At 32.4% G+C, this 288358-nt stretch overlaps 29 protein-coding genes, 4 long non-coding RNA genes, 3 other non-coding genes and 1 pseudogene across 46 annotated transcripts in view; 25 read left to right on the forward strand and 12 right to left on the reverse strand.

Annotated features, from left to right (window-relative positions):
* The first annotated feature begins 3442 nt into the window (after positions 1-3442).
* On the forward strand, positions 3443-4270 carry LOC123889756. The gene has a single exon (XM_045939242.1). It carries the CDS (start codon positions 3490-3492, stop codon positions 4051-4053), a length of 564 nt encoding a protein of 187 aa, XP_045795198.1. The 5' UTR covers positions 3443-3489; the 3' UTR covers positions 4054-4270.
* Positions 4271-15099: 10829 nt separating this feature from the next.
* On the forward strand, positions 15100-17897 carry LOC123889800 (putative pentatricopeptide repeat-containing protein At1g12700, mitochondrial). Its single transcript, XM_045939297.1, has one exon. It carries the CDS (start codon positions 15196-15198, stop codon positions 17020-17022), a length of 1827 nt encoding a protein of 608 aa, XP_045795253.1. The 5' UTR covers positions 15100-15195; the 3' UTR covers positions 17023-17897.
* Positions 17733-20450, forward strand: LOC123891838 (annotated as a pseudogene).
* An 835-nt stretch (positions 20451-21285) lies between these two features.
* LOC123889801 (acidic leucine-rich nuclear phosphoprotein 32 family member B-like) lies at positions 21286-25327 on the forward strand. The gene is made up of 2 exons (XM_045939298.1): positions 21286-21405; positions 21509-25327. Exon 2 carries the CDS (start codon positions 22848-22850, stop codon positions 23451-23453), a length of 606 nt encoding a protein of 201 aa, XP_045795254.1. The 5' UTR covers positions 21286-21405; positions 21509-22847; the 3' UTR covers positions 23454-25327.
* Positions 25328-28616: 3289 nt separating this feature from the next.
* LOC123889802 (non-structural maintenance of chromosomes element 4 homolog A-like) lies at positions 28617-32548 on the forward strand. 2 transcript variants are annotated; one of them, XM_045939299.1, is made up of 7 exons: positions 28617-28955; positions 29083-29163; positions 30323-30578; positions 30677-30764; positions 31099-31315; positions 31418-31509; positions 32102-32548. In XM_045939299.1, the coding sequence occupies exons 1-7, from the start codon at positions 28814-28816 to the stop codon at positions 32165-32167; spliced, it is 942 nt and encodes a 313-aa protein (XP_045795255.1). In that variant the 5' UTR covers positions 28617-28813; the 3' UTR covers positions 32168-32548. The 2 variants fall into 2 exon arrangements, with proteins under 2 accessions (XP_045795255.1, XP_045795256.1); XM_045939300.1 differs by having other exon boundaries at positions 28697-28952.
* Positions 32549-35035: 2487 nt separating this feature from the next.
* Positions 35036-37934, forward strand: LOC123891603 (zinc finger CCCH domain-containing protein 14-like). Its single transcript, XM_045941507.1, has 3 exons — positions 35036-35377; positions 35915-35975; positions 36928-37934. Exons 1-3 carry the CDS (start codon positions 35305-35307, stop codon positions 37691-37693), a joined length of 900 nt encoding a protein of 299 aa, XP_045797463.1. The 5' UTR covers positions 35036-35304; the 3' UTR covers positions 37694-37934.
* A 6865-nt stretch (positions 37935-44799) lies between these two features.
* On the reverse strand, positions 44800-45752 carry LOC123892419. The gene is made up of 2 exons (XR_006803188.1): positions 45548-45752; positions 44800-45101 (listed from the first exon to the last, which is right to left on the reverse strand). It is a non-coding gene; the product is annotated as an uncharacterized LOC123892419 (long non-coding RNA).
* A 1269-nt stretch (positions 45753-47021) lies between these two features.
* LOC123888110 lies at positions 47022-50075 on the reverse strand. The gene is made up of 3 exons (XM_045937075.1): positions 48454-50075; positions 47967-48363; positions 47022-47881 (listed from the first exon to the last, which is right to left on the reverse strand). Exons 1-3 carry the CDS (start codon positions 49941-49943, stop codon positions 47513-47515), a joined length of 2256 nt encoding a protein of 751 aa, XP_045793031.1. The 5' UTR covers positions 49944-50075; the 3' UTR covers positions 47022-47512.
* A 5617-nt stretch (positions 50076-55692) lies between these two features.
* Positions 55693-56959, reverse strand: LOC123890557 (18 kDa seed maturation protein-like). The gene is made up of 2 exons (XM_045940192.1): positions 56779-56959; positions 55693-56182 (listed from the first exon to the last, which is right to left on the reverse strand). Exons 1-2 carry the CDS (start codon positions 56887-56889, stop codon positions 55982-55984), a joined length of 312 nt encoding a protein of 103 aa, XP_045796148.1. The 5' UTR covers positions 56890-56959; the 3' UTR covers positions 55693-55981.
* Positions 56960-60592: 3633 nt separating this feature from the next.
* Positions 60593-61813, reverse strand: LOC123890208 (18 kDa seed maturation protein-like). Its single transcript, XM_045939774.1, has 2 exons — positions 61614-61813; positions 60593-61190 (listed from the first exon to the last, which is right to left on the reverse strand). The coding sequence occupies exons 1-2, from the start codon at positions 61719-61721 to the stop codon at positions 60792-60794; spliced, it is 507 nt and encodes a 168-aa protein (XP_045795730.1). The 5' UTR covers positions 61722-61813; the 3' UTR covers positions 60593-60791.
* Positions 61814-70658: 8845 nt separating this feature from the next.
* On the forward strand, positions 70659-76512 carry LOC123888747 (omega-6 fatty acid desaturase, endoplasmic reticulum isozyme 2). Its single transcript, XM_045937903.1, has 2 exons — positions 70659-70814; positions 74993-76512. The coding sequence occupies exon 2, from the start codon at positions 75003-75005 to the stop codon at positions 76155-76157; it is 1155 nt and encodes a 384-aa protein (XP_045793859.1). The 5' UTR covers positions 70659-70814; positions 74993-75002; the 3' UTR covers positions 76158-76512.
* Positions 76513-80239: 3727 nt separating this feature from the next.
* Positions 80240-80312, reverse strand: TRNAA-UGC. Its single transcript has one exon. It is a non-coding gene; the product is annotated as a tRNA-Ala (tRNA).
* Positions 80313-80402: 90 nt separating this feature from the next.
* Positions 80403-86032, forward strand: LOC123890809 (DNA polymerase delta small subunit). 2 transcript variants are annotated; one of them, XM_045940510.1, is made up of 15 exons: positions 80403-80492; positions 80579-80708; positions 80844-80950; positions 81143-81269; positions 81793-81900; positions 82282-82397; positions 82487-82570; positions 83349-83417; positions 83492-83563; positions 83646-83737; positions 83827-83954; positions 84150-84251; positions 84374-84441; positions 85209-85289; positions 85693-86032. In XM_045940510.1, exons 1-14 carry the CDS (start codon positions 80451-80453, stop codon positions 85266-85268), a joined length of 1305 nt encoding a protein of 434 aa, XP_045796466.1. In that variant the 5' UTR covers positions 80403-80450; the 3' UTR covers positions 85269-85289; positions 85693-86032. The 2 variants fall into 2 exon arrangements, 1 of the variants encoding a protein (XP_045796466.1); XR_006802960.1 differs by having other exon boundaries at positions 84374-85289.
* Positions 86033-92215: 6183 nt separating this feature from the next.
* Positions 92216-93316, reverse strand: LOC123891554. Its single transcript, XR_006803156.1, has 2 exons — positions 93065-93316; positions 92216-92564 (listed from the first exon to the last, which is right to left on the reverse strand). It is a non-coding gene; the product is annotated as an uncharacterized LOC123891554 (long non-coding RNA).
* Positions 93317-97102: 3786 nt separating this feature from the next.
* On the forward strand, positions 97103-97906 carry LOC123890559. Its single transcript, XM_045940195.1, has 2 exons — positions 97103-97568; positions 97669-97906. Exons 1-2 carry the CDS (start codon positions 97233-97235, stop codon positions 97756-97758), a joined length of 426 nt encoding a protein of 141 aa, XP_045796151.1. The 5' UTR covers positions 97103-97232; the 3' UTR covers positions 97759-97906.
* Positions 97907-98728: 822 nt separating this feature from the next.
* Positions 98729-101335, forward strand: LOC123892566 (ataxin-10-like). The gene is made up of 2 exons (XM_045942376.1): positions 98729-99630; positions 100398-101335. Exons 1-2 carry the CDS (start codon positions 99012-99014, stop codon positions 101264-101266), a joined length of 1488 nt encoding a protein of 495 aa, XP_045798332.1. The 5' UTR covers positions 98729-99011; the 3' UTR covers positions 101267-101335.
* A 745-nt stretch (positions 101336-102080) lies between these two features.
* LOC123891234 (probable protein phosphatase 2C 43) lies at positions 102081-104227 on the forward strand. The gene is made up of 3 exons (XM_045941080.1): positions 102081-102488; positions 102990-103535; positions 103639-104227. The coding sequence occupies exons 1-2, from the start codon at positions 102203-102205 to the stop codon at positions 103439-103441; spliced, it is 738 nt and encodes a 245-aa protein (XP_045797036.1). The 5' UTR covers positions 102081-102202; the 3' UTR covers positions 103442-103535; positions 103639-104227.
* A 1167-nt stretch (positions 104228-105394) lies between these two features.
* Positions 105395-106416, forward strand: LOC123891840 (probable protein phosphatase 2C 68). The gene is made up of 2 exons (XM_045941721.1): positions 105395-105542; positions 105827-106416. The coding sequence occupies exons 1-2, from the start codon at positions 105395-105397 to the stop codon at positions 106414-106416; spliced, it is 738 nt and encodes a 245-aa protein (XP_045797677.1).
* A 2594-nt stretch (positions 106417-109010) lies between these two features.
* LOC123891841 lies at positions 109011-110258 on the forward strand. Its single transcript, XM_045941722.1, has one exon. It carries the CDS (start codon positions 109011-109013, stop codon positions 110256-110258), a length of 1248 nt encoding a protein of 415 aa, XP_045797678.1.
* Positions 110259-113673: 3415 nt separating this feature from the next.
* LOC123892484 lies at positions 113674-114962 on the forward strand. Its single transcript, XR_006803201.1, has 2 exons — positions 113674-113874; positions 114475-114962. It is a non-coding gene; the product is annotated as an uncharacterized LOC123892484 (long non-coding RNA).
* A 2476-nt stretch (positions 114963-117438) lies between these two features.
* LOC123888831 (probable protein phosphatase 2C 43) lies at positions 117439-119479 on the forward strand. The gene is made up of 2 exons (XM_045938019.1): positions 117439-117813; positions 118277-119479. Exons 1-2 carry the CDS (start codon positions 117534-117536, stop codon positions 119296-119298), a joined length of 1302 nt encoding a protein of 433 aa, XP_045793975.1. The 5' UTR covers positions 117439-117533; the 3' UTR covers positions 119299-119479.
* A 2564-nt stretch (positions 119480-122043) lies between these two features.
* On the reverse strand, positions 122044-124752 carry LOC123888832 (actin-3). Of its 2 annotated transcripts, none has more exons than XM_045938020.1 (4): positions 124480-124752; positions 123718-124111; positions 122620-123233; positions 122044-122458 (listed from the first exon to the last, which is right to left on the reverse strand). In XM_045938020.1, exons 1-4 carry the CDS (start codon positions 124537-124539, stop codon positions 122393-122395), a joined length of 1134 nt encoding a protein of 377 aa, XP_045793976.1. In that variant the 5' UTR covers positions 124540-124752; the 3' UTR covers positions 122044-122392. The 2 variants fall into 2 exon arrangements, with proteins under 2 accessions (XP_045793976.1, XP_045793977.1); XM_045938021.1 differs by having other exon boundaries at positions 122615-123233; positions 124480-124664.
* A 16494-nt stretch (positions 124753-141246) lies between these two features.
* On the forward strand, positions 141247-145338 carry LOC123892625 (nudix hydrolase 23, chloroplastic). The gene is made up of 9 exons (XM_045942472.1): positions 141247-141508; positions 141586-141717; positions 143318-143394; positions 143570-143705; positions 143797-143937; positions 144028-144086; positions 144672-144746; positions 144966-144992; positions 145032-145338. Exons 1-7 carry the CDS (start codon positions 141293-141295, stop codon positions 144730-144732), a joined length of 822 nt encoding a protein of 273 aa, XP_045798428.1. The 5' UTR covers positions 141247-141292; the 3' UTR covers positions 144733-144746; positions 144966-144992; positions 145032-145338.
* A 638-nt stretch (positions 145339-145976) lies between these two features.
* LOC123893332 lies at positions 145977-146063 on the reverse strand. The gene has a single exon (XR_006803438.1). It is a non-coding gene; the product is annotated as a small nucleolar RNA Z161/Z228 (small nucleolar RNA).
* Positions 146064-147102: 1039 nt separating this feature from the next.
* On the forward strand, positions 147103-155628 carry LOC123890009 (metal tolerance protein C2). The gene is made up of 10 exons (XM_045939549.1): positions 147103-147667; positions 148034-148142; positions 148545-148584; positions 151185-151261; positions 152417-152505; positions 152637-152706; positions 152849-152887; positions 153042-153192; positions 153784-153873; positions 155057-155628. The coding sequence occupies exons 1-10, from the start codon at positions 147274-147276 to the stop codon at positions 155159-155161; spliced, it is 1164 nt and encodes a 387-aa protein (XP_045795505.1). The 5' UTR covers positions 147103-147273; the 3' UTR covers positions 155162-155628.
* A 960-nt stretch (positions 155629-156588) lies between these two features.
* Positions 156589-158203, forward strand: LOC123891271. Its single transcript, XM_045941109.1, has 2 exons — positions 156589-157861; positions 157982-158203. Exons 1-2 carry the CDS (start codon positions 156704-156706, stop codon positions 158030-158032), a joined length of 1209 nt encoding a protein of 402 aa, XP_045797065.1. The 5' UTR covers positions 156589-156703; the 3' UTR covers positions 158033-158203.
* Positions 158204-158587: 384 nt separating this feature from the next.
* LOC123891842 (pre-mRNA-splicing factor CWC22 homolog) lies at positions 158588-159673 on the reverse strand. Its single transcript, XM_045941724.1, has one exon. It carries the CDS (start codon positions 159671-159673, stop codon positions 158588-158590), a length of 1086 nt encoding a protein of 361 aa, XP_045797680.1.
* Positions 159674-172872: 13199 nt separating this feature from the next.
* On the reverse strand, positions 172873-175260 carry LOC123892600. Its single transcript, XM_045942417.1, has 4 exons — positions 174648-175260; positions 174335-174405; positions 173823-173884; positions 172873-173698 (listed from the first exon to the last, which is right to left on the reverse strand). Exons 1-4 carry the CDS (start codon positions 174921-174923, stop codon positions 173094-173096), a joined length of 1014 nt encoding a protein of 337 aa, XP_045798373.1. The 5' UTR covers positions 174924-175260; the 3' UTR covers positions 172873-173093.
* A 7983-nt stretch (positions 175261-183243) lies between these two features.
* LOC123889241 (peroxidase A2-like) lies at positions 183244-185085 on the forward strand. Its single transcript, XM_045938486.1, has 4 exons — positions 183244-183496; positions 183602-183796; positions 183958-184123; positions 184387-185085. The coding sequence occupies exons 1-4, from the start codon at positions 183287-183289 to the stop codon at positions 184803-184805; spliced, it is 990 nt and encodes a 329-aa protein (XP_045794442.1). The 5' UTR covers positions 183244-183286; the 3' UTR covers positions 184806-185085.
* Positions 185086-187436: 2351 nt separating this feature from the next.
* On the forward strand, positions 187437-189785 carry LOC123889240 (ORC ubiquitin ligase 1-like). Of its 2 annotated transcripts, none has more exons than XM_045938484.1 (2): positions 187437-187637; positions 188096-189785. In XM_045938484.1, the coding sequence occupies exon 2, from the start codon at positions 188137-188139 to the stop codon at positions 189502-189504; it is 1368 nt and encodes a 455-aa protein (XP_045794440.1). In that variant the 5' UTR covers positions 187437-187637; positions 188096-188136; the 3' UTR covers positions 189505-189785. The 2 variants fall into 2 exon arrangements, with proteins under 2 accessions (XP_045794440.1, XP_045794441.1); XM_045938485.1 differs by having other exon boundaries at positions 187488-187637; positions 188119-189785.
* A 10771-nt stretch (positions 189786-200556) lies between these two features.
* LOC123890165 lies at positions 200557-204141 on the forward strand. Of its 5 annotated transcripts, XR_006802737.1 has the most exons (8): positions 200557-200822; positions 200906-201093; positions 201734-202064; positions 202146-202283; positions 202787-202840; positions 203242-203321; positions 203425-203502; positions 203717-204140. It is a non-coding gene; the product is annotated as an uncharacterized LOC123890165 (long non-coding RNA). The 5 variants fall into 5 exon arrangements; XR_006802739.1 differs by having other exon boundaries at positions 200906-202064; positions 203712-204141; XR_006802735.1 differs by having other exon boundaries at positions 200906-202064; positions 203717-204141.
* Positions 204142-205118: 977 nt separating this feature from the next.
* Positions 205119-207025, forward strand: LOC123889806 (homeobox-leucine zipper protein HAT14-like). Its single transcript, XM_045939304.1, has 4 exons — positions 205119-205567; positions 205654-205943; positions 206312-206391; positions 206564-207025. Exons 1-4 carry the CDS (start codon positions 205360-205362, stop codon positions 206820-206822), a joined length of 837 nt encoding a protein of 278 aa, XP_045795260.1. The 5' UTR covers positions 205119-205359; the 3' UTR covers positions 206823-207025.
* A 1085-nt stretch (positions 207026-208110) lies between these two features.
* Positions 208111-208217, forward strand: LOC123893309. Its single transcript, XR_006803418.1, has one exon. It is a non-coding gene; the product is annotated as a U6 spliceosomal RNA (small nuclear RNA).
* Positions 208218-225856: 17639 nt separating this feature from the next.
* LOC123888838 (protein trichome birefringence-like) lies at positions 225857-229719 on the reverse strand. Of its 2 annotated transcripts, XM_045938032.1 has the most exons (6): positions 228894-229544; positions 228323-228845; positions 227739-227931; positions 227448-227641; positions 227155-227313; positions 225857-226609 (listed from the first exon to the last, which is right to left on the reverse strand). In XM_045938032.1, exons 1-6 carry the CDS (start codon positions 229366-229368, stop codon positions 226255-226257), a joined length of 1899 nt encoding a protein of 632 aa, XP_045793988.1. In that variant the 5' UTR covers positions 229369-229544; the 3' UTR covers positions 225857-226254. The 2 variants fall into 2 exon arrangements, with proteins under 2 accessions (XP_045793988.1, XP_045793987.1); XM_045938031.1 differs by having other exon boundaries at positions 228323-229719.
* A 12900-nt stretch (positions 229720-242619) lies between these two features.
* Positions 242620-247222, forward strand: LOC123889456 (exosome complex component RRP41 homolog). 2 transcript variants are annotated; one of them, XR_006802561.1, is made up of 14 exons: positions 242694-242793; positions 243405-243515; positions 243643-243689; positions 243810-243870; positions 244039-244077; positions 244187-244254; positions 245043-245121; positions 245208-245244; positions 245410-245526; positions 245665-245750; positions 246636-246725; positions 246822-246879; positions 246994-247038; positions 247093-247222. XR_006802561.1 is itself a non-coding variant. In XM_045938794.1 (13 exons), the coding sequence occupies exons 2-12, from the start codon at positions 243462-243464 to the stop codon at positions 246867-246869; spliced, it is 726 nt and encodes a 241-aa protein (XP_045794750.1). In that variant the 5' UTR covers positions 242620-242793; positions 243405-243461; the 3' UTR covers positions 246870-246879; positions 246994-247222. The 2 variants fall into 2 exon arrangements, 1 of the variants encoding a protein (XP_045794750.1); XM_045938794.1 differs by having other exon boundaries at positions 242620-242793; positions 246994-247222.
* A 17403-nt stretch (positions 247223-264625) lies between these two features.
* On the forward strand, positions 264626-268398 carry LOC123889793 (1-aminocyclopropane-1-carboxylate synthase 2-like). The gene is made up of 4 exons (XM_045939290.1): positions 264626-264988; positions 265181-265312; positions 265430-265590; positions 267134-268398. The coding sequence occupies exons 1-4, from the start codon at positions 264821-264823 to the stop codon at positions 268125-268127; spliced, it is 1455 nt and encodes a 484-aa protein (XP_045795246.1). The 5' UTR covers positions 264626-264820; the 3' UTR covers positions 268128-268398.
* An 18549-nt stretch (positions 268399-286947) lies between these two features.
* The window catches only part of LOC123892592 (heavy metal-associated isoprenylated plant protein 39-like), a 3358-nt gene continuing 1947 nt past the window's right edge, over positions 286948-288358 (reverse strand). Inside the window, exon 3 of the mRNA XM_045942413.1 lies at positions 286948-287614. Coding sequence (XP_045798369.1) covers positions 287181-287614 — 434 coding nt within the window. The 3' untranslated portion in view covers positions 286948-287180. The remainder of the gene's footprint in view (positions 287615-288358) is intronic.

The following is a 288358-nucleotide window of genomic DNA, read 5'->3' on the forward strand; positions in this document are numbered from 1 at the left end:
AACGGCATACTGTTTTAATTTTATTTTTGACAACGGCATACTATTATGATGTGATAAATTAATAATTAAATGCAGTTTTAAAATTAAATTAAATTAAATTTTATGAGTTGTGTGATATCTATCGCATGCAAATCCAAATATAATCAAACTAGTTGGTCAGCTACAATATTTACTAACGTAACGCTTACTTTTTTCTTTCAATTGAGGTTACATGTTCACACAATTTTATGTTTTTCAAGCAATAATGAAGTAGACATATAATATAATTGCTTGCTCCAGTTAAGAGACCTTGTTCAATTCATCAACACAAGCTAAATTAGTTCTTATGATATCATTCACATACATATTGCTGAAGTTGCTAAAGTGATTTTAATCATTGGTTGATTTTTTCATGCCTATGTTGGACAATAAAAACAAAAACCCAACACGTTTGATGTAATCAAATTGTGATTTCATTTTCTGTTTTCTCACATTTTGTGTAAATATATGAAAGAAGAACAAAGAGTGATTATACAATTTGCATCAGCATATAATGCATTTTGTGTGCACTTTGCTCAATGTTGAAATCTTCTTGTAACATTGATTATATTGGGAGTATAATTGTGGCGACGTCACTTGGCACGAGACTTTTTCAAATTGTAAATGCGAAATTATTATTGGGTGTCATGATCAGAGTTTGAAGTTCGTTTTCTTCATTTTATGTGTGTGAATTTTCAATAGATTTTCATTTCGTCTATTTACGAATAAAAAAAAATCAAATTATAGAAATATATTAGTGTGGATTCCAACCCATAAGAACACGGTAAGAATTGCAGGACATTTGATATGATAGAGTGTGGATTCCAACCCATAATTTTCGACTCCTTATAATCATTTTTTTTTATGTTGAAGAGCGCTAGAGCCTAGAAAAAGAAAAGTTATAAATGTCCCTAATTTGAGATAGACAACTATCATAAAAAGAATATTATATATAATCCGGTGAACATCCTACATTAGCCAATACATCCGCACATTTATTAGCTTCCCTATAAGTATGACAGATTTCAACTAGCCAATTCATCTCCAATATTTGCCAAATTTGCTACAGCAAGGAACATCCTAATGAACTCGTGGAGTTTCCTTTCTTGAGTAAACGCACCACAGCCTCAAAATCAAGGTGCAGTTCCACTTTTCTAAACCTTATCATGTGAGTATATATGTCGAAGACCTTCATTAACTCTCCATAGCTCAGCCACGAACGCACTACACAAACCCACACACTTAGCAAGACCCCCCAAGTATTCTCCTTGATTGCCCGAGATCACTCCTCCACAACCAAAACCACTAAATTCTCCTTATAAGCCCCATCGGTATTAATTAAGCTTAACAAACTTGCTTATTTTTTTAATAACTTTTTTTTTTCTTTTAAAAAAGTTACCAGATCTATAATTTAGTATGACAAAATGAGCTGAGTGTTCTGTACAACCACATTAACTAAAGAACTTGAAAATTAACCTTTTGGAGTTTGACACAATGTTTGGAGTTTGGACACATCTTTAACCTAACTTAATTCCAAGTCCACTTAACAAAGGATACACGTACATCACTCATAACCTATTCCAAATACCACATAGAGTTTTGTCAAAAGAATGACACTAGATAGAATTGATTAGTATAACAATATTAATTATATTAAGGTGTGTAGAACTTCAATTGATACCAGTATAAACTTAATTATTTTTAATCTAAAGTGATAAGTATAAAGTAATAAATTAATATAAAAATATGTATACCAGAACGTTTATTCTACAGGCCGACGTGATAGTCTCTTTCATCACCGGGATAAAAGTCTCAACTCAATCAATATCTCATTTCAAAGATAATAGTAATTTGATTTGAGTGCACGTAATAATTTGGGGTATGTCTCCTTCAAATCCAACTAACTAAAGATCATGCATATTGTTTTAGTTAGGAAAATAAGAATAAGAGAAATAGACGTTTGAAATAATCCTAATTGATTATGGTGTACTAGCATTTTGTAAGCATATAATTAGAATTATATATGGTTTTTTTTTTATAATAAACAAAAATTGAATTATAAAGAGTATAAGGTGTACTCAACCTTTACAATTCGAAAGAACAATCCTTAGATACGGTATAAACAATCTAAATGGTTATTACATCAGTCCATAAAGCTATGCGAAGAATTACAACCAACTCGACATATGAGACAAAATAAAAAACAATAGATAATTTGATCCACAAGCAAATATAAATTGGCAAGAGAGCCTCTAAACAAGATATTATTTCTCAATCTTTAAATACACTACGTGGTGGACAACCAAATTAAGTGACTAACTTTTGTTCGTTTTTTTGCCTTTCACCATTAAACCAAAAAACTTAAAGGAACTCCACCCTTCTTCAAGACGTTGAAAATCAACACCCATCCACCCACAAGTTCTTCGCCAAACTAGCAAAGAAAAATCACACTGGAAAAACATATGATTAATGTCTTCAACTTCTAAAAAGAAAAAAACACAACACATTTTTTGTGGATTATCAATTATTTGTAAACATAATTTGTACTATATTTGAGACAAGTCAAGTAATAAATATGAGTACTCTCTTCGCTATTAAATATAAAAGTTGACGTAGTTGGTTCAAGTGGTAAGGGTTTTGATCTCCTTAAACATATGGTGAGTTTGATTCATGCATATGGAGAAAATTCGGTTGAAAATTCAGTTGAGAGGAGATAAGTCACTTTGTGTGTCTCGCATGTTCCCGACGTAGATTAGTTATCGCTAACGGTGATAAAAACTTCGTACCAAAATAAAATGTATTTAGTCTAAGTTTTAAGTTTTATTTTGTTTATATTTAAGATGACAAGGGATTCAAATCATGGTCCACCACATTGTAAAATTAATCATGAGAGTCTAATCTCTTTCACTAAATATTCACTAAATAACCTAGATAAGACAATTTGTTTACTAAAATAACTACTAACTAACTCACAATATAAGAGACAAAGTATTATACAAAATTGCATTAACCATTGGGTTTGTAATTCTTGCGATTCTTAAGCCTTAATCTCCGTTCTCGAGCTGCTTAATTACTAAAAGACACAGTTTTTAGTACTAATATATATATTTTGGTATATTAGTACTAATATATACTAATGATGATGATAATTGTAGTAGTAAGTTAACTAATTAAGTGTATGGTAGTGCAACATATTTTTTGCAGAAATTTAAAACAAAAAAGCGGGGTCTTATCCCCAACATATTATCCACAAAAGAAAAAGATCATCAAACAATCACAAATCTATATATTTTGACTATTTTTAAATCAAAAAAGTGTATATGGTACTCCTTTAAATAAACCAAAAAACAAAGGGTAAATCAGTACTTCACCATAAATTATCCCCGTATATAAACTATCATGAACCACACTCACAGTTCACACATATAGATTCTATTTCTATCCACCTGCTCCTTAATTCACATAAAAAAAATGTTCACTCCATCTCTTCAAATTTTCTCACAAAAATCATCATCATCACCATCTTCAAATTTAACTTCAATGAAACTCAAAAGAATCATTCACACTCTCTTAGTTTCACACTTATGTAGAATAATTCGTGCACTATCTAAAGTCAAACATTTCATAGTTGACTTCACTACTTATTACCCTTCATCAACTCACAAAAAAAGAAACAACATTAAAAACAAGATCATTTTAGGTTCTTTTAGGCTTCATTATAATTGGTGTTCATCAAAATCTTCTCATGTTTTACCAGTTCCTGAACCTGTTTATGAAGGTTTGTTTGAGCATAATCATAATCAAAATCAAAATCCTGAGTTACATCTTGCAGGGTATTTACAGTGGCTTGAAGAGGAGAAGAAGAAAAAGAAGAAGAAGATTGAAGAAGGTGAAAAAGAGAATGAGATTGTTAATGATAATGAGAATATTGATATGTTAGCTGAAATGTTTATTGCTAATTGTCATGAGAAGTTTAAGTTGGAAAAACAAGAATCTGATAGAAGGTTTCAAGATATGCTTGCTAGAAGCATGTAAACTTATATAATTGAGTTAGCTAGCAAGTTGCATGTTTTATTTTTGTTCTGTTTTTCTTTAGCAGCTAGTAAGATACTCGTGTTTCCGCACAGGACGCGCCTTCATCCGTGTTTGATCAGTTGTAACATGTGATTTTTCCCACATTGAAATTCAGTTTGCTATAATTACTTGGGAAAAATCATGCTTAATTACTAATTAGGAGTGTAATATTATTGGACTATTGGTGGATTTGGATTTTATTTATGGTCATATATATTTGCCTTTTTCTTTATTATTCAAATTACACTTTCTAAAAATTTAAATTGGGTCTGAGAAATGTGTACTTGATGATGGTATGGGGAATTGTGCAATTCTTCATATTTGCAGTTGCAGGCTTCTTCTTTTTTTCTTATGAAAAGTATAGATCTCCCTCACTTTCGCCATTTTGATTATTCAAAATCCACATAATCATGAGTATGGTTTTAAATTGCGGACGGAATTTTAGGTACCCTCGACCATAATATCAATAGAATGGATGTATTTTTCGTGTATTTTGTTTGTAGCGTAACTCCATTTGCCTCCTCTGATCGCAGTTGTGGGGAATCGAACTGTAATCCTTCCTATCAAGTGCATCGTCAATAACTGCATCTGCAATTCAATGTCTCATATATTCAATAAATAAAAATATTTACAGTTTCTGTGAATATAACTCAGTTGATATGGATATTACATGTAATATGCAGGAGACGAAGTTCTAGCCTATATATTTACGAATAAATTGATATTCTCAAATAATTTTGTTTAATTATTATATTATGGTCAAAATTAATGAACTCTTTTGCTTGATAAACTGGTGTGTGAATGTGTTAAGGTCATGCCAAGATTTGGTGGTTTACATATCTCTAATGGTGGTTTATATATGTAATTAAGAAACTGTTCACATTGAAAGCTATACAAAATTACACGGCGCCATGTCTTACGGAGATTTAAAAATAGCCATATATTAGTGGACAGTGGACAGTAACATCTTATCCATTGTTAAACTATTTTTGGTTCTACTCTCTTGTTTCTTAGTCCATGTGTTGGTTACTGCCAAATCGAATGAAAAAGAAATATCTTGTTTCTAATTCATGTCTTAGAACTAACTCTTTTGTTTACTATATATTGTACCTATGTTAATTAGTGTCTCTGAGACATTAGTTAAGAAACTAAAAGAAGTAAGTTTTATATTAAAAATAACACATTTTATACTTTTAAGAGGTTGATTATAAAAATTTCAAGATATTTTTACTACATTTGTTTCTTTAACTAGTGTCATAGAGATACTAATTAGTATTTTTCATGTTTTTATTGTCCCATTGAGGCTCATCTGCTCATATATTTTCATTTGAGGATTCGTCCAATACTAAATGTCGATGGTGTATTTAGGAGTCAGAACTTTGGTCTAGGTGATTCATAAAATAGGTGAAGTGAAAATGTGAAATCGGTGTTAATATTTTTGAGCTAGTGGTGGAAAAAAGTTAGGTAGTTTAAAATACAAAATATATAAAAATATATGTTTACATTTTTTAAGTTTGAGGGATTAAATTGAACTCCCTCAAATACTCTAGTTCTATCGCAACTAAATACAGTATCTCTTCAATATAAATTCGAACTTTAATTCACAATGTTGTAAAGATTTATGGATTTTGAGAATCAATATTGTAACCAATCTGCTAGACCCAACAACAATTGGCCATGTCATTCTCTTTTTAAAAAATTTAAGTTAATTTTGATGTATTCTTATCTTAATCAGTTTTCTTGGGGAGTACGTATATTAAACCTTTTGAAGCTTCTAATTTCCTACCGTATCTTTTGTTGATTGCATATAATATATGATCAGTTATAAAGCACATGTCAATTGTAAAGAGCATTATTTTACATAAGTTTTAGTTCAATTTGTTAACCATTTTTGTTTCTATCTTGTAGTAAAAAGTGGACTCAGTCTATTCTCAACTCACCTGCTCCAATCCACCCCCTCTCCTTTTTATTTTTTCTCTAAGTTTATATTATGAAAATATTTGATGACATTTTAGAAACAGAAATTTGAGAAATTATTAGAAGGGTACAAAATATACTACTAGAGTAGGTAGAAGCTTAGGTAGACTAAAACTAAGAATCTCAACCTCAACTCTCAAATGTTCATTCATATAACAATGATAATATTAAACAAAAAAACAAAAATGGTCCCCATTAGGTAGGTATAGTACATGGATCAAAAGATGCACGGACTCTCACACTACAAGACACCTAGACATAGTTTTGAGGAAGGCAAAGAAAATTATATAGTGATAGATCCAACATCTAGTAATTTTTTTCAAACTCAATATTAATTTCATATATATGCAAAGATTACTTTTTGAGATTTATTGAATAAATGATGTGTCTGATTTGTTGATGTTTTGATAGTTTTCTAGAGCTGAGATTTTTTTTTTTTTTTTGAATCATTCTAGAGCAGAGATCTAGCAACATATTATAGGCACAAATTATTGGTATTGGATGCATGGTTTAGATTGTGCCGAGTCAAATCTGCTCCGTTTTTTCCCGTTGCAGAAAGGAGATCCCTTCCCCCTGCTTTCAACTCTTTTATAATATAGAAGATTCTCCAAATCTTTTCTTTTAACCATGAAGGACTAGGAGCTTCCGACTCATTAGCTCGGTTGATTGATTCGTAGACCGGATTGATCAATTGTTCAATAAATTGAAAAAAAAATTATATATAAGATTGAAAAGAATACAATTCAATAAGCTTGTCAACTACGTCTTCAATATCTATATGTACACACTCATGATTATCCTTTCCATCTTAGTGATTGTGTTCTGCCACATTTTAAGTAAAAAGAGGAAAATAAAATATGTAGAAATCATATAAAAAAGATCACATGTAAATGACATGAGCACAAGTCATTGATATCATGTGATGATGTACTTAATATAATATAGTCTTATATTACAACTCAAAGTTGTATTCTTTATACTAATTGGGATATTAATTTGTTTTGGTTATTTTCCTATGTCAAATTGGTGACATATTATTGCAATATATAGATGCTTTAATTTGTTGATACCTTGTTCATGATCATGAATCACTTTTAAGCCAGCTGCATTCCAAGTTCAATAGTATGAATATTCCAAATAATAAGATATAAAATGTTTTGCTACTAGTATAATAAAAGGTGAAATAAATTTTTTTAATTCTCAAGTGGGTTTTTAAAATCCAAAATAATAATATTAAACTTAATTCCTATATTGTAGTTAAGGGTTAATAATTGATCATAGGATAGTGGACTAGAAGTCTAGGTTGATTTTTGGTCAATAAATACAGAACTCCCTGTCTGATATATGTTGGATCTTGAAGAAGTTTCTAAGCAACTGATAATTAAACAAATGTTTAAAAAATAATTAAGAAAATTAACTAATAAGTATACAAATATTTGTCTATTCAGCCATGTTATGTTTCCACTGTTTTAGGACCATCCCAATAATGATTAATTATGAATCCAAATTGCTGTCAAGGAATCTCAACTATTTTGCAGAGGGAAAAAGTAAATAAATAGCAAGCTAGCACAAATTTCACGTCATATCAAGTCATTTTTTTTAATGTTTTGAATAGTAATAATAGATTTAATTTAAGTAACACGATTAAAAAATGTTGTATTAGTACTTAAATTGCCAATTGCCGCCGCGACACTATTTTGCTAAGCCGGCATCATCATAATTTTTAGAATGTATTGTTCCAAATGTTCACTTTTTATTTCTTGTATCGTAGTTGGAACACTGCACTTCAACTATCTTTATTTTAAATCATGTTTTATTGTTAATTAAAATGTTGACCATTGCCCTGACCGGCCCCATTGCCAAGTTCCTCACCTCGAGGCCCATCGCCTTTGATCGGAGTTTTAATCTTGGATTATTTTTGTATTAGTACATGGTTGGGTTAATTGTCACATTTTTAAGAAATTTATTAAGTAGAGGAACTAAGACTAGTCAAGAAACGTTGCACACACAGTACAAAATTCTTAGGACAGAAAAAAGAAGAACATAACTAAGGTCTAAGGGAATCAATTCTCATGTTTTCCTTTATTCCAAAACTGACCTTTAGCTACTTTATTATTATAGAGGGAAATGGAAGCTTTAATATTCCCAATTTTGGTGCCTTTGGTCTCCTTGTTACCAGATAGAAACACACTTTAATTATTAATCATAAAAGTGAAATGGATTGGGAATTTATTCCCTAGCTATAGGACTAAGATATGATAAAATTGAGTTTAGAGATGATGTGGCTGAAACTACTTCTACTTGCAATACCTTACTTCACAGGCCACTTATGGACCACTGACAAAAAAACAGCCCAATTAGTACTTTCAAGTTGGGTGGGATGCTTTTCTTTAGGCCCTCATGTTTTTTTTTCTTCCATTGAATTTTACTTTTTGCTCTTCAATAAAAATTTTAGTTTCTACGAATCGAATTTTTTTTTATTTTGAAAAAAAAATCGGTTTCTGTTAATCGAATTTTCCTGAATTTGAACTAGAAAAAACTTCGGTTTCTGCGAACCGAAGTTTTTATCAAGGGCAAAATTGGATTTTTTGGAGGTATAAAAAAAACATAGGGGGCCTAAAGAGAAGTTATCCCAAGTTTAGTCTATATTGTTGAGTTGATTTTTGTAGTCGAAAATTTCTCTTCCCGCCCACATTCTCTTGTCCCTCCGGGAATTTCATTTTTGCTAATGTAAAAAAACTTCTGAACGTGTTTTTCGAAGTTTTCTTAGTCCAAATATTATTTTTAACGGAAAAAATATTTCAGATAACGCGTTTCAAAGTTTTTTAACACGAGCAAAAATGAAATTTCCGGAGGTAAAAGAGAAACGTGGGAGAGAGGAAGAGAATTTTTCTTTGTAGTCTCTTACAAACACTTCGAATTCTAGTTCGACCCAATAATTATTTTGATCTGAATATGAACTTTTTTTTGTGAAGTATATATATATATATATATATATATATATATATATATGGGTTTTCTAACTTAGACCCTAGTTAGGTCTAAGTTAGCAAGGTGAACCTTTTCAATTGGACCAAAATACCCATTTTTTTTAATTAATTAACCAAAATACTCATTAGTAGACGCAGATCCAGTGTCGCGCGCGTACCGAAGGACCATGGTTACAGACCGTTGATTTCCATCAGACAGCCAAGATCTGATCTCATCAAGACTGTCTGATCAATCAGACAGCCCAGATCATCCTGATCCATCAGATTCCAGCGCGTGCGCCACACTGGATTACACCTTGGAGAGAGAAAAAATTGCTTTTTAAAAGTAGGACACATGTCACACAATGGTTGGCTGGGCGTGATTTTTGTTCATTTAATACTTTGAACTCAATTATTTCGTTGTAAATTAATTTTTTATTTTTTTATTTTTATACCAAAATTCATAATTTTTTTTTGTCTACAAATAGAGACTTGGTTCGTTTGATTTGGACACCGAAAAAAAAACGCAATTTTTCACTACCTTAATCTCATTTTTTGTCTACTAAATACGTTACTTGTGTGTTGTAATTTAACACGCACCACTCAACCAACTCACTGAAACCATTATACCAGGAAAATAGTAGATAATATTCTGGAACTTTTGGTATATTTTATGAAATTTTTGGAGACCTGAAACTATTTTTAGTTAATTAAATGAGATAAAACGGTAATTAAAAACTAATGTTTGCTTCTGAAACCATTTTACTGGTAGAATGGTTGCACATAGTTATATTCTGAAATCATTTTACTGGTAGAATGGTTTCACTGAGTAATTTATTAATTGTGTTTGCTTCTGAAACCATTTATCTGGTACAATGGTTTCAGAGAGTTATAATCTGAAACCATTTTGCTGGTAGAATGGTTTCAGTAAGTTGATTATTAGTTATTTGCTTCTGAAACCATTTAGCTTGTAGAATGGTTGCACATAGTTGTATTCTGAAACCATTTTACTGGTAGAATGGTTTCAGTGAGTAATTTATTAATTGTGTTTGCTTCTGAAACCATTTATCTGGTACAATGGTTTCAGAGAGTTGTAATCTGAAACCATTTTGCTGGTAGAATGGTTTCAGTGAGTTGATGTAAGGTAGTGAAAAATGAGATTAAGGTAGTGAAAAATTGGGTTTTTTTTTCAGTGTCCAAATCAAACGAACCAAGTCTCTATTTGTAGAGAAAAAAAATTATGAATTTTGGTATAAAAAAAATAAATAAAAAATAAATTTACAACGAAATAATTGAGTTCAAAATATTAAATGGAAAAAAATCACGTCCAGCCAATCAGACAGCGACACGTGTCCTGCTTTTAAAAAGTAGATTCTTCTCTCTCCAGGGTGTAATCCAGTGTGGTGCACGCGCTGGAATCTGATGGATTCGGATGATCTGGGCTGTCTGATTGATCAGACAGTCTTGATGAGATCAGATCTTGGCTGTCTGATGGAAATCAACAGCCTGTAACCATGGTACTGCGGTACGCGCGCGACACTGGATCCGCGTCCATTGATGGTAATTTGGTTAATTAATTAAAAAGAATGGGTATTTTGGTCCAACTGAAAAGGTGCACCTTGCTAACTTAGACCCAACTGGGTCTAAGTTAGCAGCCCCATATATATATATATATATATATATATATATATATATATATAATGTATCGGCTACCAAATGAGTTACTCTTATACGATCTATACTTGAACTTTGTTATGTACTTTGAGTACAACTAACTTTTTATATCATGCATGCGTAAGTTTTAATTTTTCGAAAAGGCCATAATTTATTTCCTTTGTGACATGAAAATAAATTTCTTATTCATTGTTATTTTGTTAAAGTTATTAGTTCTCTGTTATTTTAATTTGAAAAATAGTCCGACCAAGATCACAATAGTGTCCCCACAAAACATTTGCGCAGAAATGATTTCTTCAGAATTTGTGAATGTGGAGATCGTTGAAAAGAAATATGAGCTCTAAAATTTGAAGAGCATGGAACAAACAACTTTAGGCACTACTCTGCTAACTTTGTTGTATATATTTTTGGTCCTGCATTGGTGGGTCATCTTGGTCCATCATTTTTATTTTATCTAGTTATACACTATGAAAATTTAACGTTCCACACTCCATATTTCAAAATAGGAAGAGGGTAAAATTGACTTTAAAAAGAAGAGTTTGGAGGGGTTGTGAGAATGTAATATTTTTGGTAGAGATGTGGCGTTTTTCTTTTTTTATGATTTTAGAATATTTGGCTTGTTGTTTTTTCAGAACTTTCTCCGACTCTTTTGTTGGAAAGTTCGGAAACATGAGATGTTTTAAAACAATTTATTGACATGTAACTCGATATACAATATATGTTGTGGTTTAAAAAAAACAATGTATGCCATCATCTTAGCACAATTTAATTCATTTAGCAAAAAATAACTCAGCACATTTTATTGATACAATTATAAAACTCATTTTAAGTCAATTTTTTTTTCTTTTCTTTTCATATAGTACATATCATACGACATACATGCCAGATGATTAACATTATCATATCATTAGGTTGAGGGGTTTATAAACATGACTTGGTAATTGAGTTGAATGGAATAGAGAGTGGGGTGATAAGGAGGTTATGAGTTCGATTCAACCCCACAACAAAAACTAACAATACTAATTACTAACCAATAAAATTAGTTGTTTAAAAAAAATCGATAGTAGGTTGGACATATTTTTAGTCTTTGGTGTTTAAATTGACCTAATTGTCTGAAGTTAGTCTTGGTATGTGATTTGTTAGATTATCGCCCGATAGTCGATGAAGATAATTTGAGACCCAAACTGTTTAGAATATTAAAGTGTTGGTAAAATTTTTCCAAGTTATAATGTGATATAGGCATATAAGTATATAATAATGGCGTTCTTTTGCAATTTTCGAAGATCGGGGACGGGGAACAAATTTGGGAATAGGGCGGAGAGTGGGGAAGCATCCTCCACACGTTCCCTGCCCGTTGACATCCCTAATCCCCTCGTTGATTTTTTTGGCAAAAAAATGTGTATGTGACATTTTAAAAATTAAAATTTAAAAGATGTTTTAAAATTTAAAAAATATGACAAATTGTTTATTTTTACAATAAGGCTAAATTGCCCTTTTGGCCCCCCTAAATTTCAGAAACTTGCGATTTTGGCACCATAATTTTCAAAATAGCAGTTTTAACCTCCTATCTTTATATCCTTTTGCAAAAGGTCAATTTTGACCAAGTTAAAGCTGATATGGCAAGTCACTCAAGTGACTCAGCGGCCACGTCAGTTTTTTTTATTATTTAATAATTAAAATAAAATAAAATATGGAACAACATTGAAATAGAACAACAACAATTACAAATAAATCTCCCTCACCTTCACTCTTTTACTCTTAATGCAGTCCTTCCCCTGATCAACACAGTTGGACTTGGAGGCTCCTAACAATAACTAACTTAGAGGCTCTACTCTTCTATGGTCTCCTCTCCTCTATCACGCATAATACACATCTTGGTTACCAAATGAGAGAAACAACAAGAGTAGATCCTCTCATGTCCAAATTGGACATGTCCAAATTGGACTGTACGGGATGCAGTTTAATCATCCACCATCCAATTTTTTTTATTTGAATGAACATTAAGCAACAAAAAAGAAATGGAAGGCTGAAATCCAACATGAAGAAATTTGAACATGAGAGGATCTCCCCTCATCATTATCATTAGGAGTACTTAATTTCAATTGACTATATAATTTAAACACACATTACCAAACTATATGTGTAACCATTCCATTGGCTTCCATCCAATTAACAGAAAATCACAATAATTAACGTATCAATATGCAATTAGTCCAAGCAAGAGAGTTGCTACATCCACAAAGTCAATTTCCAACTCTTCAATTAATACGTTGATTCCTCAAAACTGCTATTTTGAAAATTAAGGGGTTAAAATCGCAAGTTTCTAAAATTTAGAAGGCCAAAAATACAATTTAGCCTTAAAATAACTTATGAAATATTGTTTTTTTTATATATGTAGTTTCTAAAATAATTTTATTATGAAAAATAGTTTACAAATATTTTTATGAACTGTTTTTTTAAAATTATTTTTTAACGTTTACAAACTTTTTTTAAAAAAATAATAATTATTAAACTTTTTATTAAAAAACAAATTTTACTACATTTTTTTAAAAACAAATATTTATATTTTATAAACATTTTTTAAATTTTAAAATATATTTTCAATTTTTAATTTTTTTTAAATGTCACATAAGATTTTTAAGTCAAAAAGGTCGACAGACAGACTAACAAATGCAAAAGGGTAAAACTTGAGGGGTTAACCTATTTAACCTTGGAGACCAAAATCACACAATTAGAGGGCCTGTTTGTTTTAGATTTAAAAAAATAGATTTTTTTCTTTGTATTTTTTAAAATAGATTTTTTAAAATCGTTTTACAAAATATTACAAGTTTTTATACGTTTGTTTTTTTAAAATTTAAACACTAATTTTGACATCATATAACATATACACACATTATTGAAGATCGAAACATAGTCAAAATCACAATTTTTTCAAAAAGTTGTATTTCAAAAATGATTTTTATGAAAATTTATTTGAAATAGCTTCAAAATTAAGAGATTTTTCGGAATTTTGATATTTAAAAAAAGTTTCAATAAAAGTTATCAAATACCTAAAATAACATTTTAAGAATAACTATTCAAACCAAATTTTCATTTGAAGATTTTATAAAAAAATTCTTTGTAAAAATTTTTTGCACGAAACTATTTAACACTATAAAAATCTATTTTAAAAAATCTATAACAAACAGGCTCAATATTGCATGGTGAAAACTGCTTTTATGTTTTTCTTTTTCTTGTTGGCTTGGGTCATTGGAGTATGTTCCTCTCAAGGTCTCAGGTTCGATTCTCCCTGATGCCAATTTCGGTGGGCTAAGTCCATACAGAGCAAAAAACTCTGGCTTTAAATGGGGTCCCCGCAAGTGGGCGGTGGAATTGGTCCCCATGAATTAGTCGGTCCTAGGGCTGGATGCCAAGGTTTTTTTAAAAAAATAAAAATTTCTTTTTCTTTTTTTGAAAATGTTAACGGCTACCCTCAGAGCACTCTTTAAGCATCTTAAATACTTTATTCGGTCCTTTTTATAAGAAACATTTTGCAAAAAAAATTGATTATTTTTATAAAAAATACTCTTTAAATTTATTATTTATTAAATACACAATTTCATTTGTACCCTTATTAAATAAAAGTAAATCATTCATTTCAAGGCTAGTGCATTAATTAGATCGACATATTTCCCATGTTAATCCAAGGTGAATTTTGGAAGAAAAAATAATTTAGAATCATTTGATTTGTGTGATTTTTTTCAAAGTGTTCTTATAAATTCTTTACAAAAAGTGTTTCTTATAAATTTCTTATAAAAATCACCGAAAAATATAGTAAGTTTTTGTAAAAATTTATAAAAATGTGTATAGCAAACACGTTGAAAATTGAAATGATTCAATGTTTTTAATAAAAAATTTCTTTAAATTTCAGTTTTTGTTAGCAAGACATTTTTTTAGCAGCTAAATCAAATACACCCATTTGACAAAAAAAAAAATCAAATAAACCCATTCACTTATATAAATTTTAATATGGACCACTTCATCAAGTGGTCCATGGTGGACCGGTCATGAATAACATTATTAGAAATACAAATTTTATAAAATTTACTGTTGGATTGAAAGTTTATATCATATATATAGATTATCCATAAAAAAAATTTAGAAAAATTGAAAATCATTTGAGATGTTATTGAGACACATCAAGATTAACGATTTATTAAATAACGTAAATCTTGATGTGTCTCAATAACATATCAAATTATTTTCAAAATATTTTAAAAGTCAATCCAACAATAAATTTCGTAAAATTTATATTTGATAGATCATTTGTCCACGATGAAGTACTTATGAAGGTAGTCCATCCTAGCATTATATTATATGGATTTTTTTTTTTTTTAAATTCGCTGCGGTTTCTATAGCTACTTTTATTATTCTGCCTCCGCCGTCGACCAACACCGTCCGCCGCATCACCGTCTTCGCCATGTTAGTATCACAGTTCATCTGAATGCTTCGTAGAATCTCTTCTCTCTCTCGTTTTCGTCTTCTTCACCACATAGGTACAACCACAACCTCTCCTTTCTATTTGTCTTTTCCACTTCACTCTCATTCCCATTGCACCAAATCTACAAACCTTCATTATGAAATTGACTCACATAACAACAAAACCCATTTCTTAAATTCCATGAGAAACCACTGCAAGTCAGGTAAACTCAACAACATTGATCAAGCTTTGAACTTTTTTCATATCATGGCTACAATGAACCCTTTACCTTCTGTGTTAGATTTTACTTTGTTGTTAGGGTTAATTGTGAAGATGAAACATTACACAACTGCTATATCCTTAGTTAAACAAATGCATTCTTCTTTAGGTATAAAGCCTGATACTTTTACTCTTAACATTGTTATCAATTCACTTTGTCATTTAAAGTTGGTTGCTTTAGGGTTTTCTGTATTAGGGACTATGTTTAAACTTGGTTTTGAGCCTTCTGTTGTCACTTTTACAATTCTTATTAATGGGCTTTGTGTGAAAGGCGATGTGGGTCGGGCTGTGGAGTTGGTTGATTGTATGGAAAAGATGGGGTATCGGTCCGATGTTAAGACTTATGGGGTGTTGATTAATGGTTTGTGTAAGATGGGGGAAACTTGTGAAGCTATTGGGTGGTTAAGGAAGATGGAAGAAAGAAATTGGAAACCTAATGTGGTGGTTTATAGTACAATTATGGATGGTTTGTGCAAGGATGGATTGGTATCCGAGGCGTTAGGTTTGTGTTCGGAAATGAGTAGAAAGGGTATTCGACCTAATCTTGTTACTTACACTTGCTTGATTCAAGGTCTTTGTAATTTCGGACGTTGGAAAGAGGTTGGTTCGTTGTTGGATGAGATGATGAAAACGGGAATGATGCCTGATTTGCAAACACTTAACATTTTAGTGGATGCTTTATGTAAAGAAGGTAAAATTATACAGGCGAAAAGTGTAATTGGTTTTATGATTTTGACCGGGGAAGCACCGGATGTCTTTACCTATAACTCTTTGATTGATAGATATTGTTTGCAAAATCAAATGAATGAGGCCACAAGAGTATTAGAACTAATGGTTAGTAGGGGATGTTTACCAGACATTGTAACTTATACTTCGCTCATTCATGGATGGTGTAAGATTAAGAACATTAATAAGGCTATGCAACTCTTGGATGAAATGGTTAAGGTTGGATTCACTCCTGATGTTGTCACATGGACCACTCTCATCGGTGGGTTTTGTCAAGCTGGCAAACCATTAGCTGCAAAAGAACTCTTTTTAAATATGTGCAAACACGGTCAAGTTCCCAATCTTCAAACTTGTGCCGTTATATTGGATGGACTGTGTAAAGGTCAACTTCTTTCCGAGGCATTATCATTGTTTAAGGCAATGGAGAAGAGTAATCTAAATCTTAATATTGTGATTTATAGTATTATACTGGATGGAATGTGTGGTGCCGGAAAACTGAATGATGCGTGTGAACTTTTTTCATCTTTGCCTGCTAAAGGTTTGCAAATTAATGTTTATGCATATACCATTATGATTAATGGTTTCTCTAAACAAGGACTGTTGGATAAAGCTGAAGACTTGCTAACGAATATGGAAGCGAATGGCTGCATGCCTAATAGCTGCACTTACAATGTCTTTGTCCAAGGCCTGTTAACGAAAAAAGAGACTGCAAGGTCAATAAAATACCTTACAATGATGAGAGGCAAAGGTTTTTCTGTAGATGCTACCACTACAGAAATGATTATAAACTACTTATCCACAAACGAAGGAGACAATGGATTTCGAGAATTTCTGTTTCCAAAATAACACATTTTGTCAAGAGTTTCACCCGATGTGTTATTTGAATGCAGCCTTTCAGTTCATTTATTTTCTAAAATCTGTAGCATATGATAGGACACAAAAATGAAGAAAACTGACATAGGCTTCAAAACTTACATTTAACTAAACTGACATGATAACATTTTATGAAGATAAACTGAATGTATAAAAGTTTTTGTTATTGATAAAATACCATTTATTAAATGGATTCCATGAATGTAAGAGAATTGATCTGGTTTTATGACTCTTTTTTTTTCCTACTATCATTGAAGTCGATAAATTCCAAAAACAAGTGTACAATTCAGGTTCAATGGAAAATCTTGTCAAGTTAAGACAATCTGTGTTGGTCTATGATTTTATATCTATCCCATACAAAAGGAGGAACTTTTGTGGAGCATTTGAGAATTTTCTGTGTATATTAATATATATTGTATGTTAATTAATATAAATAAATATTTGTCATATAAGTTGTAACATTCATGACCATGATCCAACCTTTGGTTTTTGTTTCAATCGAGAAATAATGTTAGTGTGACTTGTGGAGTCTTGATAAAACCAAATACGTGTGATTTTTGTTCTTCCTATTTTGTCATTGCATGTGACTTGTAACAGTTAGTGACAGACAGCTTCATTTCATTATTCTTGTATTTTTCAAAGCAAATTCTGTGAAGTGAAAATTTCAGAGAGAAAGAGAAGAGATGGCTACAGATGTGGTAGTGTTGGATCATGGTGAGATAGGAGAAAGTGTAATGAAGCAACAAAGCAAAGGGCATGATGAGTGCTGCAAAACAGGACCTGGTTATGTTACTCCACTTGATGCCATGTCTGCTCCCAAAGAGACTCTCATTTATGTCACAGCTCTCAGGTACTGAATTTTCTTATATTCAGCACAGAAATATTATATGGTGATGCATGAGCTTTACACTTTGTTACAAAGATTAATTGAGCTTTCTAACTCATGCACGATAGTTTGGTACTGCTAGACAAAACTGAATCAGTGACTAATATTAGAGACAAAAAAAATTGAGATCCTTCTCTAAACCTTTCGTTACTAAATTTACTGACAGAATTACCTAAAACCATATTTCATTCGTTTCTCTGAGTTTCCATCACTAATTCAATATTTCTGTTACTAAAGATATTCAACTTATATGAGCCCATTTGTTACCACTTTTTGTTTTATAAATGGCCACTTTTAAGAGTTTTCATCTATTTGTTAGTTGTTACAAATTTTAGAAAAATGTGAATCTCAAAATATTCTAAAAATTGTTTCAAATGAGAAGCTGTTTTGAGTTGCTTTTCTCGAAAATAATTTTAGATAGATGATTTTTTTTTAAAAAAAGTGATTTTTATTATGATAAATAAACATAAAATAGTTTGTGCTTTTTTAACGATGAATTTGGATCACCCAAACATCGAAATCAATTTTATGTGTCTCGAATCACTTTTAGCTCCCCCAACTGTGAAACTAAACACATTTAATTTGATGATTAGAAATGAAACAAACAATATAACTAAAAAAAAGTTTGTATAACATCATTCAATAATTGCGTTAAAGCATCACATTTTTTGACATATTGCTTTGCATCTTTGGCAACAGTTATATGAAACTAAATATTTAAGAAATGGTTGTTATTCAGCGGATTATTTTCTCATTTATTAGTTTGAATCATGCTTTACATTTGTTAGATGGGAGAAACCTGGACACAGTCCATTATTTGGGTATGATTTCTGGTACCAACCACAGCATAAGACTGATAAGCACATCATGGGGTGCTCCTGCTACTTTCACCAAAAGTTTTTAACTTGCAGCATGTCTCTGATGGCTTTTATGGGAGACATCTACATGTTAACATGTATACAGCTGACCTGAGGGTGAACTCAAACAAATATTAGACCTTGGAGTCAGGGCTTATATACCCTTGGAGGTAAATTGTTTAATATAAATACAAAAGTTATTTCTATCAGTTATAATTCACTTCTTTATGGTTTTTATAGTTTTTTGTATTTTGATGTCCACTAAGTTAATATTCATGTGATTTACACCTGTTTGGATAAACAAGTTATGGCATAAAAACTTGTTATATAAATGCGGCTTTGTCTAACATGAACGAGCCCTTCAAGTTGTGCATGGTGCACAAGTGGTGATTTATATTATAACGAATACAAATTTTACAAAATCCACCGTTGAATCGAAAGTTTATATCATATAGATCATCTATAAAAATTTTGAAATTTTTTGAAAATCATTTGCTATGTTATTGAGACTCATCAAAATTAACGGTTTATGGGTTTTTATTGAATACCGTTAATTTTGATGGGTCTCAATAACATATCAAATCATTTTCAAAAAAATTCAAAATTTTTATAGATGATCTATATGATATAAACTATCAATCGAACGATGGATTTTGTAAAATTCGTATTCGTTACAATATAAATCGCCACTTGTGCACCATGCACAACTTGGAAGACTTGTTTATATTAGAATTGGCCTATAAATGCTTATATAAGCTATTTCATTAACAAAAAATAAAATAAAGTCCAATTGTTTTCATAAGCTATCTCAGAGAGCTTATGGAAATAAGCTGAAAACAGCCCATGGACATGTGATAAGCTGTTTTCGTAAGCTCTCCGAAACAGTCTCACAAGTACTTATGTCAGTAGATAAGCTCAAATAAGTCAATCCAATCATACCCTTAATTATAAATATTGTTTAGAGTCCACATGGTGGATGAATATATGGCCTGAACAGTATTTGTGAAGTATTGTGTGAAAGGTGGCATAATTTATAACCAAGTATCATAATTGCAGGTAAGGTTTCTGCATGATCCTTCAAAAGATACAGGTTTTGTTGGGTGTGCATTGGCAATTAGTAACATGGTAAGATTTTTCAAGAACCAAGACGAGTCATGGAGCCATGAGGTTGAATTTGAAATATCAGTGAAACCATTGAAAGTGCAAAACTGGATTCTTCCAGAAATGCCTGGTCTTATAACTGATTTTCTGATATCTCTTCTTTTTGACCAATTTTTGTACTTTCTAAATTGGCTGCATGATGATGTAAAGACAATATAACATCGAGGACCCGAAAAATCCTGTATTAACTGGCCAAGTTTGGGTTAGGGGACAGATCCAGAAAGGAAGTTCCATAGTTGTCATTAACAGAAGATGGTAATACTTGGCCATCTGATGTTCCATACATACAGGTTAGTGCTAAGGCCAACGTAAATCTTGTATAGTGTTGATTTTAAATAGCACTTGTTTGGTTGTAATTTTTAGATAATTTAGGTCTATGGCTTGTGAATAACACAAAACTCAATACCATCCTTGAAACAAACTGATTCAATATATTATTGATGAGAAATTCTCCTATGAACGCTATGCACATGTCTGCTTGATGTATGTTTGGTTTCACAGTGAAATCAATCAAAATTGATTTGTCTAATCAAATGTGATTTTAATGAAAAAAACACACGATAGGTTTTGACGGGTAAAATTGATTTTATCTCCAAACTTTGGTTTGACTAAAAGTAAAAAATAGTAGTTTTCGCATTTGATTCAAAAATTTAGATAAACTTTTACATCAAATTTACTTGAAGGGTAAAAATATCTAAATGTTGATCACTTTATTGCAAATTCAACTTTTTACAAAATCAATGAACTTACGCATAAATTCAAATCATCATTGGGTAGACAAGTGCAACAATTTGGGGTTCTTTAAAGAACTCAAATTATGTCTTCACTTGATCAGAGTCAAATGAAAAATCTACAATACTTATCAGTTTAAAAAATAAAAAATAAATTCCCTCACAAGTGAAGATTAAAGCCAACAAACAAGAGGTTAGTAAACATTGACTCAGTTTTACATCTTTTTTTTTGCGTTCTTTTTCTTCTTGGAATTGTTTCAATTCACTAGTTAACTAATGAACTATGCTTTGAGTTTGATCAATAATTTTTGTTCATTCTATTCTCCCTTATCCATATTTGTTGATCATGTATTTTTTGTTACTGTTTTGTTGCTTCATAAATAAATAAATTATTAGGCCGTTTTAGAGGAATATGGAATCAACCACCACCTCGTCTAGAAGAGAGTGGGTGTCAAAGGCTCGTGTTTAGCAGGCTCATCCTGACTCGGAGGAGGTAGAGGAGCCGCAGGAGGAGCAAGAGGATGTTGAGATGCATGAGGCTCAGCCTAAGCCAGAGGAGGAGGAGGAGGAGGAGGAGGAGGAGGAGGAGGAGGAGGAGGAGGAGGAGGAGGAGGAGGAGGAGGCTCAGCCTAAGCCTGATGAGTTTTTAGGACTCCCCTCTCATGAGTCTGTATTGTCTTTGTACGGGAGCCATATTGCCCGACTTCTCTACAACAAACATGTAAATTACAAAAAGAAATTACAATTTAATTTTTTTTTTATTTGATTAAAAATTATTTGATTCTAATTTATTTTATTATATGTCTGTTATGTTTTTTTGCAAGATCGTCTGGTTCTTCAATGTGTCGGCAACAACAAAATGTTGAACAAGCTGGTTACTTCGTATCTTTGGTGGTTTGATGATGCCATCGAAGCCACCGGGCTGGCAGACCTTGCCAGCACCGGTTACTTATTTCTTGATTCGGCCTTGTTGTCTGCTCTTGCAGAGATGTGGCATGACGAGACCAATAGCTTTCATCTTTCTGTCGGGGATGTGTAAAAAAAAAATCTTTATGTCGAGGAGATTATAGTGACACTAAATGACGTGTTATATCTGTTGCATCTGACGTCTCCTGGACCACCCCGACATCATGACCAGATCTAAAGTCGTTGACTTGATGGTGGAGGTCATTAGAGCATCTCCCGCAAACGCTGGCCGGGAAGTTACACTTGCCAAAGAGCCTCATGCACGGTTTATATACCGGAAGCCCCTATTTTGAGGACGCGTCTCTAATGCGCGTCAAGCTGAATTGGGCGACGATGAGGTCAGCATGAATATGTACCGGAATTACGCCGTCATGGTATACCTTTTATTCTTGATTGGCACCACCATCTTCTCCAACAAGAGCAAGAGGTATGTCGATGTCACCTTTATATTATTTTTTATTTTTGAATGCCCAAGATTTCAGTGGACCTTTCCATTCACAAGTGAGGATCTGATCACACATTTCTTTCTTTTTTTTTTTTTGATAAACCCTTCAGAAAATTGCTTTTTAAGCCCCATGGATTGCTCTCAAACCCCCCTAAAATTCCAAAATACCCTCGCAATTGAAACCAGTTTCGTTTGGTAAATACAACCCGAAAGCAATTGCGTTCGGTAAATACGTGACGAACACGCTTGGGTTCGGTAATTACGTGACGAATACGCTGTGGTTCGGTAAATACGTGCCGAAAGGACGTGAGATACAGTTTTAAACACAAAACATCTCATTAGTTACGATAATCACAAGTGTTGAAGGTGGAAGGGCGATTCTCTAGGGTTTAGGGTCGCAAATTCGAAGGCAAGAAAGAAGAACAAGGTGAAATTCGTTGACAACAAATCATTCATCACCAACAAGTAAGTTTTCAAACTAATCTCTCTTGTATTGTTGGTTTTCTTAGGTTTCCACGAATTGCTTTTGTTTTGGATTATATTTAGATTGTATTCTTGATTGTGTTGTTGATTCCACGATTTGGGATGTTAATTTAATTTATGGCATAAAATTTTGATTCATAGTTTGGATTATGTCCACCAAGTGTTTGATAAAATGCTTGAATGAGATTGATTGTGTAGATTTGTTGATATGAGTAACTGTGAATTGGTTGTTTGATATATGTGCACCAAGTGTTTGATAAAATGCCTGAATGAGTAAGTGTGCAATTGAATTTAGTAACTGTTATAGGAATGGTTGTATTTTTAAATTGTTTACTGTTATAGGAATGTTCTTGATTATTGTTGTGTATTTTGTTATAGGAATGACAGATGATGTTGGGCGAACAAGAGGTGGAAGGGAAAGTAGATCACATGGCTCTGCACGAAGAGAGGCTGCGAAGGTACATAGAAACACAAGACAAACTAAGGGGAAAAGTGTTATTGTAGAGCCTGAATCTGAAGATGATAATGTGGAGGAACAACAGTTTGAGGATGAGCATGAAGTGGACATAGGGCAACAGGCGTCTGAACACGAAGATGAGCAGGAAGTCGAAGATGAGATGGAAGTTGCTGATGATGTGGAAGATGAGATGGAAGTTGCTGATGATGTGGAAGATGAGATGGAAGTTGCTGAAGAACAAACACCACCACCACCAGAAAAAAAATCACGTAAAAAGAATCCGAGAACAACACAGGGAAGAAACCCACCACCTGTATCAGAACCACCAGTTACATCTTATGATGGTGGTCCAAAGGAGTTGTCGTTGTTGCCCGGATTTGGGAAACATGTTGCTGTCGCGATTTGCGACACCATTTGATCAACTCATCTCGCTCATTGCAATACGGTGCTTCATAAAAATATTTTCCCGTGTCAACTTTATGCTCATTATCACTGGGTTCCACAACATTAACGGCCGGTTCCACAACATTAGGTTGAGCAATGACAAGTTCCACAACATTAGGTTGAACAATGACATGTTCGACAACATTAACAGAGTCGGGTTCATCAATGTTTGTTTTCAATTCATCCAGAGGTTCCCCCATCCCAACACCTATGCATATTAACCAATATAATCAGACCCAATCAGCATACATGTTTTATTCAATGTGTATCTATCAAACCCAATTCATTAAGTAACATACTTTCAACATATTTCATAGAAACACCATTAAAATTGAAAAAAAAAACCGATTAAAGCAAAGATTACCTTTTGTATGACTCCAAATGAGATTAGGATCCCTCTATGAGTGAAGAAACGTTGATTTGATGCCTTCCAAAGCTCCCAAAATCGCCTTAGGGCGCAACAATCCGGATTGAGTGTAGAAGAGGCTATGACATGACAGGTTCTGTCATCTGCTCTATATAGGGCAACTTCGGTAGATACGAACCGAAACTTGACGTTTTCGGTAGATACGGACCGAAGTTTAGCGTTTTCGCTTCGTATTTACCGAACTTAAAATTTTTTAAGGGCAAACGCTCACTTCGGTAGATAAGTACCGAAATCATGTCATACTGTGATGAATCTGCTTATAATGCTGGCCTTAGCTTAATGTCACATACCTTCGGTACACAATTACCGAAGTTATGTTGTTTTGGTTTGTACCTACCGAAATATTTCAAGGGTAAACCGGTCAATTTGGGGGGCCTGGGAGGAATATGGCAGGGCTTAAAAAGCAATTTTCAACCCTTCACACATTTCTTTCTGCACTTGATTTGATTAATGATGGGCCAGGCCAACCTCATTTTCTACGTATCCAAGTAATGTTTCACATCACCTCCAAGAATTTCTAATCCTTCTAGCTGTAAAGGCAACTTTATACCTAAAAGTTATACGTGGTGTGGGGGTATAGGCTAGATGTTCCAAGTTCAAACAACTCAGAACTCACTATCCAACAACCAAACGTGCACTACTTACTTTTCCATGTGTTCTTATGACTCATTTTTGACCATAGCATCATTGAATGCCATGCATCTTTACTAGCCAAGGCCAACCATGTAAGCCAAAAATTGCAATAATTTATGTTCTCAAATAGTAGAAATTAGTTCATGTGAGTGCTAGCTGCACGAGTGAAGATAGTGAAGGCCCATAACTATGTTTCAAGCTACTATAGAGGAAATACAAACAAGAGTTATTATTAAAGTAAATCCTCATTTTGATTCCTAAATATGTGAGGCAACATCACTATATATAGTCTTAAGTCTTAACTTAAATGTATTGAAATTATATAAGCATGTTTGTATTGAAATTATATAAGCATATTTGAGTATGGCATTTGTTAATGATTTCGTGGATTGAATTGACTCACATAAGAGAAATCTGATGATCAAATTAACTAATGAATAACACATTTGAGGATCAAAATCGCTAACGACAGACATATTCAATGATTATAGTGAGTGTATAGCGAGTGTTTGATGTATTGAAAGAAAAAAATGATTGTTTAGTTCTTATTTTCATTTTCTTTTGAGTAAAAATATACTATAATCCAACTGATTTCATTTTTGGAATGGAATGAAGAGAGACTGGATTGTCTCCTGTGAATGCCTCTCAAGTATCCCTCCTGTGTAATCTCAATCACACTGGAGAGAATGCTTTCTCGAATGAAGAAGCAACAATCAATCATCAAAATTGACATCAATTGAAGCCTGTTATTTTATTACACTATTTTTGCAAAGCAAAATATTTGAATACACTATTTTTATTGTGAATTCTAGTCCTTATGTACATTTCTTCCATCCAAGGCTCTCTAAACGCTTCAACATTACAAATATAATGGTTTTAAATTGCGGTCCCCAATTTCAAATGCGGCCACAACTCGAAGAACTCTGGAGCCTCCATAATCAAGTCGAGGCCACAATTGCAAGAATTGTACCATAATTACAATTTAAAACCATGAACCATACAAGAGGTAATAATAACCATGAAAATGTGAGAATCTAGATAGTATACTATACTATATATTATATAAGCAAAAAGATAAGAAAACAGACAAGAAGAGCAAAACACAGAGATTTGGAATTCTTCCTTGCTGAGATCTCTACAAGTACTTCAGTCTCACTTGTTTTGAGTAGGATTTGGAATGCTTGGTGGTGCTATCCTCAAACTTTGTTCCACAACTTTCCTATTCTGATTCTTGTTTCCGCTTATTTTACCAATACTTGTTGCAAAAGATGAAGATAGAAGCTCCCTTGATACTTGCAAATTTATCTTTCTAGAAAACTTTTGTTCATGGTGGATACAGCAATAAGAGAAGAGAAGAAAGTGAATCAGAACCAAAGTCAATACAACAGCAAAAACTCTGCAGCTAGTGATCTTCATTATAAATTGAGAAAGTTTTTTTAAGGTTAAGCAGAAAACATGCTAAGATGTAAAATGGATACTTATGATTTTGAAGAGTTTTGAATACTTGGATGAGATTTATATGAAAAATGATGGAGCATGCTTTCTGCACGTGGTTAACCATATAACTTGTATTGGTATTAAATATCATATATTCTAAAAGGAGAAAAAGGGTAGCTGCTTAATTAATTATAATGTTAGTTTTCGGTTAACTATAAGACTAATGTTTTTTCAGCATTAACAAGAATGCAAAGGAAAGACCAACTTAATTGGTTTTGTGGTAATTGGTGTTGGACTTGGTAAGGAGATCACAGTTTGATACATTGCAACTGTGATTGGAAGGGAGTTGAAATCATTTGATGCTACTAGAACTGACTCCAAACCAGATTAAGCGGTCTAGTGGACCAGATACTAGTGGTGGGAAAAAAGAAAGTGAAGGAAAGAAAAATGCATAGTACTTTTTCACATTGTAGTAATTTACTAGGTTGAAACATGGAAGGTGCTGATCATGTGCCGCATAATCAAACTAATTTTGTAGAGATTCATGTGATTGGACACGTGAATCTGACTAACAAACTTGTGAATTCATGCTCATAGAGTACATGGATTCAAATTCACAGGGTCTCTTCCAGTTTAATCAAGGGTCGTGAGTTCGAAATCAATCTTAAAAATGTCACGGTGTTAAATATTGAGGGAGAGTTTTGCTACTTATTGTGGTCCTATCCGACTTAAGAGATTAGTCTATTCAGTTGCGCAGATATCAACTCACGCAACACCAAATAAACTTTGTAAACTCATGTTCATATAGCATCAGTCAATCAAAATAATGGTTAGTATCATTTATTAGATTCTTTTTTACAAGATCTTTTATTAAATTAATTACAATTTAAATGTTCATCCAAGATCAGTTTTGTTTAGCTTGATGAAATTCCTGAGTGGAGAGACCTTATTAATATTTAACATGACTAATCATTTAAACTTTGTCACCATCTTTCACAATTATTAAAATTTTGGCTTTCCACCTTCGGATTCGCCTAATGCTTCCATGGTTTTTCAGATAACATGTGAAAACTTTGTACTAGAGTTAATTAGATTAAAAATGTACTAGTAGAAAATTCAAACTATCTTAGCTGGATTGTCAGAGCAATATAGTTTTGAATTTATACTTGATCCTGAAGATTTACACTCAGACATGTTTTGTTTTTTTGTGTTTCTTTTTGTGCCCAAGATTCTTCTTGTTTTCCCAAGATTAATTAGAAAAGATAGGGATGAGTGTAAACTACGAAAATAAGCACATTTGGAGTTTGGAATATTGTTACATGAAGATGACTAAGTTCCACTTGTTAGCCATATTGGGATCAGTAAGGAAATTTGACTTCTTACTAGATGAGCTAGCATAATTTCTGTATATGTAAATATATGCATGGACTCTAACTTGCTTACTAAGAAAGTTGTTCATTAGTTTTAAACTATCTAGTACTGACACTTCTGACCGAAGACGTTTTTCAGTTTTCGATATGTGTTAGTTTCTGATACCCACATATTGATTATATTGAATTATGTTATCTTTTAAAAAATTTATCAATGCTGACATATCTGTTTTACGGTGTCTGTATATGTGTTTCATAGATTTTATGTATCGACAATTACATCCTAAAATATTAGTGGTAGATACTAATTTTATTACTAGGAGATTCTCTTGTATTTGGACTTAAAAGTCCGTAAGAAGAAGAGTTCGGCTAAAAGGTGAGAGAGTCTTGTGGCTTAAAAATCTATTAAAATGGGGCTCTTGACATTGTCACGTTTAAAGAGTCGATGTTTACAATGATTTTCACATTAATTTGATGGAAGTCCTTTCAGCTTTTGTTGTTTCATTCACAGGATTCGGTGGAGCACCTAAACTCAATTTATAGGTAGCCATTTTCACAGTCAACTTCGAAATCGCAATAAAATCAAGGATTAAAAATATTTTTAGTCCCTACATATTAATGGACTTTCAAAAATAGTCCTTATATTTTTTTATTATATTTTTAGTCCCTTTAATTTTCTCCGTTTCCAATTTTAATCTCTACTATTAACTTTGAGTTATTAGGCAAACGACAAATGCCATGTAGGACGCCATATAGCTTCACTTAAATGATGTGGCTTTTATTATGTTTTTTTATAAAAAAAAAAAATGTTCATCCATCAATAACACAGCAAAATCACACCCGTTGTCCTCCATTCCAATCCACCCTACTCTTTCCTCGCCATCAACAACCTCACTTTCTCAATCCTCTCCTTCAAACACAACACTTAAGTCCATGAAGAAAGTTCACTAAAAAGCCTCACAGCTTAAGGATCACATATTTAAATATTGGACTTCTAAGGAACAGGATTTCCTGCAATAATTTTTTCACGCAGTTTCACGCTGTGTTAAATCAGGACCGTCCGATCTAATCTGAATGGTTCAGATTGATTTGGACTGATTTTGTATAGATGCAATATGAACCGACCGATCTGAAATGAACGGATAAGATCTAAAACAACATGTAACTTTGTGATTTTCAACTGCAGGGCATCTTGATCCGACTTCTAACCAAGCACCTATTTCTGTAAGAGCAAAATTGGAATATTGAGGGTATAAAAGATTCACGACAGGTGGGAAGAGAAAACATCCGGTATATATATATATATATATGGAGCATTTGAAAACTTGCAACGTACTCCTCGAAACGCAACCTTCCTTTGTAAGACTCTTGCCGCTTTTTTCATCACTTCCCTTTTCACGCATAAATCTATTTAACAATCGCTAACTAACTAACTTCATCTCTAAATCACACATTGATCACATCATTATGGTGAAACGCGAATTGAATATTCCTATTCACAATGACGCTTTTGATGATAACTCCGACGACGACGTTGATTATGAATCTGTTCACGGCCGACGAAATCTCCGTTCTCGCTACCTCGCCGTCAAGAACTTGATTAACGGTGGTAATTCAATTTTACTTAACGCTGATTCAGTTTTATATGCGTATTAGTTTTCTGATTCGGCAATAGTGTTTACTGCGTTCTACTAGTTTGATATTTGGCCGATTGATTATTGTTATGCTTATTGCAGATGAAAGGGAGAATATTGCAAAAACTGACTCTGAAGTATTCGGTTCGATCATCGGTGAAATTGAGAACTTACACCAGTCAGGTATCTAATTTCTGTCATCTTAATTACTCACATTATGGTTTAATTTCTCGGATTTCAGTGAAATTGTGAACTTCATCATACAATCTTAGCCGTTTAAAAGAGGTTAAAGTGAAAAAGTGTACATTATAACTAACTCATGCAACTTGTTACTTTGGAGGGTAGAGAATCAAGTTGTGAGAGTAAAATTGCTTAAATAAGGAAAAAGAAACGTTGAAAAATAATAAATGCATATGTTTTGATGGTTAAATGAAATAGTTTCATATGGAATAAATTTTAAATGCAAAGTATGTTTTGTTTTAATAAAATGCCATATATATATAAACTAAGAGCCTGTTTGGATTGGCTTATCTACTGACATAAATTTTGTGACAATGTTTGGGAGAACTAATGAAAACAGCTTATGACAAATTTCATAATTTTTTTCAGTTTATTTTCATCAGCTCTCCGATATAGCTTACGAAAATAGCTCGTAGCATATATATAAACAATTTATCTTTATTTTTTCTTTTTCTATAAAAATAGCTTATGCAAGTTTATATATAAGCACTTATTGTGTTAAAGGTTTATGCTATAAGCTGCAAAATAAGTTGTTTATCCAAACAGGCCCTAAATGAAAGCTCAAAGACTCAAATTTGATAAGTCAACTCATTGCATTACAAATATTTTTTAATTGTTGAACTAATTGCCATTAGAACCGAAATATATTGAGGGAGATGATTCATATATAGGCAAAGAGTGTTATGTGATCTCCTCATCAATGAAATGAATTTCATTATCAAAATTTTGTGAGTATTCTGAAATGTGAGATCTATAGATATGATAAGAGACCATATTGAGAGAGAAAATTATGATGGTAGGTTCCATGGCAAAGCCAAAATAACCATTTGTGCTTCTCAGCTCTTTTATTAGTGGCACTGCCGCGTGCTCGCAGGTATAGACTTGGTTAAATAGCTTACCAAAACACTCTTAAAATGTATAAGTTGTAATAGTATCATTCAAATTGTGTGTAATGTGTAGTTATATTCAGCAATATACACCCATTGGATTCGAATCCGACATTATTTCTTGCATGAATATACTACATTTTCTAATGGACGAATTAAGGATATATACATAGGCATACATACATATATTGGTTTACTGTTCTGTCTATTTTCAGTCACAACAACGAGAGAACAAGTAGCTGATGCACAGGCTCTTCTGGACATAACCAAATCCTTGGGTGTGTCTGTGAAAGCTCATTCTAGTGGTGGACTCACTCCTTCAGCCTTTGTCACTCACATTCTTGAAAAATTCGGACAACGAGGTGGAAAACGTACTAGCAGAGAAGATTGCAGCAGAAACTCAATAGCTTGGAATGACATTGGAGTTGCAGTTTCAAGTGTTTTTGGAAGGGGATATGGCTGTTCTACAGTGTAATGTCCATGCAACAAGAATCTTTGTCTTGCAATTTGTTTATCCTAATATAATTATCTCTTTGAATATTATTTTTCCCCCAATTTTGCTTCTTCAGGATTGGCCCAATGGATGCTAAATTAAAGCAGAGGAGGGTTTACCGAAAAAGGAGTCTGAAGCCCACTGAATTGGCACGGCCAGAACAGGTAAAACTTCTTCTTTGAATATGCAGTGGTTGCTATGAAACAAATGTAAGACAAAATATAAAAGGTATTCAAAGGATGTTTTGAGTTATAGAGATTAATGATTAATGATTCATCCATCCACCATTGTTTTCAATTTTCAACTAATCTCGAGCAGTAAGTTTATCACCCATTTATTTGTTGTAATATAGTCAAAGATTTGGACCTAAGTCAAGAATGGAATCAGTACAGCTTAGAATTTGCTCTATGCTATTGTTCAGAATGTGTAATACAGTATCTGTTATAATCATGATAACTAATCTTGTTTTTTTGTTTTTTGCATTAAATCCTTTTGCAGCTTGTTGAAGGTTCAAAGAATGAGAGAAATGATACTGATAAAAATATGTTAACTATGTTTAACATCTTAAGGAAGAATAGGCTTGTCAAGCTTGAAAATTTGGTTTTGAATAGGAACTCTTTTGCACAAACGGTGGAGAACTTATTTACTTTATCTTTTTTAGTCAAAGATGGGCGAGCTGAAATAAAAGTGGACAAGGCTGGATGTCACCTAGTTTGTAAGCCACTTTGAAAATGCTTATTCTAACCCTCTAAATTTTATTATACTTCTGTTCTTGATTTTAACTAGATATTTCCTTTGTGTACTGGTACTTTGGCAGCGCCTAGGAATGCTCCTGCTGCAAAATCAGTTACTTCTAAGGATGTTGCTTTGAGCCACTTTGTATTCCGACTTGACTATAATGATTGGAAGGTATGTGTAAAGAATCTGACTTAAATTAGCTTTTAACTTTCTGGGAGAATCTGTGAATGTTTGTTTGTCCATTACAAGTTATAACTTCATTACTTTATTGCTCTTCTATATGAATCTTTTTTTTTTTGACAAATGCTCTTCTATTTGAATTTTATAAGTGGAGTTGTTATACCTTTTCAATCAAGTGACTTTTTGTGACAGTTAATGTTTTTGAGAGATGCAGAATAACCATATCTTTAATTGTTCATAACAATCTATTTGAAGTTGTTTATGCTTTATACTATCTCTTAGACCTTCGCATTTTCATTTTGATGGTTTTATTCAGTGTTATGAATCTTATGATTGTTATGGAGTGAGATTTAAAAATAGCTGGTATGTTAAAATTCTATTGGTCTTAAGTATACATTTGTCTTCTTTTAATTTTCTGTTAACATGATTTTCAACTAGATGCAAACAGAAAGGGGGATTCTTTGTCAACTAATATATGTTATGTGTTGGTTCTGTACTCTATAAGCTTTGGCTGAATGAAATTGTGAAACTTCAAGCTAATTTTTTTGTCATTTATTCTTCTACTATTTTACATAATTCTCAGATTATGGTTCGCTCTGTTGTTGGGGAGGAATTGATGCCAAATAGGAATAGTCAATCACAGATTTAGAGTACCTGCAGAAACTGATGGAATAGTTGAAGACTGAAACTTATGGAGTTATTATAATGTACAAATTTATCATGTACAGAGTACAGACATTCTGCATGAGTTTATGGCTTACAAATTTTGTTTAGCCCGTCTAGGATACAAAACTCATTTCAAGATTTAGTAGTTTATGTGCATACATATGCTTGTTAATGCTGTCAAAGAACAGATAATGGCACTAGTTAGTTACTGCTAATTTTTATCGGCTTCTCAAAAGTGATGATGTTGCGTTCATTATGATATTTTTGTGCCTTGGGCATACTTCAATTGGACTCAACTGATGAGTTGATCCCATTGAACTTATGTATTGTTAAGGAATTAGCAATAATATCTCACTTGATTGAATTGATTGGTTGTGAGTGTGTGGCTTACTAGATTATTATGAAAGTTAGGAATGATCATATTGATAGTTTGACAGTAATATGTGTTGAACATTTATCAATGAGAGTTATATAACCCCTAACAAAAATAAAACTGTCTTGCATATGATCTTCACAAATGATCATGATCTACGTTATAATGTTTGTCTCTTGTATTTCGTAGTATTAGTAGTAGTGCAACCTCCACTCAAGCCATACCAGCATTGAAATTGACTACCAATACAAGCTAAAGTGCAGATTTAGATCGTCTGCGGCCACTGAATGGTATTGTACGATCTTGGCTATTGATTTCCATCGAATGTTAGCAGTCAACACATAGTATAATTGATTGACCGTTCTGATTGGTGCATGACACAAAATTGGAGAAGAATAATAGAGGATTATGATCCCTAACGTGCTGCTATGCAACTCGAAACTAAAAAAGTAAATCAAATTTAAAGTGTAAAAAACAATAAAAAAAAAAAAAATCAATTAGAAAGTATATAATTTCAAAGATTACATACATATATTTTTTTAAATAATTATTAAACATAATTTTCTATACTACTATAAAAAAGAAACATTAGCAATGATCATAGAGATGACTGAATTCCAATTAGGCTTGACATTATTGAACCTCAAATTATTCCTGCTAAACCAAATTAAGTTGACAGTGTTGAGAATCACAGCTATCATGACCAATCTACGCTGAGGGCTCCAACTTTTGTTACACACATCTAAGACACCAAAATCTGAGTTCAAGTTGATAGGCATCATTCAATGATAGCAGGCCAGAAGTATTGTGCTTTCAAGCTAACTGGTCTTCTTTATCAAAAGGAATGCCCACATTTTGAAGATAAAGGCAATATTGCAGGGAAAGGTGAGTTGAATATTCTCAGGAATGAGCCAATTATTATCAACAATGAAATTTTGCACAGTGAAATAATGTGACTGAAGCAAGTTAGGATTTGCAGGATTAAATGTTCAAATTTTGCACCAGTGTGCCACTGCCACCACTCTAATCATGAGTCCAAAAGTTGATCTTGTTAGTTGTTACCTTTAGCTAAAATCCAACGTGTATTATCCATAATGGTTTCATATATATAATAAATATTTTTGGATCATAAAAATATTAGAAAAGCATAAAATATTAGAATCATAAAATTTTAATATATATCTAATAAATAAATCACATACCTTACTTATTAAATATTCTATATATTTTGATTTTCTAGAATAGAAATGAGTTTTTTTTTTACTAAAGAATAAAAATGAGTTAAATGACAAAAATGTTAACATTTTTTTTAGTTACCATGATATTGGTACGAAGTTTCCACCGTTATTAGCGATGATTAATCTCTGTCGGGAAACGTGTAGGACACACAACGTGAATTTTTCCGAATTTTCTTTATAAGCATGAGTCAGGAATGAAACCACTGATCACATGCTGAAGGGGACCAAAAATTTTACCACTTGAACCAATTCATTGTTGTTGTTAATAAAATATTTTAAAGGGTAAAATTAGAATAAAAAACTCCCACACCAAAACTTGGAAAAGCATATGTAATAAACATATATGCATATTAGCATAATAACATATTAGCATAATATATATCTAATATATAAATTATATACCATACAAATTAAATAACCTTTATTAATACATATCTAGAAATACCGTAAAAAAATATATATATCTAGAAATATAAGTTGTATCCTTCTCATATGTACTAGTAGTAATTTTATCTTCAACAATTGACATTATTAATTTCACCTTAATAATTTTTTCTTAATGAGATGATAGTCGACTATTACCATGATAAAAATTATGCATAAAATTGTATATGCAATTTTATCATGTAATATTTTAATTTTCAATTCAGTCACTATATTTTTAATTTTTTTTGTCAAGTAGCCTAACGGCGAACATTTAAATGTAGAGAAAATGTGGAATTCGGGTTCGAATCTGGCCACTCCAATAATATCTCTTTTTTTTTTACAATGAGTTGGAATCGAACCCATAACCTATAACATACTATCCAAATCTCTCACCGCTAGACCAAACCTAATGATTTACTCCAATAATATCTTTAGTTGCTACAATTTGAGCTATACTTATGAGACCACTATATTTTTAATTTAAATATGAATGAAAGTTACCGTATATTTACTTTTTTTTTTTTACAAGTATATCTGATTTGTTAGGATTGATTTAAGATTGTGTCAAAAAGGATTGATGTAAGATTAAAAAATATTTCTTGACCAAAAAAAATATTTACTCAAAAATATAACTAATGATAAAATTATTTACCCAAAAATATAACTAATGATTAGATAAGAATTTATTTAAAGATTTGATCAAATATTTCAAAAAAAAAAAAATATAAAGTCATGTGAGAGAGAGTGAGTGAGGCGGTGAATCACGTGAGCGCAAATTCAAAACCCTAATTTTAAAAATCCTCACCTTTAAATACACACCTAGTTACGACAATAGCGCTGTAACATTACAAATTAAATTACTCCCAGTTTTTAATTCTTTTTTCTCTCTATTTTTTCGCTCTCTTTATCATACCCACCGCCTTCATCCTTATTCTCTCTTTCAAAACCCCTCTTTTCTATCTGCTAGGGTTAGGGTTAGGGTTTTACTCTCTTCCTTCTTCACCGAATCTTCATTATCGATCTCTCCCTTGTTGCCGGAATCTTCTTCTCGTTCTTCCCATTCTTCGTCCCGGATCTCGATCTATGGATATTCGCAAAAGAGGAAGACCCGAACATGGATTCAACACCAATGGTGGATTCAAGAAATCAAGACAAGGTTTGTTTTTTTTTCTTACTTGCTCGCTTTAATTTGTTTTTTATGTTGTTTTATACTCTTAATTTGTATGATTTTTAGGGTTCAAGTAAATTAGGATTTTTTTTTTTGCTTGTTTGAATTTGCGTGTTTATCTGTGTAATTAGATAATTAGAAGTTGTTCTTAGTTCTTCCGATTTTATTCGTTAATTATTCACTAAAAAAGTTTTAAATTGATACCCTTTAATGGATGGTATGATGCTGATTGAGGATTCAATTGTGTCGTTGAATTGTTTCAGTAGTTGGGGATGGATAATGGAAACCCTAATATAATATGAATAATTAAATTAATAGTTATTGCCTCAATTTTTAAAAAAATTTGTTATCTTTGATAATGAAATCTGAAAACAAAAATCTAAAAGTTATGTTTTTTCAAAAAAAAATCTAAAAGTTATGTAAGTATATATATGTTAAAAATTGTTAATAGCTTTTGAGTATAGTGTAAGAGATTAATAAACGAGAGAATGTTAACTGAGAATAAGTAATAATGTTTTGCAACAGAAATGCAGTCCTTATCAACTGGTGTAGGAAGCAAATCGAAGCCATGTACCAAGTTTTTCAGGTTATAATCTATTCCTGTCTAAATAAATATACTTTGAAATATGTCATATTTTCTACTTTTAATAGCATCATAATTTTTATAATAATTAATTGTTGAATTGCTTAAAACTAAATTGTGCAATTCTGCTAATTAATTGGGTATATGAAGCTCTTATACAGGTACACACTGTTATTTGGTCTAAACAAGTAATAAACAGTTAGTGGTATATTAACAGAATACTACTTAAAAGACATCACTTTGCAGGGCAATAGTTGGGACAGAGACCACTATCATGTTTACCTTTCAGCCTAACTAATTACTTACCACTTTAATCGTTTTAACATCAAAGCTTTCAGCTCATAGTAGATTTTCACATCATAGTATTTTTGTTGAAGAAAAGAGAGAATTTTTTTTGGTCATCCATAAACTTGAACTGGAAACAATTCTGTTCTATCCCAGATTCTACTTTTATTGAACTTCGATTATGAAACAAATGACCAAACAAATGACCGAAGTCCACACTCTTATTGTTTCTCTAATGGTTTGCAATATTTTGCTGAAATGGTGTCCTGTGTGATCCTTCAGAGTTGGCCTGCTTGACCTGTCCCATATTACCCATGTCTCTTTATACTGTTTCGCCTAGTGTTCTTGCTGTATGTTTTCCTTTCAGGAGCTTACTGTTTGAATTAAGCCTTTTCATGTATTTAGATCTGGATTGACTATTCTGGAACTGTGAGCTTAGCAGTTCAGAGTTTATGACCGGATAAAACACAGTATATCTGTGAATGGTTGTTTATCCTAATTAACATTCCCTTGTTCCCTTTCTCTCTTCATGTATGTTTATCTTATCAAATTATCCATGGATACTAGTTCAATGTGCACCTTAGGTATAGGGGATAAGGGTGGACATAACATTTGTGTGTACTTAGTAATGATTCAATATAATCTAATCGAACCATATTTTGTTTTGCAGCACTTCTGGCTGCCCCTTTGGTGAGAGCTGCCACTTCTTGCACCATGTTCCTGGTGGTTATAATGCTGCTGCCCAGATGATGAATCTAACACCTGCAGCAGCACCTGCACCCAGAAATGTTGCACCCCCACCACATGTACCCAATGGGTCCGCACCATCTGCTGTTAAAAGCCGCATATGTAACAAGTTTAATACTGCTGAAGGCTGCAAATTTGGTGACAAATGCCATTTCGCCCACGGTGAATGGGAACTTGGGAAGCCTGTTGCTCTGTCATTTGATGATCACCGTGGCATGGGACCACCCAACGTAGGTCGTTTTGGTGGCCATCGGATGGAGCCCCCTCCTGGTCCAACTACCAGCTTCGGGGCCAATGCCACTGCCAAGATCAGTGTAGAAGCTTCTCTGGCTGGAGCAATCATTGGTAAGGGTGGTGTGAACTCAAAACAGATCTGTCGCCAAACTGGAGCCAAACTTGCAATTCGAGAGCATGAAGCTGATCCAAATCTTAGGAACATTGAACTTGAGGGAACTTTTGAACAAATTAAGGATGCAAGTAACATGGTGAAGGATTTACTTTTGACCCTGCAAATGTCTGCACCACCTAAAACATCCCAAGGAGGAGAACGAGGAGGAGGCCCTGGTGGCGCCCCTGGTCATCATGGAAGCAATTTTAAAACAAAACTGTGTGAGAATTTTACAAAGGGATCTTGCACTTTTGGAGAAAGATGTCATTTTGCACATGGAGCTGCTGATTTACGTAAATGAAAACTTTACCTTAGTGAGGTGGCGCATTATCTTATCAGTCAGGACTATTTTTATTATTATTGCTGTGCAATGCTACTTAGGGCACTGACAGGACATCTGATGTTAAGAGTTTTGTTGTTTTTGTTTCCTTTAAAATAGCAACATTAGATTTCCAATTTAAATTTTTCCCTTCATTTATGTAATTGTAGTTGTGTTTTGTTTTCTCATGCCTTACAGTGATCTTAGTCACTGTCTTTTTAAATGGCATTGCGGATTTTATTTTAGTTTTCCTTCTGTCTTCATTTTATCAGTTGAATCTAGTGAAAAGGGCTTATAGTGTGGCTTGTAACCAGACGTAGCTTCACTTGAAAAACATTTCTAAACATATGCTTAAACTAAGAAATTTAACTTTTTACCTGCCTATTGAGGGAACTTGGTAAACTAAGAAAAATAAATTAGTGGATGTAAAATTTGCTTAAACAAATTTGCTTAAACAAATAAGTGAAAAAGATAGGGCATCTCCAACTTAAAATCGCGTCAAGTTTACTGGTCAATAATACTCCACATTTTTTACTTTTATGCGTTTAATATTTTAAACTTTTATTGTTGTCAACAATTTTTTTAAACTTTACATGTCTACAAATGCACCATCTTAGTATATTATATGCCGCTGCTGGTAAAGTACATCTATGTTACTATATAACAAAGGGAGAGCAGGGTGTCATGATGTTATCATTGGGAGTGATGGTGAATGGTAGTTGGCTTTGCTAAAGTGTTGGGATGTGTACTGTGTATATGGCGGAGTAATCTGGACTGTATGAAGGGTTGCGGTAAGTGAGAAGGTTGGAATTTCGAGTAGTAGTGGCCGTCTCATTGGTAGGTATTTAGTCGTGAAGACTTGTAGTACTGGTATGCATGAGCTATAGTTGGAGGGCGTGGTGTATCACTTTTATTCTGAAGGTAATTGGTATGTTGATCTGTTCATCAATTTTGAGTGTTGTTGAATGCTAATATTTTTTACTATGAGTATTTGTCCGATTTAGTTTAATTTCGGTGTAGTTTCTTTATTCTTTCTTTTCTTGGAATTTGACATTGTTTGCATTCTCACTCACAATTTTATATTTTTCATTCAATGTTGGTGCAAAACAAGTACTGTTGGCATCTCTGCAATTACCAACCTTGCAATTTGTTTCTGAGTGGAATACGATAATATGATATTGGCGAAAAGGAAAATGTTGGCCAAAAAAATAAAAGGAATGAAACCAAAAAGAAAATGTTGGCAAAAAAGAGAAAATATGATGTTTCTCTATTGAAGGAATAATTCAAGTTTAGAAGTTAGTTACAATTTAGTTAGTTTGTTATTTGTGTTGTAAGCAATGTTGTCAGAACCGGACCGGTCATCGAACCGGCGAATTCATCGGTTCAAGGTTCAATTGGTCGGACCGGGGTTCAAACGGGTCGGACCGTTTTTAATTAAATAAGTATATTTAAATATTTTTAATAATATATAAAATAATATTAAAGCAAACATTACACTATATTCAAATGTGAAAGGAGTTAACTAGTAATTAAATATTATTTTTAATTATTATATTATAAGAGGTTTAATTCACTCATGTATATATAATATATATAAATTGTTTATTATATTATATCGGGTCGGACCATTTTTAATTAAATATATATTTTTAAATAATATATAAATTTTAAAATAATTCACTCATGCGTCAAAATAATATATAAATTTTTGTGACTAAAAATTAGACAATATAAATCTATAATAGTAATTTTTTATTTTTTTACTACAATATTTCAATTAAAAAGATACATATATTATAATATAATAAGTAATTAAGAAAAAGTTAAAAATAAAATGTTACTCCATTATCCATAAAAAAAGTAGTGATTAAAATTAAAAATAAATAACAAAAAAAACATCATGGGCTTCTTATTAAGCCCAATCCATTATCTATAATCAAACCCTAAAAGTCTACTATATAACATACTAATCTTTTCATCTCCCAAATTGATACAAGCAGCAGCGGCTCAGCAGCTTCCTATTGTAACTCTTTTCATTTCATGGCTTCATCTATCACTCATTCACTTTTATGTGTTTCATGACTTTATTCTTTTTCTTCTTCTCCATCTGATTTCTTTTGCCCTTTCTTCTCTTACATCTATGAAAACAAACTAAATAAATTGCCCTCTGTTATTTATTTCAAGAATGAACAACCACACAACAATCTAATCTACTGTTTTTTTTTTCTTACTCCTAATCTAATTTCAGAAAACCTTTACAAGTTTCAGTATTTTTTTCTTTTCCAAACAAACCAAACACGTTTGGTGTTTTCAGATTTTAAAAAAATAAATTAATACGATGTTGTTTTGTCCTGATTTATAAAAAAAAAAAAAAAATCCAGAACCGCTAAACCGTCCCGGCCGGTTCACCGGTTCGGCCCGGTTCCAAGTCGGTTCAAACGTTTTTTTACCGGTTCGTTTACTGTCCGTTTTTTAGACTTAACCGGACCGCTTCATCATCCGGTTCACGGTCCGACCGGTCCGACCGGCCGGTCCGGTCCGGTTCTGACAACCTTGGTTGTAAGTAACTACCTATTGAGTTAGTTAGAGTAACCATAGTTAGTTAGATTGAATGTGTATACAAGCACATTAGTCATTGTAATTTCAACACAACCTCACAACCTTGATCAATAATAATTTTTCCTTTACTCTCTCAATTTCTCTCATTCTCTTATTCAAGTTCTAACAACTAGTATCTAGAGCCTCAAGGTTCTTGGCATTAAAGATTCAAGAAGATCACTGTGTAGCAGAGGCTTGAAGATGACAAGCCAATTGGAAACTTTGAGCAACAGTTTTGGATGAAAACTTCCAATTCTTGATGGTTCCAACTGCCTACTTCAACAAGATCACCAATCACTGCCTACTTCAACATGATCACCAATATTTCAAATCAGATAAGAAGTTGTGGAGAAACATTGGCTGATGCAGCTATTGTTGAAAAGGTAATACGAACCCTAGCTCCAAAGTTTGATTATATTACTGTTGCAATCATGGAATCCAAAGATATAAGTACCATGACATTGGATGAACTGCAATGTTATTTGGAATCACATGATCAAAGACTCAGTGAAAGACAGAAAGATAGGGCTGCAGATCAGGCACTGCAAGCTCATGCAATTAAGAAAGGCAATGGTAAATGGAAAGGGAAAGATAAGGTTCATAAAGAAAGCAATCATCAAGATACTTCAAAGAAGAATAGTGATCAAGGAGAATCATCAAATCAGAATAATGGTTCAAATCAAGAAAAGAAAGGAAAAGTGAATTTGAAAAAGATTCAATGCTACAATTGTCAGAGATATGGTCACTTTGCAAAAGATTGCAGAGGCAAGAAGGTTCCAAGGTATGGAGGATAGAATAAAGCTGAAGCACATATCGCTCAGGAAGATACTGACTCAGAGGTTGATCCAACGTTGCTCATGGAAACCACTACAGATGATGAAAATCACCTAGAACATTGGTATCTTGACACGGGTTGCAGCAATCACATGACAAGCCATAGAGATTGGCTCATCAACTTCAACAGTTCATCAAAAACTAAGATAAGGTTTACAGACAATAGAACAATTCCAGCTGAAGGAGTAGGTGATGTGTTGATCAAAGGCAAGAAAGGAAATCAAGCAATCATCACTGGTGTTCTATATTTACCAGACATGAAAACAAATTTACTAAGTATAGTGCAACTACTAGAGAAGGGATGCATTATGCATATGGAGAATAACATCATGGAAGTATATGATTCTCAGAACAACACTATTCTGAGAGCTCCTCTCTCTCAAAATAGAACATTTCAAGTTAGCATCACTGCAAATCAATCCCAATGTATGGCTACAATAAAGATCAATGACCAAGCATGGTTATGGCATTTGAGGTATGGTCATCTCAACTTTAAAAGTTTGAGTTATCTGCAAAACAATGAACTGGTTAATGGATTACCTATAATTAAGATCCCTAGAGATATATGTCAACATTGCTTGTTAGGCAAGCAGGCCAGAAAGTCTTTTGTCAAGGATATTGCAATGAGAGCTAAGCAGTTACTTGATGTAGTATATACAGATGTATGTGGTCCATTTGACACACTATCTTTATGAGGAAAAAGTACTTTGTATCATTCATTGATGAATTCGGTAGAATGATGTGGATTCAGTTAATGAAGAGCAAAGATGAAGTGTTTCAGAAATTTAAGTCATTCAAACTGTTAGTCGAAAAGCAATCAGAAAAGAGGATTAAGATTCTAAGAAGTGATGGTGGTGGTGAATACACCTCACATGAATTCAAAGCATTTTGCTTAGAAAATGGAATTCAACATGAAATAATAGCTCCATACACTCCTCAACACAATGGAATGACTGAAAGGAGGAATAAAACTATCATGAACATGACCAGATGTATGTTAAAAGAGAAGAATCTGCCTCACAACTTTTGGGGTGAAGTTGTATCAACTGCATGCTATGTTTTGAATAGAAGCCCAACCAAGAAGTTGCAGAAAGTACCAGAAGCAATTTGGTCATGGCACACACCCTTAGTGAAGCACTTAAGGGTATTTGGTTGCTTATGCTACAAACACATACCAGATCAAAGGAGGAAGAAGCTTGATGACAAGAGTGAAGCAATGATACTAGTAGTGTATCACACTGCAGGTGCTTACAAATTGTACAATCCCATTACAAAAAAGATCACTGCTGGCAGGGATGTAACATTTGATGAAGATAAATGTTGGGATTGGAACAATACTACATAAGATAATGGAAACTATGTACCATTTGAGTTGCTTAATGAGCAAGCAGCAGAAGAAGCAATTGTGCCAACACCTACAGCTACAAACAATGAACCAGTGGTACTAACGAGGTCAGAAAGACCAATTGTTCCAAATAGAACTTTACAAGGTTATGAAAGGGTCGGTGATGATATGGTCACACCAGATGGTGACATAGTACATCTGGCACTATTTGTTGATACTGAACCCTTGACATATTCTGAAGCTTCAAAACATGAAGAATGAAGACAAGCAATGATAGAAGAAATTGCTTCAATTGAGAAGAATGATACATGGAGTGTAACTCAATTTCCTACTAGTAAGAAACCAATTGCAGTCAAATGGATTTACAAGCTCAAACATTTGCCTGATGGAACTATAGCAAAGTATAAAGCACGATTGGTAGCAAAACAGAAATTTTTGCACCAGTAGCAAGAATTGAAACTGTAAGATTGGTGGTAGCAATAGCTAATCACTTCAGATGGGAGTTTGTTCAACTTGATGTCAAGTCTACATTTCTCAATGGCAAACTTGAGGAGGAAGTATATGTTGAACAACCTCAAGGCTTCACAACTAAGGGAAAGGAGGATCGTGTATTGAAGCTGAATAAAGCACTATATGGCCTGAGACAGGCACCTAGAGCTTGGAATATGAGGATAGATGAATTTCTCAACAAAATTGGATATTCAAAGTGCACAGTTGAACATGGAATATATATATATGAAAGGCTCAACTCAGAGTAAACTCTGCATAGTGTGCTTATATGTGGATGATTTACTGATAACTGGCAGTGACAAAAGAGAAATTGAAAGGTTGACAAGTCAGTTGAGCTCAGAGTTTGAAATGACTAATATGGGAGGCCCAAAATACTTCCTTGGATTGGAATTCACTAAAACTAAAGAGAGAATGTTGATTCACTAGAGAAAATATGTCTCAGACATATTGAAAAGATTCAACATGATGAATTGCAACCCAGCCAACACACTAATGGAAACTGCTTCAAGCTTAAGTAATGATGATGAAGGCAGCAATGTCAACAGCACATTGTATAAGCAGATGGTTGGAAGCTTGAGATATGCCTGCAATTCAAGGCCTGATATTTGTCACAGTGTAGGGATAGTCAGTAGGTTCATGCAAACACCTAAACTATCTCATATGCAAGTAGTGAAGAGAATACTGAGGTACTTGCAGGGCACAATGGAGTATGGCATACTATATCCAAATTCAGATGGAAAGAAAGGCAAGCTAATTGGATATAGTGACTCTGATTGGTCAGGTGATAAACTAGAAAGGAAAAGTACTATGTGATATGTATTCACACTATTTGATTGCCCTATTTCATGGAGCTCTAGCTAAAAAGCAAAATGTAGTAGCACTGTCAACTTGTGAAGCTGAGTACATATCTGCCTGCAATGCAGCCTGTCAAGGCATATGGTTGCAATCTCTGCTGCAAGAAATGAAAATAGATGTTGAAGATGGAGTAGAGCTTATGGTTGACAACAAATCATCCATAAACCTGGCTAAGAATCCCATAGCTCATGGGAGAAGCAAGCATATTGAAACTAAGTTTCATTTTTTGAGAGACCAAGTCACTAAAGGGAGGATCAAGCTTAGCTACTGCAATACAGAGAATCAGAGAGCTGATGTGCTTACCAAGCCATTGAAGATTGACAAGTTCAAAGACATGAGGAAAATGCTTAATGTGTTTAGCATGGAGAACTTGAATTAAGGGGGAGTATTGAAGGAATAATTCAAGTTTAGAAGATAGTTTGTTACTTGTGTTGTAAGTAACTACCTATTGAGTTAGTTAGAGTAACCATAGTTAGATTGAATGTGTATATAAGCACATTAGTCATTGTAATTTCAACACAACCTCACAACCTTGATCAATAATAATTCTCCCTTTACTCTCTCACACTAGTAGAAAAAAGCTATTTTACATCTGGCGAAAACCACTTTTTACATCTGAACAATTTCAGATGTAGGCGCACGAGACTTAGTAAGTATACACGTTTTACATCTGGCGTAGTCAGATGTAAAAAAACACTTTTTACCTCTGACCAAGGCGAAATTCAAATATTATTTTGTAAAATTAAATTGGACTTTTTACATCTGACCAAGTCTACCTGATGTGAAATCTTAACTTTATTTATTTTTATTTTTTTTTTGAAAAACCTGCGTTTTTTAGTTTATATATATTTTAAATCTTTTTTTTTTTATTAAAAAAATCTAACCCACAATGCCAACAATATAACATAACTTGCATCAAGAACATAATACTAAAATTCAACATCCATAGCCAAATTCAAATTCAACATTCAACATATATATAGTAATAATGTCATTAAAGTACAACCACATTGTAATCCAAAATACAAAACATCATAATAATTAATACTAATCCATCCAAAATACAAATTAAAACATCATCATAACTAGTCCATTGTAACTTCACACAAACCTAGCTAGCTCCTAATCTTTCTCGTCGGCATCATCATAATCTACCTCGGGATTATATAGTTGAAGAAAACAAGTTGCCCAGCGGTCTCGCAAATCATACAACTCCTCCTCTGTTAATGTCGTGGGATCATTGAACACCTACAATATGTAAATAACATAATTCATATGTAAACTACAACATGTTAATTAATGTATGGTAAATGAATCAGCATAGCCATTTTTAGTGAACCAGCATATAGCACAAAAATTGTGAACCAGCATAGCACAAAAATTGTGAACCAGCTGCTGGAGCCAAAAATTACAAAAAGGTGGGCCCAATCGTAGTTGAATCCGGTTTAATCTGATTAAACCAGTCTGTAGTCTAACTAGGATCAAACCAACCAGTGAATTAGCCGGTTTCTGGTGGTTCAACTTGAACCGACCAATTTGGTCCTGTTTTAAAACATGGCAACTGTTTCAGCCATATTTGATTGTGATTTTTCACAATATTGCGACACATCCATGGTTTAAAACCTTGTAGATAAATGCAACAATGATTGTTGAGAAATAAAGAAAGAAAAGAATGTGTTTGAATGATTGCTTACCAGGTGCAATGTAGCCGTAAGAACCAACAACTGCAGACATTGATTTAGACTTTGAGATATCAATTAGCTTGGCCAAACCGAAATCACCAACATGAGCTTCAAATTCATGATCAATAAGTATGTTATTGGACTTGATGTCGCGGCGAATAATCCTAGGCTTGCAATCATGGTGCAAATAAGAGAGTCCTTGTGCAGTTCCTAGAGCAATCTGAAACCTGGAATACCAATCAAGACTAGAGGAAGATTCGCCCAGCGGGATTATATAGTTGAAGAAAACAAGTTGCCCAGCGGTCTCGCAAATCATACAACTCCTCCTCTGTTAATGTCGTGGGATCATTGAACACCTGCAATATGTAAATAACATAATTCATATGTAAACTACAACATGTTAATTAATGTATGGTAAATGAATCAGCATAGCCATTTTTAGTGAACCAGCATATAGCACAAAAATTGTGAACCAGCATAGCACAAAAATTGTGAACCAGCTGCTGGAGCCAAAAATTACAAAAAGGTGGGCCCAATCGTAGTTGAATCCGGTTTAATCTGATTAAACCAGTCTGTAGTCTAACTAGGATCAAACCAACCAGTGAATTAGCCGGTTTCTGGTGGTTCAACTTGAACCGACCAATTTGGTCCTGTTTTAAAACATGGCAACTGTTTCAGCCATATTTGATTGTGATTTTTCACAATATTGCGACACATCCATGGTTTAAAACCTTGTAGATAAATGCAACAATGATTGTTGAGAAATAAAGAAAGAAAAGAATGTGTTTGAATGATTGCTTACCAGGTGCAATGTAGCCGTAAGAACCAACAACTGCAGACATTGATTTAGACTTTGAGATATCAATTAGCTTGTCCAAACCGAAATCACCAACATGAGCTTCAAATTCATGATCAATAAGTATGTTATTGGACTTGATGTCGCGGTGAATAATCCTAGGCTTGCAATCATGGTGCAAATAAGAGAGTCCTTGTGCAGTTCCTAGAGCAATCTGAAACCTGGAATACCAATCAAGACTAGAGGAAGATTCGCCATGAAGTAACTCTCCCAAACTACCCTTTTCCATGTACTCATAAAGTAGCATATTTGAGTCACTGTAGTTGCAGAAACCATATAATTTCACAATATTTCTATGCCTTATTTTTCAACAGTTTCCAATTTATATTGAGACCAAGAACCTGCAAACTTGAACAGTTTCCAATTTCCTTTGGTATAAAACCAGAGAAAGTGTTTTGAGACAGGTTAAGGTGAAGCAAGTGAACCAAACCACCAATGCTGGAAGACAAAGAGCCAGAGAGATTCATTGCATGCAAGTCAAGAGATTCAACTACTGGATCGATGTCATTGTTGCAGATGACACCTTTCCAACCGCAAGGTGTTGAATCACTTGAATTCCAATTCTGAAGATGATTGTATTTGTCAAACAATCTCACTTTTATGTCCATAAGATATTTTCCATCTGCATTAAGCTCTTCAGATCAATGTAGTCAGGTTCGGGATCCTACGTAGGATCGGGAGGCTGGTGGAGGGTCGTAAGGTCGGGATCGTAGCTCGATTCGTAAGAACCTACTTAAGGGTAAAATGGTAACTTCACATATATACATATACACAGAACCACAAAATAATAATAATAATAATACATGAACACAATAAACTTAATTAATATTTCATATATATATCATTCCAATTGTTCATAACTTCATAACCAACCAAGTACTAAGTTAATAAAATAAGTAACCAACGGCCTATGCATCATTCACAATTAAAGGCCTATGCATCATTCACAAAAGGAAGACCTATCATTCACAACTAAAGGCCTATGCATCATTCACAAAAAAAGACCTATCATTCACAACCATAACTAAAGGCCTATGCATCATTCAAAAAATCACAACTTAAGGCCTATGCATAATTCAAAAAAAAGGACCTATTATAGTATCATTCACAAAAGACATAATCTAGACATTCAAAATATCTTCCAATCCAACATCTTGATAGTCATCAAGATCACCATCTTCATCCTCATTCTCTTCAACGACATCATCATCATCTTCTTCATCAATGGGAGGAAGTTCCAAATCATCACCAAGAACATCACCGATACTAGCATCTTGTCCAACATCAAGTGAAGTGTCATCTCCTTCATCTTCCTCATCCTCCACATTCTCAATCCATTCTTCCCCTTCATCTTCGGAATTAATTTCTTCAATCTCATAGTTAGCACTTTTTCTCTTAATCTTAGTCTTTCCCAATTTTGAGTTAACCATCACAAAAACTACCTTATTCATTGTGATTTGCTTCAAGCGATTCCTCTTCTTAGTGTGAACCTAAATGATTATAAGTTATAAATAAATTAAAAAATAATAGATACTTGTTTGTAATACAATTTGTTCAAAAAGTTTGAAAACGTACCCTTTCAAAAGCACTCCAATTCCGTTCACACCCCGATGAGCTACATGTCAAACTAAGTACTCGCAAAGCGAACCATTGCAATTCTTTATGTTTATTTCCATAAGATTCCCACCATTGTGTTAGTGTTTTATTTCCAAGTGCAAATGTAGCAAATTCATTACCAAAGTTTGATTTCCTCGCTTTGAAATCCTCAAGTTGGTAATCAACTTTGGCTCTTTTTTCCGGATCATCCACCAATCTAAGCAAACAATCATACATGCCATCCGTAACTTCATCATCATCAACGAATCCCGGAGCATAACGTATCTTGGGGTTCAAATAAAGGCCTGCAGCATGTAGTGGCCTATGAAGTTGCTTATCCCACCTTTGATCAATTATATTCCAAAGGGGAGTGTAGCTAACAAAGACAAAAAAAAAATTGAATTGGTTTTCATACAAGGTAAATCTAATTATTATAATACAAAGTGAAAAGAATTGAATTAGTTACCTCCTAGCAACTCCATTAAAGCTTGATTTGATATTCTCTTTTGCAAGATCCATTTCTTCATAAAGATACCCCATGGCTGCCTTCTCTTCGGAGTCCACCATGCGCAACACTTTAATAAGTGGAAAAGCACCTCTTAGACAAGTCAAAACATTCTTCCAAAACATTTTGTTCAAAACAATCTTTTGCACAACAATCCCATCTTTACTCTTAGCAAGTTTGCTAGTCTTCCACTCATTTGATTTGAACATAGATATCAACTCATCTCGGTGATCATTCAAACAACCCAATGTCAAGTAAGATGTCGCAAAACGGGTCAATGAAGGTCGAATCAAATCAACATTCTTAGTGAACCTATGCAACATACAAATAAGACTTGTTCTACCATAAATGTAGGTGGTGATCTTCTTTCCCTTAGGAATTGTTTCTTTGTGGAGAGGGATCTTCTTCTCAAAATCTTCTAACATCAAATCGATGCAATGTGCGGCACATGGTGTCCAATACAAGTTACTTCTTTTTTGCATTAACAATTCTCCGGCTGCTTTGTAATTCGCCGCATTGTCCGTAACAACTTGGACAACATTTTCCTCTCCAACCTCTTCAACAACATCATCAATCATCTTGAAAACTTTGTCTGCAGTCTTGGTTATATCGGATGCATCAATGGACTTTAGAAATACAGTTCCCTTTGGACTATGTACCAAGAAATTCAATATAGTTCTTCTCTTCCTATCTGTCCAACCATCCGTCATTATTGTGCAACCATATTTCTCCCAATCTGCCCTATATCCAGCAACTACCTTACTAATCTCTCCATAATAATGGTCCAAATATTTAACTCGAATTTCATGATAAGAAGGTGGTTTAAACCCTATACCATGTTTTGTAACATTGTCAAACATCTTAAGGTACTCATCAGACCTAGCAACATTAAAAGGAATAGCATTATTGTAAAAGAAAAGAGCAATATCCTTACAAGCATCTTCTCTGGTTTCTTTCTTATAGGCACCATTGATTGTGCTTTGTTTAGCTTGTGTCAGCCCTCTTTTGTACATATCCTTTCTTGCTAGCTCTCCTTGACTCTTTCTTTTTCCCTTTGCACCAGCACCATCACCAACCTCATCATCAGCATCGCCTTCAATGTTAATGTCAACATGTATCTTTTTTAGCAACTTCTCTTGTAAGCCATCAGTAATAACCAAAAACTTTTTCCTGACTTCCGGAGGACAGTTTGGACAAGGCCTAACATTACTATTAGTGCCAGCCAAATGATGCTTAATTCTGAAAGCATTTCCTGTGAATTCCCAGTCACAAAGTTTACACTTCACCTTTCTTGTTTTTATATCAATCGATGTAGCATATTCCCATGCTGGATCAGTCTTGTTTCCAGATGCATTTTTAGGAGGAACCCTAACACGAGCAGCAGAAGCAGAAGGTGGAGCTTCATTAACAGTGGCAGCAGAAGAAGCTCCAACATTTGAGGTTGAAGCCATTAAGGAGAGATGAAGGACAAATTAACACAGATGAATACAGAGAGATAGATGAAAACAGAGAGATGGATGAGATGAAAACAGCAGATGAAGGAAAAATTAACACAGACAGGATAAAGGAAAAAATGAGATAGATGAAAACATAGAGATGGATGAGATGAAAACAGAGAGATGGTTTGAAACAGAGAGATGAGATAGATGAAACAGAGAGATTGATGAGATGAAAACAGAGAGATGGTTTGAAACAGAGAGATGAGATGAAACGAAAGTGAAGGAAAGGAACGAGATGTTAGGTTTGAAACAGAGGAAACAAAAGGAAACAAAAGGAAAGGAACGAGATGTTATGAAGGAAGCAAGGCTGAATCGCGATTGAAGAATTGAGAAGACACATGACGGCGTTTCTTTCTTCAGAGAAGAAACGCGTATTTTTCTTAGGGTTTCTGAGAAAAAAGAAGCGTGTTTTGTAATCTGTGTCTTGACCCGACCCGGTTTGACTGCAAGGCCCAACCAATTTTAAACCCAAATCGTTTTTTTTTTTACGAACCTGCTGTTGCTTTACGCACCACCACAAAAAAGCGCGAACCTGACTTCAAAAAGCCCCAAAAACGAACCTCCATGGGTTCTTAGCTCGTTTAGCCTTCATGAGCACGTAGGATCGTACGATCCTACGACCCGGTGCGCGAACCTGACTACATTGCTTCAGATAGAGAAAAAACAAGAGTAAATATCAACAACATCACAAACAATGCATATACATTCCTCTCCATAGTTGCACATGCAAATTATGCACAAGGTTCTATTAGAGGTGAAGTGCTTACTATTTTTATTTTTTCTCTTGGAAGAAAAAAGAACTGAAGAAGCACTAGAAGATTCATTAAAACAGACAAATTTTTAAGGAATATTGAGAAGAGGAATGACACTTGCCATAATATTGGGAAGGTACATAGAGTGTTGTGGAATCAATTGGCAACATGCTAAAATAATATTGATTAATGGTAAAAATGGATTAGATAGCATATAAGCATATTGATGATTGGTGGACAAATGAAGGCATTCAAAGAACCCACTTTCTAAGCATTCAAAGATCCCAGCACAGCAGCCTATATATCATCACCGAAAAAAAAAATTGGAAGTCTAATCCTATTGTAATTTTTGATGTATTCCAGTACCAATATGTATATTCTATATCGTATTCTAGATATTCGACATGGGATGTTATACATTGGTTGTTTTTCATTCTATTATGATCTTTTCCATTATCACATATAACCTTTCCTGCATAAGTATAATTAATAATATTTTACTTTATAAATCCATTATGTATTAAGTTGATCCATTAAATCAAACAAAGAAGTTAAGAGTCTTACATTCAGCAATAATGCAGTGTCCAGGGCATAAGCATCCTTAAAAGTCACATATGCAATAGACTCATAATCACTGGATCTGCATCATTATTAAAAAAAGTCATTTTTTCAGTTAGTTCCAAGAATCTACGACGATACTATAAAGTAAATTAATTTTTCTACCATCTAGGCCTTCCAACTTACCACAAGCAATCCTTTTATTCAATAGCAATATGAAATAAAGTCAACTCAAGACTAAATCAGGAACAAATGCAAAAGAATTTTCAATTTTGAACATTAAGCAGTACCATGCACATTAAACTCAAAAGGTTTCATTTTGACTTGCAGAAAATTTATCAATCAGTAATTAAGGTCAAGTAACATTACCTTATTACGTCGACACGCTCAATTACACCACAGTATCCAAAAAAATTGTGTACATCAGATTCTGTAGCTCTTGGAGATAAGTTTGTAATTGCAGCAGTATAACCACCAGGATACATAATTGTCAAGTGATCGAAGATTCTCAAAATGGAAAAACGGAACCAGATTCCACAAACCTGCAGAAAGCAAATCAACTCGAGTCAAAACTTTGATACCTGATATGAACAACAAAAGAGAGTGATTCTGCAAGAAACATTTATGTCAATTAAGAAACTGATAATAAAAAGGAACATGTCTTTTCCTTTGATTGCTTCAATTGTGAGACAATGCATTGTTAGAACACACAATGAAGATATGCAACAGACCAGCTTTGCCGTGAAGGATATGAAACCTTTTAAATATCATTTAGGAGCAATCACTTAAATGAATCACTTAAACTTTTAAATACCTTTTAAATACCTTTTAAGATATGCAACAGACCTTTTAAAGTATTGGTTTCATACCCGATGGGAAACCAATCACTTAAATGAATCACTTAAACTTTACCACTAAACTTTAAATGAAATAAATCACTATATACCAACATTATGAATTCACTGAAACTTTAAATGAATCATATTTCAAATTAATCACTTAAACTTTACCACTATATACCAGACAATCAGATAAATCACTGAAACTTATTTCAAATGAAATCATATTTCAAATGAATCATATTTCAAATTAAAATCACTGAAACTTCAAATGAAATAAACATTATACCAGATAAATTATAAACAACAACAGGTTTCCACCATATATACCAGACAAAAAATCATTGAAACTTTAAATGAAATTTAAAAAATGTGAAAATAACAGTAACAAAAAATAATACAAGCAGAAAAGGAAATCACGAAACACAAAGAGCTAAAACCAAGTAGAACACAAAGAAATCAGGGAAAGGAATCACGAAAAGGAAAAAATTTAAAAACGATTAAAAAAGAAAGAAGAGTACCTGAATCAATGTGAGAGGGAAAGACAAGGTTCCGTTCGTGAGAGTAGAGGCCGGAGAAAGCTTCGATTTGGAGTTCGATTTGGGGTTCGATTTGGAGAAAGCTTCGATTTGGAGTTCGATTTGACGAGTGAGAGAGAGGACGACGGCGCTTAGGACGACTGCGAGCGAGTGAGAGAGAGAAGACGAATGAGATAAAGGTCGACGGCGCCGGTAGAGGTAGAGGTCGACGGCGCTAGGGTTGCATCGCGAGAGAGATGGGTCGTTCTTAGCGTTTTGGTTCTTTTGGTAGTCTTAGCGTTTAGGGATATCTGATTGTGTTTTTTTACACTTAGGGTCTGTTTGGTTCGGGGGTTTTGGAGGGGAGGGGAGGGGAGGTGAGGGGATATTTTAAATTAATTGTGTTTGGTTCAATTTTTAGGAGGGAAGGGGAGGTGAGAGGAGGTGAGCAAAATACCTCCAAATCTCAATTTTTGCTTCCCCCCAAATTGGGGGGATTTGGAGGGGAGGGGAGGGAAGTAGAAAGATATCATTACCATTTTAATTATTTTGACATAATTGTCCTCATAATTATTTTAAAATGCCAAAATTATCCATTTTTTAGTTCTAATATTTTTTTTTTCAAACTTTTTTTGATTGTTAGGCATGTCTTTTTATATTCATAAACTGTTGTGCTAATTTTTTTTATATTACATTGTTATCTTGTAAAGTTCATATAATTTTTTGAATCAACGTTGTTATTTTTTTTTTATAGAAAATCAACGTTGTTACTTACTTTGTACCCGCATCATATTAGTATTTATATGCACTATTATATTTTTTAAAATATCATTAAGTTTGTTATGTTATAATTTATAATACAAGAGTTTTTTTTTTTTTTTTTACAATATTAGTATTAGTACAAGATCTTTATACTTATAAATAAATATTACTTTTCTTGTACAATATTAGTATCAGTACAAAGTTTTTTTGTTAATAATTATCAAAAAATTCTTTTAAATATATTTATAGGTAATTTAAACTTATAAATATTATTTTTGGGTTAGATCAATCATAAAAATTGAGAAAATATTGTGGATATATAAGTTAATTCGCACCAAGTAGCTATAAAATTGTCGGACTACATGAAAATTATAAGGATAAAAAAGTAAATTAGTTTTAAAATCTCCCTCCTCCCCCTCTTGAACCAAACATATATCTAATTAAAATCCCTCACCTCCCCTCCCCTTCCTTCTTTTGAACCAAACATATGTGTAAGTACAAATTTCACCTCCCCTCCCCTCACCTCCCTTCCCCTTCATTAAAATACCTCCCCTCCCCTCCCCTTATGTTGAACCAAACAGACCCTTAGCGTTTTTTTGTTTTTTTTTAGTCTTGTGAGAGAGATACTCCATCAGCTGATTGGTTCCAAAAAATATTATTATTTTTTTTTTATTCAACTTGACTTGTTACATCTGAGGCTAAATATGGCCAGATATATATATATTTTAGATAATTGTCGCCATAATTACAAGATTGCCACCGCGTTTAGTTATGCTTCTGGTATATTGAAGTCAGATGTAAAAAGTCTTGTCTATATATTTTTTACATCTGTGGATATTGAGATCAGATGAAAAGACTACTCCATATAGCGTTTTACATCTGACATATGTTCGTCAGATGTAAAAAGCTTAAGTAATATGTCATATTTGTACTAGTGTCAATTTCCCTCATTCTCTTATTCAAGTTCTAACATTCTCCATTAGAATTTTCTCCTCCTCCTCCCCCCTATCTTTCTCTTATCTCCCCCAAAATTTTGTTTTTGTCCCTAACTATAAAGTTTAGAATCTACGTTGCAAACTAAAAAAGTATGGAATTTTTTGAATGTGGATTCCCGAACTTGAAATTTTTTGAATTTTTTTAAGTTCGGAATGTGAATTTCAAACTTTATTTCTAGGGAAAAAAATGAATTTTGGAGGATAAAAAAAAATAGGAAGAGGAACAAAAAAATCCTTACACGTCACACACAAGTCATGGGCTTTTGAATTTGAAGGGCCGTGACACAAGTGATTACAAAAAAACTTCAAAAATTACTCTTTCGGCCCCCTATGTTGCTCTAAAGCTCCCGTTCTGACCAAATTACCTAGACCTAGTTAACTTTGGAACTTACGTTCCAAATTTTTTATTTTTTTTTAAATTGATATTTCAGAAGTTACAATTCGAAACTAACTAAACCAAAATTAACTTCGAAATGGTCTTTTTATTTTTTATTTTTTTTATATTTTGAAAGTTACAATTTGAAATTAACTAATTTTGGAAAGTACAATTAACTAATTTTAAATTAGATATTTTCGGATTGTGTCTTCCGATCCATCATGTATCACAAATCATACATGTAGAGATAAAATAGTTACATTCATTTTAAAATAACTATAACATATTTTTCTTTTCCCATGTCCTACTACTTTTGGAAGAGTGGAAAACCGCTGGTACTTGGAAGTTGCTACTTGCTAGTGATGGAATCATTGGAATGAAGCCAAAGTTGAGAAAATTGTTCCCCACAAATAGAATTTTCCTTTTTGTAAAAAATCGAATTTTATGAAATAAAAAAGATCCAACTTTCTTCAGTTTGTGGTTGTGAACTTTGTGACGAGTACAAATTTAAGGAAAACACAAGATAAATAAAATTAATTTAATATTGATCACCTTTAAAGTCTATAATTAGAGTGAATTAATGTCTAAAAAATATTTAAATTTCAACGAAGACATGCGTGTTTGAAAAGATAAATTATTGTCATATTCATTTTTACAGTTAAGATAATGAATCATTGATAATGATTTGATTAAAATCACAAAAAATTAAAATATATATATTATTCTATCAATAAATAAGAGAAGGTGTAATTTTTATTTTTATAAAATATTATAAAAGTCGTCAAAAATACGTCAAAAATTTTAATAACTTCAAACACTTTTTTTTTTTGAACCAATAACTTCAAACACTTATTTATATTAAATTAAATCACTTTATTATTTACGTCTCATACCTTTTTTGGTAAGAATCTCTCACCCTCTTACTCAAGAGGATACATATATTTTATTTTATTTTTTTTGGTGACAGAAGATACATATATTTTGAAATAGAAACAAAGTGAAATTACAACTTGCATGATGCATAACGTTACACGTACAAGTAGAAACTTCCACAATCTAATTGTGAAAATGAAAAAGACAGGAAACAAACAAAACAATGACCCAACAAGAAAACAAAAAATACAACCTAACATCATAACTAAACCTTATTTAGTAGTACAACTTTGATGATGATACATAGTTATACGTACTTAACGGTAAGTACCGTAACCGGTGGCATTTGGATTAGTACCAGCGGTGTGGTGTCCACCCTGCCCCAAGTGTCCGGCAGTTGCCGCAGCGTTGTGTTCACGCGCCGCCTCCTTATCCAGCTCAGCCTGATTAACCTTTGCGTCTTTCTTTTGGGTTGCCATCTCCTTTTGCAATGGGTCATGTGCCGTCATCTTCTCTGTCTGTTAATTTACAGCACCACTAATTAGATAATCATGTCCTTCATTAGTTCAACATATTATTATAATTGAATACTAGTAAAATTTTATCGATAATACTAATTAGTGCCCAGCACCTTAGTTAAGAAAATTAAAAAAAAAAAAAAAAAGTAAATTTTATATTGATATAAAATTTTCTTTTATATTTTAAAAAGATTAAAATCATTTTATTATATTAGACTCCTTAAAATGACTCCTTAATAATGTAATGCAAAGATTAAAATGACATAGTGATTGAGTTGTTTTTTGTTGTCAAGTGGCTAAAAATTTGAACCAAAAAAATTGCACCCAAAAAACCATAGTCTACCATTAATTTTTTTTTTTTATAGATATAAATATTTATGAACATTGAAAATATACAATTGTTCTCTATATTAATCTAAATAGATTAATTTTTTAATAAATCTAAAAAGTAATTTTTTTTATGAAGTATTATTGAGTCTCAAAATTTGGAAGTACTCAAAATTTTAAGGTTCGATATCGTTGCACATCGAACGCATCTGTGTGGACCTTACTCCATACGCAATTGACATTAAATAGTTTTAGGAATAGTGTATGACCTTCTCTTGGACGTTGGCTTTGGTCTTCTCCATACCAGATTTTGCGGAAGCACCAATGTTGGCAGCTGTTTCCTTAATGCTCTCTCCCGTTTTCTTTGCTCCTCCTTGCATTTCTTAGTTGCCTTCTTCAATTCAACTAGTATCAATTTTCTTTTTTCTTTCTTTCTTTTTCTTTGATCTTGAAGTGCATCATTGATTCTCCATTAATTAAATAGTTTTAGGTACAACTTTATTTTCTCTACACGTGTTAAAATATATTGCACGTGTCGAGTTCTTGAGATTATTTTACACGTGTTTGCAAGGTGTCTTGTTAGGTAGTAGTAACCTCACACGTGCGAATCAACGACTCGAGAGGAAAATTTGTGCCGGTGGTCATCATCATATCGTCGTTAACGAGTACTGTAGCAGTAGTACTATTTATGTCGATCTTTCTTCCTCCTAGATGGATAATAAAAAAAAAATAGATAAATAAAACAATGAAAATGTTAAATAGTGTCCCGAGTGCACTGGTTAAGAATACAAATATGAAAAAAATTCTCGTAAATTGTGCATTTAATATTTTAATGATATAAAAAGTTATTTTTTTTCATCATTAACTTTTTCATTTGTTTTTTTTAGTATGTTTAACTAGTGTCCCGGAGCACTGTTTAGCATGACCCATAAACAAACCTAAACTTTCAAAATTAATTAATCATTAATCGGTCTAGTGGTGAATAACGTTGAATTTAGTGGAGATGACCACAGTTCGATCTTCCGCAACTGTGATTGGAAGGAGCTGAAAGTACTTGATGTTAGAACTGACCCTCAAACCAGATTAAACAATTCAGTAAGTCAGATACTGATAGTAAATACGAATAAAAATCAAAATCAATAAAAAAAAAAGAAAATAGTAAATGGTATATCAGGTATAATGATCATGAACATAAGAATGGTAATATAATTTTTGTAAAAAATGGGAAATAGTAAACCGTGCATCTGGTATAACAATAAAGAAAATAAGAATGATAATATAATTTTAAAAGTAGTGCATTCAATAATTGAAATTAACAACATAGAAATATATTTTATTTAAATTTTTATTTTTATTTCTTTAATCATTGTTTCGTAACCCTGTTTACCATGCCTAAAAGAAATATTGTAAACCTAATGATAATAATTGTCTGAATCACCTGTCATATTAGAAAACAAGAATCCGGATCTTCTGTAACACATCCTCTCATGTTCCTCATGTTGTCATAATCTTGTTCATATTTCTTCTTTTATTCTTTATAGTTCAATTAATCATTGGATTCGAAAAAGAAAAAAGGGCGGCACCTAAAAAGCTGGAGAGGATCCAAATCCTAAAAAAATAAAAACTACACCTTACATTTTAAAATAGATGATATAGCTTGACAATGTGCATTATTCATATAATCTATTTTGACCGTATTTTTCTACTAATATATAAATGCAAATATTAAGATATAAAATATTTGATTTATCTCGATGATTATTTTTAAAATATACAATTTTTATAATTTTAGTAATAACTAAGAATATTAATGATAAAATATATCGCCAATACTCAGTGGCGGAGCCAGGAATAAGAACTCGGGTGGGCCACTAAAATAAACTACAATATATTTATATATTAATTATGAAACTTATAGTGCATACAAAAAGTTGATCATATGTAAATTTAACTACATACCTTAAAATAATAATCTACGCGTACCAAGTGCCTTGAAATCATCAATTATAAGATCTGAACTAATACTTGCACCGATTTCCCTTTCAATGTAAACAGTCATGCTATCGGCTAGAAACCGACCCTCCATCTTGTTTCGCAACCTAGTCTTAATAACTTTCATTGCTGAAAAACATCTCTCGGTTGTAGCCGTAGAAACTGGAAGAGTCATGATAAGACGGAGTAATCTATCAATCAAGTAGTAGATTGTCGCCCTATCAGTTGCAACCAAACATGAACAAATCAGTAATCAAACAAATCACTTTTGTTTTAGTAAAAAAAAAAAATCACTATTTATTATATAAATACCATCTTGTTTTTCATTAAAAAAAAAAACATTCAAAAACAGCAACAAACAAATCAGTAATCAAACAAGCTCTATCCTAAATCCTAATTCCTAATGCAAGGCAAGTTATAACCAAGAACCACAACACAAACACACAGTAGCGGAGGAAATTGCAATTTGCAAACACAACACTCTCAACAGTCAACACACAACAAAATCATTCATTCAAAATCAACAAAATCATTCATTCAAGTCAAAATCATTCATTCAAAATCAACAAAATCATTCATTCAAGTCAAAATCACTCATTCAAAATCAACAAAGTAACAATACCTTTAAGAAAAACAGAGTAACGTTGTCGTTCGCGGAGGTAACGAAGAACTGATGAGTCGCCGTTGCCGCCGGTGACCGTCTCCGTCTTAGATCCTAGAGGGAAAGGAGTTTATCGCGTTTCGGAGGGGAAAGCACGAAGCGAGACGATTGAGACTTGAGTTGAGAGCGATGGTGATTCGATGAAGTCTTAGAGGAAAAGGGTTTTTGTGTTGTTCGTACGCAACACAACACCAACACGCAACAACATAGTGACAGAGGGAAGGTAGAATTTTCAATCATAGGGGTATAATAGTAAATTCCTCTATATAAATTTTTTTTTTCTTGGGGTGGGCCGCGGCCCAGCCGGGCCACCCCTGTCTCCGCTACTGCCAATACTAATATTGACAGTTAAAAAAATACTTATTGATTGATGATTTTATGTAATAGGCACGAGATCCTAAATTCGATCATCTCTCATATTGTTAAAAAAAATATTGCCATGGATTTTGTTTTATTTTTTTATTACAAAGAATATTGAAGTCCTAAAGGAAAAAAACTACAAAAATACATTTCTAAGGATGACAATCCCTTTCTCATCGGCAACCAAAAGGTGCTTAAAATGATCCGGACAATCTCAAAATAATAGCAAGCATCACTTAAAGAATAACTATGTCTAGCTAATGCATCCGCCAATTGATTATTAGCTTCCCGATAAATGTGTTTGACAATCACTTCCCAATCAACTTCAAGTTTTATCAACAAAAACCTTCCCACATAATATATGTTATTCTTTTCGTGGGTAAATATTGTTAACAACTCCGATAGAATCCACTTGCGCCTCAAGTTTCTTAAAATTCATCCGTTTAGCCATGGATTTTATTTAGCTCTAGTAGGCAATGGACTCGATATCAGGTCATCAATCAATGAAGGACCATATGTCACATTAATAAAATGGATTATGTTATAACTTGTCTATAAATTTAATAAAATAATAATCAAATATAAAAATTTCACAATAGAATAATTTTTTGTCGAACTTTATTTATGAAGTTTATTTATGAAAGCACACTTTCCTTGAGAATTAAAGTGTTGATACCAATTTTTTCCTAAATCGATATCCCCAAATAAATCTTCCATTTTTTTAATTAGTAACTATAGAAATATTATTTATGAAGTTTATTTATGAAAGCACACTTTCCTTGAGAATTAAAGTGTTGATACCAATTTTTTCCTAAATCGATATCCCCAAATAAATCTTCCATTTTTTTAATTAGTAAAAATAGAAATATTCATAGAATAAATTTTAAATTTATAGAGGTTTTAAATAAAAGTAAATTTGTTCATTTATTATAAGAGATAAAATAAAATTATGAGTAATTAACATAAAGCATACACATAAAATAAATTTAACTTTTTGGAGGGTTTGTTTCTGAATTTGTTTCAGAAAGAAAAGAATCAGAAGGAGAGTATTTATAATTCTTAAAGAAAATAAATTACAAAACATTTTTATTGAAACAAAGTAAAATTACAACTCCAAAGCACATAATGTTCCACACACTAATAATAGGAACATCCACAAGCTCATACCAAAAAAAGAAAAGAAATGAGAAACAAACAAGTTACAAGACAATGACTGGAGTGGAAAACAATTCACTCCTTAACCTTATTTTGTGTGTAATGATTTAGTTATTACTTATAAGTACCACCGGTGGAATATCCACCAACACGGGTATTATGGGCAGTAGCGGTCCCATCTGTGCCTCTATTAGTCCCAATTGGGTGTGAACCCACCACTCCTTCAGTGACATGGCCCATGGGCTGTCCGGTTCCATGACCGGGCAGTGCTGACATCTGATGGCCCCCAGTGGGCTGTCCGTAATTTCCAGTGGTAGAGTATGTGGCAGTTTCAGTCTCAGTGGTATGGTGGGGCTGACCCATTTGCCCCACCGTTGCCGTGGTAGACTGTTTAACTGCCGCGTTGTGTTCACGCGCGGACAGCTTATCTAACTCTGCCTGATTCATCTTAGCATCTTTCTTGTGGGTTGCCATCTCTTTTTGAACTGGATCACGTGCTGTCATCTTCTCGGTCTGTTGTTATAAACACAATCAGTTCAACACATGTTAGTGACCCATAACTAGTACTTTGAAAATGAAAGTTTCCAAAAAGTAAACTACTTGTAATTGTACAGAACCATTAAAAATAAAACTACTTGTGAACTCTTTAAATCACTTTCTAACATCCACTTTATGTGGAATGTATATTTTCCAATTGATGGACTAATGGAATTGGATTTTCTGTTTGTAATTGCGTGAACTCCGGGGCGTCTAATTTAAATCGACGGCTGAAATTATTTTAATTATTTTAATTGACCTTTTACTTATTACTAGATTAATAATAAGGCATATATTTGTACCCAAAATAAAGCATACAATGATTAATAATTATGTCTGGTAACTAAATCCTTTTAACAATATCTAAGGAAATATTTTCATTTCAAACAAAATGAATACCTTCTCTTGAACAGCTGCCTTAGTCTTCTCCATACCAGATTTGGCAGAAGCACCAACGTTGGCAGCTGTTTCCTTAATTGTCTCTCCTGCTTTCTTAGCTCCCTGCATTTTCAACTTCTTCAAAGATTAATAAATTCCTTTTTTTTTTCTTTGTTCTTCTAACTTGGTTTTGTTTTACTTTGCTCGATGTCTAAGAGCACACTGCACTCTTATCCATTATATAGATTTAGGTGCAAAGCTACTTCATGAACACGTGTCAAATGCAAGACACGTGGCAAGATTCTAACGGCAATAGAGTTATGCATCTTACACGTGTTTGCCATGTGTTTGCCATCCACAACAACACAATCATGGACGATTCTTTAGGGGCACGTTGCTCATAACCACTCGGGGAGTCGACCACAATTTTATTTTAGGCTCGATACAGATGTTTTGGGGTTTATTGCTATTGATCAATTATTGTTTGATACTTAATTAAATATGAAAAATGGTTATTACTTTTTAAACAAAAGGAAAATTGCAAAAGAAGCAAGCCCTTAAAGATAGAGAGGGAATAGACCCAACCTCAAGATACAAACTTAACAAAATTTAAAATATATGGTAATTCAAGCCTATTCCTAAAGGGTATATCCTTATGATGGGATGAGGTGAGACCACAAAGTGTATGAAGGAAAATCTAAATTAATATTAGCAAGTTTATTCGCAATGATTTCCTTCATAAAAGATGTGAGAAATAAAGAAGAATAATGGAGACAATATGTAAATAATTATCCCATCTATTCCTAAGAGACCAAAAAACCATTACTTTTGCATATTTAAAAGTTAGAACCACCAACATAAAATCGGTTTCTAACCTATAAACTTGTACAACTCTTCTGTTGTGCAATCTAAACAGTCGTCATAGTTTTGATAAGTTCAACTTTCAAAGAAGAAGCTATGCCTAAATTGAAAGAGTAAGCACCCAAAAACTTTGCATGAGACTAAATATCCCTCCAACAAAATAAAATTTGGTAAATTTTTTAATTAATCTTCATTTAATGTTATTATTTTTAAAATACTGATCAATGAGATAAAAAAATACTAACTAATATCACCGGGACACTAGTTAAGAAAATTCAATTAATATATAACAAACTTACGTTTTGTAAAAGAAAAAAAAAATCGATATAAAATTTACCTTTTTTTATATCATTAATTAACGAGGGAACTATTTTGTTGATGGAAAATAGAAGAGGCAACTGTGAAAACCACTATTGTGTGCATCTTTCATTTTTTTATTTTGCTTCTTGAATAACCTAGGTAGCTTCAACGCTAACTATTCTTTTCAACAAAAAAAGCTAGATATTATGTTAATTTTTTTTTTTATGTTTAAGTATTTAGTTAGGTTATTTTGTAATTGTCAGAAAAGGTATGTAGTTAGTGGTTGATTAAAAAAAAGTATGTGGTTAATGGTCTATTTTTCTATTAATGGTCAATAAATATATGGTCTAAATCAATACTGATAAGTCATTTAGAATTGATATGAAATGATAGAATGTCACCCTCCGTAAACATATTTCAATTTGTAGGATGTTGTAATACATAAGAGTTGAAGTATAAATTTAGAATTTTCTACTTATTTATTTTAAAGGATGAAATTATAACCATTAAACTATTTGACAAAAAAAATAATATGATGTTTTATTTATAAATGAACATTGCTATATACAGTGAAGAATCACTTTCGCAAATTTCATGAAAAAACTTGACCATATAATTTTTCTTTTTTTTAGAACGTGGACCAGGACGTACTTTTCATTTAACATCCTATACAATAATTTTAGCTTATAAATTCATTTGAGTATCGAACTGATTTGGATGAGTTTTGTTTTTTACAATTATTTGGATGAGTTATAATCAACTTAACTGTGTCTTAAATTTTGATCTCATAATTTTGATGTTTTACTCTCAATTATTATTGAAACTTCTCCTTGGGCTTTTGCCCTCTTCATCATAAAAAAAAAAAAAAACTTCTCCTACATGTATTAATTAATTTATTCATTAATACTTTGTGGTTTGTTGCTCAATTAGGTATAAAAACGGTTATATTTTATTAAAAAATGAGGTAAAAGTTGAAAACTATTTTGTTTCAACAACATGATTTTTTTAAACAAAGAATATAAATAGAGAAAACAACTTTGTTTAATACTCAACTTTAAAATAAAAACAAACATATGAATATAATTTAAGACTTTTTTTTATGGGTTTATAATTTAAGAGAGGTAAAATGTAATTAGATATATGTGGAACGGGTTCGGGTGGGATCAATGTCTCCACTACCCACCCCACCCTAGTCTTTTAAATTCTGGGAAAACTCAAACCCGAACCTAGTCAAATAGGTTTTTGCCCGTCAAAATCGGAGCGGACGAATACCCGCAGGTATGGATTATATATAATGTCATGCCTACATAAACCCTCTTGTATACTCCTTTTGTTTCATATATAAGCATAAAAAAATTATACTAATTAAAAAATATATATAATATAATAAACGGTGTCCCGGGGCACTAGAGCATACTAAAAAATGGAACAAATGACAAAATTAAATTTCATGAGAATAAGTTAGTTGTTGTTGCTTATAATTTATGACAAGAAAAAATGATTTTTTTTCTTATAATAAGGGATGGAGGCTGAAGTATGTAATTTTGTATAATAACATGTGAACTTTTAAAAGTAAGTAAATGGAGGCTTTTTCTAAGGTCAATTCTAAAATTATTATAATTAGTACGAATTTTATAAAATATATAGTTGGATTGAAAGTTTATTTATATCATATAGATCATCCCTAATTTTTTTAAATAAATTGAAAATTATTTGATATGTTATTGAGACTCATCAAAATTAACGGTTTATGAGTTTTAATTTAATACCGTTAATTTTGTAAAATTTATATCATATAGTTTATCTATACAAATTTTTAAAACAATTAAAAAACATTTGATGTGTTATTGAGATTCACTAAAATTAACAGTTTATAATTTTTTATTGAATATCATATTATTGATCTAATAATAAAAATAAGATAAGACATGCAAAAAGTCTATATCGGTATTGATAAGCTGTTTTACTCAATCATATTCGCAATACCTCCTACCTATATTACTGTATTAAAAAGTTTATGGAATAATATTCAACAGTACATTTATCGCCATGGATCAATTACTCACCATGAATAATATGACAAAATTGTATTATTCAAGCCACTAGGTTTAGTCTAGTGGTGAAGGGTTTGTGTAGTATGTTATAGGTTATGAGTTCGATTCTCACTAATTGTGAATAAAAAAAAAACCATGAATAATATGAGAAAGTTTTAACTAATTTCACCCTATTCAGTGTTAACCATACGTATGTTTATTGATCTTTTATGCTTCTTTAACATTTGTGCTTAGAAAGGAATTTGTTCAGTTCTGGTATCAAGTGGTTCCAGCCCCTCCCGATCATAGTTGTTGGGGATCGAATCGTGGTCATCCATACCAAGTTCAGCGTCAATCATCATTGAACCAACTAATGATTGATTGATGTTGGCTACCAATTCTAAAAACAAAACTTTCTAGATATAAGCAATCTTCTTTCTTCTTAGCCTTTCCACCCCACTATTATTTAAATTTTCTTCTTCTTCTTCCTTAACTCGTGAGTAGATGGTTTTAGGTCATTCTTGACACAAAATCATTCATCTACATCTTTTTAATATAAATAAGTGATTTTTACATAGATTGAGTTTTTTAGTAGCTTTCTTTTGTTGTAATTTTGTCATCTGACTGTGGCGTTGTATTGTTCGTCGTCTTGATATGGCGTTGTTTGATTAACTCGTAAGTTGTGGTCATCGGTCTATTAACATAATGGTTTATATGTTTTTACTCATCTCACTTCATAGTAAAGTTTTACTACATATACTTTAAAAATAGTGTTTTATATTTAATAAGATCTCACGATTAAGTCACATTTAATGTTCCGTTAAATGTACTAACTACTCTAGGGATTTTTTTAAGGTTCAAAAGAGGGCCAAAGCCCCACCAGGGACTTTATTATTTTGGAAAATAAACGTAATAAAGAACAACTTTTATTTTAAGTTCATTAGTATGTGTTCTAAGGACACATGTTAACAAGACCTAAATATATAAATAAATTCTATTAAAATAGATTGATTTTAAAGCTTACTTTCCAACACTTTAACCCACAAGCTAGCTATCCTTTTCGATAAGCATTCTCCATTGATTTTTTCTCTTTAGCCCTCATGGTTCTTTCCCCAGATTTTACTTTTTTGCCCTTCAATAAAAATTTCGGTTGCTACGAACCGAAAATTTTTGCCTTGAACAAAAATTTGATTTCTGTTAACCGAATTTTCCCTGAAGATACATGACAAACATAGAGAGAAAACATCTTCTCCATTCTTACTTACCCAGCAAGGCCAAATTAAACCTTTAAATTTTTTAGACTCAAACCACCATTTTCCTTATCTCTATAAACCTTTTTCCCAATGAACCCAATTTACTTTCCTTTTTTTAGAACAACACAAGTTTACTTTACATATAGAACTATTATTCGTTAGATTTTATTTATTTCACAACAAAATTTCAATTTGTGAAAACTCTTTCTTCTAAGCACAGGAGGGATACCAAAAATAAATTATGTTTCGTTGCTCACATGAGCTTCTCACAGAGAGTTGTTGTTTTTTTTTTTATTATTATTTATATTAGAATTGAGAATCAAACTTTCTACCAAAAAAAAGAATTGAGAATCAAACTCATGACCTTTAATATACTATCTAAATCATTCATGAAACACACACTTAGAATGAGTTGCTTTTTGAAATGATAGCATGCAGCAATATGTGTAGTAACAGTGGATTTAGTGTATGTGGCATATTTGTGAAGCAACAACTAGATTGAGCGTTGGAGTTGTTTTTTGTTTTTTGATGAATTGGACGGTGGGATTATATATAAGTGGAGGAGAATTTTATATTTTTCCAATATAAATTGAAAGTTAGTGTCTGTTAAGATGGAAGTCTTTTAAACTTCAATCCTTATTTTTTATATATAATATTTCAATCAACTAAATTATGCTCTGAGACTATTAAATACCATAAATAAGCAATAATATTTTTTTAAGCAATAATATTAGAAACCATTCAACACCTCATTTTTAAAACATGTATGTATGTACATAATGTACTGTATCTTCCGAGGTAACTTTTTTTTTGAAGAAGTCTTCCGATGTACCTTTAGTTACTCTATTTTTATTTACACCCTCTAATTAATACAATTTACTTCACTTTTAAATTTTCAATTTTAAAATTGTATTTATTAATAAAAATCACACCAATGATTAATAAAGATAAATTAGTAAAATCATACATTTGTTTCTTTTATGGTTTAAATATGTCATTAGTCCATGTACTTGTATCATATTTTGGTATTGGTCCCTGCACTTTTTTTTGTTTGGTTTTGGTCCTTGCACTTTAAAAAAGATTTGCTTTAGGTCCCTGACGTTAGTCAACTATTAAAAAAAATGTGAACAGTAAGTTAGTGTCAGGTGGCCCAATCATTTCATGCCATGTGGCACTGTAAAATGATTATTTTTATATTCAATTAAATAAAATAATTAAATTGATTTATGATTCATTTTTTATTATTATAATTATTTTGTTAATACTTAATAATAATAACAACTTATAAAAAAATAATAATAATAATAACAAGCAACAGGAAGATTAAAAAAGAAAGGAAAAAAATTCTGCTGGGTTATGTCTTCACTCTTCACCGTCGCTCCTTCATTACCACCTCCCTGGTAATTTGTCAATGAGATTAGCCTTCAATTGGAATCCCTCACATGTGGTAGAAGAGACAAAAATTCAACCATAATTTCTAACCGAAACACAGATTGAACAACAACACTGTCTCCGGCTCACCGTCACTGCCGTCTATTATTCAAAACACCCAGTTTGTGGTTGAGGCCGAAGACACCGCAAGTAAAATTGAGAATTAAACCTAAATAGTTCAAATTTTCCAGCATACTTCCTCTCTCCTTGGCAACCTCTGTGACGATCCACCTTTAGTCATGATTTTGGCGAAGTCCTTCTGTGTGTGCGGAGATATAGAAGATGAAATTAATAATAATAAAATAAATAATAAATCAATTTAATTATTTTATTTATTTGCATTTAAAAAATAACTCTTTTACTGTGCCACGTGGCATTAAATGATTTGGCCACATGACACTCTATTACTTTTCACATTTTTTTAACGGTTGATAAACATCAGGGACCTAAATCAAATATTTTTTAAAGTGCGAGGACCAAAACCAAACAAAAAAAAGTGCATGGACAAATACCAAAATATGATATAAGTGCAAGGACTAATGACATATTTAAGCCTTTTTTTATTTATCATTTTTATGAGTTTGTAGACAAATTAACAAATATTACTAAAATTCATACATACAATGGCAACATCTCGAATTGATACTCATGGTGATTGTTAATTTGTTTATTTACTCTAGTGGTATTGTTATACTTGAACTAAACTTTTTAAACCATTTATAATTTTTTTTTGTTTTCACCACATTATCTAACTTACTGTACCACCTAATATGTTATTGGGATCAGTTTTGTCATCAAGTGGTTTCAACCCCTTTTAATTGTAATTGCAAGAGATCAAATCATAATCATCTCTACTAAATATAGCGTTAATCACCACTAAATCAACTAATGATTAATTATTTATCTCTTCAAATCCACAGATTCATGATGACCTCCGGCTCTTTGAGCAAGTCCTTATTTTAGTCAGTGTAAAATTATTAAATGTAATAAATATTGTGGGACAAATGAAGTACTCCTACACTATTATTATAATTAAATGTAATAAACATTTTGGCAGAAATGAAGTACTCGTATATATAATAATAATATTATTATTATATTACTTTATGCTCAAAAAACATCAACCTTAAATATTTATGAGAAAATAATACCTCCACAATAAATTTCTTATAATATCCGTACAAATTAGGCATGTCCATTCATAAGCCGATGTCTGCTGGGCATGAGACAAAATTGAGATAAAAGAGAGATAAAAGAATCATTTTAGGTGAAAACCAGTATACAGTATGTATTTGTGGACAATGGTGCTTAAGTGATAATACAGAGAGATAAAAGAATCATTTTAGTCCACCAAATGTATGTAGTACTAAACTACTAATAGGATAGGAGATTGGGAGTGTTTGCAAGTCGAGTTGAGCTTATTTTAGACAAATTTGTTACTTAATTTAATAAAGTTAATTGAATTGAGAGTAACATTTATAGTTTTTGGGCCCATAAAAATCTTTAAAATTATATTATATAAAACAAAAATCCAACAACTTTTTTAAACGGGTTGAGAATGATAAACTCGTTATTCATACTAAATTACTTTCGAATTTGAACATATCAAACGATTTTAGATTTTTGTAAAATTTAACATGGATATTCGATACGATATAAGCTTTCAATCCAACGGTGAATTTTGTAAAATTTGTATTCGTTAAAGCGTTATTAGCGGTGTAACATTACTCAAATATTACACCGATGTAATTTGATCCCTCTCATATATATATATATATATATATATATATATATATATATATATATATATATATATATATATATATATATATATATATATATATCAGTTTTTTAATGTCTTGAATTTTTTTAAATATTGAAAGCGGTGTATTTAATGTCTTGATTTTTTATTTTTTATTTTTAAAAATCTACTTGAAAACTTTTATTTATGTTTTTATTTTTATTTCTCTAATCATTTCTCCAAAACATTGTTTAGCATAACATAAAAATTATTTAATTTGAAGTTGGCGAGTATCCTTTTTGATAAAATTGTTCATGACATGAAAGTTGATTTTGACATGACCACTAGGCAAAAAGCCGTTTTTGGGTGTTTGAAAGAAGCACATGCTCAAGATTTCTCATAGTTATCTGCTCTGGACTGAGCTTATGAGCCCGGACATCCAAACATCACGAGCAAACAGAACCGAACAGACTTTAATACGATGACACATGACAATTGCTCGACATTCCAACGGTCACATCCCTTCGCTTCCTGTAACGCTCATTTCATTGGAATGATGAACATTAACTGCTCATTAAGGCTTTCCAACCATTTTTCGGCAGCCATTTGATGACCATTAATGTCATCAAGGGCCTTGGCCCAGCGCTAGGGGCTATATATACAAGACTCCTTGCCATTCTCAAGGTACGTACTATCTAGCACAGAAAACCTCTGCTTCACACTCTCACTGACTTGAGCATCGGAGCACCTGCAGTTACACAACCCCCCTCCGCTTCAACAGGGGCCATCAAGAGCTTAGCGCCGGCACAGTCACACATTCTGATCAGGTACAATCACTATCCCATCGACTGGTTAGACAAACATATCTTTCCATTAGAGTTTTGTACTATCCTTAGGTACCGCCTCATGATTATGTTACTTCATAAGAATGAGGTTTGTCCTGTTTATCGTAAAAAGTGCCTTAATACTTTTGGGGAACATGCATCTCATTGTAGGAAACTTTTAGGTTTCAAATATAGGCATGATCCGGTCAAAGATGTATTTTATTTTTATATTTTTAGGCGTGCAAGAATTTTTGTGAAGAAAGAAGTACCGGTAAACTTCTTGGTTGACCCACAAGAAGGGATATCATAACTTCGTTCTACAGATGTTCTGGCATATGAATGAGTAGACAAAAAATATATTTGTGTAAATTTAACTGAAGTTTCTTCGCCTAAAAACCGAATGTTAGAGATTTTAGTGTGGGACGAACAACTCAAAACAGTTTAATTTCCATTATTTAAAAAAAAAATTAATCTCTTGCGTAAAAAAAAAAAAAATTAATCTCAACTCCTAAAGTTTGTCCACCGAAGATATTTTGACTAAAAAAAAAGAAGTGAATGTGAGTGAGAGTCTCTGAAATAGCGAACGAAGAACACGTTAAAATGAGCAAGTGGGTCCCACTACCCAGGAGAGGGAAGGTGCAGTGTTAAGTCAGTTCCTCAATAAATATCGATTATTTCCCACACACAATCCTTGCCTCCTCCCTTTACTCCCTCTTCTCCACACCATTTCTGCGGCGCTCAACAACCAAATCTCTTTTCTCTTTGCACGTTCACTTCAGGTATTTTTTTCCTCTCATTTTTTCATCTTCAATCTCTTCATTTCCATTAATCGTTATTAGATCTAACACATTCTCGCTCTTTCCTTTCGATTCCGTTCATTTTCTTAGATCTCTGCGTTTCAATTACATATGCATCGATAGTTATTCATTCATTGTTAATTATTCATAAATTATTCTTGTGATTTTGATAATCTTCGATCAATATTGCACGATCCTTATTTGATTAATTAAAACATATTATTATACTTTTTTTCCTGCGTGTATTTGCATTAATTTTGTGTTCAGCTTTCAACATTCATCGATTCTCTGTCAGATCTAAACAGAAATATCATTTTCCCGTATTATTTACTGTAATTTTAGGGATTTTTGCCCAATCTCCCTACAATTTTTGGTTTTCCTTAATATATTTTTTTGGTACATTTATTTTTCCTTAATTTATTTATCAGAGTTTAATAGACATGCTACGTAGTGTAAAATATTTTTACACGAACCTCCGATACAATTAAAGTGAAGTGTAGTGGTCTGGTTAGACGGAATACATGGTTGATATCTAATTAATTCATATTTTGCCAATGTATTTTTTTTTTCTTCTGCGGATCTTATTTGTTGAGAACGAGTCTTTTTTTTATTCAAAGCATATAAAGCATGTGTGGTGATGAGAATGAATAATTGTTTTTGTTTTAAATATTATTGTGTCAGCTTCAATATGAGTCAAAAAAAAAAAAAGCTTCAGCTTCAATAGTGTGATATAATGAATTTTTTATAAGTAGATTTTGACAACTTGGTTAGATAGTGGTATGTATATTTGGATTCTCTAATATACAAGTTGAGTGCAAAACATGAAATAATCCTTGCAAGACGGCAATTTTTAACGTTGTTTAAGAAAGTTAAACAATTTGCATAGTTGAGTATTCGGTGTAAACTAGTTTTATTTTATACAATTCAATAATTTGCATTTATTTATTCTTAAAAGTTTAATTACAACGTGGAATTACTTTTTTACTTTGTTTTGATAATATATAAATAATAAAGTTGAATTACTTTATAATATTCATTGAACTTTATATTTATATGAATGATTTTTCTATAAATTTTTTGACTGGATGAATTTATAATAATTGGATGAATGACTTTTTTGGTTATAATAATTGGATGAATAACTTTTGTATTAGGTACTTTATAAAAAAAAAGAAAGAACAAAATATCTAGGCCTTTCCATTTAAGCTCATGGACGGTATATTTATCTTTCTTTGGACGGTTTTATCAATATTATTATTATTTTTTGTTTATTGAAAAATATGATTAAATTTTTCATAAGAATATGTTTATAATAGTGAAAGTAAATATCACGTGAAAGATCTGGGCCATGTCATGTGAAGAATATACTATTGTACGAAGGAAACACGTGTAAAGTTTGTTTAGATGTTACATGAAGGACCATTGATTATTATTTTTAGGGTGTGCCAACTAGTGCATTAAAACTAAAAAAGGTATTTATTGAAAAAAATTTAAAATTTAAACTTTTAAGGTGTCTAATTATACAATTTTTTATTTTTTATTTAAAATTTATGCTCTTACATTATTTTTATGGTTACTTTTGGTCCCTAAGGGACCATTGCATTTATTTTGGTAATTTTTAATATGTATATTTTTTTTTGTTAATTGGACCACTGATTATTGTTCTAGGAAGCACCGACACTCCTCAGATTAGGCGTGTCCGTGTCGGACACGTTTCGGTGTCTGTGTCCGACATCGACACTTATGATTGCGCTAAATTATGTCATTTTTCCAAATTTTTATTGATGTCGACGTGTCAGTGTCCGGTGTCTGTGTCCGTGCTTCGTAGATTGTCACACAACAACAGCAATTAAACTTGACATTGTCATATACCAAAAAAAAAACTTGACATTGTCATAAAAGCAATTAGATTTGACACTCTGTCAATTTGCTTGTCAATAAAATATTAAATTTGACGCTCTGCCTACCAGATTATTTTCTGGTTAAAATAGAAGGTTTTTTTTTTTTTTGGTTACAAGAAGGCCTTTTTTTCTTATTAAGAAATTAAACATGATAATTTTTATGAAAATGAACAATTATGTTATCAGTAATGATTTTTAATTTTTTATTACAAAAATTAGTTTTTTAATTTAAACTCAAAATTCCCACCTTTTCACCTTAAAGAGTGAATTTCTAACCATTAAATTTTTTAATAAAAAAATAAAATAAAAATTGATTGGTATCTTCAACAGTACCCTTATTTTGCTGACTTGCTTATGTTATGTGGATCACATGGTAATTGGCATACGGAGTCCGATGTTGTGAATACAGAAAATCTCCACGACAATGTTTTTGTTGTTTTGTTTGTTATTTCTGATTTTGTTAGCTGTATTTGTTTGTTTTTGAAACAATAAATTATTCCTGCGAGTTTGTCCATTATTATGGACCCTAGCGTGGTTGATGATGTGTGTGTTCATTCATTCTAAAATAAAATAATAAAGTGCCAAACCGTAGTTTGGTCCACCACTAGGCAAATCAAATTCATATATGCCACAGGCAAATAAAAGGTCACTATTAAGTTGTTGGTAGCTTTGTGCTTTTATTGGCACTTGTACATGCACACCCTACTTGCGGTGGAGTTTGGATGTTAATATTTTCTTTTGATGTTACTATTCTTAACACCATTGGTTTCTAACAATCGGATTTCTGAAGATAATGTAATATAAATTAAAATTAATAATTGTTAAATAAAAACTATAGTAAGAAATTATAATTATTATAAATTATCTGAACATATATACATACACAAACACTAAGTAATGCATAATTAAATCTACTTTTGTAAATAAAGGATAGGAATTTAGTAGAAAAACTTGTTTTTCATTTATAGAAAATAGTGTAAAAATGGGATTAGAAAAGTAGTATATAAACATAAATATTGTTGAGAAACTAAAAAATGTAGAATTGTAATTTTTTGATTAATCATTGAGCCAAAGTAGCTCTAAATAGATACAACATACAAGGTATAAACTAACTCCTAAGATTAAGGAGCTTTGGATTGTTTTAAACTTCTTATTAGGAATGGTTATGGGTTATGTTAGTTATGTTGTTTATTTTTAGGAATAAATAAATAGAGAAAGGGATAGGAGAAAATGGTTATGGGAAATTTTTTGAGTGGTTTTGAGAGGGAGAGACCTAGACTCTTGAATTTCTTGGTTAGGAATTGTCTTGTAATAATATACTGCTTGTTTCCTTAGTTTATGTGAAAATTATGCATTGTCTAATGTTTGTAATTATGTGTCTGTTGTAAACATATTTTGCCATAAATAAGAGAAAGTAATGTTTGTTAAAACTCATCCATCTTTGCTAATAATAACTAGTTAACAACTAGCTAACAACATATCATTCTTATCTTGATGATATTCTAAAAGAAGAACTTGTGATTATATATTAAATTCAAGCCCGTACGCAACATCTATCTAAGAGAAAGTAAAATTTCTTATGACACATCAATCTTAGCCAACAACTTTATACAACATATCATTCATATCTTGATGATATTCTAAAAGAAGAGCTTGTAATTATCTATTAGTGTAGGCCATAGGAATTAATTGTGAGTAAGATGTGATTTCTTATAGATTAGCTGATATTAATGTAAGTGTTAAGGACAATGTTAACATACATGAATTTGGAAGGCTGGGAGTGATAACTTATGGAGAAATTGTCATTTTTTTATTAGATTGAAGGATCCAAAATGATAGAATATAAGATAGGATTCTATTAGAAACAAAGTGACACTTTGTATCATACAGGGTCTCCCTGGATTGATCATAGAATTTTGTAGTTATTATATTGTTAAAACAGTCGTCTTAATAACATGACATACGGGGAAAATTATGTTAAATTTTGCTATCACTAGCAAATTCCGTATATTGTTTTGTCTCAGATAGTATTGCACTTGAGAACCACACCTTTTTAATTAATGAAATTTTTCTATGAAGGACACACATTGTTCATTCTATTTCTGTATGTGTTTTGAGACCATTATGGTATATTGCTGATAATCCTAGATTGAAGATTTTAGTCTTGTTACCATGAATTGTACTATAAATTGCATATGTTGACCTTTATTCTATGCTTGGAGAAGTGTTGTAACAGAATACATTTTTATATCATAACAGGTTGCTGAAGATGGGAGCTGGTGGCCGTACCTCTGTTCCTCCTTCGGCCAGGAAGTCAGAGAATGACATTGTGAAGCGGGTGCCATTTGAAAAACCTCCATTTAGTCTCAGCCAGATCAAGAAGGCCATTCCACCTCACTGTTTTAAGCGCTCTGTGATCCATTCATTCTCCTATGTCGTGTATGACCTCACCATAGCCTTCTTACTCTATTACGTTGCCACCCATTACTTCCAGCATCTTCCGAGCCCTTTCTCTTTCTTGGCCTGGCCTGCCTATTGGGCTATTCAAGGTTGCATCCTTACCGGTGTTTGGGTTATTGCACATGAATGTGGCCACCATGCATTCAGTGACTATCAGTGGCTTGATGATACAGTTGGCCTTATCCTCCACTCTGCTCTTCTAGTCCCTTACTTTTCGTGGAAATACAGCCATCGCCGTCACCATTCCAACACTGGTTCTCTTGACCGGGATGAAGTTTTTGTGCCCAAGCAGAAATCCAGCATCTACTGGTACTCCAAATACCTTAGCAACAACCCACTAGGCAGAGTCCTCACAATTACTATCACCCTCACTCTTGGCTGGCCCCTTTACTTGGCTCTCAATGTTTCTGGCAGGCCATATGATAGGTTTGCCTGTCATTTTGACCCATATGGTCCCATTTACTCAGATCGTGAACGGCTTCAAATATATGTATCAGATGCAGGAATACTTGCAGTATGCTATGGACTTTACCTTCTTGCCATGACCAAAGGGCTTGCCTGGGTTGTGTGTGTTTATGGAGTTCCATTGCTCATAGTCAATGGGTTCTTGGTGTTGATTACATTTTTGCAGCATACTCATCCTGCATTGCCACATTACGACTCCTCTGAGTGGGACTGGTTGAGAGGAGCTTTAGCAACTGTGGACAGGGATTATGGAATCCTGAACAAGGTCTTCCATAATATTACAGACACTCATGTGGCACATCACTTATTCTCCACAATGCCACATTATCATGCAATGGAGGCTACCAAGGCAATCAAACCAATTTTGGGAGACTACTATCGGTTGGATGAAACACCATTTTACAAGGCATTATGGAGAGAAGCAAGAGAGTGTGTCTATGTTGAGCCGGATCAAGGTACCGAGAAAAAAGGTGTATTCTGGTACAACAATAAGTGGTGATTATTAGAGCTGCTGAAGCATGTTGTCTATCAGGTGGGAATGTTTGAACTTCTCTTAGAATGTTTGCTCTGGAGAATAGTTTTGTTGAATCCTGATATATGTTGTAGTAAACAGTACTAGAATAGTTTGCTTGATTGCAGAATAAGGTATAGCATTTCTGAATAGTAGTACTAGTGTATTTATTGCACCATGATTTGAAATCAGTGCATGTGGATCTAGTTTCTCAAGGTAGTACAATTCTGTCTATCTGTTGAGAAGCTTATTGTTACTCTTGTTCTTGGTTCCAAGAATTATGAATTTGTCTGTAACTTTCTGTGGTCAAGTCTAATGTTTGATATGAAAATAAGATTCGTAACTCCTGAATGATTCATTCCAAATTTGCATGGAGGAGGGGTCAGATGATTAGGACTATTAGTGTTATAACAAATCTGCTTTCCAAATGATAAGGGGCATCTAAAAGAATGAGTCACATGATTTTTCTCCTTTAACCGGTTGGTTTTAATTTTTTCGTATGTGTTTCTATTGATTTTGCCTAATCACATTTTGTCCTACTGTGGTGAATATGATCCTTCATTCTCAGCGTATTATTGCACCAAGATTGTGCTTTTTAGCACAGTCGTTTTGAACCATGGCGACCTAGAACTGGCGTATGGCCGGTATCAATCACAGAATGAAACACAGGCTAGGAAGTGAAGTTATTTTCTATTCAACAATTAGAACTAAACTCATCTAAATAGTAAGTTATCCCTCTAAAAATGCAATACAGGTGTTTGTGGTTTAGATTAAAATCAACAGCAACTGAAAAAACACCAAATTCAGCCATTGTATTTATTTCAAGGTTTGTATGTAGGATTGAGAATGCAGCCTTTTCATATTAGTTTTAAGGCTTAAATGCAGTTTTGCCCCCCCTGTTTTGATTAAATCGGAATTTTACCCCTCCTGTTTTAAAACGCGGACTTTTACCCCCCTGTTTTATAATTTGTTGGATTTTGCCCCCCCTAAAATTCTGCTTTCGAGTCACAACTTTAAAGCTTCGCACACAACTCAATTTTGATCAATAATTTACCAAAAGGATACCGAAATGACCGTAATCGAGTTATCTTTCCACATAATCAAACCCCACTGAATTTGGAGTTACAAAGAGAGATTAATTACCGTTTTAGTGAAGGTATGTCCCCCAAAATTCTGCAAAAAATCTGCTTTCGAGTCACAACTTTAAAGCTTCACACACAACTCAATTTTGATCAATAATTTACCAAAAGGATACCGAAATGACCGTAATCGAGTTATCTTTCCACATAATCAAACCCCACTGAATTTGGAGTTACAAAGAGAGATTAATTACCGTTTTAGTGAAGGTATGTCCCCAAAATTCTGCAAAAAATCTGCTTTCGAGTCACAACTTCAAAGCTTCGCATACAACTCAATTTGGATCCATAATTCACCAAATGGCTACCGAAATGACCGCAATCGAGTTAGCTTTCCACAGAATCAAACCCCACTGAATTTGGAGTTACAAAGAGAGATTAATTACCGTTTTAGTGAAGGTATGTCCCCAAAATTCTGCAAAAAATCTGCTTTCGAGTCACAACTTCAAAGCTTCGCATACAACTCAATTTGGATCCATAATTCACCAAATGGCTACCGAAATGACCGTAATCGAGTTAGCTTTCCACATAATCAAACCCCACTAAATTTGGAGTTACAGAGAGAGATTATTTACCGTTTTAGTGAAGGTCTGTCCAATTACTAATTCTGCAGAAATCTACTTGTGATCTTCAAATTCAACATCGTCTACCGAACACATCGTAACTCCAAATTCGACGAAATTGAAATGCCAACAAGGTTAATTTCGTTAGATTTCCATACATGTAAATAGTATTAAAAAATGAGCTACAGGGTGAGAGGAATGACGAGAATACCAGTAGTAGTTTCATACGATAATTAATTTGAACAGACCTTCACTAAAACAGTAATTAATCTCTCTCTGTAACTCCAAATTTAGTGGAGTTTGATTCTGTGGAAATCTAACTCGATTGCGGTCGTTTTGGTACCAGTTTGGTGAATTATTGATCCAAATTGAGTTCTGTGCGTAGCTTTGAACTTGAGGCTCAGAAGCAGATTTTGTGCAAAATTTTGGTGGGAGGGCAAAATCCAACAAATTATAAAATAGGGGGGGTAAAATTCCGCATTTTAAAATAGGGGGGGTAAAATTCCGCATTTTTCAAAATAGGGGGGGTAAAACTGCATTTAAGCCTAGTTTTAAAAAACTATCCGCAAACAATTTTTTATTCTTAAGAATGCTGCTAACACATAATTTCTTCAATTGTTATTCTCAAGTTTAAGTGGTGAGAACTATAATTACTCATTGTCACTCATATATTTGTATTTTTAGAAAACACCTTGAGTAAAGATGTTTATTGGTTTTTTGCAAAATTATATATTTAGTCTTTTAACTTATTTTCAGGTAATGATTTAGTTCTTTATCTCTTTTTTGCCATTTTTGTCCTTTTTATCCTTAATTCATGTCTGATTGTCTGCATATGATTTTTCGAGCTTTAAATCTATGATTTTTTAGGGCATAAAATATAATTATGACTGAGTGAACAAAACAAAAACTATAAATTTGAAGCTTAAAATTCATATTCAAACATGAAAAATGACTAAAATGTTAACTGAAATTATGTTAAAGTACTAAAGATGTAATTTTGCATTAATTTTTCTTAGTAACACTCTAAATTGACCAAACTATATTTTGTGAAATTACATTTTCAAAACCACAAAGGTGTGCTTGGAGCAGCATATAATGCAAAGGTGTGCTTCTAGTTTTTCTTTTTTATTTTGGTGTGTGGGAACTAAAAAGGAGGTTATCACCCCCTTCTTAGTTCACACGATAACTTCATAGAAAGTTACGTATGTTAATTTAATTTACATGTGTATATATATGATCTTAGTTCGTGTAAGGTTCGTAAATTCTGGATTTTTTTTATCACATGAACTAAAATTGTGTAAGGTTGTGTGAATTTAATTGACGTAAATTTAAACATTCGTGTACGATTTAGAAGCATAATTTTTTTTGAGTTTTGTTGTGACATTTGCCAACTACGATTGTGCAAGCTTAGGTAGATTCCACTGACATAAATTTAAGCTCAAAATAGTAATGAACAAATTCACATAAGATTCACATGTGCAAAAATAAATTAGAAAACACATCAAAGTCCTTACCTATGCAAATGCAATAATGCAATGCAGTTTTGAGAATTTCTCTTCCCTCCACCACTCTTTTTGCCCTTGCGAATAAAATTTAGAATGTATTTTTCGAACCTTTTCTAGTTTAAATATTATTTTTAACGGTAAGAAACTTCGGAATTGTACTTCAATCTTAAACCTTATATCAAACGTGGTCACATATCGCAATCAAAACGTGATCACATATCGCAATCAAAACGTGATCACATATCATAGACGTGTTGTGAGTGAGAAAGGTGGAAATTTAGAGTGACAGACGAAAAAAGATTTTGAAAAAAATTATATAAACAAGAGAAATTTTGAAATTATGATTAAAAATATTCCATTTTCTTTCTTTAAATTCTTCCTTAAATCTTCCAACAATCAAGATGCATGCTTCTAAAGTTGGTTTTAGTCTTGCCGGTAGCAATCGCAAGCGTGATACATGTTTTTCCAGCTATATGAAGTTTGTGAAGAGTGATCAGTAGTAGTAAAATGATCGACTTGTAACTTTTATAGAAAAGATATGTTCTTTGAACAATTAATGTTGATGTTATTTTAACTCATTTTCAAGAAATGGATAGTAGACTATTTTTATTGTAAATATATCGCATTAAACAATATTTTTTTTTGTCTTAGATGAAGTGATAAATTCACTTAACCGCATTAAATAATATTATTTATTTTTTTTGGAAATTGGTCAATTAAGATGACCATATTAAAAGTCAGTAGTACAATATGAAAATGTTACACCAATAAAGAAGAAAAAAAAAAAAACTATAGAAAGATCTTGCGATGGGAAAGAAATCAACACACAATCTCATAAGAAAATACAAAACAATAGTTGAAAAAAATGGAGATGCGGGGTATCGAACCCCGTACCTCTCGCATGCAAAGCGAGCGCTCTACCATGTGAGCTACATCCCCATGTTGTTTATTTTTCTTTCTATTTATATATGACTAGTAACGCATACGAATGTCTATATCTACTACTACCTATGCATCATCATCATCATCACTGTCAACAAAACAGAGCGAGTTTCGAACTCTTCCCGCCAAGCAGCCATGGGAAGAATCGAGAGACTTCAATCTTCCTACCAATCCCTGGTTCAATGCTTTCACACTCTCTCATTGTGTTCGTTTTGTTAAAGCTTCGAAACTAACTCTCTCTAACACGAATTTGTTTGTTGCAGGATGAATCGTTCGAAATTGGGAAAGAGATGTATCGTGGACAACAATACAGTCAAATTTACTTCGCTCGTCTTCATTTGATGCGTACTCTTTTGTATTCTCTTGTTCCTCTTTGGAAACCTAATTCTCCTGGTTCGTTTTTTACTTTTTTTTTTCTTCATCAATTTAGGGTTTTTCTTTAAATATCATATTTTTTCTGTATTTATGGTGTTTGATTACTTGAAATTTTATTAATTGCTTGAATTTGTGCTTATTTGATTTGGACAGTTTGCACGGTGTTGGGATTGGAAGAGGGAAAAGAGTGTGTCATTGTTGGAACATTGTTTAAACACATGAAATTGAAACCTTGCATACTTGATGAGTATTCTAAAGAGGTACTAGTATTTTGGGTTTTATTTTTTGTGTGTAAATTTTATGTTTTTATGTGAATTTGAACAAATTGTTATATAGTGGCACTACTGTAGCATTGTTGCCTAGCTGAATTTGAACAAACAATGTGTTTTGTTAGTATGAGTTTGACAATGATATGGTGCAATGCTGAGTTTTGTTTTGACAATGATGTGTAGAGATCGGTGGTTCCACTTGTCAAGCCGCATAACTTTGTGAACCAAGATGATTATCTCGATTTGGAAGATGAAAGTGGAAGAGTTAAGCTTGGTGGGAATATTATTGTACCATCTGTTTATGTAACAGGTTTGTATAATTAACTACTTAATTTAACAAATAGGTTTTGGGCCCGTTTGGATTTGGCTTATTTTTGAGCTTATGAAAATAGCTTATGGAAATAAATAAACTTTTATGTTAATTCATAAGTTTTCACTAACAAAAATTGTATCGTTATAAGTTGTTTTCTCATAAACTACCTTAAAAAACTTACAATAATACATAAAAGCTTATTTATTTGTACAAGTTGTTTCGCATAAGCTCAAACAAAAATAAGCCAATCCAAACGGGTTTGTGGTAGTAGGATGACAATTTTTGAAACATGGTCACAACTGCACATTTTTTGTTCACGAGGCATTGCTGTGGTACAGACAATATTGGATTGCTAATTTGCTATGCTTTCTGTTTTGTTTTATATTTTTGTAAGCAATGTTGAAATCAAACACGCGGCTTCGTTATGATACTTGTTCTTTTAGAGATGCAACTTTTCTTGCCAAACAAATAATATTATGTCTTGCACATGATGATTTTGTGCTAACTTCATTTGTGACAGGAATTGTGGTTGCTATATATGGTAAGGAAACGGGAGCAGGTGATTTTTTGGTTCATGAAGTTCTAGAAGCTGGCTTACCACCGCAGATAGAATTCCCTATTAAATCAAGTATCTCTTCTCAATCTTTTACTTATACAATGCTTCTAACCTAGTGGTATACATGCATAGCATATTATGGAATGTTTCTTTTTACAAATCGTAGACACTTTTGGTGTAACTGGTAGGCTGAGATTTTCCATTGAAGGATGTTTGGATCAAATAATTGTGATTAGCATCCCACTATCCTGTGCAAAGTGTGGTTTATTGAATTAGTATTTCCTCAGTAAGAGTTGTGCAGTTTGAAAAATTTATGATTCATAGTCAGAAAGCATACATTCTTTCATGCTTTTAACAGTGCATTTTTATACTCCATTCTCAACCTTTGTTATTAAACTTTTTATTTTTATTGAAGTTGCCACTTAAAATTTCCTTTTTATTTGGATTCAACAGGGGAAGACAGATATGTTGTTCTTGTGTCAGGAATAAGTGTTGGGAGCAGCAGGTCTAACCCTCTGCAGTTTCAGCTTCTCGTTGATCATATTACTGGTCATTTAGGAGATGAGAAGGTTTGTCCTGTTTTTCTCCCAAAGCTCCTGGGCTGATGATTATGCAACATTTACAGGTTTTAACTTGTCAATACTGGCAAAATAAACAGGAGCAAAGTATTGCATCACAAATTGTTCGTGTAGTCATTGCTGGAAATTCTGTTGAGATGCCTCGTGGACTTCTTAATGGACAGGTATTCTTGTTATTGCTGAAGTATTGTGTTGTTGTTAGTTACTACTTACTAGCTGTGTACAGAAAGGTTTTATTTATAATAGGATGAAGAATAGTAAAAATATGTGCAGTAGAACATTTAATAACTATATACAAAAAAAAATATGATGAAAGACTAATAACTACTAAAATAGTTACACTGTCTTGAGTTTTCTAATGATAAAAAAAATTGTTTTCGACTTTGTGGTTTATGTTTTGATTTATTTTTCCTTGACAAGTTCAAACAATTTTGGCGATCTAAGTCTATTCATATGATGGTTTATATTTCTATTTCTATTCCCATTTACCTTTTTATTTTTAATTTTCTTTTTTCGATAAAGTACCAATGTTTCAAGTATTCAAAAATTGATCACATACTCCTGTGATATTGTAACGTCACTAATTAACTTATTCTAGTAGATGGGTTACTTGATTTCAGTCACTTTCTCTTATGTGACTAATTGCCTTCTTAAGGAACATTTATAAAGGAATATAACATAACCATCTTATACAAATAGTTAAATGAGAAGATTGAGTTGTGCGACTCTTTAGCTTACTAGAGTTGCATTTTAGACACATTTGTTGATTGTCTTCTCTTGATATCCGGATGCTCACAGCACCCATTCCATTAATGCCTTTCAAAGTTTCAATTTATAATGTAGTGTAATGACAGTTCCTACAAAAACATTTTTTTTTACAATTCAGTTTTTTATATACATTTTTAAGAGTGGATATCTGAACTTTTTCATCAATATTTTCAGAATTTGGCTTCAAAAGATCTCTCGAGGATGGCAGAACCAGTAAAGGAGCTAGATATTCTGTTGAATCAGGTTCATTTCATTTGTCTGATTCCTCTACTGTAGCCGCTTTCTAAATAACAGAACTAACTTATACTTATACTCAGATTGCTGCTGCTTTGCCATTGGATATCATGCCAGGACCCTGTGACCCTGCTAATTTTGCATTACCACAGCAGGTTCTTATGTTTGTCCTTGAAGAGTATTAATGTCATATATTATGTGTTTTTTGAAGTTTATTACCAAGACATGTACTTTCAGGCGTTGCATAGATGCCTTTTCCCTGGGTCATCAGTGTACAACACTTTTAGATCTTGTACAAATCCTCATTGTTTTGAGCTTGATGGTATCAGGTAAATAGGCAGTTTATAATATTACTGTCATTGTTCTGAATGTACCGTGCTATTGTAAATTAAACACAATCCATACTGTCTACTTCCAGGTTTCTTGGGACATCTGGTCAGAATGTAGATGATCTTGACAAATATTCAGAGGCAAAAGATAAGCTTGACTTCATGGAAAGGACATTACGATGGAGGCATTTGGCACCAACTGCACCTAATACCCTTGGTATAACATTATATTTGCTTAACTTATATTTGCTTGGTATCCATAATTTGTGTCATTTTCCACTCAGCTCAGAAAATCATGGCATGGTTTAACAATTGTCAATATCCATTGTATATTACCTGCTGCTTCTAAAGAAATCTAACCTAAAGAGTTGAAATTCAAACCGATTTGTTCTGATATTATTGTTGTCTTCAGGGTGCTATCCTTACACTGATAGGGATCCTTTCTTCATTGAGAGTTGTCCCCATGTGTACTTTGTTGGCAATCAGGATAAATATGATACTCGTGTGATAAAGGGTATTTTTATTCTTAAATCTACATTGCAGAAAAACATACTTTTTTTTGTTTTGTTTTGTTTTGCATTTTATGTAACTTCCCCTCCTCCAAACACTTCAATTCATTTTACAATTTGATCGCAGGATCAGAAGGGCAATCGGTGAGACTTGTATGTGTTCCTAAATTCAGCGAAACTGGAGTTGCAGTTATGGTGAGCTCTAACAATTTTAACTTTTTTTTCTTCTTAAACACGGTCTTTTATACTTGTATAATTATATTACCCCGTAAGCACATCAACATTATCTCATTCGTGCTTTTTCACCTTTGACATTTCCTTCTAGTCAATTCAGAACTATGTAGCCTGCTGAAAGTAATCAATTTTGCTGCTTTTCTCCATTCTCGTATCTAACGAAGTCATTTTAAAGTTCAATTAAAAATGCATGTCTAATAAGTTATGTATTCTTTTTGTGTTTTAGACTTACTTAAAAGGGTTTCTCTCTGGAGAATCATGAAAAAAAATTCAAAAACTAAATATCATCTCAAAACTTATGCCGGTAGAGTTAAGATCGGTGAACTGGGCATTGTCAATTATTTATATGGTTTTTAGACCGTCCTTTCTTTCAATATATAACTGGAAGGGGAGATATTTTGATGAGATTCCCCCAGCTATAATGACCAATATGGTTTCCACTTTCCAGTTGGATTGAAGTTCTTTATTACACTTATTAATGAATAAAAAATTAAGACTCTGGTGTAACATTTTGAACTTGTCAATAGTATGCAATGAGATAATTCTGGGATCATCCCCTTGTTTGATGAAAATGTAGAAAAGAACAATATTAGTGCAGGATCACAATTCACAACGGAGGAAGGGTTGTTTTCTTTGCTTAATGGTTGGCTGTGACATAGTAGGTGGTTTCATCTGATGTGATTCTTGTTGCAAATTTAAATATACATTGAATATTTCTCTTTTTGCAGTTGAATCTGAGGGATCTCGAATGCCATGCTCTCAGTTTTGGAACTCAGTTCAGCCCATAACAATTAGAATGAAGTTTTGTGGTAAATCTCTGCGACCTTATACATTTACTAGTTGTTAGAAATACTGTGGCTTCTTCTCTATAATAATAGTTACAGATGCCACTAATCGGTTCATCTGGTTCCTTAGGTTAGTGTCATTGAGGTTTTTCTTACATTGTTTTGACATGTTATTGGCTTCAATATGTAATAGGTTTCATCAACATATTTGAGCAGTGTAGGATGATGTTATTGTAGTAAATGCATAAAGCCGTGGCATAATGTTTATAATTTTATTGAAATAGTGCTAGTAGCTTAAAATTTATCTAAAATCATGAGATTCTGAATGCTAGTGTCATATGGATTATGTTTCTTGACAAACTGGCTTGCATTTACATCCAGCTACAGCAAATAATGTGATTTTCTTATCTTGTACTATAAAATACAGGTTACAGGAAGTTTGTTTATTGGGCTGCCATCCATGTTTCTTTGGAGTTAAAGCGAAGAACTGGAAATTGGATCTTGAAGTTGACAAGGGCTGTCATGTTTCTTTACTGTAATTTATTTTTGTATTAACCCTATATTCCGACCTTCATAGAAAAAGACCTATTATTTTGACTTGATTTGTATTTTGAGTTGCATTTGTATTTTTCTATTTAGTTTTCTTTGTATGATTGTTGTAACTTGTAACATAGTATTTAAACATGTGCATTAGTACGTTTTACCTTGGATAGTGGGAACATTTCAATTTAATTTAAGATTATTTGTTATTTAATTTTTACATTATATAACAACTGTTATTAGGCTCTGATTAAGACCGTGTTTGAGATATTTTTAATGAAGTTATTGTGTGAAAAATAAATTTGAATAATTCTCGGGATACTTAGGTAATTTTTTGAAATTAAATTCTCAGTATAATTAATTTTCGATTATTTAAAAAAAATGTTACAAATAATTTAGCAATTTTCAAAAAACAAATTTAATGTTATGAACTATTGCTAGAGAATAACAAGAATAGAGAAGAAGAGATGAAGGAGAGAAAGAGAAGAGAGAATAGACTATTGTATTGTTCTATTCAAGGTGTGTATTACATTGTAACAAAGGGGTTCTATTTATAGGACACAATTAGGGGACAAGAAAACCTACACAATAATGGACATTCATTACATATTATTCATAACATTCCCCCTTGAATGTCCATGAAGGATATTCTTTCTCTAAAAAAAACTCTAGTGAAGGAAAAATAGTACATCATCATTTGTGTGTGAACTGCCTCATTAAAAACCTTACCAGGAAAACCCAGTGGGACAAAACCACGGTGAAGGGAAAAAGAGTGCAGAACATATTTATATCTCCCCCTCATAAAGACAATTATTATACATGAGATGAAAAATCAAATAATCTTCTGTACTAGCTGCTCCAAAGTTTTACTAAAAGTTGACTCTGTAGAAAATTCTGTCATATCTTCTTTATTATACTCTTCTCTAAATTAGCACTGCGTCTGATATTATCTTCATGTTGAGTTGTTGCAGGAACCATCATTTTGTAATAAAACAACGAATTTCTTGTATGTGTTGAATTACAATCCTCAACAAAAACATCTTCTCAGCTTGCTTGATGTAGTGCTAAAATCTTCACATGATTGGATGATATTGTTGTTTCTTTAAAGTATAAATAATTCTATGTTTTGCTTTACTTCAATATTTGGGTTGGATGAATAGGCAAAAATAAAATACTACGAAATTATAGCAAATATATTAGTGAGCTTAATTGAATTAAGATATGGTACTTCAGGACCAATTCAAATTGTTCATCATTTTCTTGAGGCATGACACATCAAATGACATTGCAACCATTTTTAGTATACAACAAATTAGATTTGTCAATGTCAAACTGTTTTAATACTTTTGCTATATAATCTTATTTAAATTATAAATTTAAATGAGAATATCTCATAAGCTCTTCGGGAGTCTAGATGATATTTTATCATTAATATAAGCCTCGAATATAAATAATTTATTGTCAAATATAACTAAATCATTCAGGGATCATCATTATCAAGTGAGCCAGTAAAATACGTTAAAACACATATTTCACATGAATTGAGTATTTCAGATGCTACTCAACTTAATTAATTTTTTGAATTCACTTCAGGTGAATATGCTTCTTGAAAATCAATGATTGACATTTATCAATATACTTGATAAACAATTCAAACTCTAAACATTTTGTTTTTATTATTTTTCTCTTGAAAACTTATTCATATCGATTTATCTCCATCTGCAGATGAAATGGACTACTGGTCCAAAAACATTTCGCTTTGCAAAGCTAGTTTAATTTTGTATCAATTGCGTCTATCTTATTTAGTCAATCATTTCATTGTCTATAATCCTTAATAGACTTTGATTTATGATCCTCATTGTCATTTATCACATATATAGCGCTTTATTATGTGCAAAAATATTGTCAACGTTGACTTCATCTCGGTTCCATCGTATTCCATTCATGACATAGTTTGTCGAGATCTCTATATTTTCGTAAATTACAGGTACCTGATAAGTTCTTCTGGAACTGGAAAATTAATTATGTCAAATACTATTTTCATATACTCACTCGGGTCATCTTTGTTTTTAGCTCCTTTTCTTATTTGAGGATTTTTATCTTTGGAACCGATTTGCTTACCATGCTTCACGCGTGGTTAGGAATCATTTGCAATATTAGATTGTCCAACAGGGACATTCATTTTTATTGGAGCATTAGCAGCTGTTGATTGATTTCATAAACTTTGCAAATGAGTTATCTTTTGAACTTCTGGTTCATATTGATTTCTAAGAGGATCAAAATAACAATTATTAATTTATTTCAAAACATTTCAATTGAACTTCTAGTTCATATTTTTAGCTGCTTATTATCTCCCCCTAATATTGGGAAAACTAATTCACCAATTGATAATCAGCCCATAAAGCTGTAAAAAAAAAACTCCAATTATTGGCTCACTTTGGAGATTCATATAAAAATTATTTTCCCAATATTCTTTTACTACCCATTTAAATGCATTATATTGGAGCAATTGAAAAGTACCCAACACATCCAAAAATGTTTATATGGGAAAATATGTTTATAAACTAAAATTCAAATAAATTAGGGGAGAGCTTATGTATATAATAATTTGTTGGCATGATGCTATTCAATATCTCAACATACATGTTTGAATGTTCCAAACTATAACTTAGAATGGATCTTCAGGTCCATTATTATTTTTTTTTTGTATGAACATATTTCATAAGATGTTTGGTATAAATTTCAATTAACATATGATATTTATCAAATACTTTCTAGAATAATATATATAAAATGATCTCTTAAAAATAATCTCACAAACTTTTGGTTGTGAGTTTATAACAAACATACATGTGACCATTTGGTTGATGCATCAATTCAAATTTTAGAAATCTAATCGGTCCACATGATCGGTGTATTGATTTACAAATATCACCTTATATATATTCTAAAAAATAAGAGACGCTCGTTTTCTTAATTTATCAATTTTCTTTGCGAGCTAGTAATACACAAAAAAATATTAGATTGAATGAACTTCTGGCCATTCAATACATATCCATAGAAACTTTTCGCATCATAATAGATCAGAGATGACCCAACTGATCTTGCCAATTACAAACTTATTATGATTTGTAAACTTCTGGTTTACAAGAACATGTGCTTCAATTGCACAAATATATATAAATATACCCCAAACTAGAGACAAATGTTGATAATATGTCTCGTAATGTATAGAGATACAAGATCTCATCCATTTCTTGTTTCAATAGGATATTTATTTATGCGAATATCCTTCAAACATAAAAAAAATCTTTAAGACTTAAAAATATACAATATATTGGCAAAGCGTAACTTTATTTCTCGATATAACAATGCATTGGCTCTTCTGGAACCTTCAATAATTTTTGTACTACTAAATATAAAAGTTAATTCCTTCCAAAAAAAATATATAAAATTTAATTTTTCATAAATAGTAATATCAATGAATATTTTCATGCTAACAATTATGTTTATGTGGATTTCAGCAGAATTATAAAACAGTAACAGTTAATTTTTTTTTATCTAATAATTTAAAATCAATAAATTGATTTAAATAAGTAACAGAATAATTAAAAACCAGTTTATATTTACAAACTGTAACCGAATTATAATTATAAGTAACTAGTGGCCAAACGGGCACGTTCCGTGCCCGTTTGTGTGATCCGTATTTTTTATTCTGCTAACGTGTATATATTTGACTATTATGTGTGAAAAAAAATCATTTGAAAAATACACACATTGTAGTAGAAATAAGACAAAAAAATTCAACACCATAAGTAAAACAAAAAACATAAAAAACAAACATGTTAGCAATAGAAATCAAAGAAGAAGCTATTAAACCACTTGAAAAATACAAACATTGTAGCATAAATTGAAAGAGAAAAGAAAACAAAAATTTTATTCTTTTTCCCAAATACTCCAATAGAAAGCACTTGCTCCACGTATATGTTTGTTGATCCCATGATCATGCATTAATTTGTGAAAACAAACATTCACATTATCCATACTTGAATGAAACTTTAGATAGAAAATTGTATCCTACAAAAATAAACGTTCACATTTACTCCTTTTTTTTTCATTGACAATGCTGCTTAACATGAAGGTTGAACATGAATTCAATCAAGAGTTAAAAAAATATCACTAAAATGTAAGGACTTGATATTGTTATATACAACGTGCCCGTTTGTGTGATCCGTATTTTTTATTCTGCTAACGTGTATATATTTGACTATTATGTGTGAAAAAAAATCATTTGAAAAATACACACATTGTAGTAGAAATAAGACAAAAAAATTCAACACCATAAGTAATACAAAAAACATAAAAAACAAACATGTTAGCAATAGAAATCAAAGAAGAAGCTATTAAACCACTTGAAAAATACAAACATTGTAGCATAAATTGAAAGAGAAAAGAAAACAAAAATTTTATTCTTTTTCCCAAATACTCCAATAGAAAGCACTTGCTCCACGTATATGTTTGTTGATCCCATGATCATGCATTAATTTGTGAAAACAAACATTCACATTATCCATACTTGAATGAAACTTTAGATAGAAAATTGTATCCTACAAAAATAAACGTTCACATTTACTCCTTTTTTTTTTCATTGACAATGTTGCTTAACATGAAGGTTGAACATGAATTCAATCAAGAGTTAAAAAAATATCACTAAAATGTAAGGACTTGATATTGTTATATACAACTTTAATCATGAGGTAATTCAAGAGATGAATAATCTTATATTTTTCATCCAACCATGACATAAAGGAATGATTTAACACGCCATAAAGGCAAAAAATTACAAATAATATACTACTAAGAAAATGCACTTGTTTGACCCTATAAAAAAAATGCACATGTTAATTTAAAATATGATCACAGCTACTCATAACAGTTGTTTGTTCACGCCATTATTTTCTTTACCATCTTCATTGTGAGTGATTTGAGAGTGCAATTTTCTATTGAACTTATATTTAAAGAAAACAACAACCTATAGTATTGGTTTGATAAATTATTCCAAAGTGGATTGTTAAAATATTTAAAAGGAAAAGGGCTAACATTTTATCAAGTAATCAACTTTCACGTACACAACCTAAAAAAATTCCTCCTATGCATGATAAACTTTATGAAATCAAGAAATATTATACTTTTTGAATATTAGATTTACTCAACAAAAAAAAATGAAAAAGAAATTTATTGAATAGGAAAAGTAACTAAAAATTGAGTAGTACTAAAAGAAAGACAACATAAGAAATTCTTTAAACCAATCGAAAGATACAAACAAAAACATTATGGAGAAACAAAAGATAGAAGAAGACACGGAGATAAGGAATGAGAGAGTGGGGAAAAAAAAATAGTAAAGTCCTTGCAATGAGTCATGATGAGAGATGAAAGTCATACCTTTCTTTCTTCTATCATTGTGAGATTTCTCTCATAGATATGACAACATTACAAAATAACCAATTCATCTTCCCCTTTATCTTTTTGAATAACCGAATGTGGGTGTGATGGTTATACTTCATTTCATTTTTTTTAATAATCAAGTTTACACAATTTACAATAGTCGTTGTCATACATATGATAAACATTTCACAATTCTTTGCATTAACTTTCATGTGCAAAGAACACAAATAAAATGAAATGAAATATCTGAAAAAGATATAATAAGTCATTTATGTACTTTTAATCCACACCTATTCCATCCTCTATTTCTCTTTTGGATAAAATATATAACATTGTAGAATCTTTTAAAAAAAACTATCATACTTCTTAAGTGGCAAATATGAAAAATGGACACAATCCAATAAAGACTTTTTTGTGAGGAGTTTTTTAGATTTGGAAAGTTTTTTTTTTCCCCTTTTCATAGTTCTCACTGTGTGGTTATGGTATTTTCTAATGTCTATATCAACGATCATTGTCGTGCCCTACCATGACCAAAAAGACACAATCCCATGAAGAAATAAAATTTATTAACACATGAATTCATAGATGGATGTGATTAACCTTTAAAGGTATTATATAAAATTTCATTTAACATAAATAAAGGAAGTTAATTAAATTGGTGTCAATACATAAATTAACTTTGGTGCAAATCAAAATTCGATCAAATTGATCGAGAATCTTATCATCTAATAAGAATTATTTGTAAAAAAAATCGTCGATTTCTAATTTTTTTTAGAAAATCCAAGTTTGAAAATATAGAAGAAAAATGGAGACAACAAACTTATTAGTCACATGTTCAGTTTAATTTCAATTAAAAAAGCACTGCAATTTGCAATATTTCCTATGATATTTTTTAGATATTAAGTTGTTTGTTTGTTTGCATCCAAAGTGTTTCATTACCTATCGTACTAACTACTAAGCCAAAGTAGAAAAAAATCCACTATCCCTAAACAAATTTATGCGAAGAATAGATACACTTTGAGTACTTGCAATCGGCATAAGTCACAAACTTTAATTTGAAACCAACTCATAGAACCTGTAAAACCTAAAGAAAACAACCACACAAAATAATCAGAAACAAAAAGAGAGTGAAAGAGAAGTAGTTTTCTTCTCAATAAACAAAAATGATGAAAATACGGTGCGGGCAAGTCCTTTCCCATCTTGTATTCTTTATTCCGGTCGTCTTAAATTCTCAAGGGCCAGCGTAGTGAGACATTGTTTGCCGCATTGATGCTGGCAACTGCACCGCGTTTCAATTTCAATATGAATCGCCTCCTACAATTGAATGTTAACAAATTTCAGTGAAAAAAGAGACAATTGAAACAATATAAAACACCTCTTTCAAATGTTTTCCATTCTCGCTAAATCAAGTTTTCATTGTTGCCTTGCCGATTGTTTTGGTCCTATTCCTCATATTTCTCTTTTATTATATATTTTTTTATTTGCTATTTCAATGTACCACAAACTGAAAAAATTAAGTAATGCGAAGAAAAAAAGTAAATAAAAAGAGCATCCTTTCGGCGACTGATTTAATTTACTGGAACAGATGCAACATTAAGACCTCATTTCATAATATAACATAGAAAAGTTAACACATACAATTTTCATAAATGAATTATCTTCATGGAATTTGAACAAAATTTGCAAAGAAATTAAAAATGTAAAAACAATTAAATTTTAGATATAATGGGATAAAGAAATAGAAAAAGTAATATAACAGAATAATGAACGATGTAGAAATCGAGTGAATATGCATTATGGCAAAATGGACAAACCATGTTTCTTCTGATTGTGCCTTTGATTTACTTCCTTCTAGAGTAATTATAGAAACAAAAAGAAAAATTATCAGAAAGAGAGAAAATTCACTCCTTTTCAAATTTAAACCATGTGTGTGTCTATCAATAGAAACAAAAATTCAAGAACGGGAGAAATGGATATTTCATCCTTTTCCCGAATTTGAAGAAGAAGAAAATTAGAAATAGTGATACGTACAAAGAGGGCAGAGAAAATAGAGAGAAGAGAAGATAAAAAATGTTATTTGTTGATTATGGAAGTTAAAGAAAAGTATGGTTTTGGAAAGTATTAAAGAAGAGTCTGAAGGGTATTTTGGGATTTTCAAAAAAAGGCTACACCAAAAGAGATGTTTTCCCTTTATTAATGTTATAGATTAAGAAAATAACTGTATTCAAAGCTTAAGAAAACATAATCACCATAAAATAAATTCAAAGTTTAATGTATAAAAAGCTAAATGTAACTTTTTTCTTAGGCATATATTTCATAGGGAATAATAATCGTCTACCTCATAGTAAAATATAAAATAGATAGATAGAGATCTTACTAAGTTGTGCATCGAGAAATAAAGTCGAATTATCATGTAAAAACTTTCACATTTCAATTGATAATTATTGAAATTGTACCAATCTAAAATATGATTAACCAAATATTTTTGAAATTATTTTCATAAGTTTGCTACTTCAGGAGCATATTCAAGAGACATACATAATCGTTCTTTTAATTTTGGTCCAGTTTATACTAAGATCAAATAGATCATGTGGACTTTAATCATGTTGTAAAAAAAAAATTAGTTCTTCAGGAACTCAACAACAAATCTCTATTCATAATGGCTAGAGAAATTCACAATTTTACAATCTTTCATGAATGGTTAAATTATTTGTTCTTCAAAAATTATACCAATAATATTCATAATATTGGTTAAGAAAATGCACATTCTTTGAGCAATCCATCAAAGATGCGCTAATATTAAAGCTTTAGCTTTTCAAGAACTATATCACAAGTGATCTTCATATAATGATCACAATAATCTTCATAATTTCTTCAAGAAAATTTTATTCTTTGAGCAATCATTCAAAGATGCTTCAATATTAAGGTTTTCCCTTTTTCTTTTCTTGTTCTTCGGGAACTAGCTAATGTCACATATATTTTCAATAGTTTTGCTAATTTTCCCACTTTTTTCCGGGGCCATGACTATTACCACGACCATAACCACAATTTTGTCCATGATAATCGTGTGTTGCTACATTCACTTATGTGAATGGAATAACATCAGTGGGTCGGACTTCATTCACTTCTGGGAATGATTTTTCATTCATTTCTCATTGATACTATCATCAAATAAAATTAAGCAAATAATTAGATAAACATAATAAACACAGTCAAATAAAAAATTCCAATTATCTTTATTAATATTAATATAATGTAACATAAAATTTTATAATGCAAATTAAATAGTAACATAATGAAATTAATAATAATTATAATGTAACCTATAATAATAATTATAATGTAACGTATATTAATTAGTAAGTTATTGAAAAAAAAAATGGCATATGCATAGAATAGGTAAAGTATGAAAAATAATTTGTTTATACTTTTCAATATGATACATGCAAAATTTGCGTATGATATGCATTTTTTTTTTATTTAATTTTTTTATGTTTTGTACAATATAACAATAAATAAATAAATCCAATGAAATTTGTAGATTGCAAAATTTTTATAAAAATCGATAAAGCTATCCCATGGATATGTATATTGAATTCTTCTCGAATTCTTAGGAAATAATTTGATTTTTCTTTTAAGTTCTTCAGGAACTATATAATATTGTTATAATGTAAGAATAATCCTTTATGCAATCCTCATAAGAATAATCCATATTCTTCGTTATATTATAATATATCTAATTGTACAATCCTTCAAAGATGTATCCGTAATGAATTCTTCAGGAATTCGTGGATAATACAAATTGATTTTAAAATTGTTTAAGAACTGTATAACGGATCAAATATATATTAAATCAGTTATTTGTCCAATCCTTCAGGGATTGATGTTCATTTTACTTATATCTATGAATCTTCAGGATTCATATTTTAAAATTTCATCATACTATGAATCTTCAGGATTCATATTTTAAAATTTATCACACCATGAATCTTCAGGATTCATATTTTAAAATTTCATCATAATATGAATCTTCAGGATTCATATTTTAAAATTTTATCACACTATGAATCTTCAGGATTCATATTTCAAAAATTTCACCACGATACTTCTGGATCGAAGGTTTGTGAATCAATATAAAAAAAAAAAAAAGACAAAAAATTATCTGAAAGAATAGAATAAAAAAAAATCATACATAAAATAAAATTGTCACTTCCCTTTGTTGCTATACCTTTCTTGAAAGGGGAGAGACTATCGTGCTGATAACGTGTTATGAACTATTGCTAGAGAATAACAAGAATAGAGAAGAAGAGATGAAGGAGAGAAAGAGAAGAGAGAATAGACTATTGTATTGTTCTATTCAAGGTGTGTATTACATTGTAACAAAGGGGTCCTATTTATAGGACACAATTAGGGGACAAGAAAACCTACACAATAATGGACATTCATTACATATTATTCATAACATTTAATAACTTTTTGCCTAATTTTTAAGACTAGTTACAATGGTGTTGAATCCATTGTGTTGAATCTGCAATTTCATGTTGAAACCATTGCAAGGCTATGTTGAATGTGAACTGGCGGAGAGAGATAATGAAATAATTAAACACAGTTGAAATCTGCTTGGAACGCCACTTGGCGCGTTTTAATTTGCTTTGCCTGGCGCGTGCGCAACACGCGCGGACATAGCGCGTGTGGGAACTGGTGACGCGGAGAGAGAAGGTGCTTTGAATAAAAGGCAGCCACGTGGCTGCTGCTGATTGGTCCGGTGGATTTTTATGATTTTTATCCTTTGAACTCAATTATCTCATTGCAATATAATTTTTTATTTTTTTATTTTTTTACCAAAATTCGTGATTTTTTTTTCTCTACAAATAGAGACTTGGTTCATTTCATTTGGACACAGAAAAAAAAACCAAAATTTTCACTATCTTAATCTATTATTATCTTTCTAATTAGTCTTTCTTTTGAAGTTTTAATCTTTTTTTAGTGAAATGGATCCCAACAATTCTTCTAATTATCCCAACAATTCTCAAAATCCCAACAATTATCAAAACTCCAACAATTATCAAAACCCCAACAATTATCAAAATCCCAACAATTATCAAAATTCAAATCAATTTTTCAACCAACATCCTCAAAATATGGACAAAATTTGGAATGTTTCAGGATTAAAGATGATTTGTTTCGTATTTGTGTGTTGTTTCGTATTTTAAGTTAGTTTGCATCGTATTAATTACGTAACTTGTGTGTTGTATTGCATTTTAAGTTAATTTGTATCGTACTAATTACGTTATTTGTGTGATGTATTGCATTTTAAATTAAGAAAATAAAAAAATATTTAAATAAATTTTGTTAAGTGTATTATTTTAATTTAATTTTAATCGATAATTATAATATTATTTAATCATAAAAACAAAAATTAAAATTTAAATAAGAATATGAAATAGAAAGTGGTGGGGTAGAGAAAATGGAGAGGGTAAAAGTTAAATGTGTGTTGAATGATTAGGTGGAAGAAAGAGAAAATGATGTGGAGTGAAAAAGTGGGTGTTGAATGTGTTTTGGTGTTGAAACCATTGTAACCAGTCTAAAGCCCCCTTCCTTTGTTTGGCTAACACAGAAAAAGTGTCAGAAAGAAACACTGAAACTGAAGGAGAGCGTTATTGCAGGTCTTGTCCATTTGTTGTTATTGTATTGTCCTTGTCATAAAATTCACATGCCATGCTATAAAGAATAATAATACAGCCAAAACAAGTACACAAAAATAAATAAATTAATCTTCTAAAAATTAAGCACTTTACTATTCAACAAGATCCCAGTCCAACGGCTATATTTCCTTCCTTTTCATCCACTATTTTCAATTCCAATAATAACAATAATCATTTCACACTGAATTCCCACAACGGTTCCATCTATCTATCTTCATAAAACCATCAAATCAAATCATCATATTCACATTTTCCTTACCTTACTCTGTCTGCAATAATGGAAACTACTGTTACATTTACAACTACTTCTGCTTCTGCTGCTACTATCACTGATGCTGCTAAGGTTCAAAGAGTTACCAAGAAATCTTCTGATGAGTTACTTAGGAAGTTTGCTGAAGTTGGTACCGACGACAAGAAAGAGTTACGTCTTATCAAACGCCGTAAGAAGAAGATTAAGGAAAATCAATCCGAGAGCATTTCAAATGGCGCCACCGCCGTGGTGGAAAGGAGGTCGCTTTTGCCGGCTACTGTCAGCCGGAAGTCTGCTTTGCTTAGGCAGCTCAGAGTTAGAGATAACAGAAACAAGTCATCACTCTTTGGAACAATTCACAAGGTTAGTTAGTTAGACTTAGACACTAATTAATAAACACATTTTTCATGTTTTTTGGTTTGTCTCAAACATTCTCAATTTGTTATTGTTTTGTTTGTTGCAGACATGGCGTAGAACTGTAGAAGGTGCTTCTAGAGTTTTCATGGAAAAGCATTATCATAGTCATAAGCGTTTGATTAATGATATTGTTTAGGTTCTTCTGATATGATATCAGTGCTTGAATAATTTACAAGTTATGTTATGCAAATTCATCATTAGATGAAAGAAAGGCTCACTCACATTATGTATATTGCAGTACTATTAGTTTAATTCAATTATTATCATTATGTTCCCTTTTTTCACTTATTCATTGTATTCTTTTTTACTTCAAGTATTAATTAATAATTATCATGTATTCTTTTTTACTTTGTTTGCTTACAAATTTAGTACAAACCAGAAATATGAAAAATGTATGTTAAAAATGGTTTTGTGAAATTGGAAAACAAGTTCTTAGATCTTCATTTCACTCACGGTCAGAGTTTTGAATTTTTTTCTCGCACATTGTTTATTTTCTGATCATAATTTCAAGGCAATTACAACAGCGGTGGCAATTCCGGCTTGAGAGGAGTAGTTATGAACCCCGTAGACCAGCCATATGGGGTGGAGAAGGGAGGGCCCAATTGGTAGAAAAAACCCTAACTCCTTGAGGTTATCGCGCCCTTGGTATCATTTGATTTTATTAAATTTGGAGATGGTTAAAATGAGTTTCGAAGAGATCAAAACACTTAATTTTGCTAAATCCACTACAAAATTCTCTTCACAATCTAAAAGGAAGTGATAAAAAATACAAATTGTCAAAAAAAAAGAAGAGAGTAGACAATACAATTTAGGTGAGTTAACTAATTTGAGCTAATAATTAAAGACCGGGAGGTTCAGCGATGCAATCCTAACCAAGGAGAAAAAATATTAGTAGGGAGGATCATAGTTTGATCCCCTACGATCGGGGTTGAAACTACTTGATGTCAGAATTGGCCCGAACTATATTAGACACAGTTCAATGAGCCGGATACTAATAGTGAAAAAAAAAACCTTTCTCCGATTTTATATATAAAAAAAAATTTACTTTTTAAATTTATTGTATAATTGACGTGTCTGTCTAAATAATATTATAGCACTAGAAGGAGTAAAAAAATAAAAAAAAAAAAAAAATCCGCCTCATAACACTTTTTTTCTTCATCAGAGCAACATCTCCGACCACCACCGCCCCGGAGCTTGTAACAACAACAACTTTACCCCTTTCTCTTCCTCTTGGTGAGCTTTCTTCATCTACTTCTCCTCTAAATTCACGATTTTCTCAATTTAGCTTTAAACCCTAAATCAAGTTTAATATTGTAGTATCTGGGTTGTTTCTCTTTTCCATCAAAACCCTATTTTTCATTTAAAAATTGAATCTTTTAAACATTACCAATGGGTGGTAGTGGTAGTGATGATAATGCACCATTTTTGAAGAAGCCCATATCAGAAGAAACCCTCAAATTACTCTTTGATGTTTCCAACTCCAATAACTTAGAAAACTCCTTAGAGATTCTCATTCAAACTTCCAAATCCAGTTCTGGTCGTTCCAACCTTGCTTCCAAAACAATTCTCCCTTCAATTCTCAATATACTTCAATCACAAACCTCTCTTTTAGATCATCATATTCTATCTCTATGTTTCAAGCTACTCAGAAACTTGTGTGCTGGAGAAATTCTAAACCAGAATTTGTTTCTTCAGTTTCATGGAGTTGTTACTGTTGTTTCCACTATTTTGAGGTCAGAGGTTGTTTCTGATCTCATGTTAGTTCGTTGGGGTCTGCAGGTTTTGGCAAATGTTTCTTTGGCTGGGAAACAGCATCAGAAGGCTATTTGGGAAGAGTTGTTTCCACTTGGTTTTTTGTCTCTTGCAAGACTTGGAACAAAAGAGGTTTCTGATCCATTGTGTATGGTGATTTATGTATGCTGTGATGGAAATCCTCAATGGTTTAGAGAGCTTTATAGTCACAATGGTTTGCCTGTAGTGGTAGAAATAGTGACAACTGCTTCTTCGGGTTAGTTTGTAGTTTATGTTTTTTCTTGTAGACTTTTCTATGTTTCATCTATGTTACGATTCTATTTATTTGTATTTGCAGAGGCTGAATTCTAACTAAATCCTTGATTGTAGAATCCAATACATGTGTTCTAGGCTCCATTCCATGCCTAAATGGAAATCTCTTTAGGTGTAACTTTGCTCCATATTGTTCCTTAATTAAACCAGTTTTGATCGTTTGTGCTAAAGTTCCTTTGACGATAAGGATTTAGGAGAATTTTCTAAAGTTTATAACCTAATAATGAAAAGCAAGATTGAGGTATAAGTTACTTAGGCTTTTTTTAAAATGAGGATAGACAAAGTATTTTCATACAAGAAACAAAATATAGAAAAGAACAATATGCTTCGGGTTTGTTTGTAGTTTATTATACCCGAGTTTGAACCTTGATTGGAGCAATCCTTGGCCAGATTCATTTTACCTATCTCTTGGCCAAAATGTAGATTTTAGTGCACCCTTTCCCCTGAGAACTAGTTGGTTAAGTAAAAAAAGTGTCCTATTTGAAAATTTACATTTTGCAAAACACAATGGTGTTATGTGATTCTTGTAGTAGACACATTGCGTGGGACAATTCTTGTTGTTGCTGCTGCTTCTATATTTTGCTATGCTGTCACGAATTATTAGTTCTTTTGTGTAATTTGCTATGCTGCCATGTTTCATGACATGAGTGTCATATTGGTTTCTTATGTTTTTTAAGTTGTGACACTGACTTCTTCTTCAACTGAAACCAGCTAGTTTTGGCGAGGATTGGATAAAGTTGCTTCTTTCAAGAATTTGCCTTGAAGAGTCTCAATTGCCTGTATTGTTTTCTAAGTTACAGTTTAAGGATATTCTTGACTGTGAAGATACCAAGTCTAGAGATGACCAGTTTTCATCTGAACAAGTGTTTCTTCTGCAAATACTATCGGAAATTTTGAATGAGCGAATCGGAGATGTTACTATTTCAAAGGATGTTGCATTGTTTGTTTATGGAATATTCAAGAAATCTATCGGGGTTCTTGAGCAAGCAGTTAGAGGCAAGTCTGGTCTTCCCAGTGGCATTACTGCAGTCGATGTTCTTGGCTACTCTCTTACTATGTTGAGGGACATCTGTGCTCATGACAGTATCCGAGGTGACGAAGAGGATGCAAACAATGTTGTTGATGTGTTATTGTCATATAGCCTTGTTGAGTTGCTTTTGATTCTGCTTGGGGACCTTGAACCTCCGGCAATCATCAGGAAAGGAATCAAACAATCTGATAATCAAGATGGTGCTAATTGTTCCTCAAAACCATGCCCTTACAAGGGCTTTAGGAGAGACATAGTTGCACTTATTGGCAACTGTGTGCATAGAAGAAAGCATGTACAAGATGAAATCAGGAGTAGGAATGGAATTCTACTGCTATTGCAGCAGTGTGTTACCGATGAAGACAATCCTTACCTGAGAGAATGGGGCTTATGGTGTGTTAGGAATATATTGGAGGGCAATGAGGAAAATCAAAAGGTAGTTTCTGAGTTGCAGCTGCAGGGATCTGCTGATGTGCCTGAAATTTCTGCACTTGGTCTTCGAGTCGACATTGACCCAAAAACTAGGCGTGCAAAGCTTGTAAATGTCCCATGAAATAATAGCATAACATGGTTGTATAAGTATGTTATTGTTACATTTTTACCTGGTCTTTATTTACTCGTACAATGTCAACTGCTGTTTCTTTTGTCAATGAAAACTTCAGTTAGAATAGAAAATTTTAGATTTGATAATAGTAGCTTGTGTTCGTGACAATTCTTGCAACAATTTATCTGAAAGAGGAGGAAGAATAGTTAAAATGAGAGACAACCTCCGAAATCATGTAACAGAATATAACCTTACCAAGTTGGCATGGCAGCTATGCTGAAGCTTGAATCCATCAACATGTATCATAACCTGACAGAAATCTGTATGATCCATGGATGACTGCTTTGGGCAGAAGATACTGGAACAATTAATGACTGCTTCTTGCAACCTGGTCTCAATTTTAATAAATCCCGTTAAAAAAAAAAGAAAAAAATTATTTCGAAAGGATAAATATCGACTCAAGTGGTTTTATACATTATGGAGAGAGTAGCTCCAAAGTTTTAATTATTAAAAAAAAACTTTAATGTCAACAAATGTTTAGTTTACTTTTTATCGTCAAAAAGTAATATTATTAATTTTTTGACAGAAAAAGTAATATTTAGTTTATTTTTGACAAAATCCTACATTACATTGTGTGCAGAAACTATTTTACAATTCTTCCTTTCACAATGAAGTTAGTTTAGTTAGTTATATATTTGTTACTGTTGTTAGTTAAATTCAGTTATATAGCTGTTAGTTTAGTTTGTTAAATTCTTGTTATTTTTCTGTTTTCAGTTAGTTTTATATACCAGTTGATTAATTCTCATTCCAATCCATTCATTCATTCATTCATCATTCTTCCACATTCATATTTTGATCTCCACAAACTTCCTTTTCTCTAATCACATTTTCTTCTCCTAGTTTGAGTCACTTCTACAACCCAAGAAGTGAAACCACAATATCATCATGTTTCAGTGGCTTACAAATTTACTATGTGCTTGCACAACCAACACAAGCAAAAACACCGTCGACATTAATGAATTTGATGAAGATCCTTTAGGGTGGTCGCGGGACCTGCTAGAACATCGATTGGGCGAATTCTCCATGGCTGCGGTTAAGGCAAATGATGTTATGGAGGACCACAGCCAGTTTGATGTTGGCAAGAAAGCACTCTTTGTTGGAATTTATGATGGCCAAAATGGTGCTGAGGCTTCCAACTTCTTGATTACTAATCTCTTTGAGAATCTAATGAGTGAGTCTGCAATATTCTTTCTTTCTTTCTTGTTTCCATGCTAGTGTGTGTTATTTTCTTATCATCATTCTATAGGCTCCCAACTTCTTGTTTTCTGGATGTTCCTTCTATCATTACTGCATTTTATTGCAGTTTTGGAAGCAAAAACACTTTAAATTAGTTCAAACCTAACTTTGATTAATTCTTTGAATGAGTGTGGATGGAATTGAAACAAGAACCAAAATTTAAATGAATTGTTATGTATTGATTGATTGTATAGTTGTATATCATAGAATTTACTAGATGGCTTAATTAAAATCGATATGGAAATCAAGAAATTATGCTTAACAAAAGAGGATGGGTTTACTAGCTAATTCTACATTGTTATGGTTACATGGTTGATGTAATTCTAATGCTACATCATAAATATCAGACCTGCAATATCTGTTTTTTTAGCTTATCTAATGCTACATCGTCATGTGTATCATGGGTTTAAAAAATAATGGAAGTTTATGGTTACAGGGATTATTCAGGAGAATATTCTGAGGCAAGTTGTTGATGAAATGGAGGAATTGTTTATGACTGATGTTGAAGAGGGTAATCAACAGCAGCCAGAGCTAGCTCTAGTAGGTTCAAGTTGTCTGTTTTGTATCGTATGGAGAGGGAGGCTATATATCGCTAACGTTGGAGACTCTCGTGCTGTAATTGGTTCTTTGGATCCATTTGATAGACTCAATGTTCGGCAGTTGGTCGAAGATCACAATGCTCGTAACAGGCATATTAAAAAAGAACTCAAGAAGTTGCATCCAAAAGATCCGACTATTGTGACGTATAATTTTGACGCATGGCGTGTTGGAGGCATAAGTGAAGTAAGCAGATGTATAGGAAATGCATATTTGAAGCGGGCACTGTTCACTTTAACCTCATCCTTTGCTATCAGCAGAACCTGCAATATCTTCAAGAGTCTTAAATGACGTTGATAAATTCATTATATTTGGATCTGGTGGACTTTGGAAATTGTTGTCAAATTGGCAAGCAGCTGAAATTGTTCACACCAATCCACGAGATGTATGCATGGCTTGTTCTTTCTAGCTACTTGTTTTTCCTATTATTATTTACTACTATTATGGTTTGTTTGTTTATGGTATGGTATGTTGGCCTTTTGTTGCAGGGAATCACGAACAGGATTTTGATGACTGCTATACAGATTGCAGCTAGAAGAAATAATATGAGCTATAGTGAGCTTTCGAAGATTCCTACGGGACACGGTGTTATTAGGGGTCCTAGTGTTTCTGTTGAAGGGACTAGGCGGGCTTATCATGATGATATCTCTGTGATTGTTGTATTCTTCGACAAAAAACTGGAACTGAATCCGACTTTGATGCCAGTGGTGACCTCGGTGCCAGGAATCAATATGTTCAGAGGCTTCGATGACACGATTCATCCATCACCTTTTAGATATCTTGATGATGTCTCTGAAGCACATCAATACCTTGAGACGATTGTCTGACACGATTCATCCATCACCTTTTAGATATCTGAATGTTGTCTTTGAAGTACATAAATAGAGTTGGTTCATTCACTCAGTTTTAAGACAAGGAATATTATGTCTAGAACTGTATATAGGAGATAAACTTGGGTGACTCTGCCTAGTTTTAAAAAAAACTAGTTCAAATTGTAACATTGCACATCGTTTAACATCACTCAATTGTCTTTCATAATTACATACATTCTACATAAACAGATTTTATATTTTTACATATTCGTTCACTCTTTCATATTCAGAGTTTTATCCAATCAACACTCACTCACTCACATTCTTCTTTGCTCTCCAATCACATTTTATTCTTGCGGCACAGTGAAAATAGTTTCTTTCAAAACAATATCATCTTGTCGTGGCTTGAAAAATCATGTTATGGCAGAACAGATAATAGAAAAACAATTTCCATGTCTTAGCATCAGAACCAGATGGCAAAGCTTTGGTTAATGTTTCTGTCAAAACTAAGCCTTATAATGTGGGATGATAAAAGTTTTGCCAGATGACAGTTTTGATGTCATTTAGCATCAGAAAATATTTGATATGTTCCGGATGCAACTCAAATACTAATACGGTATTCTTTTATCTATTGCATATGATACAGTTAGAGGCTAACAAAATTAAGAACAAACGGCATTCCATGCTGTTAGAAAACTTACAGTACAGTATACAATTTTTTGGTTAAAAAAAGGACTTGAGTTTTTCTCATTACAAAAACAAAGGTGGGCATGGGTAGGGTTACTCCTATGTTTAAGGAGAAAATGGAAATTTTAAGTAAGATTTAACTTTGGTGTAGTGGCAAAGTTTTGTTAGAAATATGGTCGAATCAGGCCCAACTCATGCCTGCTTGCAACAGCTGTGCGATTTTTTTTTTTTTTACTTCCCAGTTTCTCCTCCTAAACTGCCTGTGCATTTGGACAGCAAAAATGAAAGTGAAAATCATCTTTCATCAGTATCTCACATTGAGGACAAGTCGCCAGACAGTTCACCCCTTGTTGCACTAATTTCTCGCGTGTTGGTATATATCCTCTCACCGGTCTCCACACGAAAACCTTAATCTTATGAGGCGCTTTCCACCACCACAGATTAATCCGGTTCCCTTGCACTCTCACTAACCTGACTCTGAGGTCTGATACCATATTACATTCTTCTATCCTTTACCGACTTTTTTATTTGTCAGAGCCATAGTTTTAATTCTCTAACCTATGAACCATAATGTGAATGTTGTGTGCATAAAAACTGGAACGCAAATAAATTGAGTTCAAACGCAGATTATATAAAACGGTTATGGATGGTATATGAGATTATTTTGAAAGAATAGTTGTTTTTATTTGTTCAAACGCAGATTATATAAAACGGTTATGGACGGTATTACTCTGGCGAATTCTCCATGGCTGCGGTTCAGGCGAATAGGGATATGGAAGATAAGTGCCAAGTTGAAGTTGGCATTGACGCACTCTTTGTTGGAATTTATGATGGCCATAAAGGCGACGCCACTGCCATCTATCTTAAAGATGATATCTTCAGGGAACTAATCAGTGACTCTTCATTTCATTTTTAATCTTTGTTTCTTTCTCCTTTGCATTTTTAATTAAGTGATTCTATATCCAAGAATTGAGGATATGAAATTTAATTCTTGTGCTTGTGATGCTAATCATGTTTACACTATCATATTGTTGTACTTAACTTTTGGTCTAAATCAATGTGTATAGCTATATTTTTGAATGAGTTAACATATAGTATATTATAAAACATGTAATATATATTGTCATGTGTAGTGTAGCACTGTTTTAACATGGAAAATATCTGGTTATAAATTCAGGGCTTATTAAGGAGAATAATAACAATATGAATGAGAACATCATGACGCAAGTTGTTGACCAAATGGAGAAAGGTTTTTTGGAGTCTGCTGGAAGAAATGTTTTTGTTAGTTCAGGTTGTTTGATTACCGCCAATGTTGGAGACTCGCGCGCTGTACTGGGTTCTATGAAGGGCGTTGGTAAACTTAAAAGATTGGCTGTTAAACAGATTGTTAAAGATCACAATATTGATCATCGAGAAGTTCAATCAGCAATCAGGGACTTGCAGCCAGATTTTCGTGATATAGATTACAATATTAATTATCGTACCTTTATAGGACTTGCCAATAAAGGTGTATTCGAGACAACTAGATGTATAGGATATGCATATTTGAAGGAGGAGATCAATGAAAGTGAATCATTTGAAATCCCGAGTTGGGAAAGAGTGCCTGGAAATTTTACGAGACCTTTGCTAACATCACAACCACATGTTTATTCAAGAATCTTAAGCGACTCTGATAAATTCATTATATTTGGATCTAGTGGATTTTACCACAAGAGGGAATCGCAGAAAGACTTGTCACAATTGTTTTACAGAAAGGGGCTAATATGAGGGGGAAAACATATAGTCAAAATTGTAGGGATGCCTAAGAGTACTCAAATTTATTCTCCTTCAACCACTTTTCTTATCACTTCTCAACACATCCTTTTGCATAAATTTTTAAGTTCATTGACATGAGTTTAAGTTTCTTCATCTATCTATCTACCTTCATTGTCCATTATAAGTGGAAGATTAATAAAACTATTTTTTTTTTAGAATATTAAAAGCCATTTTAATAAGTGATTGAATGTAAATCAGTTGCAAGATGACTTGAATGTGTATTTATAAGTGGAAAAAAATTCTCACTTTACAAGCCGATTTTGTAGGGTTGAGTTAGGTCAAACTTTCAATTCTAAGATGGTATCAGAGCCCTATTCAAGATCCGTTGGACCACCTATTATCATGTTTCCGCTATCGGGTCACCCTACGTTTATATCGACGAACCAAGCCCAATAGTGTTAGGCATGAGGGTGTGTGTTAAGAATTCTCACATCGCGGTTGCGAGATGGCCTAAATGTGTGTTTATAAGTGAGGCGATCCTCATCTTACAAGCCGATTTTGCATGAGTTATGCTCAACTTTCAATTATAAATTTTGAGTTATCACTTCATTTTGTGTCCCAATACACTTCGATGTTTTGAGTTACAAAATTTAGACAATTTAATCATCATATTATAGACTAAAGTATCTTATTATTTATAATTTATAAATGAGTACAAAAGTGATTCTTATCAATTCATGTTGTTTGAATATTTGAAATTAAAATTGATTTTGAATGTATACTTATCAAAATGAAATTATTTTTTTGTTACATGAGAGAAAAAAGAAAGAAACAAAAACATAAGATAAAGGGATTACTCCCTAACAAAAGCTACACCCGTCGCATCCGCATCTATAGCATTGGAGGAGGGGGCTCTTCTAATATCACCATGGCGAGCTTGCGGATGCTCCCATCTTGGCCAAAATATCGACACACGCATTTTTCTCCCGAAGGGTGTTGTTAATAACAACGCTCCAATCTCTTCTCAAGAGTTGTCGAATTCTTTGAATCTCATTCTCATAATGATGATATGGTGAGACACCATCTTTAATCAAGGAAACCGCTTGCAAGGAGTAAAAAAAGCAAGTTATGTGCCTGAACCCATTAATCCAACATCTCTAGGCCATAGAGAACCGCCATGATCTCGGCATCGAGAACACTTGGCTATGATACAACATCATAAAAACCTTTCAAAAAAGTTCTGAAGTGATTCAGTAAGATACCCCAAAATGGGTATTAGTATGTGTGTGTCTATATATTTTCTGACCAAGTTAGTATCTGTATATTTAAAACTGAATATCATTTATTATTTTTTTTGGTAGAGAATATCATTTATTATTTCTATATATATGAATTTTATTTCAAAATAATTGTGAATACATCTACTACATTCGTTCTTAATTATAAGAAACTGTTTGACAAAAATGTATTATTCATTTACTTTGTTTTGACCGTATTTTTTTAATAATATATAAATGTAAACATTAACATATAAGATTTTGTTCCTAGGGGAAAATTACCCTAGTAGTCCAGAGTTCGGCCGCGAGGTAAGTAAAGTCTGGTCAAGAAATTGTTCCGCCCAGGGCCTCTTTCCCCTAAGAACTAGAGGGTTATAAACCAAAAATATATAAGATCTTGTTCAATTTGTTTTGATGAGTATTTTCAAAATATTAAATTTTTATAATTTTTACACAATTAAAAATATTAGTGATCAAAATTATGCATCAACGTACCTGCGGTGGTCAAATATAATTTTATAATTAGAGACTGAGTATTTCCTCCTATCTTAACCGACCTGAATTTATCTCATTAATTAATTAAACTAATTTTCAAAAACAAAAATGTTCCTCCTATTTTAACCGACCTGAATTTATCTCATTAATTAATTAAACTAATTTTCAAAAACAAAAATGAATTATCTAGTTAATTAAAGTACTAGTTTTCAGTGGTGATTGACGTTCTACTTGGTAGAGAGAATTACGGTTCGATTTCCGCAACTACATTTGGGAGATGACTGAAATCACTTCATATCAAAACTCGCTTGAACTCTGGACTACTAGAACCCTCTTTATCTAGGAACCAGATGGTGAAAAAAATAATAATACTACTAGTTTTCAAAAAAAAAAAAAAATCTAGAACCTGAATTTTGATAATAAAAAATAATAATAAAAAAAAAGTTTCCAATGAAAAGATGAACTTGGAAATTCCATCTCTATCTCTCTCATTTCTCAACATGTGTATTTCTTCTGGAACTTCCTTTTGGCTACAACACAACAACATTAGACACACCAAAATCCTTTCTTTCTGTTTTTAGTTTGTCAAAATCCCTTGTTTTTCCTCACTCTTTCTCTTCATCTTCATCTTCCACTTTCATTTTAATTTTCCACCTAATTGAACAAGTATACACGTGACCCAAAATTAATAGCTTATTTGATTCTGCTTCCAACTTAAATCTGCGTTTTAGGGTATCGCTTTTGCAGCTACCCAAACATCAATCAAGGACTTGCGTTTGAGACTTTCACTGTCTGTCACTATTATCAAGTAAGTAACTTTTCATTCAACACAACATGGGTAATGCTCTTTCCTGCTTTGAATCAACTTCTATGGTTTTGGATCCTGTCAATACAAATGCCCCCAATTTTCAGTGCCATGAAGCAGTAGATTGGGGAAACTTAGAAGCACTTCCTCTAAGTTTGATTTTTGATAAATTGGTAGAGCGCATTGATCACATTTATTTCAGCTTGGTATGCAAAAATTGGTATTCAATTGCAAAGTTTAATTATCAGAATCGTCAAGTAAAAAACAATGTATTGCCCATGCTCATGATTCCCAAAAGAAAGTGTAGAACAATGAGATGTTTATATGGGATTTCAACCAACACAACTTACCACTTTCAACTACCAGTACATCATAACAAGAGGTTGTGTGGTTCGACTCATGGTTGGGTTGTAAAGATTAATGAAACTATTAAAGGTACATGTATAACCCTAATAAATCCCTTCAAAAATCAAGTTTCCATCCCTCTACCACCCCTCTTCATGCCGGGTGTATATAAACATGCTAGATGTTATGAATGTAATGTTCATAAGGTTTTTTTATCATCTAATCCCACAACTAGTCCACATGATTATGTTGTTGTAGCAATTTATGGTTTGCAAAAATGTCTTGTTTTCATAAAAGCAGGTCAATTTTTTTGGACTTACGTTAATGTTGATTATCGTGGCTTCACCGATATTGCATTTTATAAAGGCCTAGTCTATGCAGTGGGACGAACGAAAAACATTGTCTCTTTCGATTTTAGTAACTCGAAAGATTCTTTTGATCGTAAGAATATCATGCCTAATGTTCTTTCATCCGGGGACGCTGTTTATTATACTGATAGAGCATATCTTGTAGAGTCATTGGAGGGAGACTTGTTTCTTGTAGGAAGACGCTTAGGTTTTCCCGATGATGACAACCTACCTAGTAGTGGCACTGAAGAATTTGAAGTGTATAAGTTGGAATTGGATCTTCAAAGTGGTAAGCTTGTACAAATGATAAAACTTGATAGTTTGGGAGACAATGTTTTATTTGTCGGTGATAGTGATTCCGTCTCTATGTCGGCTTCGTATTTTGCCAATTGTCTACAAAAGGATTCAATTTATTACACTGATGATTTTTACGAACAAGTTCCACATCCATATCCTAAAGGACCATTTGATATGAAAATCTTTAACGTAAAAGATGGAAGTTTTAGTCAACATTGCCCTTTCCGATCTTGGTTCAAACGAATGCCACCTTCACTATGGATTATTCCACCATTTCAATGGGATTGATAGCATCAACTTGAAGTATGTTACTTCATTTTATTTTAGTCAATTTTTATGTTTTCATGTTTGGTTACTTAAGTTGTATTGAGAACTTGTGCAACACACGTGAGTGAAAACGTTGAACTAATTATTGTTAATTACAGTGTACAATTTATTGTGTTCAATGAATGTCTATTGTGTGATTGATCTTACCAGAGTTAATATTAGTGCAATATCAGCTTGTCTTTCTCTTGATAATAGGTAACAAATATTGTTACACAATTTTATGGTGCAAGTTCGGTGCATGAATTTAATATAGGAGTTTTCTTTTGCCAATACAAATATATACCCAAATGAATTGCAATTTGTGAAATAGATTTCTATTTACGACTAAGTGGGCTGTGATTACAATTAACATTTCATTATTTAGCTTGCTTATTTTTCTTGAGGGAAGTGTTTCTTGGGATTTTGGGGTGCTTTGCTGGTATCTCATCATCCTTGTCCATTCTACGTCGGATTCAGGCTGAAGCTGACAAGCATTTCGCCTTGGTGTCCAGCAATCATTAGTGGGAAGGAGCGAGATCCCAAAGCTCCCTAATATCTCATTTTCCCTTCTGTTTTGTGTAATGATTGATTGATAGTTTGATATTTATTACTGCGTCGCGTCAATTTTGGGTTGTCCACGTCGCGTCAATTTTCCGCTTTGACAACATAGGGCAATTATTTCTCTCAGACATTAGTGATTATGGAGTTTGCTTGTGCTTATATGGAATAGAGCAATCTCTCCATCTAAATCCCTTTTAGTATGGAGATTGATACATAACAAAGTTCCAACTTATTGGTAATGATTCTGCTCTTAATGGTGAGTTGGTGGGTGCAATGAAGGCAATAGAGGTAGCCTACACTAGAGGTTGGCATCACCTTTGGTTAGAACTTAGAATGTGATTCTAAGCTAGTCACTTCAGCTTTTAAGTCACAAGATATGGTTACGTTTGACCCGACTTTTTTATGGGTTTAAAGCTCCTTTATAATTAAGTTAATATATAAGGCCTTTAAAAATAAAGTTAAAGTTGTTTGGTAATATTTAACTAGTTTTTGACTTAAAAAGCAATCTTTAAGCTAATAATTTTTTGCTGATTTTTTTAAAATATTTTTTATTGAAAATCTCGTTCATAATTTCTTTCTAATAAATGAATAAATATTTTAAAATTAGAATTAAAATGATTTAAAACTATCTAAAAAGTGAATAATTTTTTTAATGATAAGTTTGTTTAGAAATAATATATTTTTTTTAATATCAAGACATAACGAAATCATGCTTTTTTCAAAACAAAATGAGGTAAAGATTATGAAGTGAGGAATTGAGATAAGAACTCCGACCTCTCTAATAATATCATTAATAATTACCAACAAAATTATCCTTATGAGACTATTATTAAATAATAATTTTGTAATTAATTGTTAGTTGGTTCAGTGGTGATTAACGCTGAACTTGGTAGGGAGGATCGCGGTTCGATCCTCAACAACTGTGATCGGGAGGGGGCTGGAACCACTTGATACCAGAACTGACCCTCGAACCAGATTAAACTGGTGGTGAAAGCAAAAAAAAAAATTGTAATATTTAACTATTTTTTTGTGTGTTATATTTAACCATTACTATAACATTAGAATAGAACAATATCAATTAAAAAAATAAAGTTGTATTTGATATGAAAAAGTAACATGTCATTGGCTTTGTTTCTATTATAAAAAAATGGCTTTGTTTATATGCGTTTCCAACATACAAAATATTTTAAAAAAATTGAATTGAAAATGCTTCAGTTGGGTTTCGAAGGGGAAACCAATAATAAGGAGGCGCAAGTTAAATTAAGTTGATATTTATAACTTATTTTATAGGCTCCTTAACTTTGTTTTTCTTTGTTAAAAAAAAGTCCTTATTTTTAGAAGTAATTCTTTTAATTTGTGTTTGGCCAGACTTCTCCTTAAAATTACAAAAAAGTCATAAAAAAGTTAGGCCAAACGGTGCCGTGGAAGTTCAAAAAGTGGGCATGGGTAGGGTTACTCCAATGTCTAAGGCGAAAATGGAAATTTTAAGTAAGATTTAACTTCGGCGCAGTGGCAAATTTTATGTTAGAAATATGGTCGAATCAGACCCAACTCATGCCTGCTTGCAACAGCTGTGCGATTTTTTTGACTTCTCAGTTGAGCATGCTCCTAAACTGCCTGCGCATTTGGACAGCAAAAAAAAAGGTGAAAATCATCTTTCATCAGTATCTCACATCGAGGACAAGTCGCTAGACAGTTCAGAGGAGGCTCACATGCATGTGCGAGGTGTGCGACGGCATAGGGCCTCAAAATTTTGAGGGCCTCAACTCAAAATTTTGAGATCCTATAATATTACTTATATATTATTTATACCTATAAAATATCAGATGTATATTAATAGATTAATTTTTAGGCCCTAAAATAATAGTTATATATTGTTAATGTTCATAAATATCATGAGTATCAATATATTAGTTATCTATACTCGTAAATATAGTTCTAGTCCATTTTAATCTTTGCATAAAATTTAATCTTAGATTATGATGTTCCTTTTTGACGTTATATTCAAAGATAATTATTTTGTATTTCTTGTTCCATTTAATTTAATGTAAGATTTAATATTGATAATTTATATGTTTACAAGAATGTTTTTTTTATATTATATGCAATTTAAATCGATAATTTTTTTAATTTTTTTTATTAAGGGGCCACTTTTATATTTTGCACAGAGCCTCCTAAAACTCGGAGACGCCCCTGCAGTTCACCCCTTGCTGCACTAATTTCTCGCGTGTTGGTATATATCCTCTCACCAGTCTCCACACGAAAACTTTAATCTTATGAGGCACTTTCCGCCACCACAGATTAATCCGGTTCCCTTGCACTCTCACTAACCTGACTCTGAAGTCTGCTACCATATTTGTCAGAGCCATAGTTTTAATTCTCTAACTTATGAACCATAATGTGAATGTTGTGTGCATAAAAAGTGGAACGCAAATAAATAGAGTTCAAAAGCAGATTATATAGAACGGTTATGGATGGTATATGAGATTTTTGTAAGAGTAGTTGATTTTCTGTTACAAGTTAGTTGGCTTTCAGTTACATTATAAAGTGGAGAAGTTAATATATGTGTTTCTGTCGAGGCTTTTTATTTTCTGTTACAAGTTGGTTGATTTTCAGTTACATTATAAAGTGGAGAAATTAGTTTATATGTATTTTTGTTGAGGCTTTTCATTTTCTGTTATAAGTTAGTTGATTTTCAGTTACATTATAAATACATCCATACATACTAGTATTGAATATTCATTCATTCAACTACATTCAGATTTTTATTTCCACACTCTCAGCACTCATTCATCCTTTTCCTTTCTCATTCAATATTTTCTTCAAGAAGTCAAAACCCTTATCAAGATCATGCTTCCATTTGTAAAACATGTTCTTTTTGGGACCCCTTATCAACAGTATCGTTAAATTGAAGACCCTCAGACATTTGCTAATGACCCTCTGGCATGGTCGAGGCCACTGGTTAGGTATTACTCTGGCGAATTCTCCATGGCTGCGGTTCAGGCAAATAGAGATCAAATGTTCAATCAAATTATTGGTGAGTCTTCATTTCACTCATTTCTTGTGATTCTTCTTTCATTTTTAATCTTTGTTTCTTTCACCTTTGCATTTTCATTCATTCTTGTGTGTGTGTTATTATCATTACACTGTGTATACATAAATTGTGCCGTGACTTGTTATTTGGATACACTTTTGTGTTTAATTCTTTGAATGGTGTTCTTTGTGTGTGTATCTGGAATTGAAGCATGAACTGAAACTTAAAGGAATGAAGTGATTCTATATCCAAGAATTGAGGAGATGGAAAATGTTTTCTTAATTATAAACACTACAGAAAACAAGAAAATTAATCTTTCTTGTGATGCTAATAATTTTTACACTACCATATTGACATGTATAGATATATTTTTGAATTAGTTAACATATAGTATATATAAAATATGTAATATATATTTGCATAAAGTTAGTGTTATATTGCCAAGTGTAGTAGTGTAGCAGTAGCACTGTTTTAACATGGAAGTTTGATGAAGAAATAATCTAGTTATAAATTGCACGGATTCAGCAGAATAATCACAATATGAATATGAATTTATTCAAGAATCTTAAGCAACTCTGATAAATTCATTATATTTGGATCTAGTGGATTTTGGAAAGGGATATCAAATAAGGATGCTGCTAAAGTTGTTAACACCAGTACACGAGATGGAATCGCAGAAAGACTTGCCACACTTGCTTTACAGAATGGGGCTAAAAGAAGGGGCAGAACATATAGTCAACTTATAGGGTTGCCTCAGAGTAATCAAATTAGTGGGTCGGACATACGCCTTCACAATTATGTTAAATTTAGATCGGCTTATCATGATGATATAACTGTAGTTGTATATTTGGACAACAACATGTCAAATAGGGCGGGTGTGATGCTAGAGATGAACTCCTATAGTGGCTGCGATGACGGATTTCAACAATCAGAGTTTACAAATTTCTATAATAATGCTAATGCGTGACACATGTATACCTAGGAAATAAGATGCCATAGTTTTTTTCATTTTCTCAGTTTGGTTGTAAGTGTAACAATGATTACGCCTCTGCCTTAATTTTCTATATAGAAGTTTGAAAACATTTCTGTTACACTGCATACGTACAGTACAGTTTTACAGTACTCAGTTGTTTATTATCTGATCTAGAGCATGGCGTAAGTAATTGTGAAAGCGTATACGGTATTCTTTCCTCTATTACATATGATACAGTATGCGAACAAAATTTAGCGACAAAAAAAGGCATTCCATGCAGCTAGAAAATTTACAGTACTTTTTTTAAGGCCAAATAGGGTAGGAAATGATAAAATTCCTGACATACAATCAAGAGTTTACTTTCCGGTGATAACTGACTCTTGACAGATTGTATAAAATCAGGATTTGGCCTAGTGAATGACATCCCAAAGAACAGACCAGAAAAATTATTGTGGACTGTCCTTAATAATATTGTACCTAAAATAACATAAATGCGACGAAATATTAAAAAAACAACTGAATCAATATTTTAGTCCTTGAAATTGTAGGAGTCGGACAATTTTGTATCTAAAATTAACAAAATTCCAAATGTCCACTGAGATAGAAATAGTTCCTCCCATTTGCAATGGTCATTGAAATAGTTCCTCCCATTGTTAGAAAGTGTGTGTCTGTCATTAATAATTTTGTATCTAAAATTATTTAGTAATGCTTCATCATTAATAACAATTGAATCCAAAAGAGCCTACAATGCAATGAAGGATTTTGGTGGCAGACAAAGGTTCATCATTAATCATATGGATTCTTAAGTCACAGTTCCCATTTCTCAAGAATTGGCTTCTACACTTAATCTTGCAGCCACTGTTTGCTTCTTATTGTCCACAATATCATATTTTCCCATTTCAGTAACAATATCATATCTTGCAACCAGTTGAAGTACATATGTTATGCATGCTTCATTTTGGAAAAATTATTTGCTGCTGCAACAGACCTTCACAAAAAAGGAATAATTATATCTTCGACTCTTAAATTAAAGTGATCCAAATTTATAGGAATTTTATGCTTCTTGTGCAAATTCAACTTATTTGCTAATTGAACTGTTACAAATAATATAAAACCATTTATATGTCTCTATCCTAACAGCTTAAGCTTTTGGTATCAGAGCCTCTATGACTAAGTGGTCTAGAGTCTGATCCCCGCTGCCCTCACTTTCTAATTAAAAAGTGGAATTTAAGCATATGGTAGGTGGGCCTATGCATTATCCATGCTTCAAGTCCAAGTGGGCTCTTGCGTGAGGGGACGTGTTAGAAATAATATAAAACCATTGATATGTCTCTATCCTAACAATTTAAGCTTTTGGGATAATCGGTTATTTGACATGAACTCTAATATTGCTTATTACAGATTTATAAACCGCCATAAACACCAGGGTGCCGCCATCCTTCACAAATTGGCCATGGCGGTTGTCGAAAAATCTGCCACAGCAATCCGCACCATGGCCAATATTTGACAAGACTAGTTTGGACTTGGGGCAATTTGTACCTTATATATACCATTTTTTTGTTAAAAAAAGGACAAGGGATGCTCCAATGTATTATAAGGTGAAAATGGAAATTTTAAGTAACATTTAACTTTAGCGCAGTGGCAACTTTTTTGTTGGAAATATGGTCAAATCAGGCCCAACTCATGCGTGCTTGCAGCAGCTGTGCGATTTTTATTTTTTATTTCTCGGTTGAGCATGCTCCCAGTTTCGCCTCCTAAACTGCCTGGACATTTGGACAGCAAAAAACAAAAGTAAAAATCATTTTTCATCAGCATCTCACATTGAGGACAAGTCGCCGTACAGATCACCCCTTGCTGCACTAATTTCTCGTGGGTTGGTATGTATCCTCTCACCAGTCTTACACACGAAAACTTTAATCTTATGAGGCACTTTCCGCCGCCACAGAACAATCCAGTTCCCTTGCACTCTCATATGAGTTGAGTCTATAACATCAGATTCCATTATGTACGAAGGAATTAGACAAGTTTAATAGTTCACTAAACTATGCACGAATTCAAAGAAAGGCTGCACTTGTAATGCCTTTCCTTTTTCATTCAGAGGACAAGCGGTATCGGCCAATCCTTTTTCATTCAGAGGGCCAAGAAGATACTAGTGATCAGCAACATGAATATATGCATTCGTCAACCAGATATATTTTTTTTTGAAGTAATTCGTCAAACGGATATGAACCTGACTCTGAAGTCTGATACCATATTACCTTTTCCTAGCCTCATTGGCATTTTAGCTTTTACCGACCTTTTTATTTGTCAGAGCCATAGATTTAATTCTCTAACCTATGAACCATTATGTGAATGTTGTGTGCATAAAAAGTGGAACGTGAATAAATAGAGTTCAAACGCAGATCATATAAAAGTAGTTGATTTTCTGTTACAAGTTAGTTGATTTTCAGTTACATTATAAAGTGGAGAAGTTAATATATGTGTATTTCTGTTGAGGCTTTTCATTTTCTGTTACAAGTTAGTTGATTTTCAGTTACATTATAAATACATACATACTAGTATTCAATATTCATTCATTCAACCACATTCAGATTTTTATTTCCTCACACTCAACACTCAATCATCCTCTTCCTTTCTCCTTCAATCTTTTCTTTTCTTTTCTTGTCTTCAAGAAGAGAAGCATAAGATCATGGCTTCGTTTCTAAATAATATTTTCGGGTCCCCTGACAAAAAGTATAACATCAAATTAGATAAAACGTTTAATAAGGACCCTCTGGCATGGTCGAGGGCACTGGTTAGGCATCACTGTGGCAAATTCTCCATAGCTGCGGTTCAGGCGAATATGGATATGGAAGATCAGAGCCTTGTTGAAGTTGGCACTAATGCACTCTTTGTTGGAGTTTATGACGGACATAAAGGCAAAGCCACTGCGATCTATATTAGAGAACATATCTTAGGGGAAATATTGAGTGAGTCTTCTTTTCATTAATTTATTGATTCTTCTTTCATTTTCATTCTGTGTTTCTTTCTCATTTGCATTTTCATTCATGTGTGTGTTATTATCATTACACTGTGATATTTGAATGCCCTTTTGCCAATTTCGTTTCTTACCTTTAATTCTTTGAATGGTGTTCTTTGAGTGTGGATTTGGAATTGAAACATGAACTGAAATTTAAAGGAATTAAGTGATTCTATATCCAAGAATTGAGGAGATGGAAAATGTTTTCTTATATACAAACAATGAAGAAATCAAGAAAATTAATCTTTCTTGTGCTTGTGATGCTAATCATGTTTACACTATCATATTGCTCTATTTTTGGTCTAAATCAATGTGTGTAGATATATTTTTGAATGAGTTAACATATAGTTTATATATTTGCACTGTTTTAACATGGAAGTTTGATGAAGAAATAATCTGGTTATAAATTGCAGGGTGTATTCAGCAGAATATTAACTCTATGAATAAATACTTCTTTAAGTTAGCGATGGAGACTATTCTGAGGCAAGGTGTTGCCGAAATGGAAAGAGGGTTTATTGGGTTTGCTAGAAATAGTTTAGAGCAACAGAATCAGCTACAGAATAGTTTTCAGCAACAGCATGAGATACAGCATGAGATACAAAATAATTTTGAGCAACAGCATGAGATACAAAATAGTTTTGTTAGTTCAGGTTGTTTGATTTGTATCATATGGAGAGGGACGTTATTTGTCGCCAACGTTGGAGACTCGCGCGCTATACTCGGTTCTCATAAGGGCATTGGTCCATTGAAAAGATTGGTTGTTAAACAGATGGTTAGAGATCACAATTTTCTAAATTCATCTATTCAGCAAGAACTCGCTGAGTTGCATACAGATCATTATAATCGTAGTCTCTACGAAAGTATTGAAGATAAAGGCTTAATCGAGACAAGTAGATGTATAGGAAATGCATATATGAAAACTGAAAAGTTCACCCAAAGGAGACCATCCGCAATCCCAATGTCGGAAGCAGTGACTCCAACTTATTATACATTTCCTTTGATATCATCACAGCCAGAAGTTTGTTCAAGAGTCTTAAAAAACACTGATAGATTCATTATATTTGGATCTGGTGGATTTTGGAAATTGATTTCAAATGAGGATGCTGCTAAAGTTGTTAACACCAGTCCACGGGATAGAATCGCTGAAAGACTTGTCACGCTTGCTCTAGAGAAGGGGGCTGCTAAAGGGGGGAAAACATATCGTGATCTTATAAAGATTCCTAAGAGTAATTGTGTTAGTGGGAACAATGGCAATCAAAATAATGGATTTAGATCGGCTTATCATGATGATATAACTGTGATTGTTGTATATTTGGACAAAAGGCCAAATAGGGAGGGTGTGAGGCCAGGGTTTTCAAATTTCTATAATCAGAGTTCGACAATCAGAGCTCGACAATCAGAGTTTACAAATTTCTATAATAATGCTAATGCGTGACACGTGTATAGCTAGGAAATAAGATGCCATAGTTTTTATCATTTTCTCAGTTCAGGTGTAAGTGGTCACAATGATTACGCCTCTGCCTTAATTTTCCAAATGGAAGTTTGAAAACATTTCTGTTACACTGCATACATACAGTTTTCTGTTAATTTGATGTGGATATTGAAGTCTGTCTATTCTATTTATATTATAAGTATAGCAACATTTACAGCAAAGTGAAGGTTCAAAGACAGTAGCAACAACCTAGCCGTATACCGCAAGATGGGGTTGGCGAATGAATCAAACGACGTCTTAATATTTTAAGCCTTTATTTGTTAGCTTTGTTGCAAAACTATATATAACCGTTCCCAAACTTGGATAAAATGAGAGGATTGTGTTAGGCGGTCAACATCCAACGTAAAACAAATTTTTATGACATCGATCAAAGACTAGGCCTCAACTGTTAGGGAGAAACCACAAATCAAGCATCATACAGACAAGAAAAAGTCTTAAAGCCCAGCGCACTAAGATAGAAATTGTAGCTACCTTTCAAGAGTTCTTCCGGAGTGCAGATGTCCCTCTCTGGACAATGATCGACTGCATTGTTGAACTAAACATGCGCTGCATTCTACACACAAACATATATACAGAAAATCAAGGGATGCCAAACCCAAAACTAAAACAAATGTGGTATTTTATGCCTAAATGTTTTCCTCAAGCATCAACTAAGACTGCCATGTCCTAATAAAGTAAATAAATCTGAGATATAGTTATTATTGTCAACTAAATAAATAATGCCGTCAAAAAAAAAAAACTAAATAAATAATGAACATGAAGATCGTCTTGCAAGTAAACCTGATATAAATCAAAGCATCCTGTCTCTTTTACATGAAGACAATTTTGATTTTCCACACAAGCAAATCACAAATCATGGCTGCATTTGTAATTTCAGATGTGAACCATAAACAAAGAAGCAGCATCAGCACTTCTATTGTGGAGGGTGAGTTTTTGAGGTAATTTGAAAGATAAGAGCAACATCATTTGGAGGCAATTTGATTACCCTAAGCTCAGCCTGAGAATTATTGGTATAGGGTTTGTAAAGGTTAGGCTGCTAAGTATCTTAAAAGGCTTTGGAATGCCTTGTGGAAATCTAAGAGATAGGTGAACATTGTTACTGAGATTTAGATGCATTTCAATTTTTATGACATCGATCAAAGACTAGGCCTCAACTGTTAGGGAGAAACCACAAATCAAGCATCATACAGACAAGAAAAAGTCTTAAAGCCCAGCGCACTAAGATAGAAATTGTAGCTACCTTTCAAGAGTTCTTCCGGAGTGCAGATGTCCCTCTCTGGACAATGATCGACTGCATTGTTGAACTAAACATGCGCTGCATTCTACACACAAACATATATACAGAAAATCAAGGGATGCCAAACCCAAAACTAAAACAAATGTGGTATTTTATGCCTAAATGTTTTCCTCAAGCATCAACTAAGACTGCCATGTCCTAATAAAGTAAATAAATCTGAGATATAGTTATTATTGTCAACTAAATAAATAATGCCGTCAAAAAAAAAAAACTAAATAAATAATGAACATGAAGATCGTCTTGCAAGTAAACCTGATATAAATCAAAGCATCCTGTCTCTTTTACATGAAGACAATTTTGATTTTCCACACAAGCAAATCACAAATCATGGCTGCATTTGTAATTTCAGATGTGAACCATAAACAAAGAAGCAGCATCAGCACTTCTATTGTGGAGGGTGAGTTTTTGAGGTAATTTGAAAGATAAGAGCAACATCATTTGGAGGCAATTTGATTACCCTAAGCTCAGCCTGAGAATTATTGGTATAGGGTTTGTAAAGGTTAGGCTGCTAAGTATCTTAAAAGGCTTTGGAATGCCTTGTGGAAATCTAAGAGATAGGTGAACATTGTTACTGAGATTTAGATGCATTTCATGTGGTTCCCTTCCCTTTTAACAATATTTAATTCACGAGCCTTATTGTTTAAATGCCACATCTTTTAAATAATGACAACTAAGTAATTACTTTTTCATATCAGAATGATACATCATCATTTTAGGAGTTATTTGAATTACTTGTTACTTTGTAGTTCTTGAATTCAATTAGGTGTTGTTTTCAATTTCTTCTTTAACTAGACATTTTTCATAGTTTTGTTTTGGTCATTGCTTCAGCTATAAGTAATCTCACCAGGTGGCAGAACTGGGCTCGTCAGGTGACGATGTTTGATTTCAATGATTCACTTCTAAGCTACACCATTACTTGTTTGACTTGACAGACAAGCAAATGTATAGGATATGCAAACATGAAGAGGGCACTGTTCACTACAAGAAACTCATTCAAAATCTAACCATGGGAACGCATGACTTCAACTTTTACCGGACCTTACTGTTAGCAGAACCAGACATTTACTCGAGTCTTAAAACTATACTTGGAGGCCTCTTTCTTAATTTGAAAGTTCATGGTACTTTTTTTCCTATACACGTATCACTGCATTCGAACATTTATGATTTCTAAGGAGAATAATTGTTTTTTAAAAAATAAATATGCTCATTATATCACATGAATCATGAGATGTCTTGTAAATATGGATCTCTTGAGTATATTTGCAAACATATCAATAAATTAGGAAATGTAAATAAATGAGTTTTTTAAGAGATATTTAATCTCTCTTGTTTACTAAGTTAGCTTATGAACTGTAGGGCTTCATAAATTACCAAGATAGAAGAATGGAATGTGATTAGCAATGACTTTTTTGTATCATATAATTATTATAAATCAAACACATATCACTATGTCAATCAGAACACTTAAATGAAAAGATTTGTTGATTCAAACAAACCAAATCAGTACCAATACACATCTCTACAAGACTACAACAAAATGAGGGGAAAATTGAATCTCACATATCTTGCTAGCCTTAATGCTCTTATATCCCAACATACCAAGAAACGAAAACACAAAGAAACGTGATAAAAGATAAAAGAATAGGAAATGGAAGTTTCCTCAACCAACTAGACGGTATTTCTGTAGTACAAAGTATATGTAATTTCCTTGATCCAGCTCTTCTGCTCCATGATTTGAACTTAGAAGCATTTCCTGTGTACAATTGATGGCCCGGATTCATCATATTCTGCCTTTGAAATCCACATCTGAACAAGGAAAATTAAAAATATCAGTATATAGAAACACATTAAAATGACTCAACTAAGCCTCTCAATAAAACACATTTGTTGTACTTATTATTAGGAATTAGAAATGAAGTCTCATGATTAATTTGCTGAATTAACATTTCAAAATCCATCAACTTTACCTGTTGGAAAGTGCTGAGGGATGCCAAAATGGAACCTCCAATCCAGACACTGTACTTCCTCTCTGGTGGTGCTACAACCTTGATTTTCATGCTACTAGGTGCCAATGCTGTAATCTCCTTACTCATTCTATCAGCAATACCAGGGAACATTGTCGAACCACCACTCAAAACAATGTTACCATAGAGATCCTTCCTAATGTCGACGTCACACTTCATGATCGAGTTAAATGTTGTCTCATGGATACCAGGAGATTCCATCCCTATCATGGATGGCTGGAACAAAACTTCAGGGCATCGGAACCTTTCAGCACCGATCGTGATCACCTGCCCATCAGGTAACTCGTAGGTCTTCTCCACAGCTGAGCTAGTCTTAGCAGTTTCCAACTCCTGCTCATAATCAATAGCAATATAAGCCAATTTCTCCTTCACATCCCTCACAATTTCACGCTCTGCCGAAGTAGTGAAAGTGTAACCACGCTCGGTTAAAATCTTCATCAACGCATCGGTTAGATCGCGGCCTGCAAGATCCAAACGAAGGATTGCGTGTGGAAGTGCATAACCCTCATAGATGGGAACCGTGTGACTAACACCATCCCCAGAATCGAGAACAATACCTACAAAACACATAGAAAACCACATCAATTCATTTCAATCCCAAGGCATGTGTATTTACCATTGACACAACAACTCCTTCAAATCATATCCATCATTCATTACACAAAAGTACCCAACATTGACACCTAAGATTGAAGACATATTATGTCGGATACGTGTTTGTGACTGCCACCAACAGGACACTGACTCACCCATGTGGTTACGTTCAATCCCTTCTATTTTTAAAAATTATTACCCATGTTTATCCGTCAATCTCAGTGTTGTGTCTGAAATGTGTCTGTGTCGGACACCAACATGACACTGACTGACGCATGTGGTTACATTCAATCACTTCCATTTTTTAAAATTATTAGCAATGGTTATCCGTCAATCTTAGTGTCGTGTTTGGTGCCTGTGTCGGTAATTCATACAAAATTCCTAACGAAATGAACATTACAAGGAGTAGAATAGAACAACATTATACATGAAAGATGAATAATTTACCAGTTGTACGGCCACTAGCATAAAGAGAAAGCACAGCTTGAATAGCAACATACATAGCAGGAGTATTGAATGTCTCAAACATGATCTGGGTCATTTTCTCACGATTAGCCTTAGGATTAAGAGGTGCTTCAGTAAGAAGAACAGGATGTTCTTCGGGAGCAACACGAAGTTCATTGTAGAAAGTATGATGCCAGATCTTCTCCATATCATCCCAATTACTAACAATTCCATGCTCAATTGGATATTTCAATGTCAATATACCTCTCTTCGATTGTGCTTCATCACCTACATATGCATCTTTTTGTCCCATTCCAACCATTACCCCTGTATGTCGTGGACGCCCTACTATGCTAGGAAACACTGCCCTTGGTGCATCATCTCCTGCAAAACCAGCCTATAACAAACAAACAAACAAATTCAATCTATTGAAATTAACAAGAAGACTCGTATGTTTGATATGCCAGAATCATGGTGATCCACCATGATTTTGCATAAATTACACTAGTGCATGTTTGGTATCACGGTGGTATGCTAGAATCACGGTGATCCATCATGATTTTGCAGAAGCTACACCGATGTATGTTTGATATCACAGTGACTATGCCAAAATCACGGTGATCCATCCGGATACTGTGATTCTGATTTATCCATCGTGATATCAAGCATAGACATATGTAACTTCTGCAAAATCACTGTGGATCACCATAATTCTGGCATACCCATACCAAATATAAGCTAAATTGAATGAGTTGATTGATATACCTTGACCATGCCGGTTCCGTTATCGCAAACCAAAGGTTGAATATCTTCAGATTCTGCCATTGTTGATGATTTGGTGAAGATAGATGGAAAATGAAATTGAATTGAGGAATGTGAATGTTTGAAGTGAGGGTTAAGCTATTGCTACTAGTAGTACCCGTTATGTTGTTTTAAAAAGGGAAGGTTCGGAAATGTAAATTCGTATCAAATGAAACGTAAATTGCGTATCTTTGGATCGTGGCCGTTTGTTTGGAATGTGTAATCTACGGGCCATGTTTCTTGTTGGAAATAGCTGGCAATGATGATCTTTAACTTGCTTTCCAGTTCCGCACCTTCTTTCTCTCTGGCATCTCCTAATTTACCATCTCATCAAATTCATTCATTGTTTCATTCATTAATTAACTTCAAACAATTAGTAAAAAAAAATAAAAAAAAACATTTTTATTATTGAGTTTGACACATTTTTTGGTTACCATGATATTGGTACGAAGTTTCCACTGTCATTAGCCGAATTCTTTCCATACGCATGAGTCAGGAATCGAACCCCTAATCACATGCTTAAAGAGATCAAGACTTTTACCACTTGAACCAATTCATTATTGGTTGAGTTTGACACATCTTTACTAAATATAATAATACCTCCTTAGTAAAAAAAAAAGTATATACTACCTCCCTCCGATCACTATTATAAGTAAAAAAAATATTTTTTAGCTTCATTGATAAACTGATGGCCAGAGAATCAGAGGGTTATAAACCAAAAAAACTGATGGCCAAATACATCTGATTTTTTTTTTTTTCCTTATGATAGTGACCGGAGGGAGTACTTTTGTTACCTACTAATTGTGAGTTTCTACAGTTATTTAGCGGTGGTTAAATTTTACCGGAAATTTGCATGACATATAAGGTAAGGTTTTTTTTTTGTGTCAATTGAATTTTTTAATACACAAGTGTCAATGATCGAACACATAATTATTTACTTGAAATGTTTAAATATATTGCAAACATTCTAACTCTTATATTAATTTGAATCTCACCACTTTTAGTCTTATTGTTCGGCATCAAATATTTTAGTCTATAAAATCGAGTTGATACTACGTGAACATAGTTCGATGTGTATAAATAGATCGATGGGTCAACTATATTTAGGATGTTGGATAGATCGAATGAATTTGTAACCCTTTTGCTTTAAGACTCAAAGCGACACAATCCTTCATATTTAAGATGTTGGACAGATCATCCATTGGGTTGGTCTAATGATATTGACTTGGGACCTGTGAGTATGATCTTCCTTAAGATCTCAAATTCAATTTTCTCTGGTGTCAATTTGAATGAGTTACTGTAAGTTAACTTCTTAAAAAAAATGTTGGACAGATCGAATGAATATGTAACATAGAATCGAATGAATATGTAACTCTTTTGTTTTAAGCCTCAAAAGTGCAATGGAACTTATCACACTTCCTATACAAAGAGCATAGTTTACCCTAATCAGATATATCTCTCATCTTCTTAAACTTTTATTATATGTCAAACTAAAATTGACTATGACATCAAAATATCTTGTGTAAGCTTCCACTCGACTAATTATCACTGCAGATGACATCTACCGCCATCATAGAACATCCTTCACCAATCACCATCAACTTTCTTAAGGTTGATTTATGTTTTCAGACGTGAACAATGTTAGTATTACTAACTAGCACACTACTCATCATTGTTATTATTAGAAATTACAAACAAACAAAAAAATCAATAGAAATTACATTATATGTTTTTTAACACAGAAATTACAATATTTATTAAAGTACCAAAAATTTCAAAAAGTTACACTTTTATAATAAACAACCTTTTCCTTCTTTATTTCCTGATTGGTACTCTTAATAATTCATATGTAGCCCCTTTTTATAAGGCGGATTCTAGCGTGAGGGAGTCATCCATATCTCTCACCTATGAGAGACTGAAATTCAACCACTAGATGCATTAAATGGCTGTGATACTCTATCTGGAGAGAGAAAAATTCCTGCAGCTATAGCAGGTGAATATGGCTCACACTACATCCAATTACAATCATTATTCAATCTTGCATCTTTACTATCATTGTTTTTTCTTTCGTTCTTATCTACCATCATTATTTCCATCATCATTTTATTTTTTATACATTCAGCATTTTTTACAAAATATGTTCATTCATGTTAATTAATATACTAAAATAATATTTACCATTTGACCAAAAAAAAATTACTATTATTTAAAATTACAAATGAAACCATCAATTGTATTATTAGTTTTCAGTTTTAAGGCAAAAATATACCAGAGGTCCTTTATTTTATTTAAAGTTAAATATATTTTTAATCCCTACATTTTACGCTATAGTCAAGAATAGTCATACATTTTTTAATGGTGAAAAAAATCCTACAATTTTTTTCGTTACTAATTTTAGTCATCACTGTTAAAATTTTAATAGAATGCTGACTTGACACCTATTTTTATTAAAAAAAAATAAAGGGATAAATACATTTTTATTTCCTACATTTAACTCTATATTCAAGAATATTCCTACATTTTTAATAAAAATAGATGTCAAGTCAGCATTCAGTTAAAATTTTAACAACGGGAACTATAGTGACTATTTTCACCATAAAAAAAATGTATTGACTATTTTTGACTATAGTGAAAAATGTAGGGATTGAAAACGTATTTAACCCTTTTATTTATTTGTAACATTTTGATCTTTTATTTATAATATATAGGTCATTTATCATATTTATATGTAATACTTTAGTCATTTATCTTAATTTTTTTTATATAGGTCTTTTATCTTTTATAACTCGCTCAATATAAACCATTATCTCATTTTTTTTAATTAAGAAAAAGCTAATATTTATTTTTTAAATTCTTTTTTAATAAACCTAAAAAACTCATAATCCTAACAAACTCATACCCATGACCCTAAAATCTCAAAAATCAAACCATAAACCACGTAGATAAATCAAGCAAGACCCAAAAATATCAAACTCAATATTTCTCCAAACATTCTTCTCACTCTAAACAACATCAAAAGATCAATAATAAATCCGAATCTACGAAGAAAAGTATCAGATTTGAGAAGAAAAGTATCCGATGATCAATTTTTTTCCTCGTTCGTTTGTCAGTCTAATTATGTGATATTGAAAGGTCGGATTGATTAAATTCAAAATCTCTAGTTAAAATCGGTAGTTTTAGGTAAACTTCAAGACTCTTTCATCAAAACTAGGTTTCTGGTGAGTCTTTTATTACAATTTGTCAATCCATTTGAAGTAAGATCATCAAAATTCTTTTTCTCATTCATTTGTCATTTCAATTGAATGATATTCATCGGTCGGATTGATTAAATTCAAAAATTTTAGTCAAAATCGATAATTTCATTCAAACTTCATGACACTTTCATCAAAGCTAGTTTCCTGATGAGTCTGTTATTACAATATGTCTATCCATTTTGAATACGATCATCAATTTTTTTTTCCTCATTTTTTGTCAGTCAAATTGGGTGATATTCAACGGTTGAATTGATTGAATTCAAAATTTCCAATCAAAATCGATAGTTTTATTCAACCTTCATGACACTTTCAACAAAACTAGGTTTTTGACGAGTCTGTTATTACAATCTGTCTATCCATTCGGAGTCTGATCATCAAAATTATTTTTCTCATTTGTTTGTCAGTCTAATTAGGTCATATTGAACGGTCAGATTTATTAAATTTAAAATCTCCAATCAAAATTGGTAGATTCAGTCAAAGTTAATGACCTTTTTATTAAAACTAGATTTCGGTTTTAATTGTTATTAAGATAAATCATTTTTATCCATCGTAAAGTAGACCAGTTTTGTTTTATCCACGGTAAATAAAAATTTGTGATCTTTGTTTTTCCTCTTTTGTTGGACAACTTGGACATCTTTAATGACATGGCAAACATACATAACTTTTCTTTCATTTTTTCGTTATTTATTTAGTGCCATATAGATTATTTAATTGAAAATAACACTTTTTCGATTTTTGAAAAATTAACTGCACAAATTTCAATCTCATATTATTATATTTGTTTTTTTAACCAGTCGAAATACCGTTTAACATTTTTCTTATTTAATTATATATTCATTTTCTAAAAGAAAAAAAAAATTAAAAACAGAAATTTTAAACAATTTATTCATCATCTTCATGACTACCACCAATAACTTCATCAACTTCCATCACTCTCTACATGGAAAATATGTCTTCTTCTACCTTCTACCTTAAAACTTAAACTTAGAAGAAGGATAACAACAAATACAGCTACTGCTTCAGATCCATTTCGTTGCTTATATGAATGATTGTTCTTGGGGGTTATTGTTATTGTTGTTGATTTAGATTTTTCTTTTCAGATCTGGGTTTTACATGTTGATTGAATACACTTCTCTCTCACGCTTTTACCTAATGCGATATTAAGTGAAGTCATATTCTATATATACTCCAAAGCTTTTTAATTAGTAATGAAATGAAGAAATGGAAGGAATCTATTTCCATAGGGGATCCGGAAAATTATTGAATAGAAATGGAAGGAATCTATATACTCCAACTTTTAGATGTTGATTGAATACCCTCTCTTTCTCTCTCACGCTTTGATGATGATTTTTCTGGAAAATGATTTTGATACCCTTTTAGATTTGATAATAATTTGGAAGATGATTTTGTTAACTTTTTCAATTGAGTCAAAATACAAAAAAATGGGTATTCAATTTTAGTAAAAATAAAGATGGTTTCATTTGTAATTTTAAATAAGAGTTTAATTGTTGTACATTTTCGGTGTAAAGATTTTTTACACATACATCCAATGATGTGTTGTCACATCATTTAATGAATGTGACACATCATGTGTTTTTAATTATCATACGTGATGTGTCGGTATATTATTGAACGCATATGTAAAATAACTTTAGACTGACAGTACATATAAATTAAATTCTTTAAATAATGATAAATATAATTTTAGTATATTAATTAGCATGAATGAACATATTTTGTAAAAAATGCTGAATGTATAAAAATTAAAATGATAATAGTTGGATAAGAAGGAAGAAAAGAAAGAAATGTTAAAATGTAACACAAAATGCAGTGTGAGCCATATTCACCTGCTATAGCTGCAGGAATTTTTCTCTCTCCAGATAGAGCATCACAGCCATTTAATGCATCTAGTGGTTGAATTTCAGTCTCTCATGGGTGAGAGATATGGATGACTCCCTCACGCTAGAATCCGCCTTTTTATAATAGGTAGTTACCCTTTTTATGTGAATTATTGAATGCCAATCTTTTTTCTTTTTATTTAAAATCAATATGTATTTTTTTTTTTTTTTGACTCAAAAGCAACAATATTCATTCATTCAAAATCGAAATCAATGTGTATTTTAATCTTTCAAAAACATAACTAGTATATCTCAAATTTTTTATTAATGATGTTAAAATTAAGACATGCCCTTGATAAGTTTATTTGTCCTTCTACTTCAAAGTTTTCTTACTTCAATGTCACATAACATACGTACAACAACTTGTATGTTAGTTTTTTTTCTTTTAACTCTTTGATTATTAGATGTTTTAGTGTTAGTTTTTTTTTACCTCACAAGAATTTGAACCCTTAACCTTAAGTTTATTTACGTTTGGCTCAAATCAGTTGAATTATTCACTATATTTTTTATAGTGAAACTTATTAATCACTTAAGTTCAATATATTGATCGTTTGCTAACTATTTTGTGCAAGGACAATATCAACATCAACATAATATTGTGTTGTAATTGAACTAGATCTACTGAAAAGTGATGGACAACTTAGGAAAAAGGAAAAAGACCCCACCAAAAAAGTTACGAGGCTAGTTATTTGAGAGAAGCAGCAACTTTTCTTAATTTTGAGGTGTGTAATTTTCACTCAAACTTTTTGTTGGCAAATGGGGTATGAGTGGAAGTAATCATACATGGGACGGTGCACAAAGTGATAGTGCGTGCCATTAACCAACTCAGCATTCAGTTTCCAACTGTCGAAAGAAACATGTTGGGGTGTTTTGTTTGCTGTGGTAGAAATAGAATACTTATTCTTCTCCACATTCCTTGTTGTCCCTACGATTGGATTCTTTTGTTGACTCTTCAGATTTTCTATCAGATCCAACGGTTGATGAGCGTTTTCATTGCCATGTCTTAAAGACGTGCAACGGGTAACTGCCAACCTAGCATACAACATGGTGTCACATTTGGGACATAATCTTTGTCCCCTGTTGACCACCCTCCATTTGTTTTAAACATGTACTAACATGGTAATAAAATATCTTATGATTCTTTCTATTTTTTTTAAAAATATTGATAGTTTCAATTTTAAGGGAAAAAAAATTTAAGAGAAAAAAAATATACAAAGAGTCTCGTAAGTTTAGCTCTGTTGTCAGGAACATCGCAATATATGTATACGAGCCGGATTTGAACCCTTAACACTCTACTTATTTACATTTAAGCTAAATTTTCTAGCCACTAGACTACTTAAAAAAAAAATACAAAGAGATTTTTTTTTTGACAATAACAAAATGATATTCATTCATTCAAATTGATAGATTACATCAAATACAACCACGAAATCAACATCGCTAAAAACATAAAGGATGAATCTGCGAGACTGCGAACAAAACTCACAGCATCCGAGTTAATAGCATATAACGGCAAAATGCCTACAACAAATAATATGATAAAGTTAAAGTCACCGAAGTATCCATGTCTCCGGATCTGCAGCGTTGAAGCCCAAATCATTGGTTGAATCTGTAATTGACTGAAGCCGATCTTTTCAATAGAAATCAAATGAACACCGCAACAATACGGGACAACAAAAACGTCGCACAAGACGACGAACAACACAACGCCGCACTCAGACGGTGAAATCACAAAAAAGAAAACACAAAAGAAAAACTTGATCAATGTGAAGATCACTTATTTAAATAAAAAGAAAAGGAAAAACAATTATGAGAGGTGATTTTGGGTCAAAAATTGACCCTAAAACCACTCCTCCTTGGTAGATCAAGAAAAAAAAAACTAGGTTAAGGTGGAGGTGGCGGCTATGAAGAAAAGGAGAAGAAAGGTGAGTGCATAGGAATAATACAAAGAGATTTTAAATACTATATTTGTGTCTTTCTTTTTTCTAATTAAATAAAACTATTATTTTTAAGAAATTGAGAAAATCGTACTCCTGATGTAATAATCTTCTCAACTTGGATAGTTATGCACATTTCATTATAAGTTTGCACGTACATATAATCATCTTGAATTCTCTTTTGATTCGCAAGAGAGAGATGTGAGAAAGAATAAGTTAAAGATCTGTCCAAAAAAAAAAGTTAAGGAAAAGAAATAATAAATAATATAGATCAAAAGTGGAATAATTTTTGTTGTTGGGTAGGATTGAAAATGGTTAAATATAATATTTTCTATTTATGTAAAATGAGTTAAGAAGTAAAAGTTCAAAGTTCAAGTTTAGGAGATTTTGAATAATACTAACACTAACAATTAGTAATAATTATTAATTTTGGCCATTTAAAAAAAAAATTCTATGTTTGTTTTGTTTGATTTTAAATGCAAGAGTAATCTCAATGGCAACAATATGTTCATAGAAGTTTTAATTGATGAAGAAAACACGATCACATGCTATGGTTTAAACTTAAAGTGATGAATACAACTTTTAGTAGAAACTTTGAAGTTGAGAAGCATCTTATCTAAAGAGAGCCTAAAAGATGAAGTACGGTCCTATAGATTTAGAAGTTTTAGATTTCTTTGTATAAATAGAGTTATTCATGGTTTAATTGTGCATATTAGCCAAAACACATCAAGAACACGATATTTAAGGAACCATATATTAAAAAAAAAAAACTATAGAAGATAATAAATTTCAGGCAAAATTACACTATAGGTCATTTATCTTTTTTTTTTTGTAACATTTTGGTCATTTATTTTTTTTTATAACACTTTAGTCCTTTATTTTTTTTATTTGTAACACTTTAGTTCTTTTTTTTGTAACAGTTTGATCCTTTATCTTTTTTTATTTGTAACACTTTGGTCCTTTATTTTTTATAAATAAATAAGATAAGGACCAAAGTGTTACAAAAAAAGAAGATAAAAGACCAAATTGTTACAAAAAAATATAACGACCAAAGTGTTAAAAAAAAATAAGATAAAAGATATGTAGTGTAATTTTGCCTAAATTTAAGTAGTAGGAGTATTTGACAATTTTTGTGTGTCATTTATTGTATATACACAATACTCCAAGTAGAGTTAGTTTAAAGATAAACATTGACACTCAAAATTTTATTACTGCTTGACATGTATAATAATCATAAACTAAATAGTTGTTTCAGACCTTGTTGTAGACATATTTTTTAAGAGGGTTTATCTCCCAAAAGTTTTCACCATTCCACTCATACTTGAGGAATTATATGGCTGGATGTTTGAGGCTTGTAGAGAAGCATAGACTTGTAGGACTGACATAAAAGTATGTCCAGAGAAGTGGGTTTTTCCCAAACACAAATGGGATTGTCGTATCCTGCTAAACTTTTTGGATCAAACCAGCTAAGTGGTTGCCTGGAGGAGCAGGATGCTGAACAGGAGGTGGAGGAGGTTGAGGAGTAGGTGGAGGATGCTGCCTCATCTTTTTTGGGCCGGTCCTTTTTATTTAATTTTGATATAATTTTTGTGTCTGTTGAGAATTATTTTGCTGTAATTTTTTGTCTAATGTTTACATTGTAATCATCACTTTTTTATGTAATAAAATTGTTTATTGTAAAATTTTCTACAATTTTCCTCTGCCATTCGCAAAAAAAGAAAAAAAAAACCTTTCAAAAACACGAATCAAACGATGTTCGCTATATATATATATATATATATATATATGAGGTGCGTTCGCATTCCACATAGCGAACGAATAAAAGTTGTTCGCTTCCTAGGATGCGAACATTTTTTTTTTTTGAAAAGAAAAATTTATGTGGGAGGTGACTGCATTTTTAGGGTGCCTCATTAATGGTCACATCTTTGCCACACTCTCTTTGTAGTCTTTTTTTTTTTGTTACAAGAGAGAAAGAAAACAAAACAAAAAGAGGGACTGGCCCCTAACAAATATTATGCCCCCAGCATCAGCAATGAGTAATCTAGACATGTCAGAAGGTGGAGCTTCTAATATCACAAGAGAAGACTTCGACGAAACTCCTAACTTGGCCAAGAAATCAGCACATTCCAATCCCTACCTATGAGTTGCCGAATTTTGTGAATCTCATTTGCATAAGTATGATAGGCGAAACACCATTCTTGATCAAACTAACAGCTTGCAAGGAGTCAGAGAAACAAACTAAATTTGTGTAACCATTACGGCGAAACACTCTCTTTGTAGTCTGAGAACAGTGTTCACACTCTAATTGACGAGGGGAATATTTAAAGAGTAGATTTTATTCTTCGTTAGAGTGTGCACTCTAATTAGTGGTGGTCTACTTTGATTAGTCCCATGTCCGATAAATTTTGATTATGTTTTAAATTTAAATAGTATATTAATACCATGAATTAAAATAAATTTTGTGTGTATATGTGCAAGAATTAAATCACTTAAATAGGATGTGATCACTTCGGTAGAATCCTTCGAGAACAACTTAATTCTCATGTTAAACCATCCGAACTTATAATTTTGCAGAAATTTAAAATCAGAACCTAAAATAAAAATAATATTTTGTTAAATAATCTTATTGCCTTAAAATGTTACTTAAAATTGTCATATTAATGAAAATAAAAGGTATTGGAATTAAAGATTTTATTATTCAAAGTAGCAATGATTGTTGAAATGCTACTGTACGTGTTCTATATTGTACTTCACTTGTGTACATATTACATATGAAAATATATAGGCCTATGGAGCCTAACCTGCAAGGCTGCAACGGTAACAATAATATATACATGGAAATACCATTAAGTAGTTTTATGGCTATTATCTTTGTCCAACGGTAATGATGATATTAGGAAATATCATTAAGTGATTTTATGAGTATTATTTGGTTTAACTCCATGTATTAAAGCAATGCATTCACACAAATTGATTTCCAATGGTTTGTTTGATTGGTCTTTATTTGAGCCATTAACTATGGAATCTTCATGATTCTTTACATCCCCCTTCAAGGTTGGCAGAGAGTGTAGATGAACGCCAAGCTTGTATCGGAAAGTGGCAAAAGGAGCTTTACCCAATGCTTTGGTGAAAACATCTGCAATTTGTTGAGTTGTAGGCAAGTATTGAAGTTGAAGATGACCATTGGTAACTTTTTCTCGGATAAAATGATAGTCAATCTCAATATGTTTGGTTCGAGCATGAAATACTGGATTATGAGCCAAGTGAATTGCACTTTTGTTATCACAAAGGAGGAGTGGACGTCGCTCAAGTTTGATCCCGAGGTCATGGAGGAGATGTTGGAGCCATGTTAGTTCAGCAGCTGTGGTTGCCAACGACCTATATTCAGCTTCGGTGCTCGAACGAGAGACAGTGGGTTGCTTCTTGGAAGCCCATGATATGCAGTTCGATCCTAGAAAGATGCAATAACCAGTTGTGCTTCTTCTAGTAGTCGGACATCCTGCCCAATCTGCATCACAAAAGGCATTAAGAGTTAGAGAACTTTGAGATAAATATCGAAGGCCATGTGTCAATGTTCCTTTGATATATCGCAGAATACGTTTGACTGCACGCATGTCCTTTTTTGTTGGATTTTGAAAATGTTGGCACACAACATTTACAGCATGTGTAATGTCTGGTCTTGTGAAGGTAAGATACTGGAGGGATCCACATAAACGACGATATTCAGTAGAATCCACAGACTCGTGATCATCAGATAGTTCAATTGCTTTGTGAGCAATAGGAGTGCTAATTTTTGAAGCTTCGAGCATTTTTGCTTTTGCTAGAAGGTCTCGTGCATATTTTGTTTGGGAGATTGTGATACCACCAGAAAAATATCTAATTTCAAGACCTAAGAAATAATGTAGTTGTCCCAAGTCTTTGAGAGCGAAGTCCTTGTTGAGACGTTGGGTAAGACTAGATATGAAGTTTGAATTATTTCCTGTAATGATAACATCATCTACATAGACAAGCAAAATAATAAAGTTAGTGTTATGACGATAAATGAAGAGTGATGAATCAGCTTTACTACATGTAAATCCAATAGAAACAAGACAAGTATATAATTTTTCAAACCAAGCACGGGGTGCTTGTTTGAGACCATAAAGGGATTTATGAAGAAGGCAAACATGATTAGGATATTGCGAATGTTCAAAGCCTGGAGGTTGTTCCATGTAGACACGTTCGTTGAGAGTTCCATTTAAAAAAGCATTCTTCACATCTAATTGTTTGAGAGACCATTTGAAACGTAAAGCTAAAGAGAGAACAACCCGTATTGTTGGAGCTTTGACAACTGGGCTGAAAGTTTCCCCAAAATCAAGGCCAGGAATTTGTGTATATCCTTTGGCTACGAGTCGAGCTTTAAACCTGTCTATAGTGCCGTCTTCTTTCATTTTTGTACGAAAGATCCATTTCGAACCCACAACATTGGCGCTAGGTGGGCGAGGAACAAGAGACCAAGTATGGTTGTGATGAAGGGCATCAATTTCATCATGCATAGCACTTCTCCAATTTGTGTATTTAAGTGCAGTTTTAAAATTCTTAGGCTCTTCGGTTGAGATGATCAAGGCATCATGAGAGTGGGGAGGTTTTTTGATGGTTGGGCAATGAAAGTCTTTTAGGTAAGATGGAGGATGTTTGTCTCGTGTTGATCGACTAGTAGTAGGTATAGGATGAACATGGTTATTGGATATGTGAGGTTCAATATCAACTGATGGTTGGTTAACCGTTGTGGAAGGAGGTGGTGGAGAATATGTGTTTGCCTCAATATTAGAGGTAATAGGGTCTATGTTATTGACAATTAAGGGTGGTTGAGTTGAATTAGGTGAAGAGGGGTCAGTTAGATCCAAGACCATCTCTTTTTCCTGAAAACCATTCATCAGAGTTAGGAAATGTAGTAATGGATGAATCATAAGATTGTGAGTGTGTGGAATTTGTATGATGTAAATAAGGAAAATAATTTTCATTAAAAACTACATGGCGTGAAATGTAAACACGGTGAGTTTGTGAATCAAGACAGCGATATCCTTTATGAAGTGGGCTATATCCTAAAAAGACACAAGAAACAGTTTTTCTAGAAAACTTGTGCAATCCAGGTGTCTTTAAGTATGGAAAACATTGACAACCAAAAATTCTAAGCCCAGAATAATCGGGATGTTTGCCAAAAAGTTTAAAGTATGGAGTGTCCTTACCAATAGATGATAGAGGTAGTCGATTAATACGATAAACAGAAGTCAAGAAAGCATCAACCCAAAATTTTAAGGGAATATTTGCATGAAAAAGTAAAGTTAACCCCGTTTCAACAATGTGTCGATGTTTTCGTTCAGCAAGACCATTTTGTTTTGGTGTGTAAGGACACGACAGCTGTTGAGCAATACCACTATAAGCCAAATGATTCATAAACTCATTTGAGGTGAATTCACCACCACCATCACTTTGAAATATTTTGATCTTCCTGTCAAAATGTTTCTCAACAAAAGCTTGAAATTTAAGAAAGCATGCATAAAAATCAGATTTATTTCTTAAAGGATATAACCATGTGTATCGAGTAAAATCATCAACAAAAATTACATAATATTGAAACTTTTGAGAGGAAATAGTGGGAGCCGGTCCCCATAAGTCACTGTGAATTTTTTCTAAAGGAAAATGTGAAGTTGAATTAGATTTATTGAACGAAAGTTTACAACGTTTTCCAAATTGACAACTAGAACATAAAGTATTTTTTGTTAACCAATTTGAAACATTGATGACTTGCTTATTTTCTAAAGTTTGCAAGAATTTAAAATTTGGATGTCCTAAACGTGCGTGCCAAATCTCAGGAGATGCTTCCTTAATAGTGGAAAGAGCTTCAAAAGTTTCCCCCTTTAGTGCATAAAGGTTGCCTTGTTTATGTCCTTCGGCTATGATATTTTGTTTCTGATCCTTAATGACAAAACCATTAGAGTTAAATTCAAAAATACAATCATTATCATTAGTAAGTTGACTCACTGATAATAGGTTCTTTTTGAGGTTGGGCACTACCAAAGTATTGTTTAGACGAAGCTTACCTTGTATGGTTTTAAGAAAAATTTTACCTTTATGGGTGATAGGTAAAGCTTGCCCATTTCCGACAAAAACTTTGTCAGTGCCAAAATAAGGTTTAAGATTTTGTAAGTTACCTCCTGTGTTTGTCATATGGGTGGTTGCTCCCGAGTCAACATAGAAATCTTGATCATTATCATCATTCAAGTACAATGATGCTAATGCTTCTTGGGCCTTTTCTTCTACATTGCTGTAGTCATACCTATAAAAGCACTTAGTGGCAATGTGATTTGTTCTACCACAAATTTGGCAAGCTTCCTTGTTTTCTTCCTTTGGCGGTCCTTTCAAATTGGTACTTGAACTCGGAGCAAACCTAGAGTTAGAGGCTTGAAAGTTGTGACTTTTATTAGGACGATTTTGAGTAAAATTGTGTGAGCCACGTCCTCTATGATTGCCTCTACCTCCACGCATGTTACTTCCTTTTCCTCTATGGGTAAAGAAAGCTTGATTATGATCAATGGAGGACTTTTCTTCAGCAAGATAAACCTGTTCAAAATTTTGCAAAGACATAATAAATTGATGAAATGAAGGACATGGAGGTTTTGATAGAACTGCAATTTTGAACTCTTTATATTTGATTCCAAGTCCCTTTGAGATTTGGAATACTTTGTCCACATCTGAGAGTGGCTTTCCAATGGCTGCAAGTTTGTCACAAATATCTTTGAATTTTCTTATGTACTCATCTAGGGTCAAGTTCCCTTTTGATAAGCCATACAAATTATTTTTGAGTTGAGCCTCACTATCTTCACTATTTGGCAGCAGTTGATCGTTGATTGTACTCCAAATTGAATAAGCTGTATCTCCACCATAAATCAAACTAAGAGTTTCTTCCTTCATATTACTAAGGAGCCATGATGTGAGTAATCCATCATTGAACACCCATTGCTCTTTGTCAGGGTTGTTTGATTTCTTTCCGGATGAATCAGTGATTTCATCAACCGGTTTTTCAGAGCTTGTGATGTGATGCTCAAGGTGAAGGCCTCGAATCAATGGTAGGATTTGCGATTTCCATAGCAAGAAATTTGTGGTGGATAGTTTGATTGAGACTAAGTTGGAGCATTGGTGAAATGATAAAATGGTGAGTTTAGGTTCTTCTGATACCATAATGAAAATAAAAGGTATTGGAATTAAAGATTTTATTATTCGAAGTAGCAATGATTGTTGAAATGCTACTGTACGTGTTCTATATTGTACTTCACTTGTGTACATATTACATATGAAAATATATAGGCCTATGGAGCCTAACCTGCAAGGCTGCAACGGTAACAATAATATATACATGGAAATACCATTAAGTAGTTTTATGGCTATTATCTTTGTCCAACGGTAATGATGATATTAGGAAATATCATTAAGTGATTTTATGAGTATTATTTGGTTTAACTCCATGTATTAAAGCAATGCATTCACACAAATTGATTTCCAATGGTTTGTTTGATTGGTCTTTATTTGAGCCATTAACTATGGAATCTTCATGATTCTTTACAGTCCATTATCAAACGTGATTGTGTATATACTTCATGCCACTAGAAAAAGTTAAAATAACAGCATAAATTAGAGACAGTAAACTTGGTGAAGAAATTTACATTTTTCTTAGAGTTTTGTTGCTATTTTAACATTTTATTAATAGGTATAATTTGTGTATTTACTAGTGATCTATGTCGTATCTCACTGTTGATCCAACACGAGTTGAAATTCCTGGCTTTGATGAGAATATGTATATTTTCTCATCCCTATATAGGAACATAGCTTTTTTTTTTTTAGTTTATATTGAAGTAAATGAACAACTAACTAAAACCTTTTGTATGGTATCAAAATTTCTCACCACTAAATTAAATTTAGTAGCTTAAGAAACATAATTTTGCTTAGGAACATAGTTTTTTTAGTTTATAATGAAGTAAATGAAGAATGACCTAAAACCTTTTGTATAGTATCAAAATTTCTCACCACTAAATTAAATTCACTAGCTTAAGAAATATTCCCCCAGGTCCTTTTTATAAGGAACACTTTGAAAAAATCACACAGACCAATGAAGCACATTTAACATTGTTATTTTCATTTAATACTCTTATAAATTTAAATTTATTCCATGTATATATATACCCTTATTTAAATTCTCTATCATAATAAATAAGGGCATAAGTGAAATTGAACATTTAAAACATTTGAAAATTGGTCAAAGTTTCGACCAATTTTTTTTCTCCAAAATGTTCCTTATAAAAAGGACTGGAGGGAATATAATTTTGCTTGAAAGAAACATTGTCTCAGTTAGCATCATTGACCTGTAATGAGGCAAGAAAATGACTGCGTTCGGTAACTAATTACCAATTAGCTACAAACGCAGTCGTTAGGGACGAAAATCAACAAGATTTACACATTTATTGATGTTTTAAAATAAAAAACAATACATGGACTAAAATCAAAAAACACCTACAATACAAGAACGAATGTGATACTTAAACTATTTATTATGCAAGAGTTTCATGGCCCGTTTGGTGCACAAGATAAGAGACAGGATAGGATAACTATATCATATCCTGTCTCAATCTAGTATTTGGTGACACAACAGGATATGATAAGTTAATCATGAAGTTTATCCTATCCTGTTTCTCTAGTTAAAATCCTTATCCTGAATTTGAGCTGGGTTACCAGCAGGATATGATAAGAAAAAAAAATCGTTGATTTATTCTATAAAATATAGTTTAAAATAAAAAATTGAAAATTAATAAAATAATTTGATAGTAAATTAATAATAAAATAATTAATTTTTAAATATATATGTGATTTTCTCACAAGGGTAATTTTGTAATTTATATAATCTAAAAAATCAAAATTCTCCTAAAATTACAATATTTTAAATTAAAATAATTATTAAAAAATTACAAAATAAGAATATTAATTTAAATTTAATAACAACTTAAATATAATTCTTTTGCAATGGTAGTTTTATTATTTACATATATCATATATTTATTTAGCTTATCTAACATGTATAATTGAGTTATTTATTTGATCATGATTCATATAAAAAACTTAATTTGTTTATTTTCTCATGATTTGTATTTAAAATTTAAAGTTATTTGATTACTTTTTCTTTTTGTACAATTACTTATTTATATTTTTATTTATAAAATTCAAAGTATTACAATATAATTTTTAACAAATAACAATTGTTTTACGAGGGTAATTTTGTCATTTAAATATGTTATGTATTTTATCATATTGGTATGAACAAATATGTATTAAAAATATGATATAATAGTTATCATGTTTGTTATTCTGTGTGCACCAAACACATGATAGGATAACTGGGGATAACTGTTATCCTGCTGATATGCTATCCTATCACTATCCTGTTGTATATCCTATCCTGTCACTATCCTATCCTGTGCACTAAACGGGCCTTCACATTTTATATGTAGAGACCGAAGTTTAAATTTGCCATAAGTGAATTATTCCAAAGTAAAAAGTTAAATTAGAATAAAATAAGTGGATTTATTTGGTACTACTAGAACATTTCCCACTTATTAGAAAAGGAATTCCAATCAGAGAGCAGCAAAGAAGAAGAAGAATGATGGTCAAAGGTATCCAACTTCAGCTATGCGGATTTGTTAGCAGCCAACGTTGGAATCTAAAACCAATAGCAACTTCTCTTTCATTCTCATCACTTTCCCCAATCTCATACCCTAACCCTAACCCTAATCCTAACCCTTCTCTCAAACTCCTTCCCACTCTTCGCACCACTCGATTCGCACCGTTTCGTGCTTCCTCATCGCTTCAATCTTCTGTAAGTTCTCAATTACTGTAATCTTGTGTTTTATACAGTTAATAATTGATTGATGATATTGATAATTGGTAATGTAGGGGAATGTTCGAAGTATCAAATTCTGTCAATGGTGTGGTGGTTCGACTAAACATGATATACCTGATGGAGAAGAAAAGTTGAGAGCTATATGTACACTTTGTGGGAGAATTGCTTATCAGAATCCCAAAATGGTAACTTCCTAAAAATTGTTTTTTTTGTAGGTTCTTGTTGATTCAATTTAGTGTTTGTGTCAATTTAGTTGATGTTTTTTTTTTGTATTCTTCAATAGTACTAGTAATTTGCTTGAATGAATGTGCCCGAATTGGTTTAGGAAACTGTATTGCTGTTTAAACTTCTGGAGTTTTAGATATGTGTGTTTTGTGCTTTTAGAGTAGAAATAAGCATAGGTTGAATCAAACAATCTATGACCTGAGTCGGTCTGTTTCCAAACTTAAGGGTATGTTTGGATTGGTGGTATAGGGTAGAATCAAGTGAAATGGAATAGACTAGTTAGATTTTGAAAAGTGGATGTTATTCAATTCTATTTCAACCCAATTTCACCTTATGCCGCCACCAATGCAAAGATAAATATGAGTCTCGCCAGTTTGCTTCATGTGAGCCTTTCTTAAGACATACTAATCTGACCTTTTTGAAATAGCTTATAGGTGCAACACTAAATGTAGGCTAATATGCGTAAATCTTTAAATAGGTAAAAAAAAGAAAAGATTTTAGCACAATTTTATTAGGCTCAAAATACTTTTTATTTATATGACCTAAAATTATGGCTATTTTAGCTAAACGGGCTTTTAAATAAGCAAGTCTAAACCTAGCTTATGTAGTGTAAATAAGTATGATCTAGATGATGTCGGATAGACTGATATAGATTAGACCATAGGCACTTGGTGTTGGTGGGCTGTCCAGCCTATTTTATTCCATACTTGCAAGATCATCGGTTGCCATGCCAAAATCTTATTACACATTGCTGCAACATGAAATTGATTTTGGTTATTCTCAATGTTTTTTTCCCTTATACAAGTAATATTTTTTCTTTTATGAAAAAAAAGAAATTATTTGCAATTAAAATTTTCTCAAGGAGTTTGCGGCTCCTGCTTGAAGTAGCTAAATAGTTGAAGAGCCATGTGGATAACCTAAATTTCAACCCAAGATCTAAATGTTTTTCGTTGCATTGTGGTATACTACAATAAAACATATAGAAAATTATTTTAGACACAAGTGTTGCTTGTTATATTAAATTTTATTCCATTTGTTGGAGTTTAAAAATGTATTGGAAGTCGATATTGAGAAAAGGAAGTAGCAACCTGACCTGTATTGCAAAGTTGCCATCATGTCAAAGGTTCAGGGAAGGGTTGGACCCTTTGAGAAAAGGAAGCGTGATCTTTGATTTCTTTTCTTCTCAGTGTTCATTGCTTCACCTTTAGGATTTTTTTAATAAAAAACAAAATTAGAGCGTGAGCATGAATTTGATAGTTGATACTGAAATGGATGTTGGGGGTTAGGTATCTGCATATAACATGCTTTAACTTGGTCTGCCGATCACTCTTGTTCTCTGAAGTAATCCTTTTCATAAACACTTACTGATAATGCAAAACAAATAAGGATCTAGAGGAGTATCATATGTTTTGGGATGTATTCTCTGACTTGTTAGGAAAATAACTGTGGTAGTTGTATACTGTTTGTCACAACACTTATTTATTTTTCATTCATTTTGTACTAGACTATATGACTAACTTCTTTGTTCTGAACATGGCATGATTTTGGCTGGCAAAGTAGGTAGTTGGTTGCCTCATTGAACATGATAATAAGGTCCTCCTTTGCAAGAGGAATATTCAACCATCTCATGGTCTTTGGTATGAATCAATATTTTATTAAACTGCTTATTCTCATTGTATCTGGTTATGTACAGATTAAGTTCCTTTCCTGGAACTATTATAATCTAAATGCTAATAAATTTATCATAATGATGAATATTGCATCTCTTTTCATCAGTGAGCTATGTTAATTTCATATTTTGGTATCAACAAGGACGCTTCCCGCTGGTTATTTGGAAATTGGAGAGTCAGCTCTGGAAGGTGCCGTAAGGGAAACAAGGGAGGAAGCAAATGCAGATGTAGAAGTAATTTCTCCCTTTGCTCAATTGGACATTCCTTTAATTGGACAAGTGAGGACTGGGGAAGAAACTTTGATTTATTTTCTTTTTGTTGATTCTCTTGACTAGATTTTTTACCTTGATTGTTACATGTTTGTGGCAGACTTACATGATATTCTTAGCAAAGCTGAAGAAGCCCCATTTTTCACCCGGTCCAGAATCATCAGAATGCCAACTTTTTTCACTTGATGATATACCTTTTAATTCTCTATCCTTTTCATCAATGGTGGTTACCTTGAGTTTGGTAAGTTTCAGATATATGAACTTTGTTTTTAATTTTATTTTTCATGTTTCCTACTCATATTGTGTTTCATATTGTTTCTCATGGCCACAGTATGTTGAGGATATCAAGGCCGGCAAGCCCAAATTTCATTATGGAACCATTAAGAAAAGGTTTTTTTCTTCCTAAATACATGATATTTTCCCTTGATTTTATATATGGTTCGGTTTGAGAGAAGAAACTATGCCCTCTGGTCCTTGTTTATAAGAGGCAATTAGAAATGTTTTAGGTCATAATATAAGAAACATTGCACACCTTTGAAGTGTATTAATTAAAAGGGTTGAAGAGAAGGAGTATTTATGTTTTGGAAACAAAAAAATCAATATACATTCATTTAGGACTTAAATCTATTAGCCTGGTTAATGAGATATTGTACATCTCAACTAGTTTGATTTGGTTGGCTACTTGGCTTATTGTACATCTCAACTAGTTTGATTTGGTTGGCTACTTGGCTTATGGTTGGTTAATGTTAGCAAAATGCATACTATATAAATTAAGACAAAAATAGATTATATTTAGATATGTTTCGGCTATCAGCTTTCACATTTTTTCGCAAATGCAAACTGATGAAATCAATGTGTTTTCTTGTGAACAAAATCCTGTATGTTAGTAGTTTCATTGAATATTTCTGATACTTTGCTACCTAGACTTTTATTCCTGCTCATGTTATTTGGTTTTGTCTTGATATTTGTTGTTAGGCCTGGTACAAGTCCTTCTGATATTCGTGCTTACACACTAGATCATCACATGCACACATGAGCCATGATAAACAGGTTAGTTCCCCATGTTATATTGCAATATTAATAATGATGATAAATGAGCTAAATATAATCCTAATATCCTATACTTATTTGTGCATTGCAATGAGTGTAAAGTTAGCATTCATCGTTACCCCTAATTCCTAAAGACCAGACAGAATTCCTCAAGCATGTTGCTTATGGATTGGCCAATAATATGCCTATTATCACGATCTTTCAAAACATTTTTTGCAGGTTGCAGTAAAGTCTGGATATTTGAAGATTGTTATTAGAAGAAATTTAAATTCTGCTAGCCTGAAGATTGTTATTAGAAGAAATTTAAATTCTGCTAGCCTGAAGATTGCTGTATCTTCTGCAAAGACCTGAGCATTCCTGGCTTGAATTTATCATTGTCAAAAGATAGACAATGTTTCGGTTCAAGAAACAACCAGAACACAGTAGGTCACTTGTACTTGATGCAATTCATGATGGCCAGCAAATTCCTCAAGGGTTCTTATTTTGATCGGCTGTTGTAGAAAACTGAGATTTATTTGTGGCCTAATGGCATTGCCAAAATTGTAAAAACATGAACATTCATCAAGATAATGAAATTCATTTTTTTTCTTCCCTTCTTGATATTGTTTCCTATTTACCAACACTAGTTCATGATAATTTCAAGATAAACAAGTGACGAGTGCATGTGCCAGATGCAGATGAAGTTGCATTTTATTTATAGAGCAAACTCGATTGTGTGCCCACAAAAACAGTAATGGATATTTCGTATTTCTAACACTATTATAAAAAATTGAAGGCAAGCTTGAAAGCTGTTTAGTGCAGTGACAATAATGTGATTGCCACACTCTCAAACAAGTTCATTAAAGTGATCTTTACTCTATCACCCGGGTTCGATGAATAATTATTGCCAAAATTTTATTTATCTTGCGGCCGAAAGGTGGAATTTTATAACTTCACCCATTGACATGTATTTGGTTTTTGAAAATTACTGTTTCCTTTTTTTTTTGTTAGTAAACTCAAAGACTTTGCATCCATAACTTTGTGCATAGTGCATCCATGTCATCGTTTTATTCAGACAAAACCATGTTCATAAATAGCAAGTTCTATAGAAACCTTTCTCGTATCAATTCTGAAGTTTTTAGGATTACACGTAAAAAAACAAATGATTATTGTTCAGTTTTAGCATAGATTTCCCTAATGACAGAAAATAAGTTTTGCGACACAACACCAATGAATTGATGGGTGTTAACTAACCATCAGAAATATAGGATCATTACATCATAGTGAACTCAGACGACCGTCGTGAGAAAATGTAAATCCATATTCATCATATGGTTTCAAATACTACAATAAAACAAAATGTTAAAAAAAAAAAAAAATTGTGAAAAATATAACTACTGAATGCAAACCAATAGGACTGCAACTCATTTATGCGCCCAATTGTATGCTGTGTTACATTGTCGATCTCATCACTGTTATTATACTAGGTGGAGACCAAAGTCCTTTCCAATATAACCGATGTGGGACTTGTGCAAATTATATAATCAACTTTTCAATTATTCTTTTAAGAGCATTGCAATTTGTTAGGAAAGATTTCTATACCAATGAGTGATTATCATTTTTAAAGTGTTACTTCCATCCACCTATTATTGTTAGGAAGTTTTCCAACCTATTATGAAAATTAGGGTTCCAATATTGTGAAGAGAAAGAAAAATGAGCTGGCTACAAAATATTCTTTCTTTGTTCATTGATTTTAGCTATCGATTTGTCATGATCTTGGAGAAACTACAGTACTCCCTTTGTTCACTTTTTTACAATTAAGTTTATAAGTTTCTAAGTTCTAACTCAAATTTTTATGTACTTTTATTATTTTCTGCACAACAATCAATCTATGCTCAAAAGATTAGAAGTTGTGGCACCATTCATGCATTGGCATGAATTTGGCTTGAAAATAAAGGATTATTCACTTGATAGTTGAGAGTGATTCTAAGGTGCTAATGGACATGATAACATGAAGCTGCAACATAAATAAACATAACTACTCCTGTTTTTGATTAAGTGTATTCATGATTTCATGAACTTGAATTGACAGGTTCAAGTAAAACACTCATATCGATTGGTTGGCTAATTTTAGTCTTACCATTAATTCTTTTGATACTCATGTTATGGAAACTGCTCATTCAGAACTTCAAAGTCTTCTCTTTAATAACAAAACATGTATGGGTAAAAATGTTCGTTTTAGTGTTGTAACTTGGACCCTCTTTATGTATAAAAAATAATAATAACAGTCGAAATCTTCTTTAAATATTTTAATTTTAAATAATATATATTTATAAAAATGTACATGAAATATTTAACTTTCCTCTAATAGTAGGAGTTTACTTTTGACTTGTGCTGCAGTTTTCATTTTCAATATACACCCCCATTCAATCACGGCACCTCCTTTGACAGTGAATGTTTCAGTTTCAGTGTCGTCAACAACACCATCATCATCAAATCTTCACTTCATTCTCCAACAATCATATCACAAAATTCTCAATCCAATCCAATGACGATGGAACCCATACAAACTCTCAACGGCGATTTCGGCTTCACCGGAAACGATCGAAGATTCGCTTTTTCACGTCAAGCTTCATTCCAACAACCCCGCACACCAATTTCCACTGATTCAACCGATTTAGGTCTCAGAAAACCCTTTCTTTCACGAACCGATTCAAGCATAGATATCCCTCCTCCTGGACCCCATCACCATTACTGGTCTGGTCATGATGATAAACCTTCTGGGTCACTGGAAAGATCCAATTTTTCGTCTTTTGTTTTGTCTGTTTTTCGAAATATTAGGTCTGGTCATAGATATATGAAGAGATTGTTTTTTATGATCTCTCTTAATGTTGCTTATTCTACTGTTGAATTGCTCATTGGTCTCTTCACTGGTCGTGTTGGTAAGATTACACGTTCAACTTAATTTTAATTTTCAATTTTAGTTTTTATTGTTTTCAGCTTATTTTCATATTCTATTTTTTATTATAGAAATAGCTTATATATGTGCACTTATATGATACACATTTATGTTGTAAGCGTTTAATTAAGTTGTTTATCTAAATAGGGTAATATGATTCATTGTTAAAAAAAGGATGCTTTAGTAAAAAATGTTCTATCCAATAAGAGCTTATCTCGCATAAGCTGTTTTCTACCATGAAGAAAAACGAGCAAATTGCATATAACTCTGAATAAGCTGGATTTGAGCTCTACAAGTTAATCAAAATAATCTCTTGCTGACTTTTCAATTTATAATTATGCCTTTTCAGGTTTGGTGTCTGATGCAGTTCACTTGACATTTGGATGCGGCCTTCTCACATTTTCGTTGTTTGTTATGGGTGCGTCTAGGAAAAAACCTGATGGAGATTATACTTATGGGTGAGATTTTTGTTTCATGTACTGTCTTGCACAATGCAGGACCATTTGTAGGTACAATTACATGAATATATTTACTTTGCAACTGAATTTTGATTGAAAGTATTAGGCAGTTTGGTAGAGGGGATATACTTGATTGGATACTTCTTCTGGAAATAACCCATTAATTATACACTTATTATGGAATAGTGCAATTACTTTTTTGCAAACTTACTTATGTGTGTCTGCTGGCTTGCATGCCATGCACTATAAGATTTTTTTTCTTCCCGATTGTCTGTATGTCAATACTTATGTTATGTATGTGTATTGTTGCATGTTTGTTACGTTAATACTGAAACTGTTATTTACTGTTTGATTAATCATTTCAATCCTGTTAATGGTTTTATTGATGTACTTCAATTTCAGGTATAAAAGATTAGAAGTCTTATCTGCATTTACAAATGCTGTAAGTATTCCCCATTTCATTTTCTGCTGCAGTTGTTACCTTGTATTATTGTGAATTGGTTGCCTGATGCCGTTTGTCGTCAATTTACATTTTGATGCTCGGATGGTAAAAATGTAAAATTAATAACCATTTAAACAATATCCATATCCTTTTACCTCCTAGTCCTATGATGCATGTGTATTTCAAGCTGAAGAGTGATGATTGGTTTTGGTCTCAGGTCAGGTCTTTTGAATCTTTCATGAGGTTTAGGGGGCGTTTGAAAGAGATTATTTGAACTTATTTTATGACATACGAATTAAACATAATCCCTTGACAGTTATCTCATATCATTGTTTGTTGTTTAATATAATTGATTGTATTACATTATCATATGAGAATGTACACATATATACAATGATAGCTTGGTCATCACGATCCAAGTATCATGCTAATAATTATGGCTATATCCTTACATAGAAACTAGTAATGCTGGACTAATAAAGACTTGCTAATTACAATCAAATACAATCAATTATATTAAACAACAATGATATGAGATAATTGTCAAGGGATTATGTTTAATTCCCCCCTTCAAACTGGTGGTGAGGGAATCACCCCAAGTTTGTCTTTAAGTTGATTGAATCGTGTATGGCTCAATGGTTTGGTGAGACAGTCCGCGGTTTGATCTGTTGTGGGAACATATGCTACAACAATTTTATTTTGTAACACTTGGTCTCTAATGTAATGAACATCAATTTCAATGTGCTTTGAACGTGCATGCATGACTGGATTAGAGGCTAATGACTTGGCACTTAAGTTATCACACCATAGGATAGGTTTTCTTGGTAATGGAAAACTGAGCTCAGCAAGAAAGTGATCGAGTCCATGCTATTTCAGCAGCTAAATCAGCCAAGGCCCTGTATTCTGATTCTGTACTTGATCTTGAGACCACTTTTTGTTTTCTTGAAGACCAAGAGACTAGTGTTTCACCAAGAAAGAAACATTGACCAGCCATAGATTTTCTGTCATCAACACTAGTTGCCCAATCTGCGTCTGAGAAACCTGCTATATCCAAGTCAGTGGAAGGCTTAATGTGCAGGCAATGATTGATAGTGCCTTGGAGGTACCTTAGGATCCTTTTTATCCCTTGCCAGTGGTCAACTGTAGGTGAACTCATGTACTGACTGAGTTTGTTTATTGAAAAAGCTATGTCAGGCCTTGTGTGTGTCAAATATTGTAATCCTCCTATAGCCTGCCTGAACACAGTTGGATCTTTCATTTTCTCTCCCTCAACTGTGAACTGCTTCCCTGTGACCATAGGTGTTGGACAAGATGAGGCTTTCTCCATGTGAAATTTCTTCAGTAAGTCACTTATATACTTGGATTGCTTGAGATACATACCACTTGTATCTCTGTGAACCTCTATTCCCAGGAAATAGTGCAACTTACGTAAATCTTTTAAGGAAAAGACAGCATTGAGTTGTTTGATAAAGGCCTCAAGAAATTTGGTGTTGCTTCCTGTGACTAAGATGTCATCAACATGTATGAGAAGGAAAGTTATATGATCTTTTTCTTTGAGGATGAACAGTGATGAATCACTTTTAGTGTTCTGAAATCCCCAGCTAAGTAATGCATTTTTGAGACTATCAAACCATGCCCGTGGTGCCTGCTTCAGTCCATATATTGCTTTACACAATTTGCATATGTGATTTGGCTTGGTTGAGTCTACAAAACCCTCTGGTTGATGCATGAATATTGTTTCTATGTAAGGATATAGCCATAATTATTAGCATGATACTTGGATCGTGATGACCAAGCTATCATTGCATATATGTGTACATTCTCATATGATAATGTAATACAATCAGTTATACAATTATACAGTTTCTATCTATAAGGCTTGTGTGAGTATTTGGAAGAACTTATAAGGCTTATGGTGTCGTTTGATCCATGTAGCCAACCCCACATAGTGGGATAAGCCAATAAGGCTTGGTTGTTGTTGTAGCTTATGTTCATAAACTCTCCAACATAGTTTATAAAAGTAGCTTATGCCAAACTTATGTGGAGTTTACCCTCATTCCCATTTTGATTATGGAGAGAACTTATACACAAGCTCTCATACAATAACTGTTTAATTAAACTATTTATCGATTTGCCCCCTTAATGTTGTTGACGTGTTCCCGTGTAATTTTTATCCCTCACTAAAATATCTATAAAACAATTTTTTTTTTTTTATAATAATTTAGAGATTGGTATTTGCTTAAAATCTCAGGTACTGTTGTTACAGGATTTATATACTCAAATCTTATTGGTACCACTTGATAAATGGAAAACAAAATAAATAATGATACGTAACCCTGAATTGAGTTGCTGAAAGGAACAGATAACAAATGCCATTGGTTTGGATATTACAATGTTTATTTATTGTGTCCTGAAGGGATCACTTGCATGGGATTTAAAGAATTTTGGTGTGATTTTGATTTAAGTAAAGTGCGGCGAACTTGATCCATTTTTATCTATCCTGTTTGGTGCATTCCATAATTTTTATCTTTCTTGTTTGGTGCATTACATTATACGCACTAACATATTGAATTTCCTTGTTCGGTTCCATGTGTAGACAGCTGTTTCTTTTGTTTATGTCATTCTCCCTAGCAGTTGAAGCACTTCATGCATTTATACAAGATGAATCAGAACACAAGTAAGTTTGTACTTACAATGATTGTTTGTGTTATATTACTTTTATGAAGTATTTGTACATATCCGGCAACAAAGGATTTGACCTAGTGTTTTAGATATTAAGAATTGTGTTAGGGAACTTGATAGCTGAAACAAAGCAAAGAGATAATTCTTAGAGAATAGACCCAATAGACACAGAAATTGTATTAAGCAGCAACACAAATTTAACTACAATGATTCCCAGAACTTAGAGCTCCACCCCTCTGCCCGAATCAAACTGCCGCTTCCAATGTTCTGCAGCTTAACATGCTCATCGTTACCTCCTACTAACTTGCTAACACTCTTCTCTCCTCGAACCAACTTCTCACCACCTCACATGCACCAACCATCTCTCACCTTGCTGCTACTTGACACTTGTCCTTTATTTATTTTTTTAGTTAGTATAAACTTTTACTATCCTAGGCCATGTAGGTTGTTACCCCTTGGTCCAAACTACATGATCTTATTGATGAATGAAGGACATAATTTCCATCTATTTTAGACCAGTTATATAATTTTTTAATTTTTGTCCTTTAGTAGTCTATTTATGCACCTGTGTTTCAGTAAAGGCATAGGGCTTAACATATCAAAATTAGGGGTTTCTCAAGAGAAGCGAGATTATGATTTAGGGGAATTTATAACACATGGGATATGTGTGGACTTGACTGGTTTACATGCATTATGATGAGGGTTAGGATTTATGATTTGACGGATTTAGAGCAAATTTAAGCAATAGATTGGAGATTTGACGAGCAAAGATTTAATGCTTTCTGCCGAAGGGGTCATCTTTGTTGGTGAAAATATAAGAAAACAATAGAAGATGAAAAGTAAGTAGCAAAGCATATGAACCTAGACACCTAATATTCCTAGCCTAGGCATCACCCCCAAAAGAAGGAGACCACACCAAATAGACAAAGAAAATATTAAATAACAAAATTAACTTCTGGATAAAGCCACAAAAACTACAACCCCAAAAGAAAGGAAATGGATTTAAGGTGCCTGTTATATATTGCTAAGATTTTCAACGAGTGGTTTCTAGATCTATGGTTCTTTGAAATTATTATTCTAGATTATGCTCAGTCTTCATCACATATATGTAAATTTTGTTTGGTTTCTGACGACTGTGTTCTGTGTGCAGGCATTACTTGAATGTTTCTGCAGTGACCAATTTATTTGTGAATCTCATTGGTGTGTGGTTCTTCAGGAACTATGCTCGGATAAATCTTGGTCAGTAGCTGTTGAATGTTTAAGATTCACTTGATTTAACCTTTTCCTTGTTTCAAATGGGATGCTAGTGTTTTGATACTTAGTTTTGAGCCTTGACCTTTTATCTGTCTCATCTGGAATTTATCTTGCAGCTTACCGAAATGCAGAAGATATGAATTGCCATTCTGTTTTCCTGCATGTTCTTACAGATTCCATTCGCAGGTAGATGTGCTGGAATTTACCTATTATTGTCGATATGCATGACAATAACATACTAACACACCTTTGATTAATCAATGTTGATGCATTTCTTTTATCTCTATACAAATTCATATCAAGCTTATATACTTAAATGGTTTCTCAGTGCAGGTTTGATATTGGCATCCTGGTTATTGTCCATCGGGTAAATCCCTTTTCATTTTATATCCATTTGGTCTTCAGAAAGATGAAAATTAAAAAAGCATTCGAGGAAAAATGAATATGTATGTCTCAGTGTCTCCTAACCCGATTTCTTTAGTTATTGTAATTTGACTTGTTTCTATTTCCTTTTTTTATAGGGTTGAGAACGCAGAAGTATTGTGTCTGGGACTTGTTTCTGTTGCAGTTTTTACTCTAGTTTTGCCTCTCTTTAGGGCAACTGGTGGTATCTTGCTCCAAATGGCACCTCCCAGCATCCCAACAACTGCTTTTAGCAAATGCTTGAGACAGGTTATTACTTTTTTCTTGGGAAAAATATGCCTTTACCCCTATGTGGCTCGGGGATTTCGGTCCCTACTCTGCAATTTGTTTGGGACTGCCTTATTTTGTAGAAAGCCTAACATATAATGTACACTTGGCTGTTAATGAAGTAGTCGCTATTTTTCCTTAGAATTTCTGTTTCTTTCTCAAATTGGTTAAAAATACATTTTTTCAAGTTTGTGTATAATGCAAATGTTAGGCAAATACACAATGTCTTGTTATATAATCAAATACACAAAGTTTACATGTTTGTTGACAGAGCTACGTAATCACTTCCGCATCAACTTTATTTTGAAATTCCTGATATATATATATATGAGGAGTGTGTTTATTAAAGAGTGTGTTGCTGCTAGCATTATTCTAATCAACTACACAATGTTTTAAGTTTCACAATTTTATTGGCAACTTGTGTTTTTATCACTAATCCAATCTCGGGGATGGGAGCGAGGTGCATTTTGTTTGATTTTAGTGTATATTATTTAAATTCAACATTTCTAATTTGATACCTGCTAACGCATTGATGCTTAATATTTAAAGTATAGTTTATTTTATTTTGTTCAGATATCTGCTCGCGAAGATATACTGGAAGTCTCCCAGGCTCGCTTTTGGGAATTAGTGCCTGGTCACGTTGTTGGGTCACTGTCAATACAGGTAATTTATTATTTGTTGTCCTTCACTTCGCCGCTACAATACAACTGGTCAGAGCAAAATCTCAAACTTGACTAATTATTAGGATACAATATATGTATGTAGACAAATATAAAAATATGGCTTTGTTTATGGTGAATGTAGTAGGTGACGCACAATACGGGTTTTGCTAAAATTTGAAACTTGGTCACTTTCCTAGCACCTCCATTACCAGCCCTTACTCCACCACGATCATGGTCCTCGAATGTACTTCATGAACTCACTGAGCTATATATAATCTTGTGTATATTATGAGCTATAATCTTGAAAACAATATATAGAAGAGAGGACAAAATGACATGACCGAGAAAGCCTTGCAAATTGCTGACTGTTTGAAGACTGTGTGCCAATGGCCATCGAAAACAGTGCAAAGGAGGCCTTCATTGTGGAAAGTCAACATTCCCCTGCTGGTTGGTTTCCTTGACCATGTTGTCAGGAGCTTGAATTTCCTGAACAAGTTATTACGGGGAAGGATTTGGTTCTAGATAAAATCAAAGATTGCTAGGGGTTGAAAAACCACATGTTCAAGGATAAAAAGCAATGATGCTTAGATACCCTGCTTCTTGTACTGCAAAGCGGAAGGTTCGGTTCAAAAGGATCGCCTCATTTAGGGTTCTGATATTCATTATGTGGACACTAAGTCACAGCTTCTCATCACCCAGAATTAATCCCTATTAACCGAATTGCTGAGTTTAGTAATTCCAAAGAAAGATCCATTGCTGATTGAAAACAGCCTAGTGTGCTTGGTTGCGTTCCTATCTCCAACTCGAAACAAGTTGAAACTGATGAATTTGGCAGTGATGAAGATGCAAAAATACATGAGAGAAAAACTTTTTTGTAATTCTAGAAATATGAAAGTACTTTTAAAATTACAGAATTAATCTTATGCACAGCATACCACCTATAAATACTGTAGAAGCCGCATAAATAAATACGTTGGATACGCCTCTCTCTTCAGTAAAGAACGTACGGATACACCCCTCTCACATTGTACTGGTGCGCACAAAAGTAAATTGTCAATCTCATTTAAAGACCTGAATATGATTTTCAATTTTTTGTATTTATTTTTAGTTCAGCATGTTTCCTTTTCTTTTGTATTGAGTAGGCTGTACTGTAAATGCTGACTCGTAGTGCATCATGCTGGCAGGTAAAGAAAGGGGTGGACGATCGGCCAATACTAGAATTTGTGCATCGTCTATACCATGATTTTGGTGTGCAAGACCTCACGGTGCAGATTGATCATGCTTCATGATGAGGTTTACTCAACACAGTTTCATCCTAGTGATTATTTCCAAGGGTTGTATACACATTAATGTCATTGTTTGGTACTGCTCAAAGGATAGTAGCACAACTTATTTAAGAAATGGTTGCATACAACATAGTGTAAGTTTTTTTAAAAGGGATAAATATACAATTTTGAATAATATTTCAATCAATTTTAGTAATTATGTGTATAATCAAAGTTAGATAGTTTCTCTTCCATGAGTTTGGTTTATGCTCCCACATGGATTCTTTGTGCACGTGCTGTCATGAACAAGACTCTTCTCATAGTTGAATGTAGTTTGAAGTTTTCTTCAGAAAATAGTGTCCGGTCAGAAAATAGTGTCGCCGTATATGGACCGTCCGATCAAGATCAGACGGTCCAGATTTACTGACTACATGCAGCATAATCCAAATCCATCTATATTATTTGCTGTGTTTTACTCTTTTGCTAGTTGACTTACGTTTGGTGACTCTGAACAAACAAAGACTAACATGAGTATCTTTTATCAAGTCTCAACTATTACAGCACAGCAATGAAAAGTAAAAAAAACTATAGCAGTACTAAATGAATTAATGAAAGGTAAGAAACGATGATGAAAGTTATGTTAAACTTATTTTAATAGTATATGTTGTTTTGGTAAACAATTAACAGTACTAAATGAAATTTAGTATACATTAAAGGTTATCATTAGTCAATTAAAAATATAGAGACCAATGAGAGTGTTCATATTTCAAACCTTATGAAGAGACAAGAGACCTAACCAACCAAGTTATTGAATTTATTCAGCTAAATTTAAATTTTCAAGCAGTTCAGTGTATCTGTTTGTCACAATTTTTTCTTCTTGGTGTAATAGAAAAATGAAAAAGGAAAAAGTACAATAATAAATGTTATTGAAGTCGGTCAAATTTTAAATTATCCGAGCCAATTTTCTTTGACAAGTTAAAGATAAAAAGGTTATAATATAAAAATATGGCTGTAACAACTATCAACAGCGGTCTAATGAAATTGACCTACATCTCATAACGTAACAAACCAATGTTCAAATTTCAGCTAAAAAGTGTCTACATTTAATTCCGGATAGAATTTCTAATATGAGAACGGTAATTACTTTGGTGAAGTAATAAGCCTATATAACACAGAACAACATCTACATCCACCGGCTAAAAAATGAGGAATATTATTAGCTCTTTAACCTCAATTTGACAAATGACAAATTTAACATCATATTCCGGACTTCCCAAGAATCAGCCATATGTCCCCATTCCCCAACATACATTATAGTTTTAGGTAGCTCCGAAAAGCATCAATCACAAGAGACAAATAATAATAATAATAATCTGATAAATAATAGTATAAAACAAGACAAAGTGAAAATAACAAGTTGGACTGTAAAAAACTTAGGAATGTTCAATTATCATCATGATCCCACACATAAAAGTAAAGAAGAAAAAAACAGTAGAAAAGGAGAACTAATTCTCTTCTTTGCAGCACTTTTTACTCAATTGTTCAAGCACTTTCTCAAAAAGAGAAATGGAATCTGCACAAAAAGACTCACTAGTTTCTCACTTTAGCCATCCACATCTTTTGGAACACACTAACAGTAACACACCCTCCAAAACAAACATAAAGTGCTTTGCATGCAACCTAAGAATCACACATGAAGAAGATTACTACATGTGTAAAACTTGTCCTTTTTTTCTTCACAATGTTTGTTACAAGACACCTTTAATAACAAACCACCCTTCACATCCAAAACATGATCTATTCCTCTTTGTTATACCTTCATCACCTGTTACAAAAACCACCTTCAATTGCTTGGCTTGTAAGCAACATGTCATTGGTTTTTGTTATCATTGTTCTGAATGTAACATCTTCTTTCATTCTCTATGTATCACACTTCCTCTCTCACTTTCAATCACACAACATCCGCATAAAATAAAGCTCGAATTTTCGCCACCCTATGATTTCTTTTGTGACTTGTGTAACAATAATAAACCTAGTTATAAAGGGTGGCTCTATAGGTGTAGTATGTGTGAATTTGATATACATATAGCTTGTGCAGTTAAGAACATTGAACCTCATTTGTTAAGGCAAAAAGGGAGTGATTATAACTATAAGATCATGAATTTGGTGTCACAAGGAATTAGAAATGAGAGTGCAGTTTCTGGATGGAATAAGAAATTGTTTAGTCCATTGAAAAAACATAGCACAAGCAATGGAAAAAGCATTGAATTGCAAGAAACAGAAAAAATCACAAGTACTAATTCTGTTTCTTTAGAAATTTTGGAAGATATTACTCCGCTTCGCGATAAAATGACTCCTCTTTCTGATGATAGAAGTCCACTATCATCAAGTCAACAATTTAGTGACTCATATTTTTCAATAGATTTGAACAAGTCTTATTCAACAAATCATCATGATCATAGAAGTCAGGTACGAAAAGAAGTTAATAGCGATTATATTAGCCGAAATGTTGTGTCAAGTAATTCAAGGCAAGGTGAAGAAGAATCAATTGGTGTAGTTGATTATTGGCTAAAAAATCATTCACACAAGGATAAGATGAATGCAGCATTTTCCAAAGGAGGTAGTGATTTTGAAGAATCAAGTCAGAAAGTTGTAGTGAAAAATCCTAAAGAAAGATTGGCCAAGTGGCCTGTTAAAGATCAAACAGCCATAAGAGTAGAATCAGTAAGTTCAACTACACTACTAGTGCTTTGTAATTAGGACTTTTTACTCCTTAATTTCATGAGACTGGATGATTTTGGTAGACACAAAAATATATTTATGTCATATTGTTAATGCTTGCAGGAAAGAAGCAACCATTCAGGTTGGAGGAAGTTGCTAAATTGTTGCCTTTAGCAAGTGCCACAAGTCTCAGAAGTACTTCACACAAGTTTTTTCTACAAAGTACTACTTGATAAATTTAGTCTTATATTGCAACAATTAAAAAAAAAGTGAGACCCTCCTTAATTTGTATTGATTATTTTTGAAACAATTAAGTTATAATTTTTGAATGCATTTACAGAACATATACTGCTATAGTGCTATCTGTTTTAGGTTTAATGAAGTAATCGACGACTGTGTTGATTTTATATTATGAACATATTATAACATCGATTATGAACATATTGTAACATCGATTACTAAGCTTAGTAGTTGTAAATCTAATTTTTGAAAAATTTGCACTTCTTTACAAAAATTCAAAACGAAAATTCAAAGGCAGAACTATTTAAATGAAAATATGATCTCAATAACGAAATTAAACAAAACCAGATAGATATGTCAATCCGAATGTAAAAACTATATTCAAAACTACATAAGCAGATTGAAAGACTTGTCTAACTCGTGACTTGACCCTTATATACATACTGTGAAACCATGGATTCTGTGCAAGGGCCTTATCATACAATAGCTTTAATTTCTTTTACGTTTTCCACCATTTTCATCAGAATTAGCTGAACCTGGTGAATCTGATGAATGAGAGCTCCTAGCATCAGAATTTGAAACTTTTCCTGATGTTGCTTGATCTCCCTCACTTTCTTCATTTGATTCAACGTCCGAGCCACTTTCTTGATCTCCATCGCTTTCTTCATCGTCACCTAGTAGGTCTTTCTTCATCCCCTCATAAAACTTTTCATTCATTGCAAAATACGGATCAAGATTAAATACATCAAGCGAAAACTCTGGATCAATGTCCTCGTCCAACGAGACTTCATGAGTTAACTTATCTTCCTCTTCCACAAGGTCTAATTCAGGCCGAACAGCAGGATAACCTTGAAAATCATCTTTTCTTATAGCCAATAACTTTTTAATCATGAATTCAACGCGTTTACCGAATCTACCTTCATAAAGAATTCCGCAGAAAAGATCAAATACACCATAAAGCTTATTAGGTAAAACATCCTGCAACATTGAACCACATTCTACAAGAAAACGAACGGCGGTTGTAACACTATATTCACTAGGCTTTTCAAGCAAAACAGTGAGTATCTCTATAGCAATAGTCGCATGAGCAACTTTTTGATTCACCAAGTGTGCTATAAATTTAACAGTATTAAGCAATTGAGGCTTATCATTCCTCTTATAAGCACTTTTGAATTGCCAAACAATTCTTCTGATAAAAAGTTGACCAACTTCAAAAAACATAGAATTTACCACCGCAACGAGTGCAGAGAACACATCACTAAACTCCGGATGAGACATCTGCGATGTCAAAACTGATCTGCAAAAGATTCCTCTTCCGCGGATCAAGTTTAATTCCAACAAATCGCGAATTATATCCTTGAGATTTGTAGTGGTGTTGACATTGTTGATGATTCTTGTAATGTTGTTTCTCAAAGAGTCCCAAGTTAATATCTGATACAATGGTGAAGTCTTGTCATGAACATTTTTGATCGGTTTATCCGATTTAAAAGGTGGGATGTAAACGTTGTGATTGTGGATTGCTTTAGAAGGTGAAACCGAACGGAAATCGAAAACATGCGAAATTGTGATCGTCATGGCAGGGATGATGGAAGAAGAAAACAGAAACAAGTTGCGAAAGTGAATTGGGTATTAGGGTTTTCTTTGGTTCTTAAATAGTGTGTTGAATGGATAACTTTTCAAAGTAGCTTGCTCCGTAAGTTACGGTTAAATCTTTATAAATTATACTATCAAATCTTTTTCATATCTATCTTTTTTTTTTTTTTTTCTTTTTTAGCAAGTAACAATAAATGCCACTTCAAACTTATCATTAAGTTCTAGGGTCCAATCCAACTGAACTCTTGTTTCAAAATATAATAATTTTTTTTTTCATTATTCAAAATATAAAAAAAAAATCTATTTGATAATACTTTTTTGAGTTTATAACTTAATTAATTTTACTAGTTTATAATTTATTTTGATAAGATAATTTAATTAGTATATAATTTATGATTTTTTTTTTAATTTTACTCCTATAATTTTACTTAAAAAAATTAAATATCAATTAAACATTTTTTATATCATTTCATATTTGTAAGATAATTTAACCGTTAATTTTACTAAATACCACAAATTCAATTAGATAGTTAGTTTACCGGTTGTATTTAAACTAGCTTATGGGCTATAAGTCCATCTATTATAAGTCAGCTTATCAACTATTTCTTAACAATATCATTATTTGTCATTTTAGTTATGTTTTATCAGCTATTCGCTTTTTAATGTTTTGTTTTTATTTTCACAAAATATAGATTGTCTATTAATTTGATTTTCGATTTCAAATTTTATTTATCCAAGAACGCTTAGATGAGATGACACGGATCTCTTCTAACTTAACCAACGCCTTAGATTCAATCTTTGGCTTGGACATGCAGACTCTTAGGGAGAGTTTGCTGCCCATTTGAATCCTACAAGACTATAGAGATTAATCTTTGCAGTTATACACGGAGGATATAATGAGTTTACTCACACAAAAAAATTTATTTTGTTATTTGTAACGAGAAATGTAACTTTTCCCCTTAAAAAAATACACCCGTACATTTTGTTATTTCTTATTAGCTATCCGCTTTTCATTACATTTTTATCTTCACGAAATATAGATTAACCTATTAATTTGATATTCGATATCAAATTTTATTTATCCAAAAACATTTAGATGAGATGACGCGAGTCTTTTTCTCACTTAACTAAAGTTTTAGATTTGATCATTGACTTGAACATGCAGACTCTTATGGGGAGTTTGCCGTCCATTTGAGTCCCGCAAAATTATATTAGTCTCTATAATTGCACACGGATGATATAATGAATTTACCAAGGTTGTCAGAACCGGACCGGACCGGCTGGTCGGACCGGTCGGACCGTGAACCGGCCATGAAACCGGCTCGGTTATGATCGAAAACCGGACAGGAAACCAACCGGGAAAAAACCGTGGCGAACCGGCCGACCGGTCCAAACGGTTTTGCAAATTTTTTTTTTTTTAAAAAAAAACAAGGCAAAATCTTTTTTTTTTTTAAAAAAAAAAAAAAACTGAAACAACGTAGGAATAGGAAAAGTTGTTTTTCATCTTTTTTCTCTTCTCTCATTAGTCATCACGTAAAAACGCTTAATTTTTTTTCTCTTCTCTCCTCCACCCTCTTCAACCTTGCCACAAACCCTTCCCCTTCCTCCTCTTGCTCCGGCGCCGGCGGTACTACTACTACCTTGAAGACTATAATGATTATTAGTTTTTAACTTTTTATGTCTAGATGAACATTATAATGATTATTACGTTGCATTTAGCTATGCATTTGGACACTAGTCTTTACGAACTTGATGAACATTTAGTTTTTGCTTTTTCACTTGGCACTTGGTTTTGGTAGTATGTTGTCAATTGATTTTTTTTGAAAGCAGTATGTTGTCAATTGATGTTATGGTGCTATTTTGTGTTATTGAACTTAGTTTATTATATAATTTCTAATTTGGTTTGAATTATAAATTTTATTTTATTTTGACATTTGATATTTTATCTTTTTAATGTGTGAAATTATGAAATATTGAACAATTATTCATATTTTTTATTTATATATTAATTAAAATATATATTTAATTAAAAACGGTTCGATCCCGGTTGAACTCGGTCCGACCAATTGAACCTTGAACCGGTGAGCTTGCCGGTTCGATGACCGGTCCGGTTCTGACAACCTTGGAATTTACGCACACAAAGAAATTCAAATTTTATTTGGTTATTTGTATTAAGAAATGTAACTTTTCCCCTTAAAAGTCTTTCCGGAGATGAATTCATACTTGTTGGCACTTAAGAAACCTCACCTCTTTTGTCAAAATCACTACTTCCTCTTTCCATCAGTTTTGTTTGTTGTTGTAATTATAGAAAGATGAAGTGAATGCAATTGTCTTACAAACTGAAAATGCCATTATGCAACCGAACAAGAAGTTTAACTGTTTAAGTACTGAATCTGAAAGTTTGTTGAGGGGTTTTGCAGAGGGGAGGAAGTACCGAATCCGACTTCCTTCCATTCCTGTTTTTTTAATAATTAATTTAGGTGCCAAAAGAAGTTAACGTGGCAGCTGAGTCATTTAAGAGACTTGTTATATCAGCATTGACTTGGTCAAAATTGACCTTTTGCAAAAATAGGTAAAGATAAGAGGCCATAATTGTTATTTTGAAAATTAGGGGGCCAAAATTGCTGAAACAAACACAAGTAAAATAATAAAAAAAAAAAAGTGTTTTTTTTCGAAAAAAAATCTGAAACAAACAGGGCCTTAAGGAACCTTCAAATAGAGAGGCAAGGATCAACCACCAAAGGGGTAGTGATTTTAAAGAATCAAGTCAGAAAGTTGTAGTGAGAAATCCTAAAGAAAGATTGGTTAAATGGCCTGTTAAAGATCAAACAGCCAGAAGAGTAGAGTCAGTAAGTTCAACTACACTAGTGCTTTGTATTTAGGACTTTTTACTTCTTAATTTCATGAGACTGCATGGTTTTTGGTACACACAAAAATATATTTATGCCACATTCTTAATGTTTGCAGGTAAGAAGTAACCGTTCAGGTTGGAGGAAGTTGCTAAATTGTTGCATTTAGCAATAGCACATATACGAGAGTTGTGAAGAAATTGGTTTGTAAGTTTCATCAGAATTGAAAGATACTTAGATACATGTTGATTAAATGCACAAGTCTCAGAAGTACTTCTTCACACACAAGTTTGTTTCTACAAAGCTGTTTTAGATTTATTGAAGTAATCGACAACTGTGTTGATTTTATATTATGAACATATTGTAACATCGATTATGAACATATTGTGACATGGATTCCTCAGCTTAGCAGTTGTAAATCTAATTTTCAAAAAATTTGCAGTCTTTACGCTGGAGTTGTTAGAAACAGAAATTCAAGGGCAGACAGAACTAGTTAAATGAAAATATGATCTCAAGAATGAAATTAAACAAAAACAGATAGATATGTTAATCCCAGGTAAAAACTATATTCAAAACAAACTCAACGTCCCTTTACATTTTTTTCTTTCACGAAATATAGATTAATCTATTAATTTGATCTTCGAATTTAAATTTTGCTTATCCAAAAACACTTAAATGAGATGACGCGAATCTTTCTAACTTAACTAAGGTCTTGGATTCGATACTTGGTTTGGACATACAAACTCTTAGGAGAAATTTGTCGTTCATTTGAGTCCACACAAAATGTGTCAATTAATTTGATCTATTTCGGAGGGAATAACCCACATTTTGTACCTTGAGTTTTAGCTTAGATGAGATTACTACCTACTAAGTTTGATTAATTTGCACTTAGCATATGGTATTTAAAAGTGAAACGTGTCATTTTTGGTGTCTCTATGGTGGGCCGTCCAGCCACATGCTATTTGAATACATACATACCTCACTTGGCCCCTCTTTTCATCACACATAAAGCTTAAGTACATTTTGCCCTTTCTTTATTTATATCTTTATATCTTTACAAGTGGAAGTGGCCTTAATTTCCTTTGTATACAAAAGAAAAGCTACTTTCAAGTTTCAACCATTACGTACGACCAATAACAAACATTTTGTTGCATGTGAATTGCAATTATTCATCAATGCCATGATTTATTTACGACAACGCAATATACATGATCTAAAAAAGTTGTTTTTAACGAATTCAAAGTCTACAAATTTTTATAGTACGTGCCAACCTTATGTTTTTCTTTCTTTCTATCCTTCTTAACAATTGCATACACTATACAACTACAACTATTTTCCATTTCCAAAATTTTCTTTTATATAGGCGTTTGGCCCAGCTTTTTTTAAGCTTATGCAAACAGCTTATGCAATATAAATTAAGTTTTATGGTATTTTATAAGTTCACGCCGGTAAAAATTGTAATTTTATAAGCTATTTTATCATAAAGTACCTTGACAAACTTATAATAATATATAAAAATTGCATAAGTTGTTTGCATAAGCTCTAAATAAGAGAGAAAAAAAAGTCAGGCCAAACGATAATTGAAACTTTTTTGTGTTATTTTAAGTATGTTACTTATATATTTGGGGAAGAAAAAAAAAACTTATATATACTACTACATAATTGACTTTTCTTTCTACTTGACTGGATTACATTAGCGCATAGTATGTATTGATGAGAACTTCAGGAACTTTAATTTAAGTGAGGTTCAATATGACTTGGTTGACTTGTACTTCTTCCTAAACATGTGTTTGTAATATTTATCTTCATTTTTCAACTACTCTAATTAATTTTAAATATATATTTTAGCCATGACTTACATAATGATATCAAAAGGATGAGGAATTATTTGATAGGCACAATCACAAATAATACTATTTAGGCACACACACATCAAAGAATTTTTTTTTAAATATAAATGATTTAGTCACATCAACTATTATTAATCAATTTATTTATATTTAACTTTTTCAAAAATATGTATTGTTGAATATGTAGTTTGTGTTGTTGGAATTTGTTTGAAGTCCCACATTGCTTAGTAGGGGTGTGCAAAATATCCGGTCATATGGATATGACTATATCCAAATCCAAAACCAACTCCAAATAACCAGTTATTTGGAAACAAATATTAACCAGACCATTCTAAAAATGGTTGGGTATCCATTATGTAAATCCGGTTTTTTAATTAAATGTCCATATTCATGTCCAAATCCATTGGATTAGACTTTTTGCGCATTTCTTCATTTTTTGATATGAAACTTTTGACTATTTTTTTACGCTAATTATCCTATAAAAACCTAAAATCGGCCGGCAACCCGAAAAATCGGCAGAAAAAACCTAAAATTGGCCAAAAGCCCAAAAATCGACTATAAACCCTAAAATCGGCCAAAAATCTAAAAAATTTGCCGAAAAACTTAAAATCGGCCAAAATTCCAAAAATTGACTATAATCCCTAAAATCGGATGAAAACCCAAAAAATCGGCCAAAAAACCAAAATTCGACCGAAAAACCCAAAAAATCGGCCAAAATTCCAAAAATTGACTATAATCCCTAAAATCGGATGAAAACCCAAAAAATCGGCCGAAAAACCAAAATTCGACCGAAAAACCCAAAAAATCGGCCGAAAACCAAAAATCGGCCAAAATCCAAAAAATTGACTATAAACCCTAAAATCGGACGGCAACCCGAAAAATCGGCAGAAAAACCTAAAATCGGCCAAAATTCCAAAAATCGACTATAAACCCTAAAATCGGCCGAAAAACAAAAAATCGACCGAAAACCCAAAATCGGCCAACATCCAAAAAATCGGCCGAAGAATCTAAAATCGTCCCTAAACCCAAAAAACTCGGCCGAAAACCTAAAATCGACCCAAAATCCTGAAATTGGCTATAAACCTCAAAATCGGCCGAAAAACCTAAAATCGACTATAAACCCATTTTTCGGCCGATATTAGGGTTTATAGTCGATTTTTTCGTTTTTCGGTCGATTTTTGGGTTTATAGTCGATTTTTGGGTTTTTTGCCGATTTTAGGTTTTTCGGCCAATTTTTTGGGTTTAGGGTCGATTTTTGGGTTTTCGATTAATTTTTTGGGTTTTCAGCCGATTTTAGAGTTTATAGTCAATTTTAGGGCTTTTGGTCGATTTTAGGTTTTTCAGCCGATTTTAGGTTTTTCCGCCGATATTTTCGATTTTTCGGTCAATTTTTGGGTTTATGGCCGATTTTATTAAAATAAATAAAATTAAATGAAGGAAATTCAATTACATTATCCAAATAAAATATAGGAATTTATTCTATGTATAAAATTCTGATTTCTTTACTATTTTTTTTACGCAAGTTTTACTAAATTTGGATTTTTTTCAAAAAAAAAAAGATTTTTTTAAATTGTCTTAAAACCAGTTTTTAAAATGAAATAACTGATTTTTTTATCAGATTTAAAAATAACCGGTTAAAAATTGGATTTAAAAAATGACCACTTTTAAATTTGGTTTGGTTAAAATAACTGGTTATATATCCATAACCAAATTTATAACCAGTTTTATAACCGGTTTATAATAAAATATGGTTACGGTTATGAATCCAAATCCAATTAAATGGTTTCGGTTTGGATATGGTTTGGTTTGTCAAATTATCCGACCATGCACACCCCTATTGCTTAGGTTCTCGGGATGTGAAGTGTATAAATATATGAGGGCAACCTCACCCTTTGAGCTAACTTTTGGGGTTGAGATCCAAACATATTTAACATGTATATGTGCCTAAGGATATTTGGTTTAGGCTTGTGCCTATGTAAGTGTTGCGGATTAGAAGAGATTCCAACTATGTTAGTTGGCATCCCTTGTAATCGTTGATCCTCTTCCATGTGCTCGTATATATATATATATATATATATATATATATATATATATATATATATATATATATATATATATATATATATATATATATATATATATATATATATATTATTACAAATATAGAGACCAAACCGTACCCAAAAAAATGAAAGAAAGACAAAATTCGAAGTAAAAAAAAAAAGTAACATATCAAATCTAAGAGCATGCCAGGTGACCGTTATTAATTATATTAGACATGCTAGTATTAAGCTTGAAATCTAGCAAGATTTGTACGTCTGAGTTACCATGCCAAAATGTTGTTTTCGATGTTGTTGCGCTAAGAGAAATGGCCGTGCGTGGCCACCTTAATTAAAGTCGGGTACAAAGAAATATTTGAATTATAAAAACAAATACCATTACAGCCATCCAAATGGTATGTAACGTATGCATAACTGCGGCCAAAGTAAAATGTGAGCGTAGTGACTGAATGCTCTCTTTATGAAGTTCAAACAACCTCCATTCATGTTCATTTCCCAAGTGCAATCATAGCAATCGTCTTCAGTTTGATCGTAAATGTCAAGATAATGACAATGAAGGTTTCTAGGCCATGTAAAGCTGTAGATGAATAATGTAATACCAAAAGCAAATCTCGGATAGAATGAAAATATGTACGATCTCCAATTTGAAGTGTGTGAAATCCAATATCGTCATATTTGGAAGAATGTATAATTTGAAAGAATGTAAGCGTCCAAGAGGTGTCAGCTCAATTGTAAGAGAATTTATAAATTCAAGGTATGGATAATTATAAATAGGGTAGTTGTGTCTTGGTTATTGATATCAATTCCCCCTTCAATTCCCAATTTGAAAAAAAAAATATAATAAGAAAAAGAATACTATTAAAAATATTTGATAAATTTGTTATGGTACAATAATAATATATAATATAAGATTCTAATTAATATATCTTGGATCTCTCCCCACTATCTCATTTATGTATGAGTTTCGATGATTTTACCATTTCATCTATGTAATAAAAAAAATCCAGGCATCTTGAGGTTGGTTGCCTTGAGTAGTATATGGCTGATGATTTATCACTAATAATGTGTTAAGATAATTAATATATTTATTTATCCTAGCAATACACTCATCATGTTCTCATTGAGACAATTGGGTAGAGAGCATGGCTATTTGTGTGGAAAATTGTTGGTATAGGGTCTCCATCCAAAACAATCTCTATCATATTTAATGGGTAAAATCACAGAAACCATACCATATAACGACGGTACATTTTTATCACAAAAAAACAAATGATTTCTATTTTAATTTTTAATTTTGTAAAATAAATGATTTCTAGTTTACATACTAATGATTTTTTAGGTAAAGAACACATTCTGGCTGGTCTTTCTAATTATAAAACAATGTAATTTTATACAAATTAAAAGGCACAATAATTTTAGTCTATAGTACTTTGTGCAAAATATTTGTTCCTTTTGTAAGTGACAAAGGTCAATGAATTAATTATTAATTCTGTTCACAAAAAATATACTATTCCTTTCGTATCAAATTATATGTCATCTTAAAAAAAAAAACTATCAAATTATAAGTTGTTTTATATTATCAAATTACACACATTATTAAGTGAAGTGGAAGCAATCGAAAAATAATTCCCAAACCAAAGGTATATGTAAAGAATAGTAGCTCAATTATAATTAATTTATTAGCATTTTGAATATAAATGAGGAGCAATCTGAATTAAGTGAGTGCAAGAGATTTGGGTTCAGTGCAGTCAGAAATTTAGTGACTGCAGTGCAGTCGGTCACGTCCAGTCCCTCTGACAAGATCAGACAGTCCAAAGTTTAAGATCAAATTTTATAATTAAAATCTGATCTTAAAATCTGAGCCGTTTGATCTTGATCGGACGGTTCAGATTTACTGACTGCCTGCAGTCAACTGCACATAATCCAAATCCGAGTACAAGCAGCAGTTACAAGTAGGACTTGTATTAACAAAAAAAAAAAAAAAAAAGAATAGTCCATACTGAAAACAAAACCTACTTCTCCCATCAAGTAATTATAGCTATACTACCAATAACCTGGTAGAGTATAACTATAAGGTTCTTTTCAGTACAACTACTTGAAAGAGATATATATACTGTACAAGTATAGAACTACCTAAGATTTTAAATAGAAAGCAGACTCTACCATAGTATGTAAGCATTATTTATGGAATTGTGGAGAAGCATGAAAATGAAAAAATCATTTGAAAGTTATTATTTTTCAATCTACTCTAAGTTATTATTTTTTTATAAAAAAAATCATTTTAATTGGTTTTTGATGAAAATGAAAAAACGGGACTGTTCTATATTCTATATTAAAGAAAAATTAGGAGGACCTTAATTAGAAAAGAAATGCAATTTTAACAAGCTCTTTGTGTTGAGGCATTTTTCATGCCCCACCCCAGCCAGGCATATATATATATATATATATATATATATATATATATATATATATATATATATATATATATATATATATATATATATATATATATATATCAAGAGATCACTTCTCTATTTAACCTTATTAGCTTTTTCAAGCATTATATATACTAGCGGGTCAGGCAAGCGCGTTTCACGCCTGCCTATGTCTAACTTATGTAAAAAAAAATGTCTTATTTTATTGTGAGTTTGTTAATAAAAAAATTTTGTTGCTACTAAAAAATCAAGGGTATTGTTGGTATTATTGTTAACTGTTACGTATTTCAAATTATAGTGAAGGGCAAAATGGACCCAAAAAAAAGTCAGCTCAAACTTGTCTATCCCTTTTATATATTGTTATAGATGACCTTTGTTTAAACCTTTCCATAATTAAACCATTTTAAAATACCAATATGGCCTACCAATATTGCTGCACCACAAACACACAGCTGGCTCCAATTCTCTAAATAGCCTCACTCACCCTCTTAACCTCACTTCAAAATTGTCCCTACGTACACCTTCCACACAAACCATATCAAATTGTAAACTTGCAATGCAACATTGTTTCAAATCTTTTCCACTTTTTTCTCCGGTTATTGAATTTGATCTAATTGTTGACTGATAAAAAATAGTTTAGCGTAATTCACAAGATTAATTGAAAAGTTAAGATTGCACATAATAGAAAACATGAGACTGCAAACTGGAGATGATCCAGATCTGTAAATCAAATAATCTTATTAAAAAAAGTATATGTAAATCAAATAGTAATAAAAAGTCAAATGTATTGCAGTACTCTCGCCATTCCAAGTTGTAAGTAAAAATTGATCAACAAAAATTAATATATTTAGTTTAAAATTTGAATCAAATATATCAACTTTTATCGACTATTTTTTACTAATAATTTGAGACCGAAGAAGTATTGAAACGTAGATCATTACATAAAGCTTTTTTTTATAAGAAAAATTTATGGTGAGGGGGATGGTGCCCTAGCCCAAGGCAGCAAAGATCTTAGGGCTCAAAGAACACTTACAAAGGTAATTATATTTACCTCCCTCCAAAGACACTAGCGGGACTCGAATTCAAAATCTCTCGAACTCAAGACATGTCTTTATACCACTACACCGAACCTTTAGAGTTTTATATAAAGCTTTTTGAATAGCCAATATGATTGGTATAAAATAGAGACACTCAAAGAATCAATGTTGGATAGATTCTTCTCCACAAAATGTGTAAAGAGTCTCAAGTTGAGAAATTATACTTCAAGGGACCGTAATTAATCAATCACAAGATTCCAAGTGCTTTTCTTTCAAGGATTTGTACCGATTGGAACTCAAGAATTTCAATTGGATAGGACACCAATCTTATAATTAAAAACCAAAGTCTTTTTAGAGAGTAAAAAATGGGATACATTCAACTGATCACTCCTAGTATATTAGAAATCAAGTGTGTGTTTATAAAATATTTAGTTGTATATATGTTACCAACACATGTATGACATAATATTAATAGATATTTGGTCTTTTAACTATATTTGGTTTACTGCTTCAAAAAAAATAAACTATATTTGGTTTAGAGTCTGATCTCTTAACAGATGTGTATGAAAAATATGTATTGAAAAATGTCAACTTCTTACATTAGATCCGAGTTATTCAAAATAAAAAAATACAATTGCATGTAGAAGATATACCATAATTACCACACACAAAATTTATTTATAAGTATATAGTAATATTAATTAGAGACACTTGATTTTCCACCATTTTGATTCTGCCCGATATATCATATATGAATGAATTTATCTCCCTTTGACAAAAATACACTAACATTATCAATCGTTAGTTGGTTTAGTGGTGATTGGTGCTGAACTTGGTAGGGAGGACCGCGGTTCGATCCCCCACAACTGCGATCGGGAGGGGGCTGGAACCACTTGATGCCAGAACTGACCCCCGAACCAGATTCAACTGGTGGTGAAAAGCCGAAAAAAAAAAAAAAATACACTAACATTTTTTAAATTATAAAGCTTTTTAATATCCATCCAGTCTAAAGATGGACACTTAATAATTGTAAAAAATTTGTAAGAGTACATGTAATAATACTCCTCCATTTTCGTATAAGTGTCCATTAAGAAAGTGGATTTTTGTACCTCATCTTCTTATTATACCCTTATCTAAATTCACCAATAAATTCCTATTTTTTTGCACCTAGTACTCATCATATTTAAATCTTCTATGAACTATTATTATAGGTAACAAACTCTGTTTAAATCTGAATAAAACAAGGAAGCAACAAACTTTCTTATCGTAAAAAAAAAACTTTTTTTTAAAAAAAAACGTTAATTGACAAAGGGTATAATTGACAAATCGTATCCTTAAAACACAAACTGGACAGTTTATTAAAAACGTTGAATATGATAAAGAGAAGTGTTATACAAACACAATAAATTGACAAATATACAACACATGTGAAAATGTGTGTTTTGTTATGTGTGGTCCCATGAATTTTCTTTAGAAAAAGTGAATATGTGTTGTATATTTGTCAAATTATTGTGTTTGTATAACATTTCTGTATGATAAAATTGGACACTTATACGAAAACGGATGGAGTAAAATATTTTATATGATTAAGATAAATATGGATTGAATTTGTGTGTAATAAGAAGGCAGAAGGTTGTGACTGCACTGCAATCAACTATATTTGAAATGTTTGATTTTAATCGGATAGTCAAGATTTTGAACTCAAGTTTCAGATATAAAAATTAGATTCAACGGTCCATATATATATGGATTGCAGTCAAACTACATTTAATCCAATTTCTAAAAAATAGTTTATATAAATGATTAACTAGCCAGGTAGGTTTATTACATACCAAAATCATGTAAACATCTTGCATATTAAGGTAGTAGTTGGGAGTTCTATTTCTGTTTTTTTGCATATAGAGAAAACTTTGGTTTGTAAGGAGTATTTACTTTCTATCCAACAAATTTTTCAATAGAGATTATTTCATGCTGCGATGGAAATTTCGTACCTATAACCTCATTTTAATGGTGGAGATTAAAAATAAACAAATATTGAAAGAATTTTACAATGGAGTGAATCCAAATTAATTCTGTATAGAAAATTCATACTTTTTATTTTACTAACAATATGCTTTATATACACCCAATATATGTTTTAACAAGTGAATCGTGGATAACAAACTAAACTAATTGATTAACATACTTTTTATATACAATTAATTGATTGAAATCATCTAATTTGATCTATAACAAACTAAACTCTTTAGTCCCTTTATTTAACTCATAACTGAACTCCATTGAACAGTAAGTAGATAAATTCTACACCAAATAAAGATTATATGTTTAAAAAACTCGATAATTTCTACACCTATGCATGTAGAAATCTATCCATAAAATAACCTTTCAAAAAGAAAAATCTATCCATAAAATAAAACAGCAAGAGAAATACAATGCGCATGTCGAAAACTATAAGTACAACTATGTAACTAACAAATTTTCAATCCCAACTGCAACATCATCAAATCACGTGTGCAACTTTTCAACAAATTTCGTGAACTAGATTGTTGAAAGTTGAAACCTTACATTATGCATGGGGTGTGACTTGACCACAGTCCACAACAAACGGTTAATCATTCATATTTCATACATGTAAAATTATTGTCCGGTTTCTTGTCCTCTCTGACAATTATCTTCAAATGAAATTTATCATGATAAAGTTATGGTAAAAAAAAAGGACAAATATAACATTCGTGATCTTGAGATCGATCGTAAACTAAAATATCCGTTGGAAAATGTAACAAAAACTTATGCACATAAGAAAACACTATAAACTAATAATAATCATATTTTATGTCACATCACCCCACTTTTTTTTTATATGATGCGACAAATTGATAGTTTTTTATAAAATTATTTAAAATCCGCAGTGCATTTTCATTAAACTCTTAAATAAAATCATTCACATTTATTTTGCCAAAATAGCATAATAATTCATATTAAGAAAATCATAATTTATATATTACATCACATAACAACGTACCAAAATAAAACACAAGCTTATAGTTGAATGCATAGGACATAATATATAGTACTAGCACCAAAATAATACAAATTATAGCACTAAAATATCTTTAAATTAACATCAAATACAAGTAATAATAATAATAATAATCTTGTAATTTTTCAGTCTTACTTGTTATTCTCATCAACTAAAGCAACCTTGTTGTCTGTCTGTCCCAATAAGCTGCTCATGGATCGAGCTTTAACCATTCCAAGCTTCATTCTCTTCTTTGCAATCATCACAACCGGTTTCTTCTCCTCATCATTGTCCAACTCATCAACATCAATGATTTTCTTTTCAAGATTTGAATTAGAAGCACTATGATCAAGAACATTATTTGGTGCAACATTAGTAGAAAATCCAAGATTAGATCTACTTCTAACACTAGTCATACTTCTCAACCTTCCTTTCCCTAAATGATGCTCACAAAGTGAATAACCAACTAGTGTTTGTTGACAACACCGCCATCCTCTTCCGTTAACACGACTGCACCTCGAACCTTCCATCAATGCACTTCCCCTTTTCGTCGCCCTCTTCTTAATATTATTCACTTTCGTTTCGCTTTCTTCATCTTCATCATCTTTACCAACAGAACAATTCTTATTCATCTTCGTCTTCATCTTCGTCTTCATCTTCTTACCGGTATCATCATTACTCTCCATCCCAACATTCTCTAACCCTCCTTTCCTTTTCTTTAAAGGAATAGCTTTCTCTCCCTCACACCATCTCCCATCTACATATTATAAACAAACTCTAATTCTAATCAAAAAAATCATTCTCATTCTCACAAACAATGTAAATATATACATACAAATATACAATATCAAAGTATAGTATTAGCTAGTAATCTTTGTTACCTTGAACAAAAGTACTTGATGATGATGGTAAGACTTGAGAAACAACCAAGATATCTCCTTTGCTAAGACCAAAAATCACACATAGATAATGAAATTTACAACACATATAAAGGAATATTATTAATAATAAGTGACATGAAGAAGATAATAAATAGGAGTGCAATATTATTGTTGAGGAACAAAGTGCAATATATAGATGGGGACCAGTTATAGCTAGTAGTGCACCTCAAGTGCAAAATGGTAGCTACCCAATTTAGAGAAAAGAAAGGATGGGCTTAATTTGGTTATATATATTAAATATAAAATAATATATTAATATACAAAATCACTTAATTAATTAAAACACCTTCAACAATATTAATATTTTCCAATGCTAATGTTAAATAAATAAAAAATAATCCAAATTTCTTTTTGGAAGCTGGTTAAAAAAAACTTGAACTTTTTACTATTTCATGAAAGAATAAGATAGAAAGGAAAAAAAAAAAAAGGTTTGAGCTTCATTCTATTCTCACCTGATATGATTACTTTTGTTATCTCCAAAGTTTCCACTCTCTTTGCCTTGCTCTCTAACTTTATCATCATCCTACAAAATCAAATCAACCATATAAAAAATACATAGATGTAAGAGTAAGAACAACCCTTTTCTGGGTGTAAAATTATTTTATTTTATTTTTTGAGAAAAAAATATAAAAAAATAAATTTGACACTAAGGGACAACCACTTGCAAGAGATTGGATAAAAATGCAATTGTAAAATCCCAAATCATGAAATTTTAAGTAAAAACAAAAAAACAAAAACATAAATAAAAAATCTTTTTTGACTTACCAAAGGATCTTGTTCTTGCTTGTTGTTGGGTTTGTGTACCTCAGTTTCTTCGATGCCGGAGAGATAATCATGGCCGTTGTTTAGTTTCCCAATCAGTGGGAGTGTTTGATCAGACGGCTGAAAACGATCCAAGGTAGAAGCAGGTGAAACAACATGAGTAGCTTCACCGAGTTGCACCATGACCGGTGACCGGTTAAACTGGTGGGGATCTGAGAGATGCAAAGATGAAATTGACTCAGAAGAAGAGAAAATAGCCTGTCTTTTACGGATCCTCATCGGTGCAAGATTGAAAGAAGAAAAAAAAAACACTTTTTTTTTTACACCCAAAACTCACGAGATTCACTCTGAAAAAATAAATATAAAGAAACGATCTTTATGATTATGAAGTTTTATAAAGATGGAAGAAAAAGCCAAAGATTGAAAATTTTAGTAAACCCATTTGGTCTTACTATATGGGCAAGACTAAGAAAGAAAAAAAATTGATGCTTTTAAGTTTTATCTTTCATTTTTTGGGACTATATATTGATTCCACACACACACAAACATATGATGAGTTAGGAGAGTTTTTCTCTCTCTAACTTTTTATTTGTTGCACCACAGAAAGGAAGGGAGTTGTATGGGTGAAAAATGGCACGTGTGAGAGAGTTTTTGGGAGGGGGGAGCACGTGTAAGGGTGGGGACTTGGAGAGACGGTAACCGGTGGAAGAGAGAGAGAGAGAGTGAAACAGAAAGTGACAGAGTACGACGAAGATGGGAGGGTGTGGTGGAAGAAAGCGTTACAATACAAAATTACACTTAGGACATCCGCAATATAGAAATCTAATTTTGACTGTTTATAATTTTTTTAATAGTAGTATTTAACAAACACTTAATCTCTCCGCATATAACTCTATATCTCATTAATAACTCTATATTTTTATAAATGAGTCCCACAATTTTATTAGGTACTATGAGAGAGTGTTTATTTGAGAAGTGGTACATATTTAGTACTAAAATATGTTATGCTCCAATGATAATACTTAATAAGCATCATGAGTATCTAATAAGTACTACACCATTAAAGATCATCTTAATAATGTTAATTTAATTTTGGCAACATGAAACTTGTATTTAAGATAAGGTGAAGCTGTATAATTCAAGTAGTTTGAGTCAATGGTTAAATGAATTAAGGTTTATTAAAAGAGAAAAAACAAACAACTATTAATAACATATTACTCATATTCTGAAATGAATGACATGTTTGATTATATTTACGTTGTTGATGTAAACTTTGATTATTAATATTCTTAGTTAGTTATTTTCTTTATTTTTGACATAATTTTTAGTTAGTTATTATTAAAAATTCTAAAAATTGTATATTTTAAAAATATTTACCGAAATAAATCAAACAACATCTTATATTATAATATTTACATGCATATATTAATAAAAGAATATGATTAAAATATATCATATCAATATATAGTATATTAAGTTAAAATTAAGTCATTTATTTTGGATCATGTGTATATGAATAGTATTAACTTTGACCATTTAAAAAAATTAACTTAAGGAATATTTTAAAGAAGTAAATGTAGAATTTTTTCTGAAAATTATGCATTATTTTTTACATGATTAAATGTAAAATTTATATATTTAGCTACTTAATATATACCCGGATTGCATGCAATTATGCAGTTAGGACATATCTAATTGTTCGATCATGATCAGATGTTTCAGATTGAAGAATATTTGATTATATTGTATGACAACTTTAAATTTGGAGTGTCAGATCTTAATTGATCGGCTAAATTTGTTCCGACTTTATGACTACATGCAATCCAAATTTGGCATGACCCTTAACTTAATTTCAGATAAAATTTTGGTCATTTAATATGGTTATTTCATTTTTGCCTATTTACATATGAATTTTCAAGCTTTAATTGTAACACTCATATAATAATAATAGATTTTTTTTAAGGAATGTAATTATAATAGATGAAACACCATAAATTTGAAGACTTAACGTTTGTTTGGTAAGATAACAAAACTGGTTTATAATTTTTGTCTTATAATTTATAAGTTAAAAATCTTGTTCAGTAACAATCTTTTAATTAATTATGAGTTTATAATTTATTTTACTGACTTGCAATTTATTTTTCAGACGCGATTCTAAGTAGCTTATAAATTTATATATAGCTTATTTTTTTCATACACTTTTATCCCTATTATTTTAACTTTTTTTGAATAAATTCTTATTGTTTTAAAATCTAATTTTACTCTTTATAACTTATTTTAATTAAGAAAATAATGTTTTAGAATACCAAACATCACATGTGTCAAATATTTATAGTACAAGGAGACAATATTTTACTTTTCTAGTGTTCCATATACAAATAGACTAAAAAAGTTAATAAAAAAATAATAATAAATTAAATCGTTACTTAAAATTAAATTTTAATTTTTTAAGATAAAAAACAAGAAAAAGAAAAATGTAAGTGAATGGAGAGGGTGATGTTATCGTTTATTTATACTTTATATTAAACTTTTAAGAAGATGGGGATTGTGGGTCCCTGGACTCTCCTTAATGCCAACATTAAGGATAGGGGTTCAGTGAAGTCAGGATTTGACTGACTGCAGTGCAGTCGGTCACATCTAGACCGTCTGATCAAGATCAGACGGTCCAGATTTTAAGATCAGATTTTATAATTAAAATCTGATCTTAAAGTACGAACCGTCTGATCAAGATCAGACAGTCCAGATTTACTGACTGCATGCAGTCGACTTCACTGAATTCAAATCCCAACATTAACCTTAATTCAAGTTGCCCTCACACGATGATGACTTTTCCAACTTGTAGAATTCTATCCTACCGTTTTTCTTATAGAAAAACCCTATTAATTATTAAAGTATGTATCAACGATGAATTTGCTGATTTGTTAACAAAAAAAACTTGAATTTGTTTATTCGATAAGAATTTTGGCTCTGGTTGAAGTTCGATTTTTAACCTATGCATATAAAAAAATTCAGTTTACAAGAATTTATTTGATTGAGATTAGTATCGCTAACGGTGATAAAACTTTTGTACATATATATCAGGTAATCTCTAGACAAAGTATATATACTAACTTGCTCAAAATTTCTTGTCTATAGAAGTGGATTACATGTTGTTAGGGGTGTGTATGGTTTGGAAACCACACCACACCTAATTGATGGTTTTGGTTTTAAACCAAAATCATTTCAATGACAAACCGGTTATTTTTTAAGGGTCTTGCTAACGAGTGCCCCCGGGGCACTCTTTAAGCATTCCATTTAAAGAAACTTTTTATTTAAAAAGTTAAACACTACAATTTCCAATGCATTGACTTTACGCATTTCGATAAAAATTCTATAAAAAGCTTACTATTTAAGGGCTTAAAGAGTGTCACGAGGGCACTATTTAGCATTTGCCATTTTTTAAAACTAATTTGGATTTGATTATTAACCGAATCAAAACCAATTTATAACCGGTTTGTAATAAAATTTAGGTTATTCACTTGATCCAATTTTAAATAGGTTTTTTACTTAAACTAATTTTTTTATTAGTTGATTAAAAAAAAATAGATTTATTAATTATTTTAAAAACATAATTTTTCATTAATTTTATGATTGAATTGGTTTATAATCAACCCACAAAGTTTTTTTTCTAAACCCTCCTTAATTATAATCACTATTCAAAGAAAAATTATGTAGTAAGAAAATATTATATATTTTAAGAAAAAAATATCCACATTTTATCGAAAAATTAAATTAAATGTTACTTCTTTTAAATTGTTAGATGCATTTATTATTATGTTTTAAACACAATTCTAATCAATACTACTAATTAAATTAACTTAAAATACAAAAAATTCAATATTACCTATCCTTTTTTTTTTTCTAAATATGGGACTCATTTGAGAAAATTTCAACAAAAATATATACACAATATTATGTCTCTAATGCAAGTAATTGGTGTGTAATATGCGTTAGTGTTGCAAACTCTAATGTATTGAACAATAATTCCCAATAATAATAAAAATGCATGAGAACGTCTATCCGCTTTTAAGAGTAGTACATTATAATTATAACACACTAATTACTATATATGCTTTGACAAACATATGATGTGATGTAAAATTGTATAAATTTAAATATTTTAATGACTATAAATTTATCTTTAAAATGAATAAGTGAATAATCTTAAGTTCGAATCTCGACTTCAGCTTATATAATTTGATATTCTATCAATTGAATTATGCTTAAAAGACAATTATTAATATGATTGTATAGGGAGAGAATAAAGGGGAACAAAACAATCCCAGTATATAGCATTTTTTCTAGGTAACTAAAAGGCACATTGACTCGAAGAAGACCACATGATAGAGTATTATGTGTGTTGTATCACCATTCACCTCCCTTGGGGTATCTCAAGGAAATAGAAGATTCTTTATGCCACTGAAAATTTGGATCCTATGTTCCTTTAGTAGTAAAACTCAAAGCATATTCCATCACGGCTCAAAACTTAGTAACTTTTATTATGTGTTAATTTTTTTTATTTTATATATATATATATATATATATATATAATATATATATTTGTCTACACCTAAAATGAATATAAAATTTTGGCCAAAAATGACAAGCAACCAAGTTACATTTAGTCGATGTTTAGGTAGCCGAATGATGGCTACCAAACTAATGACAATTAAATGTGAGTTAGTCGAATCTTTCTCAAGTTCAAACAGTCCAATGAAAATATTAAAAATGTCACAATCAATCAAATGCACATTAAACTCAACAATTTAGCTACATAAGACTTTTTTTTTTTTAACACATTTTAATTATAAGACTTGTGTTCCATGTTTATAGTTTCCATAAACTAAAAACATGACGCACAACTCTTATTATAGCTTTAAACTGGAACATGGAACTATTTTTCTATGACATGATGAAAAGTGATGGTGCACATGTGGATAACATTCTTTGAAGGAGATATGATATGAAAACCACAACCGAGAGACTTTTTTTTTGTTGACATAATTGCTTGAAGCAAAATGGGAACATGAGTTAAAAGCTATTAACTGAATCTTTGACAAAAAATTTATGTTATTTTTTCTCATCACATATTTATGTTAATTTATTTTATTTATTTATTTTGTTTTCTCCTGTACGTATTGTTGAGGGGTGAGAAGCAATGGTTAATATTCATACAAGAAACTTGGCCCAAATAAACATTTGGCCCGTTAACAATTTTACGTACCACATGAAACTGGGCCCGTTGTAAACGTCTTTAATTTTTATTTTAGAGCATCATCTTCAAAATGACTTGCTTTATGAATCTTAAGCTTATAAATTGAATATCCTCCGCGTACAACTAATTTGCAGAGATTATAATCAATTAAATTTTTTCGAAAATTTAATTGGACGGTAAATTTTCCGTTAAAGGTTTGATGCTATTGTATATTTGCATGCCCAAAAGTTTGGGATTTAACCGAGACCTTAAGCTATAATAAGAAATTTGGGTAATCTTATCAAAACACTCTCTTTCTTAGCTAAACTTAGAGTCTATTTGATATGCAAAATATAAGTACTGAACAGAACAATACATGACAGTACACGACAAAAAAGTACATGACAAACATTTAAAGTATTGGACAAAAGGTTACTTTGGCATTTTATACAACTTGTGCAGATGACAAAAAGTTATCTCGTGGTTCAGTGGAGGACAATAATTTTGGTTTTGTCCCGTCCCTTGGCCCACAGTTAGTCAGTACCAGGAGGAATAGTTTCAAAATCAAACACAATACAACTAAAGTTGTCCTATCAAATCTCTTATTTTTTAACGGATCAAACACACCTTTATCATCGACTAGTTTAACATAATCATGTGAATAGCGTAGGCATTGCACATGTGCAAGGTGCCCAATTGTGGCGAACCTCCATTTTTTCGCCTAAAACGATAGTAAATCTCTAAAAACAATTGAAAACACTGATTTAAAAAATTAATATAAAAAGTAGTATTACCGTTTTATTAAAAAAAACACTTTAAAAGATCCAAAGTGAACAAAAAAGATAAAGTGAACAAAAACAATTATGAGGATTATTCTTTTTAAATTATTTGTAAATTTTTCTTAAGCGGTCTATTTTTAATATTTAAGTTCAGACATCTAAATAGTCGGAACCGATCCCTGCATGTAAAAAGGAAAATTAAAACTAGAATAGACCATAAACGTAAGAAACATGCATGACGGCTAGCAATCATTGCCTTGGTAATGTTTATTCTCCAACTTATAATTACTTTATTTAAATGTCACCTCCCTCATTTTCTGAAAACTAATTTGCAACTTACTTCATTACATCACTCTGCTTTGCATGTTAGTAACGTGATATAAATTTACATTGCTTGAAGCAGGGATTACAACCAAATATAGAAATTTTGGTTTTCTTAATGGAGAATCACAGTTAATTTCAGATACAATATTATTTAATTAATGATTAGTGTCATTGGTCAATCTTTTTATGCTTTTACTCTATGTTTTGTGCTGAAACGTTGCTTTATAAGTAGGATCATAGTTATTGTCATGTTAATTTATTCCATATCTCTGATCACAGATGGACAAATTAAGTCTTACGGAATGATTACAGTCATATATGTGAATTTTTTTATGCTTTACTCTTTGTTATTTGGTAAGAAAAAAGAAATTTTCGTTGATGTAAAATTGAATATTTTTTTATATAAAGGCTATAGTGCAGTGCAAAGACATCGGTCATAGAAACTTGCCATCCCAATTCCCAATTATATTGACACCTCAAGCACCACTAATCATTTGCAGCACCACACACAAAAATTTATTGAAATGAAAGCAACCGAACATTGGGGGACTAGGCCAAAACCCAAGAAAACAATCAACTGTAAGACAACAAAGCCGTCCTATTACGAAAAAAATCCCCAGCAATGAAACTAGGAACATTCTCCCACCAATGATCTTCCTGAGAATTTAAAATAAAAAATGTGAGTTTATCAGCACAACAATTTCCTTCCATAAAAATATGAGAAATTTTAAAGTGATCTAAGATTTTTGAATATCATTTTAGTGAAAAAAATATTATATAATTCAATGAGTATCCTAGAATTTACTTTTTTTGCATAAATGGTATCCTAGAATTTTGTTGAACTGATATTCTAAAGTATCCTAGGCTAAAATGTCAAACATACAATCATTTAAATGTATGTTATTTTTTTATATATTTAATTATTTTGAAGTAAATTTTTATTTTAAATTAATTAATGGTCTCTCTCAAATTAAATTTTTATTTTAAATTAATGGATCAACAAATGAATAGTCTCCTATGAAGATTTAGATTTGCAATATCATGACAGATTAAAACTAATTTAGTCTTGAAGACAAGAAAAATGTTTCATAATCGAAGGTGAAGCTATTGCATTGTTAGAAGCTATGAAAGAAATGGAACAAAGAGGACTCATCCATGTCATGTTAGAACCTGACTCGAAATTTGGGTAGGTGCAATGCTTATATAGGGGAATTTTAGAAAAATTTTAGATGGGTTGCGAATTGCTTGTGCTCAAGATTATATGAAGGTAGATAGCTTCACATGGACTCTAAAGTAATTGATCATACTTTGAGGAGTGTCAATCTTCGTAGCATTGCTAATTGGAGGTCAAGTTGATTTGGAGAATTAGGCGGTTCATTGACATAGATTATCATCTGAATCGTGAATTCAATTCGTGTGTTGGCACTCTTGCAAACATGGATCGTGAGACATGGTTCTTTTTTAATGATTTATGAACAATGCCTTTGTCTTAGTCATGTGTTTTTAGCTCATTTGTTGGGGATTGTCATCCTAGAATGATTGTTGTTTAATTAACTCTTTTTTTGTCTTAGGCCTCTTTGATTCTCTAAAAAAATGGTTGTATATATGAACTAACGGCGTAAAACTTCTTTACATATATGCATCCAATCAAATCACTTTACATAGATATTTGTATAAAAAGAATTTATCCGACCAAAATTTGTTCTTATTAGAAAATCGAACTTGGATTCACCCGAACAATTGGTCCTAGAAAACTCGTTAACTATTTAAGTCCAATGGTTTAATTTGTAGAGATATTTTAGAACAAACTTAAAGGTGTGATATTTTAGAACAAACTTAATTGAATGAATGCGTAAAAAATTAAATTGAAATTGTTGCAACACCTTGTGTATAATTAGACCTTTATACACTCAAAACATTAGAACTGAAATTAAAATTATCCACTTTTTTTTTATATAAAAATATGGAGAGGATCTTTATATACGTTCCCAATTATTTTATGATGATATGAACTATAATTGTAGCACGAGAATGTTACTACTAGTATGTAACAATCATTATGGTTTGGATTTTCCTTTCCACGTCCCCTATGCACCTAATGATGAGTATCAAAATCTTATCTTATATTTTTTTACTATATAGTTTGCTTAAAGTTCTAAGTAATAACCCAATGAAAACTTTATCTTGAAGCAAATTAATTAGTCTAAGGTAATTAAAGAGACACATTCTTCACTATATATATGTTAACCAGTATCATCAAAATATCAAAATCTAAAACCAAAATTAGTAATTAGTAAAGAAAAATCATGTTTTGTTCTACTCTTTATTCCATTTTCATAGTGATAATACTAATCCTTCTTAATCCATCAAATGCTCAATTAAATTCAACCTTCTACTCCAATACATGCCCCAATGTTTCTTCCATAGTGAGAAATGTTATTCAGCAAGCTCTTCAAAATGATTCTCGTATTGCCGCGAGCCTAATCCGTCTTCATTTTCATGATTGTTTTGTTAATGTAATTCCAAATACATTTTGATCAATCAAACTGATATTTAATTATGAGCTAGAGTTTAATTAGGTGGTTAGTTGATAATTAATCTTCTTAGTTTGTTTGTTTCAGGGATGTGATGCATCTATTTTATTAGATCAAGCTGGAAACATAACACTAAGCGAGAAAAATGCTGTTCCGAACAATAATTCAGCTCGTGGATTTAACGTGGTTGACAACATCAAAACATCTATTGAAAATTCATGTCCTGCTACCGTGTCTTGTGCTGATATTCTTGCTCTTGCTTCCGAAGCTTCTGTGTCTTTGGTAAGTGCGACATCAAGGTTTTTATGTCTCTGCAACCACCACGATACACTACAATATCAATTAAGGATTGTGACACCATTGCTTATGGAATTTAATCAAAACCATTGTTTGATACACATAAAAAGATGCATATAGTCATGATGAAATTAATATATTTACAGTCAGGTGGTCCTTCATGGAGTGTTCTACTTGGCAGAAGGGATGGTCTGATTGCAAACCAATCTGGCGCCAACACCTCCATTCCCGCTCCAACCGAAAGCCTTGGCAATATCACTGCCAAATTCGCGGCTGTTGGCTTAAACACAAGTGATCTAGTTGCATTATCCGGTAATCACATTTACTTCTCTTTAGCGTCTAGGGTGACCCTTAGACCAAGTCTGAATAGTAATTTTCACGACTTAATCGTCAAGATAATGTAGTTAAATTTCCACAATTGTTTTTAATTGTTGAAATTTAACTGCATGACAAGATGATTAAAGAGATTCACGATAAATAAGTTTTACAAAAAGTTATTGATTTGATTATGTACATGATGATTATAAGCATCTTATTTAACTATTCACCGACTCAAATGGATCAACTTGATTTAGGTGCACATACTTTTGGCCGTGCCCAATGTAGATTTTTCAACCAAAGACTATTCAACTTCAGTAACACTGGCAACCCCGATCCAACACTGAATTCACAATATCTATCAACTCTACAACAAAATTGTCCACAAAATGGAAGTGGAAACACAATAAACAATCTCGACCCTTCATCGCCAAATAATTTTGACAACAACTACTTCAAAAATCTTCTCAACAACCAAGGCCTTCTTCAGACTGATCAAGAATTGTTTTCCACTAATGGTGCTGCCACAATCTCTATTGTGAACATATTTGCCAACAATCAAACAGCTTTTTTTGAAGCCTTTGTTCAATCCATGATTAATATGGGAAATATTAATCCATTAACAGGAAATCAAGGAGAAATTAGATCTGATTGTAAGAAAGTTAATGGAAGTTGAAAAAGGGAGGATCACCATGCATATATGCACAAGATGATCTTAGTTCTTAATACATAGAAATTGTACTCAATTACCATCAACGAGTACTCAAACTATAAGAGCTTGTTTGTGTGTTCCTGGTTTAATAATATAAGACAAAATTGTTAATATGTCTCTTGTAAGTTGTATCATTGATTTTTGGCTTGCATGCACTTTATAATAATATTGTAAGATTAATTTGGTTTTAAAATCCCTTCTCTACCCTTATGAATTAAACATTATGCAATGACAAATTCAGAAATTTTCTTTGGTGTGGACCAGAAAATATTACCGTCAAATTAAAATATGTTTTTAGAATTGAGTTTTCTTTATACTGTGTTATAGATATGAAATCTGTACACCCGTTTAACAATGGTATTTAATCTTTGTTAGGGAAATTGTGTGATATACGTAAGGTGATTTCTTTTCTTCTATCCAAATGTTTTCCATACACACGAGTCGAAAGTTAAATCTCGGACAACTTGCTTAAAGAGTCAAAATCTCTTTTCACCTGTACCCAAAAAAAACAGCGAATATTCAATTTATTGCTTAGAATTTTCTTGCTACTTATTTTTTTTTGTAAGTCTTGCTACTTGATTTAATCTTTAACAAAAATAATATTCAAAAAGTTTCTAATATTTTTATTTAAGCTCAATTCAATCTCACATTGTCATTATATCAAAGAAATTAATTTATAGTTTTTTTTTTAAAATCTCCACGCGCAACTGCAGAAATTAATCTTTTCGAGGTAACTGACATTCATTTAAGGGGTTGACATATCTCAACAAATGTTTCTCGATACATACTGATCGGGGATTGAACTCAGGACCCAAATATCTAACACTTGTGTCACACTATATTGGTATTTATAGTTTTAATGTACATAACTTAGTTGTTAAAGTCATTACAATATATAGGAATAGGAGTTTAAACTCAAAATATTTTATAAAATTTTAACAACTAACCTATTTGATACAAAAAAGAAAGGACTAATTTGCATCCTCTATGATGATGTCAAGTTAAAATTCTCTCCATTTCACTTCTCCATTTTTCCTCTCTATTATTATAGTTTTCAAGAATTTTAAAATGAATATTAAATATTTTGACGACTAAGACTCTGTTTGGCAAAAATAGTCGTTGGCTGATAAGCTAGCTTATAGCTTATAGCTGATGGCTGATAGCTTATAGCTGATGGCTGATGACTTATGACTGATAGGCTAATTGAAGTGTTTGGTAAAATTAGCGGTTCAACTGACTGATAAACGTAAAATGACATAAAAGGTTATTCTTAATATATAATAAAACCTCTTGTAATTTTTTTTTATAAAATCTATATCTAATTAATATTTAAGATACTTCAAATTTAGTTATTTAAATTTATTAATTTAATATATCTTTTATATATTATTAAATTAAATTTTATTCTTTGAAATTTTGTTTTAAATTTATTTTCATTTCAATGATTATACTTTATAAAAAAGATTAAACATAACATTTTTTAGGTTTTTATAACAAATATAGGTACGTACATATAATACAAGCAATTTCCTTATACAGACTAACACACACACACACACACATATATATATATATATATATATATATATATATATATATATATATATATATATATATATATATATATATATATATATATATATAAGGATAAATCAAAAGTAATGATACAGTAATACTAGTATAAAAAAAGACGGTGATAATATAGGGGTACTTACAACAACGTTTCAGGAATAAAAATAGGGACAAGCGAAAAAAAATAATACGGTACATAACTACTTATTTTGTTTTCAATTGTAATAAATTTTAAAGGATAAACATGTATTTAAGATAAAATTATATGGGTAAAATTGGAAGAAAAAATGATAACCTAGAAGCTATAAGCTCAGAAGCTACTTGAAATAGATTCTGGAAAATAAGCTATAAGTCAGTAAAATAAGCTATAAGTTCTTTCTGAAAAGACTGTTACCAAACATGTCTTTTAGCTTATAAGCCATAAGACATAAACTATAAGCTAGCTTTTTTGGCTACCCCAACAGACCGTAAATATCACATTATTGTATGTATATTCTCAAAACTTTAGTAATTAGAGAGGGTAAAAAATGGAGAAATCCTTACTCGATAATGTCATTGCGAAATTATTTTTTAGTTAGGATCCTCTTCATTTCCTATTATTTCTATTTTCTCCATTATTATATGGTTTTGAAAATATAAATGCATAAGTGACATTAACCAAACCCAAATACTTTCTCTGTCCCAAAATAAATGACTTGTTTGACCACCATTATGTTTGTTGATGTATAACTTTGATCGTTAATATCTTTAATTATTTATTTTTAAAAATTATAAAAATTGTATATTCTGAAAATACCCATCGAAACAAATCAAACAACATCTCATGTGTTAATATTTGCAAGTAGTATATATATTAGCAGAAAAATAAGGTCAAATTAGGCGATATGAATAATACAATAAATCAAAAATAAGTCATTTATTTTGAAAAGTAGAGAATACGTTTTATACCCAAAATATTAAAAAATTAATAACGAAAGAAATGAAAATTATAAAAAATAGACAGCATCATTTTCTCAGAAAATTGCAAAGAATTAATTATGAGTAATAATAAATCCAAAATGAATCGATGGTGGATGATAGTATTGTACTGTTGATCCTTCCTTGTTTGTCATCTCCCATGAACGGCACTGATAACGCAAACTCTGTTTAGACAAAATCCCAACACCCTCATCCCAGCCGTCCATCTCACACACACCACCGAACCAACACGCATAGTACACCCAGGTGCTTTCTCAATCCTTCTTGTACCTCTTCTTCTTCTTCTTCTTCTTCTTCTTTTCTCTCTAAACCCTTTTCTCTTTCCCTTTTCATCAGATCGAACCTCCCCAACGATAATGGTACCTAAACCCTTTTCCTCTTTTCAATTTTCTTTAATTTCTTCATAAACTCAATTACGAAACCCTAATCTGTCACAATTAACCTAAGTCCTCTTTAATTTTACTTCAATTCTAGTAATTTATCGCTGATTATATATGGTCAACCTTATTCACTGGATCTGGGTTTGTTCATTTTTGCTTTTAAATTAGGGTTTTTATTTTCCCCAATTTTCTTTTCTGATTGTTTAATTCTCTCAACAAACATGCTTTTGTTCGATAAATATCCCATTTCCAACTTGGGTTTCTTCGATTTGTATTAACGTTTTTATTTTTACATTTGATTTTTGTTTTTCTGTGTAATTTTAGTTCTTTGAAATTTGTAATAAAAGGAAGCTTCGAGTTCTGTGATGGGGGAAGAAAATTCTGATGCAATGAACCTTGATTTGAATCTGGGTCCTGACCCGGAACCACAAACTGGGTCAATAGCAGCTAATGAAGCTTTGAATTTGGATGATTGGATTGACGAGCCTCTTCAGCGAATTAGCCAAGCTGCTGCTAGGCTTAGGGGGAGACAGAGGTGGAGATGGAGGCAGCTTCCCACGTATCCTCAAACAGTTCATCGCATTTTACCTCAATCCTCTTATGCTCAAGTTCATCAAATTTTACCTGAACCTGCACGTCATATTTATATCCCACCCGAAGCTCGCAATATCTCTATCGAATTGAACAATTTTTTGGTCAATTCGGGGAATGGAACTGGATTACAGGCTGGGGAAGGAAGTGTGGCTGCTGTGGAGAGAATGGTGGAGGAAGAGGAGGTGCCTGCACCGAAAGCGTGTGAGAACAATAATGGTGTTACGGTCGATGAGACTTCGCAGAAGAAGGATGATGTTGAAAAGGCTGGTGGCGGTGATGGGGATTTTTTCGATTGTAATATCTGTTTGGACTTGGCCAAGGAACCTGTTTTGACTTGCTGTGGTCATTTGTTTTGTTGGCAATGCTTATATCGATGGTTGCATCTGCATTCAGATGCTAAGGAGTGTCCAGTTTGCAAGGGAGAGGTGACAATTAAGAGTGTTACACCTATATATGGCCGTGGGAATAATGCTCGTGTTCTTGAGGAGGATTCTGCTCTTAAAATCCCTCCTAGGCCACAAGCTAAGCGTGTTGAGAGTTTGAGACAAACCATTCAGAGAAATGCATTTGCTGCACTCCCTGTGGAAGAGATGATTCGACGTCTTGGAAGCAGAATTGATCTCACTAGGGATTTATTTCAGCCAAATGAACCAGAAAATGCTCGTGGATCAGCAGAGAGAACTACTTCTTTGCTAAGTAGGTTTTTGACATCTCGAGGCATGCGTAGAGAGCAGAATCCTGTGCCACCCTCAGATGATGTTACTGACTTGAATCAGAACAATGTTAATAATGGTGCTGAGTTGGGAGGCAGGGTGCAATCCCTTTTGCTTAGAAGGTCACAATCACATAGAGCAACACTTTCTACTCTTTCATCAGCACTTACTTCTGCTGAAAGGTTGGTTGAAGCATATTTCCGTAGCAATCCATTAGGCAGAAACCAAGAACAACCACCTTCTTCAGTCGATGACAGAGATTCCTTTTCAAGCATTGCTGCTGTAATAAATTCAGAGAGTCAAGTCGACACTGCTGTAGAAATTGATTCCATGGTAACCTCTTCTAGGAGAAGAACTGACGCTTCAAGATTGTCTGATGTGGACAGTGGAGATTCTCGTGCTCCAAGGCGCAGGCGTCTGAATTGATAAAAGTATTCTAGATCAAGTTATTACTATTCTATCATATCATGTAACACATCATAATAATTTTCCAACATCTATGTAAGTTCTCCTTGCTTTGTTATGGCCTTGTAATTTGAAGCATTCACCTTTTACAAGTTTTGATAGATTTAAGATGATTTCAGAGTATGTTCACTTAAAGTATAAGAATGTCCTTAAAGGGTTCAGCTATTTAGAATCTAATTATCCAAAAACTAAATTTTACTGTAGAATTTCAGCGATTTAAAGATGTTTATTATCTGTTTATACTCCTGATGGTCATGCCTTTTAGTCAAACAACCAATTATCTGCTGCTGCATGCAAGTTTACAAATCATGAACTCATCACACCCCCACAATGGTGGGAACTTCTATCGTGCATGAGCGCATACTAATATTTTTTTTTTATTTGTATCACTATATAATCATTCTAGCAAGTTTATAGCACGAAAGCATTATAACATCTTCTTTGTTGATACTGTTTTAATAAGATTGGTACACTAATTTGAGTTGACATAGTCTAGTTGTTACCATGTTACATGTCGTGGTATCCCATCTTTTATGATGATTGGTGTTAGGAATTTCCCAGGTATCCAATTCTCGTCCCTATACAATATATTAAGAGGATTTAATATAGGGAAAAAAAACTTTAGGGGGATTTATAAGGGATCTCCATTGTTCATACCTAAAAATCCTAGAGATGTGCACTTGTCATTAGCAGAATCCATAATGAAAATAGAATCTATTTATATTGAATCAATTCTTCTAAGAATGCTTATCTTCTTTGTAGCACCATTTTTGGATGCTTTGATTTGGCTTTGATTTTTTCAATTCACTTAACTTTTTAAGATACCTTTATTGGTGGTTGGTTTATATCTAAATCCGAGTTAGTAATGCGTCTCTCCCTTTATTGGTGGTTGGTTTATCAAGTTGTTTTATTACTTATTATTATTATTCACTTGTGGATTATCTTATACAAACATATTTCATGATAGGTCAATGGCAATTCAAGCTCCTTATTTTCATTGTCAACATGCATTGCAAGTTGTGCTTTCGGCGAAGTAGTTGTAGACAGTTATTTATAATAGATAGCAGTGAACAATTATTGATATAGTAAGCCTAGTAGTTACTCTTTTGTTTTGCAGTCTAAGAATAGTTATGTGAATGTTCAATGATCCAACATCTGCTAATATTGCATTTAATAGTTCTGTTCTTTGCCGTGCCTCCTAGGACATATATACCCTCTTGTGGTAAAGTGTTTGGTTTCATCTTAGCACTTGTTAGTTAAGGTGTTCTTGGTAACTTTTGAGTTGGATACTTGGTTGCATGTGTGTTAACTTCTTCTGATGTCTGGATCTTTAATTTATTAATGATAGATTGAAAAGTCATTTTAAATAGAAAAAAGGGAAGAAAAAGAGAGGAATCAAATAAAGACACCAAGAAAAATATTCCCCTTCCAACTAAAAACAAATTTTCAAGTATATTCAATAACATGTCTGCATAAGATTCATACCCTTCCTCTATATACTTACTACGTAAGGTAGTATATAGTTAGTTACAACAGTATATCCCTAATAACCCCTTTCTCAATAAGCTTCAACTAACAATTCTCTAACTAACTTCCTTCCAGTCTACACTTTAACTTTTGGTACTTCTGTTTCCTTACAACAACTTCCTCTGTCATAGGAACTTTCTCGTCAAGGTTGAAATAAGGGAATTGGTTGGGTATTATCTGAACATCTTACCATGTTGTTTCATCATTGGCTCTATTCTGTCATCTAATCAAAATTTGACTCACTAGGTCACTATCCTCTGAATATGCCTCTTGCTCATAAGATTCTTTGGTATCACAGTCTGCAGTTTTGGTGGTAATGTTTGTCGCGTTCTTACTGCCTTTTTCAATTGCGACAATGAAATTGGGTGAACAAGAGCTTGGTCATAACTGGAATGCCACAATCCCAACTGACTTGAGTACCTCAAAATGAGTGTAGTATTATGTTGTCAAACTATCCTGAACCTGCACCTTAGAAAGCCTCGTTTGTTTGTCGGTAAATAAATATCTTCATGTGATTGTGCACCCTTGATAGATGATGCTTAAGCTGTTTCAAAGCCTCATCTCTGTCCCATTCTTTCAACTATCACCTCACCCATAATGAATCATGCCAGGGAAAGGAGCTCGCCCATAAACCACTTCAAAATGAGTAGTACAATTCATTGAGGCTTGGAAATTAGTGTTAGGCCAAAGTTTTGCCTACTGAGTAAGTAAAGTCGGCTTATTGTTTTGGTTGCTTAGCTAAGAAACATCTTCGATATGCTTCTCAGCGCTCAGTTAACGACTTCAATATGACCATCAAACACTTTGGATGATAAGCAGAGCTCATATTCAGTTTAGTGGTGCGAAAAAGGGTGTGTTTGGTAACACAAATAAGCTAGCTTATAGCTTATTATATGAGCTTATAAGTTTGTTTCAAAAAATTAGAGGTGTTTGGTAACAAGCTTTTTGTACTAGCTTATAGCTTTTTTTCAGATGTTATTTCAAGTAGCATTTGAGCTTATAGCTTATAGCTTTTTACACTTTATTCCATTTTTACCCTTTAATTTAATAACTACCCACTCTAAAAAATAAACTACCCACTATCAATTATGTAATTTTATATTTAATAATCACTTTAAAAGCTAATTTTACCAAACATTTTAATTTCAATAAGCTAGCTTTTCAGCTATCAGCTATAAGCTAGCTTTTCAGCTATCAGCTAGCTTATAGCTTATTTTTACCAAACAGACCCAAAGAGGGGATGATTTAACACCGGAAATTACTTATGAACACATAATTGCAATCAGTCGCAATACATGTTGGTATCCCATGCAGCCTTATAATTTCCTTGACAGAAAGTGCAGCAATTGAGCGTGCTGCATAGAGATAACCTATCCAAAATTACCTATAGTATCATATCTCTTGGATTTATAAGATAGCAAGATAATGAAGTCCATGTTGATGTTTTCCATTCCACACAACATTTGGTATCGATATAGGTTATAACAAACACTTTAATGATAAAATGAAACTCCTGCAAAAGTTTTGGAATTTGAGATTAAGAGGAGGGTGTGCTCCGATGATTTTTGGATAATATAATGATTTAGACAATTGCTCTTCTTCCTTCGGTGTTGCTCTGAATTCCTCCAATTCTACTAAAAGATATCTTTTGATCCAATAAAAAAGAGTTCATAAGTGAAGGAAGAGGCTGGAAACTAGGCATGGCAACAGAATCCGTACCCGCGGGTACCCGCCCGAACCCACCCCGAGTTTGACGGGGAAAAACCGATTTGACTGGGTTTGGGTTCGGGTTTGGGTTTTCCCCGATTTCAAAACATGGGGATGGGGCGGGTAACGGAGATATTGGTACCCACCCCGAACCCATCCCCGAACCCGCCCGTTTATTTAAAATTACTATATTTTGGAATATTGGTTTGTACCGGTACTATTTTATGGTTTTGATAATTTTGGTTTGATATTTTGGAATATCATTTCATTTGTATGTTTAATGCATCGAAATTTTGGTTTGTACTTTATTATTTGAAATTTTTTGTATTGTATGTATGTCAGCGTTTAGGAAAATTTTGGGTTCGGGTAAGGTTCAGCAGGGCAGGGCAAGGTTCGGGGATACCCGAACCCATTTGGGTATACCCGAACCCATTTGGGACGGGGATTGGGTTCAATTTTTCATCCCCGTCGGGTAATGGGCGGGGAACGGGTATTTATCAATGATTCGGGTATGGGGAACGGGGAAGGTAAAAACCGTACCCGCGGGTACCCATTGTCATGCCTACTGGAAACTATGTCTATTAACTCTATTTAATAGTCTAAATATAATGAGGCTCTTCACCTTACCGCTCACTACCTATCTTGTGACATGTTTTCTCTTTAGGCCTCCCTTGGTTATTTTTCCCTAGATTTTACCTTTTTGTTCTTCAATAAGAACTTCGGTTGCTACGAACCGAATTTTTTTTGCCTTGAAAAAAAAAATTCGGTTTCTGTTAACCGAATTTTCCCTGAATTTGAACTAGAAAAAACTTCGGTTCCTGCAAACCGAAGTTTTTAGCAAGGGCAAAGTTAGAATATTTGAGGTATAAAAGATACATGGGAGGCCTAGAGAGAAAACATCATCTTGTAAAATCAGCCGATCAAAAGTTTTTTCTATCAACAAGCCCAGCCCGTGCAAAAAAATTCTCTTCTGCAAGTAAATCTTGACTCCTCGGTCGTCACTTTCTTCCTCAACTTTGTATTAGGCTTGGTATACCTCTTTTGAATTTCAAAAACAAATAACAATATCTAATCTATGCAACATCTCCTTCTCCCTCGGTCTTCACAGGTTGAATTTTAACCCTTAACCCTTCCATCTATTCAAACCCTTTCTCTAATTTATGCTCAAAATTTGTTGTCTTTACATGAACATTTCTCAAATGTTGAAAATTGTCATTTCATAGTGATTCCTTAATCCAAGTTATTTCAAATTTGACATAGATTTCTGATGAATCAAGCAATCCCTACAAAGGCTTCAGAGTTCAACACAAAACACTTAGGTAAACTCGAAATTTTGATTACTTTTATTCATTCATTTTTATTTTTTTTTCACTCCCAGTTTAATCTGGTTCGGGGGTCAGTTATGGCATCAAGTGGTTGCAGCTCCCTCCCGATCGCAGTTGCGGGGAACGAACCGCGGTCCTCCCTACCAAGTTCAGCGTCAATCACCACTGAACCAACTGAAGATTGGTAGTTTTATTCATTCTTTTATTCAATCTAGGGTTAGCTATTTTTACTATTTAAAAGAATGTTTGATGACTGAAAAAAAAATCGCACCGCAGCAAACTATATTTTAGAGCTCCAATTACGGACTAAAAATAAAGTTTATATTAATATTATCTATTCAATAACCAAATTTAGATGTTGATAATGTCTGCCAAAACCAAATTTTATATAGGCTAAATTGATTGGAGACAAAAAAGTTCAATTATTTTGCACTTACTTTTTGATAGCTCTAAATAGACCCGTCCCAATCCGCACTAAACTCTACCATGGGAAGGTTCTGCCTCTAGAAAAAGGAAAGAACGAGTCCCTAAAAATATATATACAAGAATCGAAATTCAAATTAGAATTTGCTTAAAAAAATAAATTGCTAATCATCAACCTACTTTAAAAAAACAAAAACAAAATGATGGATGCAATGAGAGGGCATGATTGGAAGCAAGGGTGAGTGAGGGTGTTTATGAAGGCATCTCATTTGGTTTTTAATCATTGTATGTTTGTCTTTGGTCAACAACTCTTGTCATAATTACCAAACATCATCCTTGTTTCTATGCCCCAATGCTTCTAATAATCTATGATGAGAGTCAACATATTCCCCCTTCATCCATGCCACAATTTTTCTATCAATTTGATTGATAAAATTATCTTTTTAATCACGACTTTTTTTTTCTTAATCACGACTTGTTACTTCAAAATCACAATGATAACCTCCCAAGTTCCTTATATATCACCATTGTCAAAAAAAAGAAAAAAGTTCCTTATAATCTGTCTTCGATTGAACAAGTAATTATTTTGTTGTTTTCATCCTAAACTAAGAATAAAGATTTCAAAAAGGTAAAATCCTTTGGAATGGAAAAATATTCCGCTTTATTATCATTATAATAATCATCAAATTAATAGTCACTCAGATGCAAATATTTTAGGGTAACTTGTCCCTTACTTTGCCAGAATAGCACAGCATCTCAGGCTTAAGAAGATGAAGATTATAATGATGGTGATGGATTTTATTTTGACGAGAATATTGATGGTGATGGTTATAATTATCATTTCGATATAATTAATACTAGTAGTACTATATTACTACTAAAAAACATGATAATATTCCTAATGATGTTTAAGAGCAAAGATCATTATTTCTGCAATATTGCATGCCTATCTTGTCTCTTAATTAAATTGCTTTGCTCACTCACATCTTAGCAATCATGCGTGGTAGAACCATGCCATTATCATTGCTTGTAGATCATCACCTTTTTTCTTTTCTTAATATTGAATTGAAAGTCTCCATCCACTTTCAAATTATCATTTTCGGATATTCGAATATATATAAGGTTTGTTTGATCCGCAAAATATAAGTAAGTACTTGACAAAAACATTATAGAACAACATAAGACAAATATTTAAATATTGAACAAATTTTGTGTCTTTTGCACGATATTTGTTGAAAAAACTATATTATTTTATACAACTTGTGCAGAGAACAAAAAATTGTCCTGTAGTTCTATGAACACATTAATTGCAGATTTTGTCCAATCTCTTGACCCTTAGTTTGTTCAGTCTCAAAAATAATTTTAAAATCAAACACAATACAGAAAAAGTTATTCTATCAAATTTCTTATTTTTTTAGCGGATCAAACTTTTATTTTCTTTCCAATCTAAGTATAGATAATAAGCTCTTCTAAGATTGGGTTTAAGTAAATAACAACAAAGTGATTGGGTTTAAGTACGTAGATAATATTAATAAGCTCTTCTAAGAACAAATCCATAAAAAAAACTTAAATTTAATTTCTAAAATAAATAATTATTAATCAAACTTTATTTACATTCTAATTGAACTCCTCATTCGTTAAAAACCTAAAAATTAACACACAAACAATATAAACTACCTATGTTGGATAGAATAATTGCTAATAACCTGAATGCATGCGGAAACCTTGTCCATTATCAGGGTCGGTCCTGAGTATTTGGAGGTCCTGTTTGAAAATTATAAATAGATCTTTAATAAAAAAAATTATTTTTAAAAGTGATTCTCTATTTGAATCGTAAATAACATAAAAAATAGTCATCATAGTAAATAACATCTAAAAGCGACATATTTTAATCAATACATTAAAATACATCTTCAATCTAATATCATTATCAACTTACAGTTCCTTCAGAAAAAAAAACTTTCTTGAAATGTTAGTTTCTTTTTTTACGATCAACTGCAAGTTACTTATAAAATTAATAGTGTGTCTGTTAATTTTTTTTTAGTACTAAAATATTTTTAGTAGTAACAAAGTCATTATTATTTTTTTACATATATAAATTTTTTAATAGACCGATATAAACAATTTGAGGCCCCTAAATATTTGAGGCCTTGTGCGGTGGCTCACCTTGCACACCCACCTGGCCGGCCCTGTCCATTATGTTAAACATGTTTGGATCTCAACCCCAAAAATTAGCTTATAAGGTGAAGTTTTCCTCACATATTTATACATTCAACAGTTCGAAAATTTAAGTAATATGAAACTTCAAACAAACTCTGACAACACAAACTACATACTTATAGTTATATGAGACCGGTATATATTTTCTTTATTTATTTATTCATTTATTTATTTTATGTAGAACATTTTAATTTAAATTTCTTAAAATGGGAGTTGAACATTTTAATAAGTAACCGGTACAATTTGTGTTAAATTGTTTTAATTAGAAAAAATAGTAAAATACATTTGATAACAATAAGATAAAAATGATTGGAGCTTGGTGATCACGTGCAGAGAAACATACCCTGTAAATTTAGTACTAGTACAAAGAAGATCCAAACATAAAATACGATGAAATGTAGTAAAATGATTACATGTTCCGTATATTGTCTCCTTGAGACGCTGCACCAACGTCCCTGTCACTGACCTCAGGCCTCTTCCTGCACCAAGGTTTTAAATTTTAGATAGGAAAAAAAATACTAATTGTATAGTCATTAAAAATTCATAAAGGTTTAGATTCCAATCACAGTGTTTATCTACGACATTTAGTAAAACTTATAACTAAAGATTGATTTTTCACATTCATTAATTTGTTGTCATAATTAATTTTATTTATGCAACGATAGTGTATTAATTAAAGTTGCACGATTTGTCAATCGTCAGTTGGTTTAGTGGTGATTGGTGCTGAACTTAATAGGGAGGATCGCGGTTCGATCCCCCGCAACAGTGATCGGGAGGGGGCTGAAATCACTTGATGTCAAAACTGATCCCCGAACCAGATTCAATGGTGGTGAAAGCAAAAAAAAAAAGTTGCACAATCTAACCAATCGTTAGTTGGTTAAGTGGTGATTGACGCTGAATTTATTATGGAGGACCATGGTTCGATACTCCACAACTACAATCGGGAGGAAGTTTGAATCACTTGATACCAGAAGTGACATTCGAACCATCCACCTACCCCATTGATGATGAACAATGTAGTAATGATGGTAGTAAATGGGTTAGTGCAGTTTGTGTAGTGTTTGTTTGTTTGTTTACCATAATTAGCACAACCACACAGCAGAAGCTAGCAGTAGTAGTAGCTGCCTTAAAACCAAAACTTTCTCCCTATAACATTTTACTGCTCCAATAGTAAATTCCATTTACCAGTACTCTGTACTCAGTACTCACTCTGTTATTTATTCCTCTCACAATTCTGACCAAAACCTCATCATTACATGCTCACGTGACTTTCTTATCCCTGTCTGTCCTATCTACTATTGTCATATTCTACTTTTTTCTTCTTCAATTTTTTTTTTGACACAATTCTTCTTCAAAAATTAACAAACAAAAATAAATTACTCGGTTTATTTTATAGGAGTACAGTATATTTTATTTTTGGTGCAATTACTCGGTTAACTTTTGTTGTCTGATGTTATATATTAGCGTTATATTATATGTAAAGTAGAATGAAGAGAACGACCGTTTTAGACTCATTAAGGCACTGTTTGGTAAACTTGAGGGCCAAAATTGAGCAATTGAAACTTGAAATGCCAAAATCGAGTAATAGTAAAACTTTGATTGTTAAAGTCAAGCAATTAAAACTTAGGAGGTCATAATCAAGCAATTGTTAAACTTAGAAAATCAAAACTACATTTAAGTCTTTATTATAAGATAGGTAGAAAGATAATTAACATCATCTATATTATCAATAAAGAATTGGTCCAAGTGATTAGAATCTTGGTTGCTTAAACAATTAAACTATAAGAGTATATAAATGTAACAAATCGTGACTCCTTATTTTATTTTATGGCTTCATGGACTATAACATCTCCTACATTCCATCAACAGTTATTACATGATGGCCACAATTATTTTATAGCATTGTAATTGTAAGTTTTCCTTAAAGATGGTCCTACCCAATAATTCACGCATCCTCTCTTCTCTCTACAGCTTATCATTAAGGCCTGCATGACTTCAATTATTGCAATGATCCCAAAAGCGTGACATATCTCACCTCTTTATTTCTATGGATATTTCTATGGAGTTCACAAGGTCAATTATAAATTAAAAAAATTATTTTAGTTTAATTGAAACTAGTAGTTGAAATATTTGGTCCAAATTATTGAAAGAACGTACATGATCAAATATACAGTCTCTAAAATTTTTTGTTGAGGAAATTAGAGTCTAATTAATTAAAAAACGTTTAGAGTAGTTGATACTATTGTCATTCATCATGCATGACGATAATAATCATGGGAATGATGATGATGACTATGATGGGGATGATAGGAGCAAGAACAAGACATAAAATCGTTAGTCATGATCAATAGTAGTACTCCATAAGACAACAAGAGGAGCGCCTTATATTCTCATTCTCAATATATATGCCTTCTAGTACTCTTTTCTCATCATCACACTCTTTGGACTCTGTTTGGTAGGAACCTCGTAAATAAATTGGTGTCAATCAATAAAATAAAATAAAATAAAAGTTAATGTTGTTAAGATGTCTCACTTTGCGAGATGACTTAAAGATATGTTTATAAAATAGACAATTTTCGTCTTATAAGTCGGGTTTGTAGATATAGTGAGTTTGCTTTTGTGGATGATCCGTAGTGACATGAATTAATAATTTTTGAAGAAAAAATGGGAATGGCATGAAACGGTTTGCATATTTTAAATAAATTCACGTGTGTTTATCAAGCTGAATTTGTTGGTCAATCCACGCAATAGCTATTCAGAAGGAAAAAAAGAGCTTAGTATAGGGTGGACTAGGGTTTTTTTTAGCTCTGCGTCAAATGTGCACACTGGTCTATACCTTTAAGGCTTTAACAATTTGTGAGTGTTACTTTAAATAAAAAAAAATGTTAAAAAAATGTTATTTCTAGTTTCCATTACAATACTAATTACGGTAATTCTTTTTTAACCGTATCTTTTAACTAATATTGATACTATTTAGGTGAGCTAATTTAGCTTATTCAAAAAAAAACTAAATTGATACTTTCATATCTAAGATCTTTGGCCTAAATTAACCTCAAATTTTGTTAAAGATGGACGTTTGAACGAAAACTCTGAATGGTGGGAAGTTTACTCGGATGATCAAGTAAGAAAGTGTTGTGAATATGATATTTCAAGGTTAGGATAGTGAATACATATGTCTAGACCATAAGTTAGGCTTGGGAGAACTAGCTAGTGTTTCTAAACCCTAGTATAATAATTTTTTTTCCTTAAAATATATTATATTTCTTAATATATATATATATATATATATATATATATATATATATATATATATATATAAACACTAGTGGAAAAAACACTTTATAGAAAACTTCTTAGGTCGGTTAGTGTTGCCACCTGACTTAAGAACATGCGCGGTGGCAATTCTGTAAATAAGTTAAACTTTGTTAGGTCCGTTCAGTTTTTAACTGATGTAATAGAGATTAAATAAATAATATTAAATTCAAATAAAATTTGTTAATTTGCAAAACTTTCTTGTTAAGTCAGGCGTCTCTCAACCGACTTAAGAAACCCCTTTTGTTAAGTCTGATGTGCCTCAACAGACTTAAGAAAACTTTATGTTAAGTCAAACTTCAACCACCAAACCTATGAAGTGTCATTTATTTATAACAAATTAAATTATATTATGTTGCGTACTGAAATCGAACCCGGTCCTTAGTATAATTTTTTTTTTTTTTGACTTGAAAAATCCTAATCCTAATCTTTAAAAAAAAAATTATTATTTATTAACAAATTAACAAATACGTAAAACATTCTTCCTCTTCTTCTTCTTCGAACCCAGTAAACCCTTCCTTAGAACCATTATTCTTCTTCATCGCAACAATCTTCTTCTTCTTCTTCTTCTTCAATGCAAACAATCTTCTTTTTTTCACTGCAATCAATCGAATTCTTTATTGCACCTTCATCACCTTCGAACCATTCATAAAGTGAAACCCTAACTTTCATAGAAATTGAACTGCTTTACTCAAACTTGAAAATTCGAACCGTTCCTTCGCTGAAAACTTGGAAATTCGAACCGTTCCCTTCACCCATTGATATGTATTGAAACTTGAAACCCTAACTTTTTATTTTTATTTATCGTGAGTTTTCAATTTCATTTTTTGGAGCATATGATTTTTAAGGGAACTGATCGACGTACCGCGAGAGATCTGGAAGAGGAGATTGAGAATATGGGTGGACATCTTAATGCTTATACTTCGAGGGAGCAGACTACTTATTATGCTAAAGTTTCGCAGAATGATGTACCTAATGCACTTGATATTCTGGCTGATATTCTGTGTTTATTGCAGTTATTTTCAATCTCTTAATCGTGAGTTTTTTATCATGATTTTTGATTTTGCAGTTAAAACTCATGATTTATTGCAGTTATTTTCAATTTCTTTCTGTGTTTTTTATCATGATTTTTGATTTTTTTTATTTGAAACGGCTTTTATGTTATTATTATATTATTAGACCTTGGATTCTAGATTGCTCTTGTGGTAAGTTGCTTAGTGTAATTGATTCACAATCTCTGTTAGTTGGTTAAAGAGTAAATTATAGTATCACAAGAGGTTAAGCATTTACTAGTTTTTTGTACCAAGCTTGATTGTGAGTTTGTTTATAAATTGAAGTTTGCGACCCTTTCTACTTTGTAACTGTTATGGAATCCATCTTGCTTGTTCGTAGAATTTAGATACCGATAATATGATGAACAGTCTGGAATACAATGCCAATCCAAACATAAATGTGTTACACCTAGTCCACTTGGGAAAAAGGATCATAATACAACATATATGCATTGGAATGAACTGATCACATGGTTCTGTTTTGGTGAAAGAAATTAGAATGTACTATAACTTATGTTTTGTTTGTTTTCAAGATGTAGTTTGGTTTTTATTTTTTAATTTTCAATAAAAAATACATATAACAATTGACACAAGTTCAACTTATGATATGCATATGCTTTATAGTCTCGGATGTTTGAGCTAATTGTGGACTAATCGTCTCGGAGGTTTGAGCTAGAATCATTAGTGTCTGGGCTGTGCAGAATTTTCTGTCTCTCGCAGTCTCGCTTCAATTTCTCTCTTGATCATTATGGCATCGTGGGGTAATAGAAAGCAATATGAGGCTCAAATACTTACGAAGGAAAATTATGTTTCACTACAATAGTTTTGATCTATGGCAGCACCGCTTTTCTTCCGTTTATGTTATTGAGGTTTCCTAATCTATAAAAACATTAGTACATGTTCAGCTTCATCAAAGGGAGTTCTATTTTCACCCTTATTGTCTTGATATGTATTGGTTGGTACTTGTACTTTCCTCAGTCAAAATTTTTCATTTGGATATTTTAGTGTATATTTATTACTTGTGTTTCTTATGCAGTACTTTATAAGATGGAGGAGGAATGTGAAATGTATAGAGGGGAGGCTCACAAGGCACCCATCCTAGCAGCTATAAAATTGGGAATGTGGTCCTTCTGTTCTATTTTGCAAAAATGTGAGATTTCCATTGAGCAAAAGTGTAAGTGGTTCTTAATTATGCTTATTCATTGGTGTTGGTGTGAGTTTTATGCTTCTGTTTAGCTTCTAGGTCTATTTGTATATCTTGCTTTAATTTGTTCTATCTGTATGCTTGAAACCTTAATCATATGTTGATTTCATGGAAATGCATTAACTTCTACCTATAATTTCTTTGATCCCTTTGATGGTTATGATTTGAAAGGGTTTTATCTTCTTATGTCGGAACTGTGTTAGGTGGAAAAAATTTGAACAAAAACAGAACTAGCATGTTTTGGCTTGTAATATGATGACTATACTTGTTTTAGACATCCAAGGTTAATATAGTGTTTGATCTAGTATTATAGTGTTGGGAAGTTCCTCAAGGAGAAAAACTCATATATCAAGGTTGATTTGCTTACCATGCATACTTTTTGTGTTGAGATTGAATATGTGAACAAGTTTTTGTGTTGATTTATTTATGCTTATTATGCTAACTTTATGATTTATGTTGCTTTTCCCCTCTAGGTGTATGGTGTAGAACCATCTGAAAGTGCAGTACTGAGAATAGAGGAAAATCAGGTGATTTTACAACTCTGAATATTTTTTTACTGGTCTTCATTCTTTATGAGAATGTTATTGTATTCATGGAAGATTAGAAGTCAAGAAAAACATCCAAGACTCATTTTTCATATTGTTTTAATCAATGTATCACATTCACAATATATAGGCGTAAATTTATTGTATGTGACCAATCCTGTTAGAATGTTGACTAAATTGTTTTTTGGAAGTTCAAAGCTGCACTTAGTCCCTTTGTTGATTATTGGTTTTTCTTGTATCTAGCTACTAAATATTCTTGTTATTCATTTGAATTGTTATATTTTAAATGTGAGAATTTTATTCCTTTAATATCTAAGCAAGTTCTTAGACAACCACTTAAGTCACTTTACTGATTACTTTTTCCATTTGCATACATTTCAAAGGCAAACATCAAATCCAAGGGATTGGTGTTGGCATCGTTCCGCCTGTCTTGGAAGTTGGTCTCCTAGAAGAAGTTATTCAGGTAGCTTGCAACACTAATACATTGGTATTCAATTATCAATTATGATCCAGAAATGTTTTCAATACTAGATGCTAATACAAGTGATTATGTTTTGACCAATAAGGTTTTATGAACGATACATGTTTCAAGTGAAGAAGCTATAGAAACTACTAAGTTGCTTGCCTTGAAAGAAGGTTTACTGGTATGTCATGATTGATAACTTATGATTCTTATTATTGGCTTTGTAGTATTTTGCTTTTGGTTATTTGTGTTATATAAAAACTCTTCAAACATATTGTGAGTATGCATATTTTGATGTTATTTTAACTTAATGATATTTTATGCCTCAAACTAAATTGAACTTTATTAATATTTTAGTTAGGGATTTTTAATGTTCTTTCAATTTTTAAGTTCAGGACATTTTCTCATGAAGGAGAAAACTTCTCATTCTCAAGCATGGTTTATCTATTCATGGGTTCCAAATGTCATTGTTGCTAAGAAGTAAGAAAACAGAAAATCCACCTCAAGCATTAGCGAAAGAAGCAATTGTTGATGAGAGATATGAGTTATCTCTTTTTTTAATCATCTTATTTTAATTATCATTTGATTGTGATATTATATTTCTATTGCAAGTTTTTATTTTGATAATGATTAAAAGTTTCGTAACATTGTTGATAGTGACATGTGTTAAGAGACAAGGCTTGGTGATATTTCTTATCTCTTTCACCTTGTCTTAGTGTTGTTTATTACTTGTGAATGTTATATTTTACTTTTGTTTCTGAGTATATATATGTACTATGTAGTGTAATTTGTATTGAGAGTTTTGATTTGTTCTAGTGATGCATATATATATATATATATATATATATATATATATATATATATATATATATATATATAGTCAATAAGTTAATGTCTTTAACTAATGTCCTTGATTGTTTTACATTCTATTCGTCGCTAAGCACTTCATTCGGTTGTTATAATTATAAAATAAAGCTTGATTTTATTTTATTTTTTATGATCTTCATCTTAATTAGCATTTATTGAATTGAATAATGCTGGGAAAGGTTCTTTAGAACAGTATTTAATTTAATAAATTTAGAGCGTAATTTTTTTTTTAAAATTTTCTATACTTTTTAAGTCGGGTGAATGATAACCGATCTAATAAGTTATTTCTTAGGTCGGTTCAAAATCCGTGTTAACAACTCAATACTTCTTATGTCGGCTTTTCTTAAGTTGGACGCGGGACCGACTTAAAATGTCATTTTAAACCGACCTAAAAAGTGCTTTCTTAAGTCGGGTTAAAACCGACTTAACAAATCAAAACTTCTTATGTCTTTAACTGTTAAGACGGGTACGGAACCGACTTAAAAAGTCATTTTTAACTGACTTAAAAAGCGTTTTTTGTACTAGTGAAAATCCATAAACAATATTCATTTTTAAACGGAGAGAATACATAATCAATTTGTAACTAACGCGATTATACTAATCTTTAAAATAATTCAAAATAGCATAGTAGTCCCTTATTCACCGATATTTAAGAATAATTAAAAAAAAAATCTTGTTAAAAAGTGTTCCTAGGACACTATTTAAGTACTCCGTATTTCATTTAAAGAAACTATATTTATTCATGGTGAAATATTTTAATTTTCAATGTGTTGACTTTATATATTTTTATAAAAATTTCACAAAAACTTACTACTATTTAATATGCTTAAAGAGTGCCCTGAGACACTTGTTAGAAATTTTCCTTAAAAAAAAAAAAGAAAGAATGTTGGCAGCAATACTCAATATTTAAGGATGCTTCTATCTTACCTTAGCGTATGTCTCCCTTTACCTATTTATTTTTTCCTTGGGCAAAATAAATAAATATTTGTGACTTTCCTTTGTTTTGAAACACAAAATCACATATTTATAACCTTTGCTTGTGCTTCCTAACTCTACAATCTAGAACACTACACCTTTTGCTTTGTCAAAAACCTTGTCTTCACTTTGGAATATCACTTTCCAATTTTTGAACCCCATAGCATATAGCAAAGCATCTTAATTAAGTTCAAAGATGGAGCTAGCTTTGAGCTTAGGAGACACACCAAAACCATTTTCTTTGTTTGAAAATCCCAACAAAGGTTTCTCCACAGTACTTGAACAAGCTCAAAAATCCTTAGATGAAAAAAGAGGTTCATCAGATCCACCAATTCAGCTCAACCTTCTTCCTTCAACACCGGTTCATCCTTCTCCTCATCAAATTCCTTGGCTCAACCATGCACGTAAACACCTCTCTTTTCTCTTGTATTACTTTTTTTTTTATAGACAAATGTTAGTAATTAAGTTTTTTTTTTTTTTTTTACGGCAGTGGGTGTGGAAACTGCGAGCGTGACAAATGCTAACCGATTCCGGTTGGCGTCCGTGGAAGATACTACGGACGAGGGAGCTGCAGTTTCATCCCCAAATAGCGCAGCGTCATCTTTTCGAATGGATTTCTCTATCATGAATGGTAATTGTGATGCTAGAAACAATAGCCATGAGGGGGGTGTCGATAGCGATGATGATGAAAATGGATCCACTAGGAAGAAACTCAGATTATCTAAAGAGCAATCGGCTTTTCTTGAAGAAACTTTCAAAGAACACACCACTCTCAATCCTGTAAGAACAACATTTCATGTTATCTCTTTTATTTTTGTGATATATATTTGAATAGATTGTTCAAAAAAATAAAATTTGAATAGAATTAAACTTATCATTTTATTGATTAAATATTTCTATATTGTGCAACAAATGAAAAAAAAAAAATTCAATTCCATCCCATCCCATTTACTCAAAATTGAGGGAGTAACACATCTTCCATTAATTTATTCAACATTCCTAAGATAAACACACCAAATATTAGAATTAATAATATTTTTATTTAATTATTCTTTAATCAATCTAAGCATATATTGTTACTTCTTAATTGTTATTTTTTAATATCTCATTAATCTTAATATATTTTATTTTTAATTCAAAATATGCAGAAACAAAAACTTGCTCTTGCAAAACAATTAAATCTTCGTCCACGTCAAGTAGAAGTTTGGTTTCAGAATAGAAGAGCAAGGTAAGATACTACTAACATTTAAGAATTAGTAATAGAAAGTACCCTTCACATTATCTTTTGTTTATATTTTTATTTAAATTTTATTATAAAAAAAATTATATTTATTTTTTCATATTAAAAAACTATATTTATTTGTTTTTTTCCTAATATAAAATTATAAATAACTATACAGGACAAAATTAAAGCAAACAGAGGTGGATTGTGAGTACTTAAAAAAATGTTGTGAAACTCTAACAGAAGAAAATAGAAGGTTACAAAAGGAGCTTCAAGAATTAAGAGCTTTGAAAACTTCTCAACCATTTTACATGCAACTTCCAGCTACTACACTCACTATGTGTCCCTCTTGTGAGAGGGTTGCCACCAACACCACCGGAGCAGCCGCCACCAAAAATACCGCCTCGATCATCGCCGACGGGCGCCACCAAAATTAATAATGATGGCTCTCTAAAGTCTCTCCCATGCGTCTCTTGGGAAGCCCAAAATATTGTCTTTACTAATGGACAGGCCCAGTGTAGCAGGCCCAGTAGGCCCATCTGATTGTTTTATGATATGATTGGCCAAATTTTCGTATTTTAGGTATAATTAATTAATGAGAGTTATTATATGAAAGAGGACAAAGACCTTTATTTTTTAACCTTTCTGTACATTTATTTTTCTAGTTTTTTATTTGTTTTTTTTTATTCGTTTGTTTTGTTCGTTAGTAGCTACAGTGCAATTCATGGAAAGAATGACCTTTTTGTTTGTCAAGTACTACAATGATTTTGTCGATGAAAACGTGAAATGAAACCCATGTTTTATTTCTTAACATGTCGGGTTGCGGATAAATTAATGTTACTTGTTTTATGCTTTCATGATTTACATGTTAGGAATTAGGATACTTTCATTTCATAGTTTATAAGTAACTTACAAGTCGAACTAAACTGTTTTTTAAGGTAAGCCGAACTGTTACACCTACTTTCTTGGACTTAAAAATACATGTTACATGTTACAAGTTTCTTCGAGGGCATCCCATAAAATTAAAAGGCTTAAATGCAGTTTTGGTCCCTCAAGTTTCACAATTGCTTGATTTTGGTCCCTCACATTTCAATTGCTTGATTTTAACCCCCTACGTTTCGCAATTGCTTGATTTTAGCCCTCCAGGTTTCAATTGCTCGATTTTGGCCCTCCAAGTTTACCCCCTTTTGCATTTGCTAGCCCCCCGTTGATTTTTTTGACTAAAAATTGTTTATGTGACATTTTAAAAAAAAAATTAAAATATGTTTTTTAATTAAAAAAATTAAAAAATAATGATATTTGCTTTTATAAAAATGTATTAAAAATTGTTTTTTTTAATAAAAGGTTTAATATTTCTTTTTTATTTAAAAAAAATTTTACAAAGTTTTTTAAAAAATAGTTCATAATTTTTTTTTACTTTTTTATATAACAAAATTATTTTATAAACTACATATAATAAAAAAATATTTTATAATTTAGTTTTTAAAAAACAATTTGTAATTTATTTATATATTTTTAAATACTTATTTAATTTAAAAATGCCACATAACCAATTTTTAATCAAAAAGTTCAACAGGGGCTAGCAAATGCAAAAGGGGGTAAACTTGGAGGACCAAAATCGAGCAATTGAAACTTGGAGGGCTAAAATCGAGCAATTGTGAAACTTAGGGGATTAAAATCAAGCAATTGAAACGTGGGGGGCCAAAATCAAGCAATTGTGAAACTTGGGGGACCAAAACTGCATTTAAGCCTAATTAAAACGATACAGAGAAGTTTCGCATGACTCCTGCGCAAGGATGACGCGCACAAAAAAATACATGTTACAAGTGTGTAATTAATTTAATTTGATTTTTTCATAAATTATAATAATGCATGTGAATAGTGATTTAAATTACATGAATTATAATAATGCAACTCAATCTGTCCTACTGAAAAGGAAAAAAAATGATTAATTTGCACCTCTTAAAATACCAGTACATGTGCATTTGAATAACCTTAAACACCTTAAAACTATTACAAACCAACAGAAAACCAACAAAGTATTTTATTATTGTAACACACAATCAATATTTGTTTTGTTGATTTGGTTATTCTTCAAATTCTGAAACTAATCATATCTTCAATCTTATTCGCCGTTATTTCTATCAATAATTTATTAACCAATGAATAAAGTGTCAAATAACCGATTATCCCAAAAGCTTCAGCTGTTAAGATGAAGCTATATCAATGGTTTTATATTATTTCTAACACGCTCCCTCACGCAAGAGCCCATTTGGGCTTGAAGCGTGGATAATGCATAGGTCCACCTACCATATGCTTAAATTCCACTTTTTAATTAGAAAGTGAGGGGAGCGGGGATCGAACTCAAGACCTCTTAGTCACAGAGGCTCTGATACCATGTCAAATAACTGATTATCCCAAAAACTTAAGCTGTTAGGATGAAGCTATATCAATAGTTTTATATTATTTCTAACATAAAGGTATCCTGCTAATGGTAAAATGATAAAGGTATCTGATATAGGCCTTCATGACCAATGAATTCCTAAATGTGAACTAATTAACCATATAAATCAAATTATTTAAAGATGATACGAAGTTAATTAATCACCAAACAATAATGAATTTGCTTAGATGGAATGACTAAACATGGAATCAATTCATCTGATTGTACAAGTCTCATCTTGCTAATATATAATCAATTTTTTGTTAAAACTTGCATATTATCATGCTATACTGGGTGCTTTAAGAAAGTTCAAAATAGAAAGAAGCTATTTCAACTGTTAGTAGTATGTTAGTAGCTGTTTTAGTATATGGGCTTAGTCTAGTAGCTTTGGGCCTTGCATTTGTATCAAGCCCATTGCCTTATGTTGTAATGCCTATATAAAGGTGTGTATTGAGCAATTTATCAATTAATGAGAAAGCCTTTACAACATGTGGTATCAGAGCCTAAAGACCAGGCCTAGCTCCAAGAAAACTGCAGTTTCATCTTGGTTAGTTGTAACCGTTTTTTCACTTTTCCGGCGACCGTTATAACCACTCATTCTTTCTTCTCCGGCGAGCTACTCTTCCTTCTTGCATTCTCAACGATCCTTGTTCATTCTTTTCACTCCATTCATGGCAGAAAACTCCACTTTTCTTCCAACCTCTGTACCTAAGTTTGATGGCTACTATGAGCATTGGTCAATGCTTATGGAAAATCTAATCCGGTCGAAAGAACTTTGGTCTTTGATAGAAACTGGTATCACGGTGGCTCCTCCCAATGCCACAGCTGAGCAGCTCAAAGTTGCCAATGAAAGCAAGCTTCAAGATTTGAAAGTCAAGAACTATCTTTTTCAGTCTATCGATCGCACGATTTTGGAAACGATGTTGGTTCGTGATACAGCTAAGAATATCTGGGATGCAATGAAACTTAGGTATCAAGGCTCAACCAAAGTGAAACGTGCTCAGTTACAGGCCTTGCGAAGAGAGTTTGAGCTTCTTGAGATGAAAGAAGGTGAGTCAGTGAATGATTTCTTCTCAAGAACACTTACTATAGCTAATCGGATGACAGCACAGGGAGAAAGAATGGAGCAACACACTATAGTGGAGAAGATTCTTAGATCTATGGCACCTAAATTCAACTATGTAGTTTGCTCGATTGAGCAATCAAATGATGTGACTAGTCTTTCCATTGAAGAATTGCAGAGTAATCTTTTGGTTCATGAGCAACGCATGCGTGGCCAACAAGTTAATCTTGAAGAACAAGCTCTTAAGATCTCAAATGGTGGTAGAGGATCTGGTAATGGAAGGGGTCGAGGTAGAAATTCCAGCAGAGGTAGGGGGAGAGGAAGGCAGAATCTTGAAGCAATTGAATGCTACAAGTGCCACAAACTTGGACACTATCAAAGTGCTTGCCCAGATTGGGGTGATAGTGTCAACTATACTGAATTTGATCAGGAAGAGGAATTTCTTCTAATGGCTACAACTGAACAAAATCAAGAAATCAGAGAAGAAACTTGGTATTTGGACTCAGGATGCAGCAATCACATGATAGGGAATAAAGATTGGCTATTTGATTTTGATGCTTCATTCAAAGATTCCGTGAAATTAGGTAATGATGCAAAGATGGCTGTTATGGGAAAAGGGAATGTCAAATTGCTTATCAATGGAAAGGTGCATGTAATTACCAATGTGTATTATCTCCCTGGTTTAAGCACAAATCTGCTGAGTGTAGGCCAATTACAAGAAAGAAATGTGACAATTGTTTTCAAAAACAATACTTGCAAAGGATATGTTGATGAAAGAGGACTGATTTTCTCAACTACAATGACTGCAAACAGGATGTTCTTGCTCACTGCACCTGTCATTATTCCAATGTGCCTGCAGGCTTCAAAACAAGAGAGAACTCAACTTTGGCACCATAGATATGGACATTTGAGTATCAACGGCCTGAAACTTCTAACCAAATTGAAGATGGTTAATGGACTGCCTGAATTGGGAGATATGGAAGAAAAATGTTCAGATTGCTTGTCAGGCAAGCAACAAAGAGCAGCCATGCCAAAACAAGCCAAATGGAGAGCAACAGAAAAACTCCAACTTGTCCATTCAGACATTTGTGGACCAATAAATCCAAGTTCAAATGGTGGTAAAAGGTATTTCATAACCTTTACTGATGATTTTTCTAGGAAAACTTGGGTTTATCTGTTAAAAGAAAAGTCAGAAGCTTTTGATATGTTCAAAAACTTCAAGGCATTGGTTGAAAATGAGTCTAGCAGTAAGATACAGTGTTTAAGAACAGATAGGGGAGGGGAGTATACATCAAATGATTTCAATGAATTTTGCATATCACATGGTATTAAGAGACAATTAACTGCTGCATATACTCCACAACAAAATGGAGTCTCTGAAAGAAAAAATAGAACCCTCTTGAACATTGTTAGAAGCATGTTGGCCAGTAGAAGTGTTCCTAAGAGATTTTGGCCAGAAGCACTAAAATGGAGTACTCACATTATGAATAGAAGTCCTACTGTATCTGTCAAAAATAAGACCCCTGAAGAATGTTGGAGTGGTATTAAACCTTCTGTGAATCATTTCAGGATATTTGGATGCATTGCATATGCACATGTGCCAGATAATCATAGAAGAAAGCTGGACAATAAAAGCATCAAATGTGTTCACTTAGGCTTAAGTGAAGAATCAAAGGCCTATAAGTTGTATGATCCAAGTAACAACAAGATTGTGATAAGCAGGGATGTTGTCTTTGATGAGGCAAAATCATGGAATTGGGATAAGAAGCAACAAAAGGTTAGCATTGAAGGTATAATACCAGTTAATGATGAAGAAGTTGCTGCAGTAGACAATAATGAAGCTCATGATAACAATAATACTCCAATACAAGATATAGATATGGATATTGGTTATGACAGCACAGATGCTGAAGATGAACCAACAGAAGGAACAAGCAACAATAGTGAAGATGAAAATGTGCAATTGGGAAAGAGAATAAGAAAACCACCTAGTCATTTTGAAGATTTTGTAATGGGTCCAGAAGCTGAAGAGGAGCAAGAATTGCAAAATCTTGCTGTCTACAGTAGTCTTGAGGATCCATACACTTATGATGAGGCCAGTCAAAAGCAAGTGTGGAGAGATGCTATGGATGCTGAAATTCAAGCTATAGAGGACAACAACACTTGGGAACTAACAAATCTGCCTGAAGGTTCAAAAGCTATTGGAGTCAAATGGGTCTTTAAGACTAAATACAATGAAACTGGAAAGATTGACAAATACAAGGCCAGATTAGTTGCTAAAGGATACACACAAAAGTATGGAATTGATTATAATGAAGTTTTTGCACCAGTTGCAAGGTGGGAAACTATCAGAACTGTGTTAGCTTTAGCTGCAAGTAAAGGGTGGTGTGTGTATCAGCTGGATGTCAAAAGTGCATTTCTACATGGAGATTTATCTGAGGATATCTATGTGGAACAACCATTAGGATACCAGGATGGTGATCAAAGGAAGGTGTATAAATTGAAAAAAGCATTGTATGGGTTGAAACAAGCTCTCAGGGCTTGGTATAGCAAGATTGAAGCTCATTTCATAGTTGAAGGATTTGAAAAGTGCCCTTCTGAACATACACTATTTGTCAAACACAGTGACAATGGTGACAGTCTTATAGTCAGTGTGTATGTAGATGACTTAATAGTCACTGGAAGTAATCAAAGCCTTATTGATTCTTTCAAGCAGTCAATGACAAGGAAATTTGCTATGTCAGATTTGGGTAAAATGAAATTCTTTCTTGGATTTGAAGTATGCCAAACTGATGAAGGAATCTTCATTCACCAGAAGAAGTATGCCTCAGAAATATTAGCAAAATTTGGAATGGAAGATTGCAATGCAGTCAGCAGTCCCATTGTAACTGGTTGTAAGCTAGTGAAAAATGAGGCAGGTAAAGCTAGTGATGAAACTCAGTACAAGCAAATGGTTGGAAGTTTGATGTATTTGCTTGCTACTAGGCCTGACCTAGCTTACTCAGTGTGTCTTGTAGCTAGATTCATGGAAAGGCCAACTGAAATGCACATAGCAGCAGTCAAAAGGATTATGAGGTATGTTAAAGGCACAGTGGGTTATGGCTTGCTATACAAGAAAACTGGTATGGAATTGCAACTCAATGGATGGACAGATTCTGATTATGCAGGGGATCTTGATGACAGAAAAAGTACATCAGGATATGTTTTTATGTTAGGAAATGGTGCTATTTCATGGTCTTCCAAAAAGCAGCCCATTGTGACTCTTTCAACAACAGAGGCTGAATTTATTGCTGCAGCCTCATGCTCTTGTCAATGTATCTGGATCAACAATGTGCTGAAGCATCTGAAGGTTAAGCAAAACAAGTCTACTATGATTCACTGTGATAATAGCTCCTCCATCAAGTTGTCAAAAAATCCCATTTTACATGGAAGATGTAAACATATAGATGTTAGATTCCACTTTCTTAGAGACCTTGTTAAAGATGGAGTCATTGAATTGGTGCATTGCAAGTCTCAAGATCAGTTGGCAGATGTTATGACTAAGCCATTGAAGCTGGATACCTTCTGCAAACTTAGAAGTAGCTTGGGAATGATTGATTTGGTTTGTTTAAACTGAATTTGTGCATGATATGCTTGACTGTCAAATGAGTATTCAGTTTAAGGGAGGGTGTTAGTAGTATGTTAGTATCTGTTTTAGTATATGGGCTTAGTCTAGTAGCTTTGGGCCTTGCATTTGTATCAAGCCCATTGCCTTATGTTGTAATGCCTATATAAAGGTGTGTATTGAGCAATTTATCAATTAATGAGAAAGCCTTTACAACATCAACACCAATTCTGATCATTCATATGCTTTTATTTTTCAGTTTACACTATGAACTGATAACGGTTCGGCTCGATTATTTGCAGTTCGGTTCGATACGGTTTGGCGATTCAATGTGATCAGTCCTACATGGGTGTGTGAAAAGAATGAACCAATAAAGAAATTATTTTGCATCATCTTTCAAGTTTCGACCTTCAAATGAGGAAAAAAATACTACCTTTTAAATTTTCAATCATCAATGACTAATATGAGTACCGATGAGACACTATAAATGTTTTCTTCAAAATTTAGTAATATAGCATTTTAATATTGTTAGTTTTTTTAAAAAAAAAAATGTTTTCTTTCATTCTTTTGGTGCATGTAAATTTTCATGGTACCAAATTATTATTGTACTCTTTACTTTGAGTTGTTTACTATACAATTCAATCTATCATTTACTTTTAAGCACTACTGTTCATAGAATTTTAATATCAATAGCATTTAACTCAAATTTTAATATCAGTAGCAAGCTCATTTTGAAGAAACAATATACTTTCAAGAAACAATATATACTTTGAAGATGCAGCGGTCATTCTGTTCTTCAATATATAATTTGATTTAAAATGTTTGTAACCCTAACAGTATCTGGATGAGTTGAAGGCAAAATGTCAAAATTTTGTTTATTTTCTTCAAACATTATCTCACCAACCAAACCCGGCCTAGAAGCACAGGCAACAAGCCCTGTGGCAGCGAGCCTCTTAAATTTGAAGGCCTCGAAAAAAAATTATAGGGTAGTAGTATTAGTAAAATTAAGGGTGTAAAAATTAATTATTCCTACAAAATATAAAGCCCACTTTGTCGGGCCCAATCTGTCAACAAAAAACAAAGCAAACAAACACATTAGACTTGATTGATGAATTTGCTTCAAAAAATGTCATAAAAATGACTCGTCTAAAGTAACTACAATGTATTTTATTGTTATTGATTGAATATGGATCTTTTTTATGCTAATTATAAAGATAATTATTTTCTATGTTATTTGCAATTTAAAATTGTAGTGTTTAACTTTTTGAATAAAAAGTTTCTTTAAATGGAATGTTTAAAGAGTGCCCCGGGGCACTCGTTAGCAAGACCCAAATCTTTATCAATGAAATGAATCTACTAAAATTAAAGAACACGAGAAATCAATGGATCACAAAAGATATGTAACATATCTGATCTTCTGACAAAGTTGATTTATGCCGAAGCTACTTAGAACATCCACAATGGAGTTCCCCAAATTTGAGTATTTAACTGGATCTCACATGTACACATCACTTATTTATTATTTTTTAATAATAGTACCTAATAAGTACTCAATCCCTCAAATCCAACACCTCTTAAAAAGTTCTAAATCGGTCTCACTAATAACTTTATATCTCATCTATAATACTACATATTTATAAGTAGGTCCCACAAAAATATATTATAACGAGGAGAGAGAGAGTACTTATTTGATGAGCAGTACCTATTAGACCATCTCTAATGGTGTAGTACCGCTATTAGGTACTCATGGTACTTATTAGGTACTATCATTGGAGCACAACACATTTTAGTACTTAATAGGTATCAATTCTAATATAAGAACTCTCTCTCTCTCTTCTTTTTATGGGACCCACTTTATTTAATATTGGCTTAAATGCAGTTTTGCCCTCTGTTTTGCTTAACGCGGAATTTTACCCCCCCTGTTTTAAAATGCGGACTTTTACCCCCCCCCCCCTATTTTAATTTTTGTTGGATTTTGCCCCCCCTTATCATATTAGCTTATGTGGCAGCGCTTATGTGTAATATTTTTTTCCACATCATTAATAAAAAAAAATACATATGTTTCAAAAAAAAAAAATACATATATTCTTTTGCAATTTTTTTTACGGTGCATCCTTTATTTTATTTTTTTTTGTTACAAATGGTGCATCTTTTAAGGCTACAAAATAGAATGAAAATCACAAATCCTAAAAGTAGAAAACCCTAAACGTAGAAACACAAACGTAGAAAAGGCAACAACTGTTCATCTTCTCATCTCTGCAACCACTGTCCTTCTCTTCTCACCTTCTCAAACACAACACCTTATCACCGTGTCGTCCTCACCATTCGCCGATTCTCCTCACATCTTCGGTGAAAATACAATACGAAAATGGAGAATAACAAAGCCCTCATTCAAGGTTCAAGTTCAATGAGGTATTTTTTTCTCTCCAATTTGTGGGATTACTTTTGATTTTGAAAGTTATTTTTCGTAGAGTTCTGAATATTTAAAGGAAAAGTGGTTCTTCAATGTTTTTTTTCCATTGCCCTCCCCTCTAAACTCTCAATCAAACTGTTAGGAAGCAACTTTTTCACCATGAATGTGAGTGAGATAACTGTCAAATATAAATAAAATATGTAAACTTTTTTTAATTTTTTCAAATGATATATGGTTGGAAGACAATGGTATTTTGACTCTAGATATGAATTTCACTGTCGAAAGAATATGTTAACAGATGAAGATTATAACATCAAGCGCCTGTTACTTTGCTCCCTGCCTATTGTTTTGTTCTACTATTGTTAACATTGTTCCCTGCCCAAGGTTTTAAATTGCGGTCGTGGATGCGGTTGCAGGTGTTGCGATTTCGACTAATGCGGACACTGCGATGCAATTGCGGCCGTTGCGGCGTGAAATAATTTTTCACCCGCACAAACACAATTTCATCACCCAATTCTTTTATTAAAAGTAAAATATATTCTCAGACCCATAATTTTCATCTTCACATAGCCAAACACAATATGAGTGAAGGGAAGGGAAGAGTTACATAATAGATACATTGGCATAGAGCAGCAGAGAGCACAGTGATGCAAAGAGGAAAGGAAAGGAAGCTGAAATTGATGAATATTGATATTCAGTGAAACAACTAATTGAACTCACACAACTCATCTAGTCATCTCCTCGACAACTCATTGAGACATAAGAAGATAGAAACTCTAAAATGAAAGGACATAAAGGAAAAAATAAAGGTGAGATTCTCTGAATTTTTACGAAAAGAAATATTGGATAGAACCGTTGCGGTCGTTGCGGTCAAAACTCTGTTGTGTTGCGGTGAAATGCTGTTGCTTTGCGGTTGCGTTGCGGCATCACGTGTGATTTGAGTTCACACCGCAATTGCGGTCCGATGCGATTGCAGTGCCTACCGCATCCGCAATATTGCGGCCGCATCAGGTGATGCGATCCGCAATTTAAAACCTTGTCCCTGCCTATGTGTGTGGGTGGTTGAGTTTTTAGGGGGATTTGGTTGTTGTCTTGTGTACTTATCTCTATATTTGGTTGTTGAATGCTTGTGAATGTAGGCAGAATGATGATGAGTTGGAGAATGAAGATAGTTATTATATTTCAAGTGACGAGGAAGACGATGACGATGATGATTGTTACATTGATGACAGTGAACAGGATGAATGTGTGGATTTGAGTGTTGTTTTTCCACCTGAAACATCTTGCTTGGTTGATACTAATGTAGATGCTATGACAACAAATACTCCCACAAATGCAGCTGATTTTCGATATGAATTTCATGAAGATTCTGATGTTTCAGCTTATGATTTTCGATATGTTTCAGCTTATCTATTAATTTTGCTGTTTGTCGATCATATAATGGAGGATTTAGCTATTAGCAGGTTTTGGTATTTTTTGTTGTTGATGAACTAGGTTTTGGTATTTACTGTAATATTGCAGAGTACTTCTAGATGTGATTCTCACTAAAATAATCTGCATTTCTTGCATTTAAAATAAGATAGGTTTTTTGAGATGTAACTATGTTAATGGTTATCCAAGATTTTACTGGTTTAATTTAAATGCAGTTTTTTGGTTTTTTTTACTCTATTTTTTTTTTATTTTTTTTTTGTGATTTTTACTATTTTTTACTTATTGGAGATTTACTGAATTTTTCTCTTTTTTGTTTATGCTATTTAAAGTGATTTTATTTATTTTTACTTTTTTCCATATTCGTTTTGATATTTTTTGTCATTTTTAGAATTTTTTTAGTAATTTTTTCATTCAAAAGAAATAATAAGATGATATTTAATAATAAATAATTAATGATGTGGAAAAAAATATTACACATAAGCGCTGCCACATAAGCTAATATGACAAGGGGGGCAAAATCCAACAAAAATTAAAATAGGGGGGGTAAAAGTCCGCATTTTAAAATAGGGGGGGTAAAATTCCGCGTTAAGCAAAACAGGGGGGGCAAAACTGCATTTAAGCCTTTAATATATTCAAAAAATAAAAAAATCACAACTTTTAAATTGGCATAAAAATTTAATGTCAACCATATATAGACGTTGGTAGTCATTGTTTGTTCTTTTTACCATTGGAAAATAAATAAATACTCCTATCATATAAATCAAAACCAAATTGAAGGATTCTACTCCTCTCAAAATTACCATTTTATTAATTATTTTAAATTATTTTTTAATTATGTAATTCTTAAAATTTGGCAATATTATTTTAAATTAAATTTCAAATTTTAATTATTTTTTCGAATTATAAAAAAATAGACCATACTAATTTTGTAATTTTATCATTAATTCAATCAATTTATATTATAAAATAGATAATTAAATATATTGTAATGATGTGAAGTTATTGATGGGACCCATTTTAGAACTTTTTAAGAAATGCTCCATTGGAGGGGTTGAGTACCTATTAGGTACTATTATTAAAAAAATAATAAATTGATGATGTGTCCATGTGGGACCATTTAAGTACTAAAAAATGTAGTGCTCCATTGTGAATGCTCTTAGGTACTCAACGAGCCTTGTTCCAATGGTAGTAATAAATATCTATATAAGTACTTAATAATTTTTGCAGGAGAAACAAAGTTGATATAGTAGCGTTACAAGAAACACGGTGCAGTGGTAATATTGCCAAAAAAACAATCAAGAAGCTGGGTTTCAAGAATTATGTTTTGACCGAAGCTAGGGGTTTTTCTGGCGGTATCTGGTTGTTGTGGAACAGGTCAGATATTCAAATTCAATTAATTCAAAATAACTTTCATTTCCTTCATGTGCAGGTTAAAGAGAAAGATGTTGAGCCTTGGCTCCTAACTGTGGTTTATGCTAGCCCACGAGAAAATGAGAGACAAGATACTTGGAATCTTTTGAGAGACATTGCAACTACTGTCACTGGACCGTGGCTTATGATGGGAGATTTTAACGAAATTGCTCATCCTGAGGAGAAAAAAGGAGGGGCTCCGACTGATGCTAGAAAATGCCATATTTTTAACAATTGGATCAATGATTGTAACTTGTTGGAAGTCACCACGTCGGGGACACGATTTACTTGGCGAGGTCCAAAGTGGAATGGGAGGGATAGAGTTTTCAAAAAATTGGATCGTATCCTCTGTAATGTTGATTGGCGCCTTAAGTATCCGGAAGGGTTTGCGAAGGTTCTCCCGAGAATTCAATCCGATCATCACCCTATTATTGTGTTACTACAAGGAGAAAACAATACCAATAAAAACCGTCCTTTTCGCTTCGAGGCAGCTTGGACTTCGCATGCTGATTTTAATAACTTTCTGCATTCGAAATGGGAAAAAGATAAAGATATAGTTCAAAGTCTTCATGAGCTTATGACACATCTAAAAAAGTGGAATAAAGAGACATTTGGAAATATTTTTAAAAGAAAGGGGGAATTGTTGAGCAGACTAAATGGGATTCAGAAAAGCTCCAACTACGGGTATAGCATCTTTCTTGAGAATTTGGAAAAAGAGTTACAAGACCAACTTGCCGTCACCCTTTATCAAGAAGAGTATCTTTGGTTTCAAAAATCTCGAAGCATATGGGTTTCTGATGGTGATCGCAATACCAAGTACTATCATTCAAAAACCATTGTTAGAAGGAGACGCAACAAGATCATTTCTCTTCGTAGTGATGACAGATCATGGGTTGATGATCCAGAAATTCTAAGTGACATGGTGCGGAATTTTTATATTAACTTATTTAAAGAGGAAGAAGATGTTCGTGATCCGATTGTCTCTTGGACGACTTACCCAACGAACATGGAAGCTCATCATAATGCTCTAAGTGGTCAGATACATTTTGATGAATGTAAAAAAGCCCTTTTTGAGATGGGGCCTCATAAAGCTCCAGGAGAGGATGGCTACCCTGCACTCTTTTTTCAACAATGTTGGGACACCGTGGCAGACTCTCTTTTTCGGTATGTTAACCAGGTTTGGATTAACCCTTCTCTTATCTCTTCGATAAATAATACTCTGCTTGTGTTAATCCCTAAAGTTGACAAGCCTGAATTTGTTTCTCAATTTCGTCCTATTGCATTATGTAATGTGGTCTATAAAATTATCACTAAAGTTATTGTTAATAGAATTAAGCCAAAGTTGGATGAAATTATTTCACCGTATCAATCCAGCTTCATTCCCAGGCGCACCATTCACCATAATATTATTGTGGCTCAAGAAATGGTGCACTCAATGGCTAGAATGAAAGGTAATAAGATGTTTATGTCCATTAAAATTGATCTTGAAAAGGCATATGATCGCCTTAATTGGAATTTTGTTAAAAATTGCTTGGAAGAGTGTAAGTTCCCTCCTAGTCTTGTTAACATTATACAACATTGTATTTCTTCTCCGTCATTTAAAATTTTATGGAATGGTGATAAGACAAATACTTTCACGCCTACAAGAGGCATTCGACAAGGTGACCCTTTGTCTCCCTACCTTTTTGTCATTTGTATGGATCGACTGTCTCACATGATTGCCGATCAGGTGGAGGCTCAGTATTGGAAACCAATGCGCGCAGGTAGGTATGGTCCTCAAATATCTCATCTTCTTTTTGCTGATGACCTTCTCTTGTTTGCAGAGGCCTCTATTGAGCAAGCTCATTGTATCATGAATTGTCTTGATATCTTTTGTAAAGCTTCGGGGCAAAAGATTAATAGTCAAAAGACTGAGATCTACTTCTCAAAGAACGTTGATCAACACCTCAGGGAGGAAATTTTAAATCACACAGGTTATACTCGGGTCAATAATATAGGCAGGTATCTGGGGGCAAATATTTCCTCAGGAAGAACTACTAGGGGAAAGTTTAACAACATCATTGACAAAATTCGAAACAGATTGAGTGGTTGGAAGCAACAATGTCTGAGCTTTGCTGGTAGGCTTACTCTTTCTAAATCAGTTTTGAGCTCCATTCCTTACTATCATATGCAATATGCCAAGCTCCCTAAGACTCTTTGTGACGAGATGGAAAAAATTCAAAGGAACTTTTTATGGGGAGAGACAAGTCAATCTCGCAAACCTCATTTGGTGGGATGGGATGTTTGTTGTCTTCCTAAGAATGAAGGTGGGTTAGGCATTAAGAGACCTCATTATATGAATAATGCATTCCTCATGAAGATGCTTTGGAACCTTATCAACAATCCAGATGACCTTTGGTGTAAGGTTCTCTACGGTAAGTATGGAAGAAATGATGATCTTAGAGTGATCATACATTCTCAACCTTACGATTCTCCTTTATGGAGAGCTTTAACAGGTATTTGGGATCAATTTCAACAGAATATTGTTTGGCAGTTAGGAGATGGTAATAATATCAATTTCTGGTTGGACAAGTGGATGCCGGGTGGAAATTCTCTTTTTTCCACAACTAATCAATCTTTTATTGACACAACACTCTCAGTGAGGGAAGTGGTAACCCCCTCAGGAGATTGGGATTATGATTTCCTTATTTCTAACTTGCCTTCTAACTTTGTTTTTCAGGTCCTTGCCCTCCCTGCGCCTACTGACACAGACGGCCGAGATAGTATTGGGTGGGGAGGAACTACCACTAGGGATTTTACGGTTCAGAGTGCCTATGTTTCTCAGAGTGCTAGGGGTCAAACCATTGAGGGAGACTGGAAGGCCTTGTGGGGCTGGAAAGGACCTTATAGAATTCAAACTTTCATGTGGATAGCTGCTCATGAGCGTCTGCTCACTAATTATCGTAGGAGCAAATGGGGTGTTGGCATTTCCCCCACGTGCTCCGAGTGCAATAGAGACAATGAAACCACTCTTCATGTCTTACGTGACTGCCCCAAAGCAATCCAAATTTGGATTAGGTTGGTCCCTTCCAATCAAATTACTAATTTCTTCTCCTTTAATTGCAGGGATTGGATCTTCAAGAATATCAACAACCAGCGAAAAGGAATTCAAAAGAGGAAATGGACAACTACCTTTTTAGTGGCTTGTTGGCACATATGGACATGGAGGAACAAATCCATTTTTGAGGATGATTTTCAGCGTCCATCCAATCCAACCTACACTATCCTTAAAATGGTTGATGACATAGACAATTGTAACCACCATTCTATGAATATTAGCCATGGAAACACCGTTTTCATAGGCTGGAAAAAACCTCAAGAAGGGTGGGTTAAACTTAATTGTGACGGAGCATATAAGGATACTCTAGAGTTAGCTGGGTGCGGTGGTCTCTTGCGTGACTCTAATGGAAGATGGCTAACAGGGTACTCTCGCAAAATTGGAACTTGTGATGCTCTTAGTGCTGAGATGTGGGGGATGTACTTGGGTATGCAGCTCGCATGGAGAAATGGTTTTCACCACCTTCAGGTGGAAAGTGACTCAAAAATCTTGGTAGACATGATAATGGGGAACGTGAAAATCAATGGTAAACCGCCTATTTTGGTGTGTCGCATTCAAGAGCTTTTGAAGTTGAATTGGCAAGTGCAGTTCAAACATACATGGCGGGAGGGAAATAGAAGTGCTGATTGGCTGGCTAATTTTAGCTTTTCTATAAATTCTTTCCAAATTCATGTAATGGAGACTCCTCCTAGTGGGATCTCAAATCTCCTTTTTGATGACATTTCTGAGGCTTGCATGCCTAGGAACATTCGTGTAACCATATAGTTTTCTTTTTCTTTTTGGGCTTCGGCCCTCTTTCTCTACCAAAAAAAAAAAAAAAAAATATTATTATCTATATTATTAGTACAATAGGTGTTTTATTATTATTAGTTAGTTAATTTGAGCTTCCTCTTCCTCTATACCCAATTCACTTTCACAGCTTATTGTTTCTGTTTTCTTCTTTCATTTCATAATCATCACTGCCATCATGTCTCCGATGATCACAAGTTCATATTTTTCTGATTTGATGTCTCCGGTTTCACCTTCTAATCACAACGTTCATGACAAGACTTCACCATTGTATCAGATATTAACTTGGGACTCTTTGACAAACAACATTACAACAATCATCAACAAGGTTAACAGTAACACCCCTAATAAGCTTTATGGTGTATTTGATCTTTTCTGCGGAATTCTTTATGAAGGTAGATTCGGTAAAAACGTTGAATTCATGATTAAAAAGTTATTGGCTATAAGAAAACGTGATTTTCAAGTTTATCCTGCCAATCGGCAGCCTGAATTAGACTTTGTGGAAGAGGAAGATAAGTTAACTCATCAAGTCTCGTTGGACGAGGACATTGATCCAGAGTTTTCACTTGATGTATTTAAACTTGATCCGTATTTTGCGATGAACGAAAAGTTTTATGAGGGGATGAAGAAAGACCTACTATGTGACGATGAAGAAAGCGATGAAGATCAAGAAAGTGGCTCAGACATTGAATCAGATGAAGAAAGCGAGGGTGATCAAGCAACATTAGGAAAAGTTTCAAATTCTGACACTAGGAGCTCTCATTCATCAGATTCAGCTAATTCTGATGAAAATGGTAGAAAACGTAAAAGAAATTAAAGCTATTGTATGATAAGTGTTGGGTTTCAATGGTAAGTGTTTAAGTCCCACATCGACTATGTGTGGGAAGAATGATGGATTTATAAGAGAGGTGACCCATTAACTTAACACCTTAAGGTTTTGGGTTGGGATGTGGCGTCTCCCTCTCTTGTGTGATTCTGGAGCATTGTCTCATTGTTTCTCCGGAGCTCCCCCGGACTCCGGCCCTTTTACAGACAAACCTTTTGATTCAAAATCTATGGTTTAACAATATGTATATAAGGGTCAAGTCTATGATGCACGAGTTAGACAAATCTTTCTGTCTGCTCGGATGTTGAGTGTGTTTTGAATATAGATGTTATGCTCGGATTGACATATCTATCTGATTTTGTTTAATTTCGTTATTGAGATCATATTTTCATTTAACTAATTCTGCCTTTGAATTTCCAGTGTAAAGAAGTGCAATTTTTTTGAAAATTAGATTTGCAACTAGTAAACTTAGTAGTCGGTCGATGTTAAAATATGTTCATAATATAAAATCAACACAGTCATCGATTACTTCAATAAATCTAAAGCAGCTAGCTAGTATATGTTCTGTAAATGCATTAAAAAATTATAACTAATTTGTTTCTAAAATAATCTTTACAAATTAAGTAGTACTTTGTAGAAACAAACTTGTGTGTAAATAAGTATCTTTCAATTCTGATGAAATTTGCAAACCAATTTGTTCAAACTTCTCGTGTACCTTCCAAATATATGTCATATTTCTAAAGGCAACAATTTAGCAACTTCCTCCAACCTGAATGGCTCTTTCTTTCCTGCAAGCATTAAGAATGTGGCATAAATACAAAGCAGTCTCATGAAATTAAGCAGTAAAAAGTCCTAAATACAAAGTTTTTAGCTTATGAAAAATAGCTTATGAAAATAAACAAGTTTTTATGCTAGTTCTACATAAGTTCTCAGTAACGAAAATTGTATCTTCATAGGTTGTTTTTTCATAAACTACCTTGACAAACTTATGAATAATACATAGAAGTTTATTTATTTGCATAAGTTATTTTGCATAAGTTTAAAAATAAATCAATACGGACCCCTAGTGTAGTTGAACTTACTGATTCTACTCTTCTGCGATGTTGAGTTTGTTTTGAATATAGTTTTTACCTCGAATTGACATATCTATCTGTTTTTATTTAATTTCATTCTTGAGATCATATTTCATTTAACTAGTTCTGTCTGCCCTTGAATTTTTGTTTCTAACAACTCCAGCGTAAAGGTGTGCAATTTTTTTGAAATTAGTTTTACAACTACTAAGCTTAGGAATCGATGTCACAATATGTTCATGATCGATGTTACAATATGTTCATAATATAAAATCAACACAGTCGTCGATTACTTCAATAAAATACTACTTAACTCAATAGGTCATTGTCAAAAACCTACCTCAATGTGTCAAGTTCCTTTAAAAGAAACCTAACTCAATAGTCATTGTCAAAAACTTAATTTAATTGGTCAACTTCATTAGAAAAAACAAACATTGCATTGTTCCGCACTTTTTTTTTTTTTTGACTAATTCCGCAATTATATTAGTGGGTTAAAATTAGGTGTAATCCAATAGTGAATTACATATAGTTTGCTAATTCTAACCATAGCCTAACGTAGCATTGTTCACATGTCATATTGAGGCACCTATCATTGTGGGAGCTGATTATTATTTTTATAGACAAACAAATACTGTATTAGTGATTAATTTATTAAGAAGGCAAAACATTGCACTCAGAAAAGAAAGAAAAAAAAACATTAGTGGCAAAAATCACTTTATGTACGTAACTACATAGAATTCCTTTAATTTCCATTTTTTTTGTTTTCTGTCCAGTTTTCCCCATATAATTTTGGCTATTCAATTATACCAATGCTTACATACATTCCTCCTATCAAAAGTTAGACCAAAAAATTAAAATGACTATAATTAACCATGCCACCATCAAATCCCAGGTTTAGATGTAATTATTGATATTATGGATAAAATGCAGACAATTATGGCCATCAGCTGCAATTAGCTATGATCACCGAAATCAACATGGTCGGTAGATCTAATGGATGGTGGATAGGCATTGGTGCCAATGCCTCACAGCACACGCCATGTATGTTATGAACGTGCTATGTTCAAAACACAATTGTGATGCGATTGGAAATAGAATAAGGGATCAAAATGACTGAAAACATTTACATTGATACCGCATTAGTGAAAATTGAAATTGCTAATGTGACTCTGATTGTAATTTAAAACTATAATAATCAGATAATCGTATGGTTTCTAGCTTCAAAAACAAGCAAAACTGACTAATCACTGGTTCAGTGTAGCATATGAATCCCATATAGTATAGCATACATTGCAATGCACTTATCAGGTGAATCCTATGCTGGATTTGAAGTCAACAGATAGTCACATAAATTAACTTGAGAAGGATAATCCTGGAACAGTTCATCTTAATAATTTGATTACATTAAACAAAAATCCAGGTGATTAGGGATTTACAATAGCAATCAGCCTTTCAGGCTAGAACTAGAACGAAAATGAAGATACAAAGTATGATTTACACTGAAAAAACTAAACCACCATATAGTATTCTCTCCTCTCCTCCCCAACTTGTGATAACCACATCTCTTAATTATATATAATTTTTCACTTAAATTTTTAAACCTTTTTAAGAAAAATAGGAAAAAGGCATTTTCTGTACCGTATATTGCATCTGTATCTATTTCATATTTTTAATACATTGGATATAATGTATACACGTGGTAGAAGTTTTTGGTAGTCATTACCTATGTTCTCTTCTGCTGCTGCTTATTTCGGTACTCTCTCATTAGAATTTCAGCATAGAGAATCTCATTCCACGCATCAGGAACACCCGGAAGGCACCAATGACTGCAGTCTTGGTATCTCAATGGCGATTTTCTTTCTTCAGGTGACAGATTCTGCTTCCTGTATACTGAAGGATGACCGTCCTTTCGAAAATCTGTCATCCTAGTGATATTTAGGTACGATACAGGTGTTTTCATATACTTAAGCACCTTCTCCAACACCCTCATCTTAGGCGGGTACTCTGTTAGGTACTTCTCGTTGTCAATGGGAGCAGTTTCATGGTCACATGCTCCACCCGAATTCCATTGCCCACCACTGCATGAAAATACAATCATGGTTATCAGTATCTTGATACATTCAAGTCTATCTTGATTCGAAACAAAACTAAACCCAATCAATAGAAATTGTCGTGCATAAATTTTTTGGACATGAATTGCATCATAAATCTCAATTCATTGTGAAGAACACAAATCACAGCTTTCCCCTAAACTTGTAGCCAACCACTTTTTTTTCATCATTTGATTTATGACTTGAATCTTCAATAGTTTTGAAGTTTGTACATGACATAGTAGTATCATATCAGCTTATTGTTTTAGTTTAGAAATACCATATTTTTGAAATTCACAAGACTTTGTTTACAATTCAGAAAATAGGTCTTCCAGTTTATGATTTGAATCTCGATTAAATAACCACGAAAGAAACAAATAAGTTTATATGATCAATCAGTCTTTCTAGTTCCATGGTCTAATAATGAGCAACGAACAAATGCATTCTCAACTTAAGAGTAATGAAAACAAAACCAATAGTATTGAATGCGAGATCAAAAGAAGTATAAAATCACTAATTCATTTGCAAATTACCTGAAATGGGAAGCCGAATAGCCTCTAAACAATACTAAGGACTTGGATGGATTTACTTTGGCATCAACCCACTTGCCCCAAGTTGTTATAGCTCTTCGGAACGCCTCAAGAACATTCAATTCATCATAGACATGGCTACCTTCTTGGTAATAGCCCTTCCTGAAATATTCATACCCAGCTTAATCAAAATTCATAACAAGGTTTCTTCTATCTTGGAACTTAGAAAAAACAATTTTGACCACAAAGACAAGTTGCAATCACTTCAAAAAGGGGAGTTATAACAATGCATTTACCCTTTAGAAGTTTTATCATGAGTCCACCAGTGACCAGTATTAAAGACAATGATATCTGCATCTTTATACTGATCTGAAGATTGACCAACTAAATCAAGACGAAGCGTTTCCTTCTTTGTTCCATTTTTATCAGGCATTTCCCACTCTTGAACTAAGAATGGTGACACAAAAAGCTCCACAGAGAAGTTATAATCCTACAAAAAAACCATTGATACCAAACCAATATCATTAAGAGAAGACTAATAACAAAACAAGACAAAAATAACCCACAAGAAATCAATAGTTAATTACCTTGAATATAAATGAATAAGAAGCTTCTCCTCTAAAATGGACTCTTCCATTTGCTTCATAAACTTTCTTTTTATTTTTCACAGAATTTCTTAGTACACAAATAAGTGATTCCCACATATTCCTATTCAGAGAATCACCAACAAAAACCAGTCTCTTGCCTCTCAACAAATCAAGCAATTTATGTCCATCCAACCTATTAGTAACACAACAAATTTAGTTACACACATATATAACAATTCAACCTAATTAATACCCCAAAAAAATTGGAAGATACATTAATTATAATAAACTACAAAATTAATTAAGTAAACTCCAAAATCAACCAATGAAAATTAAATAAACCAACACAAATAAGACAAATCATTGAATTTTTAAACCAAACAAAAACATTAATCACATTGAAATCAACCAAAACATTGAGCTCAAGTGATTAATGAGCTTCATTAAAAGACAGATTGTTCGAGAGAACCCGAGTTCCATCCAGGGCTTGTGACCGAACTCTGAATTACCAGGCCCTTCGCCTCGGAACCGGACGGTTAATACATACCAATAAAACAAAATTAAAATAAAATAGAATTGAATACCTTGGGAGGGTGCAACCCTTAGGTTTCCATTTATATTTCTGATAATCTTTATCAGGTCTTCCATTTCGAATACAATTGAATTGTTCATCAATTATTGATGAACAAGAACCTGGTTTATAAAGAGGATAAGAATCATCTTTAACCCATTCACCATCAAAAAAATCACAATTCATCAAAGATTCCATCAACTCAGCATATTTGTTGTTCCCGTTGTTCTTTTTCTTAGCAAGTGATTGAGTGTAATTGTTCAAATCAACACCTTTCAATGAAGAATTAGAACTCAAATTCTTGTTAGGAAGAATTGAAACTCCTTCAACAACAGTAGTAGCATTCATAGCTTTGGTTTTTGCTTCACCAGTAGAGGATGAATCCTCCTTTTTCACAATTTGTGAAGTAGCATTTGTTGTATGATTTGAATTCACGGCTTTTGTGGTTTCATCAAAATTGGAGGAAGTGTGATTTTTCACAATTTGTGAAGTAGAATTGTTGATTATTGTGTTGTTTGTGATTGGAACTGAAACTGCATCATCTTGTGAAGTGGAATTAGTGATTATGGTGTTGTTTGTGACTGAAACTGAAACTGCATCATCTTGTGAAGTGGAATTAGTGATTATGGTGTTGTTTGTGGTTGGAACTGAAACTGAAACTGAAACTGCATCATCTTGATTTGAAGGTTGAGAAAAAGTAGTTACATTGGTAGATCTAGAAATAGAAGTTTTATTTTGAAATGGATCAAAAGGATATTGAAGATTGGTAGTGGTGTTGTGTGGTTGTGATTGTGATAGTGTAGTGGTGTTGTTTGGGAAAAAGTATTCAAAAATTGAAGAAAATTGAGAAGTGGAAGAAGGTGTAGTAGTGGAAATTGCTGGAGAAGATGAAAAAGCTAAGAAAATAGTGAAAGCAATGAAAACAAGCATAAAAGCATAAGCAAAAGCAATTGTGGTTTTAGTTTTGAGAATGGTGAAGAGATTTTTCAAGTCTAATTTGTGTAAGTTATTATTTCCAGTGGTAGTAGCTATGGGAACATATTTGGTGGTATCAGCCATGGAAATGGAAGTGGTAGTTCAAGTTTGTGTGAAGATGATAGATCTAATTTAGAGACATAGAAAATGAAGGGGTTGTGATGTTTGTACTTGTAGGGTAGGGTAATGCAGTTATTTTGGCACATGAGATTGAGATGATGAATGAGTGTGAAAGTGAAAAATAGAAGAGAAGAGAACAAAAGTGTGTGGGGTGGGTATGTATGTTATTGTTATGTTTGGCTTAGTTACACTAACTTAACTAAATCTGAAGTGTGATTTACAACAACACTAACTATTAGACTTTGAGTCAAAACTGTGGAAACACAAAAGAATAAATAAATAATGGAAGAAATAAGAAGGAAAGAGCATTTGTTTGCGGTGCCGACGTTTTTAGATTTCTTATGCTTTGGGCACCGTGTGTGGATGTGTTACACAATATTTTATTTTATTTTTATGGTATTCATTCATTCAAATTCAAATCGATAGATTTTATCAAATACAATCACATAATTAACATCGTTAAAAACATAAAGTATGAATCTACGAACAAAACTCACGGTATCTAAGTTAATAGCATACAACGGCAAAATGTCTGCAACGAATAATATGATAAAGTTAAAGTTACCAAAGTATCCATGCCTCCGGATCTGCAGTGTTGATGTCCAAATTATTGGTTGAAGCTGTAATTAACTGAAGCCGATCTTTCAATAGAAATCAAATAAACACCGCAACAATACGGGATAACAAAAGTGTCGCACAAAACGACCAATAACACAATGTCGCACTCAGACGGCGAAATAAAAAAACACAAAAAAAAAAACTTGATCAAGGTAAAGATCGCTTATTTAAATTAAAATAAGAAAAGAACGGATATAAATGGGTGATTCTAGATCAAAAATGACCTAAAACCACCTCTCTCCGATGAACAAAGGAGAAGAGTGTATTTCTCAATGATATTTTTCTCAATTTTTTATTTATTAATTATTAGTCATTCGGTAATTGATTAAGATTTGATGGTCTAAAAATAGAATATTTCAATTTTATTTAATAATTTAAACATACTGCCTTTAAATTAGGACTATCTGATCTTACACAGATAGTTATTAATGTATGACTGCACACACAATCGTTAAGATTTTTGATAATTTTCAAAGACATAATTTAAATTTTAATAAATATATACATATACGGTATATGATAAAGGGTTGTCTTTCTAAGACCAAAAAAAAAGGGGTTGTCTTTCTTTAAAAGAAGTGGGAGTTTCTTTCTTTCGAAACAACTCAAATAGATGTCAACCAAATTACTTGTAATCCATGACTAAGCCTTTTACCAAACAAAAAAGAGGCTCAAAATTGAATAGCATTCGATCAAACATCAAATGGCAGAATGTTAGAAATAATATAAAATCATTGATGTGTCATATCCTAACAGCTTAAGCTTTTGGGATAAATCGGTTATTTGACATGGTATTAGAGCCTCTATGATTAAGTGGTCTAGGGTTCGATCCCCGCTCCTCTCACTTTCTAATTAAAAAGTGGAATTTAAGCATATGGTAGGTGAGCCTATGTATTATCCACGCTTCAAGTCCAAGTGAGCTCTTGCGTGAGCAGTGACGGATCCAGGAATCTATAAAACGGGGGGCCGGAATAACTAAATAATAAATATTAAATAAATAATAATTATAATAGTATTTAAATATACTAGGGATGGCAATGAGTATGGTATGGGTAGGGTACTATAGTACCCATCCCCATACCCGCAGATTGAAAAAATACTCGTACCCATTCCCATACCCGCGTGGGTAACAACTTTTGCCCCCGTCCCCATACCCTATGGGTACCTAGGTACCCATACCCGTACCCGTTACCCGCATTTTTACTAAAAATAAATTAATCAATTATAAAATATCATATAATTTTAATAGAATTAAAAAAATTTCAAAGATTTTAATATTGACTAATGAAAATTATAAACAAAATTATTACTAACTTTATGTTAAAGTTCATATTTATGTTAAATATTCACATTATTTTTATATTATGTTATAAATAAATATTTTTATTAAAAATATGTAATAGTTTAGTAGAGTTGTATTGTTTTAAATTGATTTACATATATTATAATATAATAATATAAATAAAATAAATAAATATATATTATGCGGGTATGAGGCGGGGTGGGTACTAAGGTACCCGTACCCGCACCCATACCCGTTCATTTTTGCGGGTAATTACCCATACCCGTGCCCGTACCCAAAATGCGGGTTTTTACCCTACCCGTTGTGGGTAATTTTTGCGGGTACCCTCTGGGTATGGGTCAAATTGTCATCCCTAAAATATACTCAATAGAAAATAAAAAATACATCACATTGTTTATCTAAATTGTACACGACATTTCTTTATATCATAAAATTCATCAACAACTGAATTTGTATTAATTTTTTTAGCAATTCTTCTCTCGGTGTAAGTAATCACATAATTAGTTTGAAATTCATTTTCTATCTTGTTTCTCAACCTATTTTTCACAATCTTACACTTGTAGCAAACAATCAGAACTAACTTAATTGAATTTTGACTTTAGTATCAAAATATTTTAAAGTAAATTGTTACAATTACTATGTTGTGCGTACATGTTTTGCACCAAACGGTAGTTACTAATCTTTAAATACATCTCTCAAATATCAATTTATGTGTACATATGTATCAAGAACAAGTATATGAAAAAAAATATGACAAGAGGGGGGGCATCAGCCCCTACTTGCCCCCCTTATGTTTGTCCCTGTGCGTGAGGGAGCGTGTTGGAAATAATATAAAACCATTGATGTGTCATATCCTAACAGCTTAAACTTTTGGGATAATCGGTTATTTGACACAAAACACAAGAAATCTCCAACCATGAGACGACGGATTCTCAAATAATCCCAAAGAAATCACATTTGAAATAAAAAAAAAAAATATGAGTAAATTTTTCTTCTTTTCCACAGCTAACCAAGTATAACGAGTCAAAAAAAGTAATACTCCTCCAGACCAACTTAAATGCATATCAAACCACTAAAGACACTTGACATGATCCTTCTGAACGAAGAGACGATAAATGTCTTTAACAAAATAAATGTCTTCCGAATCAAGTATCCACCGATCACTTCCATTTGTCTTTAAAAGTTAACTCGTAAAATAAAATCATAACCCACTACACTCGACAACGAGCTCTTCCTCCGCCAAATTCAGCCATATCCATCCCTCCTCCTCCAACCTAACTTACACATCTCAGCTCCCGACTTTTAAAGATTTTTAAATAATTAAGATTTTCCCAAATTTAAAATGGATTAAAACTTGTTGATTGATTGAATCGATTGAATAGTCCATTAATTTGTTTACTAGTGTTTGATATGTAGTACACATTTTAGTTGGTTGAATTGAACATAAGTTAAATTGGCTTGAATTGAACTGCAGTTGAATCACTATTATTTCTATTTCTACTATAGTACTGTTGTATGAATATGGACGTATCACATACATCTGTGCTTTTGTGTGAGTAGTTAACAGCGCGAAATTGCACCAATCGTCGTGTGTCGGTGAAGCCGCGTTTCCAATTATAAATTAATATTGGATTTTCAAGGCACAATTTAATCCATTTTAAAAAATCTAGTCGATATTATTTAATATGTTTCAATCTTAATAAAAGATACCATCATTAAATAAGAAATTTTTTTTTTTTTTTGCTATCAAAACAACAAAAGACAAAAGAGAGAAAAGACGGAAATTATTTTCTAAAGAAAGTTTCAGTCATGTCGCTCTAGAGAATATCAAAGAGATATTCTGGATGAGATGTATGAATCCTGAGATCGAAATTTGAAGAGACTTCAAGCTTGACTAAGAAATCTGCACAATTGTTTACCTCTCTGAGAGTGTGGTAAAGAGTAGTGTTGCTTTAAGAAACCAGCTCTTAGATGTCTTGAATCAACACGACATAAATATGATAATTTATATTGGAACATTTTATGAGGTTAATGCACTGAATAGAATCGGAGTAGTAGACCATGTCATTAATAGTCATATTTTTTGTCAAAGTGAGACCTTAGTAGATGGCAAGTGACTCTGCTGTCGAGGATCCCTAAATGAAACCTGAGAAACCTGACAAATAGTAGTCTGAATCATTTCTGATAGCTCCTCCAAAGTCAACTTTAACAGGTGATCCGAGGCAACTTTTGTCAACATTGAGAGAGTATAAAAAATAACTTTTTAGTTTTATTGAAAAAATTAATGTATCTAACTTTTATAAACCAAATATATCAGTTTTTTAATGAACTCAAAAAGTAATTTTTTGTTTATAATATTAAAAAGAGAGGGTATTCGTTTATATTTCACTCAAAGATAATTTTTACTCAGATTTCTTTTTTGAAAAAAACTTTTAGTTACATTTTACTCTCAAAATAATTTTATTTCGTAGTCGAATTTTGAATTATAAAGCCTCGCTTTTTAGGAACCAAAAGGTTAACATCCAAAATAAATGAGTTATTTTTACTTATACTACTTTATTTTGTATTAAATAATAAATACCACTGAGCTTTATAGAAAAAGTATTGCTAACTAGTATTCCTTGAATGGGAATACATTTTAAAGATTTTATTTGAAAAAATTCTTTTACGTATTTTTATAAAATTTAGACTTAAAATTTCGAACTTTGAAATCAAACTTTTGACTGTGTCAAAAAAGAAAATCAAATTTTGGACATCTTTAAATGTTGGCGATTATAATTGCTTTTATTTTTAAAATTGATTGTTTTAACTTTTTTTACGCAATTTTAACTTAAATTTAATTTAGTCGATAAAAATATTGTGTTATATATTAAGTTTGAGATTTCATTCTCAAATACTCTGATTATTCACATTGAGATTAAAGTTTTATTGTTATGTGCTAAACTATTTGAAAAGAACTAATCATTAGTTGGTTTAGTGATGATTGAAGTTAAACTTGTTAGGGAGAATCATGGTTCGATCTTTTGTAACTACAATTGAAAGGTGACTGAAACCACACTTGATGTCAGAATAGAACAGAACTGACCTCAGAATGTAACCGTGAAAGAAAAAAAAAGACCATCAGCCCAAATGCGGCGTACCGCCAAGACCTCGTACGTGTGATTGCGTGCAGAATGCAATGTGGTGGTTTTCATCCAAATTACAGCGCTCAACGGCTTCGATTCTACCCATGTTTTGGACCTATGCCTGCTTTCACATTCACACTCATTGTCGGTTCTTAGTATATATATTTTGTATTTTTCTCTATTTATTTAAGTATGTTGTATTTTTCTCTATTTATTAGTATTTTTTTATCTCTATTTCAAGGAGTACTACTACAGTACAGTACTGTGTGATGTTAGTAGACATGTCCGTGTCCATTGAAATACGTGGTCTATTAATTTCTGTTAATTTAAATGTGGTGCATTTGAACTACACTTTTTTTTTTTTTGTGAACTACACTTGGTTGGATGACCAAACAAGTCATTGTCATTATTTTCTCACAAACTAGTAGCAATATTCATGTATTATTATGATGACTAGTAGTATTCCATTTATTTCTGTCAAAAAACAAAAAAAGTAGTATTACATTTATTTATTTAATTCTAGTTTTGGTACACTAGCATGGTGCTGCATTGAATATGCGTCATATTCTTTAACCAAACACTCCCCACATCATCGATTGAACATCTTAACCACTAATCTATGTCTCAATTTTGTATCATATGCGTGCTAAATCAAATGACTATTTATTACTATGATATTCCAATTTCAACACCTTGTCATCACTCTTGGTAATAATTTGCATAAAACCACAAATGATTTTAGGGATCATTTCGTATTTGTAACAGTTAAATCATTTAAGTTTTTCAGCATACAAATAGATTATTTAAGTTTTTCGATTATTCTATATTTACAAAAACACTGATGTATGATTGTTAATTGTGATGTTAATTAACCATGATGAATTTGAGGCTCAATATGATATGAACTATATGAAACCTAGACAATTGTGACCTAACTAAAAGACGGGTAACAGTACAACAAATTAAAAACTTAAATGATCGATTTATTAGTTAAAAAATCTATTTATTATTTAATTTTTGAAATTTAATGTATTTTGCTGCATAAAATTGTACTAATATTTTGACCTTTTGTACTTTTTTTCCTTTACAATTTTTAATTTGTCAAACTTGCATGTCACGCTCTTTCCTTGTCAATTTAACTATCCTTATTTTCCACCTTTTCAGCCATCAACACATGGTGGTACAAAGTCCATTTCTTTGTCCTAGATTCGAACTCTCTCTAGATTGAGGATGTATATACTCCATTCGTCCCAAAATATAAGTAAAATTTGGTCAACAAAAATAAATGAATTTGGACTAAATTTTGAATCAAATACATTAAGTTTCTTTAACTCATTTTTTCTTATATTTTGGAACGGAGGAAGTATTTAATACGCGTCCCTTATATAAAAAAAACTCAAGCTTTATTTTCTAAGAAGTCAATGAAATATTATGCTATGCATTTAAAATTTTAATTACTCCTAAATAAACAAATTAATCAGAGATGGATTCACTTAATTAATGAAGTCTCTCAGCAAGTCAAAAAAAAAAACCTTAATGAAGTATCTGGCCTAGTTGGCATAACAATTAACAAGTACTCCTTCCCGTTTAAAATAAGTAACATCATTTGGTCATTAAACAAAGTATATATTAATACCAATTATTAGTTGGTTTAGTGATGATTGACGTTGAACTTGGTAGGGAGAACCATGATTTGATCCCCGTAACTGCGATCTAGAGAGGTTGGAATCACTTGATGTCGGAACTGATCGCCGAACTAGATTAAACTGGTGATGAAAGCCAAGAAAAAAAAAGTATATAAATAAGAGATTTAGGGTAGGTAAATTTTGCTTTAAATAAACATTTGTAATAACCAATCGTCAGTTGGTTCAGTGGTGATTGACGCTGAACTTAGTAGGGAGGACCACGGTTCAATCCCTCGCAACTGCGATCTGGAGGGGGCTGAAACCACTTTTGATGCCAGAACTAACCCCGAACCAGATTAAACTGGTGGTGAAAGCAAAAAAAAAAACATTTGTAATATCGTTTGAAGACAACTTTAAAATGAAATAGAAATATCTGAGTGAGTGTGACTCCTCTTTAGTTCTTAGACTAAAATCCTATTTGAATCTCATTAATGAATTCCATTCAATTTTGACGATTCTTCTTGACTTATCAATCTTTATGATTGTGGAGCCTTCTTCTACCATCTTCTTCCCCCAAATTCATGTTCGTTTGTTTCTTTTTCCCATTTCATTTGTCATTTTCATTCAATAATCACTTCTTTTTTTTAAGAAGCTAAATTAGTCCACCCAAATTAGCATCAGAAAGAATCAAACCTGAGACCTTAAGGAGAAGCACACTCCCAAGTCCCAAGCCAGTACCACCAGACCAACCCAAGTGTACCACCAAACCAACTCAAGTGGGTTCATTCAATAATCACTTGGTAAGATCCTTCGTTATATAATGAAGCAACTCCGTCCACATCACATACGTACTCTTGGTGCAAAATATGCATGTTTTGCATTGAAATTTAATGAGATATCATAATATTTTCATCTCACGTTACAAATTTTTATTTAGCCTTACAAAAATTGGGTGTTGTGTGATTTTTTATTTCATATTTGTGTAAAATTGTTTATCAAATTATGCTAACAAGTGTTTTAAACAAACTTATTAAAAAAAAATAAAAAAAATAATAATAAATAAACATTATTCATTTCGATCTCATATATAAATAAAAGATTATTTTTTAAATTTACCGAATAATTGATATATCTAATTCTAGACCAATACAACAATTAATTAATAAATATTTAAAAATAAATTGTTAATTATATGTGAGACCATAAAAAATAATGTTATATAAAAAGTAAAGAGATTTGTTAGCTTTTCCTACACAACAATATTCATTTTATAGACATCAACTAGGCAAGAAATATTGATTTTTTTTAATGTTTATTTTTTTGAACAAAAGATGGAATCTTTGATGAGTTGGATCAAGAGCATATCCAGAACATGAATCGAATACCTCCATAGTTAATATATATCCACTATACGTACTACTTGGCTCTCGTGACAAAACAGTCATAATAATCTTCTTGTTGATCAAGAGAGTACTATGCTTGTGTTTCTTTAGGTAATATATATAATGAGTCCTCAAGTGAAGGATTGAGAATGAGAGTGTGGCAAATAAGTATAAGAGTGAACCATATATGAAGATTATGAGCCAAATATGGCTCAATTACCAAGAGTGCGAGTCATATATAAGTAGATTTTTATGATAGTTTTCGTCTTCGAGGTTCGATTAAAATAATAAGTTCAGATAAATAAGAAATCTAATTTTTGTCAAAACTTATTTGGATATGGATTTTTAAAGCTCCAAAATTTCAAAGTAGTTGGTAACACCAAACATTAATTTAGCGCCAGCCACAATTATAGAACTACCTGAATTTATGTAAAGACTTGACCAATACGGCAATAGAATGTGGTACATGTATAGTAGATGATTGATGGAATTTAACATTAGTTCATGGACGCGTGGCCATACCACTTAAATCCCTATTGATAAAAAAAATACTCCTTTGATCCTTAATATATGAGAAAGATTAATTTTTAAATACATTGAAAATCTAATGTATCTAGTCTATATTATAGGTTAAATACATTAGATTTTCAATAAATCTAAAAAATAAACTTCCTCCAATATTAAGGACCGGAGGGAGTAGTACTTCTTCCGGTCCTAATTATAAGAAAAGATTTACATTTTAGATGCATTCAAAGTTTTATGTATCTAAACAATAATATAGACCAAATACATCAATTTTTCAATGTATCTAAAAAGTGAATCTTTTCTTATAATTAGGATTAGAGGGAGTACCATTTATGCTTTGAACGGTACATTCATTTCATCCATCACAAGAGTTAGGAATCGAATAATAAAGATATTGAATTCAAGTGTTAATGAATTTTCTCTAAAATAAATTGTTTGAAAGAAATTGAGTTTGATTTTTAATGAGAATAATTTTTTTTATCAAATTTTATTTACCTCACGGTTGAATTCTGAATTATCAGATTTTTTTTTTAAACTAGAGAGTTATAAAAAAAAATTCTAGCTCAACTGATAAAAACTAACTATAAATTATTGTGATAGACTTTCTCACCTAATAAATAAGTGTGTTAATTGTTCATAAATTCTAGCTCAACTGATAAAAAATTGTCCAAATTGTTAGGGTAAATCTTGCGATCAGGGTTTGAACCTCAACTTCCTCATTTATATATGTAAGTTTATAATAGGTTTCTCATTTCACATATTTGTAAAAAAATGCGATAATTTAGAGAAAATAAAAAACAAAAATACTAGTACAAAAGAACTCCACCCAAGGGCCAAGACAAAAGTGATCACTGATCCAAGACGGGGCTGGTCACAATTCACATGATGTTTTCCTGTAAAAATGTGCAGAAAAAATTTGTACCAATAAAAAGAAAAAAAGGGGGTGGAATCCAATGATCCACCGACCACATTATATGTGAGATGGAGATGAAGAGAGTAGGGCATGCATGCTTTGCTGTCACTCTTCCTTTTTCATTTTCACATAAGCTTCTAAATTAAGCATATGCACCCGTAGCCTCTGCAAATATGCATGCTACTTCTGTCTAAGTGTTTATGAAGCTAAAAACCCATCAAGATATTTTAGGGCCATCACCAATTGTTGCACAAACAATTTACACTAGATGTTTTCTCTAGACCCCGTGTTTCTTTTATATTCCATGAATTTCCAATTTTATCATTGAAAAAACATCGGTTTGTAGAAATCGAATTTTTTTTTTGCCTTGAAAACAAATTTCGGTTTCTAAAAACCGAAATTTACTATGAATTTGCACTAAAAATGAACCGAATTTTTCTACAAAGGGCAAAATAAAAATATTGAGGGTATAAAAGAATCACGGGTCGCGAGAGAAAACATCTTTACACAAACACAATGATGTGTACTTCTTTTTGACAAATGATGATGCACCTCCTAATTAATTAAGTTGCATAAGGATATTTAGTTTATGCTTATGTCGATGTAAGTGTTGCTCGTGGTTTATATAGTAGATGGTCAATACTATATATGTATGAAATAATAAATTAAATAATCTAATATTTCATTTTTTTTAATAAAAAAAAAATAAAAGGAAAAACATTGTAGTATGAGTGAGTGAATGATTGAAATAATCTAAATCTTTTTTTTTTTCATTTTTCAATCATTTCCTCACTCATAAGATATTTCATTCAAAACATCTTTATGGCGGTGAATGAAGGATGTACGCCTTAATTTCCGAACGGCGTTTCATTTAAAATATTTCCATGGAGAGTGAGGGTACAAAAAAAAAATTGATTTTTATAAGGTTTGCTACTTTAAAGTGCGAATTGTGTTTTTCCATAATATTTTCATGGCGGAGTGAGGGATGTAAACACGGAGTTGGGATAAAAAAATTATCATTCTTTACTTAAGTAACGTGAGGGATATTTTGATAAATAAAAAAGCGCACAAGTATTTTTGGGCGTGAAAAGAAATTTCTCTTAACTCTTAAGCCCGAGATTGTGAATCCCATAAAAGGGCCATTTATTATATTGGACGGTGGGCTGAATTAGTTGGGTCTGTGTTGATTGGTTACTCTGGGAAATGCTATTAGCACCATCGTTTTCCTATTACACTCCACAAGTTAATTATTATTATCACCCTCATTTTGGTAAGTACACATGCCTAGAAACTTTTCTAAAAGTCACTTAGTTTATAAATTAAGATTTTTTTAAAAAAATAATAGAATAAAATGAAAGTCACGTAGTTATATTATATTTTACTTATATGCATGCAAATAAATAAAAAATACCCACCCTTATGGATATGTAAGATGGAGAAACATGAATAAAATTAACTCTCAATTTAAAAATATTTCACTTTGCATTATGGTGAAGGTAAAATATACCAACATATACATGATAACATTATTGTAGACTAAACTCTTATACCAACCTACAAAATTCTTTATGTATGGTTATTAGATTATTTCAATCGTGACATTGTCAATATGAAGATGATGAACAATACACATAACATGAACTAAACTCGACATCCCACCTTGAAAATAGATGCTGCCCATTTTGCAATAAAATTTTTGTAGAAGACTACCATTAGAGTTTCTAAGCAAACAGCCACAAATTGAGAAACAATTTATTTTACTATCAGCTTCATCTACATTAAACTTAAAAACACTTGTAGGAGGGGGCTTCCATTTCTAAGGGAATAGTTTTTTTGTTTTTTTTTTAAATCAGCAAAATTTATTAGTATGTGACAATCTAAGGGAATAGTTTATCCAGATCTCTCCATATAAGACATTGGTTTTGCAATACCATTAACTACCATTTGCACTTCACTAGCTATATGAACGAACAAATTAGTTATCAGTTAGATTACTGATTTCATCATGATACTTGCATAAAACATTAACAAAAACATCAAACAAGATCACTCAACTTTATAGCGTATTTTCAATATCTTCATTTTCAAGATTCAATTCTAGCCGAAGCCTGGACTAAAGAATTTAATCCAATAATCTGGTCTCATGATAGAGGATCAAAACTTCATTGCTTATACCTTGTTGGGCATAAGGGGAAGTCTCACTCAATTGAATCAACACGTGAAACTAAGAACAACCAAACAAACAACTTTAACTCAACATACCACATTTTTATCCAAAATCTTAATATATTGAATTTATAGGTCATCTTACTTCTTGAGACATACAAAATGACTTTAGATATTGTTGCTTGCGTAATGTTGTTGGCTTATTTGGTGCCCTTAGTTCTGCTCTTGGTAAAGTGAAAAGAGATAATAACTTAATATTTGACGTGATAAAGATAAACTTGTAAACTACAAAAGTAAAAAAAAAAAAAAAAACCTTTTCAGGATTAGCCATGGTAGATATAATTTCAAAAATAGTAACCATTTATCGAACTGACAACTATTATTAAATTACAAGGTATAGCAAACACAGTAAAAGGATGAGATTTCAAGTAAGGTAATTGCATTTGTAACAAAGTAGAGATGCTTGTTTTATTGTCAATGTATGGGTTTGAGACACATTAAAATTATTTTTTATAACACATATATAACTGGAATGGTTAGTTGCAGTCTCGATGAAACTAAGTGTGTGGTTTGAGGCTTTGAGCCATTGATAACCCTCGACCTTCACAGTGACTTTGGATCATATTTGCCAAAATAAAAATAAGTTTGTTTTCCGGGGATATTCAGTATTGATCAATGGTTCTACGTCCAGTATCAATTAGGTTAGAAGCTGTCTGATAGTCTTGCGAAGCGTGGAGGCATGGTAATGAGTCGGGGCGGGGACAGATATTGTCCTCCCCAAACTCAAACCCATAAAAGTTCGGATTTCCCCAAACCCATCAGTGGGGATAAAATGTATAACCCCATACCCAACGGGGATAGGGTATCCCCATCGGGGTTCGGGTATCCCCGTATTTTGTTTCAACAATAGTGCACCAAGGGCACATATTAAGGAAACAAAAATAGAAAGTATTAAATGTTGAAACATTAAATTTTAACTTTTTAAGCATTAAATTTTTGTATCATTAAATATTAAATTTCTATATTAAGATACCTTAACATGTGCCTTATATGCACATGTTAACAACACCCTTTTTTTAAATAAAGAAAAAATAGAGAAAATAGTTTGTTTAATACTCAAATTAAAAATAAATATAAATATAAACATATGAATGTAATTTAAGAGATTGTTGAAGAGTTTCTAATGTAAAATAGGTAAAATCTAATTTTAGTATAAGCGGGGCGGATTCGGGTTGGGTATCAATGTGCTCATTACCCGCCCCAAACACATATTTTGAAATCAGGGAAAACCCAAACCCGAACTCAAACCCAATAAACTCGGGTTTTTTCCGTCAAAACGGGTAGGGTTTGGGCGGATACCCACGGGTATGAGTTTTATTGCCATGCCTAGGTATAAAAATACATGGTTAGTGGGTAGTTTTTTTTTTTTGTAAGTGTTAGTGGGTAGTTATTATAATTTTTAAAAAATAAATAAATAAAATAAATGATGATAAATATGGAATAAAATGAAAAAGCTATATCAAAAAACGCTATAAGTAATTAGAGAAGTTCGTTACCAAACACTTCACATTTTTTTCAAACAAGCTTATAAGCTAGTTCAATAAGCTATAAGCTAGCTTATTGGACTTACCAAACATTCTTATAGACTTGGACAGCCTTGCTCAGCATTAACTGCTCTGCTCTCCGGCAACGGTCGTTTTGCTCGCTGCTAACCTCTCGTCGCCGCTAAAACCAGGTTTGTTTCGAATTTCTTGTTACACGAATCCCTCATATGTTTCATGTTTAGGGTTTCAGATTTTTCATCGTTCAGTTACTTTGGGTTTGTGTTTTTGCTTACACGAATCCTTATTTTGATTTACTCTAATTTCTTGTTGATTTACACGAATCCCTCTATTTTTCTCACTGTTATAAATTTGTAAGGGTTTGAGCAATTCCATAGTTGAAATCATTGACTATAACATAATGAACACAGTGACTGAACAAAATTAATGAAAATCTTAAGCTTTAACAAGAAGAATTTAAATGTCCTGTTACAATCACTTGCAAGAAAACAGAAACCTCTGTAAATAAAGTTTGTTCTTTTTATTGTTTTACAGTATCAATGTAGTATATCTTATATCTTTGCAATCATTTTTCTTTTGATGGATTATGGTTTAATTTAAATGCTTGGGAAAGCTTATGGAAACATCTTATTTCCACAAGCTATACAGGAGGATAGCTTATGGAAACAACTTATAGCCTATATGAAAATTGATTTGGTCTAGATTAAGCAAAGTCTCACTGACTGTTGTGAATTGATAATTGGGATTTTGGAAGATTTTAATAATGTTCCTTTTTTTTTTAAAGCACGGAACACAGAGTGGCGGAAAACGTTTCCTGTGCAAAATAATTTCTACACCATAGATGGAGTACGTTAGCCCAGAAGGACTTCGCTTGGATGGTCGCCGACCCATGGAAGTACGGCTGTCTTCCCCCTCTTTTCTCTCCAATTAATTTTCTTTTTGAATTTTGCATGTGATTTTTTTTTTTTTTTTTCTCTTCTGAACTTTACCTTACCATGTTCTCTCTTTTTATGCAATCCTAGATGCGACAAATTCGAGCAGAGATTGGTTCTGTATCCAAAGCTGATGGGTAGATATTTTTTATCCTTTGCCACTCACTTTCTAATTTTCAATTTTTTATTTATTTATATTGAGTAGTAAATTTATTCAAAGCATTTCACCATATAGTTATCTTTCATTGTGAAACCAGCTCTGCCATTTTCGAGATGGGTAATACCAAAGTGATTGCTGCTGTTTATGGCCCTAGAGAGGTACTATATAATCCTTGAACTTGCTTATACATTGTTACTCATGCAATTTGAAGATGGATAATTATCTTTCTATGGGATTAATGAGCTTTGATAATTAGATGTGTTTTGAATTTGCATTTGAGCTTTAGTTGATGTTGCCGTTTTTTTAGTAACTTCTATATATTTCAGGTTCAAAATAGGAGCCAGCAAATGAGTGACCAGGCTCTGGTATATTTCTTCTATTAAGTTATAATACAATACATTAGATTTACTTTTAGTTTATTTATAAGCATTGTACTCAACATTTAATCATTTTTCATCTGCATTTAATGTCTAGGTTCGATGTGAATACAGCATGGCTAATTTTAGCACTGGTGATCGCATCAGGAAACCAAAGGGAGACAGGTTATTTCTTGTACTTGATACTTAATTGATATAGTATTGATGAACTAATAGAACGAGAGTGAGTGTAGCAATAACGGAATCACTCTTGAGAGTAAATTGCAACATTTCTATCTTTTTGCATAAGTAGGAATTAAACTATGAAAGAGGTGTCTGAAATAGGTGTGGAACTCAGGAATTGTACCATGTTTCATTTTATGAATGGATTTTTGGTAATGCTTGGTTGTTGTTAATTGTTATAGAGAAATTTAGATGCTGGTTTGATTGAGAGGCTAAGTGAATAGGACAGCACATTAAAGGATGAAATGGTTGCAGCTTGCTGATTATCAAGGTAGAGACGTAATGCATAATAGTTAGAAGGGATATAGATTAGTTAAATAATTAGTTTGTAAGAGAAGTTAAGTAGTTTAAAGGGATAGTGTGTATACATAGGAGAAGTAAGGATGGGAGAGGGAAGGATCCAGTTCATTGTTTGTTGTATTGTGAAAGGACAAAGGAATTTTGTGATAGGGGGAAACCATTGGAGGAGAGTCTTATCTCTCATTCTTATCCTTTAATTAAAACGTGTTCATTTTTTTTTCATTTCTTCTATCAATTTTCTATTTCTTTCCCTTTGTTCCTAATAGACTCGGTGCTCAATGTTTTAAACATATATTCACTCATTTTGTTTGTCTTTAAGAGTTTGTTATATTGGTTCTTCTTGCTTGATTCCCTAACCCTTGGATGATGGGACAACTCACAACCTCATGTTTTTTACTTCTATATTTGATTGAAGTTTTCTCATGCTACAGGAGATCAACTGAAATTTCTTTGGTTATTCGACAAACCATGGAAGCATGCATATTGACGCATTTAATGCCCCGTTCCCAGGTTCGATTACAGTCTTTGGACTTCTTATTTTAATCAGTTTAAATTGTGTATTTTGTTTTGCAATGATTTGATTGTTTAATTTGCAGATAGATATTTATGTCCAAGTTCTCCAAGCAGATGGAGGTAATTCATGCCTGATAATGGGATGTTGTGATCATTTTCTCCTCTTGTAGTCATTTTTTTGTTCATGTGCTCATTTATAAAACCTTTCTCCTGTTAATTGTTGGCAATACTTAAAATTGGTCTCTGTATTTCATATAACTTTTGTTCGTAACATTCCTTTCGTAGGAACTAGATCTGCTTGTATAAATGCTGCAACTTTGGCCTTAGCTGATGCTGGGATCCCTATGCGTGATCTTGTAACTTCCTGTAGTGCTGGATACCTCAATAGCACCCCTCTGCTTGGTATATATCTGTTTTACTTAAAATTTTAACTGGGTATTAAACAACGGTGGTTTATATTTTTTTGTAACAGTGAACTTCTGATATAGCACTGTATGGTTTTGTCATAATTATTGAAAGTTGCTGAATGAATATGGACAGATTTGAACTACGTAGAAGACAGTGCTGGGGGTCCTGATGTAACTGTAGGAATTCTACCAAAGTTAGATAAAGTGACACTTCTTCAAGTAAATTTTCGTTTCTTATTATCTTCTCCATATTTCTTTTGTAGTCAGCGAAGTAAACTAATTTAAAATGAGCTTATGGACTGCGTAGAAAATTTGAAAGTTTGTAATGTCCATAGTCCATACTACATGTATTTTGCCTTTTTTATAGAGGCCTCGGGATTCTCGAGACCCATTTCTCTTTCAATTCTTACTCTTGCTCTATCTATTGGTAATTAACACAATCACATAAGATTGTTGCTTTTGAAGCTATATTTCCTATCCCTCCTTCCAAAATTGTTCTCATCATTAGACCTAGATTATGGATGAGAAATGCACTTTAGATGAACAGTTAGGAATTATAGTCTTGTTGGAAAATCAAAGATTCTGCACCTTTTGGTTACTTTTTTTTTTTTTACTTCCTAGACTTTCATTTTGGTTTTGATGAAAATTATTTATATTTACTTGAATCTTTACTCTCTGGTCAGTGTTTTACGCAATTCTTGTGTTTAGTATCAGGTGATTCTGGATCAAGTACAGCTTCATTTTCCCGCATGAAAACATTCTTAATATACTTATTAACACTTGATTTAGGGATGCCAGTAACATAGTGGCCACTATTGACTTAAGAATTTGCACTTGTTATCATAAAGGCTGATTGAGATTGAGAACTTGATCATTATAACAGAAATAGATCACTCCAACATTTGTTTGTAGAAGGCAATGCATTTATTTTCTTCACCAGTTTCTTTCATTGGAATTTTCTCTTGCATTTGGACCAGTTGCCGTGTTATATAATTTAGAACGGAAAGCTTATAGTTTATTTGGACGGCGTTGGGTTAAGTGTGATTTTTGGACTACGAGATTTCAAATTTTGTTTGAACTAATTTCTTGTCATTCTTACTGTAGATGGATTCTAAACTACCAATTGACATTTTGGAAAATGTCATGCAACTGGCTACGGAAGGCTGCAAAGCAATTGCAAACTACATACGAGAAGTAAGAACCTGCCTCATTTACGTGATTGATATAGGAGTAATAACAGGTTCACATTCATTTCATCGATTAATTCCCAATTTCTTTATTGGTTGACAGATTTTGCTAGAGAACACAAAGCAACTTGAGTATCGACGGGGTTCATAGTTTTATACAAGTAATGTTTCCTTTTTGCTTGCATTTTATGTTGGTTTATTTCATGTTATACATGAGTGTATGACCTGATGCTGTGGTGGTTGTTGCTGATGATTGTCTTTTTCCTGAATTGCAGGTTCATCTGTTCATCAGTCATGCATTTTTTTAAATTAGAATTCTATAGTATTCATCTAAAAATGTTGTTTGCATACGATACTGACTCAAGCGGGAAAAGTAGAGGTGAATGTGCTTAAATGTTGGTGTCACCTAGTGTTTTTATTTTTTTGGCAGTGTCACATAGTGTTTTACCATTGAACCCTTAACCGAGTTTGAATTATAGAAATTTGCCCAATTTTTTTCTTTGATTTCTCGGGTTGTAAATCTTTGGAGTTCAAATTGTTATTAAATCATCAAATTTCGGATTTGAATTCTCTCCATTAAATTTTTTTCTCAATTTTTCTCTATTTTAAATCTTCACCACTAAACTACACTACCCACATTTCTTTATAATTTAACTCTTATTTCCTCTCCCATGTTGGATGGTTGAGAATACACAAAAAAGAAATTGAGAAAAATTCCAACGGAGAGATCCAAATCCTAAAAATTTCATCAAGTCTTTCATTTCTCTGACTTAACATGGTGCATAAGAAAGAACTCAATAAATTTCGAGGGAAGCGTTACCAACCCAATATTCTTAACAAATTCTTTTAAATTTAAGGATGGTAAAATGGATCAATTTGCCTTGTCACCAACCCGTCGAAAACGGTGCAGGGAGGGGATGGGAGGGGAGTGCCAACTAAAGGTAGTGGGTTGAAAATTTTACTCCCGTCTAGTTTTATGGCGGACTGGTGAGCCAATGGGCTACCCTGTCAATTTTTAAATAAAAATTTATTAATTAAAAAATTCACAAAGATAATGTAAACATAATTAAATTAAAGAACATTTTATATAAAATCTACCGAGTCTATAAAAATTATCATTTGAAAGTTTATAAGACGTCATAAAATATCTAGAATAAGCCAACAAGACAACAAAAATAAAATGTTAAATATCATTTTCTCTTCCTCGGAGCAATCAGTTGATTCAAGGCTTCCTTCAACCCGAAACAACCACTCCCGAGCTGGGACATAGTTCCCTTCAAAGAGTGGTGGACTCATTCTACAGAACTCCCTGAAGGCAGGATCTGACCCTGCAACATAAGTTTTTTCAGCATGAAACTGAACTTGTGGTTTGTTCTAAAACAAATTATAATACCGAGAAAAAACAATAGCTCAAATTGAAGTGCCAAAATGTAAGGTTAATGAGATGATCAAAGTTTGTTTGATAAGAAACGGAAAAGTAAATGTAAGAAATAGCAAAGTGATAAAATTAGACATGCCTGTTTTTCTTCTCTTACAACTGTCAGCATTATTATCTGAGCATTTGCCGGCCTCTTTTGACGCAGTGTATGTCAAACGAATGCGTAAAGAACCCACACTTGATTTACATTCCTGAAAAGAATCCTACATTTCTAATTGATGTTTGTGTATAAAACTTCAGAGTCCTGGTGGTGCTATTGCTCTAATTGAAAGGGGTTTTGTTTTTCTTAATTCTCCTGCCATTGTTTGTTTTGCCACGGTTAAGCCGTGGCTAATAAATAAAAGAACGTGGTTAAGAAATTGTTACCACACTTTATATAACCATGGCAAAAATCAAATTTATCCGTGGCTAAATTTTGTGACGCCAGTATAAGTCACTCTTAAAATTGCCGTGGTAAACTCTATTAGCCACAGTCTATGACACTTTTAGCTACGGTTTGACCGTGGCTAAAAGCGCTTTTTTTTTTGTACTTATGTCCGATCATGTGTACAACGCCATTCTTTCCATTCCGCAATAGAAATGTCATTCTTCCAACCACTGTTTTGCTTTCTTTTATACATACATCAAAAATCAAATCTTTCATGTATTGAATAATTGCAATCTATGTTTCTTTCATGTTATTGAATAACATGGTCAAGGCCCATTATACTCCATGTTTCTTTGCCACCTTCACATTAAAAAATAAGTGCCATTCTAACTCCTCTTCTTGCAAGCACAGTGGACACTCCAAAGGACAGTAGCAGATACCAACTTTGTAACCGCATCCGTGTTGGTAAGCAATCCTTACAAATTCGTCATTGGAGAAGCTTGAATCTTCCATCCCCACTTAAATTCCTAAATTATTTATTTAATACTCCATCCGGTCTTATATATAAAAATCATTTCATTTTTTAGATTCATTGTAGAATATATGTATTTAGACTATATTATTGTCTTGATACATGAATTCTACAATGAATTTAAAAAGTCAACTTTTTCTTATATATAAAATCGGAGGGAGTATGATATAATTTCAATTCTATCAATCACCGCAAGATGAATCCTTATAAAAAAACTATTAGACAAGTCGTGACTGCACGTTCTTTTGATATAATCTTCCATAGCAAGTCATGACTGCATCTTATTTATTTAAGTGGGGACTGCATCTTAATTATTTACATAACTTATTCTATAAATTACCGCAAGATGAATCCTTCTTGACTCATGCCTCTCATCCAGAAGGTGTTCATAACCTTCTTAGAAATTACACTATGGGAATCTTCTATCTTCGTGAATAATTTTTATTTTTTTTAGTTTAGTTTTCTTTTTTTTTCTTTCTTGTTTAGCTTCATGCATACGAAAAAAATATTATAAAAAAGTAATACTACTATAGTAACAATAAAAACTCCTTAGATAATCCTATATAAGGTGGTGGACCATATGGTAGTTACAACCTTCACCATATCATTAAGCCATCGATAACTTTATTTTACAAGTCAAATGCTTTTTATCTATAGGTCAAAGATTTTTTTTTCAAATAATTTAATAAATATTTAGAAATCTTTTCTAAATATTTTAATTTTTGTTTCTTTAACTATTACGTTGGAGACATTGTTTAGCATAATGTATAAGTTAATTATCAGTTAATGTTATTATACTAATTGTTGATTTATTAGTTTTTATTGAAAGTGTGAATCGAATTTGAGATTAATCTTATCACTCAACCACTAAACTGAATTTTAATGATATTTTTTTGTTATAAAAAAATGATATGTTTTTTAAAAATGAGGTGTTAATTCAAGAAGAGGCTAATGATTAAAAAGAAACAGAGAGAGATAATGACCACTATCGTGTATATACTCTCCTACATGCATGCATTCTTTCTAGTTACTACTTCATCATTGGAGTATTATATTTCTAGAACAATACTATTACAAGCACAAACCACAAAATATATGTTTGATTTCATCACTCACAAAATTAAATCACGTGCGTCTGCGGTTGCCCCCCCAATGATGGAAGGTTGCCAGCCTTGTCATAAGGCAAGACCGCCGACGGGACCAGGACCAAACCACTCATCACTTTCAATTCTTTTTGAGGCAACCCAACCTAACCCAAACTTCATCCTTTGACCCCTTTCTAGTTCCGGCTCATGCTAGGGTGAGAGACCATCTCATATCTCTCACCCGTGCACACCATGAGTAATTATTAAATACCGTTAAATTGAATGTGAAACATGATATTATGGTGTACCGTCAGTATTATATTTATTTTTGGAAAAAAGTTTTTGATTTTTCCGGAAAAAAGTTTTCAATATTTTTTTGGGAATTTTTTTTTCATTTTTTGAGAAAAAAAGTTTCGATTTCAGATAAAAACAATTTCAGAGTTTTTTTTGGAAAAAAAGTTTCCGATCTTTTGTCGGAAAAAAGTTTCGATATTTTATTCGAAAAAAAAGTTTCGGATATTTTCCGAAAAAGTTTCCGATTTTTTTCTAGAAAAAGTTCCGATATTTTATTCGGATATCGGAAAAAAAAGTTTCAAATATTTTCGAGAATTTTTTTTTGGAAACAAAGTTCCCGATTTATTCGGGAAAAACAGTTTCGAAATGCTCACCTAAAAAACTATTGCTGATATACAAAAGAGAGTGTAAAAATAAAATAAAAATTATATAATACTGACGGTACACCATAATATCATACATCAGATTCAATCCGATGTATAAAATTTGTGATGCACCGATGAGAGATATGAGATGGTCTCTCACCCTAGCATGAGCCTCTAGTTCGCAGCTTCTTTGTGCTTCGTTTACCACTTGCCTTGCTACATTGTTCTCACGTCAAAACTAGTGACACATAATAAGTTGCAACTAAATTATTAAAGTTTTTTTGTTGTTGTCAAGAATTACTAAAGATTTATTAACGATTTTAGTTACTACGTATGCAATGTTATTTTTTTTTTGGTATAGATATGCAATGTTATTTTAATTACTACGTATGCAACTAAATTATAATGTATGAATCTAATTAACAACTATATTACAGTATTTAATAAAAAAAACATATCTCACTATAAAAAAATTAATCATCATTACATTTAATATATTATGTTGTGCACCGCTAATTTAATGTTTTTATTTTTTTTTCTTTAGAGAGAAACAAATTTAACTTTATTATTATTATTATTATTATTATTATTATTATTATTATTATTATAAAAACTTTCTATACAAATATTTATTTTATTTAAATAAACTTCGGTCCCCCATCAAAATGACCACATCTCTAATATCACTGTTTGAGAGTTTCGAATACCAAAAACAACAACGGGCTAAAGACATGCATGGACCACCAATAATACATCTGAACATATTCTACTCAAATCCTCGTACCAAATAGTTGTTGACATTTTTTTTCTTGAATAAAAACTCCATTTTAATTATCTAGAGTATATCCTTTAAATTTTGTTGTCATCTAACGTGGAACAAACAATGCCACCCATTTCTGAATTCTGGCAAAGCTCATAAAAAAGAAAAGGAAAACAATCACGACAAAATGATCATGTTTTCATTATCTAGAGTATATCCTTTAAATTTTGTTGATACTATGATTTATTTTTATTTTTTTTAAGAAACCAAATCATTGCATGTCATTTAAAATAAATCGCTTCATACAAGTGAAATATAATAGAAAATTTGATGACTAATACAATTATTCTCATTAATTTAGCTCAGTCGATAGAAATTTCATCTTAAAGTTGAATAAGTAAAATGTCCGGAGTTCGAACCACAACTCCTGCATAATATATGTGATGTCCCTACCAACTAAGTTAAGCTCACGGAGATTAGAAATATTGTATTTTATATATAGTTGTTAAGGCATGTAGATTATTAAAATTTGGTATTATATACATTTTCCTTTTTCGGTAAATTATTGTTAGTGTTACTTAATTATTCCATCCGTTCATTTTTAAGTGGTACTTTAAAAGAATTTTTTTTATTGATCCTATTGATAGTTTAAAGTTATAATTTGTCAATTATACCCTTATTCTCTTAATATCTTTTACTTCACATTTGCCATAAAATTAATTCCTTCTTTTTCAATGACTATATTATTTTTTTTCCAAAATGAGAGTATAATAGAAAATAAACTCCAATGCCACAATCAATTGGTTGAAGAACTTTATACTGAATATATAAGTATTTTTGTCTTGAAATTTAGTTCAACCAAAAATATCTAAATCGTGAGTTGAATATTTTCTATATTTATTTGAGTTTAAACTTAGAATCTTCTATTTTGTTTGTGAACTTTGGCGGTCCATATATGTGTGTGTGGGAAGTTTAAATCGTGCGAGTTTTAAATTTAGAGTTGTGTGAATTGAAATTTGAAACAATACGGAGGTGTATCTCCAGGGTGTCATAGTAATTTTTACGTGTGTTTATTTATTTTTACTATAAATGGAGGGATAATAAATGGAGGGAATATAAACTCTTTTATAAATGGGAGAGAACGCACTTAAATTAACGATCACACATGCATTTCGTTGTTGCCTTCATCCAGCTAGGATGAAATTTATGCTTGGGCTAAGTGGTGTATTATTTTTTGGTACCCAAAAAACGACTTTTTTAATGTGTGTTTCGCTCTTCAGTCAATATAATTTTTTTGGTACATCGAAAAAAATAATGTATTTAAAGTCCATTTGGACTTGACTTACTTTTTAGCTTATAAAAATAGCTTATGCAAATAAATAAACTTTATGTTAATTCATAAATTTTTACTAATAAAAATTGTATCTTTATAAGCTGTTTTTATCATAAATTACATCATATATAAAAACTTATTTATTTGCATAAGATGTTTCGTATAAATTAAAAAATCTAAACGGGGCCTCAGTATGCAAATAAATACTTTTTAATGTATAAAAAAAAAATCAATTTTGCTTGTAATAGAGAGTATATATTTTGAAGAAGAAATACGAATTATGAATTTGAATAAACTTTTAGGGGCCAAAATATATTTTTGAATTATTCTCACAGGCCATATTGTCCCCAAAAGTCATTGACATGATGACATGTTTCAAACATCACTAACCTAATTACATTGATCAGAATACAAAAGTCAATTAACTTTTTAAAAAATATTCATTAAGAAAAGCAAATCTTTACTCTCATTATAAAAATAGCTTTCTTAAAGATATCAGTGAACAAATGAGCTCGTGTGAACATTAGATATTGGGAAGGCTTTGATTCCACTTTTATGGGTCACGCACTCACGCCATCTACACTTTTTGGATTTGATTGTGCATTTTTTTGACTGAAATGTTTGTAGATATTGGTTATTGGATATTAATTGTATGGTTAAATATTTTTTTAATGACGATATTAGTACGAAGTTTCCACCGTTTCCACCGTTATTAATAATAATTAATCTTCGTCGGGGAACATGTGAGGCACATACGATGAATTCTCTCCTCCCATCCGAATTTTTTCCTTATGCATGAGCCAAAAAATATTTATAGCAGAGGATATTTGAAAGGGGTGTTTTTGATAATTGTTTTCTTTCTTTATCTAAATAAGTGTTATTCACATGATCTGAGTTGGTTTTTTTGTGTGTGATTTTGTTACCTGTGTGTGGTGCCGTTGTTTTGTCCATCATCTTGTTTGACATATTTTGATTTTTTGTTTTGGCCAGTGTTTGTTTTCTTCAGAATGACATATCAACTTCGACTAATTGCAAGTTCAACCAATGATATACATATTTGAAGACTTATTATTATATCTCGAGAAAGGATGTATGATGGCTATCATTAAGTTTAGTTATCTCGAGACTTATTATTATACCTAATAATTTCAATATTGAATGAGGCCTAAAGCAAATTTTGTGAAGCATGATTTGAAACGTTTTTGCGTTTTGGGAAGCCTGTGTTTGTCTTCATAGACCCTATTAAAGGTTCGTTTCACTTTGTTGTTTTTTTTTATTGCAGAGACTAACAACATATTTAAGCTTTAAGAAAATTCCTAAATGCTAATTTGAAGACTCTTCATCTTCATGTCGGAAAAAAAGATGTTTTTTTTTTATCATATTTAGACACTAGTTAATACATTTTCCTTTTAAGAAAGATTTGTGATGAAATGATAGTGCCATTGTCAAAGACATGGAAGACTTTTATGTCTCAAAGAACATTAACATCTCTTCAAAAACACTAATGTTAGAAATAATATAAAATTATTGATTTGATTCTATCCTAATAGCTTAGACTTTTGGAATAATCGGTTATTTGACATCGTATATTCTAAGATATCTTTTTACTAATAGAGCAATCTTTTAGGCTTAAAATTAAACCGTTTTCTTCCTTTGTCAAAATAAAATAATTAAACGGTTTACCGGTGTGCATGACATCAAATTGTGATCACAACACAATGTGCATTATCTAGAATTGTATGTATATATTGAGGCCTTTATGTACCTTGCAAACTCACTTGATGCTAGAACTGATTTCGAACCAAATTTGACGGTCAAATAAGCCGGATACTGATGGTGAAAAAAAAAACACATTTTATATGTAGAACTAAAGTTTAAACTAAAGTTTAAACTTGAAACATTCCTATTATAACAGCTAAATTATCTAACCCCAAAAAACAAAATTGAACACTCATCTTAGTGATTATTCGAAAATATTTCTTACGTTTGTTCTTTTTCACTATGATCACTTACATGCTTTAAATCACTCTGTATCCTTTTTATATCTTGAAGAAGTTGAATTGTATGTATTCAAATTAAATTGAATGACAACATAAAAGTTAGAGAAATGTATTCCAATTGACAAATAATCGACAATGGCTATACGAACAATACCATGTTCAATCAGATAGTGACATGATTACCTGAGATATCTCGCAAGTGGATAACTGTTTCAAAACTATAACGAGAGTCCTTTGCACGTCACCAATAATATAAATGTAGATTTAATTACCGACATTGGACCTACCTATAGTTGGATGCATTAGTATATGATTTGATATACCTTACTTAATGTATGCATCAATTTAATCGTATAAGTTTCTTTTGTTTACAATGTTGACAATGAAGATCGAATCTAAGAGTTCATGCATACTATTCAAATTCTTTATCATTAGACCAAATCTAATGACTTGGGAGAACGTATAAGTTAGTGACCTCATTTTGATTAATTTTAGATTTTAAACGTATGTGGTTAGCTATGATTTGTCCACGTTGTATGGTTGAGTACCACTTCTGCTAAAAATTTCAATAAATTCATTTTGATGATACATCAATCAATCAATTATCAATACATACAAAAGAAATATGCTCATTTAAGGAAAAAAGTGTAGGTATATTATTCATCATTTATATTCCCTTTATCCAAATTATAAAGAAAAAATCACATTTATTAATTAAAAAAATAATAATAATATAAAATATGATTGTTTGTCTTTTTTTTTAACTAAGTTTTATAGGAAGATCTAAAAATAGTTTTTTATTTTTTATTACTGATTAAGAAAAATTAAGAGAGAAAATAATTTACAATTAATTTCATGAAAATAAATCAAAGTAAATAAATATAAAAGTAATAAAAGTTGGTCTTTTTATTTAAGTTGCGGGACAAAGAAAATAATTGGTTTTATTTCTTATAAATTGGGACGGAGAGAATATATCAATTAATTAATTAATGGTTAAATAACATCTATCCATCATAATATTTATTTTTACAATTTCAACTTGGTAATGTGAAAAATTCGTCCTTTTAGTCTCTTATTGAATATATGTAGCTTATGAGTTATGGCTGAAATCCGCTAACATTTAATGAGAGAGTATATTATTTAATTAATTAAGGGTTAATTTGTCACCTATAATTTTACAATGGCAGAACACTATTTAACTCGCATAAGCCAACATGTTCAATGTTCAGTGAGCGATTAAAATGACAAAATCTTCTAATATAAGTAAACCAATCACAAAATGTTTTTTTTTTTTTTACAACCCATATAGATCTCTATTATGAATTCAAAAACCATTAATGAAAGGTTTCAATTTTCAATTTGATACTATATATACTTGCAAGTTACAACCACAAAAAGTATGTGCAATTAATAAAACTCATGTATCACATTGAATTTCAAGATTCAAAGGATATCATCGATTGATACATAATCAACCGCGTAAGTACGTTTACGCGGATCACACTTGTTATATCCTCACAAACTTTCATTCAAGTACGATTCTCTTCAATTCAATCTTAGTTTGTGACTATAGAAAAAATGTGCATCACTCCCATGTGGTATACACGTCCAAAAAGTGTCACATTTTCCCAACAAAATTGGAAGTGTTTCATCATTTTTCATGTTTACTAAAGAGAGTAACAAAGACTTTATGTGCTTAGAAGCAAGCTACCAAATTTAGTAACATTGTTGGAATGTGGAATAAAGTGTGTAAGGGTTGTGTGGGGACCTAACCCTAATTAATCTTGTGGTTTTTGGTCACATAATTAAGAACACTACTAGTCTCTACCCTTTAAATTCCTTTTGAGAGTAGAGTTCAAATGCCGACTCAAACTTTCAGTCTTATCTCCTTTTTTTCCTAATTCTATTATTAGACAAAAAGTATAGGTAAATAAGGAAAATGGTTACCTTTCTCAATTATGTTGAAAGGTCATAATATTTTGAATCCTAAATATGATTTGGGAAAGCTATATATATGTACTTAATTTGTGCATAAAATCAAACTATTTTTCTTATTTAGTATGTATATAATTTGCATTATTTCTTTATAACATCATTAACATATTTGTTAATATGGTATTCGACATTTAAACCATTCTAGGCTTAATGTAAACCGTACTCAAATAGTAAAGGCCGGTAGCGAGATAAGAGATTACAGTACATGTGTACGATTGTCCTTCTAATATGAAAAAAATAGGAATATTATATCCCCTATGTCTATGAATATAGCTTTTTTAAAATTAAGTTTTTCTATATACATTTGAATCATATTCACATTAGACGTCCAAAATTAACTGAATAATTCGATGTTTCTTATGAATAATAATATGTAATGAATGTCCATTATTGTGTAGGTTTTCTTGTCTCTAAATGTGTCCTATAAGTATGACCCCTTTGTTACAATATAAAGCATACTTGTGAATAGAATAATACAAAGTCTATTCATTTATCTTCTTCTTCTTCTTCTTCTTCTTTCATATTATTGTTTATGCTTAGAAATAGTTGATAACAATGTTAAATTTATTTTATTTTTCCAATTTTACAACGTTTCTTCCTTCAAACCACCAAATCTGGAATTATCACTCATTTTCATTATATTTTACTTTTGTTGAAATGGTAATATTGTTAGCTCCATGTAATTAAATCAAATAACACATTAAAGTTATGTAATTATGTTACCGTCCAAATGTTTGGGACACATTCCTCATAAGTTAGAAATGATACCTACATGCAGGTGTATTTAATTTTTCACGTTCCAAATTTATAAGTTACCGTACTATTTTTTTTAAACATATATATATATATATATATATATATATATATATATATATATATATATATATATATCTTAGAATTGAGTATTGGGTCTAACTCAACCTTACAAAACCGGCTTATAAGGTGAGGATTGCCTTTAATATATAAACACTTAGTCAGACCATCTCTCAACCGATGTGGGACTCTTAACACACCCCCTCACGCTCAGCACTATTGGGCTTGGTGCGTGGATATAAACGGTGGGTGGCCCGATAGCGGAAACCTGATAACAGGTGACCCAGCGGATCGTGGAGATGCTCTGATACCATCTTAGAAATGAGTATTGGACCTAACTCAACCTTACAAAACCGGCTTATAAGGTGAGGATTGTCTTTAATATATAAACACTTAGTCAGGCTATCTCTCAACCGATGTGAGACTCTTAACAATATATATATATATATATATATATATATATATATATATATATATATATATATATATATATATATATATGTTAATGAATAAGACACGTCTAGTATTTTACTTGGACCATTCCTTCTTTATATGTTTTCATGTTGGAATATACTAGTATTTTCAATTTGGTACTTTTGAACGAATTGAATTGGATGAGTAGCTTCATAGGTAACTTCTCCTATTGAATTGTTGTTTAAGTTTACTTTAATTTTATAAAAAAAAATACAAAATTCAGTAGTGTCAAGGAAAAAGAGTGAAAAAAAAAATACTTTAAACCAATATAAGAGAAGATGCAAACACCGTTAAGGGGAAGAAAAAAACTATGACTCCTTTTGGGAGTTTAGGAGGATATAGAATGGAGAAGGGTTTGAAAGGCAAAAAAATAAAATGAAATCAATGATGGTCCTCCCAATTTAAATGGCTTTTTATTTTCTTATAATGCAAAACATTTCAAATATGAGGGAACTTAAATATTATAGAGGCATATGATTTTGATGGCTTTAAAAAAATTCTTCAAATCATAAACATATTTTATTCTCATTATCTACAAAAATATTATTTTAAATAATATATAAATTTTCCTTTTTTCAGGGTCTCCTCATCTCCTCCTTTCCAAACTATTCTACGAATAGATAATCAAACTCTCATCTGAAATTAAATAGTATATGTATCTTTTTTATAATTGAAAATATGGATGAGTCTAAAATGGGATTTCTACCATTTTTTACTAAAAATAAAGTTTATGATAATAAAGTTTATTACTTCATACGTCCTAAAACTTTGACCCTTTTAAAGTGTTCAGTGGATTAAGAAATCATAAAGATTAAGTTTAGTCATATTTACTTTTACTTTATTAAAAAAGAAAAAAATGCATTTAATGATTGCTTTAGTTTTTGCAAGGGTAAAATAATAAAGTATCATTAATTGTGATTTGGTTTTTAAAAGAACCAAATTAGTTTTGAGACAAAACAAAAAAGCTAAAAGGACCAAAAATTTGGGACGGAAAGAATAAATATTAGTAGAGTATAGTTTTTAGACGAGTCATGTTAAAGAGTTTCTTGTAGATACATATAGTTGAATTCTTCTGTATATATTTATTTAAATATGTATTGGTATATTTGTTAAGATAGACAATTGTATGATAAGTTCATAGTGTTTATTAAATATTTTTTATATTAAACATTACTTTTTTTGACGGAAAAATGCTTATCTCATTTCATTAATAATAATGTTGTAAATACACGATGGTATAGTAATAAAATTATGGAAACTAGCTAAGGATGTAGCCGCCCCGGCAAGCCTATGAGCAGCTTCATTTGATTGTCTCCTAATGAACTTAACATCTGAGTTCACAAGATTAGAAGCTAGAATATTTCTACAATCTTTTAAAATAGCACCAAGATCAGAGAGGTAGGTTCTTTTACTGTAAAGACTGTCGACTATCTTTTTGCAATCCATTTCAAAGTCGGTGTCATAAAACTGCATTTCTTCTACCCACTTGAGAGCATGCAGCAAGCCTATAGCTTCACCAATCTCCACGTCGACTATAGGTTCTATCCACTCTGTTCTCGCAGCCACAAACCTACCATGATCATCTCTTAAACACATGCTAAGTCCCACCTTGTTTCGATCTAGCGAAAATGAAGCATCTACATTACACTTGTATCTGCCATGTCTTGGCTTGGTCCAGACCGTTTGTTGAGGACTCGGCTGAGTTATATAGGCTGATTGACGGATCTGTTGTGCATTTCGCCAGGACGTGATTAAATGTTTAGCTCGTTCAACCACAGTTTGGTCAGAATCAGTGACATTTTCCCACACTTTGTTATTCCTGCGCTTCCATATGCTCCACACTAATAAACAAAACAATTCTTGCTGGTCTTTATTCAACCGGTGCAAAATTGAGAACAAATTTTCTGCAATATTGTTATTAGCAACCAGACCTGTACCGATATGAGCCCACAAACCTGCTTGCTGCCAGCACTAAACGCTTCTTGTACATGAAAACAACACATGCATACTATCTTCGTCTCCATCGTTACATAAAACACAATGCATTGGACATTGTACTCCACGGCTATTAAGCTTCTTGCGTGTTGGTAAAACATCCCGACCAATGCGCCAAATAAGGTTCTTCACTTTTGGAGGAATTTTGGCACGCCAGATGTTATTCCATTGACCTGCAACACCGTGTCTGTCTTGATAACCTGCATCATTAACACATTGTTTGTAAGCACTGCAGACAGAATAAACACCGTCTTGTTCCAACTTCCATACTAGCTTGTCATCATGAACAGAAGCATAAAGAGGAGTCTGCATGATCCGTCTCAGAGTAATGTTGTCAAAAATGCCACGGATCTTGTCAAAATCCCATGTTTTTGAGTTGATCAACATGAGGTCCTTTACTTTTGTAATATCACCAAACAGTTGCATGTCAGAAGGTGTAGTAAGTGGCATGCCTTCCTTGAGCCAATGTTGCTCCCATATATTTATATGCTCGCCGGTACCAATAGTCCACCGGCACCCCCCTTTGACTAGTGACTTCGAACTCCATATACTCCTCCAGACATAGCTTGGGTTATGCCCGATGCTTGACTCGAAAAAATCACAATTTGGAAAATATTTAGCTTTGAGTAATTTTGTGACTAAGTTGCTTGGTCTTGTAATAAAATTCCAAGCTTGTTTGCCTAGCATGGCCATATTGAATGCTTGAAGATTTTTGAAGCCCATGCCACCATAATCTTTGCTCACCGAGAGTCGTTCCCAAGAGAGCCAGTGTAAACCGCGACCGTTGTTACCACTATGACCCCACCAAAAGGAATTAAGCATCTTTTCTATGTCATCCAGTAAGGTTTTAGGGAGTAGAAAAATGCTCATCACATACGTTGCAATGGATTGCAAGATAGATTTAATCATGACTTCTCTACCTGCTTGAGAGAGATGTCTGCTACTCCAAGAGTTGATTTTCTTCCAAATTTTGTCCTTTATAAATTTAAAAGTTGACTTTTTACTTCTACCAATCATGGATGGAAGGCCAAGATACTTTCCTGTGCCTAGGACTTGAGTCACTCCAAGCTGATGAGCAATTTCTTCACGCAAATCAGCGTGTACATTTCTACTACAATAGAACTCAGACTTTTGGAGATTGATAGCTTGACCGGATGCCGCTTCATAAACTGATAGGATATTCTTTAACACAATAGCCTCATTAACCGTTGCTTTAAAGAATAGGAAGCAATCATCTGCGAAAAGGAGATGAGAGATAATAGGTGCTCGCCTGCATACCTTGATACCATGTAAATCTCCTCTGTTCTCAGCTTGGCGAATTAGAGCAGAAAGCCCTTCTGCACATATTATAAAGAGATATGGCGATAAAGGGTCGCCTTGACGTAAGCCTCTACCAGGAACAACAGGTCCCACCGGGATACCGTTGACAATGATTGAGTAGTCCACTGTTTCAACACATAACATAATCCACCCAATCCACTGTTGAGAGAAACCCATCTTTGTCATGATATCTTTTAAGTATTCCCAATCAATACGGTCATATGCCTTGCTAATATCCAGCTTAAGTGCTACCTCACCCTTCTTACCTTTTGTTTTAGACTTCATATAGTGGATGATTTCAATGGCAGCCAATGCATTATCAAGAATTGATCTTCCTGGGACAAAAGCTGATTGATTTTCAGAGATACACTTTTCAAGAATTGGTTTCAGCCTGTTTGCAAGAACCTTCGCAACAATTTTATAAAGAACATTGCACAAAGAAATTGGCCTCCAATCCTTCATGGATGCTTGCGAATCACCTTTTGGAATAAGTGTGATATTTGTTGAGTTAAGGCTTGGGGGAAAAGCGCCACACTCTAACCACGAGCATCCAGCCTCAAATATTTCATGGCCACAAAGATTCCAAAATTTTTGGTAAAAACCAGGATTGAACCCGTCTGGTCCCTGACATTTATCTGCTTCCATTGAAAAAACAGCATCTTTAAATTCAGCAATAGAGAAAGGTGCAGTGAGGTCATTATTATCTTCCGCGGAAATATTTGAAGTAACCGCGTTGATAACAGGCATGCGCTCTCCATTTTGCTGCTGAAAAAGATTCATGAAATAGTCTTTTGCTATACCTTTAATGTCTTCAGCAGAATTGCAGACATTACCGTGAGCATCCTCTAACCGTAATATTCGGTTTTTGTTCTTTTGGGTTGTAGCAGTAGCATGAAAGTAACGCGTATTGAGATCTCCTTTGCGATACCAAAACGTTTTAGCTCTTTGTCTCCAAAACATGTCATCCTTGACTAGCAGAAAATCAAGTTGCTGGCGCAATTCGTTATAATAATGCAGATTTGTAGCATCTACATGAGCTCTTACCACTTCTAACTTACGCCTGTACCTTTCTATCTCCTTCCGCGTTTGTTGACAATTTGCTGCACTCCATTTAGTTAAACTTGTAGCACAACTATTCAACTTTTGCGTTAACAGAGTTCCTTCAGCTGAATTCCACGTTTGATGCATAAATTGTGTGAAATTCGGTTCTAGCAGCCAAGAATTCTCAAACTTGAATTTTTTTGGGGGTCTATTGTCAGTATCTCTTTGAACCCAACTTAGATGTAGGGGATAGTGATCAGAGGCTGTTGTTGTGAGACATTCCAAAACAGCGTGTGTAAACAAGTTGCACCACTCAATATTCGCCATTGCTCTGTCAAGTTTTTCTTCAACCGCTCTTTCAGTACCAAGGCTTTTTAAACCAAGTGAAGGGGTAACCAACCAGCTCTATATCAATAAGCCCAGCATCCACGACGGCGTCACGAAAACCATTGATGAGCCAATCTGGTCTATTAGTACGTCCTCTCTTTTCATCGGACGAGAGGATGTCGTTAAAATCACCAATGATGCACCATGGAAGTTGGGAAGTGCTAGCTAAATGGCGCAGAAAATTCCATGAATCTCTTCTTCGACCTCCTTCAGGAAAGCCATAGAAACCAGTTAACCTCCACATTCCCCTCAAGTCATCAATCACCTCAATGTCGACATGGTTCAGAGAATAGTTCATAATTTGGCACTTCAAAGAATTATTCCACATTACAGCTATCCCACCACCTCTTCCTTCTCTATCAACAGTAAAATAAGATGCAAAACCCAACATATATTTCAACTCTTCAATTTTATTAGCATTTGACATGGTTTCATACAATATTATTATAGCCGGTTTATATATCCGGACTAGGTACTTAAGGTTTGGAACTGCACTCGGGCTCCCTAAACCCCGACAGTTCCAACTTATACAACTCATTTTTTGAGGCAGGCCTGCTTAGCAGGTCCTGCCTTTACAATGTTTGCAGAAAATAAAGGATTGTCATGAACAGTGGTCAGGTCATCTCCTTCTTTCGCTGTTATGGATCCTTCTGCTTCTTGCATATTTGTATCACCAATACCTTCAAACATGTCCTCTAAACCCCCTTCCAGCCGCAGTCTTTTCTTTGGTATACCTCCCATTCCTTCAATCTTTGATATCTGACTAGGATTGCCTTCAGTTTGAGTGCCCGGGTTGGTGACTTCAGCAGGCAAAATAGATAGCTGGTTGTTGGTGTTACCCTGAAGCTGCCTGTTTCGTGTATGAATTGGCATGTAGCTGACTGGACCTGTTGGCTCAAGCAAAACTGGAGCTTTGAAAAAGAAAGATTTTCCATTGTCTCTGATTTCCTGCACTGCTCTGACATTTTCAACTATTATCATGCTATTGTTTTGCTTCCTTGGCACGCTATTATTGTTTGAACCTGCTGCAGCTTGTTTGTCCTGTTCATTGAAGATAATCGGGGCCCATTGTGTCTCTGAGGTACGAGCAGAAATCTCAGCATCTGTCTTTGCCATGAGAAAAGACATCTTCTTGGTCTTCGGGTCACACAACACTTTAACACGGCCAAATAAAGAGTGCTTCCAGTTGTTGTTAATTGAATCATTTTAAACATTACTTATCAACTTATTAAAATTGTTCACCTATACATGTTGAAATATATTCAGTACATTATGTAAAAAAAGAATAAAAATGGAATATAGTAGTATTTAGTTTGGAGTATTAGAAAAACAAATTCCGTGTGATCCATAACATGGATCTATAGTACACCATACTCTAAACTAGTTTTGTTAAAGGAATAATTAATTCCTAACATCTCATGATATGAATAACCCAAATTAGCTAATTAATTTCAGTGTTCCATAAATGAAAAAATATTTTGATTTTGATTTTCTTGATTACTCTATTTCGTTTGCACCTATATTTGCACACGAACGAGATGCCAATTGAGATATCATAAGACACACGCAAGCATGCACTACATGCTCTTTGACCAACACAATGAAAAACCCATTATTATTTATTTCATTAAATATTTAATTTAATTTTTTGTTTTGAGGGTTGGTCTTGGTCATTTTTTATGACACGTTTGAAGTAGACTTTTCCACCATACAATTTGCCACATTAATTAATCACTCACATAATCGCACACACACTCCCCTCTTATAAATTCCCACAAATTCTCTCCCAAATTCCCAACATCTCTTTGCAACACATAATAATACAATCACAACTTAGAGTGACCTTATACCTCTCCCAAAAACACAACTACACAAACAAAATATAAACAAGAATAAACTAAACATGTCTTTGGAAAATAAGAATCACCAGCTTTTATCAAAGATTGCTACCAATGATAAACATGGTGAAAATTCTCCTTATTTTGATGGGTGGAAAGCTTATGAATCAAACCCATTTCACCCTACAAAAAATCCTCAAGGTGTTATCCAAATGGGTCTTGCTGAGAATCAGGTATATTATGAGTGTAATTTTTTTTTCACAAAAGATTATTAGCATTATTTTGACAAATGTCTTGATTGGAGGGCATAGTTACTTTTGAAATATTGTTATATATTTTGTAAATTGTACAATATTTTGTGACACAATGAGATGTAGGTAGTAATTAATTTGGCTAATATATGATTTTTTTTTAAAATTTTCCAGCTTTGCTTTGATCTAATTGAAGAGTGGATAAGGAACAATCCAAAGGCATCAATTTGCACTCCAGAAGGTGTGAATGAATTCAGAAATATTGCAAATTTTCAAGACTATCATGGATTGCCAGAATTCAGAAATGTAAGCAATATTAAAAAGAACTCAAATATATTATAGTTTCACTATAATAAATAAATGTATCATCATATCATAATGTTGTAAAGTATAACATATGTTTCATATTTTAATATTGTGTAGGCTGTGGCAAATTTCATGTCAAAAGTGAGAGGTGGTAGGGTAAGATTTGATCCTGACCGTATAATTATGAGTGGTGGAGCAACAGGAGCAAATGAATTAATCATGTTCTGTTTGGCTGATCCTGGTGATGCTTTTTTGGTTCCTAGCCCTTATTATCCAGCGTATGTAACCTTTCTTTTCATTTATATATATGTTTTTATTCAATGTATCTTCACTATTTCTCACACACCTTCAAAGTGGACAAAATTTAAATCTAGCATAGTGTAATAAATATTTTGTTTTAATTTAAAAGGAACCCAATTGGCTTCATTTAAATGCTACCCATTCAAAAAATGTTAAGTGTACTATATAGCTTTAAAAACAAAAGAGACAAAAAAATTGACATGCTCTTCATTCATTCATGACTTTTAAGGTTTTAAACTGAAATAATTTGCATACATCATTTGGTTCAGTAAGTTAATTAGGTGAAGTAATTTTAACAAAGAATTTAAAAAAAATCCTAAATTATTAGTTGTCAAAAGAATACTTAAGACATAATTAGTTTTTTATTTTTTTTCTTTCATCACCAGTTTAATCTGGTTCGAATGTCTGACAATCACAGTTTTTTGATTACATAGTAAGACATAAGATTATGTACCAAAAAAAAAAAAAAGAAGTAATACATAAGGTTTACTAGTTACATTTAATTATTCTTGCACTAGAATTGCTTACCAATATCTGTTTTTCTAAAGTTCAAAAGACATTGTCAAAAACAAAAAAAACTTCAAAAGAAAAAATTACCCTTTATTCATAATTTTTAACACAAAATGAAAACCGATTACCCCGATTTGAAGATTTTTTATTAAAATATTGAAAAAAAAATTTGGTACATTGAAAAATTATTTTTATTTGCGGAAAAAATGAACTTGCTAATTAATTTGCCAGCAGGCTGCTACAGCCTCATTAGTGTGTTGCCAATATTTAATTCAAAAAATAATAAGTTTAAGTTGACCTTTGAAACCATGGCCACATCATTGTAAAGTCATCTTTTATTCAACTTATAGAATTATAAGAACATAACGCAGCCAAATATAACACAACTTGGAAATTTTGCACGCATGGTCAGAGATCTGATTTACAAGGAAAATCCAACTTTTCTTAATTAAAGAAATTTCATCGCATGTACTATTGAATAATATATTCTTAAATCACATAATTAAGATTCTCACTCTTTCTTTAGATCAAAGTTCACATTTACAATCAACTATTTCTCTAAAAATTATCATACTTTAAGTTTGTTTAAGTAACAAGTATGTTGAAAAATCTATAGTCAACTTTATATTTTTGTCTTTTGACCATAAGGACCATAAAGGATTTGGATTTGTACAATATTATATTATGACTTGATTAAGAAGTGGCAAATTTTACGAATACCACTTAACTTATCTTTTGGGCCTAATTCACTAATTTGTCGAAATTGATAATAAGTCAATGATTGTCTAAACCTTATGTAAACTCTCTTTTTTTAACATGACAAAATGAGATTTATATTAAAATAGTCCTCTCAGCACAATGTGTACCGAAGTAACTTTATATAAACTTTATTCAGATCTTATTTTTATTCAGCGTGCTATATCAAAAAAAAATTCTTCATGTGTTTAACATAAGATAAAATGTAACATTTTAAATTTGACTAATAAACATGTTTTGCATGTGTTATTACAGATTTGTTCGTGATTTGTGTTGGAGAACCGGTGTGCAACTAATTCCTGTCCAATGTCATAGCTCAAACAATTTTAAGATAACAAGAGAAGCACTTGAAGAAGCTTATATGAAAGCACAAGAAGGAAACATCAATGTGAAAGGGTTAATCATAACAAATCCATCAAACCCTCTAGGAACAACAATAGAGAAAGAAACATTAAAGAGCATAGTTAGTTTCATCAATGAAAACAACATTCATTTAGTGTGTGATGAAATCTATTCTGGCACAGTTTTCGACACTCCGAAATACGTAAGTGTCGCGGAAGTTATACAAGAAATGGAAGAATGCAAAAAAGACCTCATTCATATTATCTATAGTTTATCAAAAGACATGGGACTTCCAGGTTTTAGAGTCGGTTTAGTTTATTCGTACAACAATGAAGTTGTGAATTGCGGTCGAAAAATGTCGAGTTTTGGATTAGTCTCATCGCAGACACAACATTTTCTAGCCGCAATGCTTTCCGACAATAAATTTGTGGACAAGTTTTTGGCTGAGAGTTCGAGAAGGCTAAGGGAAAGACGCGAATTTTTCACAAAGGGACTTGAAAAAGTCAACATTACTTGCTTACCAAGTAATGCTGGGCTTTTCTTTTGGATGAATTTGAGGAGTTTATTGAAAGAGAAAACATTTGAAGGTGAAATGAAACTGTGGCGTTTGATTATCAATGAAGTGAAACTTAATGTTTCTCCGGGTTCGGCTTTTGATTGCTCTGAGCCTGGTTGGTACAGAGTTTGTTTTGCTAACATGGATCATGAAACTGTTGAAATTGCATTGATGAGAATCAGAGCATTTGTTAATGGTAGAGACAAAGGGAAAAATATGGAAATCAAACGTTGGAAGAGTAACCTAAGACTTAGCTTTTCTTCAAGAAGGTTTGATGAGAAGGTTATGTCTCCTCACATGATGTCTCCTCATTCACCAATGCCTCATTCACCACTTGTTCGAGCTACTTAATTTGTATCTGATTTTTAATTACAATATAAGAAATCACATATATCTAGTGTCTTACTTTAAGTGTTGATTAATTGACTATATCAATATAATGCCTGATGTATAGCTAGATGAATTGGGTTCCCAATTCATCTAGTAATGATTTTTTCTTTCTTTCTTTACTATGATTTTGGATTGTATGTTGTTGTCCTATATATATGGACAGCTAACTCTGTTGTATTTAGTTAACTGAAATTATTTCAGCAATATATATACATTATGATTTCAAGACTAATTGTTTCCATTGGTAAATAAATAAGTCTCATTGACATTTGTGGGGCCCAAAAGCCTTCAAGAATAATCAAGAAAACATTGTTACTACATGAAAACATCAAATTCATGGTGGCCAAAAGCCTTGAAGAACAATTAAAAGGGGCCAACAAGTTTATAATTTATCAGCGGCCAATTGACGGTCAAAATCGGTCAAGAAAATGCTCGTCAGTAAGTTTATTGGCCGCTGAAACTGCCAACAATTTTTTCATTTCCTGGCAGCAGCTAATTAAACTCAGCCAACAAATTATGGCAAAATTCATCCCACACTTCTTGGATGCATAAACTTAACCACCAACAAATAAAAAATAGTATATCTTTAATTCTTTATTGTTTATTTTTTTTTTTTGTCAAGTAGCTTAGTGGCTAGACTCTCACACATATAAATGTGGAATCTGGGGTTCGAACCCCGACCACTCCAATAATATTTCTGGTAGCTACCATTTGAACTACACTTATGAGTCTAGTGAAGCATGCCATGTATTACATATGCAAAGTCCATTTGAAAGGACTCCGACTCTGTATAAGTGCTTCATTTTTTAACTTTCTTTGAAACATTAACATGTATTTTATTTGAATCTTGCTAACTAGTACTCCCAATGTACTAGTTAAAGAACTAAAGAGTGAAACAATAATAAAAAAAAAAAGTCTTGTTAACATGTGTATATAGGGCACATGATAAAGTATCTTAATATATAAATTTAATATTTAATGATACAAGACATTTAATGTTTGAAAAGTTAAAATGCACAAATTCTAAGACATAATTTCTATTTTTACTACCTTAACATGTGTCATATATGCACATGTTAACATTCTCCATAAAAAAAAAAATATGTATCGCAAAACTAAAATTTAGACTTTTAAAGTGTTTGACCGTACAACTTTCAAGAAAAACTTTCTAAATTTATACTCTTAACTAATATCCCGGTGCTAGTTAACATTTGCCACTATACTTTCCTTAAGGCAAATGCTAACGAGTATCCTTGTGACACTTTTTAAGATCTTAAATATTAAGTTTTTTATAAAATTTTTATGGGAAAGCGTTAAGTCAACGTATTGGAAATTGTAGTGTTTAATTTTTTGAATATTTTTTTTTTAAATACTTAAAGAGTACCCCGGAGGCACTTGTTATCAAGACACTTTTCTTAATATTAATCTGGCTTCTATTTCTTTACCTTTTGTTCTTTGTTTTACGTTCAGGTAACAACACATTTGTATGAGTAGCGTTTATTTCTTTGCCTCATGTGTTCTTTATAACAACACATTTTAAATTCTTTAGGGTATGTAAGTTTAAATTTAAATAGTAAATCAATATGCCAAAATTGTAAACACTTACAAGTTTTTAGCTATGATCGATGTTGGAACATGATGAAGGAATAAGAGGAAACTTGGTATTGAAGTAAACACATTTGTTAGAACCATGTGTAGTGTGAATTGAAAAAAGGCTCTTTGAGTCCCACATTGGAAAAATCACACCACTTGGTAGTGTTTATATACCACAAGGTGGCAATCCAAGGGTGTGCCCTTGGGGTACCCACTTTTGTAAGAAAGGGAGACCACACACAATGTCGAATATCACACGCGCGCCGCCGCCGTCCGACCGGCCGGCTCGGCTCGGTTCGGGCTTGGGTGATATATTAATTTTTTTAATACTAAGAAAAAGAAATTTTTGAAATTTAAATTTCTTTTAGTGTGTCCCTTAATTCGCACATGTTAAATGTGCTAAGACCAAGTCTGAACAGATCTTTATCTGTTAAACGGTCAAAGATGATGTGTCCCGCGTGTCCCTATTTTTGTGCCACGTTTGGAACTTTGACTGAGCAAATTCAGCTTCTGAAAATCCTCTGATTTCAGCTCCCTACTTGCCTATAAATACACTTCACTTTCTTCAGTTTTAAATCACTTTTTTTCTTTTCTCTGCATTCTGAGAAACTGCTTTCTTTCCTCTCTATTTTTTTCTTTCTTCGTAAAATTATTGTTGTTTCAATATTTGAACGGTTGTAAACCGTAGAATTGATATTCGTATATCAATTAGAGTGGTTCGAAATTTTCGACCATACTTGGTGTTATTCTGACCGATACTACAGTGCAGTAGCTTATCGGTATTTTCTTTGAAAACGGCTGTTTTATCCTGGGGACTTCGCGGTTGATATACTACAGTGCACTTCTTCGAGTAGTTCCGCGAAACGTCTTAAAGAAAGCGACCTAGTACGCGACTCAGCCAATAATTTGTTTCGTTGCCAATTTTGAAAATTCGTTTTTCTGTTTTTATATAAAGTCAGTAAACCGTTTTACAACAATTTTAAGACGTTTCGAAAATATCATGGCAAACGAAGAGATTATTGGTAATTCATCTGTCGGTGCTACCGAAAGGCCGTTTAAATTTGAGGGCAATCATTTCAAACGTTGGCAACAAAAAATGTTTTTCTTCCTGACTCTTAAAAAGTGTGCCTACGTTTTGAAACAGCCCATTCCTGTGGTTCCTGCTGAAGCTTCGGCTTCTGCTTCTGGAACTAATGAACAGACCGTTAACACCAACGGTGATGCTGTCTCTGCCGAGAAAGATAAAGGCAAGGCCACGGCAGAACAGCTTAAAGAGAAAGCGCTGCAACTAGAAATAGATAGGCAGCTCTGGATTGATAATGATTATGTTTGCAAAAACTATATCATTAATGGATTGGAGGATGATCTGTATGATTATTACAGAACATATAATACAGCCAGTGATGTGTGGGAGGCTCTGAGTAAGAAGTATGATACTGAGGAAGCTGGTGTGAAGAAGTATGCGGTGAGTAGGTATTTGAAATACCAGATGGTTGATGAGAGGTCGGTGGAAGTGCAGTCACATGAACTGCAAAAGATTGCTCATGAGATAATAACTGAAGGTATGCCTTTACATGAGCAGTTTCAAATTTCTGTTATAATTGATAAGCTGCCCCCTAGTTGGAAGGATTTTAAGAATCAGCTCCGTCATAAGACAAAGGAATTTTCCATTGAGGGTCTGATTACCCGTCTTCGTATAGAAGAAGAATCCCGGAAACAGGATATGAAAGAGGAAGAAAAGATATTGGTTGTTTCTAACACCAATAAAAAGAAATTCGGTGCAGCTCTGAAGCCTACGGGCAAACCTTTGAAAAATCAGAATCAGAGCCGCGTACAAAACCGAGTTAAGAATGGTAACCCAGTTAGGGGCCATATTGCTAAACAACATCAGCAACAACCACCTCCTAGAAATGACGCTGTTGAGCCATTTTACTGCTTCAATTGCTGGAAAACAGGTCATATATCAAAGAAGTGCAGAAATCCAAAGAGGCCTAAACCGGCCAATCTTGCACATATTAATGTGAATGTGGCTGATGAGCCATATGCTGCTATGATCACCGAAATTAATATGGTCGGTGGTACTGATGGATGGTGGATAGATACTGGCGCTACCCGCCATGTCTGTTATGATCGTGCTATGTTTAAAACATACACGAATGCTGAAAATAAGAAGGTGCAGATGGGTAATGCTCACACCTCTGATGTTGCTGGTATCGGAGAGGTTGTTCTGAAGTTCACCTCTGGAAAGACTCTTATCTTGAAGGAAGTCCTTCATGTTCCTGAGATGAAGAAGAATCTTGTTTCTGGTTTCCTCTTAAATAAGGCTGGGTTTAATCAAACTATTGGGGCTGATATGTACACCATCACTAAGAATGGTATTTTTATTGGGAAAGGGTACGCCTCTGATGGCATGTTTAAGCTTAATGTTGATGAAATGATTATTAATAAAATTTCTCCTTCTGTTTACTCTTTGTGTGATTTTAATATTTGGCATTCTAGACTTTGTCATGTTAATAAACGATCTATTTTGAATATTAGTAACTTAGGATTAATTCCTAAACTTAGTTTTAATGACATAGAAAAATGTGAATTTTGTAGTCAAGCTAAAATAACAAAGAGCAAACACAAATCAGTAATACGAGAATCTGAACCAATGGACCTTATACATTCTGATATATGTGAACTAGATGGAACCATGACTAGGAATAACAAACGTTATTTTATCACTTTTATTGATGATTGTTCAGATTATACTTTTGTTTATTTAATGAAAAATAAAAGTGATGCTTTTGACATGTTCAAAATTTTTGTGAAAGAAATAGAAAATCAATTTAATACGAAAATCAAAAGACTTCGTAGTGATAGGGGAACCGAATATAATTCTAGTTTATTTAATGATTTTTATAAACAACACGGAATTATACATGAAACGACTGCACCATATTCCCCTGAAATGAATGGTAAAGCAGAAAGAAAGAATAGAACTCTTACTGAATTAGTTGTTGCTATTATGTTAAATTCTGGTGCCGCTAAACATTGGTGGGGGGAAATAATTTTGACTGTCTGCTTTGTTTTGAATAGAATTCCCAAATCTAAAAGAAGCGAATCCGCTTATGAAATATTAAAGAAAAGACAACCAAACTTGTCTTATTTAAGAACTTGGGGATGTCTAGCCTATGTCCGTAAACCGGACCCGAAGCGAGTTAAACTCGCTAGTAGAGCCTATGAATGTGTATTCATTGGTTACGCAGCAAACAGTAAAGCATATAGGTTTTACGACCTAAATGAAAAAGTGATCATAGAATCTAATGATGCAGACTTCTATGAAAATAAATTTCCCTTTAAATCAAGAAATAGTGGGGGCACTGAACAGGATAATATTCCTGAGTCGAGTCACTTACCAGTGATACCTAATGCGGATAGCAATGACGAAGTAGAAAATGAACTTCGTAGAAGCAAACGTGTAAGAGTTGCTAAAGACTATGGTCTAGACTATGCGACCTTTACATTGAATGAAGATCCGACAAATCTTCAAGAAGCCTTGTCATCGATGGATGCAGATCTTTGGCAAGAAGCTATCAATGATGAGATGGATTCTCTAGAATCTAACAAAACATGGCACTTAGTAGACTTACCTCCCGGTTGCAAACCAATTGGTTGCAAATGGATTTTGAAAAAGAAACTAAAACCCGACGGCACGGTTGAAAAATACAAGGCTCGCCTTGTAGCCAAAGGTTTTAGACAAAGAGAAAATATAGATTTCTTCGACACATTTTCACCTGTCACTAGAATAACGTCCATTCGAGTACTTATTTCAATAGCAGCTATTTATAACTTAATTGTACACCAAATGGACGTTAAAACTGCTTTTTTAAATGGTGACTTAGAAGAAGAAATCTATATGGAACAACCCGAAGGGTTTGTTATACATGGACAAGAAACTAAGGTCTGCAAGTTAGATAAATCTCTGTATGGTCTTAAACAAGCTCCGAAACAATGGCATGAAAAGTTTGATAACTTAATGATATTGAATGGGTTCAGACTCAATGAGAGTGACAAATGCATTTACTATAAATGTGATGGCAACATTTGCACTATAATATGTCTCTATGTAGATGACATGTTGATATTTGGCTCAAACCTTTCTGCCATAAATAATGTGAAATCACTGTTGAGTAACAACTTTGATATGAAAGACCTCGGAGAAGCAAATGTGATTCTTGGAATAAAAATCACTAAGTCTGAGAAGGGGATATCCCTAGATCAATCACATTATGTGGAAAAGATCCTAAAGAAATACGGTTACTTTAACTGTAAACCTGCCTGCACACCTTATGATCCCAGTGTAAAATTGTTTAAGAACACTGGTGATAGCGTAAGACAAACAGAATACGCGAGCATCATTGGTAGTCTTAGGTATGCCACTGATTGTACTAGACCCGACATCGCCTATGTCGTGGGACTCTTGTGTAGGTTTACCAGCAGACCCAGTAATGAGCATTGGCACGCTATTGAGAGAGTCATGAGATACCTGAAAAGGACCATGAATCTCGGATTACACTATCAGAGATTTCCAGCTGTACTTGAAGGGTACAGTGATGCTGATTGGAACACCTTGTCAGATGATTCCAAAGCTACTAGTGGCTTTATATTTAGTATAGCCGGTGGAGCTGTATCATGGAAGTCTAAGAAACAGACCATTTTGGCACAGTCCACTATGGAATCTGAAATGATAGCACTAGCAACTGCTAGTGAAGAAGCAAGCTGGTTGAGATGCTTGTTATCTGAGATTCCCTTATGGGAAAAACCTATGCCTGCTGTCTTGATCCATTGTGATAGTACTGCAGCTATCGCTAAAATTGAGAATCGTTTTTATAACGGTAAAAGACGTCAAATTAGAAGAAAGCACAGCACAGTGAGAGAGCTCATCACTACAGGTGCTGTGAGAGTGGATCATGTACGCACTAATGATAACCTAGCAGATCCTTTGACGAAAGGACTGGCTAGAGAGAAAGTCCAAAATACATCTGTCAAGATGGGACTAATGCCTATGAAGTGAATTACTTATGATGGTAACCCAACCTAAAAGACTGGAGATCCCAAGAATTAGGTTCCAATGGGTAAACAACAAGTTGTGAGTAATATGAGATGAACATGCAAATTAAGAAGCATGAATCCTGTAATGATAAAGGTTGAGTTAGCAAAACTCTTAATGAAATCTATACTCTATAGGAGTGGAGTACATCAGGAGTACTCTTGATAGAATCACCTATATGAATGTGGAACTGAGGCCGGTTCCTCTGGAGTTTCGGGGCGAATTCCTAGAGCATTCATGAAACTGGGATAGACGTGCAGGGCCATTAATGCACGGGCCTTAGAAAACACCTTAAGAAAGGTTGTGTGCTGGTTTGAGGAAAATCTGAGATAGAGTTCCAAGACTAAACGTCACTCTTGCTTAATCAGGCTCTTACTGGCTACGTGAAGGTTCCAAGACTTAGTTCACCTTCGCTTATGCACAATCTTACTGAAACGTTTAACGTTATGACTGAAACAACTTTTTTAAATTCAAGTGGGGGATTGTTGGAACATGATGAAGGAATAAGAGGAAACTTGGTATTGAAGTAAACACATTTGTTAGAACCATGTGTAGTGTGAATTGAAAAAAGGCTCTTTGAGTCCCACATTGGAAAAATCACACCACTTGGTAGTGTTTATATACCACAAGGTGGCAATCCAAGGGTGTGCCCTTGGGGTACCCACTTTTGTAAGAAAGGGAGACCACACACAATGTCGAATATCACACGCGCGCCGCCGCCGTCCGACCGGCCGGCTCGGCTCGGTTCGGGCTTGGGCTTGGGTGATATATTAATTTTTTTAATACTAAGAAAAAGAAATTTTTGAAATTTAAATTTCTTTTAGTGTGTCCCTTAATTCGCACATGTTAAATGTGCTAAGACCAAGTCTGAACAGATCTTTATCTGTTAAACGGTCAAAGATGATGTGTCCCGCGTGTCCCTATTTTTGTGCCACGTTTGGAACTTTGACTGAGCAAATTCAGCTTCTGAAAATCCTCTGATTTCAGCTCCCTACTTGCCTATAAATACACTTCACTTTCTTCAGTTTTAAATCACTTTTTTTCTTTTCTCTGCATTCTGAGAAACTGCTTTCTTTCCTCTCTATTTTTTTCTTTCTTCGTAAAATTATTGTTGTTTCAATATTTGAACGGTTGTAAACCGTAGAATTGATATTCGTATATCAATTAGAGTGGTTCGAAATTTTCGACCATACTTGGTGTTATTCTGACCGATACTACAGTGCAGTAGCTTATCGGTATTTTCTTTGAAAACGGCTGTTTTATCCTGGGGACTTCGCGGTTGATATACTACAGTGCACTTCTTCGAGTAGTTCCGCGAAACGTCTTAAAGAAAGCGACCTAGTACGCGACTCAGCCAATAATTTGTTTCGTTGCCAATTTTGAAAATTCGTTTTTCTGTTTTTATATAAAGTCAGTAAACCGTTTTACAACAATCGATGAGTGCAATGAAAATGGAGAAATGAAGAAAATTTGAAAGAAGTTTGAAAAAAAGAAGTATGAAAGAAGTTTAAGAGATTTAGAGAGAATTTCGAAAAAATTTAGAGAGAGAATGATCATGTAGAAATGAAATGGAAAGGAATGAATATTTAGAAGGACAGGAAAAAGAGCAATTTATTAGTTACTTGTTGGCCACCCAGTCCGGCAAGAAGTCTTCCGTCGAATTTTTTGTATATCCCACTGTTTATGTTTATTTGAAATGTTTCAAACTTGTTGGCGGCCAAAACCACCAAAAAGTTACGTGTCATTTTTTTAAATACAATAAAATTGTTGAAAAAATTTCTTACCTGTTGAGATCTAAATTTCTCAACAAGTTTTGTTAGTGTTTTTTTTTTATTGTAGCAAGTGATTTCGTAAAACTACACTCTAAAACTTCTCCTATATAATAATTAATTGTGCCACCAATTTTACTAAACCATGTGATTTCAAAGATTACGTAAAAAAATAAATTAAGAGTGCACTAGTATTAGTAGTCTACTCAAATAAATTAAGAAATGCAGTCCACTCTCCTATTTTAAAAGGGTGAATTCTTAAAATGAGTCTACTTATGTTAAGAGTCTTAGACAGAATGAAAAATAGTTTAAAAATATATATTTATAAGTGGAAATAATTTTTATTTAGGCTAAATTGTACTTTTGATCTCTATATTTCAGAAACTTGCAATTTTGGCCCCCTATATTTTAAAATAGCAGTTTTAACCCCCTATGGCCCCCAAAATTGCAAGTTTCTGAAACATAGAAACTAAAAGTGCAATTTAACCTTTTATTTATAAATCAATTTTATAAAATTACGTTAATCTACCCAAAACACTAAAACCATACAAAATAAATTATGGAATGATAGTGCAATAATGATTTGTTAAGATCAGTAAAAAAAAAAAAAAAAGAAGCTAATTATTTCTTGTGGGACCAAGAAGAAGGAAAAAGCCCAAATAAGAAGGGTTTATTAGACTTAAACTTAGTATAAATTTGGTTTAATTACATATGGTTTTTTTTAGGTTTTAAGTTGGTCCCTATGTTATAAAAATTTTAAACAGATATCTTATTTTTTAAAAGTTTTAAATTGGTCCAAGTTTCTAAAATTTGAATTAGTTAGTCCCAATTTAATCATATTTATAGACTAACTAATTCAAATTTTAGAAACTTTAGAGACCAACTTAAAATTTTTAAAATATAATAGACCAATTTGAAATAAAATAAACATAAGAGACCAACTTAAAACCTAAATAAACATAAGGGAACAAAGTTACAATCAAACCTATAAATTTAAACTAAAAGTCAAGTCATAAGTAAACTGCACAAAGTCGAATTGAAAAATAAATAATTTCCATACTGAAAAGTGGTTGATGTGTAATTAAGAAAGTTAATGGGGCGGAGCGATGGCAAGGTGTACTTTTGTACTCCTTGTCTTGCCACTCAAATTGTCTCCAATCCCTCCCTATTTTTTACCATGGGGAGTTTTCTCCCTATCCCCATTCTTGTAGGACAGGAGTATGATCTTCTCCTTACTAGTGCACACACTATCCTTAAGGGACTTTTTCTCTCATCTCCGTCCTCATGGAAAAAAATCCCCCTTATTCAGAGCCTTAACCAGACAATTTTCACAAAGGTCAACACTTACAAATATAAATTGGCATCCCCATATGTAATAAGTATTGTAAATTTTAGAATCTATTGCTTGTAGGATACATGAGTGTTTTTTTTTACTTTTACCATCAGTTTAATCTGGTTCGGGAGTTAGTTCTAGCTTCAAGTGATTCCAGCTCCTCCCAATCGCAGTTGTGGAGAATCGAACCGTGATTCTCCTTACAAAATTCAACGTCAATCATCACTGAACCAACTAACGATTGGTTGATACATGAGTGTTGTGAACTAAAGTTCCTATTTCATAAGTCTCACCATCTACTAAAATAACTATTATTAAAGTATAATATCATATTAATAGACTGAGCTGGCATACACCGACTTTTTTTAAGACAAGTTCTCTTCTTGTTATTTTATCAATTGTGCAAATTAATCAGGCAAGCTATGCACTAGTTTTAATTTCATTTGGGAAAATATCTACTAATCCATGCTTCATAATTAATGAGGTTACTTATTACTTATAAAATTGAAATTAGTTATTTTTTTTGAAGGAAAATTAGTTTAATACGTATAGATGTCAATTTTATGTGATATCATTCATTTTGCATGCGTGGTTTTGGTCTGGGAATGTAAACAGTATGAATGCGTGGTTCTTACCTTGCCATGTAGGCTTAATATTTGTCATACTGACTGGATTAATTATGTCAAATTTCAATATGTACAAGGAAGCACTAAAATATAATCTAAACCTAGCTATATAAATATTCTTACTAATTAATCATATATATCTTCATCCAAATGAATAATCTTACATCTACAAAACAATATTGATTGACGTATAATTAATTACTATCTTATATCATTGGACGCATTACTCGTTTTACTCTTGATTATAAAAATCATGAGTGTCTAATTAGGCTAAATAACAAGTTTGGAATGTTCTATCAAGAAATTTGTCTCAATTAACAACTTTCACATCTTGTAAAAAGTAAGACGTACGTACTTGTATTTGATTGTCTTTATTTGTATGTATTCATTTTAATGACTACGTAATTGCATGTAGTGCCCAAGAAATTAAATTTCCCTAGATAAGATAGTTTACCGATTTTAGATACGTGGTTACATTTGGATAGAAGCCCATTTTTATTTGGTGCGGTGTGAATGAATTTAATTAAGATGTTTTTTCTTTCGGCTCCGTGTTTTTTTAAACTCCTTGAATTTTTAATTTTTATTTCGGTTTTTAGGAACCGAAATTTACACGGAATTTGCAATAGAAAAATTTCGGTTTTTACACACTCAATTTTTCTGCAAGGACAAAATTGAAATATTAAATATATAAGAGAATCAAGAGGTCGGAAGAGAAAACATCTTTAATTAAAATGTGCGTTGAGGTCATTTCCAACCCTTAAAGGGGAACAATAGAGTGACCACAAAATGTATTTGTCATTCAGTTTTCTATTATAAGTAATTTTTTTTCTTTTTTTGCAAAATGTATTTTCTATCCTTATAGTATTTTCCATTGAGTTTTTTTTATTATAAGTGCTTTTTTTTTCCAAGTATGTAGTGTAATATATTGTCAAGTAAGTTGTCTACTTTTTTTTTTATTCATTCAAATGAGTATAAGAAGTACAAATCCCACTACGATTGATCAATTCATACACTTTGTATAAAAAAAAAAAGCTTAAATGTAGTTTTACCTCCCCTATTTTGAAAAATGTGGAATTTTACTCCTCCTATTTTAAAAGGCGGAATTTTACCCTCCCTATTTTATAATTTGTTGGATTTTGTCCCCCACCAAAATTCTGCACAAAATCTGCTTCTGAGCCTTAAGTTCAAAGCTTCGCACAAAACTCAATTTGAACCAATAATTCACAAAACTGATACCGAAACGACCTTAATCGAGTTAGCTTTGCACAAAATCAAACTCCACTAAATTTGGAGTTACAGAGAGAGATTAATTACCGTTTTAGTGAAGGTCTCATAAAAAAAATAACGTTGACTGGAGAAATAAGAATACGAAATTTACTGTCCTCTCTACTAATGAACTAAAACAATAACGTCGAAAATCAATTGTTATTTGGTCTAGTGATGATTGACACTGAACTTGGTAGGGAGTACTACAGTTCGATCATCCGCAACTGCGATTGAAAAAAAGCCGAAACCACTTAATATCAGAACTGATGATCACCAAATTAGATTAGGTGGTTCAATGGACCGAATATTGGTGGTGAAAATAAATAAAAGAAAAAAAAAATAGAAAACCAAGACAAAAATATTACATCTAGGCATGGCAATGGGTACCCGTGGGTACGGTTTTTACCTTCCCCGTTCCCCATACCCGAATCATTGATAAATACCCGTTCCCCGCCCATTACCCGACGGGGATGAAAAATTGAACCCAATCCCCGTCCCAAATGGGTTCGGGTATACCCAAATGGGTTCGGGTATCCCCGAACCTTGCCCTGTCCTGCTGAACCATACTTGAACCCAAAATTTTTCTAAATGCTAAATTTTCCTAAACGCTAACATACATACAATACAAAAAATTTCAAATAATAAAGTACAAACCAAAATTTCAATGCATTAAACACACAAATGAAATGATATTCCAAAATATCAAACCAAAATTATCAAAACCATAAAATAGTACCGGTACAAACCAATATTCCAAAATATAGTAATTTTATATAAACGGGCGGGTTCGGGGACGGGTTCGGGGTGGGTATCAATATCTCCGTTACCCGCCCCATCCCCATGTTTTGAAATCGGGGAAAACCCAAACCCGAACCCAAACCCAGTCAAATCGGTTTTTCCCCGTCAAACTCGGGGTGGGTTCGGGCGGGTACCCGCGGGTACGGGTTCTGTTGCCATGCCTAATTACATCCACCACCTCTTAAATGTTGGCCACTTTTATGTTAAATAAAGTACATTTTCATTGAGATACATGACTAGATTCACGTTCACCTTGTCTTCATTCTTACTATTGAGATACAAAACCGACCATTTACTATTGATGATCTATATTTGTATTGATTTTCTTGGGAGCTTTTCTTGCCGTCTGGGACATTGTTGTACGTTGAAAATCATCACACTAAAAAAGAAAATGTGGCATCACATTGATTATTAAGCTTTGACAGTGATATTTTTTTGACAAAAGCCTTACAGTGATCACATTGATTAATAATCACACTAAATGATTTATTTGCAGTTGATAGCTCTAACACTTATCATACTACAAGATAAATCGAAGATAGCGACAGTCCATTTGAGGCACTAGGAAGTCAACCGCCGCCGCTCATCTCAATAGCGACGTTTATTGCGACATTCATTCAACCGTCGCCGTTGGTGTGTGTAAATCCCGACAGTTCTAGTCTAATTGAGTACAGCGGCGGCTAGATTAGGAAGGTTGGAAATAAAAATTTCATTCTCTCTCTCTTATTCTTTATCAAGGGTGTCGTGTCGCTGGCCTCTTTTCTTGTAGTAAAAGACTAAAAGTATTTATTTATAAGTTTATATAAGTCATTTTTAATTATAGTAAAAGATAATTGAGTTTAGATTGTTTTTATATATGCTATGACTTGTGATTATAGATATACCGAAGAACGTATGAAAATAAATTGGAATTTTTTTTTTTGAACAAGAAATTGGAAAAAACTTATAAAAACTGTCATAAATTATTTTCATAAATTGTGCTTTAACAATATCATAAAACTTATGTTAGTAGATAAACTTAAATAAACTGGTCTAATATGAACCAAGAAAATACAATCAATTAGAAACAACTATGTCATTTTTTTTATAAAAAAAACGGGTTAATAATATTTACTGTCCCTCTAAAAAATTTCTTTGTACTTTATTCCCTCTAAATCTTTTGGTTTCAATTTTAATCCCTTTATTTTTTATAAAAGTCCACATCTTGATGATATATCATTGATGGATAACGTTTGAGATACACAAGTTTATTTCTCTTTTTCAAGAGAATTTTATCTATACACAAGAGCTAAAGAACATTTCTTAATTACTTACGAGAACCAAATCTCTTAACCATTTGAATCAATTTATTATCAGTAACTATGTTCAACTTATTAATTTAGCAGAGTGGATTTTTCGGGAGGCTCCGATGAAAAGCTTAAAAAAAACTTATTAATTTAGCACAAAGTTGGTGAAATAGTACATGTTTTCCCTTTTAACAAAGTCTGATAACAACGATGGATATTTCCTTTTTGAGATATTCTTAGATGATCACGTGACCAAAAAATTTATATTTGGTCACACTCACAAAAAGATAAATAAGTATTTGAATAAAGAATTAAATAATATTTATTTTTTAAAGCACGGATTTTGGAAGCACGAATTTGAGAGATAGCATTTTGGAACTGGGTACTTGCGATTTCGAGCGTGCTATCAGTCAGGTCAACAATCATCTTCACTAGCTTTGCTCGATCCAAACCCGCATATAAGCTCGCAGGGTCACTGGTCTTCTCCTCAGCAGTAATGACAGCCTTGACACCTTTCTCCTCCACTTCCTTCAATTTGTTTTTCAGCTCGAGAATTCGGGCCTCTAACTCTTTGACCTTCCCCAAGAGGGCATCCCTTTCACGAACTACCTCAGCTAGTTTCTCCTCAATGTTCTCCAAAGTCTTGACAAGGTTTTTCTGGAGAGCATACTTGTTTTGGTAGTCCTCGTAGGTGGCTTGCAATTCGGACAACTGGAGGCCTATATCCTTCACTTTCTTCCGAATTTTTCACAAAGGGACTTGAAAAAGTCAACATTACTTGCTTACCAAGTAATGCAGGGCTTTTCTTTTGGATGAAAAATTTAATTACAATAACATTGTAATTACCAAAATCTAAACTGTCTGATTTCAATTAGACGATCACATATTCTTGACTCTAGCTATGACTGCATGTTTAACGGAATGCACATAATCCACATCCGTTATGTTCAACTCTTCTTTTTTAATTTGTTATCATGTTTATGTGTGTGTGTATATATATATATATATATATATATATATATATATATATATATATATATATATATATATATATATATATATATATATATATATATATATATACGAATGTTTCGGTGACTAATATTTGATGGATAACGTTTGAGATACACAAGGTTATTTCTCTTTTTCATGAGAATTTTATCTATACACAAAAGCTAAAGAACATTTCTTAATTACTTACGAGAACCAAATCTCTTAACCACTTGAATCAATTTATTATCGGTAACTATGTCCAACTTATTAATTTAGCACAAAGTTGGTGAAATAGTACATGTTTTCCCTTTTAACACAATCTGATAACAACGATGAATATTTCTTTTTCGAGATATTCTTAGATGATCACGTGACCAAAAAATTTAAATTTGGTTACATCACAAAAAGATAAATAAGTATTTGAATAAAGAATTAAATAATATAATATTTTGTATAAGTGTGACTAAATATAAATTTTTGGTCACATGACGATTTAAGAATATATTCTTACCATGCATTATTTGAAACTTTTAAACTTTGAACAGTGAAATCTCAACATAAATATTTGAACATTGAATAGATAGAGATTCACCCTGCCGTATACAATGACCAGTACTAATATTTTTTCCAAATTAACTTTTTGTAACTCATTCAATTTTCTGCTGTAAATCGTAGAATATTTTCATCTCTTTTTTTTTTCCATTATTTTTCTGGGGTTTTTTGTTGGCATTGTTGAAAAGGACATGCGTTGAATTGAGTGACGATGATTTATCATCCAGTCATCCACTCACCGTCCAAAACATACTTGCTTGTCATTTGTCAAATCCATCCACGTAGACGTAGGAATTCATAATGTTGTAATAATGATTAACAGTTGTAGTAGTTCAGTTCTTCTAGACTCTAGTACTAGCATGTTAATTGGCATGCTAAAGTAGCTGAAATTTCAAAGCAGAGCATTTTAATCTGTTATGTTCTGCAGCCATATGGTAGTGTTCTGTTATTGATAATATAAGAATGATATTACATGAACTTATCAAATATTAATAGATAAAAAATATGATGATTCTTTATAATGAAAATACTGAGCTATTTATAAATTACAATTTATTTCCTCCCCAAGTTTGATCTCCTGAAATTTCGGTTACCACCGTCTTCATCTCCATGTTGAATCAATGCATGATTCAAAACAAAAAATTCCCTCAACCCATTTCACTACCAATAGATTATCTCTCTCCCTCCCTGTGCATTTATCCCATCTTCCTCCATACTTCGATCTGCAAAAACTAAACTTCCACCGTACCTTCTTCATCTTTTTATCTCATCTCAATAAAAGAAATTAAAAATAGCATTTTAACAATTACAACAAACAGATCTAGAATATGTCCAAAAAAAAAATCCAGAAAGAAATAGACCCTATTAATAATTTTTTGTTTTGTTTTAGATAATGGAAAGAAAGAGATCATTGAAGTTAGTTTTCATTGAAGTTAGTTTTCATTGAAGTTAGTTGGGAGAATTTCTTTTTGGGTCTTGTTAACATGTGCATATAGAGCACATGATATGGTATCTTAATGATTAAGAATGGTCTTGCACGGTACAAGACTTAAATAGCTTATGCACGGTAGCACTCGCCCTTAAAAAATGATAAAGGCACTGTTAGATAAACTTATTTGTTATAAGCTAGCTGGTAGCTGAAATGTAAAAAGTTATAAGATACAAGCTCAGGGCCTGTCCCGACAATTTAGAGGCCCGACACTGAATATTAAAGGCGAGCCTTAGTAAAAAAAAAAACAAAAAATTCAAAAAGAATAATACCTTTTTAAATTGTAAATAATATGAATAACATAAAAAATAGTAATCAATACCAATAAAAATATCTTCTAACTACTTAAAAAGAAAAAAGCCTTCTTTCTAGCTGTGGGAGAGAGAAGGAAAAGCTACACGCGTTTCTGTTAGTGTTTGAGACAAAAAATAACTTTTTTTTTATTTATTTTATTTTATTTTTCAAAAACTTGAACTTAACCACTTTAGATTGAGCCAACAAAAATAGATTAATAATATATTTGAGCTTTTTATTTAATTTTTTGAATCATCTTTTTTTTAAGAGACCTACTACCATATAAATTTTTTTTAGGGCCCTAAAAAATGGAGGCTCAACGCCGTAGAGCACCATGCACTCCCTCAAGACTGGCGCTGTATAAACTCAAACACTACTTAAAATAAATCTCAAAATACAATACACTATATAAACTAAATAGAGAAAAATTCAATACCAAACATATCTCATTTTTATAAACAAACTTATAAACTAATTCAATAAACTATAAATTAACTTATTAAGCTTACTAAACACACAAAATCCAAGCTCTTAAGTGATCAAGCCCTTGTAGACATAATAATATTATAGGAATGAGAGCATGTGGAACCTCCAGACAAAGTTCAAGTATTATTAGATAAAATACAAATTATGAAACTACACAACATTTTTTTACAAATTAATGTTGATTAATCACATGCCCTAGCTTTATAATGTTCAAGTACAAATTGTAAGGTTGTCACCATGTTGATTAAATTAAGATGGAATACAAAGCTAAGATGACCCACCACCTAAAAAAGTTTAAGCTGGTAGCTTAGTTTTTTTTTTTTTTTTTTGGTCTTATGGAGGAATAAAAGCAAAAGGAATTAAGATTGAGGGGATTACTTTAATTGTGCACCACTAAATTGTATTAAAAACTAATTGCATAGATCTGATAGATAGGCATGAGCCACACCTTAATAAATAATTAAAAAAAAAGAATATGATTCTATAAGCAGAAAATTCCATAGGCTATATGCTTCTTCCAAATCACCATATATATGGATCAGAGAAACCCATTAGAAAAAGAATCATGATGATGATAGCTAAGACCGGCCAATCTAAATGTGGACCTTGGAAATTCAATCATTCAATTTTGATATGAAAATAATGGGACCATAGAATTGGTATGAGTGATCTTGGATTTTTTTTTAAAAAAAACAATTCAATTTTGTATATTTGCATGATAAATGTAGAAAAAGGCATAAACTTTGTGTCCCACCCTCAGATTTCACCAAACAACGTGATGGGTGGTAATAACATGCTTTTGATCAGCCACCAATGTCCCACATGACAAAAGACATGACAATGCCACAGAACAGAATAGTATAAAGAAACATTTTATTTATGACATGAAATGGCGGTGAATGTGATAAGAGATTGAGATTCTTCCATAATTTGACCATGATAAAACCATATGCTACATTTCCAATCTTTTTATCAAAGAATTTTAAATCTTTTTTTTTTTTTTGAAGGAAAAGAATTTTAAATCTTATAGTCCTATATATAGGAAAATTACATAAGATCTATAGTAGAATGAATATATCTAAAACTATAATATAGTCAAGATATATATGTTTTATAATAAATTTAAAAAATAAATATTTTTATATATATATATATATATAAGATCGGAGGGAGTATTCACTTATGGCATATAAATTAATTTTGACCATTATAAGTTTTTTCTTTTTTTGAATAAGAGAAATTTTGACCATAATAGTTTTTTTTTTTAATAAGAGCAATATTATTATGGTTAATCTTAATTCTTTTTATCATATTCCACTTGTATTACTTCCTCAACATTTTCAATTAGGTAACTCATTTAGTGAACTATAAGTGACAAATGAGATTTAATTTATTGGAACAAACATATTTATTAATTTATTTACTAACATTTGTCTATATAAAAATCTTCTTCAACTCAAATTGGTACATAAACTAATTTTGACCATTATATATTTTTATTTTAATAAGAACAATTTTGACCATAATAGTTGTTTTTTAGTTTTAACTTCCCGAAGATAAAGTCTAATAGAAAATTATTCACACTAATTAAGATTTAAACTTGTAAAATTCTTTTCTTTTGTATGAGAAAACAAGCACAAAAAAGTTACTAATTAGGTTCATAAAACTATACAAGAGAAAAATAGTATAAACTACACCATCATTTGAAAACAAAAACGAATATCCCAAAATTTTATTCCTTTTTCTCTACACATTACTAATAGCTCAAAACAACTTAAGGAGTGGCATCACCAAATTATATACAAGCTAGGAGAGTTTCTCTCTTCTTGGTGATGATCTCCAATATATATATAATTCATCAAAGATAAATTGATTCCATTACAAGTTGGGAGAGTTTTACACATAACTTTCTCCCATGTTTCCCAAACTTTCAATTTAACAAATCACACAAGCATTTGGATTTTCTTCCATACTTTGAACATAATAATATGTAGTCATGTGAGGATTATATGCCCTATAAGCTTTAACCATTTCTAAAACAGGGTCAGGTGTTGGCTCTTTCTTTTTCTCTTCTTCTTTTTTCTCTTCTTCTTTCTTCTCTTCCTTTTTCTCTTCTTCTTTCTTTGGTTCTTCCTTCTTCTCTTCTTCTTTCTTTGCTTCTTCTTTCTTTTCCTCTTCTTTCTTCTCTTCTTCCTTCTTTGGTTCTTCTTTCTTTGCCTCTTCTTTCTTCTCTGGCTCCTTTGCTGGTCCTACTGAGATTAAATCGGCTTGCCAATATTTTCGAAGTTTGCTCACAATTTTTACTGGATCTACCGTTCCTACCACGGTTAATTTCTTCTCCTTCATGTCCATGGTGATTGCATCAATTCCTATATATGGTTGCACAAGTTAATTATGAATTATAAAAATGAGTGGGTAGCTCAACTAGTTTGAGTTAAGAATGACAAAAGTTTTTTTACTATTCGCCTAGCGAGAAGAAAAAAAATTAACATTAACAACTAATTATTAACTTTAGTTATTTCAAAAACTTAAAAAACCATAAATCGTAAAAATTGTCTACAACTTCAAATGTAGAATTGGAATTTTATTTTTACCCAAGTATTAGAAATTAGTAGTTATCTTAGGTTGTAGAATCGAACAACGAACATTCTACTTAAAACTTCTTCAATATCTCATAATAAAGGTCAGCAACTACTATCAAAGATCACAACATAATTACTACAACACAATTGCAAATTGAAGAAGCATAATCCTATGGGTCCATTTGGTTGGAAAAAAGAAGCATAATTACTACAACTACTATATATATCAATGAATGAACTTGAATTAAGATTTAATTTAAATTATTTTCTCAATTTCCGTATTTTTTTTCATTTCCACTTTCTTTCCTTCCGACCAAACGGATCATTAATCACAATAAACATTTGTTATTGCGTAGACAATATCTGTCTTGTCCAGCAATTTTAAACAACTTAATTAATAAAAAGTTTGACCAATAAAAAAGGTGTCATGTTAAGTGAACTTAATTCAAAGTTGACAAGTAAAAAGTTTAAAGCAAAACATTTGGAATCTTATGTCTTTTGATTATTTTAAAACACGTCACATATGTATTT

This window comes from Trifolium pratense, linkage group LG6, assembly GCF_020283565.1.
Source record: "Trifolium pratense cultivar HEN17-A07 linkage group LG6, ARS_RC_1.1, whole genome shotgun sequence".
NCBI lineage: Eukaryota > Viridiplantae > Streptophyta > Magnoliopsida > Fabales > Fabaceae > Trifolium > Trifolium pratense.

Bases quoted from the DNA above. Each gene is read 5' to 3' on its own strand.
- LOC123889756 (XM_045939242.1), top strand. From the start codon at position 3,490: ATGTTCACTCCATCTCTTCAAATTTTCTCACAAAAATCATCATCATCA.
- LOC123889800 (XM_045939297.1), top strand. From the start codon at position 15,196: ATGCTTCGTAGAATCTCTTCTCTCTCTCGTTTTCGTCTTCTTCACCAC.
- LOC123889801 (XM_045939298.1), top strand. From the start codon at position 22,848: ATGAGTAAGTGTGCAATTGAATTTAGTAACTGTTATAGGAATGGTTGT.
- LOC123889802 (XM_045939299.1), top strand. From the start codon at position 28,814: ATGGTGAAACGCGAATTGAATATTCCTATTCACAATGACGCTTTTGAT. The intron at 30,765-31,098 runs GTAAAACTTCTT...ATCCTTTTGCAG, and splicing joins AATTGGCACGGCCAGAACAG to CTTGTTGAAGGTTCAAAGAA. The intron at 31,510-32,101 runs GTATGTGTAAAG...CATAATTCTCAG, and splicing joins TTGACTATAATGATTGGAAG to ATTATGGTTCGCTCTGTTGT.
- LOC123891603 (XM_045941507.1), top strand. From the start codon at position 35,305: ATGGATATTCGCAAAAGAGGAAGACCCGAACATGGATTCAACACCAAT. The intron at 35,378-35,914 runs GTTTGTTTTTTT...GTTTTGCAACAG, and splicing joins ATTCAAGAAATCAAGACAAG to AAATGCAGTCCTTATCAACT. The intron at 35,976-36,927 runs GTTATAATCTAT...TTTGTTTTGCAG, and splicing joins CCATGTACCAAGTTTTTCAG to CACTTCTGGCTGCCCCTTTG.
- LOC123888110 (XM_045937075.1), bottom strand. From the start codon at position 49,943: ATGGCTTCAACCTCAAATGTTGGAGCTTCTTCTGCTGCCACTGTTAAT. The intron at 48,364-48,453 runs GTAACTAATTCA...TGTCTTTGTTAG, and splicing joins TTTAATGGAGTTGCTAGGAG to CTACACTCCCCTTTGGAATA. The intron at 47,882-47,966 runs GTACGTTTTCAA...ATAATCATTTAG, and splicing joins ATTGGAGTGCTTTTGAAAGG to GTTCACACTAAGAAGAGGAA.
- LOC123890557 (XM_045940192.1), bottom strand. From the start codon at position 56,889: ATGCAAGGAGGAGCAAAGAAAACGGGAGAGAGCATTAAGGAAACAGCT. The intron at 56,183-56,778 runs GTCATACACTAT...GTAAATTAACAG, and splicing joins AAGCCAACGTCCAAGAGAAG to ACAGAGAAGATGACGGCACA.
- LOC123890208 (XM_045939774.1), bottom strand. From the start codon at position 61,721: ATGCAGGGAGCTAAGAAAGCAGGAGAGACAATTAAGGAAACAGCTGCC. The intron at 61,191-61,613 runs GTATTCATTTTG...TTATAACAACAG, and splicing joins AGGCAGCTGTTCAAGAGAAG to ACCGAGAAGATGACAGCACG.
- LOC123888747 (XM_045937903.1), top strand. From the start codon at position 75,003: ATGGGAGCTGGTGGCCGTACCTCTGTTCCTCCTTCGGCCAGGAAGTCA.
- LOC123890809 (XM_045940510.1), top strand. From the start codon at position 80,451: ATGGGAAGAATCGAGAGACTTCAATCTTCCTACCAATCCCTG. The intron at 80,709-80,843 runs GTTCGTTTTTTA...TGATTTGGACAG, and splicing joins TTGGAAACCTAATTCTCCTG to TTTGCACGGTGTTGGGATTG. The intron at 82,571-83,348 runs GTATTCTTGTTA...CAATATTTTCAG, and splicing joins GTGGACTTCTTAATGGACAG to AATTTGGCTTCAAAAGATCT.
- LOC123890559 (XM_045940195.1), top strand. From the start codon at position 97,233: ATGGAAACTACTGTTACATTTACAACTACTTCTGCTTCTGCTGCTACT. The intron at 97,569-97,668 runs GTTAGTTAGTTA...TGTTTGTTGCAG, and splicing joins TCTTTGGAACAATTCACAAG to ACATGGCGTAGAACTGTAGA.
- LOC123892566 (XM_045942376.1), top strand. From the start codon at position 99,012: ATGGGTGGTAGTGGTAGTGATGATAATGCACCATTTTTGAAGAAGCCC. The intron at 99,631-100,397 runs GTTAGTTTGTAG...AACTGAAACCAG, and splicing joins AGTGACAACTGCTTCTTCGG to CTAGTTTTGGCGAGGATTGG.
- LOC123891234 (XM_045941080.1), top strand. From the start codon at position 102,203: ATGTTTCAGTGGCTTACAAATTTACTATGTGCTTGCACAACCAACACA. The intron at 102,489-102,989 runs GTGAGTCTGCAA...TTATGGTTACAG, and splicing joins TCTCTTTGAGAATCTAATGA to GGATTATTCAGGAGAATATT.
- LOC123891840 (XM_045941721.1), top strand. From the start codon at position 105,395: ATGGCTGCGGTTCAGGCGAATAGGGATATGGAAGATAAGTGCCAAGTT. The intron at 105,543-105,826 runs GTGACTCTTCAT...TTATAAATTCAG, and splicing joins TATCTTCAGGGAACTAATCA to GGCTTATTAAGGAGAATAAT.
- LOC123891841 (XM_045941722.1), top strand. From the start codon at position 109,011: ATGGGTAATGCTCTTTCCTGCTTTGAATCAACTTCTATGGTTTTGGAT.
- LOC123888831 (XM_045938019.1), top strand. From the start codon at position 117,534: ATGGCTTCGTTTCTAAATAATATTTTCGGGTCCCCTGACAAAAAGTAT. The intron at 117,814-118,276 runs GTGAGTCTTCTT...TATAAATTGCAG, and splicing joins TATCTTAGGGGAAATATTGA to GGTGTATTCAGCAGAATATT.
- LOC123888832 (XM_045938021.1), bottom strand. From the start codon at position 124,539: ATGGCAGAATCTGAAGATATTCAACCTTTGGTTTGCGATAACGGAACC. The intron at 124,112-124,479 runs GTATATCAATCA...TGTTTGTTATAG, and splicing joins ACGGAACCGGCATGGTCAAG to GCTGGTTTTGCAGGAGATGA. The intron at 123,234-123,717 runs GTAAATTATTCA...TGTGTTTTGTAG, and splicing joins TGCTAGTGGCCGTACAACTG to GTATTGTTCTCGATTCTGGG.
- LOC123892625 (XM_045942472.1), top strand. From the start codon at position 141,293: ATGATGGTCAAAGGTATCCAACTTCAGCTATGCGGATTTGTTAGCAGC. The intron at 141,718-143,317 runs GTAACTTCCTAA...CTGGCAAAGTAG, and splicing joins CTTATCAGAATCCCAAAATG to GTAGTTGGTTGCCTCATTGA. The intron at 143,706-143,796 runs GTGAGGACTGGG...TGTTTGTGGCAG, and splicing joins ACATTCCTTTAATTGGACAA to ACTTACATGATATTCTTAGC.
- LOC123890009 (XM_045939549.1), top strand. From the start codon at position 147,274: ATGACGATGGAACCCATACAAACTCTCAACGGCGATTTCGGCTTCACC. The intron at 148,143-148,544 runs GTGAGATTTTTG...CTTCAATTTCAG, and splicing joins GATGGAGATTATACTTATGG to GTATAAAAGATTAGAAGTCT. The intron at 153,874-155,056 runs GTAATTTATTAT...TCATGCTGGCAG, and splicing joins TTGGGTCACTGTCAATACAG to GTAAAGAAAGGGGTGGACGA.
- LOC123891271 (XM_045941109.1), top strand. From the start codon at position 156,704: ATGGAATCTGCACAAAAAGACTCACTAGTTTCTCACTTTAGCCATCCA. The intron at 157,862-157,981 runs GTAAGTTCAACT...TAATGCTTGCAG, and splicing joins CAGCCATAAGAGTAGAATCA to GAAAGAAGCAACCATTCAGG.
- LOC123891842 (XM_045941724.1), bottom strand. From the start codon at position 159,673: ATGACGATCACAATTTCGCATGTTTTCGATTTCCGTTCGGTTTCACCT.
- LOC123892600 (XM_045942417.1), bottom strand. From the start codon at position 174,923: ATGAGGATCCGTAAAAGACAGGCTATTTTCTCTTCTTCTGAGTCAATT. The intron at 173,885-174,334 runs GTGAGAATAGAA...TTTTGGTCTTAG, and splicing joins AACAAAAGTAATCATATCAG to CAAAGGAGATATCTTGGTTG. The intron at 173,699-173,822 runs GTAACAAAGATT...TATAATATGTAG, and splicing joins ATCAAGTACTTTTGTTCAAG to ATGGGAGATGGTGTGAGGGA.
- LOC123889241 (XM_045938486.1), top strand. From the start codon at position 183,287: ATGTTTTGTTCTACTCTTTATTCCATTTTCATAGTGATAATACTAATC. The intron at 183,797-183,957 runs GTAAGTGCGACA...ATATATTTACAG, and splicing joins CCGAAGCTTCTGTGTCTTTG to TCAGGTGGTCCTTCATGGAG. The intron at 184,124-184,386 runs GTAATCACATTT...AACTTGATTTAG, and splicing joins TGATCTAGTTGCATTATCCG to GTGCACATACTTTTGGCCGT.
- LOC123889240 (XM_045938484.1), top strand. From the start codon at position 188,137: ATGGGGGAAGAAAATTCTGATGCAATGAACCTTGATTTGAATCTGGGT.
- LOC123889806 (XM_045939304.1), top strand. From the start codon at position 205,360: ATGGAGCTAGCTTTGAGCTTAGGAGACACACCAAAACCATTTTCTTTG. The intron at 205,568-205,653 runs GTAAACACCTCT...TTTTTACGGCAG, and splicing joins TCCTTGGCTCAACCATGCAC to TGGGTGTGGAAACTGCGAGC. The intron at 205,944-206,311 runs GTAAGAACAACA...CAAAATATGCAG, and splicing joins AACACACCACTCTCAATCCT to AAACAAAAACTTGCTCTTGC.
- LOC123888838 (XM_045938031.1), bottom strand. From the start codon at position 229,368: ATGGCTGATACCACCAAATATGTTCCCATAGCTACTACCACTGGAAAT. The intron at 227,642-227,738 runs GTAATTAACTAT...GTTTTTTTGTAG, and splicing joins CTTATTCATTTATATTCAAG to GATTATAACTTCTCTGTGGA. The intron at 227,314-227,447 runs GTAAATGCATTG...TGAATATTTCAG, and splicing joins CATGATAAAACTTCTAAAGG to GAAGGGCTATTACCAAGAAG.
- LOC123889456 (XM_045938794.1), top strand. From the start codon at position 243,462: ATGGAGTACGTTAGCCCAGAAGGACTTCGCTTGGATGGTCGCCGACCC. The intron at 243,516-243,642 runs GTACGGCTGTCT...ATGCAATCCTAG, and splicing joins ATGGTCGCCGACCCATGGAA to ATGCGACAAATTCGAGCAGA. The intron at 245,245-245,409 runs GTAATTCATGCC...TTCCTTTCGTAG, and splicing joins AGTTCTCCAAGCAGATGGAG to GAACTAGATCTGCTTGTATA.
- LOC123889793 (XM_045939290.1), top strand. From the start codon at position 264,821: ATGTCTTTGGAAAATAAGAATCACCAGCTTTTATCAAAGATTGCTACC. The intron at 264,989-265,180 runs GTATATTATGAG...AAAATTTTCCAG, and splicing joins TGGGTCTTGCTGAGAATCAG to CTTTGCTTTGATCTAATTGA. The intron at 265,313-265,429 runs GTAAGCAATATT...AATATTGTGTAG, and splicing joins GATTGCCAGAATTCAGAAAT to GCTGTGGCAAATTTCATGTC.